This window comes from Podarcis gaigeae, assembly GCF_964106915.1.
Source record: "Podarcis gaigeae genome assembly, chromosome: 12".
Lineage (NCBI taxonomy): Eukaryota > Metazoa > Chordata > Lepidosauria > Squamata > Lacertidae > Podarcis > Podarcis gaigeae.
The window spans coordinates 56,793,412-57,081,769 of record NC_139688.1 but is presented as its reverse complement, the minus strand read 5'-3'; the positions used below and the strand labels follow the sequence as shown (position 1 = coordinate 57,081,769).

At 42.0% G+C, this 288,358-nt stretch overlaps 2 protein-coding genes across 4 annotated transcripts in view; one reads left to right on the top strand and one right to left on the bottom strand.

The window, feature by feature from the left end:
* POU6F2 (POU class 6 homeobox 2) overlaps window positions 1–114,339 on the bottom strand; it is a 305,787-nt gene extending 191,448 nt beyond the window's left edge. Inside the window, exons 1-2 of one of the 2 annotated variants that reach the window (XM_083706324.1) lie at window positions 114,210–114,339; window positions 44,064–44,235 (exon numbers count right to left, since the gene is read on the bottom strand). In XM_083706324.1, the coding sequence (XP_083562450.1) occupies window positions 44,064–44,235; window positions 114,210–114,314 (277 nt within the window). In that variant the 5' untranslated portion in view covers window positions 114,315–114,339. Of the gene's footprint in view, window positions 1–44,063; window positions 44,236–113,454; window positions 113,566–114,209 lie in introns of those variants that run through there. The other variant, XM_083706325.1, reaches the window with a different exon arrangement.
* Window positions 114,340–153,305: 38,966 nt separating this feature from the next.
* On the top strand, window positions 153,306–276,391 carry VPS41 (VPS41 subunit of HOPS complex). Of its 2 annotated transcripts, none has more exons than XM_083706269.1 (29): window positions 153,306–153,367; window positions 160,871–160,909; window positions 181,884–181,991; window positions 188,917–188,994; window positions 202,020–202,094; window positions 205,291–205,353; window positions 207,225–207,290; window positions 226,077–226,196; window positions 228,626–228,772; window positions 230,240–230,306; window positions 235,376–235,473; window positions 239,018–239,147; window positions 239,687–239,802; window positions 241,778–241,834; window positions 244,191–244,252; window positions 244,801–244,882; window positions 247,176–247,268; window positions 248,862–248,989; window positions 255,815–255,959; window positions 257,281–257,322; window positions 257,444–257,494; window positions 259,440–259,577; window positions 261,166–261,220; window positions 262,577–262,717; window positions 264,118–264,254; window positions 269,802–269,901; window positions 271,339–271,383; window positions 272,578–272,657; window positions 276,066–276,391. In XM_083706269.1, exons 1-29 carry the CDS (start codon window positions 153,347–153,349, stop codon window positions 276,144–276,146), a joined length of 2,565 nt encoding a protein of 854 aa, XP_083562395.1. In that variant the 5' UTR covers window positions 153,306–153,346; the 3' UTR covers window positions 276,147–276,391. The 2 variants fall into 2 exon arrangements, with proteins under 2 accessions (XP_083562395.1, XP_083562396.1); XM_083706270.1 differs by having other exon boundaries at window positions 261,166–261,224; window positions 262,581–262,717.
* The last annotated feature ends 11,967 nt before the right edge of the window (window positions 276,392–288,358 follow it).

The following is a 288,358-nucleotide window of genomic DNA, read 5'->3' as shown; positions in this document are numbered from 1 at the left end:
CACCTAGAATTAATCTAGAGGAGGGCAGCTCTTTCAGAGGGTGCAGGCACAAGAAGTGGGACGTGTGGGCTTCAATGCTGTATGGAAAGCACTGGAGGAATTACTTCATCAGTGATGTCATATTCACTATCCAATAGATGCCTATAGAATATTTGCAAGAACAGTTAAAACTACACAAATAGAGGACAGTAATGTGTACAGATGTTGTACATTTCCAGAAACAAAAGATTGCTAGTTCTCTCCATTAGAAGTGTTTCATTAAAGGAAGATAGCTGGATTGCCCCCAACAACTGGGTGACAACTGTCCAGTTATGTGCTAAAGCCTATCATCTGAAATTAGCAAGCTAATAATTATATTTTAGCATCAGTAAAGCATCTTTCTAAAGGCCCCCGTGGTATACCTTTTGCACACTGAAGGTGCTCATCCCATTAGAAAACTATTTTAGTCTTTTTGCTTACTGGCCAAAACATTGTTAACAAACTCAAAATTAAGTTGGTAACACTCAAGTTAGTATATACCTATCATGTCCTTCAGATTGTTTTTTTTAAAGTTTCTGCAGACCTTTGAAACTGTTCAATTTAATGTATTAATGCTTACCCTGAAATCTGATGTTTGGCACCTATGGTCAAGATGTCATAGTTAGCTGACTTAACTAAGTATGGCTTAGTTGGAGAAGGCAGGGAAATGGAAAGTTCCGTGTAAATAGTTAGTTCTATCCTTTTTTGGGGGTCTACTTTTTTGGGGTCAGCTTCCACATTTTCCCCTTGAGGGCAATCTTTAAGAATCTGCTATACTGCATGGACAAAAAGTCATTTAAAGACTTTGCTACCTTTCATTGCCCTGAAGCCCAAGTAAGACCTGCGGGCTTCAGATTCTGCACCTATTCCTCCAAATTCTGAAGGTGCAACTCTGAGGAATGGAATGCTGACTCCTTTGAGGATAAAAAAAATACTCCTGCAGAGCTTTCATAGGCCAAGCTCCATTGCCTGGAAAAACACAATGACTGCACCAAGAGACAGGGTCTATAACGGGCCGATTGCAGGACTCAGAAGGCAAAGTTTGGCCTTGATCTGGCAATTGCAACAAGCCTGCATTGTAACCATTGGCTTTTCCTATTCTCCACTCTGGGATTGTTGCCAGTGGTTCTGAATCTCTTGCTCCTGCATTTGAACCAGCATCCCTGTTCGTCTCTGGAGTCTTGATATCACACCAGCATGCAGCTGGTTTGGGCAGCTCTGTTGAGCACACAGAAACGGGCCCTCAAACCCCTTTTTGTAAGCCTTGCTTGACAAAAGCCTACAGCAAATGATCCAATGCCCCATTACTGTCCATGAATATATGAGACCCCTTAATGCCTAACCTATTTTCCTCCATTTTATCTCTTAAGACTTCGCCTCTATCCAAAACACTTAGGGTGAATTCGGATTACATAGTGAAGAAAGCAATTAAGAGGCATGAGTTCTTCTCTAATGAAGGAATACTAATGGGGAAGAGCTAACTGAAAGGACTAATAAAGTCTCAAAGCATGCATAAACAGGGATTAAACTGGAGTTGAATTTCTGTGTTTTGTTGATTTTTCCTCTTTGAACATTATCTTCACGGAAACATAACCAACACATGGAGAACAATTGCATAGTAACTCAGTGGCAGAGCATATGCTTGGCCTGCAAGAGGTCCCAGTAACAGGTGATGGGGAAAACTTCTTCTGCCTGAGACCCTGGATGCCTCCTGCCAATCAGAGTAGATAAGGCAGTTTCTTATGTACATCTAACAGGAACAGGAGCTGCAGCAACAGCAGGAGTCCCTGTGCACATACAAACGTGGCCACATACATGTGGAATATTGTAAAACAGACAGTGGTACCTCTGGTTTGTAAAACAGTACAGTGGTACCTCTGGTTACAAACTTAATTCATTCCGTTCTTAAGCTGAAACTGTTCTAATCCTGAGGCATGCTTTCGCTAATGGGGCCTCCCGCTGTGTGGACGCCTCTGGTGCGTGATTTCCATTCACATCCTGGGGCAAAGTTTGCAACCAGGAGCAGCTACTTCCGGGTTAGTGGAGCTCTTAACCTGAAGCATTTGTAACCAGAGGTACCACTGTAAATAAAAGCAGAGCATGTTTGGACTGCAATCCTATGCACACTTTCCCAGGATTTCAAAATAGCCATACAGAGGATTGCATAGTATTTTAAGGCTTCTGCTCTCTTGAAATAGTGTGATCAATTACAGCATTTGAACTACCGTATATGAAGTGAACTATGTGAAGAGATTTCTATCCAGCTGTCCAGTAAGCATCTTGTTAGAATACAAAACTACCAGCTTGCATAAGATTTACCATGGATCTCTCTGTCTGTCTCTCTCTCTTTCTGAGCTCTCTTCTTACTCTGCTGAGTCCTAAACCTCCTGGGTTGTTCCCTCCCCTGCCCTCCCCTCCCCTCCCCTCCCCTGGCCGCCCTTCAGGGTCTCCCTGTGCTTTCAAGTAATGGCACCATATGCAAGCACCAAGTCTTCCCCATATTAGTCTGGAGAGTGCATGGTAATTGTTTTGCCCCCAAAGAAGCACTGAGAGTCAAAATAAGCTGAAATATATTTATCCACCCCCCAGTATCTTGCTAGCTGCATTAATTTTGCATGCAACCATATTAATTTGCACCTGTCCAAAGGGAGAATGTAGCCAGCCTCTATATGTGCATTGTGGACATTATAGCACAGAGGAAAAACATGGTATCCACTGCCTTGCACACACAAAAAGCTGTTAATGAGAGCTACTGAAATGGTAGCTGTCACCTTGCATCGGATCAGGGCAATCTGTACAATGTAAGGGGAAATTAAAAGCTCCCCATGGCAATGGATCCTATTTCAGTCATTAACTGCCAGGGAGTGACAGAGACCATTCAGAGGACCAAACCCCTGTGAGCTTCTTCCATCCTCAGGGGAATTCACTGCTAATGCTGTTTTATGACCCACTTCCTTATGATGTGTAGTGAGCAGAAATGAATAGTTGCATTTATTTATATATTTTGATGTAGCTTATATTTCGGAGCAGTGGGGAGAGAACAGCACAGGCTGACACACAAAACCCAGAAGCATTGAACTAATAAGCAAGCTAGCAATTCGCAACTCACTCGGCACATATATAATATTAAAGCCTTTGTCCAGCTGTGTATGTAAGGGAAGCAACATGGAAATGGATTAGAATACAATGAATAACAAGTGTGAAGTTTTTCATCCTGTCCCATTCTCCTTTGAAGTATCTTCTACTGAGAATGAATAAGAAAAGCAAAAGCTCCAGTAAGTCACATTTCAGTATCAGAAGCATGAAATATATATTTCTATATGTGTTGGAACAAGAAGTTTCAAAATATTTCCTTCAGTCCTCCCGTTTCCAAAAGAGAGCGAATCAGACAGAAGGACAGAAGGTTACAGATTAGTCCTGGTCACTGCTCAAAGAGTGTGGGTTATAAATAATAAAGGAATAAAGGGTGAAGGACACTCAAATATAACTTGGGGCCCAGAACAGAATAATAAAAAACAACAAATCTAATTTTCAGCTTTAAAATATCAAGCAACTTTGAATTCTGAGATATATAGACACCCCCCACCCTCAATACAAAACATATAAAGATATATCTTTATATCTAAAGATATAACCATACCCACACGCTTACGGTTACAAATTGAAAAATGTACAGAAATGATCTGTTTCCTAGCACATGTAAACAACAATATATGTTGTATAGGACTGTTAAATATTAGCTACGGTAATTCATCATACACAACCTTCACCTCTCATTGGGATAGAAGAGAAGGTGCTGAATGATTTTATATATGGAGGAGAAACAATTGTTCTTATCACTTCCTATTAGGGTTGCTGAAGATCCTTTATTTTCAGAAACATCCTTATTCCAAAGGATTGTAATATCTTACTGGAAAAAATACAGCTTTGTAGAATGCAGAGGGCATCAAACTTGGCGGACAGTAAATTTTAGAAATTTTGAATGGAAAACACTGTTTCCCTTGGTTGAATCCTTCAAAATCAACCTGCCAAAAACCTTTTGCAGGCAGACTCTATCTGTGCTGAGAAAATGAGGGGGGAAACCTATATTTTCTTCACAGGTTATAAATTACGTAAGAAGTCAGCTGTTAATATAAGAAGTCCATCTAGCCCAGTGTTTTCTACTCCAATAGGCAGTTAATCTCAAGCAGCTTTGGTAGGGGTGTTTGTTGGCCAAGTTCCTATGCTCTTTAAGCCAGAGATGCCAAGAGCTGAACTAGGGACCTATTATGGAGCCTGCGAACATCTCCAGTCGATTTCACTTGGGCTTCAGTGCTTCACTGAACTGTTATACATAGCTTTACTCAAATGACTACGATGCACACCTATGCAAAACAATGGGCTGCCAATGTTCATTCATTTGATGATCCAAACATGAATCTGTAGTCTGTATTTTTGTCCCCACATGAAGCCATAATGGGAAGGGAACTCAAAAGAGAGTCGGGTTCACAAGGAGGGTCTCTCTAAAAGTGTAAGGAGAAACTGTTGGCAGGAGAACAGGATGGAAGAAATACTATGACTGGGTGTTGCCGAACCCCTAACTGGAATGACAATATAGGGCAATGGAGAAAGGGCAGCAAGATGGTAAGACGATCAGTGCCTACTAGCTAGGATGGCTGTGTTCTGCATCCATGGTCAGAGGCCATAACTTCTAAATAACAGCTGCTGGAAACCACAGAAGGAGGGATCTGGCTGGCCTCTGGATGGAACATCAGCTGGAACATCAGCTGACTCTCTTTATGCTTTTATTCATAATCTTATATACACAAACTCAGCAAAAAGCAAACAACACTGAGACCACGCTAATGCTGCAATAACAAGGACACAAAGGTTTGACCATGCAAAAATGTTTGCCACCTCTAATGTAATCCTAAAGGATCTTCTTTATCATCATTTATTGAGCTGTGATCTTCAGTTTTGTGGTGATTTACCTACTGCACAGATAAATGTGCACTGGGTTTGAGATTTTGTTTATGACGCGGCCCCAGGCCTTATTTACTACACCCAACAAAAACTGTACATCAGAGTGTAGAATGATCAATTTCCGTATACATGCTTTTTATGACGCTACCATTATATTTGACACTTTCATAAAAATGAACAACTCAACACACCAGTAAGGTAAGATGGTATTATAAAGATCCACTGATGTACGCTTAGATGTACAGGTTTTCACGTTAAAAAGAAAGAAAATCGTGGTACAAGAAAATGTGATTCAACAGAAGATCACACTTTGGCATCTCCCATTCCTTTAGATAAACTTTGTTAGCAGAACCCACAACAAAAAACATATAATAAAAACAGGCATGTATATGGTACTTCAGAATGTTCAGAGTGCTTCATACCTCTCTTCTTCTAATCCTCACAACTATCTGTCAAGTCAGGTCATTATTATTATCATCTCCATACTGAGATGTTGGTTTCACAAACTCTGCAACTAGGCCTGTTCTTGAATTCTCTAAAACAAAAACATGGCATCAGAGGAACCAGGTGTCCTTGAGAGCAGCTTTTACTTAAACCCCAACCCCTAAAATGCTATAGCTGTGCACAGAACTGAGGCAGGCACACTGTATTCCCCCAAAGTTTTTGGCTGGCCCTGCCACTGGGCAGAGTGAGGTGGCAACCTCAGAGGGCAGATGCTGGCAGGTGTGTTAGGACAATAGCCCGCCTGGCCATTTGCTTCTGGGTCTGTTATTCTCTTTGTTCCCACTTTGGAACCTGTCATTATTTGTTTTGTTTAAATTCTGCCCTTCTCCCGGTGAAAGGCCCAAGGTGGCTCACAACATGAATTAAAAATGGATGCAGCTAAAAAACTACAACCCCAAAACTATCAGCTACAAATATATTTAACAGCATATATAACAAATTAAATTATAATATTTTTAAAAAAGCACAGAATAAAAACAGCTTAAAACCATTTAAACTTTAAAACCATACCCTCAAGCTATTTTCCATTTTTTCATCAAACAGAGTGGATAAAGGAGAACCCGGGTCACTTGTTCCACGTGGGGTTCAAGAGAACCTATAAATGCTTGCTTGCCTACCTTTGGCTCCCTGTCATACCCTTTTCTCTGGATGTTTCTCTGGATGTTATCTGAGACCCAGACGGTTTGGCCACCCAACTATTTGTACCTAACCAATAAAAAAACATAGTGTACATGCATAGCCCTAGACTCCCAGATCATCAAGACTATCCAAGAACCTGCTCCTGTTTCTTCTCCCCACTCTAGAAAATTGGCCATCCACTTCCATCTCTCTTATTTCCCTGACCTTACTCTCTATTCTATCCTCATGTGGTTCAAATCCAAGTCATTTCAGATTTCCTAGCTGTTATCTTAGCCACTGCCCATCCCTACTTCCCTCCCGCCTCCTGATACGACAATAGAAATGACTAGTTTCATGGAGAGCAAGAGGGAGAGATAGTTGGAGGTCTCTCTCACCCTCTTACTCCACTTCTCCACAGAGCTAGTCAACAAAAATGTTGGTTCAGGCAGGATGGTGCCTGGAAACTCTTGCATACAGAGTTTCATTAACTGCTGCTTTATATGTAATGAATACAAGTTACTTTTCACTCAGCTGGGAGTCTGTGTTCTACTGGCATGCAAGGGAATGTCCCTGTGGTGCGCTGTGACTCCGGACCCAGGATCTTGGACACTGTGCCCTCTTTGGTACCACGTGCACACTGTCAAGTGATTGAGACGTGTGCTAACACTATGCAAGACACTGTGATACGGGAATCATTTCAGTATTCTTCTGCGTATTACTATGGCAATGTACACAGAATGCATGGTGTACATAAACAAAATTCATCCATTGGCAGAACGAAGTTGTAGTCACATTTACAATGACAGAGCCTATGCCACTCTGGTAATAAATGTTGTCATGTCATAATTTCCAAACTACAGTGGTCAGCTTCCACAGAAATTGTACCCTTGGTGTGGGAAGTAGCCACACTAGTTGCTCAACAGATGCTACAAGACACATGGAATACAGACCCACAAAAGTGACTTTCAGGCTGCCCTGGTGATCCTACAGAAATGCAACTCTGCATCTCTCTCTCTCTCTCTCTCTCTCTCTCTCTCTCTCTCTCTCTGTGTGTGTGTGTGTGTGTGCATGCATACATTCACACACATACACAGAGCATTCGAAATTTGAAACTAAATGTTTTTGGCTTTCTCTTTGACAAGTATAAAATTGTACAAATGTCAGCACACGTCACTGTAAATAAAGAAAACTCTCAATAAAGGTCAGTCCAGAGGAAAGTGAAATTCTTTTCCACAGATATACAGCAGAGTACAAAATTAATACCTCCCCTTCAAGTACTTGCTCTGTTCAGCTTCTGCTTGCAACTTTCCTAACTTCCAATCTTAATGCTAAAAATACAGCTGCTAGGTCCCCCAATTCAGCTTTGGGACACAGTGCTGACGAAGGGATTTGCTAAACCTTTTCCTCCACATTCTTTTTCCAATCCAGATTTCCCCCTCTGAAACAGCTGTTTGCTTTGAAGTGCAAAACATGTGAGACTCAGTACTCCTGCTTCTCCCACCTACATGGTTCTAGACTCATATAGGCTCTGTACTCCCACCTGCCCTCTTCCCAAACTGTTTTGCTCAAATAAAAGTGATCCACTATCACCAACCCCATGTATATCTATATAAAAGAAATTGGAACAAAGCACATTCCATAAATAAAACTCATTACCATAGCTGTGAAGTGTCCCTTATATGAAGGGACAGTCCCTTATTCCAACACCATGTCCCGCTGCTGTCCCTTATTGATGGATGTCCCTTAAATGTCCCTTAAATGATGTCCCTTAAATTTCAAAGGAAGAAGCTCCTCTCCCTCCCTCCCTGCCGGCCAAGGAGGAGGGAGGCTCCAACTGTGTTGCTTGGCTGTGTTGCTCACCCAATAAGAAATCTAAGAATGACTGGGGGGTGGAGCTTGCATGCCTTGTGTGTGGCTAGTTAATGCAAGCTGAGGGGTTTTTTGAATGTTGGACACCATTTTGTTGCACGTGCTGCTGCAAACTTTGCAGTGCAAAGCCAGGCCGGGGAGCCATCTTAAGTTGAGGCTGCATAGGCCTTGTGGTGCATGTGATTCAGATTCTATTCAGTTGAACCTCTGGTTACAAAGTTGGTTGGACAGTGTTCTCGAAGCTACCAGCATGAGTTTGACCAGACTGCAGGAGGACAGGAAGACTGGCGTGCCTGGAACAGGTGAGGCTGCAGGTCCCTTATTTTGGCTGCTGGTCCCTTATTTTCAAGGCTGCTGGTCCCTTATTTTCAAATCTGTAAGTTGACAGCTATGCTCATTACCCCTGCCCCACTGCCACAAAAGCAGTGAAATCTCATCTGCATTAAGTGGTATTAGGAAATTTACCAAGGCTGTACATTGTCATTAGACTACTTGGTATGAAATAAAATTTTAACATTAAATCAGGGAGCATGCAATCAAAACAAATTACTAAAATGCAGAGGTGCCGAGTAAGAATGGTTTCAAGGATGGGCAGATGGGACACGGCTGTGAAATATTTATAGGGGATAAATTTAAATCAATGACTTTGCCCATAATTAAGAATATAAGAATAACCTTCTGGCCTTGGACCAAAGTCTATCTAGTTCAGTTTCCAGTGTGTACCATTGCAGCCAGATGCCACTGTCGGGACACGCATAGTTTGCCATAGAGATTACGCAGGCATCAAACACAGCGCAGTTCACACCAATACATACCAACAAACCAGAACACCATTTTCAAATCAAATACAAACAAAAATGCAATTACCTTGTAAACTGCTCAAAATACTGCTAACCCCAGGACTGACTATTCTCTGTGAATTTATTTAGTCCTTTTTCAAAACCGTCTAGGTTAGTGGCTGTCTTATGGTAGTATGTTCTAAAAGTTAGCCAAATGGCTGCTTGCTGTGTGCAACTCACAGCTGGCATCTCACGTTTACTCTCTGCTTTCAGTGGTGCTTACTCCCAGGAAAGTGTACATAGGGCTCCAGCCCTGAGTTCTAGAAAGTGAGAATAAAAAGAAAAGGGTGGGGCTCTTGATTCTAATCAAATATGAGAATATTAAAATATAGCCAATGCAAACAAGCCCATCATAATTTAACTGCTAGAAGAAGAAAATACATGCACAGTGCGGAAGTAGGCCATGCAAATATATTCTAAAATAAAGAGAAAGTACTATATTCACACATACCATAAGCAATAGTGAGGAAAAGATCCAAAAGAGTAAAATTAAAATAAGCAATATACACAGTGACTGGCTTTGATCCTAGATCTCTGGATCTTGTAAGGATTCCCCATGGCATGTATGACATAATACCACCTCTTGGTTTTATATAAAGTACAGTGGTACCTCGGGTTAAGTACTTAATTCGTTCTGGAGGTCCATTCTTAACCTGAAACTGTTCTTAAGCTGAGGTACCACTTTAGCTAATGGGGCCTCCTGCTGCCGCTGCACCACCAGAGCACGATTTCTGTTCTCATCCTGAAGCAAAGTTCTTAACCTGAAGCACTATTTCTGGGTTAGTGGAGTCTGTAACCTGAAGCGTATGTAACCCAAGGTACCACTGTACTTGTATTGAATGTTAATTACATGACTTCTTTCTACCCTGGCCTTAAGGTGGCCATAGTGGAACAAAATAAGTTCAAAGAGAGACCACAACAGGAAACTACCCAATGGCAATTCATCATGAATTCATCATGTTCATCTCCAGGTGCATCAATGTCAGGATATTGGGTATTGTCGGCCAGAATGTGTTAAAGAAGGATCGAACATTTTTTATGTACGCAACAACAGCAGCACGGATACTTGTCGCTAGGCATTGGAAAACACAAGATCTACCCACACTGGAAGAGTGGCAGATGCAACTGATAGACTACATGGAACTGGCTGAGATGACCGGCAGAATCCGAGACCTGGGAGAGGAGACGGTGGAAGAAGATTGGAAGAAATTTAAGAGTTATTTACAAAAATATTGTAAACTGTATGAATGTTAAGAAGGATGCTAGAGTATAAACAACTTGGCACCATTGAGTTTAAGGAAGTGAATTATGAAGATAAGATAAATTTAAGAAATGATAAGAATTTCGGAATATGTTGGCTATATCTAAACTTTTTAAGATTTGAATAAAATGAGAGTCAAAATTAGAGATATAACATTGAAAAATTAGATATGAAGACTAGAAATAAGGGGATAAATTTGCTGAATAAAATTATAACTAGGAACGCAGGAGCGGGAGATGCGAGGGAGTCTAAAGAAGTGAAAAGATCTATGTTAAGAGATGTGATATTGTATTGTTTTATTGGCATTGTGATTCAAACAAAAATTGTTAATAAAGAATATTTTTTTTAAAAAAATGTCAGGATGTCTGTGATATCAACTACTGTTTTCTGTGAAAGGTCACTATTCATAAGGTCATTATTGTTACTTTTCTGCATTTCCCTTCCTTCTGATTTCACTGTTTCTGATCACCAGCAGCAGCCTCACAACAAAATGCATTTATGTACCAGCAACTCAGGGTACCACTTTATGCATCTGATGTACTTCACAAAATAAACTGGTTAGTTTTTAAGGTGCCAGACTAGCCTTCTGGAAATCATTTCTACATTGTTGTTTTATTCAGGATACTGTGCATGTGCAGGTTTGTATATGTAATTATTACACTCAATCCATGAAGTGCTTCTTCTTTAAAATGTGAGGACATTTTCTGTTGGAGCCATCTTTTTTCACACAACACAACACACTTAACCCTACACATTTAAAGCAGGTAGAGAATGAGGCTTATTGGGTTGTGTTTTTTGTTCTTCTTCTTAGCACGTATTTTGTGTTTTTATACAGTCATACCTTGGGTTAAAGACGCTTTGGGTTGAATCTTTTCAGGTTGTGTCCCGCAGCGACCCGGAAGTAACAGAACAGGTTACTTCCGGGTTTCATCGCTCACGCATGCGCAGACGCTCAAAATGATGTCACACGCATGCGCAGAAGCGGCGAATTGCGACCCGCACACATGAAGATGCGGGTTGCATTCCTCTCAGGTTGAGAACGGGGCTCCAGAATGGATCCTGTTCGCAACCAGAGGTACCACTGTATTGTATTTCTATGTTGCGAACTGGCCTGAAGATCTATGGATGAAGGGTGGTATACAAATGGAATAATAATAATAATAATAATAATAATAGCAGCCATGGCTTCCCCCAAAGAAGTCTGGGAACTGTAGTTTGTTAAAGGTGCTGGGAGTTGTTAGGAGGCCCTTATTTCCCACCCATGGAACTCTAGGATTATGTTTTGGGTACACCAGCCAAATATGCTTTCCTCAGAAAATGGGACATTAATGGGATAATTTAACTTTTTTAAAAAAGCTAAAAGATTGTTTAACATCAAGAACAGTGTTTGACATATAGTTGAATATCAAGTTTATCTAGGTATGCACAGAATGTAAATAGTCTCCTTTTCTTTCTGTTGATAAATACTGCGTGATGTCAGCAGCATAAAATATATGCATCCTTTTGGACCCGAGTGGCTGTGCCTATTCTTAATTGATTAAAAAGCAAGACGTCTCACAAATGTGAAAAGGGAAACAGCTCTGTAAGCTGTATCATTGCTTCGGGTTTACATTTCCCCTAGTGCAGAGGCTCGCCGAGTCTATAATGTATTTTTCACCTTCTGGTGTTTGCTCAAAGGCTTTCAAGCACAATATAAATTCCACTGTCAACCTGCACAATTATTTTTACTAATCCGTTGAGAGTGCCACAAGCCAGAAACATTTGAACACTGTCAGTCTTGTACAATAATCCAAGAGCTCATTCAAGCACGTGCAGGAAGTGTTATGTAAATTCCAACTAACTTCTCTCTCTCTCTTTTAATGCATGAGTTCATTATGCTAATAATACTCCCCAGGCATCAAATTCATTCCTGTTACAGTCACTACCAGCTCATCATCGCTCACCAGAGTGGGATCAACTGTAAGAACTACAAATGGGACTTGTTTTACAAACTACTCTGCCTAAAAGGGCAACAATCCTAAAGAGAGATCCTGGCTTTTACTTGTACAATAAGTAATCAAAAGCAACACTGTGGTGCCTTCACAACAACTGACAAGCTCAGATTTCCAGGGAGCTGCTCCGGCGTTTAACTATATATTGAACATTTTCTTCTGAAACTAATCGGAAAGCCCTCCCGTTGTGTATCTAAGAGAAGTGTCCACATAACCAGAACATTTGTGAAGATTAAGGTAGAAACACCACTATAACCATGTTTGCCAGATAATAAGCTCAATTTCTAGCATGGGCCATTGCAACTGTCTGGGTGTGTGATTTTTATCTAGCTTTCTTTTAAAAAACACATATCTTCGCCTTACATATTGAATATTGAATACCAACCGGCCAAATAGCCCATCACAAATTATCATCAGCTGCATGGCTGTGAGAAACCTAAAATGTGCATTTGCTCAGTTTACCATTTTTAACCCAATTTGCCATTCAAATTCCAGTTTTGAAATCCTAATTTGTGCCATAATGTGCATACAGTATAAATCTGCAGATGCGCAGATATGACGCTTTTCTACCCAGCAATAGATTGGGCAAGATTCTAGCAGGTGGAGGCTGCAGTGGGTTCAAACTTGCCCCCCCCCCCCGCTCCTTCCTTGCCACATACTGCTGACTGCCTTTAAATGTGTTGTGAACTTCTAGACAGACTATCCTTGATTCCTTTTGTTTTATGAAGAAATCTCCATAATAATAGGATTGTTTTGAGCTTTCTAATATTCTGTCAAAGCCTTTGGAATTTATGAATTAATGTCTCAAGTAATCCACGGAATGCAGGAATTGACTCTGAAGTTATTGCATTTCAGACAAACACAAGAATGACGCAGAAATTACAGACATATCTAATAGACTTTGCCCTCTGGAGATGAAAATTTCCCAGGAGAATTATCTTAGAAAAATCTCTTTGCCAGCCGCCCTCGCTGACACAGACACTGCATGGATCCTGTTGAGTGTATGATGAAAGCAGGTAACACAGCAAATTCACATACACATTCAGTTTTGACAGTAGGAATTTCTCTCTCATGAGATCATACAAGAACCTGTTAGGGTGGGACAAAAACACTCCAAAATGCAACCCTGGGCTTTGCTAGACAGCTGGACAGTCACATCAGTTAGAGACCTCCAAGAACGCCCAAAAGTGCCCCAATATGGAGTGTGCTTCTTGCCTCTCTTGGCTTTTCTCTATTCTCTGGGCAGTTCAGACAGTGGGATCTCCCTTATATCTTCCACAGAGATGAGAGATGCAAAGAATTAATTCAGCTTCTCTGCAATCTCCTTTTCTTTCTTTAGCACAACTTTGACACTCTTGTCAACTGAGGGCCAAATCTGTATGTGGAATGGGAGGGCGAAGGATATCTTCCTTCACATCAAGCAGAAAAATGTCTTGGTCGAACCTTGGAACCAGGTGTTATCTCCCATTACGCCCTTCCTGTTAATTGTATTAATAAACAACTACAAGTAAAAAGCTATGAACTTTGCTTCTCCTCTGCTTTCAACACCTCTAAGAATGTATTCCTAATGAAAATATGTAATACACCACCTTTTCTGAAACCTAAATTTTCTATACACTTTGCATAAGAGATCCGTCATCAAAATATATCAGACAAACTTAGGTACAGGACTTGAAAACACAGTTTCTAAACCATAAACTAGTAGTAACACACACAAAAATCTGCTGAAATTCATTATCTTTAGAACATTCCAATTTCTAATTCTTCTTCATATTGAAGAGAATGTTTCTATGATTTGGTTACATTATATAGTTCTGATGAAGTTAACCTTTCTCCTCCTGTACAATATACTTGACCTATTCTTCTCAAAAGTTGGTTTTTAATTTTGGTAGAAAGATGCAAAAATACCCTGAGATAGATTATACCAGTTTTATTTCTGTGTATATTATAGTTACTCCTTTAAGTGAAAAAGTTCACTGAAAGTGGTTAACAGTGGAATTAGGGCAAGGTGGGGAAAGTGGCCCGGTGGGGAAAAAACACTAAGGATTCACTTCTAAGCATGGCCAATCAGAAGTAAGGACGGGACGGAGTCCTCTGCAGCAGTCCATTTAGTGATTGCAGCTTACGTAACTCAAACTCAAGTCCCACAGGTGTGAGGAACAAAGAAAAATAGGTGACTGCCTAAATTCAAAAAAGTACATGGGGCTTACTCTTAGCCAAAACAGCCTCCAGTTGTTTAAAACACAAATCTATGTAGCATTTGCAAAGTGTAGGAAATGTTAGACTCTTTAATGTTCCAGTATTAAGCACTTTCATTCTGCTTCTCTCATAGTGAATAGGCCACAATCTTGAGTAAGTTGAATTACTTTACTTACAGTAACCAATCAATGCTACAACAGAAATAATCCAGACAAGGTATTCTTGGTTACAAAATGCAGAAGTTGGTTGCAAACACGGAGTCTGGGCATAGAGCTCCAGGCTAATGCATCTACTCAGCTTACATGGTTCAAACAGAAAACAACCCTTGCTCCTCACTCCCCAAAGCTGAAGGGTCAAGGCCAATCTGATTCTTCTCTACCAATTAAGAACTCTGTGATCCCTAACCCCTTTCGTATTGACAATTATGCATCAATCTCCCACAGGGTGATGGCTGAGGAGACTTTTAAAATGGAATATTTCCTTTTTTTTTTTTAGGGAACAACAAATTATGTTCTAGGCTCGATAAAGGAGTTTTTTGGTGTGAATTTTTTTTTTTAATGCTACTGATGACTGTGAACTCTCACACGGGAGACAACAGATTGGATTGTTCACGAGCACATGAGCTACAGCCAGGCTTGCCCTTGGGTTTGCTTTTTATGAGCTTCGTTCCCTTCCCTACTCATAAGTAAACCATCCGGAAGTCAATGCAACAAAGTCAAAGTAAGCTAATAGTTCAATTCCAGCTGTACTTGTGAATAGTACCTGGATGACAATTGATAAATTATCTTGCAACCTTAATTCCACATTTGTTTGATTTAAGATTGCACATGATTTAAGACTGCACATGGAGGTCTCTGAAGTGAATTTCACATTCACTTAAATGGAGAGGGCAGATCTGGACATGTGTACATGTGTAGATCAGTGTCTTCCACTATATTGAAGTGTTAGTGCTTCATGTAAACATGAAAGATCCTTCATACTTGGTTGGCTTGGGAGAAGCATAGCTTAACATAGAAAACAGAAAAATTAGTATTTTCTGTTCAAGAATATCCTACACCTGTCTGTATTCTATGGATCATATTCCAAAAATAAAGGTAAATCAACATTACTCAATATTTTTATGCAGGGCTTTTTTTTTCCTGCCAGAACTCTCTGGAGCTCAGTTCCAGCACCTCTCAGGTGGGCACGATTGTCATTATAAGAGAACAAGTTAATGGCGAGTTCCAGCACCTCTTTCTCTAGAAAAATAGCACTGGTTTTTATGAAGCATCGTCAAAGAGACACCATTTTTAAAAGTGTTTTAATAAAAAATATTATTCAAAGGGGAAATTCTATTCCTAGATACAGTATATTCTGGAGGGACTTCCTTCTCTCCAAGCGTTACACTAATCAATTGTAATCCTGATATAATTAATCATTTATCCGTTCAATTAACTAGCTTCAAAGAGCTGAACTCTATCGGTACGTCATTGTGAAACTGGACTGGTAAGATGTTCAGTTCATAAACGGGAGTATAATGGAAAAGAGGCGATGCAACTGAAAATTCATAAGCAAAAGAGTGCAGTGAAAGTACCTGCTTGATCTCAAGTGGCAGGGAGTTCCAAACTGCCTGTGAGGTGGTGGGACTGAGGGAAGGGCCTCCCATGAAGATCTCAGAGTCCAGACAGGTTTCTATGTGGGAATATGGTCTTTCTGATAGCTTGGACCTAAGCCATATAGGGCTTTATAACCAGTACTTTGTGCCCAGAAGCAGATGTTAGCCTGTGGAACTGTTATGTAGCAAGGCAGCTGTTATGGATGCTCCCTATACCAGCCCCGGTCAACAATCTGGCAGCAGCTCCTTGAGTTTCCGAGTACTTTTTCAAAGGCAGCCCCACATAGAGCACACTACAGTAATCCAAACGGGATGTAACTAAGGTGTGTACACAAGATTGGAGCCAAAAGCTGACAGAATATGCCGAATTAGATGGTCTATCAGAAAAAATAAAGAATAGACTTCCGGGTCGGCGCCATCGCCGAATGGCGGACTCCCTCCGAGCTCCGGAGGGAGCCTGCTGGGTAGGGGTTGGGTCCCGCCGCGCCGGCGATGCGGGGACCCTCAAAAACCATGGGCAGTGATGCCCATGGACTTGGTGACTCGGCGGGCACCGTTTGCGCCCCCCGACCCGCGAAGGAGCCTTTTTAAAGGCTGCGGAGCGGGTGACGGGGGGGTGTGGTGCTATGAGTCCACTGCTTCCCCTGCCTAGCGAAGCCACTTGCCATCCAGCGGAGAGCACCGACTTTCTTCTATTGAAAACCTGGACTTAAAAGAATAACCCGTGAGTAAATTTACCGGACTTAAAAGGAAAAATCTGATTTATGAATTTGGAGCAAGCGGGGGAGGTGCAAAAAGGAAGCCCCCCCCCCCCTGTTGTAGAGGTCTTAACGCAAGGATTTAACAATTAAGATCAAGAGATGAACTTATTTATTCGGAAAAAGTTAATTTCACGAAGGGAAATTACAAGTAATTGTGCTGGAGGAGAAGATTGATTGGTGAGAACTAAAATGTAACCCCCCGGGAACCGGGAGCGATCCGTTATGAGAGACTGGTGAAGAGACACAGAAATTTTGACAGCTGTCAAAGTAGCTGTCAAAGCAGGAAAATAAAAGAGAACTTTGTTACGATGGCTTTGCTGGCTAAATTCGTTACACTTTGGACATAAACTATTGAAAACAAAGGCAACAAGTTATTTGTCTTCTGGGTCTGATCTGGAAAGAAATTAAGTTACCATATTCCCTCTAGAGGGAGTTCTGGGACATTGCAACAGTGGCAGCAAGTGGAAAATTACTATGAAATTGAGCAGGATTTGTTATCTCTTGGGAAAGCTGCAAAAACGAAGCATTATTTTGTCTACAGAGGTTTCCACACTAAAGGAGACAATGGATTTATCTATTGAAGAAAGGAAGGGACTTGACGTAAGTTTATGTTCCTGAACAAATAAAGCCTCTGTAGAGGAACCAGAAGTTTCTGAATTAGAAGGTTTTTGCAGCAGAACAGGGAAAAGAAACCTGAGGAATAAGAGCTGGACTAAACTCGAAGTTGGAACATTTGGGACATCCAGACTTTAAAAGGATCAAGAAACAGAATTTGAGTTATACTCTTAAATATAGAGGTCTGGATGGAAGAAGAATGATCTTTTCTGAGAGTTTCTCTGAGATTGGACTTTCTGAAATTAAAAGCTACCAAAAAGACGGCAAAGCGGACTCGAGAGAGGGTTAGACATGGACGTGGGATCTCCAGTCTGGCAGTAGACAGAAGACTAGATTTTGGTGATCGAAACCGGGAATGGGGGGGAGAGATTTGGAATCCAAAGGCTGTAAAACTATATATTTTTTATTTTATTTTTTTTTCATTTTCTCTTGTTGTGTGAGAAAAATAGGGGAATTCGTGGAAGGGAATTGGGGTCGATCTTAGGGAAGTATAAAAATATAAAGAGAAATGGTTAAATAAGATAAATCAATTTTGAATAAATGGGCTAATTATAATTATAACAAGGTTTTAAAATTTGGGGTAAGAATTTGTGGAATGAATCTAATGGAAATGGAATACAAGAGGGGGAGGGGGGGAAGTCCTGGAAAGATGTCAATGAAATTAAGTGTAAACTCTATCCTTTTCTTTTTTCTTTCTTTCCTTTTTTATTCTGGAAACTTTAATAAATATTATTTAAAAAGAAAAAAAAAAGAATAAATCAAAACAGGAATCTGTTTCAAAATGGGAGGTTTTCAAAAATATTTGAAAAATAAATACAGTAGTTTAAATTCTGTTGCAGCATTTGAAGAACTTCAGTAATAGTTGCAAGGTACATATAAAAAATTAGATATATTAAGAAAAAGTTTAATTATGATAAAAGTGTGTATTGGCAATAAGTAATATGAAATCGAAATATGGAATAGACGGGAGGTCGGGTCTTTAGCGTTAAGACCAATATATGTTTTATTGTTTGTTAAGAAAATTATGTGTCTATGGTTATTCCAGTGTGTAATGTGGTATTTGTGTTTTTTCTTTTTTCTTGCTATATCAATAAAAAAAAAATTATTATTTTTAAAAAAGGTGTGTGTCCTTGTGTCAAAATCAGAGATCTCGAGGAACGGGTGCAGCTGGCACACGAGCTTAAACTGTGCAAAGGCACTCCTAGACACCACAGAGACCTGGGCATCCTTGCTCAGGGCTTAATCCTGTGTCTTCAGAGGGACCGGTACCCCAGGCAGCACAGGCGGAATCCCTAGTCCCTGTTCTGCATTCTGACTGACCAAGAGCACCTCTGTCCTGTCTAGTTTAAGTTTCAGTTTGTTCACCCTCATCCTCTCCATGACACCAGAAACGCAGCGTGGGGAGGGCCAAGGGGGCTGGGGCCCCAGGCACACAATATTTGATTTTTTTTTAATAAAATTTTTATTAGGGGTTTTTACAGAATAAAGTACAAAGACAATAAACAACCTTACTTTTATCTCAACAGAGTTTCATAACTTCTTTGGACTTCCTCACATCTCCCGCTGCCATTTTCATCATCATAAATTTTTTTCCATGCAATTTATCATCTAGTTTGCAAATTTTATAACCGCTTATTTAAATATAGTCCTCTGCAAATTTATTTCTCTTAATCTCGCTTTACATCCCATTCCGATCCGATTTTGTGGTGGCCAATTATTTATGATCAAACATCCTACTTAACTTTCCACCAAATCACAATATTTTTGTAAATAAGTCTTAAATTTCCTCCAATCTCCTTCAACCCTCTCTTCTCCCAGGTCTCGGATTCTGCCAGTCATCTCAGCCAGTTGCATATAGTCCATCAGCTGCATCTGCCATTCTTCCACACAATATTTGAGGGGGCGCAAACCAGGTGCCCCCAGTCAGGTGACCCCAGTGCAACGCAGCCTGGTGCTCCTCTCCACCCACCAAGGGCTGTGGCGGCTCAGCGCAGCCCCATTTTGCTCCAGTGGGGATGGAGGCGCTCCAGCAGCGTTGGTGGCAAGGGCCAGGCTGACACCTCCCTGCCTGGCATGTGCAAGCGCAACCACCCTTGGCACTGCCTTGGATTTAGCTGGAAAGGAGAAACAGAGCTGGGTGTCGTCAGCACACTAGTGACACTGAACCCCTAAGCTCCAAACAACCTCCCCAGCAGTTTCACATAAATGTTAAATGGCATGGGGAGAAGAGAACGACCCCACAGGCCGACACTCAAGGTGTCAAACACCAGCCCCCCAGCACCACCTTCTGAGTTTGCCCCTCCAGGAAAGAACGGAGCCTCTGCAAAACAGTGCGCAGATAGGAAGCATAACAGGAGAATGTTTCTCTTTTGAGGCACAAAAAGGGAACGACACAGAGGAAAACATACAAGACATTTCAGCTATGTAAGAAAGCAAAGGTGCAATCCTATACACCCTTACCATGCTTCTGGCATAGGGCTTGCTTCTGAGTAGACACACACAGGATCATGCTGTACGCCTGCAATGCTTACTCAGTTCACTGGAAGTGAGTTTTATAGAACCCAATGTGGCTTGCGTATAGGATTGTATTGTACCTGTGAAATTCTATGCATATCTCAGACTTACTCCTAGATAAGGGTACATAAGACTGCGGCTTTAAAAACATCCTTAGCAAGAAAAATGTTAATGATAAGAAAAGGCAGGTGCTTTACTTCAGAGCCATAGGTTTCATTATTAATTGAAAAGCCAGCTCAATAATTTCAATAATTCTACAAGGCCAGAACAACAGCCCCACTTCAAAAGGGAAAAGCCCATGAAAGCAGCGGTGAAATTGGATAAGTGCAACATTTGTTTGGTTTGTTTTGTTTTAAGTAGATGGAGGCTGATATTTTGTGTTAGATAGTATTTTATTTTCTCAAACCTTTTAAAGGATTTAATGAGCTGCCTGTTTGTTAGCTTAAACTGCTAATGGTTGGACAAAACTAACTGAAATAAAAAGGAAGAGATTGGTTTAATCTAGGTAGGCATGCATTCAACTCTGACTCTCACTGTGAAAGGATTATTAATGTTTGCATTTTCCTGATGGGAAATAATGAGACAAAAACTTGTGTGTCCAGAGTGGGTGTAGAATTTGAACCCAGGGCCATTGTATCCTGGTGTTGTCACATTTCATGCTGGTTATATACAAAAATTAAAAAAAAATCAAAGATTCATTTATAAGGTATTTGCATAGCTACAGTATACATTTGCTTGTGTAGTATATATCTGATACTAGCATATCCCTTTGTGACATGCCTATATTGCAAGATTAAGTCCCATATGCATCACATAGTTGCTCAGGCTGCTTGCCACTGAGCAAACTGGTGATTCTGCCTGACTTTCTTATTATTTCTTTTCTTTCTTTTCTTTTCTTTTCTTTATACTGTTCCACAAATCCCTTGAGACTCCGTGTTAAGTGAAAAAGCCCCAAGACTGTGAGACTGTTTCAGGTTAGTGTTGCCTTTATTGCTGTGTATAGGGGAAACAGAGAATCCCAAGGCCTTTTTCCTTAAGGCAAAAAGTAAAAATAAAAAAAACCCACCTGTTCATAGAATAATCTCAGTGTTCCACATCAACCAAGAAGATGTGCAATTGGGATGGCTTTCTGTCCTTAATTTATAAATATGCTACTTGATTCTGTTTCTTGGTGTCAAGCATCCTAAAGTTTCTTTCAGTAAACAAGGCACAAGCCCAGAAAAAAACTTTCAGGTACCAGTCTTTAAATTGCCAGTTTGTGCCCTAGGGCTTTTCTTAGGCAAAGATTTTATTAACCGCAGGTTCTGTTCCGCTCAATTTTGCCTCTGCTACTGGAAAACTGAAGCAACCTAGAGACAAGGAAGGCACTTTTGTGCTGGTCCCTGCGTCTTGATAACTCTTCCTGTCACTTTCTCACCACTCCTTGTCAGCAAAAAGAAAGAGGTGTATAAAACTGAAATGAGAAGCACCAAGAATCTGCCTGATATTAATAAAAAACTGGCCAAAAGGAAACCCTCAAAGAAACTGCATTCACAGAGCCTGCAGTCCAGTATTAATTTAGGCCCTGAATAGTTGTTACATTTGCATTTACTTAGTTATTTCTTTACTAAATGTGTCTCCTCCTGCTGTTCTAGCAGACCCACATGGTACATAATGAAGGGGGGAAGTCTTCAAACACCTCTGAAATTAAGACTGTCTCCTTTGCACCAGCTTCTTCCAACGTGTCACCCTCCAAAGGCTTTGGAATACAATACCAGCCCTGGCTCAGGCTGTTGGAGTTGTGATCCGAAACATCGGAAAGGCACCAGCTTGGCAAAATGCACACTTACCAGGGAGTAAGTTCCACTGAATTCAGGATTTCCTTCTGAGTAGGCATACCTACAATCAGAGGCGTACCTATGGGTTGGTGAAACTGGTCCCTGCCAGGGGCGTAGGCCCAGTGGCAGGGGGCAAGAGCTGAGAGCTGGGCATTAGGAGAAATGACAGTAGACTGCTGGAGACTATGGAGTGTAGTGACCGACCACCACTGTTGCGGTGACATCAAAGGCAGAAGAAGTGGTTTTTTTCTGGGGGAGAGTGCCAATACAGCTCCTGGCAATTGCACTGTAAGTTACCTATGCCTGCCACTAGAGATGTTGGTTTTATGTTTAACGATTTAAAGTAAGACACAACAAAGAGGCTTAGTAGCTTGGTTTTTTAGGTAAAGGTAAAGGGACCCCTGACCATTAGGTCCAGTCATGGCCAACTCTGGGGTTGTGGTGCTCATCTCGCTTTAATGGCCAAGGGATCTGGCGTACAGCTTCCAGGTCATGTGGCCAACATGACTAAGCTGCTTCTGGCGAACCAGAGCAGCGCATGGAAATGCCATTTACCTTCCCGCAAGAGCGGTACCTATTTATCTACTTGCACTTTGATGTGCTTTCGAACTGCTAGGTTGGCAGGAGCAGGGTTGAGCAACAGGAGCTCACCCCATCGCGGGGATTCGAACCGCCGACCTTCTGATCGGCAAGTCCTAGACTCTGTGGTTTAACCCACAGCGCCACCCGCGTCCCTGTTTGGTTTTTTACAGTCAAATTAATGCTTTCAGAAATCCCTGAAAAGAAATATGAACACAGAAATCTGCCTAGCCCAATATTGACTACTCTGACTTGCTCTCCAGAATCTCAAGAGGGAGAGGTCATTTACATCACTTCTTACCTGATCATTTTAATGAAAAATGCCAGGGGTTGAATTTGGAGCTTTCCGAACAAAACCCTCTGGAACTTCTACCTTTAGATTTTAATGAGGGGAATTTCTTTTTCTTCTGGCAATAATTACCATTCTCATCAGAAAAAACAGGTGCAATAACATTGATAAAGCAACTTTCTTACATGCTTGAAGTGGGTTTTTTTGTTGTTGTTTTTTTGTTCACTCAGCAGTCCTGATACAACCACCCTCAAATCCCAGGATAGCCAATATGGTGCCCATCCGAAGTTTCCAACTAGAACTCAGCATGGCCAATAGGCAGGGATGTCAACATCTGTAAGCTAAACATCTAGAGGAAACAACAATGTCTGCCACCGCTTATGGAAGACCAGCAGTGGGAAGGGACAGGGTTGGGGCCTAAGCAGAAATAAAGCAGCTAGTCTAAAGCTATCTTGTGTGTCCATGGGTGAGCCTGGGTTTGAACCAAGAACTTTCTTGTTCTTAGCACATGCTCTGCTAACCAATATTCTACTTCAATTCTTAAACCTGCCCCTTGGGGGAACCCCTACGGACCACTTGAAAATTGCTGGTGGTCTCGGCAGACCACTTAATGACTTTTCTCCCTATTGTAGCAATTGTAATGCACTGTGCTTCTTAATTGTTTTATTATTGCTTCTTTATTTCTTATTGTAGTGCAATTTGCATTCTGCAGAATTCAGACTGTAACATAACAAAATGCAATGCTAGAAATAAAAGGCGCAATAGATATACAGTTAAAAATCAAGATGAATATTGAATGCAGACATGCTGTGTACCATGTGAACGAAGCTCACAAACCACTGGTGGTTTGTGGACCACAGCTTGGGAACCCCTGCTCTGTCTGATAGAGACATTTCTAATTAATGCATCTGAGAAACTATTCAAAGGACTTCTGATGGGTAATTAAAGAGAAAAGTGCCACTAAAGCAGAAAGCATATTTGAAGGTCTAAACTCTCCCATGCACTTGTTTAAATAAGGATCAATGGCCTCTTATAAAGCGTCTTTCTTTGCACTCTAGGTATTTTCAACAGGGAGTAGCTTGATAGCTTTTCCACTCTGTATTTTCCATTATTTTGTTGTTATCATTCTATTGGTAAAAGCATTTCAGCCAATTCTACCTTTGTTGGGGCCGGGACCCCTCAAGATTCAAAGGGTGTTCAGCTCCGCCCCCTGGCTCCTCACAACATCATGCACGAGACATCAGGATGTCGCGTTGGGACCCCTCTATCATCTTGAGAAGATGACAACTCTGGAATGAGCTTTGGCCCAGTTCTTCAATCCATTAAGATCATCTTAAATCCTGATTCTACCTTCTGCAGTATTAGCAACCCCTCCCAGTTTGCTGTCATGTACAAATTTGATGAGCCTTCCCTCAATTCCTTCATCCAAGTCATTTATACAGATGTTGAACAACACTGGGCTCAAGGCAGAACCCTGAGGCTCTCCACTTGTCACTTTTTTCAGGGTGATGAGGAACCATTGGTGAACACTCTTTAAGTTTGATCAGTCAAACAGCTACAAAGCCATTTAACGGTAACACCATCTAGCCCACATTTTATCAGCTTCTCCGCAATAATTTCATGGGGAACTTTGTCAAAAGCCTTAGTGGAATCAAGGTACACTACAGCCACAGCAACCCCCTGATAAGAGCTTTGAAAAAAGAAGTGGTAAATTAATCTGGAATAATTTACTTTTGAGAAACCCATGCCTGCTCTAAGTAAGCAGAGCATTCTTTTCTAATTGCTTGCAGAAAGACAGACTAATTATCTGTTCTAGGACCTTTCCTGGTATTGATGTCAAGATAACTGGCCAGTTCTGTCCTGGGTCTTCTTCCCCCCTCCCATTTTGAAGATGGAGACAACAGGACCTGGCACGCAGCAACAGGGGCATCCTCAAGTCTTTGCTACTAGAGAGTTGCTAGCCTGAACTTTGACAGCAATGATCATTGCTTTGGGGGAGTTGACTGATTCCCCTCCTGCAAAAGATAATCGGTATTTGACAAAGGAACAGTGCCCACAATCTCCGTAGCAAAGCAAGCACATGTTGCGCAAGAATACCCTGTGTGCCTCCCTCTGGTGTTGAATGTGGGCAGAGTGTCCTTTTCAAACACAGAGCTGACTTGGAAAGGCAAACTGCATGGAGAACCTGGTTTCTCTACACATGAGCTGCTCTTGCTGGATTAAGGCAAGAACAATTGTACGGTATTTAAAGTCTCAACCTAGATTACTCTCTAGGTTAAATTAGCTGCTCATTATACAAGGTGGGATGCGGGTGGCGCTGTGGGTTAAACCACAGAGCCTAGGACTTGCCGATCAGAAGGTTGGCGGTTCGAATCCCCACGAAGGGGTGAGCTCCCGTTGCTCGGTCCCTGCTCCTGCCAACCTAGCAGTTCGGAAGCACGTCAAAGTGCAAGTAGATAAATAGGTACCGCTCTGGCAGGAAGGTAAACGGTGTTTCCGTGCGCTGCTCTGGTTCGCCAGAAGCGGCTTAGTCATGCTGGCCACATGACCCGGAAGCTGTATGCTGGCTCCCTCGGCCAATAAAGCGAGATGAGCGCCGCAACCCCAGAGTCGGTCACGACTGGACCTAATGGTCAGGGGTCCCTTTACCTTTATACAAGGTATCTGCATATTCCATCAAGGCTCATCCTTTACAAAGATGATACACACTTGGTATAATGACTAATAGGAAAACATGCTACAAATTGTTGTGGTTATTCAGAGGTATAATTTGAAATCAAGCTGGATTTGAGTTTGTGAGTATCTCTGGAGACCTTTCTCTTACATCATGGATGTTGGATCATATTATGGGTGTATGATGTGTATTGTTTTATTGCTACTGTTGCTGCAGGTTTGCCTCTGGCTAGAACAATAAACTTACACTGAACTGAATATTGGATATAACAAATGCATATTGATTCACAGCCCTGTCCTAACACAGATGCAATCCAAGCCCACTCTTGCCACTGCTATCAGTAAGACCTGATTCTTCAACTTAAACAAGGTAAGATTTTATGCTGGTGCAAACCCAGAGCAAATGTTTAGGTTTTAAATATTAAGAATTGGACAAAGCTCTCCTTGATAAGGCATAAGGAATATATTGAAATATCAAAATCTGCACACACAAAAATTCATTTCTAGCTGTTTAGTAAGCAAGTTTACTTCTTTTATTTTTTAAAAAAAATACAGAAAACATTTTAATTCCGGGTGGGGGAAAGCATTTCAAAATCAACTGGCAAAACATCTTTGAAATCTAACAGAAATGTGCCATTTTAATGCCTCCTAATCACACAAATCGATACCCAAGATTTTTGTACTTGCACATGACCTTCCTCAAATTATCCCTCTATTTTGGCTGAATCAGAATGAGCGGCGGCTATTTGATAAAAAACACTAAGTGTGTGAAATGAGGGGCCCTCGTCGCTTCTGCCAGACTCCTCTTGACAGCGTGATGATAGAAGCATCACATCCCTGGGAGAGTAAATGCAAACTGACAAGAGATGAGCCTTTAGATGTTGAATATAATCTTGAATTGTGCTTGAAGTGTCTTATTATCTTGTCTTTTGATGTCTGAAGGGGTGGCTCATTGTTAGAAAAAGGAAAAACCCTTGCACATCTTTTGCCATCTTTAAAAATTGTTTGGCCTTTAACAACTGCTTTTCCAACTAATGTCCATTTCTCCTGACAATAAATATGGCAGGTCGTCAGCAAAGTGACAAACAATTTACTTTACATGCCAGGCTTTTATGGGTTTTGAGAGCTCATGTGGAAGCATATTTTAAAAAGCATTGGGAAATTAGCACCATTACAAATGTTAAGACGACTGAGGTTTGGGTGTGAGTATAGATTGTGCCTCATGGTTACGTGATCACTCATTACCACAATTTCCTGCTGTTTCTGTTGTGCGGGTGCCCTTTAATGTCTTTCCTCTACCACAGTCAGATACTGCGGATGTTTGTTTGTTTTTGTTTGTTTGTTTGTTTTAAAGCAAAGGGGTAATAAAGAATGAATTAAGGGGGGTGGAAATAAAAGAACAAAAAATGTTCCCCTCTTTCAAAAAAAGAACACCAAGTACAATACATAGGGAATGCATAAAATCACATGTATTAATCACAACAAATCGATATCTGTATCTGTGCGGCACAGCTTTACACGCATTCTAAGCCTCAAACAATCACAAGTGTTTTCCCCCTCTCACGTGCTTGATATCTCTCTCCCCTTAACTTAAAAGTTTAATGATCAATCGGATCAATATGATTTCTTAGCAACTAAGTCATGGCCATGGCTCGGTGTTTTGCCAAAGTAGTCAGCTACTGCTCTCCAGGTCTCTGTGACACTGAGGTTCTATGAGAATTCTCAGATGAATCATAAATGGTTACAAGGTTCGGGTTATTGCATCATTATCAAAACGTATTGATACGCTACAGAGGACAAGACATTGCTGGGTCTGTGATGGTCTACTACAACTGCCACCTGAAAAACTGTGAAATGAGTCAGCATGAGTAAGAAGGAAATACTACACAAACCAGTTGATTAATATTATACTGAATTCTAACCGTATTTTTACATTCACCTCTTAAAACATTCAGAGCAGAATGCCTGATTTGCTTCCTGTTTCTTAAGGAGTACCTTTTAGAGGAAGTTAGGAACATTCAAGTCTCAATGGAATAAATGTGGCTACAGTACACCATTAAGCTTTTGTGTCCTCTTGAATTCCATAGGACTTTAAACAACATTTGTCTGAATTGCATTCAGTGCTCATAATCCTGAAGATCATAGTTATCAAAGTCAGCTTTCCTGCATCCATGGATCATATTTCTCAGAATTCAAGCCAATGAGTAGAGCTTGCACAATTCTTTATGAAGGGATGGAGTGGGCAAGTAACATAAATCCATGATATAATTCTGTAAGTGTTTCACAGATTAACAGCACATGTAAGAGCTGAGGGAGAGTATCAAAGCAGAGGACCAGGACATTAAGAATTAATTGCATTTTAATTTGTGAATGTTATTAACTACTCCAGCAAGTAAATGTTTGCTTAATTCAGCCCTTGACTCTCATATGTATTTTAATTACTTGTAATATAAGAGTGGAGGGACAGTTCAGAGTTTCAGACAGACCAGGGAGATTTGGGTTCAAAGCTGGTTGACCTTTGGCTAGCCATTCTTTCTTTGTCTAATTTTATTTATTGATTTAGCAAACTTTATATGCCACTTCATTCTTTTAGCATATATTAAACCACCTTGAGAACTCTGTAATAGTGAAAAGGTGGAAGTATAAAATGGGTAAATAAATCATAACAAAGATTTGGGGGAGGGCACTCCATAGATAGTACTGGATTTTATTTTTTTTCGAGAACAGCAAGTGAATGCTATGAAGACGTTTTTGATTATATGTATGCAGGCAAAATGGATAGTATTCAGAGATGCTTCTTTTACTGGAGGAAACTCCTCCCTCAGAGGAAGCGTCTTGGGATCCTGCCCAGAGTATAGGAGAAGTTTAAGAGAGGCGTCCAACCCATGCCAAACAGTTATATTAGAGTGGTCTTTCTGGTCAACAATAACAGCAAAATGAAACTGACCCACAGAACTGTGGTTCCCTGCTGGATAATGCCAGTACATATGTGTATCAATTACACAGCGGAAAAATAAATAAGTTTCCCCCCCAATATTTGCCTGTTCTAAATTGCAAAGAGAATGGTGGCTTCATCCAGGAACATAGCTACTGTAAATCATTAAAATCATATCTGCTCATCCATGCTATCCATTCAGTAAACTATTTTGTGTGGGTGGTTAACCCATGGCCCTCTGACATTTTGTGGCAGAAAAATCTACAGCACGTTTCATCTCTCTATCCCCCCAAAATCTCCTTTTAAAGTATGCATTGTTAAGAGCTGTCAACTTTTAGGGGGGCACTATTAATAGATGTTAAGCGATCTTTCCCAAATGTTGCCGACAGTTGCTGTCTGTGTTGCTATCAGCAGCTGAAAACTGAAGAGGAGGCAGAGACTGGAAGCAAGTGATTTTAATTTTATTTTAAAGGAGGGTCTGGGTTGAGCCCGGAGGAGATGCCGCAGGGCAGTACACATGGTTCTAAACAGGCAAAGCTTCCGCCTTCTCAAGTCTGGAAAGTGGATCCTCTGTCCAGCACCTGGGATAACTCAGCTGGTAGAGCAAGAGACTCTTAATCTCAGGGTCGTGGGTTTGAGCTCTACACTGGGCCAAAGATTCCTGTGTTGCAGGAGTTGAACGAGGTGACCCTCACAGTCCCTTCCAATTCACAATTATTTGATTGTATGATATTTTCTTTAAAAAAGCCTGTGTTGCACTTGCCAAAATCTAAGCACTGCATTAGGTGGGTTGTAGCCAGTGGTGTGCCTCTGGGGATGGAAGGCTCCCTGATCTAGCTGAGGTTAGTGCCAGCGGGTTAGGAAAGGAAGGCAGTTTCCACACACTCGCTGTCAGGGACTGGGCAGAGGAGGAATGGTGGAGACCACCTCCCCATCCTGACCCTTCCAGGGAGGAGGAATAATAATAATAATTTATTATTTATACCAAACCCATCTGGCTGGGCTTCCCCAGCCACTCTGGGCGGCTTCAAACAAAATATTAAAATACAGCAATGCATCAAACGGGACGCGGGTGGCGCTGTGGGTTAAACCACAGAGCCTAGGACTTGCTGATCAGAAGGTCGGCGGTTCGAATCCCCGTGAACGGGGTGAGCTCCTGTTGCTCAGTCCCTGCTCCTGCCAACCTAGCAGTTCGAAAGCATGGAAGGTAAACGGCATTTCTGTGTGCTGCTCTGGTTCGCCAGAAGCGGCTTAGTCCTGCTGGCCACATGACCCGGAAGCTGTCTGCGGACAAACGCCGGCTCCCTCGGCCAATAAAGCGAGATAAGCGCCGCAACCCCAGAGTTGGTCACGACTCGACCTAATGGTCAGGGGTCCCTTTACCTTTACCTTTTAATGCATCAAACATTAAAAGCTTCCCTAAACAGGGCTGCCTTCAGATGTCTTCTAAAAGTCTGGTAGTTATTTTTCTCTTTGACATCTGGTGGGAGGGTGTTCCACAGGGTGGGCGCCACTGCCAAGAAGGCCCTCTGCCTGGTTCCCTGTAACTTGGCTTCTCGCAGTGAGGGAACCGCCAGAAGGCCCTCAGAGCTGGACCTCAGTGTGCAGGTAGAACGATGGAGGTGGAGATGCTCCTTCAGATATACTGGACTGAGGCCGTTTAGGGCTTCAAAGGTCAGCACCAACACTTTGAATTGTGCTCGGAAACGTACTGGGAGCCAATGTAGGAAGTGGAAGACTGTGTAGATCAGGCTTCCTCAAACTCAGCCCTCCAGATGTTTTTGGCCTACAACTCCCATGATCCCTAGCTAGCAGGACCAGTGGTCAGGGGTGATGGGAATTCTAGTCTCAAAACATCTGGAGGGCTGAGTTTGAGGAAGCCTGGTGTAGATTTACAACAGGGGTTTGAGGAAGGTAGAAGCTCAGAGCCAGATGAGGGGGGAATCATGGGAGAGCCAGAACAACACCCAGCTGACATGTCATTTGAAAGCATTCCAGACCCTCCATCTCCCAGAACCTGGGGAGCCTTGAAAGTAGGAGAACAAAGACCTCAAAGACAGAGGGCACGTAGCAGCACTCATAGGAGAGACAACGGGAATGACCAAGGAGGGAGAGACGAAAGGTGGAGATTCATTCGGGACAACGCCATTATCCAAGAGGCTGAGTTCTATAGCCTCTCTCCGTAAAGGTTGAAATGAAAAAGGACGGTACGAAACTTTTCCTTGTCTTTATACTTTCGTGGGCAACCAGCCAGGAGTCGCTGATAGCATCCTGACACTTGCACACATACACTGTGAGGCCCCTTTGCTGCCACCCCCAAATCTGCTCCAAACTTGAAGAGCCATCCATGAGTGGACGATACCGCAGGATACAATTCCCATTGGTTTTAATGGGATTTAAATGTGTATATTGGACTATAAATGGATTTATTTCATAAGTTTCAAATGAAAATAGATATACAGGACACAGAATATGACCAAATATACTCCTTAAACAGCTTATACATGAGCAATTCTTACAGTAGTCACTCCGAAACACACACATGCCGCTCATGTGAGAATTTAATGCATCTAGTCCCAGAAAGGATCATGACTTATTCAAATTCTTGAATAAATATTGCACGCCCATTGCAAATATGAGTATTTACCAAGGGCTTTCAAAATAATAAAACAGGTTGGACAAACTGCAAAATATTTGCTCAACACAGGCAGCTGCAGAAAAATAAAAGCAGGAGTAAATTAGTTTTTTGAGGGGACTCTATCATCCATGTTACAATCTTTGGTGCTAAATTTAAAGAACAAGGGACCTTCACAAGAAAAGAAGACAATACTAAGTGGGCACCAAAGGTACATTTTAAAAAAAAGAAGAAGATGAAGCAGATGGTTTGTGTTAGTGAGACAATCTATATCTTGTAGAGCTGCTGGCAAGCCTGGAAGAAAATATCATCTTCCTTATTACTACATTTATATCCCATCATTCCTCCAAGAAGCTCAAGGTGGCACATGTGTCTCCCACCCCTTTTTGTCCTTGCACAATCCTGTGAAGCAGGTTAGGCTAAGAGACAGCGACTGTGTCAAGGTCACCCAGTGAGCTTCACGACTGAGGAGGGATTTGAACCCGGAATCTAGTCCAACAGTCTAGCCACCAGACCACATTTGTTCTCAGGGGGAAAATGTTCGCCCATGCAATTCCATTGGCTTCAGAAGCAGCCATCTGATTTCATTGTACATTGCTACCCTGCAGTGGTATCATGCACTGAAGAAGCTATGCATGTATACAGTTCATTTACAAATATAGGGCAACATTGCAACAGGCATGTACCAGCAACTTACGTTTTAAAATGTGGCTGCTTATAAGAGAGGAATGTTTTGTCTGATGGGTAGCTTCCCCTTAGAAGAAAGCTATTTGCCATTGCTGGACCAAGCATACACACACACACACACACACACACACATATATATATATATATATGGAGTGGATACACACTTATGACAAATCCTATTATCACAATCTTCATGTTTTAGAATGGCAAAATAACAGGCGTAGTAGAAATGTCATCAGCTTTCTGTGATGCTATTTACCCTCCTGTAAAAACACAGGGTTCAAACAAGTAGAAAAGAGCCAGACAAAAGTGTATCTCCATTGATCGCAGGATAAGATCACTGGCAGATAAGAGAATGAGCTATAAGTTGGGAAGTCTGTGGTTCAAATCTTACCCCAGATAGGAGCTCACTGAACAAGATCATCTCAGCTTCGCACTACCCTCTCTCCCCACCGCCTCCTGTCATATAGTGATCCTCCTTTTTTAGTTTAGTGCATTTGATTTATATGTTGCTTCGGACAACTGAAAGCGGTTTACAAAGAACAGAAAATACAAACTATTTAAAATTAAAAATAGATTAAAACAAAACAGATATACTAAGAGTGTTTGTCTAAAAGTACTCCACCCCACACTGGAATAAACACACACAGCCAGCCACTAAAAGCCAAACTATTAGTGTTGCCCAAATGCCCAGGAAGAAAAGAAGAACATCTTTGGCAAGTGCCAGAAAGAAGCCATTTCCTGAAAGTGGCACTCCTCCCAAGAGGTGGTCCCCAGTGACCATCAGTTAGGCAGGAGGGGGTCTTGGGTACCATAAGAGCACATGGGTCAGAGAGGTCATTGTGGGTGCATTCAGATGTTGGCGATACCACGTTAGTTCTCCTGATTACAGCACCTCTGTCCCATTGTCCAGAGTTCCTTTCACACTGCAGTGCCTGCCGCGTACCCAGGCTCCCCTGTGCCATTGGTAGGAGCTGCATTGGTGCCTCCAGAGCTGGGAGAGACCATGGACCAGATACTCAAAAAGTTTGCTTTCCATCACCTTTCGCATTCCATCAGTGACTTCCTCCGTGGCAATCGGTGTTGACTCTGCTCTGCTCCGCTATCGGAGAGGGCTGCTGTGATGGCCTATCAGATTCCTCCACCGAGGTGCCCAAAGCCAGAGCAAAGAGGCATGATTTTTGCACCCACCTGGACTTGCACCCTGGCCCAGGGCCAATTCGGCCAACCCCTAGGTACGCACCTGTATGGAACTGGTTTTTTTGAGCGGGGGGGTTACTGCTATACTGGCATGCTTCACAATATCTCATTCACTCCAGTGGGCATGGTGTGACACAACAACAAACTGCCCCGAATTTTGTCACTTTACGCCAGCAATTTTCCAAGTTAAACGGGGCTGCAAGCGGATATTTCTGGAATCAAATATCACTGAAAGGAGCAATAAACATACACTATATTCTACTAGCTTTCCAGAAGTGGCTTTTATGTCATGTGAAAGCTCAAATGTAATGTGAAAATTAAAGCTAGGGAAATGGAATAAGCTGTTGTGTGAATGCAGCCTGCGTTTTCGATCGGGGTACTTCACTCTAAAGAAACGTAGGTAAAAAAAACCATACAGTAACTGCTTTCTTTTTCATTCTCTGTTACAGTAACCCAATAGAACTAAAATCCTATTAAAAATAAACAAGTGTGGTCTTAACTTTCAGCCCCACTGATTAATCAACTAGTTTTAGCTGATTAATTCACTGATTAAACTGGCTGCAGCTTGAAACTATACTAAAAATTGTTGGAGTTTAAACAATAGCTGGAGGCAATTCAGGGTCTCAGAAAATGAAATTTCATCTTCCAGAGAGGAACAAGTTCTTCTTCTGTTTTTTACCAATTTGAAAAGGAAAAAATTGACACTGAACTAACAAGTAGTAGGTTAATGTTAAAGAGACAGACAACAATTTTAAGGGGCTGCACCTTGATTAAGTACTTGAAATACTTAGAAAGCAAATACAATTTCAGCTTCTTTAAGGAGAACAGCCTCTTGAGTCAGAATGGAAATGGAGTGTTATTCTTCTCCTGATGATCTGAGCTTTCAGACTAAATGGGCTTTGTCCCATTTCTGATAGTGTCAAAACTGTATCAGAACATAGGCATGGAGATGTCACATAGAAACGCACTTTAGTTCCCTTCTGTTTTACAGCTGGTTTTTACAAAGATACATAATCAGACAGGAACATAAAAAAATAAAATAAAATTCTCCCCCAATCAGGCTTTTTAAAGGATATATTACTGATGGAACTAATTAATTGGTGTTGCCAGAAACAAGCCCCAAATTAGAAATTTGTGGTTGCAGCCAGGGCTGAGGGAAGAGAATATTCGCAAGTCAAGGTGAAATGGCATAAAACTTAAATACAAGTGAATAAATGTGTTAACACGATAGCTATTTGAAATTTTAAGCCATATTAATAAAATTAATGCCAAGTGCGTGTAAGACATACCATACTGCTTTGGGTGTATGAGTGGTCCCTAATCTTCTACCTACATCTACATTGTGTGTTTACATGCCATACTGATGATGCTCCACACAATCTCTAAATGGGATTTATTACTTGCAAATAACTCTCACTATTTTAGTAGAATTATCTTCCTAATAATGGGGTATGAGATCATCTTAAGTGCCATTACTTCAACTTAAATTTCATTTAAATCTGTAAGTCTTATTTGCAGATAAGCAGCTTTAGGAATGAGGTGCGTGGAAGATTTTGTGAAGGGCCCGTTGCTCAGTATGAACATCTAAAAATACATTAACTGATTTCTTACTCTCCAGTGCTAAATGCCAAACATATGATGAGGAAGTTTTGTATAGAAAAGGATTTAAAACTGAAAATTACAGAAGCACCAGGAAGAACAAAAGCTAAGATAGAAAACACAATAACAGAACTATATAAGATAGGATATTAGAGAGAGAGAGAGAGGTATGCAAGAAGGTATTAAGTGATAAAAGGCTGGTGCATATTTGGGCAAATCTAACTTTCTTCTGCCTAACCTCCACATTCCCATGGAGAGTTTGAATAAATAACTATGTCCCATTCTCTCCCCCTTCACATCCATCTCCTTTTAATGTGTGAATATCTGATGTATTATTAATCTCAACCACAAACCAGCAAGGTTCTCAATCAAAGAACATACCCGTTCTCTCTCAAATCATCTGTTTACAGTTTGCTAAGAAATATGTTCCTTTAGAAACAGCAAGCATTTAAACTGCGATTTTACAGAAACAAATATCTCGGGGGTTATGTTTTTCTATACGATGCTTAACAGTTTGGCTGAAGTTGATGAAACTAACTTTTACTCAGAAAAGACCCACTGAACTTAATTACTAACTTTGACCTATTAATTTTAATGGGTCTACTCTGAGTAAACACTAGCTGAACGCAATCCATATGGATTATGTCAAGGGAATTTGTTAGAAAATTGACGGCCAAGATGTGACCTTCCTACATGTTTGATGGAGTTGTCCGAAGCTGACGTCATTTGGTAAAAACACTTTAAAAGAATCTGAGAAAAGTATAGTACACATCAGTATTACCTGATATTCCAAAAGTGTAGAAATTTAAATAATGAAATGAAATACGAAGGTACGCAAACTATTTTTTAAATTTGCTAACAGCAGCTAAATCAGTCATTGTGGGTTCAACTACACCAGACATCTTTGTCTCTTTGGTCCCAATCCACTGGTACACATGCATAGCAATGAAATTAACTCTATCTGCCAATCAGATGATTGGCACTGTCAGTTCTGACAGCAGCAGCCATATGTGCAGGAGCAAGAGGAGACTGAATGCCATGTCCTCATTTTCCAAAGAGGCCATCAGCGCTGACAGCTCTAACTGTCAAATCTGGGGTACATTTGCAGTTCCAGATCCAGAAACAGAAACTGTGGGTTCAGCTCTGATTGCTAGAGGAAGCAGGAAAAATTCAGTAATCATGCAAACAACATTCACTTGCCTCATGGTTCTAGCTGGGTATGTATATATGAGAGCCACCTCATGCCTTTGTGCCAACCTCTCTGGATCAACAGAGGGTAGCTGCATTCATTTTTCAATGAATGAGAAAATGAACTCAATAAGGCCCGTTTCTTTGAATTGTGTTGTATGTTCATGTCACATAGAGGCATTTTACATTAGGCAACACATAAATGTAATTTAGGTACGCGGGTGGCGCTGTGGTCTAAACCACTGAGCTTCTTGGGCTTGCCGATCAGAAGGTCGGCGGTTCGAATCCCCATGACGGGGTGAGCTCCCGTTGCTCGGTCCCAGCTCCTGCCAACCTAGCAGTTCGAAAGCACATCAAAGTGCAAGTAGATAAATAGGTACTGCTCCAGTGGGAAGGTAAATGGTGTTTTCGTGCGCTGCTCTGGTTTCGCCAGAAGTGGCTTAGTCATGCTGGCCACATGACCCAAAAAAACTGTCTGCGGACAAATGCCGGCTCCCTTGGCCTGTAAAGCGAGATGAGCGTCTGCGTCTGGACTAAACTGTTAGGGGACCTTTACCTTTACCTTTTTAAATGTAATTTAATAAAGTCATCACCATCATGAATGAAGGGCTCCAGTTTTTGTTATTAACATATCCATCCCATCTAGGGATAGGTAAAGGTAAAGGTACCCCTGCCCGTACGGGCCAGTCTTGACAGACTCTGGGGTTGTGCGCCCATCTCACTTAAGAGGCCAGGGGCCAGCGCTGTCCGGAGACACTTCCGGGTCACGTGGCCAGCGTGACAAAGCTGCATCTGGCGAGCCAGAGCTGCACACGGAAACGCCGTTTACCTTCCCGCTGGTAAGCGGTCCCTATTTATCTACTTGCACCCGGAGGTGCTTTCGAACTGCTAGGTTGGCAGGCGCTGGGACCGAGCAGCGGGAGCGCACCCCGCCGCAGGGATTCGAACCGCCGACCTTTCGATCGGCAAGTCCTAGGCGCTGAGGCTTTAACCCACAGCGCCACCTGCGTCCCCTCATCTAGGGATAAGAGGGCCTTATCTTTCTCCAGAGAGGCAACAGCAGAACTAATTTTGGCAGCTACTCTTTGGAACCAACATTTTATTTTCCCCAAATGCCCTGAACTTTGGATCATTCCAGGGAGAAAGCTGACGTGTTTGTGGTTGCCAGTGATTTCCCACCCCCCACTTGGAATGCCCCAGTGATGCAACATTTAGAGCATCCTGTGCAAATAAAATGGGCACCACTAGGGGCAGCCACCCAAATCCGCTTCATTGCTGTTACCTCGAAAGCAAAAAAAAAAGTTAGATAAAAACTACAACAATAACCATTTTATTATTTCTATCCCAATCGTCTGACTGGGTTGCCCCAGCCGCTCTGGGTGGCCAAGTCAAAGAAACAAGTCAAAGAAAAATTAGAAATTTGAGTCTAATAAATTAATAAGGAAACAAATGGTAATTAATATTGAAATGAAAGGTTTCAGCAAAGGAAAACAAATGGACTAAAATAATTAGGAAAAATGTTCTGCATACACTTAGATCAGATGGTTAATCTGACATTCTACATTAATGGCAGAAGTTAATTATGCATAGTAACATATGAGTAATTTCTATTTATAGCAGTGTGGCTAACTTCCAAGTAAATAGTTTTGGGGTTAGATTGTAAGAACGCTTTTAAGTAATAGGTTCTAGTCATTGGTTATGAACCAGGAGTGAGTACTGGTTTCCCTCAACTACTGCAGAACACAATGTTGCATGTGTGTGTGTGTGTGTGTGTGTGTGTGTCTGTGTCTGTCTGTCTGTCTGTCTCTCAGTTTCATTTGCTCTGTTTTAGCTAATATTTTGTGACTTTTAAGCCATGACTAAGCATATACACTTTCAAGTCTAACTCACTGAGTAATAATCACAACATATACAACTAAATATATTGCACATTTTTAATGATGATTTGCATAGAATACCCAGTCCTACCCCAGCTTCGAAATGATGAAAAACTAGGACAAATTACTTCTTTTGAATTAAATAATCACAGTGCTTTTTAATTGTCTTTATTTATGCACCTGGAAAGAGGTCCCAAAAAACTTGATCAAGAAAAAAAGCACCTGAAAACCATAATCTAAGTACATGAATATATATTTTAGCACAACCTTTCTCTACAAACCATTTTCATAAGCAATTTTGTTTTGCATGATTACCCAAATTGCTGTTCCTGAACATGTCTGCAAGGATTTATACTTAAGACCGAGAAATCATGTTATGATGGTTCTTTTGTATAAAACATTTACTCAGTATTTGTTTATTTGTTGTGAGGTCTCCTTCCTCCGAGTTGCTCAGAGCATCAATTTTAGACATTCATGTGGTCTGCCATACAAAAGAGAAATTAGTGCCCGATTTATATCTATAAGGGAAATATTATGGCTGTAATTTCCCACTCATACACTCAGCGAAGTTATGTGGAGCCCAGGGGCAAAAATGTGCATGGAACACAGAACAGGACTGCAACCTAAAAGCTACAACTTTTGGGGCCAAGAACAATTGGCACCATATACTGCTGTAATAGTTTCAGCATATAGAGCAGGAGTATTCTCTAAAGTTTTCAGCACAGTTGTTTCTGCTGCCAAAGAGGCAAGAAGATTTTTATACTGAAAAGCAAAGTACATGTCTGGCAGTCAGAGAGCAGTTCAGTTGCAAACTGTGTTTCTCTGTACCGAGATTTCATTTTTCTTCTTCTCTTTTGGACTACAGTCTTTGTTACTGAAGTAGTTTGCTAGATAATTAATGACAGATTCATCATTAACTATTGTTTATTTATTCATCAAAACTATACTGTTTATCCATTTTGGGGGGAAAGTTTGGCTTATCTTAAAGCTCACAGGACTATATAATATTGCACTCCTTTCTTTTTCTGAGCAAAGCACATAGATGGGGAAATGTTGCATATGTTAGATAAGAATATGCCCAAATGCTTTGATATATGTTGCGAAATCATGAATGTGTTTTAACCAGAGCAGATATGGTTATATACAACTCTTAAGGTGAACTCTAAAAATAAAAGCATTTTGTTCAAGAACATGTACCCCCTTGAACATGGATAATTCCAACCTATAACAAGGAGTCGCAAATTATTTTCCACCAACCAATTCATTCCCCAAACTTTCCATTAAGAAAAACCTTAGAGTCCTCTATAGCATGGATAAAATCCTCAATCTCCTAATAGCAGTCCTTTCTGCCCCAAACCAGTTTTTCAGGCCTTGGTCTCAAAACATCAATACTTCCTAGTGGTCTACTTAAATAAGCTGCCAATATTTGGTGTTGCTCTGTCCCCTAAAATGTCTATGGGCATCTGACAGCAGATGAATGAAAGCAAAACTAAAAAATTGTGTTTTTTAACTAGCCAGTTAAGCACTGAAAGTCTCGCCCATTTAATTGGGAGAGCTAAGAACGTGCATAACTCTTTCCCAGTGAAATCAATGGGAACCAAGCCTGCAAGGGTAATTCCATAATTCTTATACACAGTTAACTGAGAGTACAGGCCCAAGGAGATGAGGTGCTGGGAGATTCATGATCAGATCTTCTATGGATTTGTTTGTTTTAGTTATTGGGGAAGGGGCTGAATAGGAGCAGGTGTGAGAGTATGTAACCTTTTAGAATTGTGTTTTTCTCCCCTTATCTAAATCACCTATGAACCTTTCCCTGTAGATCAGGTATGTGGTACCTGTTCTAGTGCTATTCTCCCAGTGCTATTTGGGGATCCCCACAGCTGTTCTAAACTAAAGCAAACACTAAAGGAGATCTAATCATATATCTCTCAGCATCTCATCTAGTTATTCTACCGAAATCAGGGGGGGGGGGGCTATACATAGGATATACGTTTGGCTATGCCCTGTTTTATTCTAAGGGAGTAAACCACTGGATTTTATTATTTTAGCACTTTAATTCTGAAACGTTATGCAGCATATGCAAAGGTAACTTTGATTCGATAAAGCAACCGACTTCACCAACTTGGTACTCTCCTGATGTTTTAGACTACAACACCCATCAGTCCCAGCCTGGGGCCGGTGGGAATTGTAGTTCAAAACACCTGGAGGGCACCAAGTTGATGAAGGCTGTGATAAATCCACTAGTGCTAACAAAGAGTACTATTCGTGTGTGTGTCTTCCAGGCACTTGTTACGATCACTAAACAGTCTTAAAAGTTCACAAAACATGTCAAGAAGTTGGCTCAAATGTTCCCATTCCCCACATCATAAACAGATTTTTCACTTTGGGTTACATATATAGGAAAACCGGAATTGGATTCTATCTGACTATTAGTGCAATGTATTATTTCCCCCCACCTGATTGGGAGGACCAGTCAAAATTGTCGGTCACTTCTAAAGCTGATTTCAGGGTCAGTTAGGCTGTACCTCAAATGGAAGACTTTGGTTTTGCAGATGAACTTTATTTACTATACGTTCAAAATCCCACGTTTCGATACGAACAGCATCGTTCTGTGCTGCCGGGGAGTAGGAGCCTAAAAGAGTTTCTTATCCTCTTCGTCTGGCAGCCCAACCCACTCCTTGAACTCGGGTAGTGACAGCGACCAGCAGGAGGCAGCGGGCTCTGTGTGGCCCAGTACAGCCCCACAGAGCAAGCCAAGGGGGGAAGCCGTGGCAAAAGGGCAAGAAGGTGCTGCCAGTGGCCCTAAACCACCAGAAAGAGCCTGTCCCCTAACCCTAGAACAACTTTGGTATTCCGTAGGACTGCAGCAAGAGACTTTTTAGGGGCATGCAGGTCACAGGTGGAGGTGCAAACCTCTGAGACACTACAATTATCATAGGGAATATGGTCAGGGCTGTAGCCCTTGGTATTTTATGCCTGTTCACATGAAGAGACTGGTGGTGAATGCTTAAAACAAAAATATAGTTATGGTGTATATAAATGCCATGTCAAGGATTAATAATTATTTGTTCTAAAACTGTTATTAGGTTTAAAACACCATGCGGGAAATAGTATTCACAGAGTCAAATTATATAGTACACATTCTGTCTGCTGTTAAGCTTGTAAGAGACCTAAAATTGTGCCAATGTCATGAACTGGAAATGCAGTACTACAGTGAACATATATTTATTAATTCTCTGCACAGCGGCAAACCTATAAATTAAATCATTCAACCAACTTTTTGCTTATTTCTTAATATTCTCATGCTAACTAAAATAGGGACCAACTCCCCTCATACTACTATTAATAGGAATAAATAATGTATCACTTAAATGCTACATGGTCTTCTGTGACCTCATGTTTCTCAATGAAATCTGGATTTATATCACATTAGTGTAATGTAGCTCTTAGAACTATGCAAGTTAAGCAAAATATTACTCTTGATGCAATACTTTAGTGAACACAGTGGTCCTTTATCACAACTTTTGCATTCACTTTAAATGGAACTTAGGTTCACCCAGGCAATATTTTCCCAGAATTAAGCACAGGAAAGATATCAGATGTTTATAAGCTGATATGCACAAGAATTAGGGTTTCGTTGTGGAAAGAAGGTACTTTTTAATTGAAGGAACTTCACAAAATGAAGTCTAGGACATAAAAATATATTAAAACCAGTTAGGTTAGCCAAGGATCTTTGTCAAAGTTCTTAGCATTTGTTTGAAAGCTAAATAAACTCAGACTAGCGTTCTTCAGTTCTCTGCCACTGGTGCCAAAGTGTACATTTTGGAGGCAAGCCAGACGTGTGTTGTATTGCCTTCACAAGCCAAAAAAGAAAAAGATGGAGGAAGAGGAGAAAGAAGGAAGAAAGAGTACTATCAATCTTAATTTTGATTCTCTGCCACCTAAACCTGGAGCTGCTGCCTGGAGAAAAGCCAGCTTCCTACTATGTCCTATCAGATATTAACACATAAAACCGTCTTAACACTACAATTGTGGGAAACTGTGAGATACTGCAACGCCGGAGGGGGGTGAGTGGAAGTTGAGGGCCTCAGCCCTTATTCCATCCCCTTGTCTGTGTTAAGAAGAGATACACTCTTGACAAAGATGCAGAGCCCTATACAATAATAAAAATGTTTAACCAAATGATGAAAGCGTAACATCCAGATACATAAACAATGATGATAAAATGTCACCCGAATAATGACATCAACTTTTCTAAACACTGGGAAAGTGTTACGGAAGACAACAGCGCTGTGGGGAACTTTCTCTTCTACAGACAAGAAAATTGAATGTCCTAATTTTGTTTAATTAAATATACGAAATCACACCACAAATTACAGGCATGACATGGTCTAAACATTCCCATGTGTCTCTATACACTTCTATTGCCTTTTATAGCCAAAGCCTCGTCCCTTTCTCCTCCTACATCTCTCCTTAATTAGAGGTACATATAATCTGAATGTAAAGTACAACTCTATAGAAGTGCCTTCTATACACGGATATTTAGTGCCGCCCCCCTGAAGCATTGTCACTCAAATCAATGGAACTGTTTCTGATTAAAGCTGCAATCCTGTGACATTTACCTGGGATTAAGTACTATAATCTCAATGGGTCTTGTTTCTGAGTAGACATGTATAGGACTGGCCTGTTAGTGCTTTAAAGAGGATTATTTACAGCTATTCACTCCAGCTGCATCAAATACATGCAAACTAGGAACGTGATCTTTTGCTCTCTTGGTACTGTTAAAAGAAGGAACCAACAGCCAAAATTCAACTTTTTCAAGTCCCATTGATACAAATATAAGATTTAAGTCCTAAATAGCCGTTGAAATCATTGAGATTTCACAGTGTTTATATTAATTTAAGAAGATCTAATTTTTAGTCACTTTTCTTGCATATTTTTCATCATGAATTGACCTGTTGCAATTTAATTCTATGACAATCTAAAACAATATAGAAATATTATTCTTATTCTAGCAATACCTGAACAGAAGTTTCCTACTATAAATAACCATATAATCATCATTAAGGAGATGCTATTCTTTATTATAAAACTTGTGTCTGTACTTAAAGCACATACCCTGACTGAACAGCAACCAAGAGTACAAATAGTTTTGTTCTAAGTCTGATGTCTAAATGAATTTAGCAGTAAATAGTGTTGGATAGCCAACTTCCAAAGCAGCCAGATTTTTTAAATCGATCTCTTACTTTTCAAAATACTTGGACATATAAGAATATTAAAATTGTTCAGATGTTACTTGGAAATATCAGCTTTACAATTTTTGAAAACATCACATGTCACTCCCTGCACGAAATAGATTCAATTAGATGGCAGCTAAACATTCACATGTGAAAAGGAAAGAGTCTTATTTTTTCTTCTTTTCATAGAAATAGATATCACTAATAACTTGTATTTAATAGGAAATGACAGTCTATAGTGGGCATTCTATAATTCAAATATAATTATGCAGTTGGTCATGTTATATAATTACATTATCTTTTTGTGCATCTACCTGTCTCTCTAAAATGATAGGGCATCTCTTTTGATCAATATTGCATGAACCTCTTGCAAAAATCATTTTGCAGCTTATTGCTGTAGTGAAAATACAGACATCTGAGTATATCTTCACCTTCCTTACAGATTTCAAAAATAACAATAATTTTGGTTGTTGTTTTTTAAAAGGTACATTCTTTTTCCAAACAAAATACTTTTGTAAAATACAAATGCATGTTTCTTGCACAGGCTTCCTAGCCCTTTTTTAAAAAGAGTAACACGTGGAAATAATTAAAAGAGACTCTTTCAGAAGCCATTGCTGTAGAATCCAAATGTCACATTATGCTGTGTAGTAGTGCTCCAGCACAGACATATATCAACATCTATCACTCAAGCACACCCCCCGAACACGCTCTGCTCCCTTTTCTGATTAGAGATTACAGTTGCTTGAGTTGTCTTACAGGGTGTCACTGGTTTGAATGACAGATGTCTGGGCTGGAGTGTCACACTTCTTATTTTCATTTTGGATATGAAACCAATATTCCTGAAAGGCTACGTTTTCTTTAGCTATTATCCAGCTGTTTAAAACACACAGTTTACTCACAGCATGCCAGAATGTACCATTCAATACACTTCTGGTCCACAAGATGTATTTCATTTCCTTCTTTCATTTAAAATACATAATTCTTTAAGTTTACACTGAATTAAACTCAAATCAAATTTTCCTAAAGTGGAATTATAATGGCTAACCAAAGGTGAAGAAACATGATCTCTTTTTTAAAGAGCGACAAACAAAAACGTGGGGGACAACGACACTCCTCTTCTAAATACTGTATTTAAGAAAAGTTTACTCTGGACAAGAGTGTTCAGAGACACCGCAAGGAAAATCTGGAACACTGCCTGTACCCTCCAGATTTAACGCAGTAATTTGTAATAAAACCAAAGCAACTAACCCAGGTGATGACTTTTTTCTGGACAACATGGTAGCACAACAATGAAACATCCAAGAGACAAAAGGTAGCAAGAGCAGGCTGGGGGGGTGTCCCACAGATGCCTACGGGGCTGTTTGAGAACTGGCCCAGAGCGTGCGGCTTGCAGGTGGCAGCTGTGCAGCTGCACAGAGACATTCCCCCCCTCCAAGATCAAACTTTTGCCAGCCACCAAGCTGGGCAGGGAGGCAACGTGGGCAAAGTGGCTGTGCAGAAAGTGGTCCCTATCTCCTCTCGCCTCCCATCTCTCGCCTCCTGTGACACCAGACAGTGCGGAGGCAAGAGCCACCCAAAGATGCAAGACCTAGGCAGACTTACCGAAGAGCTTGCTGGGAGCGTCCTCGTTGTCATTTGATTCCACAGGCGCAAGCAGGGACTCATTCAGCTCGTTGTCTGAAGCAGCTGCCTTGTCCTCACCTCTCAACTCTGCATTCATTTCACTCCGCAGTGACAGCAAGGGCTTACTGACTTGTCCAGCTATCATTGGATCCTAGGATGTGGGGGGAAAAGAGTGAGGGGGGGAGGGAAGTGGCAGCTTTGGTGCGCGTATTCCTATCTCTCACTCCCTCTCTCCCCTTTTTCTCTCTTGTGCACACACACACACACACACACACACTCCTTCTCTTATCTCCGGCTGCTCCTGCTGTTATTGCTGGCTGCAGTCAAGTGAAGAGCTATTACAGATCCAATGAGTTTTCCATTACTCCCCACCCTATTAAAGCTCAACTAGCATGTGAGAGATTCCGGATGCTTGGGAGAGAAAACTTCAGGGGAAGCGACAGAAGCAGCGCAGCTTTAATTGTGGGACGTGCTTCTTTTGTGTGCATGTTTTTACACCTCGCTCTTTTACTTTAATGCGGTAAGAAAGGGGTGATGGTCCGGCAGCGCTTTTTTCTTTTCCTTTTTTAAGGCTGCAAATGTCCTAGAGCTCTCTCTCTCTCTCTCTCTCTCTCTCTCAAAAGGAAAAGCTTTCTCACTCCAATAGCAATCAAATCAGAAGCAAAACAGCAACGCTCACAATATTAAAACTGTTTCCACAACACTGCAAAGTAATAATTCAAATGGCAGAAGTATTTCATATAATCAAAAAACAATCAAGGAAAGGTTTACTTTTGCCTTTGGGTTATTAGGCTCTGAAAGTCCATAATCTCACACTTAAGGAAAAAGATAGATATATATACAGGCAGGCAGACAAATAAAAGAAACATATATATTCACATTTGAAAAAGAGAAAACTAGCAAAGGATACTTACTAAATTTTTGCAATCATGCTGGTGTTTGGGACATTATAATTCCATAACGCATCTACGCAATATATATGTATAGTTTTCAAATGTTTCCTGATTATCTGAATCTATTTGATCTTCTCATTCAGAGGAATGGAGGGGGAGGGAGTTCAGTTATGATTTCCAAAACAATCTAGCATTCTTCAGTTTTGCCAATAAATAGCAGAAACTGGGGTGGGGGTGGGGATGGAGAGCCGAAAAGAAACAAGTGACCTTGTTGTGCGATCTCCCAACTATTTATTGCTAAGTTCATGCCTAAATGGTTCTTATGCAGAGAACAGGTGACCAGCGCAGAAATAGGTTGGTTAGCATGTTCCCTCTGCCCCATCCGCACATTGGTCGATGTGGTTGCCTATGGTTTTTTTTAATGTATTCATGTCTGAAAAGTGAATTTGATATGACACATGATAATCTATGAAAATGTTAATCAATACAAATAGTTTAAGCTGTCATCAAATGCACTTCTTTAGTCAATACTCATATCGCCGAAAACAATGTCACTGTCACCAGGGTTTAATTTGCACAGCACTTAAATATTGGACTCTGTGCATCAATGCACTCTTCTTCAAATACTGTAGGTAAACACATTTTCTCCCTATTTAAGGCTGAAGCACTCAGCGCGCATTTAGTTCAAGCCGAACCCTCCCTTTTGAATACCTTGATAGGTCCACTGGAGGGCAAAATTAATACTTAATTGAATCTCACAGTCATCAAAATAATCAATACTTTTTTATTATTTATTCTTTACAGTCTGTTGACTGTTTCAAACCTCAGAGGGAATGGGGTGGGGGGGGGGAAAGGATTCATGGCTTTGAAACACTGTCATTTAACAAGGTAATTTTCAGTGGGACATTAGGGGTTGTGAAACATATAATAAAACAAAAATGGTGGCTTATAATAGGAAGAAAGAAAAGAATTATATTTCTGCCATCTAACAAAACAGGATAAATAAAAAAAGAAGCAGCAACTGCAGGGAGAGGAAGGAGGGGAGGAGGGAGCGAGGGAGGGAGGGAGACTGGCTTTTGAAGGGTTTTATCATATCAAGAGCAGAGCTGAGCTTTCATAATGCTGACATTTCTCATCCTGACAATCCTAAACAAGTGGAAAGGATGAGATCGGAGATATCATCTTTCATCACATTCCCCAGCTTAAGAACCAACATGACAGCTTCTCTCCCCTTTACACTGTTAATTACTAAATAAAATACTACTCTCTGTCAGCATTAGATTATTGCAGATAGGAACCAATAACATTACTCCATTGTTGTTGATGTTATTGTTTGGCTGGTGGTGTTTTATTTTTTAAAAGTCCAGCGATACTTACCTTCAGCTTTTCAGAAAATAAATTGGGCTGTTTTCATCCTGCCTGGAATGTAATTAAAGCTGCAATCCTGAATCCGCTTACATGGGAGTAAGCCACATTGAATTCAATAGGGCTTCCTTCTGAGTAGGCATAGTAAGAATTGCACCCTTAATCAGCGATGCCAATTTGCCTACTAGTATTTGTGATGCATTAATTAGTGTGAATGGGGCAGACATTTTAATGAACTTTGGGGTGCGTAGAGTCAGGCATTCGTGGGCTTTAATTGATTTTTATTTTCATAATGCATTTTTATAGCATCTACTCAAGTGTACGCTGCTGTCAAACAGTCCGGTTTTCAAATAATTTGCATCTAAGGTGATCTCCAAGGAAAAGACCACATCCATATTCTTACTCTATTTTGCCCTTAAAACAAACCTTGAGGCTAGGTAAACCTGAGATAGAACAACATACCCAAGCCATCTAAGCCACCTAGATGGAGTGCCCAAACCCAGGTCTCCCTTGCCCAAGGCCAAAAATGCTATCCATTAGAAATATTTGGGTGCTAACCGGATGGAGTCCAGTTCTGGCCTTGCCTTGGAAATGCTGGTTACCCTCCGATCCCTTTGAAACCTTTCATGGACCTGCAGATCTGAGGGCATCTCTCCTGATGGGAAGGGCTTGTTGCAAAACCTTTCAACCAGGAAATGAGAACTAGTTCTCATAAGCAGCAAATATGTTGGCAATATACCACTTTCTGGGCAGACAGCAGGCGAGCACAGAAATCTGGCAGGAATGAAGCTCGTCTAGAAACCACCTCCCCAGGTGCTAGTTTTCAGAGAATATTTTGCGTGGAGGAGGAACTCCGTCATGTGGGTTCCCTTGTCCAGACATCACCTCATTTGCCACTTGTGGGAATGAGACCTCAGAGTGAGGTTTGTTTATTTGTTTTTTAAAGCTCTCTCTTGTTTTTATTGTTGCCATCTACAATTTTAACTGTGATTTTTTAAATGGTTTTGGATACCCTGGACAAGGGACACGGTAGCTTATAAATGCATAAACAAACAGATTTTTTTGTTGGAATCTGTCTGGATCTGTCTGGATCTGTCTGTTCCTAATGTTTAGGAAGTTCTTCCTAAACATTAGGAAGAACTTCCTGACAGTAAGAGCTGTTCGACAGTGGAATTTGCTGCCCAGGAGTGTGGTGGAGTCTCCTTCTTTGGAGGTCTTTAAGCAGAGGCTTGACAACCATATGTCAGGAGTGCTCTGATGGTGTTTCCTGCTTGGCAGGGGGTTGGACTTGATGGCCCTTGTGGTCTCTTCCAACTCTATGATTCTATGATTCTATGGATAAAGTAAAACTGCATAGTGACCTCTCTGGGGGACAAGCCTGGGCAGTGTATATGGAGGTCCTGGGCTGCCCAGTCAACAAGACACCCACCCACCCACCCACCCGCCTTGCTGATGTCGTCCAAAGGAAAGCAGAGCAAAAATGCAGGAGTTGCTGGAAGAGGCATACAAGGAGCCATCCAACCATCTTAGGGCCTCTACTCCAGATTTGAGTAGCATTTACAGTGGTACCTCGGGTTACAGATGCTTCAGGTTACAGACTCCGCTAACCCAGAAATAGTACCTCGGGTTAAGAACTTTGCTTCAGGATGAGAACAGAAATTGTGCGGCGGCAGCAGGAGGCCCCATTAGCTAAAGTGGTACCTCAGGTTAAGAACAGTTTCAGGTTAAGAACAGACCTCCAGAATGAATTAAGTTCTTAACCCGAGGTACCACTGTACTCTTTAGATGTTACTTCTCCTGAAGATGTTCCGCAAGGCAGTCAGTACAGATTTTTCCTCAGGGTTTACTCCCAACGCCTTTCTCTCACAAATGAGTACAGTGGTACCTCAGGTTAAGAACTGTTAACCGCTGTCGCCGTGCAATTTCTGTTCTCATACTGAAGCAAAGTTCTTAACCCGAGGTACTATTTCTGGGTTTGCAGAGTCTGTAACTTGAAGTTTCTGTAACCTGAAGCGTCTGTAACCCGAGGTACTACTGTATAGATACATCTTCAAAAATGGTACCATGTATGTACCTTGTGCTTTTTTCACAGAAGAATTTCCAAGGGAAACTTTGTCAAAATGCATGGAAGCATTTATCCTGCCTCTGATACCAAAGAAGGCAGATCAGATGCAAGGGGTTGGCCACACAAAGCAGCTGGGAGGTGAGGAAAGAAGGCCACTAGGAATGGCTAACCTGTGGCCCCCTCAGTGTCAATGGACTACAACTCCCAGCATTCCTCTCAGTTTTGCTGTCTGGGGCTGATAAGAGTTGGAAGCCAACAGCATCTGTAGGGACACAGGTTAGCAACTCCTGCTATGCACACTTACATAGGAGCAGACTTGCATAGGATTGCGCTATAAGACTGTCTCTGCCAAGTGTCTAAGCAGAACAGTTTCAGGCTGATATATATTTGTAAATACTGAGGGGTTTTTTTTAAAAAAAAAATATATTAAACAGCCCTATCATAAAACAATTAAAAAAGAAACGCCCCCCTAGTGTTACTATGACCAAACACAAGCTATCAAACAACTTAGTGCTGTCAGTTAGGATGAAATTTATGACAATTACACACAGTCAGTTTATTATCACACATTATTAGCATGCATTAAGTGAACATACGGCTTCTGCCTGACCCCAGGACGCCCCCAGAGGTACAAAGCTCATTGAAATAAATGAGATTTATGTTAGCACAGTATTTGAAGAGGAGACAATCATTCATTAGGAAGACTGGGAAAGGGCAAGAACCTGCACAGAGACACAGATTTTAAAATAAATAAATAAGCGATCAAGGCTATCAAAGAGCTGAGTTATTTTCCTTGCGGTGACTTGCCCCCAATACTTGGCAATGCCCTTTCATAGCAAAGAGGCTGCAACATTTGCAAGTCCCCGTCTGATATTCATACTGTGTGTGAAATTGTGATGGAAGTCCTGCTGTGCTTATTGTTTTATTGGGGCTCCATATTAACCAATGGAGACATGTTTCTTGAATTTGTCTTTTTCACAGTTACTGTGCACAGATTCTAACAATGCCATAGCTAGTTAGCCCCTCATTACTTGACCTCATCAGAAACCTTGTCTGGGAGAGTCAAGAGCAGGAGGAAAGAGTGGGTGATAGAGACAGAGAATGGGGGAGTTGCTGGGCGACAGGAAATTGGGGGGGGGGATATTAGCCTGGGCTTAGTTTCTTAGACCAAACACTCTTTTCAAAAGGGTGACTCTTCTGGTGTTTTGCAGTTTGGGACCCCCTTGCAGTTTCATGGTTATTGTTTGTTTAGCTGGTTAAGGTAAAGGTAAAGGTACCCCTGCCCGTACGGGCCAGTCTTGACAGACTCTGGGGTTGTGCGCCCATCTCACTTAAGAGGCCAGGGGCCAGCGCTGTCCGAAGACACTTCCGGGTCACGTGGCCAGCGTGACATCGCTGCTCTGGCAAGCCAGAGCTGCACATGGAAACGCCGTTTACCTTCCCGCTAGAAAGCGGTCCCTATTTATCTACTTGCACCTGAGGGTGCTTTCGAACTGCTAGGTTGGCAGGCGCTGGGACCGAGCAGCGGGAGCGCACCCCGCCGCGGGGATTCGAACCGCCGACCTTTTGATCGGCAAGCCCTAGGCGCTGAGGCTTTTACCCACAGAGCCACCCACGTCCCCGTTTAGCTGGTTAAAAGTCACTTATTACTTCTTCCAATTACCTGTCTCAGGACCAAACTACACTGTGACATTAAATGTCTTTGCACTGAATACATTGGTTTTTTTAAAAAGCAAATTGTGTCAGCTGATGGTGCTGATAATTAAGAGGATGAGAGAGGAATGGAGAGGGAAGTTAACCCTTTCCTACCCTGCTGCATTTCAAGAGAAAGTCCATCTTTTGATTTACTTTCCTCCTTATGCAAAGACTGCTTCTGGCTCCACAAGTGGCCCAGAGACTGTCTGGGGAATTAAAGACGCACAGCATGACTTTCAGGGGCTTCACTCTGGCAGTGGCATGCCCACTGTGAATTTAAAGCACACCTGAAGAAACTGTCAGTGTGGCTGTGGGGTCTCAGACCTGTGCCTGACACTCTGGCTGAAGAGGTGTCACTGCCTTAATCCCTTGATCGGATACTGATCCAAAATTTGTACGGCCACTTCCGATTCAGATGTTAACAGAGAAACACAGTTGGGTGCCATCGCCACTTCTAACAGCTTCATAAGGATTTTGAACAGCACCCTCATGCCTCACCTGTCAAGGCTTTGGCCTCACAGTGAAATGGTGAAATGCAGGAACCTATGGACATAGTCGCTTCTGAGTGTGCTCTCCAGTGCTGTGAAGTCTGCAGTTCCTCCTGGTATTTTAGGGAGCTGTATGTGGTGCAGCAGGCTGGACGACATCTATTCTAGAGAACATGGGTGGTGTAGAACTGGCTCCCAGGCTGGCCGAACACAGGTCAGGGCTCTTCAGCCCCTTGCTGTTTATGCCATGGGATGCCATGGGGAACAATTTTGTCCCCAGTGCTATCCAACAGCTATATGAAGCTAGTAGGAACAGTCATTAAGAGTTTGGGGTGATACCCAAACTCTATTTCTCTATTATAGCTGAGTTAGGAGAAGGCCTGGAATGCTGCCTGGATGCAGTGGTGGACTAGACAAGCATCAATAATTCACAAGGCCCCAAATAACTTAGGCCCAAAGTAACCTAAGGATAGCCTGGTGACATATTACATGTTGATCACTAAGCTCCTGGGATGGGGCACTTCTAGTGGTTCCATGCCTTCACTAGGGACTGAGCCTTTACTCTGGCAGGCAATGCCCTGTAGAACTACCTGCCAATGGAGGTTCAGCAGGAACTATCTATGCCTTCATTCACACGTCATCTGAAAGCTACCAGTTAGACTGGCCTTCACAATATGAACTTCTCTTTTGAACCAACCAGTATCTACTGATGTTTTATTGATGTTTTTAATTATGGGTGTCTATTGACTAATCTGATAGAATCACAGAATTGTCATCTAGTCCTAACCCCGCCCCCCCCATATATAGTAAGCTGCCTTGATATACTTGATTGCATCTACAACAGTGAAGCTAGGGGCGGGTGGCGCTGTGGTCTGAACCACTGAGCCTCTTGGGCTTGCTGATCAGAAGACTGGCGGTACGAATCCACTCAACAGTGGTGAGCTCCCATTGCTCTGTCCAAGCTCCTGCCAACCTAGCAGTTCGAAAGCACACCAGTGCAAGTAGATAAATAGGTACTGCTGCAGCAGGAAGGTAAATGGCATTTCCACGTGCTCTGATTTCCGTCACGGTGTTCCATTGCACCAGAAATGGGTTAGTCATGCTGGCCACATGACCCGGAAAGCTGTCTGTGGACAAATGCCGGCTCCATCGGCCTGAAAGTGAGATGAGCACTGCACCCCATAGTCACCCCATAGTCTAGGGGTCCTTTACCTTTACCACAGTGAAACCACATGCCTTCATCGGCTCCAGCTGCAACAAAACACACATTTCCTGCATTGGTGTCTACAGCCACAACAGGTGCTATAACTCTCCATCGATTTGACGTTATCCCTGATGGCGCACTCTTCTATTGTCCTCTCGAGACAAACGGATGTCAACAATTTTTTAAAAATAATGAATAAATAAACTTCCATGGGGCTGAGTTGTAATCACTCCACAAATGCCATTTTCTAAAATGAACCTTAGCAAGAGTGGAGCCACTGCAAGACATTGCTTCCAACTGCCAACTGACAGAGTTGCTCTAAGAGGATACCATGGTCAGTGGTATAAATGGCACTGTCAAATAGTGCAAGAACTACAGAGCTGCACTCTTCCATCCCTCTGTTGACTAAAACTGATTCAAGTCTTAACCCAGAATGCTATGAGTCTACATAATCAGTTTCCTCCAGGTGGGTCTGGAGCTCCACCACCCCTTAAGCACTTTCCCCAGAAACACAATATTTTTGAGTGGGCTGCAATACTAGCGCTTGGAGAGGGGCAAAACCAGCTTGTTAAACACTATTCCTATCCTGGTCACAGTCCTAATCAGCTCCCATTGGGGTGACATTGTTTAAAAAATTATTTTCCTGACTGTGAATCTATCCAGTCAAGGGACACCTCATCAACATGATGACATCCCACCACCATGCAGCCGGCTATGGGGTGGAAATCATGGAACCAATCCAAGAGCGAGAGCTGGAAGAACTGTCCTTAATCTGAAAGGGTTCACACTCCTGCCCCAGTTCCCTTGGTGAAAAGTTTGGCAACAGGCAGCTTGCAAAAACTTTCACAAAAAGCACTCACTTTCCCCCTTAGCCTTAGATGAAATGTCCAAAAATCATCAGGGGTCCATGGAACTCACCAAAGCTGAAATTTGCAAGAACAACTTTAAGCATCACTGCAGAAATAATTACAGGTGTTTATTCTCTCTGTTTCAATGTATGAAAGAGCTTGCAGAGCTTGTTTGAGATATTACAAAACTCTTACATAAAAGCCACATTGCTGGAATTAACCTGCATCCTACATGTAGATCACCATGTGCACTGATGGCACCCATGACAATTTTTTTTGTTATTGTTTGACATTAAGCATATATGTCATGGAACCTGAAGACAGAACACGTTGATGAGGAATCACAATCTGCAACGAAGCTCATGTTATTTATTTCCAACAAAAAAGTGAGCATTTTCTCATCTTTGGAGTAGCTTTCCTGCAGATTGCACCAGTTAACTTGTGTTGCAATCCTACCCACTTACTTGGGAGTAAGTCCCATTGAATTCAATAGGATTTACCTCTGAGTAGATTGGTTTGGATTATTATTATGTGATTGGATTATCTTGGACATAGGGGTGCAGAAATAGGGGAAGAAAGAGGGTTATGCACAAGGATTGTGGGAATAGATTGAACTAACTGGGATTTATTGTCTACAGTTTGAGATGCTGGAATTTGGAGTATTTGGTGATGGCTGGAGGGAAGAGAAGTTGAGGATACCTGAATAGTCGTGATGGTGTAGCATTGAAATCATGTAATAGATGGAAATATTGGAAATGGTGTGGTTTCTGTGCACATGGGAGCTTGAAGGAGTTAGATACAGAAATTAATTAAAATGACAAAGTTTAAATTCCAAACACCTATAAGATTTAAACAGCAACATGGGGAAAGCAGCCAGCTATCACATAAACCATATGAATCCATAGGTGCATCTAGAGTGTGGCTTGAAAGTCTGGGAACAGTATCAAAATTGAAAACTGGTTTTCATTAGACGAGAACATAAACCTTTTTTAAAAAGAGACAAAGAGACTCAATTTGTATATGATAATACTAAGCTGCAAAACTGGCTCTTCGAAGCCTTTGAACTAGTGGTGAGTTCTACAACATACTCATTAATCACTCCTTTAATTGAGCACCACCTAAAAGCTGACCATATTTGGTAGTGAAAAGAGCCAATTTCATGATTAAGCACATAAACAAATAAAAGGCCCCACCATTTAACAAATATGTTACTATTTGTGGTTCTTTCTTTCCTCAGCAAAACTCACGAGAAAGTTGTCTCTTCACTCACTTCTCATGGCACCTGATGACTTTTATCCTGGTGTTTCTGAGTATAAGAGGAACAAAACTGCTGATGTTTGAAGTTTTTTAAAAAACTTTTATCTTGAGCCAATCTCCATCCATCAACCATATTCTCCTTCTGTAGCATCTTATGCCAGAATCTGGTGTCTCCAACATTTTTCTTTTTCCAAACACCCCCTTTATGGTTCTGTTGAGGGATTTATTTCATCCTATTCCCGTAACTATGAATTAGTACTTCTCTGAAACTGTCCAGAGAAATCCATCCCTACTTCTGTCCTTCTGATCTTCTGAAATGGATTCTGACTGGAAGATTGGATCCCTCGTGACATTTGTCATGTATATTGCATTACATGTATGCATATTTACTTTAATATCAACTACTGAGTAGCAGCTCCAACACTGACCTCCAAGGAAGACGTTTCAGAAAGTTCAGACACTCCAACAGACACAGTAGCTCCATCTGAAAAGGACTCCCATGTAGGGGGTGACTGCTGAAACAATGACCTGAATGAGCAGCTTGAGACCTCTGCAAAGACCTCTTCTCAACTGCCCATGACTTCATGCTCTTCTGTAATTCATTGCCTACTATAATCAGCACTTCTTGTGGACCACCCTGAGATCTTTCGATGAATCAAATAAATAAAAATAAAATAAAATATAAGCTACAAAGCACCACAGACTTATGCCCTTTGCACTGATGGCTTGGCACAGTCATCAGGGCCCACCCCTGGATTTCAGCTATGCTCTGTGGAGCAAGTTGTTGGCTTCTTCTTTGAGCTACCTAAGACCTGGTAGAGCCTCTGATTGACCTAAAGCTCTTTCTCTCCCGGTGCTTTCCCCCTTTAGTCTGCCCCCCAATATGTGTCCTTGCTCCAACTTGCCTTTCATCTGCCCACATACACCTCCAAGTCTCAGTGGACCATGTGCAGCACGAACTGGACACAAGTGGAGACCAGGTCATTAGGGTGAATGGGAAACAAGCCTCAGGTGGCCCTCAGGCAGCCCTCAGGCAGCCCCTATCTCCCTGCTTTACTAACAACCAGTCCAAGAGGTTACCCTGCCCATAAGCTTCCTTCCTTCTTAGTGTTGCCCTAGAAGAACTCAGCAGGGAAAAGGATGCGTACAAAACTATAATTAGTTGTCTCTGGCCCCTTCTACTGTTGGTCTTCCTGTCTTCCATCAGTCCCAAAGGGCATCGAGTGCAACATGAGATGCCGTAGTTACAAATAAGATTTATAAAGAAGATGAAGGAGAAAAAAGATATTGTGAGGACAGAACATAGGAGAACTATGAAACAGTATACCAGATTTTCAGGGTTGTTCATGCCATCGCATTAATGAATGCTTTGAGGATGTCATCTGCCTTCTACCACTGCTGCCACAATCCCAACTAGCACCAATATTTTTGTACACAACCTTCTTGCCTCGTTTGGATGTCATAATATCAGCTTAAGACCAAGACAATATACAGACATAGTTCAATGGTCGCCATCCCCCCCAGCCCCGAAGAACACCTAACATTTATACAAGTTTTTCTTCAGTACTTTAATATCCTCCCCATTCTTCACACCCCATTTCTAAGGTGTAGAATCTTGGAAACAGAACTTTTAATATTTCTTCCTCAACATTTTACCACTTTATGGTGTCAGCTGCTGTGACTGCTTTCGGTATTATTATGATCTTTTCTCTGAGGAATTAATACTTACTTTCATCACATCCCACTTTGATTACCTGCACACAGAAGATGTTTAGGGCCTTCTAAAACCACCTGTTTCTAACCTCAAGGGGATTTCTAACTCTACTGCCAAGTTAATTCCTCTTACTGGGGAAGAGGTGTATTATCCTTGCTTCTCCCATTCAATTCCTTGTCAGCATCACCAGCTTTTTACTGCTCTTGGCATTTAAAGTATACTAGCATCTTCTACAGACACTCACAAATCTCATTGGGCTGAGTCACATTCTGCCTTCCAATGCCACTTTAAGAACTTCCACTTATATTCATCTTAGTATTTATATTCTCTCTTCTTCTGTCAATACTAGAAACACTACCTGACAAAATCATACCACTGCTGATTTTTTAGTAGCATTGTAAAGAATTGCCCATATACATCTCTGCTTTTTTAAAAAAGAAGAGAACTATGTAGAACTCTTGTCGCCTGTCTAGAACTTATAAGAATAGGTTGTGTTAAATATGAAAATATGTGCTTGGGTCCTACTAATGGCATCCAAATGTATTTATTTATTAACAGTATGCAGTGTATGTGGCCTAATAACTAAGTTCTTTGAGTATCTTGCAATAACACAATTGTAAATCCATGGTGCTTAAGGAACCCTTCCCCATTGCTTGTTTCAAGAACTTGAGTTGAAAGTAACAACAAGAACTTGACAATAATTATTGTGTGGTTTGAAGTTTATATCCAACAGACCTTTGCGATCACTAATACTTCAGCAATATTGTTGTTCACAATAAAAACATTCACAATTCCAAAATGTTAAGTACTAAGTAGGCTACTAAGTGGGATGCGGGTGGCACTGTGGTCTAAACCACTGAGCCTAGGGCTTGCCGATCGGAAGGTCGGCGGTTCAAATCCCCGCGACGGGGTGAGCTCCCGTTGCTCGGTCCCAGCTCCTGCCCACCTAGCAGTTCAAAAGCATGTCAAAGTGCAAGTAGATAAATAGGTACCACTCTGGCGGGAAGGTAAACGGTGTTTCTGTGCGCTGCTCTGGTTTCACCAGAAGTGGATTAGTCATGCTGGCCACATTATGCAGAAAAACTTTCTGCTGACAAACGTCGTATCCCTTGGCCAGTTAAGCCGCAACCCCAGAGTCGTTCATGACTGGATTTAACATTCAGGGGTCCTTTACCTTTAGGCTACTAAGTACTCAGCCTTTCCCCCACCAATCATCTGTCAGTGCCCCATATAACGGCTGACTTCACCTACTGCTCTCCAATCTCTAGTTGATGCAGGACCTGAGATAGTCAAAAAGCATAGCTTCCCAACTTTAGGGAATATGACATATAGCTGGGTATCATCAATAAACCTACAGCATTATATCTGAAAGCAATTTCTGAGAGGTCTCACGTAAACATTGAGGAATGGACACCTGCCCAAAGATTGGGACCTTTAATATGAATGTTCATCACTTGCCAGCAACCAAATTCCTCAGTCTTCTCAGAAGTAACTTCAAAACCACTTTAATTCCTCAACCACCCAACTTATTATTATATTTATATTCCACCTTTTCTCTAAGGAGCTCAAGGTGGCGAACACACTTCTCCCCTTCTCCATTTTATCCTTACCACTCTGAGAGGTATGCTAGGCAGAGAGAGACTGTGACTGGTCCAAGGGGAGCTTCCTAGCTGAGGGGGGATTCAAAATCTGACCTCCCATGTCCTAGTCCAACACTCTAACCACTAGGCCACACTGTCCCTCAATATCTTAAAGAGACAATATGCTACGTTCAGTAGATTGAATATAATCAGGATAGCACTTCTCCCCTTACCCTTGGCTGGGATAAAATTATCCACCACAGACAAAAAGGTCAGTTTCTGTGTCTTATCAATCTCAATAACTCAACCGCAAAAAGTCAAAGATATTAGTGAATCAACCACTACTGCTTGTTTACTGGTTCATTCATATACACAGACACCTCACTCCTAGTTACAGGACAACACGCTCTCAGCCAAGCTCACTACTGTACATTGACTGCAATGATAATTTTTTCTTTACATGTGCATGGCTTGACCTTTTATGTATGTCTGTATTGGGTCATTGTTGGAGTGGCAATCCTTCCCTTTCAGACCCCTTCTTCTCTCAAACTAGACGGCCCATTAGCCTGACTCTCTTTATCCAGTTATTTAAATAGGTTGTACAGCATTGCCACAAGGACCTAAACCTTCTCTAGATGTTCTACATCAGTATGTGTGAGTACAGGATGGTTCTCACTTGAGAAGCTCGCCCTACAATCACTGGCGGAGGAAGAGGAGTGCAGGGGGAACACATCGCCCCCAGAAGAGCGATCCTGGTGGGGTGCCATTGCGGCTGCTCCCCACATGCAGGCGGCATGCCATGCCCCCAGGATGTGCGCCATCTGCTCTCCACCCCGCCCCCTGGTGCCGGAGCATGAAGCTCCGCCACTGCCTACAATTCTTGGAGGGCAACAGAAATGGTGCCTGGAGATGGAGCTAGCACATTTATTCTCACTCACCCTTTGCATCTTTTATTTAACTCAGATGCAGAATGCCTGATGAGGGTTATGGACTTTCCTTCTCCCTTCAATCAGTTTGCTTCTCACCTTAATATGCAAGTACGTCTCAGCAACCTTTTGGTGTTTTAGGGCCATTTTTTGTCATTAAAAGGGCTTCTGCATGGCAATGTCTCTCTGCCGTTACAATTAAAAGTTTACTATATGAAGTAGCACATATAGTATTGGGGGTTATTACAAAAGCCAAGATGGCTTCGGGATTTCTTAGTGTATTCAAATAAAGTGCCTCCCCCCCCCCCAAGAATATTTCCAATATTTCCTAATTTTGAAGGGTGAAGGATTGGTTTTCTGGGGGGGGGGGGCATGTCTGCTATGTGTGCACCTTATAATTCATGTAACATGAGTATGGTAAGAAAGACAAATTCTATTTTTTTCAAGTTTAACTTTTGTTTTCTTGTCTTGCTTTATAAAAACCCACATAAACAATGCAGCCCAATTTTAATGGGGAAACCAATTGGTGACCTAATCGAAACAAAAATATGCAGCTTCCATTGTTATTCCCCCCCCCCCCACAAGCCTTTTCTTATTTACAAAAATGGATAAATTATAGTAATTGTTCAACTTCACCATTCAGGAGTAACTAGCACAAGTTGCCTTTGATGACATAAAGTGGACAATTCTTTTGATTTTCTGGAAACACTAAATCAATCCTGCCTTTGATGTCATATTTTGGTTTTAAATGAAGGTTGATCATATGTTCATTTTAACAAACTCGTTGTTTTCCCCATCGACATCAACAAAGCAGGATCTAACCTGAGTCTGAGTCTCTTATATGTGCATACTGAAGAAAAGCAATCAGGAACGATGGCTGTGATCTTCCTGCCAATAAAGCAAGTAGCAATGTTTTCACTGCGTTAAAAAAAGTGCAGGGTTGCACTTAATGGCATTTTGCTGGCTTTCTGTTGTTTTAATACAGGTTTCTATCAAGTCTCATAAAAGCAAACATCAGACATACAGATATTTGAGCATTCCATTGATAACTGAGCATACAAATATGCAGCCCACACTGTACACAGTAATAGCCTTTCATTCAAAACAGAGAAAGTTCCATCAGACACTTTTATCAAAAGAATGGATGTTTGTACTCTTTGGTTCACCATTGGCTCAGCCAGTAACTGGCTGCTAGGCATGGCTTAGAATTTTAGATCATTTGCATTGCATTCAGGACTCAACCATCTGCAAAATGGGCTGTGGAAAGCATGTCTAGTTTCATTCTCAGAAAGTAAAAAATGGAACCCCCTCACATATTCTCTTTCATACCAGCAGAAATCTGAGAACATCATTCACAACCAGCTTTAGCGCTGATGTCTTTTAATGGCTCCTTTCTCTTTTACTAGATTTCTTAAATCTCCAGATTTCCAGATTTTCTTAAAACAAACAAACACAAATAATAACACAAATCAGTTTTTTAATGCTCTGACATTTTCTGACATAGCTGTAGAACATTTACCTTACAGTGGAATCACATCAACAATAATGTCAAGGATTATATCATTTTAGCCCTGGATTAGTAGCCATAGGATTAGTAACTGGTATCCTGTTAGTAGTAGCAGAAGTAGCAGCAATATGTAGTTGCGGTAATGACTGATAATAGCCTACTGCTGCAGGTACTAAAATTTCCCTCTATAAACTGACATAAATATATGGCACTCAAAGGCCAGCACCTCTAGGATGGGATTCATAATGTTCTCATTGTGTCCCTTGACCTTTCATGGGAATTTACTAGCTCCACAAGATTCAGGAAGTGACAACCATAGTCTCGTGGGCATTTGAACAGTCCCCTCTTATTTATAGGTGTAAGGGTTTTGCTTGACAGAGTTAGAAAACTCTCTGCCTTTTACCTACAGTATCTTGCTTGAAGCCGTTTGCTACTGAGGCTAAAGCATATTAATAGGATCTGCCTGTTAGTTGTGAAATCAAGTTGAGTGGGCAATGGCATTCATTACACCATGTGTAAAGTTGATACCAAGCCTTTCGGTGAAAGATTGCAGATCAATAAATTATATTGTAGCCATTGACAACACTGTTTTATTGGCTTGGTTTCCAGTTTACCATATGGAAGGTGGAAGCCATATGGAACCATATGGAAGATTTGGAAGCCACTCTCCTTTAATCCTATGTACTTCTGTCCTCCAGTGAGGCCTAGCACATGGCTCTTTTCCACAGAGTCAGCAGCGCACCAGGGAGGACAGCACCAGTTCCATGGGGAAAATCCCACATGGAAGACCATGGTTGCAGACTTTTCAATATTACACCAATTGTTGGCATCCGTCTGTCAGGAATGAGCCAGCTCCCACGGAAGGTTTGCAGCCAGTTGCATCAAACTGAAACTGCCAGGAACAGAGAGGGTTAACTGCCAGGCAGGATGAGTATCAGCGAGTGCCAACTCCCCTGCCCCTTGGAATGCCAGCTGATAAGAGAATGGCTGAGGGCGAGCAGGAACTCAGCCAATTGCTCTACTGGCGCGAACAGAGAAGGAAGCACGGGAAGAGATTGTTGCTGAGCCAATCCCTCCTAAGGATAGGCTAAGGGGAGGGCTTTTAGACCGGAAACAAGACAAAAGGCGCAAAGTGAGAAGGTTCAATACCTTCTGTAACCAGAAGGGAAGCTCAGAAGGGTCATGATGATTGATGATGCTGGCGGCATGTTAGAGCCATCCAGAGAACTCTGTTTGTTTTTGCAATAAATCTTCCTTTTTAATTAACCACACTTGCTGTGTTATCAAATCAGAAACCAGGACTCCTGACACAGTCTATCACAAGAGTCAATGGAATGAAGTCAAACCACAGGAGAATCACAGCGCCTGCTATGGCTGCAGAGACCAGTAACTCATAACTGCTGCCTCCCGCAGTGTGTTTATGTATAAAGTTGTTGTTTATGTATTTTATTATGTGAATAATTCCTGTCTCGGTGACATCCATGCTGGCTTAGTCATATCCACTGAATGGAAGATGGCGGGATCCCCAAGGACATGTTGTACAGGGAGCTGACTTGAGGCACCAGGCCTGTTGGCAGACCAACTCTGTGTTACAAAGATGTCTGCAAAGGTGACATGAAGGCTGGCAGTATCAACCTCACCGTGTGAGAATCCCTTGCAGGTGACCACAGTGCTGGGAGACAGTCAGGTTTGTATCCACAGCAGTGACCAGAAGAAGAATGACCTCTCGGAGGAGCGCAGAGAGAATGAATTCCATGGTGTATCTGTAAAAGCAAAACCAGGAAACCAGAGGCCTTTCTCCTGGGCATGGTCGGCCAATTGGTGCCAAAGAAGGATAGAACTTTATGTACGCCACAACAGCAGCAAGAATACTCATCGCAAAGTATTGGAAGACACAAGATTTACCCACCTTGGAAGAATGGCAGATGAAAGTCATAGACTATATGGAACTGGCGGAAATGACTGGCAGAATCCGAGACCAGGGAGAAGAGTTGGTGGAAGAAGATTGGAAGAAATTCAAAGACTATTTGCAGAAACACTGTAAAATTAATGAAAGTTAAAATGATGTTGGACTGAAATGAAACGGTTTTAGTAACAAAGTTAAAAAGAATATGTAAAAATGGATTGATAATCAGATGAAAATACGAAGCTACAATATGTTAAGATATAGAGGTAAGATAAAAATAAAGAGGGAAAGGATTTGTTGAACTAATCATGTGAACTGGAATACAGAAAAGGGAGGTGTGAGGAGGTCAGGGAAATAAGTAAATGAAATATAAGACATGAAAAGATTGATTTGTTTTTAACTGTTTTCTATTTTCTATGTATTTTGTATTTCTCCTTTGTAATTCTGTACCTTTTTTACTTTTTATATTTTCTTTTTTCTTGCTCTGCAACTTTTAATTTTTGTTTGTAAAACTTTAATAAATATTATTTTTTTAAAAAAAATGTAAAAGCAAAACCAGATGCCTTCATCTGTCCCAGCTGTGTCTCTATGGCCACAGCAGGCGCTCTAACTCTCCAATGCTTTTTCTTCACCCCTGATGTTCCATTGTCTCCCGAGACAGATAGATGGCAAGAACAATGTGAATCATCTGACATGGTTTTATTGTACTCACTCTCTCACTCACTTTCTCTCAGTCTGTGTATTCTCTGTATCTATTGTAAACCACTTTCAGATATTTCAGATAGCAAGTGATCTACAAATGGAAATAATAAATATATAGATTAAAAAGCCAAGCCAGATGAAGGTGGTATCTGGAACTGTAGCCTTTAAAAAAAAAAAAAAAAATCATCAGCAAAGCAGGCCAAGTCCTGGTCAACACCGATTGTTTCTCTCACAAGGGAGCCTATACCTTCAGGGGTAGGAAGTCAATGGCCTTCCCCTTGTGGGGATGCATATGGGCCTTCAAGGTTCCAAACTTTCCAGGGAAAGTCATGTTGTAATATCTGAACATGGGAAAGATGTTTTAAATAATCGTGTCACAGTGGAGGAGTGGGGGAGCTTAAATGTGTGGCTGCCATTTCCCATGACATCCACACATGTGGTCTGAAGGCAGTTCTGCTTTTCCTATCTCATCTCCTCAAGTGCTCCAACAGAAAAGGAGTAATTTTTAATGTGAAAATAATACTGATGTCTTTTTTCAATATTTGAGACTGTATAATCTCTGAAAATAGTTCGGTATTTCTTTGCCTTTTGTTAAATCACTGAAATACCTTTACGTTGCTTCTTAAATGTGTTTTGTGTCCTTTAACATGTAATTTTCTTTTATGTCAATCAGTTTGGACTTTGCTATTACCTGCCACTTTAAGTACTTAAAAGAAATGAAGTATTTTTTCCCCTTTAATGTGGCACAAAAATTGAACTTGAACATTTTTGCAATTGTGGAAGATAACATGGTTGGCAGTATCGGTATAATTTGAAAAGAAACAAAAAGAGGACATCGGACAAGAAAGCCCCTACGTGAACGGAGCCCATGCTAGGGATAGGAAAAGGAAACTCTACTAATCTTTTCTTAACAAGATTGCATTATTTCATCTAAGATTAATTACCTATTGCGCCCAACTTTTCCTTGCACAGTTGGTTGGACAAGCTAGTTCAGTGTTTCCCAAAGTGGGCAATACCACCCCCTGGGGGGCAATGAAACAATCCGGGGGGGGCAGTAGTAGCCTCAGGTGCAATTGGGGGGGCATTGAATAAAAATAAGGGGGCACTGGAAGCATGAAGAAAGAGGAGAATTTTGAAAAACCATTTGTATATGTTTCATCTGTTGTGCAATGACGCTTACCAATGTACCATAAAGTCGTAGTGATTATTTTCCAAATAAACACACAAAAGGCAAATTATAGGATGCAGGTAGAAAAATAGATGCGCAAATTTGTTGCTGCATCTTTCTGTTTGTTTGCTTAAAGAAAGTAGATTTCCAGGGTGGGGGGGCGCCCAGTATTCCCCCCCCCCCCGGAAAAAAGAGCGGTAGGCCAAATAAATTTGGGAAACTCTGAGCTCGTTGCACTTTCATTAGCCATTCTGACTAACTTTTCACGTTTATTTAAATGGAGTCCAAGTTAGTGACTATGCTAGTAAAGGTAAAGGGACCCCTGACCATTAGGTCCAGTCGTAACCAACTCTGGGGTTGTGGCGCTCATCTCGCGTTACTGGCTGAGGGAGCCGGCGTACAGCTTCCAGGTCATGTGGCCAGCATGACTAAGCCGCTTCTGGCGAACCAGAGCAGCGCACGGAAACGCCGTTTACCTTCCCGCTGGAGCGGTACCTATTTATCTACTTGCACTTTGATGTGCTTTTGAACTGCTAGGTTGGCAGGAGCAGGGACCGAGCAACGGGAGCTCACCCCGTCGCGGGGATTCGAACCGCCAACCTTCTGATCGGCAAGTCCTAGGCTCTGTGGTTTAACCCACAGTGCCACGTTAGACATTATGACTAACTTTTCACATTTATTTAAATGGATTCCAAGTTAGTGACTACGCTAGTATGAACCTTCAAATATTGCACAGTATTTACTCAAACCTCTGCCACTGTTTAGAACCACCACTTGCTCCGTCAGTGCCCCTTCCTTCTTACGCCCATGCCATAGCATATTGCGCAACCGGCCTTCCCTTTTGCTACCCAACCCCACCGTGACTTCATGCAAATCCAGGATTGTGATGCAGCACTACAAATCCTCCAACCAGGGCTGCATGATGATATTTTCACATAGATGGCAGCGCTATTTTTTACTGTCAGCTGATTTTCCTTTCCCAAAGGGTTAGATCATTGCACCTTCCTCAAATTCTAGGGATGCAAAAAGCAGACGAGTGCTTAAAATGGTTCCTCAGAAACTACAGGGTTTTGTTGTTGTTTTTTTGTATAAGCTCTTCCATCATAAATAAGGGCCTCCATATAGCCTGCTGCCTGATCTACAGAACACTCTGGAGAGAGGGACTAAAGGCACATTTTGGATGAGAATTATCAATCAAAATCGTCCACAGTTAGAACTGCTGTTGGAACAGATCGATAAACACTACTTGTTGATCTACAGCAATGCAACCATGACATAATATATATCTTACATAAGTGAGGATGTGTTATGTATCCGTAGCTAGATGAACACGAATATACTAATTATATATTAATATAAAATATGGGCAGAATTTGACCTATAAAATCATCCTATTGACAGCTTACAATGAGGCGAAGTCACATATTATTGGAAAGTGGGTTTTGTTTTTTTGTTTTTGTAGAGCACCAATAAATATAAACCTTGAGATCAAATTAGGCTAAAACAAATGCCTCTCTCTCTGATGCACACACAATCCATGCGCATGGTGCTCCGAAAGCACTTCTTACCTCGATAGGCTTGCAATTTAGAAAACAGATACCAGAGAAATAGCAGAGGGAGGGAAATTGAGCAAGGGGAAAGAGAGGAAGAAAATTTGGCTCATTCAGTTATGCTAGGGAATGGCTATGAGGGGGTTATGTGAAAGAAAGTCTTCGTAGAAAATGCTTTGAGGAGGGAATTTAAGGAAGTAAGAGAGGTGTTCATGTATAAGAGGATAGCAAGCAAATACCAACCTGGTACTATTAAAGAAAAGGAGTTTGTGTTGCACACAAGTAAAACTACCTGGAAAAGATTTGGCAGTGTGATGATCTCTTGTTTGTAAGTGCCCACAGAAAGCCTTTAATTTATGTGTCTGGTATATTAATTCCAAGATTTCGTGAAGGAGAAAAATGGATAAGCCAACATTAAAATCTACATATGCTTTTAGCCAGTAATATGGTAATTAGAATTTCAGGGCCCAATACTGTGAAACTTGCTCATTTGAACAACTGATAAATTTTACTATTTGCATGCTTCATCTTGCATTAAATGTATTAATGTGTTCATTAAAGTGTACAGAAAATCATATACTTAAAACCAGTGTTTCTGTAGCAACCTAATCCACAAATGGCTTGAATTTCTTCTGCAACCCAGTCCATAAAGCTTGGGAAATAATGAAATGAAGGCTGCATTTCCTGAACAGTTAGGAGGTCGGTTATCACTGAACTCACTTGCAGTTTGTTTACGTATCATATTATTCAGAATCACTATTTGACACCCAAATATATTTGATATTAATTTTGAATTGATATTTGCCTTAAATAGTTGATTTTAATATTTGATATTTGTCCATTTTTTACCACGTCTTTGACAATCGGCATACAATTGTTTGTAACACCTGAAGGCACGATAGCAGACATGCAATATTTAGTATTTGCCTGCATTCAGTAGGTGCTATCTATGCAGTAGTAATTCGTGGGTGACTTGCAATGGAATTTTTATTGTATAGCACTCAGTAACTAAGATGCAAGGTATGTGATCTAATAGCAGGAAGGGTACAACCCTAAATCCAAATACTCTTGTCAAGTCTAGCTACTAGTATAAATGTGCTCCCCTTCCCTTTTATTCCAAATGGGCTTGTTACTTCACACACACACCCCAAACAGAAAGAAAACAAAAGGAAAACAGTCATGGCATTACATGACATCCAGTTTTTGTGGAACCAGGAACAGTGGACCAAGTGGGGGAGGGGCGGTAGTCACACAATAAGACGCAGGACAGCAGTACTGGGATTAAATCAGGCCACAATTTTTATTGATTAAAGGTGTTAGAAAGTTTGGGTGTAGGCGTCAGGTGTAGATCCTGAAATCAGCCAACTTCTGGGAATTAGATTCCTTCCCCGGTTGCTGTAAATAAGCAGATCAAACGAAAAGGAGTGTTCTTACCAGTTAGTTTCTTTAATAATCACAGCGAGAGACAAAGGAATGCCTATCTCTCTAGAGATGGCGTTGCTCCCAGTAAAGGTTCCCATTAATCTATGTCACTCCTACATCGGGTAATCTGAGCTTGTTGCTGCTGAGCTCTCTGTTCTATCACTCTCAAAGCCTGTCTAGTCTTAGGCGAAGAGGGATCATGAATGCTGTCCAAGGACACTGAATCTGCCAGCTGTCTATCTCCTGGTGTTTCCTATTCTAGCTGTTCCTCACCCAGTATTTCCCAGCTTTCCCCCTCTGGACTATGCCCCTCTGCAAACCACTGTTCTAAATCAATTCTGTCCTCCTGCCCCTGGGAAGGTTCAGGAAAAGGCGTGTGTGGCTCCCACCATTCCTCCTCAGTCCAGCCCCAGACACCAACCCAACTGCTGACTGATGGTTGAAAGGGATTGACCAAGGTTAAAGGTCACCCTATGGCATGCACCGTATCACCGGCAGGGGGCGCTAAAGCCTGTCAGCCCCTGAGCTGGGCATCTGCACATGTATCCCCCTCGCAAGCTCCCTTAAAGGGATACCCGAAAACAGTGGAGTAGGAGGGCCTCCACCCTGTGCCCACCTGGTCTAAGGATCCAACCCAATGCCTTATGCACAGCAAGTTGTGATGGTTGTTATGAGATAGTGAAAACCCACATTGCTCCCAAGCCATGCTCCCTCGCACACACACAACTGGCTGCTGAACCTTGCAAGCGTGTCACAGCAGATGGCATGGCAAGATGAGGAGGAAGCACTAAAGCTGTGAGGGGGAAGCTCTGACATGGCTATGACACAGCCTCTGCTCCCCATGATTCGGGGGCAGGAGACAAGCAGCTTGCTTAGTGTGATGGCCTGGGACTCAGGCTCGGACTCGGAACCAGAGGAGTCTCAGTCTGCACCAGATCCTTTGCCTCAGGCATCATCTGAACCAGGTCTGGGGCCTGGTCCTGAAGAGTCCCAGTCTGCACAGGTTCCCCTGCAACAAGCACCAGCTGGGGCGAGTCAGGGGCCTGAGCCTGCCCTGGCTCCAGATGCGGGGATTACCTCATTGCCTTCAGCTGGGCCATCACTTACAGCTGCTCTCTGCTGGGGTCAGGAGAGGCTGAGGCAGCCTCTGGGTCTAGTCACCCACCGACGTCTCCCGAGCTGCAGAGACTCAGGTCTGAGAGAAGCAGAGACCTGAGTACTCGCAGGAGGAGTGCTCGCCTTCAGGCGAAACAGGGAGGTGAGTCGCCGGGGAACCAGGACTGGCTGCTACCCCAACAAAGATGCTGTCGGACCCCGCCCCAGATTGCGGTACAAACATTGCTGTTTGCTAGATCCTGCCTGAGATTCTGTACCTGTCCTTGCTTGGTTTCCTGCCTTGACCCTGTCGGACTGACTCCTAGCAGAACCTTTGGATTCTGGTCCAGTCCTGGACCATGTTTCATGGGTTACCCCCGGGCCCAGCACACTTAGGTACTGAGTCTGTGGTGTACAACACATTTTTCAATTGTTCCATTGTGAATTTTAAATTGCCATTTACAAGATGGGGTTCCAAATCTGAGAGAAAATGATTTCCCAAGGCCGTGGAGTGAGTCTGTGGCAAAACATCGTAACATTAAACCTGTTTCTAACATTCCAGCATGATGAAGAACCAGAACATAGAATGCAGAAGCAGTCTGAACCTCAGTCGTTGGATTCAGTGGAGGGGTATGAGAGACAGGGTTTAGTTTCAGGCCCAGTGGTGTACATGTATGCATCTCTTTACTTTCTTCTATAAAGATGAAAATGCCTTTCAGACCCAAGCATGGGAAGAAAAGTGCTACAGTTTTGGACACTAAGGTGGACTGGTCAAAATCTGTCCTCCATTGTTGCATAAAGGGGTGTCATAACCCTGTCTGGCAACATACTTGCAATATACATCCTTCTGAACACATTATACACATCAGGGATTTTGCTTGCACTTAAATAAGTCCCAAAAGTCCACAATGAGAGGAGCTTGTGGCTCTCTGGGGAGGGAAAAGAGGGGCAGCAAGGGGAAAAATTGAGCAGGATGTATTTGGGACAAGAAGAGTACTCAAGAGTACATGTTCACCAGGAATGGGGGGGCAGGGTGTCTGAGTGTGTGTACAGTTGGATGGGGTCAAGAAAATGGGACCAGAAAGGGGTAGAAATTGCTAAGTAAACATGAGACTGAAGGTTTTTGAAAATGTGCTGGCTTCACCCCTTCCACAAAAACAAACAAAGATGGTGTCCTTCTAGTTGACAAAGACTGGTGGTGGTGGTGGCGGCAATGTGGAGAGGTGCAATCAATTAAATATATTGGGGTTCTCTGAGAGGAAAATTTATGTGAGGAAACTCAAGCAAATGTTTCTTATACATTAATTTTTGCCAAAGAGGAAACATATTTATATTTCATATTATAAAGCACAATGTATATTAAAACCTATTAAAGAAAGCAGGGCTGGTCCTATCATTTACTGTCTAAATTGAAAGAGATGATAGTATCACTTCAAACAATCCAATATTCTAGACGTATATAATTTATTATATTGATAAACTTGGTCAGACTCCCACTAAGTTTTCTCTGAACCAGACTGAGGTCCAACGTTCCAGAGAGAGGGAAAATGTTAAAGTAATTTGTTAGCCGTCATTAAGTACTTTTAAATTTAAAATTAGCACCAGGTCTTAGGAAGCATATATTGAAACCCATTTTAGGAAGGCTCAGGTGCTGTTTTAAATGATAATAATATAAAGTGAAGTGCCCCTACTCTGGGCATAGAGGACAACACAAACAAATCCTTTTGGGTGAGCATACATTCTGCTTGAATTGCAAATGACCCTGCTAAAAGAAATTATGTTGAAGTAGCATTTTAAGTTATTCTCCTGCATGCATGTATTTCAGCACTCTTAAGGGCATTCTCCTTACTTTTAGCAAACAAACTTCGACTGCCTTCTGCGGAGGAAAGAAGATTTTTCCACAAGCTTTTGGTTAATTTATTATTAAATGTTTGTTTGAATTAAGTAGCCTGTCAGTGCCCTTATTTAGCCAGGGTATTATGACCTGGCTCTGCACCCACAACCATCAGGTTCTGACACAATCAGTTCCTTACGTTTTGACTCAGTTACTGGAAAGGATGCTGAAACTACAGAAGGCTTGCTGATTTTGAATTCTGAACAGTATCTGCTACCATCATCATTATCATCATCATTTCAATGCATTTACACAAAGAATAAGCACAGATAGAACAAGGTATGCTCATGTAAGACGGACGCAAATCACCCAAAAGAAATTCTCAGAAGTATTATTTTGAGTATAACAGCAACTTTGATACATAAAAAGTCAAGACCACTTTCATCAAGTATTCATTTGTAAGACTCTCGTCCTTCCATAGTTTTGATGAAGCTTGTTTATCTATTTTACCTGCACAGCAAAGTTTCAACAAGTACCCCTCTGCTGTTAGTGCAGTTTACAATCTCTGCTTGGAAACATGGTACACGGCTTTACTCAGGTGTCAGCTCAGCTGAATTCAATGGGGCTCCACAGCAAAGGATTGAAGCTTAATTCTTGTCCCACTGCTGCTATCACGTGACATGTGTGCAAGTCTTGCCCACGGAAAGCAACGGATTAAAAAAAATGCTCAACTTGCATTGGATCCTGCCCATAGTTTTATCTTTTGCATCCTTACATATTTTTCATATAACATATTTTAAACAAAATCTAAATAGAAAGAACACTTTAACAATAATATTGCTTTATATTATAGAGCAGTTTTTGCAAGTCTAAAGTGTTTCACATACTACATTTATCTGTGATTTCTTTATAACAGCTCTGTATTCCTGATAAGGTGCTGATTTCCTTCACAATCTTATGTATGACTTTAATCAGTACAGTAAAGAAGGCAATTTCATAATTCTAATCTCAGTTACTCTGATGACTATCTGAAACCTAGTTCACAATCCTGTTAAATCACTCTACGTACTAATTTTAAAGGCCAAATCCGCTTAAGTATTGGTGATTTGACTTAGCTAGGTTTTAGGCTGGGTTTCTTTGATCTGAATTCCATTCAGACTAAATTTTTTTCAAGATGTACACGGACAGACAAAAAACCTGGCCTCATGCATTCAATACTGCCTTTAAAAAAACAAAAACACTCCTTGCTACAATTATGCGCTATTGCAACATTGCCAAAACTTCTCTTCTCATTACTTCCAAATGCTTTCTTCACCATAAAGTAGGAATGCACTACAATGAGGAGGAAATCCTAAAAGCACTTTCAGCCACTTTGGAAACTTCTTTAAAAGACGGCACTTGTTAGCTACAAGTTTATCCCAAACTCCCTTAAAAGAATACAGTATCACTTCAACAATCCACAATAATTGTCAGCATCCTGTAGAAATCTAGACTTATTATAAGGGACTGTCTGTAGAACAACAGGAAATCGAAAGGAAAAGATATCGTACATTTAAAGGTTTTCAAAAACCATTTCAGTCCAGGCACCTAGGAAGAGAAATCTATCTACACAAAATTTACAGCAATGAGTATCTATTATATTTGTGCTGCTGATCTTTCTGCTTAGTCTTCACCCGACAGGTTCTCCAGCTGACCTGCCCGGCTGTGCCCCCATTGTGACAAGTCCCAGTTACAAAAAAAGGAAAACAATGCATTTGCAGGGCCTCTTGCACTCAGCCTCCTTGAGCTGCAGAAAACCCGGTTTGAAGCTCTGAGACTCACACCCAGCAGTGTCCACTTTAAATGGGGAGGGGGGTCTCATTGATTGCAGGGAATACTCCCGTCTCCCTCTCTCTTTCTGGGTTTATTATTATTATTATTAATCGATTCCCTTGGCGACCTTCTGCAGCATCAAAGCCCAGAGCGAACCCAATCTGACCTCAACTTTATGTGCATTGTTATATTGAGAGACTGAAACTACTTACAGTCCATGCCATTGTGTCCTAAGAAATGTAATAAAAGTATTCTAGAACTGCTCCTGCAGAGAACACTTCATACACTTGGCATTTCCTTTCTCTCTCCCTCCCCAACGGTCTTAAAATTCTTTTCTTTGCTGGGCACAGAATCTCTCTCTCTCTCTCTCTCTCTCTCTCGGACAGCTCAAATGAGCAACTTCAGACTTTGACTAATACTCACATAACTCTCAGTAAACAACATCCTTCACACAGATCTATAACTAATAATAATGCCCTTTATTAAGCTCTCCTGTGAAACAATATGTCTAATAAAAGCTGCTCTCTATGCTGTTTTAATTATAATAAATCACCTTCATTATGATGCATACTTCAATACAACATGCCTAATGTTTAGCTACCTAGGATACAACTGTAATGAGAACAGAGAACAGACACATCACAAACAAAGATATTTATACATACACGCACAAACACACACTGGCGAGTTGCATGCAGAGGAAAATTCAGTCCTACCCTCCTGCTTTGCAACCTGAATTTCAACAACTTTTATCTTACCTTGCTGTTCATAACATCACTGCTGAGAAGTGGGAAGAGGAAAGGGGGGGAGCCTTGAAAAATGCTGTATACACAAATAATAGCACCCTGAACGCCATTCACTAGCATAGAAAAATAAGTCCTTGCAGTGCAATCATTTCTCTATAAATGTATAAAAGTATTTTACCACCCTGTGCAACAAATCAGCAAAGAGACTATAGGCTGTTGTGCCCTGGTACCTGGGGATTTCATGTCAAAGTCAACTTCCTTGGCAATCCCATGGGAACTGTGCTGTGCACATTCTCATGAAAGGTGTGAAAATCTGATTTTCTAAAATGGATCAGTAATTCTCTATGAAGGGGGAAAGGATCGATAAATCTTTGCTAAGTAGATTGTAAAGGAAAAATTATTCTTTCAGTGACAGTACATTAGGATCCTCCAAACAATCTCAATAAACTAAAGACATAGCATTTCTCCACCAGCTACTTTTGACTCCTGATATATTTTTGTAATCTCCGATCATTCTACAATGCACATACATTTATATTTCCTAAGCAATGTTCCACGTTGAGGTTGATTTATGAGGATATGCCTTTATAATGCCAGGCTGTGAGTAGAAAGAAGAAAATTATTAGCTGCTTCTAACCTGATAGATGCGATACAAGGAAATGTCATTACAGCCATGCACACATATATGATTTCTACTATATCACTCCTTTTCTACATTTACGCTATAGAAATTGCATGTATGGATGTATCCAGCAGTTTGGATCTGTATAGAAACATTGACCATACTTTGCATGCTCATGTCTATAAAAGAACAAGTTAGTAAGTGAGATGGGATCTGTAAGTATCCTAAACATTTGATCACAGCAGGGGTAGATGGATAGGGCATAATTTGGTCCATGCCTCTCGTGCATGTGAATGACAGTAAACCCATCCTGTCACATTTTCTTATTTAAAAAGATATATTTTAGTTCAAAAACAGTAGCCAGTACATCAAATAAAACAACATGTATGCTACACAAATGTACAGAAGAGAATACAGTGGTACCTTGGGTCACAGATGCTTCAGGTTACAGACACTTCAGGTTACAGACTCTGCTAGCCCAGAAATAGTGCTTCAGGTTAAGAACTTTGCCTCAGGATGAGAACAGAAATCACGTGGCAGCGTCGCAGTGGCAGCAGGAAATCGCGTGGCAGCTAAAGTGGTACCTCAGGTTAAGAACAGTTTCAGGTTAAGAACGGACCTCCAGAATGAATTAAGTTCTTAACCCGAGGTACCACTGTACTCAGAACACCCCTCAAACAAAAAAATGAGTGAAGGAATCCCCCTGCATCCAGAACACACATCTTGTACATAAGGCACACACCTTACCATTAAGACACGCATATCACTAAACAGTAAATATAAAAGAGGGAAAGGCATGCGTATGCCGTGGGACACAATAAGAAATGACCACCCCACCTTTGATATCACACCTTGCCAACAGGATAGATGAGCAAGAGGTGGCCTGGATTCCCCTTGAACTGGAATTAATTTAAGACAGAGAAAGGACACCTTTGACTTTGCTAGTTTACCCAGCTGGGTAAATTTTTCAGATAAAGCTTGTTGCCTATTTCAGCAGATGGAAATGCTGAGAAGTTATGCCTTTAAAGATGATTGATTTCTTTTGTAATATGCACACCCACGTATTTAAAACTTAATTTGGGAGTGGCCAGTCTTAGTTGTTGAAGGTATGGCCAGTGATTTGTGAATCCGATCAAATAGAAGCACGCACTTCCACAGCCAGTGCAAAAATGAGAGGGGAAAGAGGATATCCCTGTCTCATTCCACAATTGATCTGGATAGTCTCAGGTCACTATTGTTGACCAAGACTATGCTACCAGAGCCACTATAGACCTGTTTAAGAGCATTGCTAAAATGAGGGCCAAGATTAAATTTCTCACAAAGGCACATTAGAAAAGGGCCACTCAATGCGGTCAAATGCCTTGAACACATTTAAAGACAAAGGGGTCAGAATAATGTATCAAATTTAACACCCCAAGAACCCAAGCTGTCTTCCAGGCATAAGGCCAGTTTGATCCTCAGCAGTAAATTTGGCCACAAAGCAATTTAATCATGTGGGCAAAACAGACAAAGGTTGGTATGATCACAGGGACATTGGATCCCTGCTCAGCTTTGGAAGCACTACACATCAGGAATGATGCTCTATTTCTGAAATCCCACCTTTGCCCAGAATGCCATAGCAGCGCTGCTGCACATATGGGAGCAGAACTGTCTGAAAGGCTTTGTAAAATTCACCTCTGAACCCAAATACACCTGGGACTTCCCTATTGTTTAGTTAGTTCATTTTAATTGTTGAGGTAACGTCCTCAGCAGATCTTGATGTTCCAGGCTACACTGGGGAAGATCAACTTTATCAGGGCAAGTATTGATAATCGCAGGGTCAGGAAGATCAGAGGAATACAGTACAGTACAACATAAAGTATGCAAAAGCACAACATATATCCATTTTTATACCAAACATCCCCTTTGGAAACCCACATAACTTGAGTTTGGGCAACTTTTTTTCTCGAAATTTCTGGCCCGTAACCTAGTACTCATTTCTGAATACAGAATACATTCTATTTAGATATGCCATAGAGTTTTAGATTTTATGGGTATTTGCCACTGTCATCTAGTTTCTTTTGCCCACAATTCTATGGTATACCCTAACATTACCAGTGCATTTGTGCTCCAAGCAGCAATGCCCAATATCTATTGTGTCCAAATAGCTTCCCTCTGCCTTTTTAAGGTAGAAGTGGCCTTGATGCAGGCCCCCCACCTAAGCACAGCTTTAATTGAGTCCCAAAGCAATTCAGCTGAGATTTCTGGGAGGTCACTGAACCAAAAGAATTCCTCCATGCCTTTTCCCAGTTGTTGCTTCACTAGGGGGGAGTCACAAAGAAGTAGTGGTTTAAGGCATCAAGCACAAAATCTAGCACTGTGGTTATCAAGTGAGCGTAGGACTCAGACTAATGCATGGTCTAAAACACTGACATTGACATTACCTTCCGACAATACTTCATTAATCAGGGCCAAATTAAGCAGAATCTGATCTATACATGAGTAGAGCTTGTCTTGTTAAGAAAACAGAACAATCTCATTACATCAGATGCAGACTTCTACATATATCGCACAAGGCCTGGTTGTCAACAACATTTCTGCATTTTTTACAATTGCCATTTAAAGTACTTGTTTGCTCACAAGCTCACTGGTGGTTTAAAGGATGCCTTATAATTTTTGTTTATAGATTACAAACAACTAGGAAGTATAAATAGGTTGAAAATCCTTGTGGAATTTTCCAGGAAGTGGCCATACATGATTGTATGTGGGGAAATATGGCTGAAATATCCAAACCCCACCCCCTGTACAAAACTCCTGGCAGCCTGTGGCACAGCAGGCACCACACTTTCAAATTGCACCAATTCCCTCCCCCCCAAAGGAGCTACCATTTTGTCAACTGTAAGCAGTCTGACCATGCAGTAGAAAGATTACTAGAACTGTGGATTAATGAGGTCCATGGAGTGTGAATCAGGTAAGTCGTCCAACAGGGCGGCCAAAGTGGTTTCCATCTCATATCCAGGTCCGAACTCGGACCAGAATGAATTCAACAAGCTGTGTAAACGTACTGGTTTAAAGATGATGCTGCAACCACTGGCCTAGTAAGTGCCATTTAAGGGAGGCAAAGTTTGGCAGTTTGGGATGGGTGGGAAAGAAAACAGGAAAGGGGGCTGTGGGCCAGCCTAAAGGTAAAGGTAAAGGTACCCCTGCCCGTACGGGCCAGTCTTGACAGACTCTGGGGTTGTGCGCCCATCTCACTCAAGAGGCCGGGGGCCAGCGCTGTCCGGAGACACTTCCGGGTCACGTGGCCAGTGTGACATCGCTGCTCTGGCGAGCCAGAGCTGCACACGGAAACGCCGTTTACCTTCCCGCTAGAAAGCGGTCCCTATTTATCTACTTGCACCCGGAGGTGCTTTCGAACTGCTAGGTTGGCAGGCGCTGGGACCGAGCAGCGGGAGCGCACCCCGCCGCAGGGATTCGAACCGCCGACCTTTCGATCCGCAAGCCCTAGGCGCTGAGGCTTTAACCCACAGCGCCACCTGCGTTCCCAGTGGGCCAGCCTACCAAGCCACAAAAAGTTTCACACCAGCCAGCCCCAGCCCTATTTTATCTCTTAATCTGACCAGGAGGTATCTGTCTGTTCTTTGGAGAGTGATCAGTACTTTAACTCCCAATCGGGAGACAAAATCTCTCTGCCTGCCCTACAGAGATCCACTCTAAAGAACAGTCAGAGGGATCTTTAACCTCTGGTCTCAGTACAAAACACCACAGTGCTGAAATTGGAGATAAGGCCTTTTCCTGCTCTTTTTATCTTAAAAGATCAGATGCAGGGCTTATCTCTGATCTTAACTGTTGTGGTACCTTGCATTGAGATCATAGATAAAAGATCCCTCTTTCTGCACTTTAGAGATCCCCCTAGGTATCCTTTATCTCAGCCCTAAGCACCACACCATTTAAACTGGACAAGAAGCCTGCCTGCTCTTTCAGACTAAAAGACAAGATTTCTGCTCTACCACAACCCCAGAATGATCTGTGCAAAAATAAAACATAGAGTTTCCAGCCACTCCCAGCCCAGTGCTTGAATTGGGGAGGACTGGAAATACCAATTGTGCCTGTGTTTGTTTGGATGTGTGTTTGTGTATGAGATGTGCACGTATGTCTGTATGTGAGAGTGAGGGAGAGAAAGAAAGAAAGAAAGAGAGGGAGAGGGAGTGATGTGTGCCTGCATGTCCAGTTATTGTGGGTGTTGCATATTTATTATTACATTTATATCCCACTTTTCTTCCAGAAGCCCAAAGTGATCCTCCCTCTTCCCATGAGGCAGGTTAGGCTAAGATATAGAGACTGAGCCAAGGTTACCCAGTGACCTTCCAGGTCCTAGTTTTACTCAGAGTAGACCAGGGGTCTACTCTTTTTGGGAGGGGACCTTGTGGGGGGCCAGACAATATTTTGGGGGAGAAAAAAAATGAATGAATTCCTATGCCCTACAAATAACCCAGAGATGCATTTTAAATAAAGGGACACATTCTACTCATGTAAAAACACACTGATTCCCAGACCGTCCGCGGGCCGGATTTAGAAGGCAATTGGGCCGGATCCAGCGCCCAGGCCTTAGTTTGCCTACCCATCGAGTAGAGTGGACTCATGGAAATTAATGCATGTTCCTTAATTTCAGTGTGTCTACTCTCAGTAAAACTTAGTTGAACATCGTAATAAAAAAATCTAGATTTTCTGTAACTTTACCATGTACTGTATTTCCACAAAGGCTGGTTATTTCATGCTACCACAGGTGCTGAGTGCTGTGCTGTTTTTAAATGAAGGGTAGTGTAAGACTTGTAACTTACTGTGCTTAGTCCAGGTCACATCTTATGGTAATAAGAGCCCTTAAACACTGGAATGGGGAAACTGAGGACATTAGTCGAAAAACAGTGCTTTGAATGCATTATAAACATGCAACACCAGATGGCGCTGGAAAACAAACAAATTTTCTAAGCGATTTTTACATAGGTTTTCCCCCTTTTGTTATAACAATTTAATTTCTGACTTATTTATAGGTTTTTTCCTGTGTGTAGATCCACCCTAACTACGCAAGACATTTCATTCCAAGTAGAAACACAAGTAAACACTTCTTTGCATTTTTATTCCGCATTTTAAAAAAATCAGAACTAGAGCTTCAGACTTTAAGCACTTTAATTAACTGATTAACCAAGGGAAGTTTTAGCTGATTAATTTGTTGTGGTTGCATTCATAAGAAATTTAAATAACCTGAGGAAAGTTAAAGGCAGCCTTGTATACATTTACGGGCAATGTTGATTGTGCTATTATTATAGCAGGAGCTATTGTTTCTTACATTTTCAGCAGTTTTACATAGCCTTCAATATCTCAAAAAGACACAGTGAGATTTTAGCAATATTTAATGACTTTCCATTTAATTGACTGGTTTGTTTATACTCACATTACTCAAATGAAATTATTTAATCAGGTGGCAGACTTAGGCTGCTTCCGGGTTGATTCAATTGTAACCGGCGTTACAAAATATCACCTTAGAAAATGTATACCAGTTGTGCAATTAAAGTGTATTTGGTATTCTTGCACAACAAACCCACTTCCAAAAAAGCCAGCATTTCTGTGATGGGAAAATGCACTAGAAAGTAAAGGATGACAGCAACTTCATCTAACCTCTGCACATACAATTTTTGTGCAAACAAATCAGGAGGAATTCTCATTAAATAGGTCACCTGGAAGAGCCCTTAGTTGAAGCTCTTTGCCTCAAATCAGGAAGAAAAATACAACAAAACTAAAGACTATTAATCAATTCAGAATATGTCCCCCTGGCCTTAATGGGGTTCTAGTTCTTCATCCATATTGCTGTCCTCTAACCCTTCCTGAACCAGTACCAAAGAGTACTCTTTCAGTTTATGTGCATGTTCTCCTTATCCCCTTATTCATCTCTCTGTTTCAAGGAGTCTGCAGCAATCAACACTTCATCTTTACAGATACAGCTGCAGTTCCTCTCTTCTTCCTTTTATTTGCTCTTGTGAGCAATGTATGGGTCACCCAAGAAGTCAAGTTCACCATTTGGGAACTAATTGAATGCCATCTTGCTGTTGAATGGAGATGGCTCAAAATCAGCACAGGCTTGTCTACTCAAAAGTAGGCGCCTTAGAGGTGAAACAGGCAGATCTTTCTCCCTGCTGGCTTGACAATATGGGCAGACTATTAGGGTGTGACAAGTATAGCATTGTTGATGAAGAAAAAGGCAGGGAGGTTCCATTCTGTATGCCCCGTAATGAACACCCTCTTTAAAATTTATTTGCATTATTCCTTCTTTTGCACAATTTGATCCTAAGTTTATTAATATGCAGTGGTGACCACATTTCCCTTCAAATATGAAGCAATAATAATAATGATGATGCTGTAAACTAAAAGGGCGGTGACTACTTTCCATGCAGAATAAAATGCAACAGTAAGCTGACAGTGTATTGGAGAAACATTTCAGTTTCATAATGATGGTCCACAAATCCCATAATTAATTCTATAGAAACACCTGCTCTATGGCCCATCAAAGCAACATCACAATGATGTACTTTATGCAGAAGGTTGACACATCTTTTAAATATTAAGCTCTGTTTGGAAAAGGGGGGAGGAATAGAATATGGTCTTTAGTATCTTTTTTAAAAAAAATATTGGCGTGGGATGGGAGACATTTCAGTACATTTATTTAATCCGTCAGCCTAGCCTAGCACATGCCTGCATCAGCTGCTGTCAATGCTTGGTCAAGCCTTAAAAACCACCAAGCTTAAAAACCACCAAGCCTTAAAAACCACCAAGCAAACCTTGACACAGTGGAGAAGTAGAAAATGAAGACTGCCAACTGCATGAAGAAAGCAAACTTTTAATAAAAAAAAACAACTCAAAGAATAAAGGATTAGTGAATGGAAAAAATAATTATTTCTCCCATTTTTCTATATTAAGGAATATATGCTGTTAATTGAAAAACTGCAGTTTAGAGGCGGTGTGTGTGTGTGTTTTAATAGTAGAGCAGGAATCAGCATTCCACTACACTGTCATGTGAAAAAATATGTATCAAAATTAGAGTAGAGCAGGGGCTTTTTCCCCCTTCTTTTTTTACAAAGCGTGTTCTCCTTCCTTGAGAGCACGGGTTGCGGTGGGGTTAACAAGACACCTCACTGTTGCTGGGCGAGTTAGTTTGGATGACCACCATTGTGATTGGGCTCCTCTTGTAGTTGGGGAGAGTTTGATGTTGCCAATTATTGATTGACAGCCTTAGGTTTTATATTCCCTGCGCACAGCGTTAAGCTTCCTCTTTTCGCTGCGTGCATTGGATCACCCACCCACCCTCCCTAATTTTAGGGCTTTTGCGTTTGACCTTGCTATGCCTGCCATTTTGTCCATTTGATTTTTTTGCCATTTGGTTTTTGCCTACTACGTAGCAAATTGTCACAACTTGTAAGGTTGCGGTTAGGCATTGGTTTTAGAAAATTGGCTGGTGGAGGGGTATGGATTGGCTGTGCCTGCCCCTCCAATGCTGCTGCTGCAAGGGTATTCCGTTAAAGGAATCCAGGTGCTCGCCATGCTTTTGTCCGCACCCCTGTCACGGGGGCTAGGGCCACGCAAGAGCATTTGGGGAGAGGTGAGGTTTGGCACCCAGCTCCATTTTCGTGCCAAAAATGTTTTCCTCTAAGAACCTTTTTTATATATGCTACAGCAGCAGCTAGAATACTCATCGCAAAGCACTGGAAGGCACAAGATCTACCCACCTTGGAAGAATGGCAGATGCAAGTAATAGACTATATGGAACTGGCAGAAATGACCGGCAGAATCCAAGATCAAGGAGAAGAACAGGTGGAAGAGGATTGGAAGAAGTTCAAAGTTTACCTACAAAAATATTGTAAAATTTATGAATGCTAAGGGCATTGTAAATGAAATGAAGGGGTTCTGGTGATTAAGATCAACAAGAGTATAAATGGGAAGGATAAAGGATGAATTAGAGTAATAATTGATTTTGCTGAATTAATTTTTAAAGTGGAATACAAGAAAGGAAAGCGGGTGGAAGTAAGGAAAATAAGATCTGGAAGGGTATTAATTTGAAAGAGAGTTTTTTTTAATGCTAAATTTTCTTTTTTTATGTTTTTCTGTTGGTATTTTTGATGTGTGTATTGTTTGTTGTTGTTTTTGTGATTTTAGTTAATTCTTTATTGGTTGTTGACTTTTGTAAAACCTAATAAAATATGATTTAAAAAAACAAAACAAAAATGTTTTCCTCTACTGACTTTGCAGGTTTGTGGATGTCAGTTCTGTCCCTGGGCGGGGACAGATAGTTGCAACCAATGTCTAAGCAACAAACTTAAATTTTGTATTTTAATAAAGTTGTGGCCAAAATTATGCCAAAAATCTTAAACAAAAATTCCTGTGTGAAGTGTGAATTCATTTAGGGGTGGCTTGGGGACCTTGACATGCAATATTTGGGCCTTATTACAGCAATCCTGTCACAACTGAGTGCATTTGTTATTACTACAGATCATCTGAGGCCATCAGGGTTTGGGTCAAAAGGCAGGTGTTTCTGTTCCAATGTTGTTCCCTAACCAGGGCCAACCTGAGACCTTTGAAGCCTGAGGCAAGGCATGTCCTCCTCCATGATCTGGGCCCACAACAGGAGCATGTCGCCCAAGGCAGGTCACTGAGGTGGCCTCATCGGTGCACTGGCTATGCTAAGGCAGACCACGTGGCAACGTTTTTACCCATTTTCCACCCCTCACTCTGCCTCATGGTAGGGCCGGCCCTGTCCCAAACTACAGCCTGCATACTCTCTCTCATTCAAATTTACGGGCCCAGTTGACTTACAAATAAAATAGCTCAGATCAGCAAGACTATTGGGGTTGGCAAAACCTGTCACAGCTCCTTCCAGAGGTCTCTGCAGGGTATGAGCTGTCTCTACCTGTTATAATGGCAAATTGATTAATTGCATATAAAAGGACAAAAGGTATATGTTATATAGTGAAGTTTCACCCTGGGCCAGCAGGGGGATACTGTATATAGTTTTCACTCAGGTCTGTAGATAGTTTTCACACAGGTCCACGTCAGTTATTTTAGGCGGGAACTCTGGGCTGTTGTTGCTACAATGTTGACAGCCGGCTGCCTATAAAAGCAGGCCGGCTGAGCTGTTTGCAGTCAGTTCTATTCCAGCTTACAAAATAAAGAGCTACTTGGAGAAATCGCTGTGCCGTCTGCTATGTCAACCCACAACTTAACAGTATAGGTCTTCTTGGACATGCAGAGAGAGGGAGGTTCGTTGTGACCTCTTTGAAGAGACCAGTGATAAGGAATCATGGATCAGCTATGTAGTTATTCTATAGTACAGTGATATTTGAACCCAATGGGCAAGGAGCTTCTCTCTCATAACTTGCCCCCCTTGCTTGGAGATGGATTCCTTCTAGAATATTGACTCTGATCCACTATTCTCTCTAGAAATTAATCCTGAAACTGAAGCTCCGACCCACTTGTAAGGTTGGAAATACTTGTTTATTTTTCTTAACTAGAGATAAGGGTACCTCACAGCCACACAGCTAGGTTCACCACACAGATTCAGCACTCCTGCATCAGCTATAAATGGGAAAGAGCACACATTCAGTTGTGTTTTTTGCCAATAGGCTGAATTGGCATAGAAAAAAAATTAGGAGTGCAATTTAGGGGGGGAAAAGCATGAATAGTTAATTTAGTCTTGATAAGTGAAGAACCTCTTCAGTAGTGACTCAGCCATCTAGAAATATATCCTGTTACTGCCGCTGCCCGGCAAGAGATATTTAAGAAAGTAACTGATCACCTGCTTTGGCTATCACAAGTTCACACACAGTTGAACATGAAGTTGCATTCTTACCAGAATATTAAAGTATTTCTCTCCATGCTACCTATAAAAATTAACAGATCATATGAAAAACAATTAGTGAAATCCTACACATGCCTAAGTCTAGTAGGGACGGCAATGAGTTCAATGGGGCTTACTCCCAGGTAAGTGGATATGGTATTGCAGCCATAACATTAGGAGGTAAGGTGAATACAACTACAAAAGCCTTACATATGTACTACACTTGGGGAAAAAATTACTTTAAGTTTGGCTTTTAATCCATTGGGACACAAACGTTTTCCCCAGTGTCCATTTTGAATCAGTGCGTCAGTCTCAATGTGCAGTTGCCCTGAAGGGGCAGACCCTGCTTATCCCATTCCTGGATTTTTGTTTTTCTTTTAGCCTCTTTCCAGAGCAAAAGGGGGAAATGTAGGGACCTAATAACCTGACAAGCAGAGTACATAAATTAAAAACATAAATTCTTTAGAAATAGGGCTCTTGGTAGCACATTTAAAGTATAACTTCTGCAAGAGACCCAGAGAGTTCATATTTAAAATGAATGGAATGCTCCCAAGAAGAGGACACTTCAGAATTATTTCATCTGCTGTTTTGCTCTTATTGGCCCCGCTATTTCTAGTGTTTTGGAGCAGCACTATTAGAACTTAAGCTGCTTAAGCAAGATCTGTAAACTACACAACATTCAGGAAAGTATGCATATGAAAGCCATTAGCAGCACTAGGGACTGGATTAGTTCTCAGTTTGCTATCAAAGGAGGAAAAATTCCACACACTCCAAATGCAAGCAGAAGGTGCTGTTGGGTTTTCTTCTCTACATCATCTGTTGGGGAAAAAAGAAATATTTTTCCCCTCTCGCCCCGCTGCAATCTTCTGACTTAATAATATATCTCAAGGCGAGTATTTGTTTTACTATTTCCTGCTGAAGCAACACAAGAATGTTCTCTGTATGGTGTGTAACAGATAACGGAGAATGGCAACAGTACCCAAGGCAGTTTGTTTCTTCTGGGTTTTTCAAATTAAAGAAATCAGACCCAACACAACTCTAAGAAATGGAAAGCATGCAGATGAAAAGAAGCCATCCATTTCTAAAGGAGGTTCACCAAAGCATGAGAATAAAATTGGACCGAAACTCAGTGATAGGCTAGCACAGAAACTAAGTTGGTGTCTTCAGTTTGCTCCTACAGTTTGCAAAGACACCTCTGGCACAGCATAGCTGTCAACGTTTCCTTTTTTTTAAAGGGAAATTCCCTTATTCCAAATAGGATTCCTCGCAAGAAAAGGGAAAAGTTGACAGCTATGTGGCACAGCTGAGCATAAACCCAGCTGTGTCAGAGCTGGTGAGTTGTGAGTCGAGGACCCACCACCTGCTTAGAGGTGACACAGGGAGACATGAATTTAAGGTTAATGGGCTAAAGAAGGCCACAACTTTATTGGTTACAGCGTGTGAGTGGTATTGGCTTTAGGCAGTGGATCAAACAGTCTATACATGACTCCACCCTGCTCAGCAGGGAGTCAAGGTGAACAACCAGTGGAAGGAGCTTGTTGATGCAAATACAACTGGAAGCTTCCCCTGATGTCACCAGGGGTCGTGCCATGGCCCTAGACACCAGCAGGGCATTGGACAGGATCCATGACCGCTGGATTCCTTTAATGGAATACCCAACAAGGGGAGGGGTAGGTGATGGCCACACCTGCCCTCCAACACACCACACATATTCCGATGCCTAACCGCCAATATCCAAAAAGTTGTGACGGTTTGCTATGAGATAGGCGAAAAACCAAGCGTTTGGTTCCAATTTGCCAAATGGATAGAAATTCCTACCAGGTCCCCTGGGCAACCAGGGCAACCCACCTGAGTCCATAGCAAGATCAGATGCATAAATAGGACCTAAAGGGAGGGTGGGCGGTTGATCCGATGACGAAGGGGCACAGAATGAGAAGATGGAGCTGCTGCAGCCGCTTTAATGCGGCTAAACCCTGCCCTCAAGCCAGCCCTCTTGGCTGGACTATGGGCACGGCACGGCAGCCAGGTAAGCTGGCGCACGGGGCCGAATACGCCCCCCTGCCGATGTGGGAACCAGCTCTCGCTCACAACTCCTCCCTTCTGTTAGGAGGAGAGGCTCTGTAGCAGAAGAGGCTGGCTATACATATATCTGCTGAAATCTGTGCCCTCTGTACTTAATGGTGGCCCAGTGTTCTTCAGATCTTCATTGATCACTGTCTCCCCATATATTTAATTTGTGCTTGGAATATTATTTATTATAGTGCATAGTAGGCTTTGCTCTTCATATTTTAACTGTGGTTCTGATATTGCTGCGGCGGTGGTGATCTTGATTTCAGATTTTAATCTCATTAGTAATATCCCTTTATGCCATTTGGGATATAATTTTGTACTGCCCGCTCAACAAAGCTTTTGAATTACTTTGTTGTTCAAATTAACTTTTTTATTTTTTGCAACGGGCTTACGAAACCTGAGAAATGACACCAGGTGATCGCCAAACGTACAAAACCAGGGCAAAATTCCACATTCCTCACACTTTTGTCTGTGTCATCCATTAAGCCCAACTCCTTTTCATGTCCCATTCTAATTATTGTGGATTTTAACCCAGATCTGCAAGACACCAGGGGAACACCTTAGATGCTCAAAGAAGCCAAGGCTTTCTCTCTCTACAGTTTAGAAGGTAATTGTAATACTGACTGCGTGTACTGAAAGAGCGTCCGAGGGGCCTGCCACTCTCACAGAGTGAATAAATATTAATTTGGATATGGCAATGCCTCATTTGCCGCTTGATCTCAAGCTGAGAGAGAATCAAGCCAATTATTTCTGAAGTAAATGATAATGCAAGAGGGGTAAGGAAAGGATGTGCTTCAGGAAAACAAACTTTCCCCAATTTCTTGTGAATAGTCAAATCTCCCTCAATAAACAATTGTACGAAAGACTGAAGGAAGCAATGTGGCATAATTGCATTTGAATTTGCACTCAGCAAAAACCGCAGCTATGTCTTTCTTTCTCCTCACCTCACACACTGAAGGAATACACAAGGGTAGCACTGGCTTATGAAAAGCCTTGCCTAAGACAACAACAACAACAATAATAAAAACCCTTCACACTGAAACCTTCCAAACAGGGTCTATTGAGACCAAAAAAAATAAATCTATTTCTATATAAATGATATGGTACCCCTCTTCCACCCTCCAAAACTATCCTTGTGCTGCTTTACGCCGATGGTGCAGCAATCCTCTCAAGAACTCCTACAGGCCTTAAAATAGTAATAGTAATAATAATAATAATAATAATAATAATAATAATAATAATAATAATAATTTATTTATAGCCCACCCTCTCCAGCCACAACTGGGCTCAGGGCGGCTAACACCAGGTATAAAACAATTGATTAAAATACAACTTAAAAACAAGATTAAAATGCAACATTAAAATGCAGCCTCGTTTCAGCGGAAACTCAATCAAAAACTTTTGGGGGGATGAAAATGTCAAGTCTTCACCAAGGCCAACTATCCAGACTGGTCCTACGTGGGCCAGAAAAAAGCCAGGGAAGTCCCCAAATAGGATTTCCATCACAGAAGGAAAAAGGAAAGAGGGGAAGGGGATCAAGTTGATTCCAAGCCAAAGGCCAGGCGGAACAATTCTGTCTTGCAGGCCCTGCGGAAAGAAAGAGGCATGAAAACACTGCTTCAAATATTTGGGTATAAGCCTTCATTCCTTGGGAAGCAGGAAAAACCACGGGGATTACGAGGCGGGAAATGTCCAGAGAAGCGTAAATGCAATACTCAGGTACCTCAGGACTAAAGGCGGACAATATATACCTGCAGTCCTCAAACTGTTTGAGGCCAAATCCATTGTGCAGCTTGCATACGGTGCCCAATGAGGCCACTTGCGCATCATTAGCACTGGTACAATCTAAATTCTTAAGATCAGCCCTACAAGTGCCTAAACACGTCTCCAGTGCGACCATACATCTCGAAAGCAATGGAGGCCAGAGTATGGCTCACCACGATAAATTCCTGGCTGAGACTATCCTTCCTCCCATGTGGCCTTGCTCCATTTAACTCTTAAGGACGGTTTTCAAACAACATGTAAATGTGCAGTGATAAACATAATGACAACTCAATAATAATGATAATAATAATAATTTATTATTTATACCCCGCCCATCTGGCTGGGTTCCCCCAGCCACTCTGGGCGGCTTCCAACATAAAACTAAAATACAATAACCTATTAAACATTAAAAGCTTCCCTAAACAGGGCTGCCTTCAGATGGCTTCTAAAAGTTTGGTATTTGTTGTTCTCTCTGACATCTGGTGGGAGGGCGTTCCACAGGGCGGGTGCCACCACCGAGAAGGCCCTCTGCCTGGTTCCCTGTAACTTGGCTTCTCACAGTGAGGGAACCGCCAGAAGGCCCTCAGTGCTGGACCTCAGGACTCTAGGCTTCACCCTGCAGATCCTAGTCAACATGGGGAATGAACAAGCCAAAAAAACCTCCATCAAACAGCACCTGGAAGATACCTGGTGTTGGACTTTTGGAGGAAGAGTGAGGAACTAGCCCCGTTGTGTTAAGTTGTGGGTGAACATATCAGACGACACAGCGATTCTTCAAACAGCTCTTGTTTATTCACAGGCCAGAACTGAACCGAATTGAAGGGTTCAGCCAGCCTGCTTATACAGAGCTCCACTAGAACGCAACAGTAACAACTTTCTGTAACTATCCAATCACTGAACGTCACTTTCAATCCCTTATTTGCATATGTGGACCTGAGCGAAAACTATCTACAGTATCCCCCTGCTGGCCCGGGGTGAGAACTTCAGTACATAACACGTTGTATATCAGGAGTGGGTGGGTGGAGAGAGTCTCTTCCTTTAAATTCCTGGGAGTTCACCTTTGTGAAGACCTCACTTGGAAAATCAATACAACCTGGGTGGTTAGGAAGGCCCAACAGAGACTCCATTTCCTCAGGGTCTTGCGAAAGAACAATGTCAAACAAAAATTGATGATCTCCTTCTAAAAAGGTAAAAGAGACCCCTGACCGTTAGGTCCAGTCGTGGCCGACTCTGGGGTTGCAGCGCTCATCTCACTTTATTGGCCAAGGGAGCCGGTGTACAGCTTCCAGGTCATGTGGCCAGCATGACTAAGCCGCTTCTGGTGAACCAGAGCAGCGCACGGAAACGCCGTTGATCTTCCCGCCGGAGCGGTACCTATTTATCTACTTGCACTTTGATGTGCTTTCGAACTGCTAGGTGGGCAGGAGCAGGGACAGAGCAATGGGAGCTCACCCCGTCACGGGGAATCGAACCACCGACCTTCTAATCGGCAAGCCCAAGAGGCTCAGTCGTTTAGACCAAAGCACCACCTGTGTCCCTATGTATGGTATAATCACCTTTTAATTACTAGTTTTGATCCTCTGCCTGTTTAAAGTCTTACGTGTCCAGTTTATCCAATGTTTTATCTTATGCTAGTCTGTAACGGAAATAAAGTTTGATACTGATACTGATTGAGACAAGGGGTGGGCGGCCCACACCCTATTTGTGTTTATGGGGAGAAACAGCTGTCCGCCACATTAGTGGAAAACAGCAACTTCAGACAGCCAGTCCCATGCTGAAATGTTTGAGATGAAATCAAACTCTGAGAAATTTTTAAAATGTTTTCAACACATCAGCATGAAGCATCGACCTAGTTGGAATCACTTAGATCTAAAGCAAATGCACTGATTGTTTTCACAGCATGCTCTTCTTCTTCAAGATGCAACAGGCAGGCTGGCAAACTGCTGTTCGGAAAGGTTTTCAGCCCCCTGCCTTGGTCTGCCGTAGCCTGTGACACGATCAATAGCAGGGTTAGAAGGCAGAGGAAGCCAAGGGGAGATTATGAAGATGAGGTGAGTGGCAGAATTACCTTACAGGATTTGTTCTCCCTCACTCACCTTGAATCTCATCTGCCTCGGACAAAGATAAAAACCCACCGGACCAGGAAAAACACGCGCGATCGAGAAAGGAGTAGGAGGAGGCCTTGTGTGTACGCAGGCAAATGTTTTTAAAAGGCAGGGTTAAAAGAAGCCCTTTTACAGGAAGAAAAACAATGCTCCTGGAAAACATTGCTTCTCTGGTTCTGGCAACTGGTCTCTTGCCCGATTAAAGAAATCTTGGCCCATTTATCGCATAGGTTTTAAACCACTGATTATTCATGATTCATTATATTTATTAGTCACTCCCCCCCAAAAAAAAATGAACCTCCAAGTGACTTTTTAAAAAATGAACATTAAAAACAATGACTAAAATGGCCTAAAATACATAAATAATAATGAACTGCATAAAATTGATTTTGAGGAAAACCTAGTGACTTTGAAGGAACAAAATTAAAAATTAAAAAAGAGTATTTTCTCTTGTTTCCAAATGATGCAGATACATAATACAGCCAGGAGCACCTCTCATGTGTGTGTGGGGGGGGGGGGGAGCCATGTCTCTTTGCAGTTTTTGTAATTACTGATTATTTTTAGAATATAATCCTATTTACATTTTTCCAGCTCTAAGCTCATTGAACACAGTGAGACTTCCAAGCAAACATGTACATGACAGAGCTGTTAAAATAGTTCTTGTGATTTTGCTTCCCAATTAATCCCAGGCACCTTTTAAATCAATTAATCTAATTAACCAGTTAAAAGTTATAGCCAGATCGGTTCGTACTATTAAAGTGGATTAAAGCGCAGTACCGTATTGCTGTGGCACTAAAAATTCACCTTTCATAGAATCATAGAGTTGGAAGAGACCACAAGGGCCATCGAGTCCAACCCCCTGCCAAGCAGGAAACACCATCAGAGCACTCCTGACATATGGTTGTCAAGCCTCTGCTTAAAGACCTCCAAAGAAGGAGACTCCACCACACTCCTGGGCAGCAAATTCCACTGTCAAACAGCTCTTACTGTCAGGAAGTTCTTCCTAATGTTTAGGTGGAATCTTCTTTCTTGTGGTTTGGATCCATTGCTCCGTGTCCGTTTCTCTGGAGCAGCAGAAAACAACCTTTCTCCCTCCTCTGTGTGACATCCTTTTATATATTTGAACATGGCTATCATATCACCCCTTTCAGAAATGGACTTTTGCAGTTAGAAAAGTGCTAAGGAAACATACTAAAAAAGTGTGGGATAAGCAGTTGGTTGAATAAAAGTTGTCTAAGCTCTGCACATCAAATTAGGACGAATGTTCATTTTTTTGCATAACCATGCCACAAACAAATTATTATAATGTGAGTGTGGGTGTGTTTGCTCGGCACTGGGACTCAGGGTGACTCACAAAAATTAAATACAGATAAAACACAAATAACTGATTACTCTTTAACAATAACATCCTATAAATTTTAAAACTATGTATGGAATTAAAAATATGCAAAATTATATATATATATATATATATATGCTTTCGTAGATTTTCACGGGTACAGGAATGCAGGTTTTGGTGTCCTCGGGTGTCTTCCCGTGTAAAAGTTGGGGTGTCTAGGCGACGTTTCGACGAGGTCTCACTCGTCATCTTCAGGCTGGTGCTTTCGGCTTCTTGTTACTGGAACAGAGCGGGATCTCAATGTTTGAGTTCCTATAAATACTGTAGAGGGGGTGTGGTGTCTAGCCTCCAATGTTCTGGGCAGAGAGGAAGTTCCCAGGCTAGTGTGCCTTTTCTTCTTTTGTTCCTTAATTACTTGAGAGATACCTTGAGTGATTTCTTGAGTGATATCCTGAGTACCACTTAGGTGGGTCATTAGGTGTGGATTAGTTGCTAAAGTCTTTGTGTCTTGACCTCTTGAACTTTGTGAAGAGTTTTCCTGAGAAGATGGCTGTATTGCACTTAGTTGTGCTTTGGCTTGGCTTCGTGTATAGGGGCGAGCTGTGGTTTTGTGGCTTGTGTCAGCCAGATCTGTGTAGGGATTGCAGGGGGGTGCAGCATCCGGAGGTGCCACCATGGATTGGCTACTGGATGGTGTCAGTAATTCATCTGTGGAGAGGGTCTGGGTTTGGGTCTGGTGTGGTTGATTGGTGTTGGCGTTCTGTGTGCCTCTGGATCTGGTGTCAGTTTTTGTGGATAGAGAAACACCCTCACAACATGAACAAGCGTGACGACACATCCCGCTTGCCAGACATCTGGAAATTAGCCCTCCCCACAAAAACTGACACCAGATCCAGAGGCACACAGAACGCCAACACCAATCAACCACACCAGACCCAAACCCAGACCCTCTCCACAGATGAATTACTGACACCATCCAGTAGCCAATCCATGGTGGCACCTCCGGATGCTGCACCCCCCTGCAATCCCTACACAGATCTGGCTGACACAAGCCACAAAACCACAGCTCGCCCCTATACACGAAGCCAAGCCAAAGCACAACTAAGTGCAATACAGCCATCTTCTCAGGAAAACTCTTCACAAAGTTCAAGAGGTCAAGACACAAAGACTTTAGCAACTAATCCACACCTAATGACCCACCTAAGTGGTACTCAGGATATCACTCAAGAAATCACTCAAGGTATCTCTCAAGTAATTAAGGAACAAAAGAAGAAAAGGCACACTAGCCTGGGAACTTCCTCTCTGCCCAGAACATTGGAGGCTAGACACCACACCCCCTCTACAGTATTTATAGGAACTCAAACATTGAGATCCCGCTCTGTTCCAGTAACAAGAAGCCGAAAGCACCAGCCTGAAGATGACGAGTGAGACCTCGTCGAAACGTCGCCTAGACACCCCAACTTTTACACGGGAAGACACCCGAGGACACCAAAACCTGCATATATATATATATATATATATATGCAGTAAAAACCAATACACCACAATATTAAGAGTTCTTTCCTTAAAAACATTCAGTTCCCAAAAGCCTGTATAAAAAAAGTTTACCTGGCCATGGAAGGCCAACAAGGAAGGAGCTAGTGAAGCTTCTCTAGGAAGGTAGTTTAAAAGCCTGGGAGCAGCCACCAAGAAGGCCCCGCAGAACAAATTGGAACAAGTGCTCAAGACAGAGCAGACCTTGTTCAACCCCATGTAAGCTTTGTGGGCAAAAGTTCGGTCTAAACAGGTCATCTGGAGGAACCCTGGGCATTCAGATGCCTTCACACGCTTTCAGATACTGTCGCTGACTCATCAATGAAAAGGGGACCAATTTCACCACTGCAAGAGTTTGCTATTTTGAAAAACATCCTTTCCATTCACCTCAGTCTGCCAATATGATTTGCTGGATTTCTGCTCCACTAACTCCTAAACAGAAGTGATACTACCGACCATTGGCTGAAAAATACTTGTCTATCAATGGGATCTGACTTGACTATTCATCCAGTCCCAAGTGTTACCTATTACAGCTACTGAATAACAAAAGAGATTAGGCGAAAGCAGCCGTTTTCAAACATTTTCTTACATCCAAGGCATACTTTCCTCAAGAATTTGACTGCCAAAAAACTTGATGCATTGCAAATGATCCTGAACCAGTGCATATGGTCTCAAACCAGGGACTTGAGCAGTAAGGTCCCAGGCACTTTGCACCCTGTACCACCTGCTCCCTGCTCTTAGCCAGAGGCTGGTTCCAGCCTGATCTCTGCTGTGCTGCAGTACCATCCCTGCAACGGCCAAAGACAGAGCTTTGTCAGCTCAGCAAGACCATGTGATCCAAGGAGTGGTAGAGGTCTAGCTGGCCCTATATAAGTATTTCTACAGGCTTGGTTCCAGCTGGGATGGTTACAGCGTGGTGCTGGTTACACCAAGGTTGCAGGCGTGATCCCTGTATGCAGTGGCGTAGCGTGGGTTGTCAGCACCCGGGGCAAGGCAAGTAATTTGCGCCCCTTAACCCCTAACGTGCTGCCGCTGCCAGCTTCTTCTTGCTGCTGCCTGGGCTGGTCTGGTGTGGTTCTCTCCCGTGCTCAGTGCTGCGCTGGGCGGCCGCTGCACTGTCCCTCCCCCATATAGTCCCTCGCCCTCTCTCCACACCGCACGCCTGGCACCCACCCCCTCCACAGTGGGCGGCGACCCGGCGGCTCGGATCGGATTCGCACAGCCAGCACTGCAGTGAGAGAGAGAGAGAGTGAGCCAGGTAGGGGCAGAGAGCTGCGAGTGATAGCGCCCCCACCCCCAGATGTTGCGCCCGGTGCGGCCAGCCCCCCCTGCACCCCCCATGCTACGCCACTGCCTGTATGGGGACAGCTGCAGGGTCCTTTCAAACTCTACAGTTCTGTGATTCTACGACAACTGTGCTTAGCCGCTGAGCTTTAGGTGATAGATTCTCAGTGAAGCATCCTCAAGTGACTCTGTCCACCCTCCTGGATGTTTAAGAAGTTTAAGAGGGCTTCATACTCCAGTTGCCACTTCATACTCAAGCAAAGTGGAGTTCCTTAGTTGTGGCCTGCTCATGTACCGTTGGTTGTCTGGTGTCCTTCTGACTTGCTCCTTGATCTTGCTTCATGGTTCATCACCTGGTTCTGACCTTTGATCCTGATGCTTGGCTTTGACCCACAGCTACTGGTTTCTGACTTACCTTAGACTTCTCTTTGGTCTGTCCCTGGCAGGTCCTCAGTTTGAGCAACTCATTTATGAGAAACGGTGCTAGAAGACTCTGCTTCCCTCGCACTCACTTTGCCTCTAGACATAATACATGTACCTGTCAAAACAACAACCAACAAACCCCTAAGCAATAGCTCATGTCTCGGAAGATGGCCACTCAGTCTGTTAACTGCTGTTATGTAGATAAATTTAATCGGCCGCCAACAATTATGCACTACAATTATGGTGAGAAGATAAAGGAGTATCCAGGGTTAGTGCAGATAATTATGTGAGCTGAGCAGATATTAGGCCACTGTATAATAAAATCAATAATGTTGAAGTCTGTAGCTTTAATTCCACGAAAGTGTCTGACTTCTGTGTGTCCTCCTATTCATATAATGTTTGTACTACCAACTGCTTATCATTGCTTATCTTACTCCATGAAACATGATGCGAAGTCATTTGTCTTTTGGCCACTGAATACAAGTTACTCTGTGAAATATTTCAGCATTATCTTCCTTCCCGTTCATCTTAATCTCTAGTTGTTTTTCCAAGGTTAAAAGTTTTAAATAAAGTACTATGGAATGTCATAGGGGACTCTCTATGAATTGATAGTAATTAAGCAAGAACAGGTTAAGCCACATGCCAATTTAGCATTAGATACCTCATGCTAAATTAATTCTGCTATAGATTTCGTGTATAGCTTTTTAAAAACGTACATTTATTAAGTTATGTACTCCCTTTCATTTTTAGAACTAGTATAAACCAACAGCAAAATGCAAACAAGTATATGCTAAAGTGGCAATTCTAAGCGCAAGGCTTAAGCCCAAAGGGAAAGTGTTTTCCAAACATTTTGGCGGTGTCAAAAAAATTGTCCTCCTGTTTAGAAATTTTTCACACACTGAAACAAAGAGAAGCAAAAATGTTCACTCATAGAGACTGAGAGCAACACTTCCCAAAGGCTGCTTCATTTCCTGCAATCCTATACAGGAGTAGACAAATCTAATTGCCTACATACTGATGTGGCATCATCCAGTGCCGGCCCACCCATGAGACAAGGTGAGATCCTGATGTTAAAATCATAGAACTGTCAAATTGAAAGGGACCCCAAGGGTCATCTAGTTCAATCCCTGCAATGAAAGTATCTCAACATAGTCTCCCATCCAATTTGAAACCCTTCTTAGCTTTGCAAATGTGCTAGCAGCTTTATTGTTGCACCAATCTTTTCCACTTGTTCCTGATTTAGATCTGCCCTAACTCCTCCTCCTCCTGTCGCCTCAGGTGCCAAAATGTATTGGGCCAGCCTTAACATCATCCAACCTACCACATGATCTGTGATTAGTTTGGATCACTCATGTAACTATTCCCAGCCAGTAATCAGGACAAAATTTTTGCCAAAGCAGCATCAGATTGGAGGAGTGATGGCAGAAAACTGCCTTGAAAAAATGAGAACATTCATATAGCCATGTTAGGGAGGACTATTTAGGGTCTCCCTGAAAATAATCACTTAGGTCATGGAAATTGCTAAATATTCAGCATAGCTCTGCTTAACCCATTTACAAGAAGGTAAATGATGTTTCTTAGAGCCAGTCTACAAATCCAAGATACTTACAATCATACAGTATTGCTGGGACTGTACCACTTCAGACTATAGATGGGGATCATTACATGGCAGAATTTTTCTTTTCTTTCTAAGGAGGGAGTCAAACATTTCTCCTTCCTCAGCGACTTGTATTCATAAAACTGGGGATGTCAGTTACTGAAGAATATTATTTCTGAATGATATGAGGGAATCACAAGGAGCTATCATTGGTGTACAGTCTGTGACATGGAAGCTATCACTTGAAGTTGCAATCATGATGAACACAGAGGCCTCACTCTAATAGCGCGTTCATATTTTGGTAAGAGACGAGTATATTAATTTGCATCAATGAATAGCAAGCTGCAGGTTTCATCCTCATGGTTTGGGATAATGGTGGAAGTCTCTACCAATCCATAGCTAATAGTCCTCCATTTAAATTGTTGTAAATCCTGTTGACTTGCATAGATCAGATAAAGCTCAACAGGCTACCTTTTGTGGTTAAACAGAATTTCCACAACTATGAACAAGCTTGGGGTGGGTTGCTTTTCCCATTATTGCTATGGACGTACTACACTATAACAATAGCAACATGACAACTGAAGGATGGTTTACAATGCCTAGGCCTCCCTTGACTCCAAAGTAATTCTCCAGCTAGAGAACCAAACCATTTGTCTCTTGTCCAGCATTTATTATGATCATGACAGAATGCCCTTAATCATAAAGAATCTAATCTGTAAAACGAAAGCCAACCTGATAGTTCAGTCTGTGCAATCCTCTGTATTCTCCCCCTTATCCCCTCTGGCAATATGACACTGATATTTTGATTGTTTTATGAAATTTGTTAAGGGCAATCTACTGTAACTCACAATTATTGCTATGAGAAGTACAGTGCAGAAAAGAGCGAGATAACACAGCCTGATCCTAAAAATGTTTCCTTGGAAATAAGTTTTATTGAGTTCCAGGTGGGATCTCTTAGTACATAGTGTTCCAAGTTTGCAAACCAGACGTGTGCTCCATAACTTTAAAATTATCAATAAATGCAGGACAAGGAACCTAAGGCTTCTCCTTCCCACTGCTCCCTTCGTTCACTGCTTGCCTTGTTTTATAGCACACCTGGAATCCCTTTTGCGGCAACGGGCATGCATGGTAGAAGACTAGACAGAGCTGGGGCAGGGTGCTAGAAGAAGCCACACGTGCTTTGTTTACAAAGTATTTCAACAACCTTATGGTAGTTAAGGTGAATTTCTGGACTGCAACCTGCAATCCTATCAGTAAATGCTTCTTAATTACCCGTAAAGGTAAAGGGACCCCTGACCATCAGTGGCGTAGCGTGGGTTGTCAGCACCCCGGGCAAGGCAAGTAATTTGCACCCCCTAACCCGTGGATTTGCGCCCCCTAACCCTAACCCCCAGATGTTGCGGCCGGTGCGGCCGGCCCCCCCTGCACCCCCCACGCTACGCCACTGCTGACCATTAGGTCCAGTCGTGACCGACTCTGGGGTTGCGGCGCTCATCTCGCTTTATTGGCCAAGGAAGCCGGCGTACAGCTTCCGGGTCATGTGGCCAGCATGACTAAGCCGCTTCTGGTGAACCAGAGCAGCGCACAGAAACACCGTTTACCTTCCCGCCAGAGCGGTACATATTTATCTACTTGCACTTTGACGTGCTTTTGAACTGCTAGGTTGGCAGGAGCAGGGACTAAGCAATGGGAGCTCACTTCAAACCGCCGACCTTCTGATCAGCAAGTCCTAGGCTCTGTGGTTTAACCCACAGCGCCACCCGCGTCCCAATTACCCATAGATGGGTTATAAAACGGTAGCATAAACAAATCCTTAAACATGGCAATTCAGCAAATGGTTAGCCACTACATTTCAGGGTCTTTGAAGCTTATCACAAGGGTTAGCTATATACAAACACTGGTTGGCATACTGGAGACAATGAAGGGCTGTGCCTTGGGGGTGAGGTTTAACTGTTGGAAGGCTGCAGCGCCTGCTGTGGCTGTATAGGCTGATGTGGGAGAGACATGTTTTGTTGCACATGGGGCAGATCAGTCCAGATGTGCTGATGCAGATGCACCATGGAGTTTTTTCCCCTCTGCACTCCTCCCAGTGGTCATTTCTCACTGCTATGGATACAGGACTTGTCTGTCTGTCTCCAGGCACTGCAGTTGTCTGCAAGGGGTTGCTTACAAAATCAGGGTACCTGAGTTTGTTCCAGAGGCTGTTGACTCAATACAAGGGAATCCCTCTTCAGCTCACTACAGGAACAAATGTTTAATTATACAGTCTCTCCCTTGCTTTCTTCTTATTTTGATTAATTCCCCAAGCATGAAAATTAATCAGAAGCACAAACTGAATTATGTGGACTGTTTTCTTATGAATACTGAAGCTGTAATCCTGTTCTGATTTACCTTGGAGTAAATCCACTGAACTCAATTGGATTACTAAGATACAGAGTTGTGTAAAGAAGTCTGTGTAAACAAAACTACAGTTATTTCACTTACATAGGTAGTCAAACCTGCAAAAAACAACAACACCCCACCTAATAATAATTTATTTTACACAACTACTTGAGGGCAGATGATTAAGTCACTTCGTTGAAGCTAAGCAGGTCTGAATCTGGTTAATACCTACATTAGGGTTGCAATATGTCATTAGAGTTTTGTGTACATCACTGTGGATATATGTGGCACATATATACCTACAATAAAAAAACACACAATTTACAGCTAAACTTAAAGTTAACTTAAAGTACTTTTATTTTAACGTAGATCTGAAAATCAGCTGGAATAAAATGTACTGGTTTAAAACCTAGTACTTCAGTTTAAATGGGATCTGGATTGAACTATCTGCAACATAGTGTGGTCTGCAGATTAAAGTCATGATTTTATCCTCTCATGTCCTCATTGGCAGTACAGTGCTATATTTATGCCTGCCTAGAAGCAAACCATTCTCGCTTTTTGCAAAATAAAGATGCCTGTTGAGTATGCTGCCATCCATATGAAAGCTGTCAGCTACTGAAGATAAAGAGGAACTCTGTTGGGCAATATGATTAAGGCACAGTCTACACAAACAGCAGGTCACAAAGTAACCTCAGAGCAGCAGTCAGGGAGGGCTGTATGTCTGAAATCTACAAGAAAGAGCCAACTAAGTCATACTCCGAGTAGAGCCACTGAAACCAATGGACCTCTGAGTATGACTAATGTTGGGTATTGACCTACAGCTGGAGCTGTGAAGGTCACTGGGTGACAATGGTCAGTCACTTCCTAACCCGCATCACAGTGTTGCCGTAAGGATAACAGTGCTGGGAGGGACCACTATGATGATGATAATATTCTCCCCATCATATTCCCTGATTTCTAATTTTCATTGCATCTTGTCCTCAATTTCATCTGCACTCCAGTAACAGTTTCACATGTGATCCATGGTCTAGACAGAAACACGTATTTCTCCCCCACACACCCAAGTTATCTTTAGAATTGCGCTGCTCTAATTTATCCACAGGTTCACATTGTGAGCACCTAATGTTGCATATACTGAAAAAAACAATGGTATTGACTTGAACTGATGCAATTTTTTCCTCCACAAAACATTTCTTTTTTTTAAAAAAAAAGAATAATAATGTCAGAAATGGAAAAGCAGCTTGCCTGGCAATATGTCTGCTGACCAAACATTGAGCATAAATCACCATTCAAACATATTTCTATATGGGTATTTCTTTTTAAAATTTATCAGGCAGCTTTCCAAAAATCTTTACTGAAGGCACAGAAAGTTTTAATTTGTTTTAGTCTATTCTATTGTAGTTTTAAATTATGGATATAATTTTTTTGTGATAATTTTATGGTCTTATCTTTTTTGTAAACCACTTTGGGGGTTTTTACGTTCAAGTGGCATATAAATTTTATGGATATATCATTTTAAAAAATGAAAAACCAGGTTCCAGTAAAACCACAATTATAAATAATAAAATATCCTATAATAAATTAACATAGCAAATTAATATATGAAAACTACTTTATAGCCAAAATGATAGTCCAAAACAGAAATACCATTATGAAAGGTAAGAGCTTCTCTTGGAAAGGAATTGTGCAGGTCAGGTGTCATGATGGAAACAGCAATAGTCCATGTCAGTCAAATATTTCATTGAGAAAGATGTGAAGCGAAGAGTCCTAAAGATTACAACAAAAGCTATGGTTCAATACACACCATGCTTATTATGCTAAGAAGGTTAGGGAAGTCAGAATCCCTGGTTGCATATTCATTATGATACCTGCTGAGCATCATAGAATTAAATAAAATTCCTTTCTTCTGTGGTGATTTGTTATTATGAATGTGCTCCACAACCCTCCACACCACAACGAACTGGAGAGATAGCCACAGACCCCCCTTTGATTAAAGGTACCTTTTCATTCTTGCATGTGAAGACCCCCAAGACCTCCCTAAGAAAGACACAGTTGGCACCAATATTAGTTTAAGGTTATTGGCATAATTTTGGCCACAGCTTTATTGATTACAGAATGTGAGTGGTTTGCTTAGGTCTTGGTTTGACTAGCTGCACCTAGAACTCCAGCAGGGCAGCACTGAAAACTGGACACTGGCAGAAGTCAGGAAGGATAAACATACTGGGGGAGTTACAGATAGGTAGCCGTGTTGGTCTGCCATAGTCAAAACAAAAAAAATTCCTTCCAGTAGCACCTTAAAGACCAACTAAGTCAGTTCTTGGTATGAGCTTTCGTGTGCATGCACACGAATCTGAAGAAGTGTGCATGCACACGAAAGCTCATACCAAGAACTGACTTAGTTGGTCTTTAAGGTGCTACTGGAAGGAATACTGGGGGAGTGTTGGTCCTACCATAGACGCAACCTCACCCCAATATGCTCCCGGGTGCTCTGGCGTGGCCCTAACCCCTGGAAGGGGAGCAGACAAAAGCATGGTGAGCCCCTGGATTCCTTTAACGGAATACTCTATCACACATTGGGAGGGGCAGGTGTGATAACCTCCCCTCCACCACCCCTTGAACCAATGCCTAACCGCCAAACCTTACAAAGTTGTGACGATTTGCTACGCGGCAGGCAAAACCCAAGTGGCACCGGCCAATCAGCCAAATGGGAAAATTCCTACCGGGCCTCTGGCCCCGAAGCAGATGACCTACAATGGCATAGCAAGGTCATAAGCAAGACCCTAAATATAGGGAGGGTGGGCGGGTGATCCGATGCACGAGGCACTAATTTATACGCAACGTGCAGCGGTATAAATAGGTCCCCACGCTGCAAATTCTCTCAACCCCATTGGCCAGCAACCGAGGGACCCAATCAGGTTGTTGTGGCTACCCAAATGATCCCATCTACACAAACGGTGAGGCAAGTCTTGGTGATCTCACCGCAATGCGGTGATGAGGACACGATTTAGGTGTGTCTGTTTTTCACTGTGAGATCTCATTCATACTATAATCAGCCACAGAATAATGAGAGTGCTTTCTCACTCATTGGTGAGTTTTCCCAGTAAGCTGTGATCACATCGATTCAGCCTTGGTTTCCAAGTCAGTGACTATGAAGATGGCACAGGGAGTTAGGAACAAATGGCAACGGTTTTAGCTCTTGCCAGGAAATAAAAGGTAGTTGATGGTTTTGGTGAAAACTTTCCTTGCTAATGGTTGGGCAACCATTTTTATTTTAGTCTTAAGTCACAAAGTATTTTTTAAGTATTTAATCAGGTCACAAAGTATTTTTTAAGTATTTAGTCAGGTCACAAAGTATTTTTTAAGTATTTGCATTACAGTACTACACTCCAAGCTATTACTGGAAGCAGAGATTTCTACATCTGTACAAGACAAAGCCTTTCTATCACCAAACTAGATGTCTTTTTTTTTCTTTCATAACCAGTGTTTGGCCACAGTAAAATAATTAACCCAATCTATGCAAGCAGAAAACAGCTATTTTGAGACTTCATATAGCTATCAAGAGAAATATCCCAGTGTGATTTGTCCATCAGTTGTTCTGTTTGATCGTGCTCTGGAACTCTGGAGTGGAAATCACTCAACTTTCTTTATAGTCCTCTGCCAAATTTATTGCTTGGCACAGATTAACAGACTTTTGAGTAATAATAATAAAAAAAGAATTTGACAAAGTGGTGGGTTCTCTCCCACCCTACAGGTTCAAGGTGCATTTTTACAAAATTTCAACAAAATTAGAAAGATTATTACAGCAATTGGAAATAATGTTAGAGACAGTTAAGTAAGCTGCTCAGACAATTACCCCCCAGGAACTGAAAATTGATGTGCAGTATATAAAATAAAAAGAGGGTTAGTGCTGAAAGCAGCAATTATATCTCTTAAGAACTAGTAGAGAGTAATAATGCAGCATTCAGATGTCTCTGTAGCAACTTGAAACTTTTACCAAAGAAATAAAATGTTATATTCAGTTTTGAAAAAGTGCTAGTTTGATCAAAGTCAAGTTCCTGATTGATCTGAAAGGAAAGATTAATAAAACTGTTAAATTTTTATGCATTTCTCATAATCTTATCTAGTGAAACGATTTGTTCACATGAGCAATTTCCAAAGAATGAGTCAGAGAATTACTTTTAAAAAAATAAAATGATGGTGGTGGTGATGATGATGATATAGATTGTTAGGAGGAAGCAAAGCAAATACTGGCAGTAAACAATAAAAAATGGGGGAGCAAAAAGCAACAGGAACAAAAGGCCCCTGTCCGCTGGAGGATACCCCATGCACTGGGAAAATATGGCCAAACTGCCCTCTTTTTTGCTTCTTAGCAATCAAGTCTCCGCTTATAACCAAATCCGGCATGTTTGTGCAGGAGTACATCAGCTGCACTGCACAGTAGACTTTTAACAGCCTTGAAGCACAAAGGTCTGGAAGAAAACTAAAGCTATGGCTAAATGAATGCATCTTTAGGAGAATTAAAGTATTCTTTGAGTCTAATATTCCAAAACTCTTGGCATACAAAAACTCAGTACTCAGTAACATTTGTGTTAAGCTTTATTCAAGTTGATTCATTTTGATATATATCTCCCCATCCTATCCCAGCCCACTAACCACAAACACATTTGCCCTGAGTGCATTAGCCACCAGAAAAGATTAAGATCACCTCCCTGCTAGGACACAGAAGACACTCAGATAAGAACTGCATGACACATGTACCTCCATGATTCTGCAGTGGGGAGGGGGGGTCCTGTTTGGGATTGTTTTGTTTTTTACACAGTGCAGTAATTGAGACTGTGATTTGAAATGCAACATGTGCACTGGGGAGAGAAGGACTTAGAAACCCTTCCTCCTCATCACATTTTCCATCTAAAAAAACTCCTCGGCCATTTTTATTCCTGCTGGGGAAAAGATGCAGCAGAGGAAAACTCAGGTGGGGGAGGCATTTTGGTGGGGAAACAGTGCAAGGGAGAAAAGTTAAGAAGCCAACAATTCTCCCACAAAATATTTGCCATGCTCTCTAAATAGCTATGCTTGCAGTTCCGTAAGTGTCCCCAGAGGCTGTTCCTCATATGAGACTGGATGCGACTCTGGGTGAGATAAAAGTGGTTGCAAAGAAGTTGTTGCAGGGGGGTAAATTACAGCAGGGTGGGAGGTTCAGCTCCCCTCACCCAAATGCCCCCTTTGCTTTTTAAAATTAGATCACCTTTAACCTTTTTACACGACTGGAGCAGCTCTGTTTTCAAACACATTGCCATTTCCAGTGCGGCTCATTAGCGCCATGTGCTCAAAGAATGAAACGAAACCAGCAATTATGATGATGTTGCCCATTGAACTGTAGTTGCGAAAGCAGAGGCGGGCAACATCCCCTTAGGGGTAATTTGTAGGGGGCTGCAGAGCCGACGCCAGAGACAAAAGTGTTCTGAGTCAACTAGCCTGGAATACAGACCGTTCTGTTTCAACTTTCATCATGGCTGCATCAGATTAGACTTTCCCATCTTAACCTAGAAGTAAGCCCTACTAGATTGATGAAAGTAACTCTCAAATATATGGAGAATTTTGGTTTGGGGGGTGGGGAAGTAATACAAAAACAGACCAATATAGCTATTGTTCCAGAACCCAAGTGAAAGCACTTTTATGTGACTTTAATGTGCTATACACACACATTAAAATAAAATACTGCTCTTCCCAGTTGTTCTGAAGCTACAAAGAAAAAGAGAGAAAATGCTTTTAGAAGCTAGGAATAGGAAGGAAGGAAGGAAGGAAGGAAGGAAGGAAGGAAGGAAGGAAGGAAGGAAGGAATTCATGGGATGGAAGAATAGGGCAGGTTCAGGAAGCCTGTCTAAAATCTGGAAGCTACAGGTTTTTCACCTGTGTGCTAGAGAATTTGCAGGGCTAAGCAGAGTATTGGAGATGGCTAATTCTTTCCACGAAAATTATTTCACCTGGCATTTAGGAATGAATTCAAACAACAGATAAAAAATAACATGTATGCGTCCATTTCTGAGATAAGCTGCTCATGCTCAAGTATTCTGAAGATTCCCCCCCCCCCCCCGCCCACCCGCCGGTTGCATGGAGCAATGCTGAGTATCTCCAGAGGGATTCACGTCTGTTGGAAAACAGGTTATGATGATGCATAGGCTCTTGAGGGAGGAGAAAAAAGGTTAAGTAGTCAGATTCTCACAGTGTCAAAGAGGACAATCACAAAAGCAAAAGAAACATCTGAGGGACATGAAGGTTTTTCATTTTCTTGCTGTCTGAAGCTTCTAAAAGATTTCTCATCCAATTTAGCCATGGCATTGTGCTTGGGTGACATGAACCTCCTCTTTTGGGTTTCATTTGTTCCAGGCAATGTGCTATGAAGCTCAGTAAAACACAGACATTTGGAACTTGCTTTTATTATCACAAATATTTCCAAGGCTTCTTTTCACCAATTCATGCACTGAAGTTTGGATATAAAATTCGGCTGAGACTTTCACTGCTCACAGTGAAATGCCTGCATGGGGGGTGGGGGTGGTACTGAAATCTGCTATCCTGAATCCAGCAAATGAAAATTACACACATTTTTCACCGTTGACTTTTTTCAGCTTGCCATCCTACCAGCATCTCATCAAATCTGGCTTCAAGATTACATATTCTGATTCTGAATTCAAGATTAACAAACCCAAGGAATGGTCTAGTGAACAAACCCAAGCACAAAAAATGCATGGCCGCCTTTGCCACGCGGGTGCCAACCCATCAGCACTGGGGCTGATGGCAGTTTAAACCACCTGGAGGGCACCAGGTTGGCAAACTCTGATGTGTGAACTGATCGGATAGCAGCAGTATTACTCCTTTCATAAATATGTCCCATTACATGTAAATTTAAGTGTTTTCAGTGTTGAGAAATGCTGTGTAGTTTGTGGTTATGGAAACAATCAATACTTTTAATGGCACTATTGATACGGGAAATATATCAGCATACGTGGATCTTACAAACTTAATCGGGGCCAGTTTGTATTAACAAAGAAATAATACAATTAGAGATGTAGTACTCTAAATATAAACGTTTAAAGATATGAAAATAAAAAATCAGTTTAAAGTAATAAGGACTATGGACAGAAGAATCATTAAGAACCTGCATTAGGTTTTGGCATACTTAATGCCAAATATCAATGGCAAATATTAGGAATGATACTGAATGTATGAAAAACATGACACAATCTTAATAAATAGCTGTATTTCTTGTAACTAATTTTTTATTATGTAGAATAGTTGTTAATTTATACATCTGATTCAAGAAAAAATCTTTAGTATTGGCTTTCTTCCTTTTCCTCCCCCTTGAGAACACTCTCTTGATCTTTTGATACAACAGTTAGATAAAACTCTCCTACGGAGCAAGAGTTCCAGTCGAAAGAGACTCTCCGGCAAATATCAATAGCTAATCTGTCATTTTTGAAGAAATGGTTCTATCACCTAGGTTTCCAACCAGCTATTTTTAAAATGCCTGAAGCTATAGGTCATTTACCCGCAACCGTAAGATCCCTTAAAAATAATGTGGAAGACCTTTAGCCTTTTATTGTTTTCCAGCTATATTTAAATGCATTCCAAAACATATGCATCAATTAACTGATTGCAATGCAGGTAAGAGTGCCTCACGTTCATTCATACAAAAATGTTCTCGGTGGGAGCTCATGCACACAAACACTTTATAGACTTTTTAATCTGCTATGTTTTTCATCACCCAGGCTGAAAATATCTGTGGTGAGATAGCCATTTGAATGTACTGTTGTGGATCCATGCAGTATGCCACAACAAATGCTTTAAAAAATTTGAGGTCCTATCAACCGCCACTACAGATTGAATAAAGTAAAGGTAAAGGGACCCCTGACCAGGTCCAGTCGTGGACGACTCTGGGGTTGCAGCACTCATCTTGCTTTATTGGCTGAGGGGGCCGGCGTACAGCTTCCAGGTCATGTAGCCAGCATGACTAAGCCGCTTCTGGCGAACCAGAGCAGCGCATGGAAACACTGTTTACCTTTCTGCCGGAGCGGTACCTATTTATCTACTTGCACTTCATGCTATCGAACTGCTAGGTTGGCAGGAGCAATGGGAGCTCACTCCGTCATGGGGATTTGAACCGCCGACCTTCTGATCGGCAAGCCCTAGGCTCAGTGGTTTAACCCACAGCGCCACCCGCTGTGAATAGGAGCTTCAAAATGGCCACCCAAATTGACTCAACTACATATTTGTGTTCTTAAAGTATTATTAACCAAATGACTAGCATAGATCCATATTATGCATTAAGAGACCCAAATCTAATCCTGAATGTTAATGTTAGGGCCAAAAAAACTCTCCTGGAAGTTCAGTGTTTAAACATGATTACTTGGAATTACTGAGCATTGGTTTCAGCTGCAAATTTGCATGGTCCAATATGCCGAGACTGTCATGGTCTGCGATTCTGCAGCGGTGCAACACTCTACATAGCTGTCAAGTGTCCCTTATTTGAAGGGACGGTCCCTTATTCCAGCGCTATGTCCCGCTTCTGTCCCTTATTGATGGATGTCCCTTAAATGTCCCTTAAATGATATCCCTTAAATTTCAAAGGAAGCAGGTCCTCTCCCTCCCTCCCTCCCTCCCTCCCTGCCGGCCAGGGAGGAGGGAGGCTCCAACTGTGTTGCTTGGCTGTGTTGCTCACCCAATAAGAAGTCTAAGAACGACTGGGGGTGGAGCTTGCATGCCTTGTGTGTGGCTAGTTAATGCAAGCTGAGGAGGTTTTTGAATGCTGGACGCCATTTTGTTGTACGTGCTGCTGCAAACTTTGCAGTGCAAAGCCAGGCCGGGGAGCCATCTTAAGTTGAGGCTGCATAGGCCTTGTGGTGCATGTGATTCAGATTCTAGTCAGTTGAACCTCTGGTTACAAAGTTGGTTGGACAGTGTTCTCAAAGCTACCCAGCATGAGTTTGACCAGACTGCAGGAGGACAGGAAGACTGGAGTGCCTGGAACAGGTGAGGCTGCAGGTCCCTTATTTTGGCTGCTGGTCCCTTATTTTCAAATCTGTAAATTGACAGCTATGCACTCTGTTACCTCAACACTCTGCTACCCTAAACTGTGTTTTATATAACCGACTTTTATTTTGTTCTGTGTATATCGCAATGCTTTTCGTTGCGACGGCTGATGCAAATAAAGTTTCATTCATTCATTCACTCTGCTACCTCATTCCCAACTTATTCTGCAGCATGTGAATACCAGAACCGTTTGACCGAATACTTCATTTCACATTATAACCCAGAAATGAAATCCGTAGATATTCAAATGTGGAGGTGCTATAGGATTGCATCTGTTGGGTCTGCACAGAACATGCATGTAATTCTTCCCCTGTACAGTACGGCTCTCATGGAGAGGGGCTATGCACATACAAATTATATGCTCACAGGGTCCGTGCAGATGACCAAATCAACTCATGATGGTAGGGAGGGGGCAACTGGACATTAGCCCCTTTCTGCTTCCCGTCATGCTTAATAGCTGTAAATTTCATGGCATGAATTTTGTGGCAAACCAGAGGGAATTTTTAAAAATCACATTTCTTAAAATATCAAGACAAGCATCTCTGTGTGTTTTAAACCACACACTCAATTTTTTTTCTGCAGAAAAATGATCATGACCTTTTGTCTTCTTTAGTGGGAATTTTTATTTTCATCTATTTGATATTCAGCAAATCAAAAAGTTTTTTTTAAAAAGTCTTGTTACAGCTACAGATCATTATAAGATAAGAAGCTCAACCATGTCTCTTCCATGTCTAGTACACAGGAATAGTAGCCCTGGCTGGTATTTAGCTTATCATGAGAGAATCGAAGAACCACAGAAAAGGCACTTGAATGTAAATGTGTTGCCGGAAGATAAACATCTGCACTACTGAAAGACTGCAGCATGGCCAACAATTTAAAGGTCATATAACAAGCATTGTATGCTCTTTCCTCTAAGAGTTAAAATGATTATAATGTTTGAAAACTGTGCTTTAAAAAACAGTCTGACCTCATAATTGGCTTCAATTATCACCAGTTATGCTGAATGCAAAATTAAAAGCCAGGCAGAATAAAAATAAACAAGTGTTCCTAAGACCAATTAGTGAGAAGCACGTTTGCAGAGGGCTACTGTCAGTTGTTGTAATGAGAGTAAAACTATTTACATAAGAAAGCAAATTAGGTTTAAGGAAGGAAATATATCCTCCTGTAAAACAAAAAGGCCCACAGTGAAATACATACTTTAGCTGGAATCTAGGACAAGGTCCAAAGAATTGCATGGAATAAATTAACTAGATAAATATATATATATATTCTACTGCAAATATTTATATTGCAAAATATCGCTGCAACATTCCTGTATCTTCTTACAATAATAATTTTGGAGCGAGTGGGCGCTGTGCTTAATAATGTAAAATAGTATGTTCCTCTAGAGATGCTTCATTTTCAAAGTACAAAGGTATTCATAAATATTAAAAGAGGTTTTTAGACATGATGCTTCTTACACTGGTATTTCCTGCACTCAAAACCTGTATTCAACATGTCCTTGTCTACAAACATCCCACTAACTTAGGATTCAATGAATTCAAGTTATGAGAAGGGAGATTCTGACCAAACAGCAGGAATAACTTTCTGACAGTTACATGGGCTTAGTCAGTATTTTTGTTAGGGGTGGCAGCCTTTTGTTGGGGGGCCAGAACCTCAGTTTGCTATGTATTTTTATTGAATTTTTTTGGGGGGGAGCTGCCGCTCCTTGCCCCCCCAGCCACACCCATAGAAAGTGAAAGCTCTTCCACAGCACAGCAGACTTCCACAAAGGGGGGGGGTGGACTCTACAATTCTATGATTCTATGGCCGGGATCAGCAATCTTTTTCAGCAGAGGGCCGCTCCACTGTCCCTCAGACCTTGTGGGGGGCCAGACTATATTTTGAAGAGAGAAAAAATGAACAAATTTCCATGCCCCCCAAATAACCCAGAGATGCATTTTAAATAAAAGCACACATTCTACTCATGTAAAAACACACTGATTCCCGGACCATCCTTGGGCCGGATTGAGAAGGTGATTGGGCTGGATCCGGCCCCCGGGCCTTAGTTTGCCTACCCATGTTAACAACCAGGGTTTATCACAGAACCTCAGTGAGGTTCAGGACTAGGCTTTTCATCAGGCAGGGTGAAAAGGCTGTTTCTGGCAGGAGTCTTGGCCACAGGGGCCATGTTAGCAGACAGAAGCCTAAACCCTGGGGATTTTTGTGTGAAGCCTCCCTGCCCCTTTGCCTTTTTAAAAAACTGTATTTCTTTATTTGCTTTCATGGTAACTGAGTGTCCTGCAAAAGTGACCAGCTACCAGCTGCTGCTGGGGGGGGGGGAGTGAATTTATATTGTAAATAGTAGGGGAGTGGGTTGTTTCTGCTTGATATTCCTGGGTGATCTGGGGTGAGACCTTTAATAATAATAATAATAATAATAATAATAATAATAATAATAATAATTTTTTATTTATACCCCGCCCTCCCCAGCCAAGGCCGGGCTCAGAGCGGCTTACAAGCAATAATAAAAACAAGATGAATGATTACAACTTAAAAACAAAAATAAAATACAACATTAAAATAATGGAACATTAAAATATTAAAATGTAGCCTCATCGCAGGAGGAGAAGGAAAAGAAAAAAGAAAGAGAAGGAGGGAGGGAATCAAATTGGCTCCAAGCCAAAGGCCAGGCGGAACAACTCTGTCTTACAAGCCCTGCGGAAAGAAATCAGATCCTGCAGGGCCCTGGTCTCATGAGGCAGAGCGTTCCACCAGCCCGGAGCCAGAGTTGAAAAGGCCCTGGCTCTGGTCGAAGCCAATCTAACTTCCTTAGGGCCCGGGACCACTAGGGTGTTGCTATTTATGGACCTTGAGGCTCTCCGTGGGGCATACCGGGAGAGGCGGTCCCGTAGGTACGAGGGTCCTAGGCCGTGAAGGGCTTTAAAGGTCAAAAGCAGCACCTTAAATCTGACCCTGTACTCCACCGGGAGCCAGTGCAGCTTGAAAAGCACTGGGTGAATATGCTCCCATGGCAGAGACCCCGTGAGGAGCCTCGCTGCAGCATTCTGTACCCGCTGGAGTTTCTGGGACAGCTTCAAGGGCAGCCCCGCATAGAGCGAATTACAGTAGTCAAGCCTGGAGATGACCGTCGCATGGATCACTGTGGCCAGGTCGGGGCGGGAAAGGTAAGGGACCAACTGCTTGATGGTCCCTTACCTTTATAAGCCTCCCCCAAATTTCACCTGGCCCCAAAACTTGCAATGACCAGAAAATGAGGTGCCTATGTATCTAATTCCTGCAATCCTTCTATCTTTCAAATAAAGAACAGAAGGGTCTCAGGATTCTTTCATACTGCGCACACATGTTTTTCCCAGTGGTGGCGGAACCCTCTCTGGGTGGGTTCAGCCCGGGGTGGGACAGCCCGTATGGAGTGTGCATGCGCAGCATCCTGCATGGAGTGCGCATGCGCAGCATCCTGTATGGACACCCATACAGACGGTGTGTGAGAGCGGCCACCCGTATGGATGCCCATACGAACTGCGCGTGCCCTCAGCTGCTCTACAGCTGGGGGGAGACAGGGAACATCTTGTCGCCCCCCCTAGAGTGTCATCCGGAGCGACCCGCCCTCTCCGCCCCCCACTTCGTACGCCCCTGGTTTTCCCAATGCATTACTTGCACTGTATACAAGGAACATGGATATCAACATGGGGCCTGTGGAACTCCATCTCAACCATGATTTTATAGGCCTATCTGCAAAATGGAGCGTAATAATGGCGTACATTGAGAGAATAAGTGAACCATGCCATACAGTACTTCTCACCACTGTGTTAAATTGGATTAAAATAAGAGTCCAAATTTTAATAAACTTTTTTTGGAGAGAGGGAGAGTATTAGAAATGCTAGGTTTGGTCTCTGAGAGAGCTCTTTTAGCTTTAAGAGTTGTATTCCACGAGGTACTGCTTTTTCTATCATCTTTGTGCTTTGATGCTAAAAGCCAAAACTATGGGCCTTTCCCTTCGAAACCAAACATAACGATATTGGCTCTCTCAGGGCATTGGCACAGTCTGTATTGGGGTCTGTGACTCTTTATTCTGCTTGGTTTGAACAATATACCGTAAGCTAAACATCATATATTTATAGGAAATGCAATCTGTTATTAATTACAAGTTTCTTCTCAGTATATATCTTTTCTTCAAAGTTACTTTAAGTCGCAGATAAGTGAGGATCTTATCATAAAACACTTATTGTACTTCAATACAGAACTACGTATGGCAATATCAACGTCAAATTATAGCAATATGCTGCTACAGATTTGGTTAGTGTTATCATCTAGTTAGTATTCTGCTATAAATTTCGGTGGTGTTACTCTTCTGGGTAGAAAGCTGAGCTATTGTAAAAAGAGGCATTTGAGATTAGAAAATAAAACTGATATAAACCAAAAGGATGCCACTGATAGATGCCAAATAAGCATAAATGGTTTCTTTGAAAATGTATATGTAGTTATGTAAATAACTACACAAAATGAGAATATTTACAAGCTGTTGCTTGCTTGATAGGGATCACTCTACCTAATTAATGTCACCCTTTTCTTTCACCAGCTCATTTAATCTCTTCTGTTCTATTGTGTTTGCGAAACCCGGCAAACGTAGAAATGTACAGCTCGACTTGGGGCCCTGAGGCCTGAGGATCAAGATGGTAGGCTGGCTTTGGTTTCCCGAGGGAGCGCAGAGCCAGAAGGGTGATTGGACACAGTGACCTGTCTGCATGAGATGAGACAAAAACAGGAGAGCTGTAATACTGATGAACTAACCTGTCACTCACAAACTCAGGTCTTGGGGGAAGATGGAGGGGGAGGGGGAAGAAGTTAGAGCCAAGACTGGGACTGAGCAAAACAAAAAGACAGCATAATGGTTAAAGTAATTAGATGACGCAGTGGGCAACAATAAGATAGAGAAAGGTACAAGGGGAAAATCGCATCCTTTCTGAAAAGGTTTTTTTTTTTAAAAAAAAAGGAACAATAAGGAGATAGTGGGTACTTTGAGGCAGAAGATGTTAGCAAGGTTGCTGCAGCTGTCAAGGATCAGAGTTTGATTCCAAACACTCTGGATATGAATCAAAATCACAATGAGCAATGAGCTTCTAAATCTTGACATGCCGGGCAAGGAGGTTGTTCTTCAGAGTACTTGGCTGCTTAATTGCTTGCTTTGGGGGGGGGGGGGGGAGAGAGAGGAAAAAAATCCAGAGGGAAGTTGCACTTGCGATTTTGTACCTCCCCTCCAGTTTGCCCTGTTGCTAGAAGCTGTCGTTCACATTGTAGCTGTCACGATTACCTATTGGCACTCACCAGTGGGACCCAATTTGGAAAGCGATGGTTGGAGGCAGCTAAGTATCAGGATGAAAAGATCAGGAAATGCATGGAATTAACTGAGGGAGCAGTCGGAGTTGATTATCCTTTTAACATTAGGCCTGCCACTTGTTCGAGTTTCTGTTTCAAACAATACAACTATTTAGGGTTTATGTTACACTTCTACAGGCAATTTTATTTTTATGGAGTTTAGACAGTCCTACTTGTGTCTGTTCACACCTTGCAACATGGTAGTTGTTCAAATGGCCGTTCATTAAATAGTAACCTAATTATTGTGCTCCTGGAAATATTGATCAGTAATGCACAGCTTTAAAGATAACACTATTTTTTTAAAGAAAAGTTTCATAATCATAGTAGCATGTGCAAATTTTTTGAATGAACTTTTTTTTCTGCACAGATTTTCAGTATATGAAAGAAGCAGGTTGTAAAAATAGATATGAAATGTGCCAGTTTTCCTGCTGATTTTTAGTAGTTAAACACGTGCCTATTTAATTGTGGGACATATCTTAGAAGGTGAGCCATATTACTCAACTATCGTTTACTGCTGACACTGCCCAAGTAATTATATTTTACTATGAAATAAGCATTTTCATTAATCTGACAAAATAGGGAGGCTGCCTGTTATGTCTTTAAACACTACAAAAAACCTGTGGGGAAACAATCCGAGTAATAAAATGTTAGCTTTATTTACTGTTTTATCTTTCATCACCATATGGGGTGGTACCACCGGCTCAGTCAAATTCAGCATAGGTTCATTAAAATCATTGGACTTTAGTTAGTCATGACGACTAACTTAAGTGTACTGATTTCAGCTATTTGACTTTGAATACGATTTAGTCTGATTCCATTCACTTATTCTTTTTTTGAAGGAAAAACTAAAGTGCTACAAGGATACTTTTTTGCACATTTGAACAGCATGTGTTCTATGTTCACAGCATACACATGTGCATTGTGCACAGGTATAAATGGAAAAATAGTTTGAACTGGTATATCACTTGCTACATATTAGGTTGCATGCAAAGTAATAAGATGAGTCGCCGTTTTACATTTCACCCAGGCTTCACACCTGCTTTAAAATGTCATTGTTTTCTTTAAAGTGTTTGTTTTAATAGCTGAAATACACATATTTTTTCTAAGTAATTCAGTTAACTTTTTATTCATTAAAGCAAAAATATTGGAGCATCTAATGTTTTCTCAGCTATTTATAAGTGTTTAAAGCACACACATGTAAAACAGCTATTGTGCAAGGAGAAAGTTATATTAAAGTTGACCTTACAAACACCACCAGTGTTTGACAAATTTCCCCTCACACTTTTTAGTAAAAGTTGCATATGTAACCAACAATGATGCAGCTGTTTTAATACTTACTGAATGTGCATATTCCTTGCTCAGAGCATTTTAGCAGGTGACATTAAATTTTTTAATATTTCCACATATTTTTATACTACTTTAATATGTGCACCCTTTTTTAAACTCAAAATGTGCTCACCAAACCTATTCATCTGAACCTAAGTTTGGGAATGGTTTTGATAAATATGTGTGTGTATTTTCACACACATATATTTACAGCAATGCAAAGCTGAGGTAAACATGATACTGCATATCTGACCTTTTCCATCTCAAATGCATTACTGAAGATGCTGATATTAATAAACCATGTGCTCTGTGAGACTTCTACATTTCACTGTAACTTAAGTTAAAAACACACACTGAAAGATGCCTATTTGCTTTCAGCTTCATATCTCTATTTAGGAAGCACAAATACAGAAGCATCACTTTTAGCAGATTAATCGCATTGCCTTCAAAACATATTAAACACAAACTTTTAAGGATTCGTAAATGTCTTTTCTCTTTCACTGACACACAGGTCAGTAGCTAATGAGCAGGTGTTGAGTACTTAAAATTTTGTTGGCAAATGTAAAGCACACCCCTAGCCCCTTTCCCTTCCGCTACTCCTATATTAAACTGTCCTCTCCCCTCTGTATCAGGTCTCTCTTATCACTTTAGGTTATAATTTGGAGCCACATGAAAAGACAATGATTCTCTTTTTTTATCCTCTGGTAAGTCAACATCAAGCTCGCAACACCATGCACACAAAATAATGACACACAGAGACTATGCAGACTTCTAAGAAAATAACAAAACCAAATGAAACGTCAAGAGAAGGACTCACACTGACCCATTTGGAAGACAAAGACGGCAAAACGGAAAAGCTCTAAAAAGCAGCTTGTGAGGCCTCTGAGAGATGTCCTTCTGGCATTTCATCACAGCAGCCCCAGACCAGTTTCACCTCCCTGGATACAGCGAAGGGAGAACTAAACAGAGCTGTTTATTAGAGCTGTTGTGCTGGATTGCATTAGGAAACACGAGCAGACCACCTGGACCTTTCAGATTGTGGCAGTGTGTTTAATTTGCAAGCTGCCCCTCTGCAGCAGCAGCAGAAGCAAGGGCTCCTACATTCACCAGGCTGGATATCGCACATTATCTGGGTTAGAAGGAAAGGAAAAAAAACACCCACATGCTACACAGTCAAAGAAGACAGTCGATCCACAAAGAACAGAGAAAACAGAAACCGCAACTCCCTATGTAAACATTACAAGCACTTTTTTACACTTCACTTGTTCCTGCTTGCACATATTTGAGCCCCAAACACAAAGATAGAATAGATTAAGCTGGGGCTAAAAATTCCAAATTGGATTCCTCAAAAGCAGAGTGTCATTTTTTAACCTGTTCTACCCCTGGCCAGATTAATGTGGCCTTTTGTTGCCTTCCCTCACTGCCTTATCCCCCCCTTACTTTCTGCTCTGCACTTGCTGGTCGCTGAAGCTACAGACAGAAAGATGGTACTGTAAATATGAATTATGTGAATCATATGGTTAGAGTCTTGTGGGGTGGGGGAATACAAGGGGAGTTGAGAAATGGCTGACTCCATACCTGACCAATTACAGCTTGCATGGTTCCTGTGTCCTGCTGAGCTGCAAGATCGCAATCCATCATATGAAGTCTTTGAAAAAGGGAATGGGGGTTTCTGGCATGCATCTGTCAATCAAGTTCTGCACTCCCAACCATCACCAAATGCAACGGGGGGAGAGAAAAAAAGTCAAGCTGCTCCACCAAATAGGATGAAACAGTCATGTGACCTTCAGCACTCTCTCTCTCTCCTACATTCATATACTTCCATATAACGTATGAATTTTCTGCAGATATGAAATGGCATTGACAAATACTCGATATCAAATAAATAAAGCGAAACAAACAGCTATTCATCCGAGGCAAAACACTTGCTGAAAATGCAGCCTCAACACAGAATAATCCTAACAAGTTTGTAGCTTTATTTAGAAAACCAAAACTTTCCTACGAAAGGGCTATGATTTACATATGCCTGGTCAGAGAGATGTAACCCTTTGCTTCCTGTTGCTCTCCTTTTTTCTGTACTATCCTAGTTTGATTCCTGGTTCTTTTCTGTTAAGTTTCTTTGATAATCAAAATACTCACATTGCGCTCTTATGAGTGTGCACACACCTGTAATTATGAAAGCATGAGAAATAAATTTAGGGAAGTTGGGGATTTGTAGCGGACAGAAAGATTTTAAACTTTAAGTGTTAACTGAAAGTTTCACATGTGCGTTGCATTACACCTACCAGTGGCAAGCATTTCCTGCCTGAACTGCGATGAGCACTCCAAGTATAAAATATTCAAACTATGTAAATCCTACTTGCAGCATGCTTTCCATTTTGAAGGCTCGTGGAGTTTTGGTTCATTCGCTGCTCCACTGAACTGACATAAACTGTTGTTACTTATGATGGCAAACATTACCATTTCCCCCTCCTTAATGGAAGCAGTTTGTTTCATATTCTGTCCCCTTTTCAACTAAGACTTCCACAAATACACAATACTATTTTTCATGTCCAAATGCACCACACATCTGTCTCCAAACCCTAAGTGTCACAATGAGCAACATTTCAGGGTATTGATTGCTGATAAATTATTGCCTGTGATTGCTGACGGGTGACATTAATGCAATCCAGTGGTATTTTAAGCACATGAGGATGAATACAATAAACTGGTAATATGGCTGTTCAGCTAATGAACAGTAGATCAGTTAATGCTTCAGACAGCAGATCACAATTGCTAATTGACATAAGTTGTTTCCCCTTGCCATATGAACATGATCAATGGAGGAAAATCAGCAAAAAGCACTGGAGGGAAATAGTTCATGATCTGGACACGTCAGGGAATGAGTTGTTGTTATGAAAACAACAGAAAAAGTAAGGTATATTAGAATTAAATAACAGGAGATTAGCCAATATCAAGGAAACTATACAATGGACTCCAATTGGTTCTTCTAGGGCTGTAGCTCAAGCAGAGACATCCACAAGTAGTGGAAGAGGAACAGGGCATTTTGTTATAGAATTATAGAACCCTAGCATTGGAAGGGATCCGGGGTCATCTAGCCCAACCCGCTGCAATCCCAGCTCAACTAAAACACCCATGACAGATGGCTGCCCAACCTCTACTTAGATACCTCCAAGGAAGGACAGTCCGCCTCCTCTCGTGGAAGTCTGTCCACTGCTGAACAGCTCTCACTGTCAGAAAGCTTTTCCGAACGTTTAGTCGAAATCTCCTTTCTTGTAACTTGAAGGTTCAATTCCTACCCTCCAGAGAAGGAGAAAACAAGCTTCCTCTATCTCCCATGTGACAGTCCTTCGGATACTTGAAGAGGCCTATCATATCTCTTCTCAATCTCCTCTTTTCCAGGCTAAACATGAATGAAGCAACCCAGCTCCTTCAAGCACTCCTCGTAAGGATTAGTTTGTTGCTGTTCTGGAGGTTTGGACAACCCACCAAAACAGATTGGAGGGACCTGCAAAGGAGGACCGGAATCAGGAACAATTTCCTTCCACTGGAACAAAAGCTTCTCCATGGCCATTCACTGGATGCAGCCGAAGGGACTAGCACTCAGCAGGGCTTGGGACCTGTGCTTCTTAAGTGGCAAACTGCTGCTGATCACAATTAATATAAGAGATGCACACGGCACACAGTAGCTTTCGTGCTAATTTGCTTAACACATTTCTTGCCCTGCCAATTGTAATAGACACTTAGAATCATAGAATCATAGAGTTGGAAGAGACCACAAGGGCCATCAAGTCCAACCCCCTGCCAAGCAGGAAACACCATCAGAGCACTCCTGACATATGGTTGTCAAGCCTCTGCTTAAAGACCTCCAAAGAAGGAGACTCCACCACACTCCTTGGCAGCAAATTCCACTGTCGAACAGCTCTTACTGTCAGAAAGTTCTTCCTAATGTTTAGGTGGAATCTTCTTTCTTGTAGTTTGGAACCATTGCTCCTTGTTGAATGACATGAATGTTGAATGTTGAGGTACAGCGGTACCTCGGGGGTAAGAACTTAATTCATTCTGGAGGTCTGTTCTTAACCTGAAACTGTTCTTAACCTGAGGTACCACTGTAGCTAATGTGGCCTCCCACTGCTGCCACTCCACCGCCATGCAATTTCTGTTCTCATCCTGAAGCAAAGTTCTTAACCTGAAGCACTATTTCTGGGTTAGCGGAGTCTGTAACCTGAAGCGTATGTAACCTGAGGTACCACTGTACTGTGGATTTATTCTCTTGTTTGCTAGTGATCAATGGTTGATCAAAATTCACTTTCTACTGAGAGACCTCTGAAACAAAGTCTGCTTCATGGTGTTGTGGTAGCAAAATGTGGTCACTTAGGGATGCTTCTGTGCAGCAACTTCCTGTTGTGGCTGTAATGTTTGAAAAGTGACTGGTCACCTGGATCATTTATGTCACGTGGAAAATAGCGTTACATGTGCTATGTGAAGCCTTTCATTCCTACGTGGAAATATTTCATCTGCATGATTGCCTTCATGACTGAAGCAACAGAAGTGACTGAGTCATGTGATGCAGAGATATGAACAATCCTCAAGTTTGATCTGAATCCATTTTTTCAGAAGCTGTGGAAGGTCTTACTGGGGCTTGCTCTCATACCATTATGTCCCATTATTTTTTCCAGAAAAATCTATAGTGACAAATTAGCTCCACTATGTCAGATGTGTGACAAAGATTAATTGCCATGGTTCATACAATATTAGACATGTTTTGGTTGAATCATTTCATTATTTTAAGTTTTCTTTAATTTTGATGCTCACAGGTTTGTATATTATCTTTATGTGTGGGTTAAACTTGCTCTGCAAGGTAACAGTGGGATAGAAATCATAATAAATTTCAGCTATCAAGCCTTTGTTGTGAAAATGTCCTTAGTTTCCTATTCACTTCAATAGATTGTTGAATAAATGAATAGATTATTAAAATGAGAGGGAAATTCTTTTTTTAAAAAAATGTAAACATTTTTGGATGCAATTTATGTTTTTCTTCTTCTTCTGTGTGTCTTAATATATTGATATCAATATAATGAAAAGGAACCAGTCAGCCTTTAGACAAACAGATGGAGCTGTTGTCGAGTTTCCTTGAGTGTCTCTGAGCTCCCACTGAAGTGCTTACTTATAACTTCTTACAGAACCAGCCGGTGTACTCCTTGGTGAATCAAAACAGATGCGCTCTTGCTTCTTACAGCAACAGTACACTAGGGGGACTATTTTTCCTCTTTCTGAAGAGATGGAAATACAATGATGTCAGAACAAGCCATACTATTCTCAGAATGCCAGCCCTTTCCTCGGTGATGTTAGTAGGTTAAATGCATATGGCAAGAGCTTTGGATTTTTAAAACATAACGATATTTTGCTGCAAAATTAAACTGTCCAAATCCTACACATTTGCTTCTGATATTCATCTTTTTCTTTTTATAATTTTTAGAACTAGCTGGAAGAATTTTACGCCAGAGACCAAAGATTTATACCTAGTAAATAAGGAACCAATAACTCAGTTTGCAATATAAGTCCCCATTAGACTTAGTCTTAATTCATTCTTGGATTGTCTTAGAGATATCAATTTTTTAAAAAGTAGAGGCTCCATGGCTTGGCTTTTGAAAAACAGGGGATCCACAGTTCTTAGGTGACTGGGAACCACTGCTCTAGAGAATTTTCGCAGCCTCATCTGATTCAGATGGTATGGAGAAATAGAACCGGGTATCATCTCCATATTGTTGAAGTCTGTATACTCGTGACCTCAGTAGAATCATAACTTCATAAACAACAGCAATACACAGCCTTGAACTTCCCGTACTGAACTGAAATCTGGTCAGTTGGCAGGGCTGGTTGTAGATGAGGAGCAATGCTACCTTGAATGGCATTTGAAAAATGAGGAAGTGAAATCGGTAATGATACACTGGGCAAAAGACTTTGGTTATAATCTACAGCTTGAAGAATGAGAAAGGTTGTGGAATGGAAGGATAAAATTTACAGCCTATAACGCTTTGAAAGAGAATATGATGAAAATGATGTATAGATGGTATATCACACCAGTGAAATTAGCTAAAATGTATAAGACAAATAATAAATGTTGGAAATGTAAAGAAAAAGAAGGAACATTTTATCATATGTGTTGGGAATGTAAAAAAGTAAAGAACTTCTGGGAAATGATATATAATGAGATGAAAAAGATGTTGAAATATACATTTTTTTAAAAAACAGAAGAAAGACCTTAAATTGTTTTTATATGCAACAACTGCAGCAAGAGTATTGTTAGCCCAGAAATGGAACCAAGAAGAAATTCTGACGAAAGAAGAATGGCAGACAAAATTAATGGACTATGCAGAATTGGACAAAATGACAGGAAGGATTTGAAACCTGTGGGACTAGAGATTTACAGAAGATTGGAAGAAGTATATGAATTATTTGAAGAGCAACTGTAATCAACAAATTATGCTAGTAGGACTACAAGACGTTTTGTAAGGAGAAATATACGAAGTGTTACAAAGTAGAAAAAGATAGAGATATTGGTTATGAGTTTGAAATGTAATAGGGAAGATAAGAAATATGCATACTGAGAGATTAGATTGGAAAATTTTCAGACAGGATTGATGGAAGTCAAAAAAATTGAATAAGATGTAAAAGCATGTTTAATTACTGTTGAAAATGATATGTTAAAAAAAACTAATAAAAATGTGTGTGTGTGTGTGTGTGTGTGTATATATATATATATATATATATATATACACACACTACCTTATTAACTCCGGGTGACAAGAACAATTGGCCCACCCAAATGGTATCATTCAGCATGATACCAGAAGTACCAGAAAGCTGCATTGGGACTCAGCCCTTCGAGAAGTCCATCCTTTCCAAAAGTTGTTAAATTAAGAGGATTTTCCCATATTTTATTTATCTGGATGCTGCTGAAAGCAAAGTTAATAGGATGCAGATAATCAAGACAGCTACCTCCATGAGACAAAAATGCAGAGAACTAATTTAATCCTATTACACAGAACATGTGATCTGCCAACTTCATAGCTCAACTGCACTTATGCAAGTGGCTTTGTTGGGATATCTTTAGGTTTTAATTACTCTGTCAATTACAATTAGCAGTATTAATGTGGCAGTGAAATGCTACAAATTGCTTGTGGCTTTCCGTTTCTGCCCATTCGCCTTGATTGGTCTTGAGGGCTCTCTTGCCATGGCCCTAGTGGTGAAAATGGTACATCAGCTGAAACAGAGTGACAGAAAGAAAAAGAAAAACAGAAATAGCATTGCAGTAGACAACTGCAGCCTCATACCATGCCATTTCAATTGGAATGCCTCTTTTTGCCAGCAACCACTATGCAATGCCACCGATAATATTGTCTTTATTGATAATGGAGGGATGCAAGATAGGGAGAAGCAATAATGTTGGAGGCTGCACTATTTATGAACCCCTTTTTGATACCTAACAAGGGTCCCCAAGGAAGTTGAAAACTACAGTAAAATCGCACCACACTTAAAATAAGAGAGCGTTAAAAGCTGGTGTCAAACATTTAAAACAGTCACGAGAGGGGACAGGTTTCATCCTCAATGTAGTATTGTGCCCAAGTGCACCAGGCTGACCTGGGTCAAATGACAAGATACCCCCCCTGTTAAGTTGTGGGTGAACATATCAGACGACACGGCGATTCTTCAAACAGCTCTTGTTTATTCACAGGTCAGAACAGAACTGAACTGAAGGGTTCAGCCAGCCTGCTTATATAGAGCTCCAGTACAACGTAACTGTAACAACTTTCTGTAACTATCCAATCACTGAACGTCACTTTCGATCCCTTATTTGCATGGACCTGAACTATCTACAGTATCCCCCTGCTGGCCCAGAGTGAGAACTTCAGTACATAACACCCCCCCACACACACACCTCTCACCCAATTCTTTCTCTTTCTTTCTTTCTTTCTTTCTTTCTTTCTTTCTTTCTTTCTTTCTTTCTTTCTTTCTTTCTTTCCTTCTTTCCTTCCTTCCTTCTTTCCTTCCTTCCTTCCTTCCTTCCTTCCTTCCTTCCTTCCTTCTTTTATTTTAAATTAATTCACGTTACCTGTTAATTGTCATACACATTCAACATTGTACATAACATATAATATATTATTTCTACAAATTCCACACATCTAACCCTATGACCACCTCCCCTTTTACCCAAATACCCATGTGACTTCCTTCACCCACCTGCCTGATATGCAACTTGTTACTTAAAAAAACTCTAATATTGTGTTCATTTTTGTTCATTTTTAAGAGAATTAATGATTTTATTGCATTAGCCATGCGGCCATAGCACAACATACATAGAAACAACAACACAAAATGGGGGTGGGGAAACAAAAGTGTATGCCGTTCTGGGCGAACACTCTGAGAAAATGGGGACAACAAAGGCAACGGGAGGCTTAAAACATCGAGTGACAGAGAACACAAAAAACAGGTTCGACTGTGCGGCGCATCGACTACATCTGTGTTATTGAGGAAGGAGTTGGTGCCGCTTTCCTCTTCATCACACTAAGCAGGAAATTAGCTGTCATCTCGGTAATCCAACAGTCAGAATCCTGCAGAAGAAGGGACACTATCCAAGGCTGGATTGGGAGATGAAGCTTGTTCACGAGAGGAGTTAGAAACCGAGATCTTTCATCTGTCCAGTTGGGACAGAAGAGCATTACATGTTCCATAGTCTCCAGAGCCGTGTCATTGCAGGTGCATGTTCTATTTGCGATGGGAACTCTGGAGTAACGACCCGACAGAACTGCTGTAGGAAAACAGTTGAGACGGGCACAGGTAAAGGCCCTTCGTTTAGCCTCCGAAGGAATTGTGAAGCAGTATAGAGGGATCCCTTCAGGGGGTGGAATAGCTAGGGCTAAGCCTGAACACGGCCCTCTTGCTTGGGAAGCTGTGTTAGAGAAGTCAAGTTGCTGCAGCTTCTTTTTGATTAGAGGTAGGGCCGCCGGGCTAATACACTCTAAATTAAAAACAGTTTTGCGGTTCAAATTGAGAAGAGAGCGGAATTTGAGATTAATTGTAGTTTTCCAAGGAGAATTATGAGTATCTCTTAGGATCAGATTGGAGAAACCACCTCTAATTCGAGCATCCGATGTAGTAGGTGGGAGCTGTAGGAAATGGCTCGACTCCATGCTCGTTTTACAATTGAGGGCTGGGCGAACTCAAGTCGTAAGGCTGCACCTGAGACACATCTTGGGACGCCGGAAAGAGATCTCAGAAACATATGAAGTGGGCGATCCAAGTTACCTGATATTGCTGTAGTCCATACTTCGCAGCCATATAATAGTTTCGGGACAACTTTGGCATTAAACATTTGAATTGCTGCTGGAAGGTGTTTGCCGCCCTTCTGGTGATAAAATCGGACAATGGCATTAGAGGTCGTGGTTGCAGCAAGAGAGGCAGATTGTAGATGGGTGGTCCAGGAGAGATTATAAGTAAATATTAAGCCTAGATATTTAAAGGCTTTTACCTTTTCTAAGTAGCCACCTGTGATCTTAAGCGGCTCCAGCTTGAGTTTGCGGGAACGAGTGAAGTGGAGGACTTTCAATTTTTTATAATTAATATTAAGGGCTTCCGCCTTACAATAGGCGATAAATGCATTAACTGCATTTGCTAGGTCCGCAGCTGTTCTGGATAAGATGACGGCATCATCCGCATAGAAAAGGGAAGCAACGGGGTGGCCTGCTAAGTGAGGAGGGTACTTAGTTGCTAGCTTCAAAGGGGAAAGGGCATCATGAAGATAAAGATTAAACAGTAAAGGGGCCAAGAGACAACCTTGTCGGACGCCCCTGGCCATTGGGAATGGGGTGGTAAGGTAGCCGTTGGGACCAATTCGAACGCGAGCTGTGGTGTTTGAATAAAGGGAAATAATTAGGGAAAGGAGGTGTGGATCAATTCCCAAATGGGCAAGTTTGGACCATAATCTCTGCCTAGGAATGGAATCAAAGGCGGCCTCCAGGTCCATGAAAGCGACAAACAGGTGGCCTTGCCTTGGTGCAGTGTATTTGCTGGCAAGGTGATAAAGAGTTAGACAGTGGTCCATGGTTGATGCTGACTTCCGGAAGCCAATCTGTTCTGGCGGTAGAATGTTTCTCTCATGGACCCATGAAAGAAGTTCTTCCAGTAAGACAGCGGCAAATATTTTCCCCGGAATAGATAATAAGCTGATGGGGCGATAGTTCCTAGGGATGTTTGGCTGGCCGCCTTTGAAAATCGGAACTATTGTAGCTTCTCTCCAGGAGTCGGGGATGTCTAAGGCGGAGGAGATAGCGGTGAATACAGGAGTCAGCTGTTCACTCCACCAAAGAGGATCAGTCAGGAAAAGGTCCAACGGGACCATGTCTGGGCCGGGGGCCTTATTCCTACGCATGGACATTATGATGTTAAAGATGCGGGTTGAGGTAAAATTTACTGAGGAGGTGGAACTAAGAGAACAGGAGCAGAGGTCCGACGGGGATTGAAGGTGATCTGTAAGATGATTTGGAGAAGCGAAACTGGCTGAATAATAAGCGATCCATTCGTCAGCGGAAATCAGGATAGCTGAATTGGGTGGTGCCGAAGGCCTAACTAAGCGCCAAAAGGAGCGGGAGTCATGCCTCTCTACAGCTGAACGAAGAGTGGACCAAGCCTCAAGGATGTGTTGCTGTTTCTTGCAATGAATCATGTTTCTGTATGTCCTTTTAGTAACTAGAAGCTCTGCGCGGGTTTGTTCATTAAATTGATCATTCATCTATTAAAAACATAGCTTCTTAACTTCATGGGTTCAATCTATACTTATCCAGAGATTTCTAACAGAATGATTTTGTACAAGATATTCTTCAACACATTTCCATTCCTTTCTTAATTTTTGTTTTGATTGCATCCTGATTGACGCTGTCATCTTAGCTAGTTCAATATATTCGCAAAATTTAGTTTGCCACTCTAACGTTGAGGGAATCTCCTCACTCTTCCAATTTTTGGCCACCAGTATTCTGGCGGCCGCTGTAGCATACAAAAAATCTCTAACCTTGGGTTAAAAGAGTATAAAAAATGGGTTTATACAAGTAAAAATTTAAGATTGTAATAATTTAAAAATAAGATTTGGGTAGCGTAAAGAGGGAAAGAAATTGTTGAATTAATAATTTGATTTGGAATACAAAAAAAGGAGGTATGAGGAGGTCCGAGAAACAAGTAAATGAAAAATAATGTGATGGAAAGATTGATTGTTTTTAACAATTTTTATTTTGTATTCTTCCTTTTTTCTTCTTTTTTATTTTTTGTAATGTAAAAACCTTAATAAAAATTTTATTAAAAAAAATTACAAAAAATCTCTAACCTTATCCTTAGGAATGTTGCCCAATTCAATGTACAGAAATTTGACCAGAGTAGAAATTGACTCATTATTTTCAGCAGAACAGCAGTTCCTGAGGAGGCAGGTTATATTAGGGAGATTGGTACAGCAATAAAACTGCTGGCACATTTGTAAAGCTAAGCAGGGAGCGGTATGGTTTCAAACTGGGTGGGGGACCATGTGCGAAGATTTCTGCATTGCAGGGGGTTGGACTAGATGACCCTAGGGTTCTGTTCGACCTTTATGATTCTGTTTCTCTAATGCCACTTTCTTACCCCTCTGCCTGGCACTCAATTGTTGCCCATTCAATATGCGCATGGGCAATGCCTGCCGAAGTTCATGATCTGGCTGTTTTTTCTGCCTGCTCACTCAGTCTGGGCCCTTTCCAAACAGTGCTGCCTTTGACACACAACCACCAAAACATTGTTGCTGTGTTTGTGTGCCTGCATGTTTTTCTGTGAGGAGGGAGAGAAACAATGTTTGTGTCATGGGGAGGAAGTGAACAATTACATACTGATAAGAGCACTACCAAAGCATCTGTGTCGGATTTACATATAAGCTAAACAAGCTATAGCCTAGGACCCCACTCTCTTGGGGGCCCCCAAAATATTTAAAGGAAAAAAAACCTGGATGTACATTTCCAAAATATAAGATAAAAAACAAATAAAATAAAACCTACATACAGCGTCAGGTTTTTGTGTCATGTAGGCTCCTATGATGTAGTAAGTAATGGGCCCCGCCTGCTAGCCTGCTCTCTAAAATATCACTGGTTTGATCATTTCTATATATAGGGTGCCTACATTCTGCATGTGCAAATGGTTTTAGATACATATTAGATCCATAAATTACCATATAGCATATATTCAACACAAAAAAGTGACACTTTGTTGTTGACAAAGGACAGCTGGACATATAAAGGGCCCCATTACCTTCAGTACAGTGGTACCTCGGGTTAAGTACTTGATTTGTTCCGGAGGTCCATTCTTAACCTGAAACTGTTCTTAACCTGAAGCACCACTTTAGCTAATGGGGCCTCCTGCTGCCGCCGCACCACCGGAGCACGATTTCTGTTCTCACCCTGAAGCAAAGTTCTTAACCCGAGGTAATATTTCTGGGTTAGCGTAATCTGTAACCTGAAGTGTATGTAACCTGAAGCGTATGTAACCCGAGGTACCACTGTAGTTTAGGGCTTCATCAAACCTAAATCCAGCCCTGATCCAACCTACAGAGGGGTGAAAAGCTACGATGAAGTGTGGACACTTTGAGGCATAGCCTCCACCTGCACTATATATTTAAAACAGTATCATAACACTTTAAAAAGTCCAAAGAATCTTGGGAAGTGCAGTTTGTATAGGGTGCTGAGAACTGTTACCCTCACAGAGCTACAGTTTCCAGAGTGTTTTAACAACCATTCCATCTTCCCAGGGAACTCAGAGAATTGTAGCTCTTCTAAGAGAATTGCGGTCTCTTAGCAACCTTAACAAAATAGACTTCTCATGATTTGGGGGGAGATAATACTGTTTTAAATATATAGTGCAGATGGGACTTAAATTGCAAGCGAAAGCAGCAAGTGAGACTACATAGCATGTTTAATTTTTACATGGCACCGAAGTTAAGCCCAGGTGATTTCCATGTTTTGGGGCATCAGTGAATTCGTAAGCACCTTAACTCTTTTCTCTAACACAAGGGTTTCTTTTGAAGCATAGACAATAGAGAGAGATGAGAAAAGCATATCTGAAATGTGCACAATATTGCAGGAAATATGTGGCCGCTCCATATGTGGACCATAAGACCTGGTTTGATGGTCACCAGCTTGGCTTTAAAAGAGGAGTAGACAGATTCATGGAGGGAAAGGCTTTCAATGGCTGCTACCTCTACCGTCAAATGCAGTATGCCTCTGAACACCAGAGCTCTACTTGCTGGCTTCTCACAGGCATCTAGTTGGCCACTTTGAGAACAGGATGCTGAGCCAGATCCAGCATTCTGGCCTGATCCAGCAGGATCTTCTTATATTCTTACGCTATTTCTTCCCAATAAGCAGGATAATACATGGCAGCATCCCAGCAGCCCTTGGTCAGTCAATCATACCATTTGCTGGTTCTGTGAGACGTTTTTGCAATCATGGCTTCCATCCTGCCTTAGCAGCCATGGCTGTCTGGAAGGGAGAAATGAGAGAGATGTGCAGGAGTGTGAACTGATACAGTGGTACCTCGGGTTAAGTACTTAATTCGTCCCGGAGGTCCGTACGTAACCTGAAGCTGTTCTTAACCTGAAGCACCACTTATCTAATAGGGCCTCCTGCTGCCACCGCGCCACCGGAGGACGATTTCTGTTCTCATCCTGAAGCAACGTTCTTAACCCAAGGTACTATTCCTGGGTTAGCAGAGTCTGTAACCTGAAGTGTCTGTAACCTGAAGTGTATGTAACCTAAGGTACCACTGCATTTGCTTGCTTGCTTTGGTCCACATTGAGTTGGTCAGAGCCTTTTTCTGACTAGGTTTGAGAAAACACACACACACACACACACACAAAGATGAGGCACCAGCAAAATGTTGCTGCTCCCTGCACACCTTTAAGGGTTTAAGTATTTAAGTAGATTAACAATAGTAGATTAACAGCATGAATTGTGATATGGGAAGGACTGTGTACTTTTGAACCATTTGAACAGTCTACAGATTATGTTTGTATCTTTTTTATTGCACTTTTTCAGGCAAAAGAAAAGGCAGTTTACATTGAAAAAGGCATGCAAAGATCAAAATATGCAACTTTATCAATGGCAAAACCCACTTATCCTCATTTTACTGTTGTTATATAGTTTTGCTACTATTTCCTCTCTTCTGTGAAATTGATACTGTGTATCATAGGACTTTCTATTTAATTATCCAATCTCATTCAGAGAGAGTCAGATCACAAACATCCAAAGGGCAGATATGTGTGTGAGTTCCTCAATCAAATCTGACAGAAATTAATTTGAGGCTAACATCTTCCTCTGAGATGTTTTTCCTCGTCTGCTTGTGAACAAAACAGTCGCCGTTCTTGCTTGAATATACTTTGGTATTTTAGGGAACAGAATTTTCCCTTGTGGGACATTCCTATCTTTTCTTATTCTTAATTTTTGTGTTTTTGTTAGATTTTAAGCCAGCATGCAGGACCTTGAGCTGTTTTCCCTCCTTGTGCTGCACTTAGTTTTTAGGGACTGGATAAATACTAAAATTTCTTGTATAAATAATCATGTCTGCACAGCACATTTTAGAAAGGCAGGGAGAGGTTGTTTGTCCACAACATGTGGCAATGCCCTGCTTATGAACTTCCCACAGCATCTGTCTAGCAAGTGAGGGAGACAGAATGCTGGACTCATGGGCCCTTGGTCTGATCCATTCAGGCAGTTTGATGTTCTTAGGCAACGTTTTTGCATCTGAGAATGCACATTTCATAGAGTTGGAAGGGATCCTGAGTCCAACCCCCTGCTATGCAGGAATCTCAACTAAAGCATCCATGACAAATGGCCATTCAAATTCTGCTTTAAATCCTCAAATGAAGGAGAGTCCACAACCTTCCCAAGGGAGTCCATTCCACGTCAAACAGCTCTTACTGTCAGAAAGTTTTCCCCAATTTTTAGTTAGAATCTCCTTCTTCTTCTTTTTTTTATATAAAATATTTATTAAGATTTTACAAACAACAAAGGTTTACAAAATAAAAAGAAAACATGTAAGAAGGAAAAAATAAGAAAAAATACAAAAATTGCAAAAATACGCAAGTCGAAAGAAAAAAAGAGAAAAAAGGAAAGTAAAATTAAAAATTACACAATACAAAAAACAAATAAGTAGGAAAAAATTAAAAAATATATCCATTTTTTAATATCTTTAAACTCATTTGCTTGTTTCGTTGACCTCCTCACACCTCCCCTTTTTGTATTCCCATTTAGATAATCAAATCAGCAAATCCTTGCCCTCTTTCATTTATCTTAACCCTAAATCTTAACATATTATAATTATATATTTTCATAAATTATCAATCAATTTTTGCATATTCTTATTAACTTTGTTGCTAATGCCACTTATTTTCAATCCAATATCATTTTAACATTCATTAATTTTACAATATTTCTGCAAATAATCTTTAAATTTCTTCCAATCTTCTTCCACCAACTCTTCTCCCAGGTCTCGGATTCTGCCAGTCATTTCCGCCAATTCCATATAGTCCATCAAGAATCTCCTTTCTTCTGACTTGGATCAATTTGTTCGAGTCCTATCCTCAAGAGCAGGAGAAAACAAGCTTGCTCCATCTCCCATGTGACAACTCTTAAGATATCTGAAGTTGGCTTATCATATCTCCTCAGCCTCCTCTTTTCCAGGCTAAGCCATCTCCTTCAACCATTTCTCATACATCTTGGTTTCCAGACCCCTGATCTTGGTCTGCCCTCTGCCCATGTTCTAGCTTATCAATAACTTTCTTAAATAATGGCACCCAGAACTAGATGCAGTATAGTGTGGTACTATTACTCCCCTTATAATTTACTTGCTAGAAAGTTCCATTCAACTCAGAAGAATTATTTCTGGGTTGACATGCATAGTGCTGATGTGTTAAGGTCCCCCCACTACAGAATACTTGCAGTCATATGGTTTTGGATGGCTCTCCATGGCTCTCCATGAAGCAAACTTGCCAAACTGTGCTCTGTTTAGCAGTTTTATTTAAACAGGTAGCATAGTTTATTGAATTTGTGAATCACTTCCCACAACGGTCGATTTGCAAGAATAAAATACAACGTTATAGCAAACAAAACAAAACACACAAACATATGAAAAACATACCCTGTGAAATCTTTGATCCATTTTTAAATTATTTCAGATGCATCCCATTTTTCCAGGGAGTGAGAAACAAAGGCAGCTGAATTTAAAACTGACACATGAAACTTCATTCACAGATGCTAATGGTCGGATAACAAGGAAGGGAGAGAGATGGAGGAGAAAAACGCAGATGTTGTTCTAGAGCCAGTATACGTAATCAGTGTTGACATCACTGCTACTTCCAGTTACCTGACTGACAGGTTGTTAATGATTGGCTTTCCAGCATGACAGCCAGTAAACTCTGCTTTCTGTGAAGTAAAGCCTGCTCTTCAGAAAAAAATTATCAATGAAAAGTGTTGGATGTGTCACTCAAGTATTCAGCTACTTTAAAAAGCAACCATGTATTTTTTAAAAGCACGCAAGGCTGAAATGTATATTACAAGCTAGTTGTTGTCTTAGAAATATTGTTTATCATATATGCTCATGGCACATTGGGATCTGAAATTTGTGAGTTTATCTTTTTAGGCCGAACAGGAGCAGTTCTTCCACAACCCCACATAAGGAGAGGGAAGTAAAAATACTGTGTGCACACACATGCATCTGTGCATGGTTCACATCCACCCACATCTGCATGCGCAGATGTTTTGAATTTGCACCTGGCCTGGTGTGACTGTCAAGACAGCAAACGACCTATCGATTAAGCCACTTACAGGAGGTCCCCATAAGTTGCCTTTGAGCCCTATCCTGCTATTTGACCTGTAGTCATATCTGATTCTCTGTGAGATAGACATTAGTCACCCTTTGTATTTCTAGATTGCTCTCTGTCCTCTTGTTTGTGTGTCAGGGACTTCAGGCCTTGTACTAGTGAGGCATCTAATCATAACCCTGCATTTTTATCAAAGCTTATATGTTTGATCAGGGCTTGTATTTTAAAATGAGCTTAAAGATTTTCAAATGTTTCATGCCATGCAGAAGTCCAGCTGCCTAAGAACCTTGGCAATGTTTTTCCTCCTAGACAAGGGGGCCCCCTGATTTATAGCAGAAAACAATTCTCAAAGTCGTAAAAAGGGAATTACAGGCTGAGAGCAGGACACTGACCTTGCATGTTACAGAGTACAATTAAGCTGTAAGAGTGGTCAAAATTAAGAGTGGGTAAATAGTAAAATAACACCATGTGCCTCCCATTAAACTTGAGCCATATTTTCCTAAGGTTGAAAGGCCAAGAGCATCTGGCTGGCAGAAAGGGAGAGAGCATTTTTGGGAAGTCTTTTCTAAAGTTGTTTCTTTCTTAAACTGAGATCCTTTTAAGATTTCTTTTCCTTTTAAAAGGTTATTTATGTATTAAATATATTGGCTTAAATGTAATTATGCAAAGGATTTAAGAAATGCTAGATTCTTATTTCATATAGTTGTAAGAGTTGTAACTATCCTGAAATTAAGTCAGCCACCAGCCCAGCCCCCCTGCCAAGCAGGAAACATCATTAGATATATGGTTGTCAGGCCTTTTGTTTAGAGACCTCCAAATGAAGGAGATCTTTCAATGATGATGTGAACTCAAGATCCTTGAAGATAAAAAGTTAAGATTAACCATCTGTTTTGGAAGGCAATAGGGCAAGGAGGGCAAGAGGTGAGCTGGTAATTAAGGTTCCTTGTTGAGACACATGTAAGATATATTACTACTTATTTGTCATTTATAGATATAAGAATATATAGCTTTTTGTGTCCCATAAAAGGGCAAAAGGAAATGGGTGTAACTTTTGTGATTGGTTCTAGCAAACAGCCAATAGGAATTTCAACCAGGCTGATTGGACAGAGGCAGCCACAGGAGGAGCAAGGGGGCTGGATTAAGGAAATATAAGTGCTGGCCAGAATGGCAGGAGGCCAGGCCAGAGCTTGGTAACCATATACCACTGTGCCTCTCATTTATTTGTCTGACAAATAAATTACTATTTTAATTTCTCTATTGCTGCGTTGAATATTTCATTGCAGCTAAGCGTTAACCACAAGCAGGGTGCTACACTAGGACAGAGTTTTTCCAAACTTTTCATGTTGGTGACACACTTTTTAGACGTGCATCATTTCGTGACACAGTAATTCAGTTTTATTGGCAAACCAGAGGTTAAACTAACCCCTTTCCAGCCCCAGGAGGAGCGTTCGCACAACACACCTACACAGTGCTGCCAAAACACTAATGTGTCACAACACACAGTTTGGAAAACTTTGTACTAGGAGCCTTTTGATTTGAGGGTGTGGCTTGGTTTCACCTGGGTCTGTCTAAACACAGGAATGGGGTGCACAACATTGATCTCTGCAATTGGCAGCCTATATGAAACTTCTAGATTAGTCACAACTGGGTCACGGACCTTGAATGCTGGGCTTCTGCCTTCCAGCAACTGAATTCAAGGATCCCAAGTTGGAGACAAATTCCTGCTCTGGATTCAGCTGCAGCCACCCACCATCACAGCTAGGGGTGCAGGGATCTGTCAGTTTTGGTTTTCTCAGTTAGAACTTTCCCCATTTTAAATTCAGTTCTCCACATTTTGCAATTTTGGTTTTATTTTATTTTTAAATCCTCATGAAAATTCACCAGTATTTTTGTGTGATTTTTTCCTAAAAAACACATTTTTACATGCAGTTTTGGTCCACATCCTTGCAAACCATTTCTCCTAATACAGCACATCTGTGCATGTTATCTCTCACTGTGAGAAGTAAAGTTACAGAGAACCAGGCAGAGGGCCTTCTTGGCAGTGGCACCCTCCTTGTGGAATGCCCTCCCATCAGATGTCAAGGGGATAAAGAATTGCACAGCTTTTAGAAAACATCTGAAGGTAGCCCTTCAGGGAGGTTTTTAATGTCTGCTGTTTTATTATTTTTTATATTTTGCTGGAAGCCACCCAGAGTAGCTGGGGAAACCCAACCAGATGGGTGGGGTATAAACAATAAAATTATTATTTCTTTTCATGTTCATTTATATGCATACTTCCCCCTAATATATGCATTTTTGTAAACACGGTTTGGTTGGAGAACTGCACTGAAAAATTTGGATGAGTGTAAGTTTCAAAGGATAGCTATGTTTCAGTTTGCATATCATTTAAGAGCAACAGCTCCCCAAACTGCCGTGCAAAGGGAACCACAGACCTTAAATCTGTCACTGGCTTAATGAAGAGGGAAGTTTTTTGGAGGGAGAGAAGAACCATTAGCATAGTCAGTCTGCTTGTGAGGAGAGATCATTGGGTATATTTTTGTGATACCTCTTTATTTACAAATACAGAACTTGTCTTTGAAGCAGAATCACTTTCTTAAAAAGCAGACAACAAACTGCAAGATTCAAATTTGTGTCTCATTTGCTAGCTCCATTTGTCTTCTGCAGAGCGCTTAGGGTTTTTTATTCAATTAAGTGGTATATGAATCTTTTAAAATAACAAAGAAATAAACACATTTCTCTGCTGCTACATACATTTCACTGGCAGAAGAATGGTCTCATCCTCTATCCAGCCCATCTTTATGTAGCTATTAACTACCACTGAGCTCATTTAAGCTAATCTCTTCTAAATATCAGTGCCTCCTAACATCTTAATGATCAGCTGAACCAAAGATTAGAGTGGTCATCTCTTCACTTGATGGCAGTAACGACACTTAATAATGAGTAAATTCTAGTTTGCATGTGCTCAAACATACCACTGTTCCAGGATTCAATAATGTAAAGGAAAGGAATATATGATTATATGGAAATATCTAAAGTCACAGACCAGCAACTGCATGAATTTCCTTGCACTATTGAATGGTCACACAGCTGTCAGAGAAGTCAGTTCACATTTATTTAGCTTTTTTAAAAAATAAAAATAAAATACAGAACCCATACTGGCAATTCTACATCCTTCTGTAAACTAACCAAAATGGCATTTCTATAACACACACATGCACAACTGCAAACATTATGCAACTTTATCTCTATATCAGCTGTTTCAGTGCTCTGTGGTGAAAAAGGAATATTTGTCTGGCAGGGGAGAAATATACAGAAGATTTCTAAAGCCAAGATGTAAATCTCTCCAAAATATTTGCCTAACTACTCCAAAAGAAGCATTGTTACTTTTTCAGCTGACTGGACAATAGCACTTATTCAGAACTAAAAGCATCCTGGTTTTGAATGCTTTTTGTAGCTGTGGCTATTATTTTCTTACCTATTTTTGCAAAGCGTTTTGGCTTTGCCTAGTTTACAGGGATCCAGAATTGTTTGCTGTTTCAAGGCCTACTTTGCTACATTGCAAAACGGAATGCAGGTTACATTTCCCTGCTGGGCTGAGGACTAAGAGTAGCTTCACCTTCAGACTGTCAGTATTGTGTGGGAGGAATTAATTTACATGCTGAAAATGTAGGTTTGAACAATTAAAGCACCCTTGTTACAAAAAAAAATTATTAAAAATCCACTAAAAAACCCAAACCAAACATTTTACAGTTAGGAAAGGGACAGAGAAAAACATTAAAAATTGCAGGGAATAATGGGAAGATGAATAACCACCATGCAAGCAAATAAAGCTGAATGACCATTGCCAAATAACCTCTCCATAAACAATTTAGTACAAATGCTCAATAAATATCAGACATCATCTAAAATCAGTGTAAGCTTGGTGCAAGCAGATCAGGGTGATGCTCAATAAACAGGTTTTCTGGAGGAGCTCAAGTGATCTGCTTAGAAAGTGTGCACCAAGAGGTGAGAAACGGGGAGCTTTTATTTGAATGAAGCTGCTGAAAGAGGGGGAAATCAGAGTTTTTGGAGCATGCTACAAAGAAACAGCCTTGGGGCAGGGGGCTGATCCATCCTGTTGCTTTCATCATCATCATCATAAAAATAATAATTTATTATTTGTACCCCGCCCATCTGGCTGGGTTTACCCAGCCACTCTGGGCGGCTTCCATAGAAACCAAAAATACACTAAAATATCACAGATTAAAAACTTCCCTGAACAGGGCTGCCTTAAGATGTCTTCTGAATGTCAGGTAGTTGTTTATCGCTTTGACATCTGCTGGAAGGGCGTTCCACAGGGTGGGCGCCACTACCGAGAAGGCCCTCTGCCTGGTTCCCTGTAGCTTTGCTTCTCGCAATGAGGGAACCGCCAGAAGGGAACCGGACCTCAGCGTCCGGGCAGAACTATGGGGGTGAAGACGCTCCTTCAGGTATACTGGACCGAGGCCGTTTAGGGCTTTAAAGGTCAACACCAGCACTTTGAATTGTGCTCGGAAACGTACTGGGAGCAACTGATACTGCCTTGAGCTGCTTGCTAAGATGTCTGCCTAATCTCCGCATTAAGAACGGGAAACTGGGGGTGCCCCAGAAGCTGTGGGGCTTCAGCTTTCATCAGCCTAGCACTCCTCCTGGGAGAAACCAGTTCCCTTCGCCTCTCTGCCCTAAGCCTCTGCAGTTCAGGAGAGGCCGAAGGGTTACTGGGCCCCGGAGGAGGCTCACCTGTAGACACTGAGTCCTCAAGCACCTCTGGGGCCAGAATGGTTTCACCTGGTGCCTGCTCCTGAGGATCCGGCACAAGTGCAGGCGCTTCAGAATCAAGGCCCTGCCCCAGTTTAGCCGGCCCTGGAGGCGGGGACTCCTGTGCCAGCTGGGATTCCTCCAGTTCACTCTCAGAATCGGAATCCCAGGCCATCACAGACCTCTTCAGCTTCCAACACCTCCTCTTCCCAGTCTTCTCCCTCTGACCACTCATTGTCATCTGAAATATACTCGGAGTCGAGTGTGGATTTCATGCTCTTTATTCAGCTCATAGTAGTGAGGAATGAAAGTTCCCCGAAAATATCTGCTCTATATACATTATTAACACAATGGGTCGCACGTGATTGGCTAATTCTGGGGTTCTCCTGTAGGCCAATCAGGTTGTGGATTCACTTCCACCTGGAGCTGGATTGGGTGGCTCCTGTGGACCAATCATACTGCTGCATTGTTCTAGGACCAATCAGACTGCTGCAATCTGAATCCTATTGTTCTAGGACCAATCAGACTACTGCTTTTTGGATCCTATTCAACTCAGTACATAACATCATCCCAACACCAATCCCCGGGCTGTGAGTCTTCTTCCTTGGGGGGTCTCCCAGGTGGTGCCTCCCAGCATTTCTCTGCGTCCAGCCAGTCCATGACACCAGCAGAGTCAAGTATGACAGAGCGACGTCTGGAGGGACACACGCTCCTCACCCCTGCTCTGCACCATCAGTCCCTGCATATTTGCAAGCAAGCAGCTATTATAAAACACTACAAGTTTCTATCACAATTGCCCTGAAACATGCAACTGCAGGTGGGAATGGAGAGCATGAAAGATATTTTAAATGATTTAAAAGCAAGACTATGAATAAACCCTTGGTTGTCACCCTTCATTTTAATGTGATAACTTGATGAAATCTCCTTTGCTTTGAGGTACCTAGAATTATGAAAGCAATTAACAGCAAGATCACCAATTGTTGGCAAAGACTGTTAATCTAGTTAAATGTAGTCAATACTTCACAGCTGAAAGACTGGTTTGTGAATATAGCAAAGAAAATATTTTTAGATGTACTGTAAGATATGAAAAGGTCGTTCAGTGGCTTTTCCACGTATATAAAAGAAATGATTGAATATGGCTATGATTTCAGTCAGCCTGGGCAATCATCTGGAATGTGATACTTCAGAAAAGTGGTTGCTTATTGTCCTTAACTGCTTAAATTTGGTTAAAAGCCAAGGAAACCATTTCTACTTGCAAAACACATGTGCTATCATGCTTTAAAAGCAAATAAACTGATGCAGTGCTCCAAATGCCTCATGCACACCAGAATCCCAAAGAAGTTCGCTAGCTTCCTGCAGATCTATATTAATGCTTCAGGGAGAAAAGCGGCAGGTGAGTGATCCCTCATTGCTAGTTCTTATTCCCCTGCCTGTGCCGCTTTTGGTTTTCTTATACACTTCTATCAGCTGGAGACTTCCTGCACTCGACCTTGACCTTGGGAAGTAGTTCACATGGTGCTTCGCTCAGAAGTAAGTTTCTAACAGAACATGTAGAGGGTTGTGCCAAAGCACATGTGGTCCCTAAAATGAGCCCAGGTCTGGCAGGCAAGGGGAACTGATGTCCTCCATAATAATAAACCAAGGGTTAGATCCAAGAGGGAGTGGAAGGGCACCTTTGGACCCGGCTCCGTATTCTAAGTCAAGCGCAAGTGCCTAACTATTTACAGGTGGAAAAAGCTTCCTTCAGTCACCCTCTGTTTGCCAGAATGCTGTCAGATTATAGAGGATATAAAATGCCTGAGCAGTATGAGCAGAAGTGACTAAGTACAATTAAGGCACAAGTATAGGACAATTCAAGGGACGCAGGTGGCGCTGTGGGTTAAAGCCTCAGCGCCTAGGGCTTGCCGATCGAAAGGCCGGCGGTTCGAATCCCCGCGGCGGGGTGCGCTCCCGTTGCTCGGTCCCAGCGCCTGCCAACCTAGCAGTTCGAAAGCACCTCCGGGTGCAAGTAGATAAATAGGGACCGCTTACCAGCGGGAAGGTAAACGGCGTTTCCGTGTGCGGCTCTGGCTCTCCAGATGCAGCTTTGTCATGCTGGCCACGTGACCCGGAAGTGTCTCCGGACAGCGCTGGCCCCTGGTCTCTTGAGTGAGATGGGCGCACAACCCCAGAGTCTGGCAAGACTGGCCTGTACGGGCAGGGGTACCTTTACCTTTACCTTTTATAGGACAATTCAACAAAGAAAGCAAATATGAAATTTAAGTGGGACTTGAGAGGCATCGTCAGAAATACTGTCTCCAGTTCCATAATGAGTGAATGGCACAGAGAGCACCACAGTTGCACAGGGAGATAGTTATTCAAAAATGGGTCTTGGTTTAGCTGTTGCAAGGTTTTCAAATTACAGGAGCAATTCCATGAAAATAGTGATTATGCAAGAATTCCACACACATAGACTTTTCTTCTCTTTCTTATGAGCTTTTTGTGTTGCACTGTCCAGGCAAACATAATCATATTCGCAGTCACAGAACTACCAAAAAGGGCACCTGAATGATCTCCTGAAATTAGTGCGTTCACGGGGGCCACTAGGGGGCGCATTGGAAGATGGCTGACAATAACATCCCTCTGACCCACACAAGGTAATTTGGAGACTATGATGGGGGTAATTAGCCTCCTTAACACCCCCCCCAGGATTGTGGGGGGGGGATGGCCCTTGCCTGCTGTGCCCTATACCACCCCCGAATTTGTGGGGATGGGGGCACTAGGCACAAAGCCCTCCTGTGGGATTTCAGCACTCCTGGACGCCGTCCCTGATTCGCGCCACTAGCTGCAAGAACTTCAAAAGAAACAATTTGGATGAAAGGAATGCACATATTTCAAGAAAGAAGGGGGAGTAAAGACTGCTAACAGAAGATCTCTGACAAAACAAGATAAGAATAAAACATGAGAAGACACGCCAAGACAAGGTACGGCAAATGACTGAGGGGGGAGGGGGGAAAACTTTCCCTTCTTTTCTTATGTGATTAAACAAGAATCCCCTCCCCGCACGAGTCAGAAATGTCATTTTAAGGACTTAAGCTGTGGATTTAAGGCTGTGTGGAGATAAACTTTCGAACCAAACCACGTTTAAAGAAAAGCGTGGAATGTGTAAGAGCTTTGGAATGACGCAGTTAAAAATGCCGTCGCCATATTGGGAAGCTCTGTCAGAGGTATTGAGTCTGGGAGGAGAAAGAGAGAAATAGAGCTGTTTATATATTGTGGGTTAAACTCCTCAGTGGGACTTAAGAGCGACAGTTTTACGAGACTATGATGGAAAGAGCGATGTTATCTATGAAGGCGATGATATATGGAAACCATCTCGATTTGAGGATTGGAAGAACGGAAAATTCACACAGGACTATTATTACTATTGGTGTTTATCGGCTTAAGGAGACTATCAGAAGAGATCATAAAGAAAAAAGAGAAAATATATGAACAAGATGTGATGTGGAAACAACAAGATAAGATGGGATAGAATTATGAACTCTGTTTGGACTGATTTGGACATTAACGCAGCAGCAAGAAGATGATCAGAATCCCCCTTCGGATCTTGAAATATGGGTCCCCCCAACAAAATTTTAAATTTGGCTATTTAATTCGGAATTTATGTGATATGATTTAATTTGATGTGATTGGCCAGTTAATAAAAATTATTTTGTAAAAAAAGAAATTAGTGCGTTCACATTCAGGTAGATACAGTGTTGTCATCTGTGCACTGTGAACCTAGGAGGATGCCTTGTGCAGAGTCAGACCATTGACCTCCCTACCTCAGTGTTGTCTACACTGTCTGGTAGCTTTATCAGTGGCTGGTCTGTGCCTTTAAGTAAACAGGTGGTAGATTTCCATGGTCCCTGGGAGAGCATCCAAGGGGCAGCAGGACGGAGGGAGTAGACTTCTAGACTTCCTGCTTTGCCTGCAGAAACGGAAATCTGCAGAGAGAATCCATCTTCACTAGCCTCCCCATTGTGGACATGGAACTTTCCACCTCCCTTGCTTCTCCAGAGGAGATAAGGCCAAAAAGCGGGGGGCAGGGGGAGGCGAATTTGGATCTGCTGGATCCCAAGTCCTCCCATTCCCTCAACACATTCCTAGAATGGTGACGGAGTTTATTTTTTTTATTCTGAAAAAATAAACTGCCTGGGGGAAAGGAGACACACATACACATTTGAGCTTTTGCCCTGCTGGCATGAGTCTGGCAGGGCTTAGGATGTGGTGGCCCCACAACCTTGGATCTCTCTCTCGTGTGCTTGTAAGACTGACCTGCTTACTGACTCTCAGTAAACTGAATTATCCTGTTATCAATTTCTGTGGTTGCACTGCGCAGTCAAAAAGCCGGGGCGGGGGTGGGATGCCAGCCGACAATATGAATATTATTAGATATTATAAATATATTTATTTGGGAATTTCATGACTAAAAGAATTGTGAGGGGAGCTGAAATGTCACCTTTCTAAACAAGCTGAACAGAAACCCCACTTTTCTCACCAGTACAGACGTTTCCTACATGCTTCCTCTTTCTCTCCTATCAAGATAGGTGACAGACCATCCAAAGGAAGTGATCGTGATTTGCCATTTATTAGGAAGGCTTGCTTTTAGCTTGGTAATCAAGTACAAAAGATATTTTGTGGGATGAGGTTGTTTTTTCTCACAGCATCAGCGATTTCAAATCGTGTTCATCATTTCGTATTGGCCGGAGCGCAAGAAATAATAAAACATCAAAGGCCCTGTTTTGATGAACAGTTTCCAGCTGGTTGGAGGAGAGGCTGGCGGGACAGAATGACCAACAGGGGAGCAGAGATGGACAGCTCAGGAAGAGCCCTGAGGGGGCCAAGATGTAACATGTTATAGCAGGCAAAGGCCGTTGCTGAAGCCAATGGATGTTTTGCCTCCCTGTGGCTGAAATCTTCTGCACTTCAGATGTTGCTTTTCCAGGTAGGGCACAGGAGGGGAGTCACTCACATCTCTTAATATTGGGGCTGGCAGGGGGCAGCAGGCAGAAATGCACTCTTAAAAGCACAAATTTCTCACACGGTAGATAAATCTAGCTTTTCCGTATGGTAAATTCCATGCGGATCTTTTCAGTTCCGTTTGTACATTTCCACAACTAAATCAACCCAGCCCATAATACAGCAGCAGCAGCTTGTGTGCCTCCCTGTCCCATTCCCATGGGCGAGATGTAAGTTCTAAGTGCATTCCTTGAGTCCTCTGAGCATACACCTAATACAGTGGTACCTCGGGTTAAGAACTTAATTCATTCCGGAGGTCTGTTTTTAACCTGAAACTGTTCTTAACCTGAAGCACCACTTTAGCTAATGGGGCCTCCTGCTGCTTCCCACCCTGAAGCAAAGTTCTTAACCCGAGGTACTATTTCTGGGTCTGTAACCTGAAGTGTCTGTAACACGAGGTACCACTGTATAAGGCATACCCTTCCATCCCTGCCCCCAAAAGACTGCATCGTTGGCTACATGCCCTGGGAATCTATGCTCACAGGCACAATGCAAACTACCCATACCACCCACAAAGGGGGTGGAATAGAAAGTCCATGGTTTCCACAGCCCCAATGCATGTTGAAGAGAGGCCTGTCACATTTGTAGCAGGCCGGATTTATTCGCTCATTTCAGTTTTGATCTCGAGTTGGTGTCCTCAACTTGATTGCTCGATTCCTTGGAACCGCTGGTGTGTGCCAGAGGTGGTTTCTATATGCCCCCAATTTGGATTCCCTCTTCCTTCACCTATAGGTAAACACCTATCTATTCCGGGAGCGCAATCTGTATCTCTGTAAAGTGAGCCGCAGACGATTGTTGCTCCTACTACAGTAAACATGTGAAAGATTTAATGTAAGATTTGGCATACCCTGGCTTCTTCATAAAACTACAAAGGGCAATTTAACAGCAGGTGAAAAGGAGTATTGGGAGAGTATAGAGAGGGAACATGGGAGCCCTTGAGGAAGTAATAACCCAGAGGTTTAAAAAATATTGATCAGGGGAAAAACATCTTAATCAAAAAGTATGTCTTTTAGCAAAGGAACAAAAGGGGTGGGTAGAGGAAAAGAAAATGAAGTGTGTTATGAAGACGCACGTTTAATTTGTTGTGATGTTCCCTGAATATTGAGTTGAACTTTCTTCAGTCCCGTTGCAATCGCAAGTCAATCATATGGAAAGGCTTAGGAAGAAGGCAGAATTGCTCCATTTATTATAGAAGAAAAATATATTAATCAGTGTAATTTTAACGCTATTTAATCAACAGAACTATATTTTTCTACACCATGTACAATACATTGTATTTGTGTGTGCAGCATTTTCTTAGGAGACACAACCTGGTGTATTTACTATAACTTCCTTCTGACTGCATTTACTTCTAATGAGACATGATTCCCACCTGATCTTTTTCATCTATCTTCAGAGACAAAAAGATAAAACAAGTAGCCTGTTTCTGTCAGAATCTGCGCTTTGGTGTTAAGAAAACATGCTATAGTTTTAGTTCTCCCTCTTCTAAGTTTTTTGCCTTGATCTTATAAAACATTACAAATAATCAGACAAAGCAGGCCTGCATATAATTTATTACAGTTTCATACATTCAGATGCATTTTGTGCTTTATAAGGTTTCAAATATCATTCTAACGCTAGCAGCAAATTCTGAACAGATTTTAGCACAGTTTGCTGTAGTAAGTGAGCTGTTACTTTCTGATGTAGCTTCTTTTTTCATTACCAACCATGTTCATGGAGTAAAGGATGGATTGGTCCAACTAAAGGTAACAAAATCCTCATAATAGTCCATTGGTAATAGACAAAACTGCTAATTGGCCTGCTTTGCTCATTGGTTTCTCTCTCCTGGAAAAGTCACAATATGTAAACCATAAGACAAATTATTGGCTACATCTCATGGGCAGATAGAATGACCAGCTATCATGACCAGATAGAATGAAAACAGAAGCCCACGTTCAGACAACAAAGTATGGTCCCGTCTGCACTATACATTTAAACAGTGATGGCTTCCCTCAAAGAATCCTGGGAATTGTCATTTGTTAAGGGTGCTGCGGGGATGCAGGTGGTGCTGTGGGTAAAACCTCAGCGCCTAGGACTTGCCGATCGCAAGGTCGGCGGTTTGAATCCTCTTGGCGGGGTGAGCTCCCACCGTTCGGTCCCAGCTCCTGCCCACCTAGCAGTTTGAAAGCACCCCTAAGTGCAAGTAGATAAAAAGGTACCGCTTTATAGTGGGAAGGTAAACGGCGTTTCCATGTGCGGCACTGGTGCTGGCTCACCAGATGCCACTTAGTCACGCTGGCCACATGACCCGGAAGTGTCTTCGGATAGCGCCGGCTCACGGCCTCTTGAGCGAGATGAGCGTGCAACCCTAGAGTCGGACACGACTGGCCCATATGGGCAGGGGTACCTTTTAAGGGTGCTGGGGACTATTAGGAGACCCCTGTTTCTTTCACAGATCTACAATTCCCAGAGTTCCCGTGGAAGAGGGTTGGTTGTTTAACCACTCTGGCACCAAACTTAGTATCTTCTAGGAACGAGGCAAACTTTATTTACCCATGCCTTTTGATCTTAAGTGTCATAATTCTTCTCTCTTAAGATGGAATCTAAAGTTCAATTCCAACCCATGCTGGTATGTGACAATATCATGGCTGTGGCCCAGGACTGATCATTCCAGAGTCCAATATTTTGATAGCTTCTAATCCACCCAACAAAATGTGGAGGAAGATTTAATTGGAGGAGACCCTAAGTCTGCTAAGAGGAGGAAGCTGCGATCAGACTTCCAGAGTGCCTACATTTCTGGCCCTACCTACTAAAATGCACCAAGTAGCTAAATGCCTCCATCTCTGGACATCTGCAGATGGACCCCTGGACATCTGGACCCCTGAGAATGGTGGTAAAATGAAGAATAATAACACTACAGTACCTAAAATTCCTGAGTCACAATCTTCATCCTTGTGAAGAGTAGTATATCTTAAAAGAGGCAGGATGTCTGCTTGCTGTTTAAATATTTAAAAGTGAGGGGTACTCTTTTGTCACAGAATGAGAGTTGCAAGCAACTGTTATTTAAAATACGGGTATAAAAAACGGTGTGTGTGTGTGCTTGTGTGTGTCCCATTGGATGAGCAAAGAACAGTTAACTAATAAATGTTATTCCCAGATGGTCTACAAACAATGAAGTAACCAAAAAGAACCATATTAATTTCTATTCCATTTTCAAGCAAGGGAAGGAAATCAATATTTGCTTAATGGAAAAAAGGCAAGACCGGAGGCAGGGCAACAGGGAAGGAAGAAAAGAAAGAAAAATTGTGGTTGAAACCCTGACCCTTCAAAATCTGTAGTGTTAGGTTTTGCTCTTGCAGCCTTGCACAACTCAGGCAATAGTGCCCCAGTGTCTCCACACCCTTAAATGGAAATAAAACTGAACAAAATTGGGTTCTGAAGTCATAAGGCTGTAATTTATGTCAAATGCTTCTTGGCCTTAATTCTGTAAGAAGTGAAGTAAAAAATCAAGTTTGCAGAAGCAGCAAATAAGAAGATAGCCCTGTTTCAGAATCGTATCACTAGGGAGAACGGAAGGTGGATAGCATGTAGTTATGCCCTTCCATATAAAATAATTCCCAAAAGACAGAGAAAACTAGGGAGAAGTGTTCTAGCTAGTATTGATTGTGCAAGGGGATTTATTTGTTGGGGATACATTTAACCAAGTGTCTAGGTGGCATTGACTATGTTAAATACTACTTTTTGTCTATTTCTTCTTGTTTCTACTTTGTCCTAAAGCCTCAACAACACACAATCTAAATAGTGTAGATGGTAACTGATAAAGCAGGGAAATATAAGCATTTTCACAAAGACACAGAGTTCCATCAGAAGAAAGAAACGCCAAAATGCTTGATCTTTTTTGCTAAGTTTCCAGCTGAAGCCGTTTTGCATCCCACAAACAGGACTAGAAACTTAAAGCCGCAAATTTCTTTGTTTGCCTACTTCGTTACAAACTAGCAGTCAAATAGTTACTATAGCCTTAGATATTTAGGCCATGTACACATAAAACTTTTATTACACACAAAATACCTTCTTGGTCTAAAGAATGAGAAGAATGGAAACAAAATTGCTTTTACAGCTGCAGCTTCCTTTTATTTCAAAGACCCAACTATAGTCACATACCTCTCCTATATGAAGACAGTGGCCACCTCATTAACATTTTCATGTCCAGACCATAAGCGTCTGGAATTAGGCATAATCTTTTTTAAACAAAACAAAAAAACCACATCAACGCACAACTATCCAGACTTCTGTCTTTGAACTGCTTCTATCTCTTCAAATTCTTGGAGGTGAATATTTGACTCGGCAATTTCTGTTTACCTTTCATTAGTTTTGCTTCCAAGGGAGAAGACAGAAAAGCTGAACCTCATTCCTCAAAATCAGAAGATTTGGGGTCTTTATAACTCACAAAGTTATATATTTGCTTATTTGCATGCAGGCATTTTATGCTTACTTTCTGACCTCTAAAACCTTAACTTAATCATTCCCCAAGATCAAAGAGAAAATTCATTAGAAATCCCTCCAGTTATTCTACTGGTGGACAGCAAATCCTTAAACTGCCTGTATATCACCTCAGGCATCACTGAAAGGCACTAACCTGCACAAAGGGGATTTCAATGGGACTCTGACGTTGCTTCATAATCAGGGATTGTCCTGGGGTGACCTGTCAGGCTTCAGCGATGTGGTTGAGGGTCAACTCCTGAGGGGGAGCAGCCATTGGGAAGAGGAGGGGGCAAGATGAATGGAAAGCCATTTGCACAAGCAGAAAAGCAGTTGAAGATGTAGCAAAGCAGCTGTTTTATGGGAGTATTTTCTTTTTCTTCTTTGGCTAAGCCAGCTGCCCTGGCTCCTGGTGGAGTACAGGATCAGGTTTAAGGTGCTGGTTTTAACCTTCAAAGCCCTATACGGCCTAGGACCCTCGTACCTACGGGACCGCCTCTCCTGGTATGTCCCACGGAGGACCTTACAGTCTTCAAACAAAAACATCTTGGAGGTCCCGGGCCACAGGAAGGTTAGGCTGGCCTCAACCAGAGCCAGGGCCTTTTCAGCTGTGGCCCCGATCTGGTGGAACGCTCCGTCCCAAGAGACTAGGGCCCTGCAGGACTTGACATCTTTCTGCAGGGCCTGCAAGACGGAGCTGTTCCTCCAGGTCTTTGGCCAAGGCACAGTCTGACCCTCTCCTTTGGTAATCCTCACAGAACTCTATCCCAGTGGTTGCCATTAATTTGATTTTGAATTGATTTTAGAATGAACTGATTTTAGAATGCTATGTTACTTTTATTGTTGTTAGCTGCTCTGAGCCCGGCTTCAATATAAATAAATAAATTATTATTATTATTATTATTATTATTATTATTATTATTATTATTATACCACACAGAGCTTGGAAAATGCAGTGCTCAGGGTTCTGCATTTAAAAAATGAAGGAGAATAAAGGTCTCTCCTAGATATTGGAACTTGAGACTCAGGGTGAAACACCTGAAATTCAGGGCTTTTGTTCCAAGGTGGGCATGTGTCTTACTTTCCCAAGTACAGTCAGCTGAAGGTGCCTTCTGCTTGAAGTGACATCTGGTCCAAGTTTGGTTTCAAGGTAAATAGCCCTAAGACACGAGAACAGGGACTGTGTGCTTTCCATTCATACTTAGTTCCTGGACAGCAGACTGAGCAGACACACTAGGCCAGTCTTCCATATGACCTGTATATGTATTTTTGTTAGGGGAGGGGTAGGACCTCTGGTGGGGGTGATCCTTTAGGGGTAGTATGTCTCCACCCTGCACTCAGCTCTCAGCTGCGGCTTCTAGAAGCTGTCAACACATGTCAGCGGCCACCCCCACCCCGGGTAGTGCTTTGATTGGCCAACAAAACCAGGTGAAGTTTTCTGATAGGTCTCAAACCCTCAGTGGGTTAGGGACTTCTCCTGCATATGAAGACAGGTTCTTGTGGATTGAGCAGATGAGATGACTAGTGGGCCCAATGGCCAAGAAGACAGTTTCTGCACATACTGTAGAGGGACGTGAGGGGCAGATGGGGCTTGTCAATCTGGGAAGGGAGCCCATCTAGAAGAAAACTCTGGTGCTAAACCTCTGCTGTCTGGTGAGACATATTTGGGAGCAAAAAAGGCTCAGGAGTAAACCCTATACAACTCCAGAGTGGAGTCCCTTGTACGCCTCCTTCTGGCAGCTCCTGCAGCCAAACTGGTGCCAAACCATTGCTGTGCTTTCCTTTGAACCACGTCATGATGTCGAGAGAGGGGTCTTCTTGCCTGAGCAGCCCAGGACCTCCAGACACTCTACCTAGGCTTGCACCCCAAAGGTCACTTGAGACAGATGGGTGCCAGCAACAACAACAAGAAAGTAATTGTTTTGGAATTTGCATCTATAGATATAAATTAACATTTGTAAATGTTATGCATCTTTCATTCTCTTTTTGGATGATGCCTATTGGCTGCTGAACTTTAGTGGTCCAACACCTAAATGGGCCAAAAACTGGGCATTTATGTAGTTTACTCCTGTCTTAAGTGCTGAATTGTCCACGCCTTGGTATATACTAATTCAGAAAATGGAGCTAAAACTGGGATTTTGGGGTGTGCCCTAAGTAATTCATGTTGGAAAAGGTGCCAATAAACATGTTGGGTATATTAGAAGCCAGGCACTGGAATCCACCATCAAAATTAATGGACATTTATAGGGAAGCTTTGTTGTTCTTTTTAAAGAAGCAAACTTGTATCAAACTCTGAATAATAACAGACAAGACCAAGAAAGAAATTATTTTTATTCTAAAGACTGCCATTGCAGAATTACATGGACCCAATTCACCCAGGAGCATTTTTGAAACTTAATGAATGTTTTGACATGAGCAAACTTCCCCTTTATTCATGAAGGGATAAATCTGATGGTCTAACTAGCTATAGCTGAATAAGTATATGGCTGGGGGTGCAACTGAAAGCAAAGCAGCAGCATGCAAGAATAGGATTCTGAATGCCCCACCACCACTCATATGTCACCCCCCCCCAAAAAAAGCAATTTCCCCCAGCCATTTAATTCCCAATGGGGATTGCTTCTGGTTTTGGAGTCCAGCTGTCACAAAAGCAGAGGCGGTTTCTGGAGGAAAAGCATGACTGGAGAACCTGTTTAGCATCCCTTCCCTTTTATAAGAAGAAACAGGATGTGCTCAGGAGTGCCAGGCCTAATGAGCGTAGCTTCTTCGGTAGGTCTTGTCCCTATGGGGCAGTTGCAGATCCCTACATTTCCACAGCTCCCTAAGTCTCTTTCTCTCCAGGGTTTCCCCGAAGCAATCTGAGACTATGCTGGCATGCCGGCATTTGCTCCTCCCACTTCATGCCTCTCCTGATCCTTGGAGATGGGGGTGGGGGTAGCTTGTCACAGCAGGAGGAGGAGACCTCCATGCTTCTCCACCTGCCTGACCTATCTCTGCCTCTTGGCCTCCCTCCTCTCCTTTTCAGCTTCTGGTTCTGGGGACATCTCTCTGCTAGAGATTCTCCCCACTCACTAAACCCTGTTGCCTCCTAGTCGTCTTCCTTTTCTCCCTCTGACCACTCATTGTTATCCCACCAGCTATCCCTGGGATCTGAGACTTCTCCCCTGGGGGGTTCTCCAGCTGGTGCCTCCCCCCCCCAATTCCTCTGCATCCAGCCAGTCCACAACATTTATCAAAGTAATATGTTAAAGGGCATATTCTATATAAAGTTTCAGTGCATATTCCCATTATGCCCTTCCAGAGTGTAGATTAATTTGCTGTGTTAGAGGTGTGAATATGTCTGTGCTGCATAGCTAAGCATATGCAAGGCCTATCTTGGATCTGCAAATACTTTTAAATGCTAAGAACAACTTTAGGTTTTCATTTATATGTATCTCCCAAAACATGGTCCTTGCTTCTATTTACAGAACTCTAAACAGAAACAAGAGTTTTCATCTGGAAGTACACTTTGACAACCTCCATCAATCATTTCTCTATGCCAAAACACAAATTCTTTAGTAGGTGGAAGGCTAAGTACTTCTCCTTACATATATGTCAGAAGGAGAAATCAAACGTTTCTCGGAGTAAAATACAAATGAGTTTTGACTGTGATCTATTTAACATGAATAGCAACATCATCAAAGCTTGCTGTAGTGGGATAAGACAGGAAAAAGTGAGAACGAAATACATGTTAATATACAGGTGGCATATGAGCAGAGAAAAACACATGGAAACAGGTGGCAGTAAGCAAAATTAATATTTCTTTCGATGATGTTTACTTACACCTAAATCATTACAATGCCTACGAAAGTTGGCACCTTTTTCAATCTAGCATGAAAGCTCCTGTGTCTTTAGCATCTGCCTGGTAGAAATCGAGTAGGTAAATTCTTACCCACCGTTGCAATGCCATTGAAGTCAACACCTTTTGATTTTTTCCTGCTTTTTATGCACTTATTAAAAGCACAGAAACACAGGCAGGAAAAAAGGACACATTTAGTGTGGCAGCACCTGCCCTTTGGAACTTCCTGCCTCTTGAGATGAAGCAAGAGTCTTCACTGCACTCTTCTTGGTGCCCACTAAAAACATCCTTGTTTAGACAAGCCGACCTAAATGCTTAGAAAGTTGAGAAATGTTAATCTGTTTTAGTATTTTTATGTTTGCGTATTTTAAAGCAGGGCTGTTAATTTTTCTTGGTTTTCTTGTTTTATCTTTTTGTAAACCACTTTGAGGGTTTTTTAAACTCAAGCAGTGCATAAATGCTATGAAATGAATAAATGAACACCCTCCCATCAGATGCCAAGGAAATAAACAACTATCTGACTTTTAGAAGACATCTGAAGGCAACCCTGTATTGGGATTTTTTTAATGTCTAATGTTTTACAAATTGTTATATGCTGTAAGCTTCCCAGAGTGGCTGGGAAAACCCAGCCAGTTTGGCGGGGTAATAATAATAATAATAATAATAATAATAATAATAATAATAATAATAATAATTGCATGTGCCACTCATGCACAGAACATTCCTGTTTGCATGAAAAGATGAAGCTGGTAGGGCTATGTCCTCCTTGAATACAGGAGGTGTCCCACTTTTAAAAAAAGGTATTCAGAGGCTGCACTGTTTTTCCAGGGCTGACGAGTATATTTTGCAGAAAAAACTAAAACACACAACTGCAAAGAGGTGACATGCTGCCTCTCTGATTAAGCTATATTCTGTGCACCAAAGCTACTGTTAACACCTTCTGTTACGAGGGCAGTGGCGTAGCATGGGGGGTGCAGGGGGGGCCGGCCGCACCGGGCGCAACATCTGGGGGTTAGGGTTAGGGGGCGCAAATCCACGGGTTAGGGGGTGCAAATTACTTGCCTTGCCCCGGGTGCTGACAACCCACGCTACGCCACTGGCGGGAGGGGAAGGAGTGCAGGTGAACTAGTGTGAAATATTACTTTTTATTTCCTTTTCCCGATTATTTATTTGCTTGTTTTAGCCCCATGGAACACCAGTATTACTGGGTCCTGTCCCCAGATAGCAGATCTCAAAGTAATAATTTTTCAACAAACCTTTTTGATTTAATTGCTACTGCAGCTTGAGGTGTGGAAGAGACTCTACCACAAGACGGTATCCGCAATATACAAAATACTACTCCAAAATCCCGCAAATCCCCTAGACGCAATAAAAAAACAATGGGAGAATGACATAGGCTATGAGATTAACCCCACTCAATGGACCAGAATGTGGTCTAAACCCCCCTTTAAATCCATATCAACGAAAAGAAAAGAACTCACACTGAAACTCACCTACAGGTGGTACCTAACACCAAGGAAACTAGCGCTAATACACCCAGGAATCTCACCAAAATGCTGGAGAGGGTGCACCTCCACAGGCACATACCTTCACATGTGGTGGGAGTGTCCCAAAATCCAACTATTCTGGACAACAGCCATACAAGAAATATGTAAAATAACAAAGCAAGTATTAGACTTCACCCCAGAATTGGCCCTACTAAACATCTTCCAAGACAACAATGCCCATTTACACCACAAAGAACTCATAACCCACCTACTTTCAGCAGCCAGAAACACCATAACCAGACACTGGAGAGACCTGTCAGGAGTAAGCATGGACCAATGGTACCAAATAGTATGGGAAACAGCCCTACTAGAAAAATTAACTAATAAACTGAAACTGACACGGGGACAAACTGAAGAAGACACCTTCACCCCGGTATGGCTCCCCTTTATCACATACACAGCCCAACAGGACAATGACAATAATCCACCAACAGCATACAAATCAATATGGCTAACTTGATCCAAAACACCCACCCACCTCACTCACACACGAAAACAAAGATCACCACAGCCAATCACAAACAAACAATCACATCCTAGGCCAACCCCAACCTCTCTCACCACCAAAGGAACACAAGTGAATAACACAAGCACGCTGACACCAAACTACATACATTAAGCATAATAGAAACACCGCTACCCGACCCCCATCCATCTCCCCTCCCTCCACCCTCCTTTCTTTTTTTTTTTTCCTTTTCTTTTTTCTTCTCCCCCTAATGCCTCAACAAATGAAATGGATTTGTAAAAATGTTACACGGGGGGAAAAAATACGAGGCATTATACTTACACTGTAAAACAAGAAAACCCTTAATAAAATATATTTAAAAAAAAGAAAGAAAAAAAAGATGGACATATCATTTCCTGGGAAGCAAGACCACCAGCTTGAAAAAGGCCATAATGAAGGACTGTCCTGCTTCAAAAGGAGGCATTAATCCGTATTCTGCAGGGCTTAGTTCCAAAGGGCTTAATAACACAAAAGTAAAAGCAATACTTACCCAATAATTCAATTACATATTTTTTCCTTTATTTATTTATTAACTGGCAGAATAAGGCTGGAGTTCTAGGAACTCAGCAAACAAGACCAATATCTGAGTAAATATACATTATTCTTGCTCTTATGGCTGTTTATTATTATTAATAATATTAGCTTGATGTTTTGTTTTTGTTTACTGTTATTTAATATTTTAGAACAAGAGAGAGAGAGAACTGGGCTGCACAGGCAGTCCCTCTTTTATCTGGATTTTTATTAGAAACTTTACCTGCAAATCCTACATGCAGTGAGATTAAGATCTAATCGAGCACTTATTAACAACAGCAAGACTATCACTAAACACTAGAGGAACACAAGTGGAACTGCTCTTTTATACAAGTACAGTACCACAAAGTGTGGTATATCACATTCATGGAGAAGCTAACCCCCAAATTAAGAGTTATGGTACTTTTACAGACAACTTTGCTTCAACTTGGAGCTCTTTTAGGAGTTATATTAATACGGAAGAATCCTCATACGATGTGAGCATTTGGAATACTTAGTTATCTTATTTGTCCCCCACTTGTGTTTTTTTGTGTATGTGTGAAATAATTTTTATTGATTTTATAAATACAAAATGTAAATAAACAAAGTGATACTTACATAACTAAATAAAGAGATTCTCTGAATCTCAAAACTTCCCCCCATTCCGTCTCAATTTAAACATCTACAACTGCATATTCATCTGTACAGTACTCCAGATTTTATATCAAACCATATTGCCAATTATAATTTTTACACTACAAATGAATCAAAATCCTGCTCTTGTTTCCATCTGCTTACAGTGGTCACTTTTTTGTTGTTTAGTCGTTTGGTTGTGTCCAACTCTTCGTGACCCCCTGGACCAGAGCACGCCAGGCCCTCCTGTCTTCCACTGCCTCCCGCAGTTTGGTCAAACTCATGCTGGTAGCTTCAAGAACACTGTCCAACCAACCTCATCCTCTGTCACCCCCTTCTCCTTGTGCCCTCCATCTTTCCCAACATCAGAGTCTTTTCCAGAGAGTCTTCTCTTCTCATGAGGTGGCCAAAGTCTTGGAGCCTCAGCTTCAGGACCTGTCCTTCCAGTGAGCACTCAGGGCTGATTTCCTTCAGAATGGAGAGGTTTGATCTTCTTGCAGTCCATGGGACTCCCAAAAGTCTCCTCCAGCACCAGAATTCAAAAGCATCAATTCTTTGGAGACCAGCCTTCTTTATGGTCCAACTCTCACTTCCATACATCACTACTGGGAAAACCATAGCTTTAACTATACGGACCTTTGTTGGCAAGGTGATGTCTCTGCTTTTTAAGATGCTGTCTAGGTTTGCCATCGCCTTTCTCCCAAGGAGCAGGCGTCTTTTAATTTTGTGACTGCTGTCACCATCTGCAGTGATCATGGAGCCCAAGAAAGTAAAATCTCTCACTGCCTCCATTTCATCCCCTTCTATTTGCCAGGAGGTGATGGAACCAGGGGCCATGATCTTCGTTTTTTTGATGTTGAGCTTCAAACCATATTTTGCGCTCTCCTCTTTCACCCTCATTAAAAGGTTCTTTAATTCCTCCTCACTTTCTGCCATCAAGGTTGTGTCATCTGCATATCTGAGGTTGTTGATATTTCTTCCGGCAATCTTAATTCCGACTTCGGATTCATCCAGCCCAGCCTTTTGCATGATTAATTCTGCATATAAGTTAAATAAGCAGGGAGACAATATACAGCCTTGTCGTACTCCTTTCCCAATTTTGAACCAATCAGTTGTTCCATATCCAGTTCTAACTGTAGCTTCTTGTCCCACATAGAGATTTCTCAGGAGACAGATGAGGTGATCAGCCACTCCCATTTCTTTAAGAACTTGCCATAGTTTGCTGTGGTCGACACAGTCAAAGTCTTTTGCATTTAAGTGGTCACTTAAATAACTTCTAAAGGATGTTTTTCTCCCACTTGAAACAGGGTTTTGCTGAAGGGCTATAAGGGAGGATGCACTTTTGTGTGGATTGCTAACCAAAGGATAATTTTATTTGGATGGGTGGGGTCATGCGTGCGTGATCGCAAAGAGTTTATTTGTTCTATTGTTTGTATTGTTGCAGTCAACCCACCTTTGCAGTTAACTGCTGCTGACTCAAAAATGACAAATACCTGTACTGCTGGAGACCTTTTTATCTCTGCCCCTAGAGATCATCCTTGAAAATAAATCAAAATATATCCATAAAGTGCAGTCTTTAACCCTATTGAATCCAGCAGTGACGCCTCTTGGCTAGCCTAGGATAGCTCAGCGCACAGAGCATGGGACTTAAAACTCAGGGCTGTGAGTTTGAATTCCGCTCAGGCGAAAAAGGAGTGTTTCTTTACTCGACAGCAGCAGCCAGAATGTTAATAGCAAAATAATGGAAAAATGAGTTAACACCAACAAAAGATGAATGGCAAGTGAAGCTGTGCGAGTACCTTGAACTTGCTAAAATGACGGAATTAATAAGAATTAACAAGAATTAATAAATAATAAGATAATTAATAATAATAATAATAATAATAATAATAATAATAATAATAAATAAATAAATAAGTATTAATTATCACTCAGGTGATAAGATTCAAAAAGAATGGGATTGCTTTAATAATTATCTAACAAAATATGGTTCCAACAACACTTGGCTGTGCCTAGACTAACTTCTAGAAGGGAATTTAGTTTTTCAACAATGGTATACAGATAAGTTGAATGTCAAAGAAATATGGAAACCGCAGAGACAGAGGGAAGTCAAATAACACAGAAGGGACTTAAACCAGTTTAGAAGAATAGTAAGAATGTGACGGTAAAGAAGAGAGAAAGATAGAAGATGAAGGTAACGTCACTCTAGGAATTTCGGTATACAGTATTTAAATTATGGATGGTAATCCTTAAATAATTTTGTATATTTGATTAATAATTTGTGTGCTTTCCCCCCTTTCAAATCTTTTTATTTTTATTTTTGTTCTTTTTAAATTCATGTTTTGTTTATGTATTGTTTTCTTTTCTGTTAATGTGAGTGATTTTCTTGTTCTGTAAATTTTAAAGCGCAAGGCGAGCTGCGGGTGAAGATGCTCTTCCGCCAGGCGGCCGGCGGAGACGGCAGAGACTACATTTCCCAGCGTGCCTTTCGCTCCCGAGCGCTCTCACGTGACCGTCGCCGGCGCCATGGCGGAAGCGGAGCCGCAGGTAGAGAGCTTTGCCCTGCGGGGGCCGAGAGGAGGGAAGCTGAGGGCCTCGGGGGCCGAGAGGGGATTGGGGGGGGGCTCCCCCTCCGCTCCCCCCAGCTGGGGGCCTGGAGGGATGGAGCCCCTTTGCACGCAGCTCTTCATTTTAAAGGGTCCCCCGAAACAACAAATAACTGGAGCAAAGGGGAGCAGGCTGGGGGCCCCCAAGGCAGCCTGAATCAGGCAGAGTTAGAGGGAGGGGTGCTGGAGGCAGCAGGAAGGGGGGGATTCAGGAAAGTGACCCCCCATGATGTTGGGGGGCTGGGAGCAGCAGCTTGGGCTGGGGGTCCTGCTTAGGGTTCCTGTGGCTCTTGTCAGTACAGTGGTACCTCGGGTTACATATGCTTCAGGTTACACATTCCACTAACCCAGAAATAGTACCTCAGGTTAAGAACTTTGCTTCAGGATAAGAACAGAAAGCGGGCTCCGGCAGCGTGGCGGCAGCAGGAGGCCCCATTAGCTAAAGTGGTGCTTCAGGTTAAGAACAGTTTCAGGTTAAGAACGGACCTCCAGAACGAATTAAGTACTTAACCACTGTATAGTCATACCTCAGCTCACAGCCGCTTCAGGTTGCGTTTTTTCGGGTTATACACCCACCGAAACCTGGAAATACCAGAACGGGTTACTTCCGGGTTTTGGCTGTCGCGCATGCGCAGACGCGCTAAATCACGCTTTGTGCATGCGCAGAAGACCGAATTGCAACCCGCGTGTGCGCAGACGCGCTGCTGCGGGTTGTGAACGTGCCTCCCGCACAGATCACGTTCGCAACCTGAAATCAGTGGGAATGACTTCCAAATAAATTGGAATAAGCAGGGCTTTTTTCCCTAAAGAAAATGTTTCGGGGTGCTCTCATTTCCCTACTCATTGAAATGTTGCCCCTCAATGAGACTAAACTTAGATTCACAAAATGTTTAGGGGATATGTGTCCCCCCTGAAAAAAGGCACAGGGAATAAGATTGTGCAACAAATGTGCTTAGTATCAGGGAAACAGATGGCAACATACAAAAATGTCACTTTGTTTGGTTTGTCTGTACACATTTACTTTATTAACAAAATTTATATATTTCCTGATTGCAAATAGGATGTCTAACAGTTAACAAAGTTTATATTAGTATATTCATTTCCATGGCAACTGTGATATTTTAAAAAACTTTGGAATCTTTATTTTCCAAATATTAAAGTATACATAACAGCAAATGTAGCATTTTATTTACTGTTTTAATTTAATATTAATAATATATGATTTGGACTTGGACTACAGTCATATGAACACTTCACTATGAGTAAACCCCACAAAGCACAGTATGACTTAAAAAGGTAAAGGTAAAGGGATCCCCGACAGTTAAGTCCAGTCGCGAACAACTCTGGTTTTGCGGTGCTCATCTCGCTTTACTGGCCAAGGGAGCCGACATTTGTCTGCAGACAGTTTTTCCGGGCCATGTGGCCAGCATGACTAAGCCACTTCTGGCGAAACCAGAGCAGCACACAGAAATGCCATTTACCTTCCCGCCGGAGCGGTACCTATTTATCTACTTGCACTTTGATGTGCTTTCAAACTGCTAGGTTGGCAGGAGCAGGGACCGAGCAACGGGAGCTCACCCCGTCACGGGGATTCGAACCGCTGACCTTCTGACCGGCAAGCCCTAGGCTCAGTGGTTTAGACCACAGCGCCACCCACGTCCCTTACAGTATGATTTACTTTTGAGTAAATTGATTTCCACTGTTAGTCTTTAAAACCTATAATGTGCACATTGGTTTCTGAAGCCATCTTTAAACAGTATATATCGTTCACAATGTGATTTGCAACCGATCCACACTGCAGTATAGGAAACGGTTAACTTGTTTAGTAGAGGTTCTTTATAGCATCACTAAGATTTAGAAACCTTTGATCTGATTTCAGAAAGGCATTTTAAAGAAATTGCCTTGACAAGGTAAAATGGGAGGGCAAGTCAATTTCAAATGAGCAGCTACACTTCCTAGTTATACTAGTCCTAAATTCCTTGGTTAAAATCCCACTTTAGCCTTGAAACTCATTAGTTGACCTGGAGACAATCTTGTCAATTAATCCAGAGTTATATTTAAGCCTGGTAGCCACAGCCAAGAAGGATGCAGGCAGGTGAGTGAGTGGTCTGGCAGGTGAGTGCTCCATCCGTCCTCTGCAGCCAGCACAGAAATGCATCAAAATGCTGCAGGAGGACTGGCGCTTGCCATTCCTCTTCTGCCAGCCCACAGCAGGCTAGTAAATGTATTTGAAAGCTAGGAACTTTTGAGGACTCACTACTTTTACATATCAGATAGCTAAACAATGGAATTTGCTGTCATAAGACTTTTTGATGGCTACCTACTTAGATGGCTCCAGAAGAGGATTAGACAAATTCATGGACAATCAGGCTGTCAATATCTGCTAGTCAGTAGGCCATATATTATTTCCAGGATTAGAGGGTGCATGTCTGTCAGCAACTGTTGCTGGGGAAGAGTAGAGCAAGGACTATTGCCATACCTTAAAACATGTATTCATGTTTCACTGTAAGCTACTACGTATGGAAGTTCTTTTTTAGGGTGAAAAGCAGGCTGTAAATGATTTTATAAGGAAACAAAAAATTGCTTCCGTGCTGTTCTATCCTTAATAATGGCAATTAGCATTTTAGCCTGCAGTGCTTGGCTTTAATAATGGCAATTAGAATATTAGCCTGAGTGCTTGGCTTTAAGAGAGAGCACCTAAATCTTGGTGGTTTCATTTTTTTTATTTTGCTTAAAAAGCAGATGTTTAATTTATATAACTATATGAAACCTGATGTGTGTAACCATATTATTTGCTTTTTAAAATGCTGTCCTGCATACTTAATTGCTTGCAAGAACAACAATGGTGTGAGAAGGTTTATATCTACAGGAGTTCTTCTCTGGAGAATTGTTCTGTCTCTAGAGAATTCAGGTCCATCTAGATTCTTTTTTTGGTAGTCAGGAAAGAGAATCAATATATGCTAACGCTGACGGACTCTCTATGCTTTTAGGCCAGTTTTTCAAAATCCCAGTAGGAAAGGTCTAAGGTAGGATTTTTGGAATCTGGGAGCTTGATGTAATATTGAGACAGAGTGACAGGTGTCACAGTTGACTGCTGTTTGCTGTCTGCCATGGTTCACAAGAGGATCAAAGGCAGAGCAGTGGGAGGAAAAGAAGTTTATCTTTGACTGGGAGAGGAATATTATACTGGAAGACAGACAAAGCAAGACGCTGGGCCATTGGGGGGGGGGGGAAACCCCTCTGGATTATTTCTTCTGTTTTGTTCATTTGTTAATAATGTGACTGTTACTAGATTTATATGCGTACACACACAAATGTTTCAGGAAACTATATTATTGCTAGTTCTCAGGGATGAAAGTAGTATTTTACAGTTGTAAATATCAGTCCCTAGAGCTGCCTTTCTGCAAAGCATAGTTTGCAGATCAGGATCCAGCCTCATGAATACATGACCACTCCCTTTCCAGAGTGATTTCTCATCTCTCCTTTGTTTCTTTCCTGGGGCTTAACCATGACATTATGATCACTTTTGAATCGATACAAACCATCATGGTTGCAAGGGACTTTGTTTTGCATAGGTACCCATCAATGGCTAGGGAATGTGTTGTGAAGATCTGTAAACCATGGTGTTCAAGGAGCCAGCATTGCCTCTGAACCTAGTTCCCGTGTCAAAATTCGAGATAACTAGCTCCCCCTTGCCTCAGTCAGTACCAGTCTCTATATGTATGTTTTCTGGTGGGATTTGTGATGCTACCATTTACCACTTTTGTCTTCTCATATCAGCAGGGCGCTTTTCATTTTCAGGTCACTCACTCCTGGAATGATCTTACTCGCAAAAACAGTATGTCAGTCAAGTCCAGATACAAAAGACAAATAACAATCACCCCACCAAATAATCAAAATGCCAACAAGAGAGAAGGGAGCCACACACACACTGAAAGAAACAACTTCACATATATTCTGATGGAGTCTGAACTGGTGGTTATTAACTAGGAAAGGGATCTTGAGATTGTGATGGATAGAGAATAAGATAAATTCCTGGGGCTAGTCAAGATGGCTGCATTACTGACAGTATCAGAGGTAGGATGACTAAATTCCAGTTGCTGGGTGTTGGGCTGGCTGGATGACGAGGAGTGGTGGGTGGGAGGCTCCAGCTGGAGCACCACCTAGGGAAGCTCAGAAGAGAAAGCCAGGGGAGTGGTGGCAGGACGCAGAAGACAGGTCAGAGGGGCGTGGGCAGAATGGTTGGATGCTGAACAAGCAGCAGGCTTGAGTGAGAGAGAGGAAGAAGAGGCAGAAAGCACTGTAGATGTAGGACAGGCAGCTGAGAAGGAGGAGGTGGGGATGGAGGCTACAGCAGATTCATGGGAGTCTGCCAGTCCTACTGTATTCAGCTCTCATCTTCCCTTGTCTTTAAGGGCACCAGAGGGCTTTGCATGTAGCAGAGCAGGGAGCCCCACCCTGACACGGTTTAAGACTTAGGAAAACGGCCGTCTGGAGAGGAGACTTAGGAGGCAGTCAGTTCTGGCAACTGCTTTACTGGGGCCCGTCTCGCCTTAGGTTTCTCTGTTTGTATTTTGTTTCCTTGGACAAAGAATAATATTTACAGCTCATCTGAGTCTCCATTCTGACGTGCAGCTGAACCAGCCCTAACACTGGGGGTCATGAGCTGAGTACTCTTTTATGCCCAGTTGTCTTGGGATTCCTATAGGCATGTCAAAGTCCGCTATGGGAGCAGAACATTGGACAGTGAGGGCTTTGGGTCTAACCCAGCAGGGCTTGCCTTAGGTGCTTAGGAACTAGAAGTGCTTTTCAGCCCTATGCAGACCAGATGCTAGGACTTAAAAGAGTTTCAGAATAATTTTGCAATATTAGAAGTGTTATTCTATCACCACCATGTATCTGGCCGGTCTGAATTTTATAGAGCTCATAGGGGTAGAGCAGTCTTGATTTCAAAAAGTTGTCTCAACAAGAATCTATTTCGTGATGTTACTGCCCAAAATTCACCCTGTGGTGTAAACGCAGACAGGGATTTTGCCATTTTGGGTCTCTCCCACCCCCTCTCCAGCACCCACCCTCTTACAGTTATTCATCTTATTGTCAAAATGTTGCCTCATAAGGTATGAACTGCCTTCTCCCTTGTATAGTCTTTGTTTCCATCATGCAGTTGTTAAAATGCTTACGTTCACTGTCAGCATATTAGTTGTAACCTTTTATTGCTATTGATAACTGTAAATGCGTTAAGTAAATCTTCATTTTGCTGACCTCTGTGGAGGCATGGCATCAGCAGAATTTACCGCTGGACAGGTGAGAGATTAGCAAGAATAGACTCAATTTCTTGTGTGTGTGTTTGTGTGTATGCGGCAGTAAGATTCATTGCCTTGTGAAGAAGAGATTTTTAAGTCATACGTTCTTTGAGAAATGTAACAACAAGAATAATGTTGGTTTTTAAGATACGTGCCACCGAGAGTTCTTGAGTGAATTTAAATTGAGCAATCCTTTAAAGGGAATCCAGTGTAATCAAAATTCTCATGTAAAGAGAAACAGCTATCTCATGTGAGCCACAAAAGTGAAGAGAGGTCTTCAGAAATAGAAGTGTGTGGGATTAACAATATACCCAACAATAATGGCATGTGTATGTTTGTGTGTGTGTGTGTGTGTGTGTGTGTTGCTGAACATCTCTGACATCCATGAAATTGTTACGCAAAAGGTTGGCCGTAATAAATACGTTAACAATTTCTCAAGGAAGAGCCCAAAATGCACTTGTAAGAGAGAATGCTTCACTGTTTGGTCCCTTGTTACAGAAGTTTGGCTTGTTTATTTCTTAATATGAAGCTGCCTTGAGTGCCCTGTGGGATAAAAATAATACATTGATTTCACCACTGAAGAACATAAGACAAACCTGCAGGATCAGGCCAATGGCCCACCAAGTCCAGCATCTTGTTCTCACAATGGCCAAGCAGATGTGAAACCTTTAAGCAGGTCCTGAGCACAAGAACAACTCTTCCCTTCTGTGGTTTCCAGAATTGGTAGCCAGGAGCATTGCAGCCTCCATGCCTAACCATCATGGTTAGGAGAAGAACCACTTGGTTTGTCCAATACAAATTCAGTGAAGTGAGTTACAGTGGTACCTCTGGTTAAGAACTTCATTCTTTCCGGAGGTCCGTTCTTAACCTGAAACTGTTCTTAACCTGAGGTACCACTTTAGCTAATGGAGCCTCCCGCTGCCACTGTGCAATTTCTCTTCTCATCCTGAAGCAAAGTTCTTAACCCGAGGTACTATTTCTGGGTTAGTGGAGTCTGTAACCTGAAGCATCTATAACCCAAGGTACCTCTGTATTGGAATGCACAGAAGTTGTTATCTGCAGGGCAATATCCAAACTGCTGTTTGCTACTTAGAGTGGGCAGTACAGTGGTACCTCGGGTTAAGAACTTAATTCGTTCCAGAGGTCCGTTCTTAACCTGAGGTACCACTTTAGCTAATGGGGCCTCCTACTGCTGCTGTGAGATTTCTGTTCTCATCCTGAAGCAAAGTTCTTAACCCGAGGTACTATTTCTGGGTTAGCAGAGTCTGTAACCTGAAGCGTCTGTAAACTGAAGCGTCTGTAACCCGAGGTACCACTGAATTAGGCTAACTGACTAACAGTCCAAAACAGCATAATTCAGGTCCTCATAAAAGAAATGGAAAGCCTGTATCATCTTTGCTGATCAATCACTTGCCACTTAAGGGATTGTGAGATGGGACACATACAGTGAAGAGACACCCCAACAGTGAACCATGAGGAGCCCTGTCTGGCTGTAGGAGACGCATGCGATGAGTGTATTTTTGTGTGACCAAGACAGGGAAACCACAAAGTATATATTAGATAAACAAGAACAAGCCTGTGTGTAAAGTTCTGATGAAACATTTGTTTTTAAAGGATGCGCTATATCTGTGGGAGTCCAGATTTAAATCTTAATATCACCTGGTGTACGAGATGAAGGGCTAGACTCAAGCAAATGTTCCATTTGTTATTAATCTCCACAGCGGCAGAAGCAACTGTTTGTTCTGTGCTGGTGGTGGGAGGGTGCCTTCTTCGTTCCTAGAAACAACTGAATAAGCATAGTGCTCGTTGTGTGTGTTGTCTGCTTTAGGTATCTCACAACAACATGACAATTATCTGCTATCAGTGTGTGATTTCACATAACATATCCTGGTACAAAGGATGCAGAAATCAACATTGTTGCTGATCTAAAATATAATCAGATTCGTTTAGACTATAACCAGAATCTTCTAAATCTTTGCTAGTTATTTGCCTTTTAACTTCCAGAAGCGAAAAAGACCATGGAGGATACAGTACAGCCATAAATCCTATACCCATGTACTTCTGAACAAACCTTTGAGTGTCTGTTGCATATTATGTCTGCATTTGTAACCTCTTCCTTCCTTTTTTTGTATTGTCTTCAGGAGCCCAGGTGCAATGAAGAATCTACAGATGAGTCTGAGGTAAGGTTGCTTCAAAAAGAATTCATACCTGGTGATGTTCCAGTTGTATTAGATGTCAGTCCTTTGTCAATAAGCAAGGAAAACACACTCTTTTCCCCCACCTCCTCCAGCTTCTTTGATTCATTTCAAATTTGGAGGCTGCTTATTTACAGAGAAGTTATGGCAGGTGATTTTTAGGCTTCGATTACAATTAGGGGACTGTGTTGCTACTGAAAACACAAAATGGATGATATTTAAAAATAAATATGGATAGTCACACAGCTCTGGTAAAATAATGACTCTTGACAAAATAAATCTTGTTGAAAGTTGAAAGCTGAACGCTGCCAGTTTTGCTCCGTGTCAATCTCGTTTTCATTTACTCAAACAATGTTTGTATATTACAGATTTTTTTTAGAAAGGAACTGATATTTAATGGTGCTCTGAACCAAGCTTAGGTTTGTGTCTGCTATCATTGCTTTGCAAAATAACATTGCAAGGCATGAGTAGCCATGTTATTTCTGTGCATGTTTATTCTAAAAAAAATAATAATATTTTTTTTAAGGGAAAAAGATGTAAAGACTATCCAAAGGGCAGGGAAAAGATGTGACAAAATGCCTTAGGATCTTGGAAAGAATGGCTAAAAAAATGGCCAGGAACAATATGTAATTCTGCATAACTAAAGGAATTTGCTGCTGGATTTTATGGGTGGTAGTTGCCATACTACTGCATAGCAAACCTTTTCAAAGAGGCATAATTTGCAAAACTCTTTGTCATAATGACAAGTAAAAAAACTTCATGCCCAAGCTGTTGGAGGTGCCCAGAGTAGCTCTGTCCCAGGAGTGGGGGACTTTTTTGGCTTTCTAAAGAAGTTGAAAAAGCAATAATTCTTCAGACCAATTCTAACAACAATAAGATTATTATTGATTTTTCATGTAAAAAGTGGAGCTGCGAGGGCAGCTGGTAGCCCAAACGGATGATTCTTGCATTGTAAATATCAACCTTTGCCAAAGGCTTTATGTCCTGCTCTGTGTAATGCCACATAATATTATATTTAGCATTGCTAATTCTGATGGTCCAGTTTTCGTTTCAGAATGGAGAGAATGAGAAGCACAAAATAGGTGTTTAATGGCAATGTTTTTATGGTATGATGCCTGCAAGCCTCTGAGTTAAATGGAAATTTAATTTGGCAAAATGGAAGGAAAAGCAAAACTTGGGTGGGTGTGTTATTAGGTTTATTGCATGCAAGGTTTGTTGCATGTCCTCTCTTAAGAATTCCTGCCTTGCAGGGGGTTGGACTCTATGACTCTCGGGGTCCCTTCCGACTCTACAGTTCTATGATTCTAAGTATATTCTCTCTGGTCTAAACTTCTCTGTGTGCCCATTCAAGCTTGCTCCCCTTTTCTCTGTAACTTCTCACACTTCTGTTCTTTTTGAGTGCCTGTTAATTCCAGCATCTTAAAGCAGCCAAGGGTTTGAGTGGCCCCCTCCCCAAAATACAGTTCTTCCTTAAAGTCTTTGGCTTAACAAGGACAAAACCTTAGCATGAGTTAACTGTATTTGCTTAAAGTGACCGCTTGTTACCCTCGCCTTTTCCTTTCCATCCTTTTGTTGTATTCTGAATGTCAGTAACTTACATGTTACTGGAGTAAGAAGTTACAGTTGCGTGTCGAGGTCCCCAGGGCCACCCCAATAACTCACACATCACACAGAATTTTTTGTTTAAGATTTTTGGCATAATTTTGGCCACAACTTTATTAAAATACAAATTTGTGAGTGGTTGCGTAGGCATTGGTTGCGACTATCTGCCCCCACCATGGGGGACAGACTGACATTCTGCACGATGTGAAAGTCAGAAAAGGGGAATACACTTGGGGGTAGCGACGGAGCAGGGAACCTGCCCTCACCCCAAATGCAACCAGGAGCTCATTGCTATGGCCCGAGCCCCCTTGTCAGAGTGGACAAACAATAGTTAGCCCCCAATTCCTTTAACGGAATCCCTTGCAGCAGCAGCATTAGAGGGGCAGGCACAGCCAATCCATGCCCCTCAACCAACCAAACCATAAACCAATGCCTAACCGCAACCTTACAAGTTGTGACGATAGGCAAAAACCAAATGGCCCCAGCCAATCAGCCAGATGGACAAAATTCCTACCGGGCCCCTGCCCCAAGAGCAGACGACCCCATGACAGGCATAGCAAGGTCAAAGCGAACAACCCTAATTCTAGGGAGGGGGGACGGGCAAAAAGAGGAAGCCCTAGCCTCGTGCAAGGAGTTTTAGCATTTCTGGCTGTCAATAAACAAATGGCAACATTAACTTCTTCCCAACAACAAGGGAAGCCCCAATCGCATCAGTGGCCAACGATCAATTAGCCCGCCCCCAACTTTGGAGTGTCCTGGCGGCCCCCACCGCAACACGTGCTCTCCATGAAGGAGAAAACATTGTCCCAGCGGTTTTGTCTTCTTGCCCCCCACAAACCCTCTCTTTAGCACTGCATTGGAGCAAACGTCAACCTGGAGAAAACCTGACTGACAGGTGTAAACAGCAGGGTTTCCCCTGGAAATTTTTAGGGACCATCTGCACAAACTTCTTGATGGTTTGTGCCCCACCTCAAAGTAACAAAAGATTACAGCTTGTGCAGATCCTGGCTAAAATGTTATGTGAGACGTTTTATTACTAAGTTCATGTAGCATTTAACTGTGGGATTTATATCTATCAGTCTGGCAGACAATTATGCGTGTTTACTCAAAAGTAAATCCTAATGTGCTCAGTTGTTCTTATATTTATGTAAGCGGGCATAGAATTGCAATTCTAGAGCTATTTACTGTATAAGTGTCTGTCGTTTTCCAGGTGTTTAAACTAGTATATATAAAATATTTCACTTTAAGTTTGCATATTTATCACATTACTCCATGTGTCAAACAAACGTTTTAGTTGAGGTGATTTTTTTTTCTAAATATTTCATGTAATTGTACCAGATAATTTTTTTGTAAGTGCTTGTCAGTTTACTATCTTACATATGATTTGGAGCAGTATGAACTCTTTCTTATGAAGTAGATGGACTACTACTTATTCTTCCTTAATATGCTGAACAAAAAAGTAATCTCAAATAGTATTTTAATTCCCAGGAAGAAAAACTACTTTAGCTTGAAAAGTATATTTCCTGCAATCTTGGAGCACTAAAATCTTTTCTTTAACTTTGTATAAGGTTTCTGAAATTGCATGTATGATGTACATTAATTTTATTTTTTCCTTTCCATTTCTCTTTCACCCTACCAATAATAAAGAGAATGATCAATAGTGTTACTTTTGAGCAGGTTTCTGTTTCAGTGATTGCTCCTAGATGCAATTTAGTTTTGTTTGCTTATTTGATGCTTTTGTGCATAATCTGGAGTTACACATTAAGGCAGATGAGGTTATTTGGGGTGGGAATATAGCAGGATAAACTGTTCATAAAGTAGAGATTAAAGATGGATACATTTATGGCAGGGGCTAATGTAATAATAATAATATAAAAATAATTTTTTTATATACCCTGCCCTCCCCAGCCAGAGCCGGGCTCAGGGCAGCTACCACCAGCAAAATTACAATAAAAACATAATAGGGGGGGGGGGGAACCAATTTAAAATACAGGTTAAAAAACAATTTAAAATGCAGCCTCATTGTAAAAGTAGCCCATAGATCAAAACCATAAGGGGAGGGAAACATATGGGTCAGACTGAGTCCAAACCAAAGGCCAGGTGGAACAGCTCTGTCTTGCAGGCCCTGCGGAAAGATGTCAAGTCCCGCAGGGCTCTAGTCTCTTGTGACAGAGCTCTCCACCAAGTCGGAGCCAGTACTGAAAAGGCCCTGGCCCTAGTTGAGACCAATCTAACCACCTTGAGACTTGGGACCTCCAAAGTGTTGTCATTTGTTGACTTTAAGGTCCTCCGCGGGGCATGCCAGGAGAGGTGGTCCCATAGGTATGTGGGTCCTAGGCCGTAAAGGAAGGACGAAATAGAACACAAGGATTATGCTAGAAAAGCCAAAGAGCAGCTTTAGGCATGGTCAAGACCTTAGACGTACCCAATGAATTTTTGACGTTTCCCGTTAAACCACATCCCTCTTCCATATCAAATAACTTTTGAAAATCTCTGTCTCAAAAGTGGTTTTCTATGTGGCACGGAAATTTCCTACTGGATAAATGTATGCCAGATGTCCCATTGGGCATGCATGTAGTTTGTGCAACAAACTACAAAAATAAACAAATCCCTTCTTGTTACTACTGCACACCAACATAACCGTGTTTAGGTGAGTTCAGTTAAATATTCCGATAATAAATCATCATCAGCATAGCTTTAATCAGTATTACCTTGGGGACTTTTCTGTTTTTACCTAAGGATTGACTTAAGGAACTTTCAAGAAGAAGCAGTAAGAAAAGATAAGAAAAGAAGAAATGTATTAACATTGGACTTAGCCCCATAGGTTATACACCATACATATAAACTGTATATGTTGCACATACTGGACTAGACCTTTACGATAGGAAATAACCAGTAAAATTTTCAGTTATTATCATTCAGCCTGTTGCGCTTTGTGTATTGTGACAACTATATTTGTGTAGCAAGGTATTGGACTTGTTTTAATCAGCATTAAAACATCATCATGGTAACTGGAGAGTCAGGGAACCAGAACTAAGGCTCAGGAAACGGCTGTGCAAACTGATGCATCTTTGATAGCTGTTGGAAGCATCCCCAGTTGGTGCCTACCTGATCTCAAAGACGGGAGCATTCCACATGGGAGGTGCCACAACAGAGAAGGCCCTTCTCAGCGCTCCACCAGAGGAACCTCTGCAGGTTGTGGTGTGGACCAGAGGGCGATGTATATGAGAGGAGACAACCTCTCAAATAACCTGTTCCTGAGCTGTTCAAGGTTTCAAAGCCCAAACTAACACCTTAAGCTTGGCTTGGTAGCTAATCACTTGGTTCTGGACAAGCATCTCAGCGCAGAAGATTTCACAATCACTGTGCTGTTATTGGTGCACAAATTATCCCTTCCCTGCAATGGAAAATTTCTCTGACGAGCCTTAACGAGATATCAGAATTTTAAAATTGTTTAAAAGGGGCAAAAAAATTAATGAGACTATAGAAATAATTCATCATTTTGAGCCTATAGAACGAGTTTTAAATAATATATTGGTGTTTAAATGGAATCTTTTGCTGCATCAATTTTAAAAAACAAATTTCTGGCGATGTGTAACAAAGATAATCGTATACGTCATATTAGGATTGACTTGTAAACCAAGTGGATGACTCTCAGGATTTTCTAGTATCTACTTTTCTTGGGTGAAAATTAGATGGCTAATTTAATGAGCTATTAATATTAACTAGAAGTTCCAATTCTCTTATTTGAGTGTTGTAGAATATCTAAAGTATAAAAATGCTGCAGTGCGTACGACATGAATGGAATTCAATTTGAAATATTACTATATCAACAGAATTGTAATGTCCTCACAATATTAATTCATTGATGTGGACAGAGCAGTGCTGGAAGTTTTCTTTCCTGCTTTGACCTAACATTTTAGTGTGTGCATGAACATAACACGGCCTACTACTTCTGGAGAAGGAAAAAAGATTCTGAGCAGTGCTGTGTATTCATGTACTACAGCTCTTTGCACCCAGGTGTCAATCTGTGGGTCAGATACTTGTCAAATGAGGAGTGGCCAGAGACAAAACACCTTGAAAAGAGGGCGCTCACAAGGGACATCAGGGAACAGAAAGCAACAAAGTGTGATGTAATAAAGAGCAGTGGGATTTTGCTCAGGTTGGTGAACGCTCTAAAGAGACAGAACTTTGTCAGAGTGCTCTTTCATGGATCTTTATGAAGTTGGCAACGTCTCTTGTACAGAGCTTGCATGTTCTGACATAAAGGAACATTTCTGAACAATGGCTCAGGTTTGAGGAAAGAATATGGGATTATGTGGTACCTTGAAGGAACTTGGTGAGAGACCAAGCCGGCCTTTTGAAGGGTGACAATTGCTCAGTTTTGAGAGGAGCTGGCTAACTTTATCTTGAGAAAAGGAGGAGTTGCTGTGCCTCTCCTATTGTGTGTACCAGGCTGTGGATTTTATAGTCTCTGTACTATTGTCCAGGTGAGGTATGAGTGGAAAAAGCACTTTTGGCAAATACTGATTCCCTGTTTTGTTGGTGCACAGTCGCAGGTAAGTGATAATTTTTTGCAAGGGTAATGAGGGACATCTTAAAAGCAGATTGATAAGAGGGATGTGAAATTCACTTTGCATTTGACGGGCCAAAAGCATTGTGTTAATTAGCCAATCAGATATTTAATACATAGTTTGTTAAAGCAGTAATAGATCAGAGAGAATGATGCTAATTCTAAAAAAACGGCCATCTTCTAGAAGTCCCCAGAGTCAGTTCCTCTCAGAAGCTTTCATCACACTATGCTTAAATCCCACAGAGGCTCTTCCTTCTTCTTTTGCGACCCTGGTTTAAGACGAGTCTTCTGGGTTATTACATCAGTTTTCTGTGATGTCTGAACTGTGAAATTGTGGTTTAACCGTTCTTTACAAGTGGTTTGGAAGCCATGGGATTTATCAAGTCAAGTAGTTTAGTTGGGTGTGGAAGAAGAAAGTGCGCATGTGTATATGTGTGCTTGCTGCTTACTCCTATGGGCAACAAATTTCCATTTGTGGCAACATGACAGCTGAAACACGCCTCTATATTTATGTGTTTCCTGTTGGGCTATGCGTTCCTTATTAGAGACATAGGAATACCACATAGCCAGGAGGCCATCTGACAGGGGAGAAGGAAGAAGCTTTTTGGAGTGTATTGAAGCATGGGAGATGTTTCCTCTCAGAGCAAGATGCGAGCATTTGTACCCCTATTCCTGAACTGCTGGGGAGCAATGAGCTCTCCCTTCTGCCATTGCTGTCAGAGGTCAACTTGAAGCAGGAAAACGATATTATTCTGCCCCATATGTAAGGTCATCTTTGACTTAATAGTACTGTTGGCTATGTAAACCGGCTTATTTGGACCTTTTAGCTGGCTTAGATTGTGACTGGACTTTTGGACACGCCATTGCAAGCCTTCAGAAAATGGGTTGGGCAGATTGTCAAGCCTCTATATAAACGCCGCATGAAGTTTCTTGCAGCTGCAAGACATTGACATCTTGTTATGATAGGGGGAAATTATACTTCAGAACAATCTTCCTTGCACATAGTTACATGCATTGGTAGCTCACATTAATGGGTTTTCTGAAGCAGTATTTAAGTATCAATATGCTTTTCCTGTAGCTTGCGAAAGCACTGGGCCATAGCTCAGTGGTGTTTTGTGCACATGCTTTGTGTGCAAAAGGTCTTCGGTTCAGCATCTTCAGATAGGGCTGGGGAAGGCTGCCTGCCTGAAACCTTGGAGAGCTGCTGCCATCAGTGCAGACAATACTGGGCCAGATGGACCATTATTCTGACTCTATATAATAATAATAATAATAATAATAATAATAATAATAATAAATAAAAATAAATTTTATTTATATCCCGCCCTCCCCAGCTAAGGCCGGGCTCAGGGCGGCTAACAACAATAAAATAGTACAGCATTCTAAAAACATTTCATTATAAAAATTAATTCAAATCAAATTGATGGCAACCGTTAGGCTAAAATTCTGTGGAGATTGCCAAAGGAGGGAGTCAGGCTGTGCCTTGGCCAAAGGCCAGGCGGAACAGCTCTGTCTTGCAGGCCCTGCGGAAAGATGTTAAGTCCTGCAGGGCCCTACTCTCTTGTGACAGAGTGTTCCACCAGATCGGAGCCACAGCCGAAAAAGCCCTGGCTCTAGTTGAGGCCAGCCTAACCTCTCTGTGGCCTGGGACCTTCAGGATGTTTTTATTTGAAGACCGTAAGTTCCTCTGTGGGACATATAAGGCAACTTACTATGCTGAAGAAACCTTTTTCCCTTCTCACAGTGGCTCAGATGGCCTATAGGTTGCTTCATATAACCTCTTGTCATGAAGGAAATGCATAGAAATTGAATTGGGTCATACGGGATTAACTAACAGCTTTCGCCAATGTGAGCAACACAGTCAACTTTAAACGCCTCATACCACATGCACTGAGAGAATTGTTGCTGCTGTTTTGGGTGCATGTTGCAAACCACGTTGAGCATAATCGTTTGCAGCACAGCAGCATCTAAATTAAAATCTAATCTATTCGCTGTTGTGCAACCTTCTCAGAAGCTGTTGCCTAGGATTTGCCAGCGTAGACTTCCTATGGTGGCGCTGGGGCGAGTCAGGACAGCGCAGGATTGTGGGTGGATGGTTCAGTACAGGATCTTGTGACACATTGCAGAATTCAGCAGAGCCTTTGCTTCTCATAACCCAACTCATCTTCATTGCTGGCAGACTTCTAAAAGTGAAACTGAAGTTGGCATTTCACGCTGATAGCATGACTGTAATTTAGTGGCAACTCGGAAGAGCAGAAAATGTTGTTTGCTTTCTTTTCACCTGTATATTGCATTCTGTGCTCTCAATACAACTATTTTAATATATATTCAGTGGTAGTAGCCATATCATCATAATTCTTTGCCCTACTGTGTGGTACGTTTCCTCAAGAAGGCGAAAAGCTTAAATAAATCCTCTGTGGAAAAGGAATAAAAAGAGGGAGAGGGAGATTGCTGAGAGAAAGCCAAATGTCATAATCCATCTTGACCAATTCAAGAATCTTAAGCTTTCAGTGATTAGGCTTGTGGGAATCAAACTCCAGTAATGAAATGAAAGGTGTAATTCCAGGGGAGGGTGGTGAGAGCAAGGTTGGTGCATTTAAATATCAAATCACTGCCAAAATAGAAAATAACTTAGTTCTTCCATTGGCTGGTTTAGCTTTATGTGGGCTGCCAGTATGAATGGGGTTAATGGGCATTATTATACATTTCATTTCTATACCGCTTTATATTTTTAAGAAACAAGCCTCAAAGCAGTTTACAACACATTAAAACATCAAACAAAACAATCCAGAATAAAATTTTATTGAAGAAAGTCAAATATAAAGTGTACATTCAAAGCAACGTAATTAACAGGAAACTAAAATATTATCTTAAAGATTTCGAAATAAAACATTACACAGGAGGTCAACCACAGAATGCACATTTAACACAGCAAAGTTAACAATTTTAATATATATATATACCCGTGAAAATCTACGAAAGCATATATATATATATATATATATATATATATATATATATATATATTAAGCATTTCAAGAGAAAGCTTTGCAAAAGGAAGTCAAATATAAGATGCACATTTAAAACAGCATAATTAGCAAGAGAATAAAATATTGGCAAGAGCATAGGACATAAATGCTGCCATTGATGGTTCATAGTGAGCGGCAGCTCAGAATCCATTACATGGGACGGCCAAGATGCTCTCTGGCCTCTCCTGCAGCCTCAGCTTTTGTAGCTGGAGTCAGTCCGCCAGGTCCTCGCTCTCCCAGGCCAGGTGCAAAAGGGCCCGCAAGGCTGAGAACAGGTCTTCCAGAATTCACACCCAAGATGGGCAGCTTAATCAGCCAACATTTTATTCACAGATGCATATTTGTTTCCCAATCGATAGGCGCAGTTGAGATCTTCAAGGTTTCCGCTACTTTCTCCGTGTTCCATTTTGTAGCAGCAAAAGCTTTTTAAATCTGAATCTTCCATGTTACCAACGGGATTGAAAATGCTCGTTTCTGAAGCCCTGTTGTAATATGGAGCTGTCTCTGCTGAAAGCCCGTGTGGCACAGTGGCTCGAACGTTGGTCTTCGACTGGAAACCAAGGCTCAAATTCCTGACCACAAAGCCCAGAGGATAGATAATCTGGTGCCATTTCCTACCTCTCAGTCTAACTTGCCCCACAGCCTTTCTGTGGGGATGAAAACGGGGGGGGGGGGGGGATGTAAATGTCACTGAGCTCCTTGGAGAAACAGTGGAATAATAATATTATTCCATATTTTGAAATAGATGAAAAATAAATATTAAAGATGGCCTTTAACAGTGGCTTTTACTTATTAAATTGTGAGTAGTCTCAGACTTCCAATACCTTTGAACCACTTACATCTTTTTTTAGTAATATACTCAGTTCCTTTCATTTAATTAGTTAAGTGGGTAAAAGCCTGATAAGTCAACCAAAAGCTTTTTAGTCGGTTTGCAATTCTGGGCCCTCACAAAAACCTTGTGGAAGGGTTCTTTCTAAATTCATATTTCTTTTTCTCTGATTTATTCCGTATAATTTATACACCGCTTGATTGTTAAGCAAACCTCAAAGCTGCTTACAAAAAGTTTAAATGAGAATTACTACCCTAATTTGGAACATACAAAAGTTAAAATACTAAAAGAGATTAAAATTATCTCAGCTTTCTAAGCATCTGGGTGGACTTATCTAAACAGGAATGTTTTTAGCAGGTGCCGGAAAGAGTGCAGTGAAGGCGCCTGCTTAATCTCAAGAGGCAGGGAGTTCCAAAGGGCAGGCGATGCCACACTAAAAATGGAGGTCTTACAAATTTGGAAGGGGTATTATGGGGCATCTCCAGTAGCGCCAATTCCACTGATTGAAGTGGTTGCTTGGACACATGTGGGGTAAATGGGTCCCGTGTTGCTAAGGGCTTTCTCTCCCTGCATCCTTTCACAACAGCAGAACTGGGAATCATTGAGATTCTATATCAAATAAAAAAAAAATGGGACACAATTTATAACGAATTAAAAAAATTATATAAATATACTTCCCCCAAAAAACCAGAAGCTTTTTTGCTGGGGATGATAGGTGATGAATTAAGAAAAGCAGACCATAGACTACGACGGCCGCCAGAATCTTAGTAGCCCAAAAATGGAAAACTCAGGAAATACCAACATTAATGGATTGGCAGACAAAAATGGTTGAATATGTAGAATTAGCAAAACTGACCCACAGGATCCGTAAGCAAGAAGAAACAAAGTTCAAAAAGGAATGGAGTAAATTTGTTGAGTAACAACTGTAGAAGTTTAAAGACTGTAGCAGTATTAAAACAAACCTTGTGATGTGGATAGAATGTAGCTAAGAATCTGTGAAAGAGAAAATCTAATACGAAAGCCGGATGGAGGGAGGGAGGGAAGTCCGTGCGCGAGAGAGCGTGTGTAAATAAGTAGACACATGATGGTTGAACTTTAGAGTATTTATTTTGTTTGTATATGTTACCGAAAACTCAATAAAAAGCATTAAAAAAATAATAATGAAGAGGATGTCTAGGAAAAGTCAGGGATTGTTGAGGTGATGCTCTCCGGATGTTGCTGGACCACAACTCCCATCATCCTTGACCTTTGGCCATGCTGAGTGTGGGGCTGATGGGAGTTGGAATCCGACGATATCTAGAGGGCACCAGATTGGTTATACAGTGGTGCCCCGCAAGACGAATGCCTCGCAAGACGAAAAACTTGCTAGACGAAAGAGTTTTCCGTTTTTTGAGTTGTTCCGCAAGATGAATTTCCCTATGGCCTTGCTTCGCAAGACAAAACGTCTTGCGAGTTTTTTTCCTTTTTTTTAAAGCCGCTAATAGCCGCTAAGCCGCTAATAGCCGTGCTTCGCAAGGCGAAAAAACTGCAAGACGAAGAGACTCGCGGAATGGATTAATTTCGTCTTGTGAGGCACCACTGTAATGGAGTGCCTTGGGCACTCTAAAGCTCTCTTCAGCCCCAGCCATCTGGCCGGTGGTCAGGGGCAATGAGGGGAATTCCAGTTCTGCAACATGACTGTTCCAAAGCGTTATATAAATGCCAAGTTTCTATAAATTTCCTGCTTTAAGACTAAACAAGAATAAAGAAGCGATCAGTCTGTTAGAAAAGAGAGAGAGAGAGATTCTATATCAAATAATATTCTCGGCGTGTGTGGGGTGGGCTGGACTTGAGAAGGCCTACTGCAGGAGTTGTTAACCTTTTGGGGCTCATGGTCACCTTTGGCAGCCAGAGAAACTATTTTGGGCAGCAAATCAAGGACACTCTGCAGGCTGCTGCCCATTCTATGATGGAATGCTTCTTTCAAGCTTCATTTCATCAGAAGGAAGAGTCCTCTGTGGGCACCAGGAAAGGCCTCTGCGCATATGTATGCCCATGGGTGGTGTCCTGCAACCCTTGGTCTGTGGTCAGTGCCAGATTTAGGCGTAGGCAGGGTGCTGAGCCAAGGTGGTGCATAATAATAATAATAATAATAATAATAATAATAATAATAATTGTATTAATACATGTATGTACTGAGAAGATCCATTAAGAAACCAACTGTACCAAAAGGAGTTATTGGGAAAATGAGAACTATTTAGGGGGCAGTACCAATTTTGTCCTTGCTCGGGGCGCCATTTTACCAAAGTCTGCCCTTGCTACGATGAGTGGGCTCTGTTCTGTTGGTGCAAATGATTGAGACCAAGGAAGACTGAATTTCTGGTGTGCTTTCTGCTGCACCGTGAACGTCTCCTGGTGGCAGACATGAGCAATGTGCTCTTGCTCCCCTCCCCACTCAGTGCCCTTTTAAGGCCCGTTTTCTTTGTACCATGAAGAACTCCACTGTGGCTTTTCCTTTGAAGAACCAAAGTTAGAATGGTTCAATAGTAATCACTTCTGCGGGTTGATGTATAATTGGCACGGAAAGATACGGGGCAGGTTCTGGAATCGCAAACTCTCTCACCCAGGCCTTCCTTCTTCTGGTCATGAATGCCATCCTGCATCTTAACAGCAGCTAAGCATATGTGAGCACTGATGTTAACTATGTGCATCAAGCCCAAGTTAAAAACAAACCCCTGTGTTGCAGTGAGAACCAATCACAGAAATATAGACACAACACATAAGACTGTTAGAGCAGTCTTCTAACCATGGTTTAAGAGATTGTTGTCATCATATGTAAAATTGGCACGGTACTTCACCTTATTTAGCCTTCTTGGGTTGTTGTGCGGGTAAGTGAGATAAGGATCTGTTAATATTAGAAATGCTAATTAAAACTACCGTATTTTTTGCTCCATAAGACATACTTTTTTCTTCCTAAAAAGTAATGGGAAATGTCTGTGTGTCTTATGGAGCGAATGTGTCGTCCCTGGAGCCGAATTGCCCGGGGGAGAAAAACAGATCATGCTTTTTTGTTTTTGAAAGAGGGAAGTGGGTGTTGAAACAAAGTTGCTAATCAGCAAGCAATCGGGGAGGGAGATAAGGGATGCTAGCAATAAAGGAGGCTGCCTGTGTCTTTTTATCACAGGAAAAGAAATCAGCCCTCGACAACTTAACCGGCAGAAAAATATTTTTTTGAAAAAATCCCTAATTGTTTACCTGGGAGGTAAAGACAGTGATCTTGCAAGGAGAGGAGACAGGAAGGCTAAAGAAATGAGGAGAGAAATTAGAAGAAAAGGAGGAGCAAAAAACTGCTCCAGCTAAGGAAAAGACACTAAGGCAAACAAGAGGGAAGGGAGTGTTGAAAGGAAGCAGCTGATCAGAGAGAGATAAGTGAGAAAGGAGGCTGCCTGGGAGTGGGGAGGTAAAAGCCCATGGATCCTCAGGATCCAAATTCACCATCAGATCACATAGCATGTCCATGGCTATAGCCTGCACCCAAAAAATCACGCATCCACTGTTGTGTGGGGCCGCAGTGGCGCAAAAATGTGGTTGCAAAGCATGGATCCAGAGGATTTTTGCATTGGGCTACCCCGAACTCACCATCAAATCACATGTCTGTGGCCACAGCATGAACCACAAAAATCATACATCCACTGTTTTGTTCAGAATATTTTTTTTCTTATTTTCCTCCTCTAAAAACTGGTACATCTTATGGTCAGGTGCGTCTTATGGAGCGAACAATACGGCAATCGATCTTTTAAAGTTGTATAAAGAATCCTCAGACCCCAAGAGTCCTCTAGCCCAGCCCCCTTACAATGCAGGAATCTCAGCTAAAGCATCCATGACAGATGGTCGTCCAACCTCTGCTTAAAAACCTCCAAGGAAAGACAGTCCACAACCTCCCAAGGGAGACCGTTCCACGGTTGAACAGCTCTTGCAGTTTTTTTGTACCAGCCCCCAGTGCTCTCCATCACAGCCATGCTGGGTGGAGCTGATGGGAGTTGTAGTCCCAAGCATTTGGAGGGCACCAGGTTGGGGAAGGCCAAGGTAGACCAACCTGTAGTTTGATTACGAGAAGAGAAAGAGAAGCCTGCCATTGATTTGCTCAAAGGAGTTTGGTCTTAATGAACGATACAGCCCTGAACAGTTTTCTGATCTCATTACTTAATTGCATTAGTGTTATGTGTGGAGCTTTTAGCAGAAGCTGTCCACAGAAAACTGAGGTTCTTCCTGGGTAATAACCTGGCTGTTCCTGTGCTTTCAGATGCAAAGTGAGAAGGTAAATAGTGAACATCTGGAAAATGATTTTGAATTGATTACTATGACAAATTGGCAATTAGTTATGCAATAGCTGAGTTTTATGCTTGTTTTCTTTAAAATCCCAAGTACAGGCTGAACCTCACATTTTCTGTCAGTGCGGTTTAAAGTTTTCTTTCAAGTTCTGAACTGCACACCTGCACATGGAAACACCCTTTATGTATAGGCCACAATCCAGCATGCGTATACATATGCAATATGTTAATTTCAGTAAGCTCATTTATTTTATTGCTCATATTTCTTGGCTGTGATTGAATTCTGTATTGGACTGTGATGGTAGTTTCTTGGATCCAAAGAAAAGGCAACTTAAAAAGGGGTGTGTGTGTGTGTGATTTTGAGCAGCGTTTTGTTATACATTGTGGGTGGAACATGTCTGCTGTTTAAAGTGAAAAATATCTCTTGATTATGTTGGAAGCTGTAGGGAGTGAAATAAGTCTGTGGTCCTGGCATTATGTGTGTATAAAATGTTAATCTTTTGACTTGGTAAAATACGACACCAATAGCTGAGGGATAGATCACAACTATTTCATACGTCTTAAAATTGAGTGTATTTTCCCTGCAACAGAAATGTGAGGGGAGAACAGACTGAAATGTCAAAACAGTGCAAGCGACAGTGATATTATTATTTTTCCAAATGACTTGAGAATCCTTTAGGATGGTATACAGGACTTTGCCTTTAATTAAAAGTGCCATATACTTAGTAAAAATCCATGTTAGTTGAGAAATTGATTTTTTTTTTTTTTTTAAGAAGAAAGCTGTGAGTTTTCCTGTATGGAGTAAATGTCACTCTGTTCATATCTTAAGCTTTGCTGCAAGTCAAGACTTGTACTGTTCAACCAGGTTGTCATAGAAACGAAGCTAACTGTCATCTCAACTCAGGCTGATGATGGTTTTATTTGTAGGTTTGCAGGATTATTAAAATTTAACAAAAATTATTGATTTGCTTTTTATTTACGCTGCCGTGTGTTTACCTTTAGAAGTTCATGCTGCATAAAAGCTTCTCCTAAGAGAGAGAGTTGGATGGATATATATCCAACAAGAACCTACGAAAGCAAATATATATATATATATATATATATATATATATATATATATATATATATATAATGTTAAACTCTGATTCATCAATTGCCGTTGATGCTTTCCGTCTCTTTATTTAGAAGGTGATATATAGTCTGCAGAAATGGAGTAATCTTGTATTTTACAAATAGTTTTTCATTTTGTTTGTTTACAGCAAAGAAAAAGCCTCTCAAATTCACCTTTAGCTCGACTTTTATTTAACATAAGAGATACCTGTCAGAAAATCATGAAATGGGTACATCAGTGTGCGCAATATTTGAAGTTTCTCGCTTTATTCATGTTTTTTCTTGAAGCCTGGCAGAATGCTTCAGTGAGCTGAGTTTTTGAAAGTATATGTTTTTTGTATATGCATGCGCAGGAGGAATTACTTAGTTTTCACTCATAAATAAGACAGGCAAAACTTATTTACAGTAACTTTATCTAATGGTCCGTGGATGAATGCTTTTATGCAAAATACTTGAGAGACTAGAATTAACTTTTCACTTTGGTTGCACATTGGATGTCCAGACTTCAGCAACATGTTGGATCTTATTATAATGACTTTGATGCCTAGAATTCACTTTTAACTCTGCATGTTTATTCCCAGAGTGTGCATTTGTACATTGCAAGTGTCTTATTCATAATAAAAATGTACGTAACTGCAATTATGTGCTAGTTGTCACATAACGTAGAAGCTGCAGACTGCGCTAACTTTTTTTGATTTTAACTGTTTTGCATCTGTCAAGAATGAAGAAGCACAGGTAGTTTGTCTGATTATGCCCTGCACTCTAATTTGACGTTGAGTCTGTCTGACTGGTAACAACTTTGTTCAGTGTTGGATTTACTGAATAAAAATTGCATCTTGCTGGACATCTTGACACATTGTTTTCGACAACTGTGTCGTTGATTGTTGACATCCCTATATTAATCCCTTTTTAAAAAATTCTGTCATCAAAACTTAACACCAAAGTCCCTGGCTGTTGTAGGTGAAGAAGAAAGTTGAAATTTAGGCCTTTCTACTGTAACTTGTGCTTTGTGGTTTTGTGAGGATACTATTTCAATAGCTTAGTGAAATTGTGAGCTACCTCACTGGTGTGCAAACCAGCGTATGGCGGCACTTAAATCCTGCAAATGTGGTGATATTAAGAAGGTATCTGTGTCATAGTTGCCTCCCAATATAAGGAATTGATATTATATAACCCTCAACCACTATTGTAGAAGGATTCCAGAGTTTTTTAAAATTTTAGATATGAAATAAAAACAGTGTTATGAACATACAGTAATTATTCAATGAAAGGGCTACTTCACACATTGGGTTGGGTTCAGAGAAACTGGCAGGAGGAAATCTAAAAGTGCAACATGGGAAGGGGACAAAAAGGTGTTTAAAACATACTGGATTGCCGGCAGGTCTCTTGAGTGTGCATTCAGTGGCAAAGCTGGGTTGATTTCTGTGTAGGGGAACCCTGTGTAGGGTTCTTGGTCTTCTAGCAGAAAATTGAAATTTATTCAAGTACAGTGTTTAGTGGCATACTCTGTGTGCGCTTATATATACACAAAAAGAAACACCTTGTACAAATGTAAACTATCACAGTTCTATCACATAGATTTCAGATTCAAGCAGAGGTTGGATCATTCACAGAGTATTTACCCCTTTTAAAGGCATTGAAGTGATTGGTTGCTGGTTTGTGAACCATATGATAGTATTTGTCAGTTGTGGGAGTTCAGGAAGATATAGAAAAAGTTGGAATAAAGAGAGAGGGTTGCTGATGGAGGGGGTGTTAAAGTAAATGGGTATTTTTGTCATCACTTGCCAAATCAAAGCTCCCCTGATGCTATGCCACTGAATCTACTTCCAAAGCTCAGCATGGAGTTTACACCATCCTTCTCCAACTTGGTTCCCTCTCTATGGTCTCAGTCCTGTCTTCCCTGACCATTGGTCATTCAGTCTAGGACTAATGGAAGTTAGAGTGCAAGACGTACGGAGGGCACCAGATTAGACCAGGGGTCAGCAAACTTTTACAGCAGGAGGCCGGTCCACTGTCCCTCAGACCTTGTGGGGGGCTGGACTATATTTTTTGGGGGGGAAATGAACGAATTCCTATGCCCTACAAATATCCCAGAGATGCATTTTTAAAAAAGGGCACATTCTACTCATATAAAAACACACTGATTCCCAGACCATCCACGGGCCGGATTTAGAAGGCGATTGGGCCGGATCTGGCCCCCGGGCCTTAGTTTGCCTACCCATGCATTAAATCTATCCACTTCAGGGGGGTCATTGGTGACTACAATGATGGCTGACCACCAAGCCAATCAAAATATGTGGATCCCTGATCAAACAACTAATCAGGCAGCAAAACAACTAGAGTTGGGCAAGTAGAAATTCACCCAACAGGACTTACAAGCCCTAAACCTGCCCATAATGTTTTTCAATACATTTTTTTTTTTTTGGGGGGGGGTGATCATAGTGGTGTGAGCTTTGGGAGTCTTGGGAAGCTCAAATATCTATGGGGCTGGCTGATATAAGCCTATACTTGAAGGATGGATGGGTTCAGAAGTTACCTACCTCAGAGGTGAGACACGTGGAAGTTTTGTTCTTGGAGTCATTCTTGAATTTCTTGGCTTTCTGACTACTTCAACGTTGGGATCTTATTGGTGGGCTAGTTGTCATTCCTTAATCTTAAGTATTTCCACCTCTAGGAAGGCAATGCAGCCTAGGAAAACCTGCATTCAAATCTTTCATTTACACCAGGGATGCCAACACACCCCAGTCTCAATCACAGACACATAGAGCCTTCTGCCTGCTCACTCTCACGAGGCGTTCAAAGAAATTTTGCACCTGGCTATTGGCAGGACAGCGGGTGGCGCTGTGGGTAAAACCTCAGCGCCTAGGACTTGCTGATCGTAAGGTCGGCGGTTCGAATCCCCGCAACGGGGTGAGCTCCCACCGTTCGGTCCCAGCTCCTGCCAACCTAGCAGTTCGAAAGCACCCTTAAGTACAAGTAGATAAATAGGGACCGCTTTATAGCGGGAAGGTAAACAGTGTTTCCGTGTGCGGCGCTGGTGCTCCCAGGGGTACCCTTTACCTTTATTGGCCACTTGTGACCAAGTGAAGTTGCCTGGGCGGCAGGTTGGCGCCTGACGTCTCCACCACCTGGAGGTGCGTGCCTGAGGATCCTTGCATCTTGACTGTTTTCACACACCAGCAACACATCCTGAAGAATTCTGTCTGTTATATCTTGTCTGCACAATCAGAATGAATTTCAGGAACCAAGAAGTCGTACTGAAAAATACGACTTTTGAGCCGTCTGGCCCCAAAATGGTAACTAGCCATTCTGTTTTGGCGACTGTATCCCTGGTTTAAGGAGCCATTTGGTGTCTATCTTATATATCTGAGTTTCTAACACTGTTCTCACGTGTACACACATGTACACACTCCCTCACCCCCAGTTTGGTGCAAGGTGATAGGGAGTTTTACACCACCACTCCTGATCTCATAACACCTCCTTGCTCCCTAAAGGTAAAGGGACCCCTGACCGTTAGGTCCAGCCGTGGCCGACTCTGGGGTTGTGGCGCTCATCTCGCTTTACTGGCCGAGGGAGCCGACGTACAGCTTCCAGGTCATGTGACCTGCATGACTAAGCCGCTTCTGGCGAACCAGAGCAGCGCACAGAAATACCATTTACCTTCCCGCCAGAGCGGTACCTATTTATCTACTTGCATTTTGACGTGCTTTTTGAGGTGCTAGGTTGGCAGGAGCAGGGACTGAGCAACGGGAGCTCACCCCGTCGCGGGGTTTCGAACTGCCGCCCTTCTGATCGGCAAGTCCTAGGCTCTGTGGTTTAACCCACAGGGCCACCCGCGTTCCCCCTTGCTCCCTACTACCCAGCTAATGGGCACTTGTGGGAACAACTGAGGAATGTGCACATCCATGGGCTCTTCGCATTGCCAGCCAGGTGGGTAGGGGTTAAGGGCGAGGGAAAGCATGGGAAAGAATCTTGACAGCTGCATTATGCACCTGCCCAATGCTCCCCAGCTGACAGACAATCCGCTGTTTGGTGGGTTGCAGGAATGCAGTTGTCAGCACGGGACAACGAGTGCCGGTGTGTGGTTGAGCATCCTTTGAGGAACCTGCAAAGCTACCTGCACATTGTCTACGTGTGGTTAACACCATCAGTTAGCCAATGGCGGACACAAAGAATAGGCTCAAGTGACTGAAATAGTGTTTTGATTCTGCCCAAGATTTCAAGGTCAGAAATCCTCTTTCCTCTAGTGGTCTACTCTAACTGGGAATGTTGTGAGGCTTCCACTCTGTGGCTGGCTTTTCATGTCATTAAGTAATATGTAATTTCTACTTTTTATATCTGTAATTCCTGTAAGCCTAAGTAGATGTAACGGCAATCATTGCACATTCTCCCCCTCTCTGCTCCAGCCTTCCACTTCTTCTAGATTGCAAGCCCCTTGTGGTGGAGAGCCATCCTTTCATTCTTTGTAAAAGCACTATGCACACAGAAAAATAATGTGTTGGGAATACTCTTTTAAAGAAACTGTTGCTTCCTTTGGCAAGAGGGAGTGGGTAGGATACAAATGGAAAGAAACGACACTGAAAAATGTATGTTTCCTAAGCTTCAGAAACATCCTTTTTGATGTTGTCTAAAACCCATAGGGTTTCCATTTCGAGGTGCACAACGGATTGTTTCGACTCTGTTTTTATGTTATTTATTTGCAATAATTTCTATACCACCAACATTTTTAAAATATCATGGTGTAAAAATCAACAGTGAAAATACATATAACAGATACAGAACATGTCATAAATCAGTGGATTAGATTGGTGCATCAACATATCTGGATCACTCCACAGAGAAAATCTGGGTAAAAAGTTTTAAGTGGGTACCTAAGTGCTAAACAGGAGCTGCCTGCCTAATATTCAGGATTTAGAGTAGAACTGCAAGTGACTTTTTGCTTCTGAGAAGTTCCTTGGAGTCTAGAGAGTGTGTTCTCCTCACCACCACCCAAAATAGAGTGAATATTTTTTATTTTAGTCAACTTGTTTTTAACTTCTGACTTTTCATTGATAATTGTAATGTACACTATATGTTCTGTTCCGTGTAAGCCTCTTGGAAGTTTCAACAGTTAAAAAGTATACAAATTTTGAAAATAAGTAAATATGTGATGTATTTTGTGTAGTAATTAGAATATTGGGCTTTCTTTTATTTTGTCAAGTACACTTCTGGATTTTCCCCTCCTGCTTTTAAGAAATTATTAAGCATTACCTGAGCTACAGCAGTATTGACTAACATGTTTATGAAAAGAAAAAATGCTGTCAGAATTTGGGTGCCAGGAATTTCAAAGTAGGAAGTTGGTATTTTGGCTTCCATTTCTTAGTGGTTGTTAGAAAGAGTTTATGGGGGACTATCTATGGCTGTTGCTATGCAGTATATTTATTTTGGGCTGGAGTGGGAAGAGTAGGAGTGTGTAAACCTGAGGAAAACTAGTATCCATCTTTTCTCTTAAAATGTATTAATCCAGGAAGATGACAGTGAAGAGGAGCCCAAGCTGAAGTATGAAAGGCTTTCTAATGGCGTTACGGAAATTCTTCAAAAGGACGTCGCCAGTTGCATGATGGTTCATGAGAAGGTAAGAGTTTGTTTGCTTGTTTTTAATGCACACACATACGTAATATTTTAAAAATGTAGATTTGTGCTGTTTTCACCAAAACAGTTGAGATTTGGGTATAGATGATACCAGAAGCTCTAAATTGTGGTAACAAACACTGTAGAGAATTCGTTTCCCAGCAAGTATGAGGTTATAGGCAATTATTTGCTTAGAGATTCACTAAGTGAGTTCTGACTACTGTGAGCTCTTCACACGCTGCCCAATTTGTCCCTGGAGTAGTTCTGTGTTAGCTGCCACTTCTGAAGAAGTGGAGGACAGGGGAGGTGGTTTTGATTTAAATTCTTTACTTGGCAAATCTCCTGCAGCCACTTATTATCCAATCACTTTTTTGACATTTTTGTCAAGTGCTTGGTGAATAAACATGACCTCCACTCAGCCCCGTGCTGGGATAAATTATTTGCATTTACTGTTTTTCTTCAAGTCACCCACCACTCACCCATGCTTGAAAACCTTACATTATATTCCTGGGGTCAAGTGCACCCCAGTTAAGTTAGAGGTAATAGAAGGGGAAAGAGAGATGTAATGTAAGGAATCTAAGCGAAGGGTTGGTTTTTTATATATGTACAAGGATGTGACTATATATTGATGTTAACAGGCATCTGAAATTAGATTTCCATATCCTTGGATGCGGGTGGCGCTGTGGTCTAAACCACAGAGCCTAGGGCTTGCCGATTGGAAGGTTGGCGGTCCGAATCCCCGCGACAGGGTGAGCTCCCATTGCTCAGTCCCTACTCCTACCAACCTAGTAGTTTGAAAGCACACCAGTGCAAGTAGATAAATAGGTACCGCTCCGGCGGGAAGGTAAACGGCGCTTCTGTGCGCTGCTCTGGTTCGCCAGAAGCGGCTTAGTCATGCTGGCCACATGACCTGGAAGCCAGTAAAGCGAGATGAGCGCTGTAATCCCAGAGTCGTCCGCGACTGGACCTAATGGTCGGGGTCTCTTTACCTTTTACCTTGGACGTGCAATGTTGACTTACGTCACATACCCCCTAAGTTGGTACAATGGTTATCTTCCAGGGTTTACCTCTGCAAATAACCGATGATTGGTCTACTTACCTGGACAGGATAAGTTTAGTTCAACAGTTTGATTTAAGCTTAGGGATATAAGTTTTTCTCTTGCCTATAGCATCATGCATCTATTTGTTCAACTTCGGCAAGCCTCAAATTCCTTTAAAGCGCCCACCTCACCTTGGCCAATACATGTTAATCCTTCCTATATTAGGGTTTTGGATATGTTACATAAAATAGCCGTCTCATGTAATTCTACAATTCTATGTGTGAAAAGATCTAAAGCCTACTGACCTTTGACTAGTTCGCTTTCTGCTTGTAATAAGAAATAAACTGTTTTTCATCCCTTCACACAATAACGACATAAAGGGATATGATCCAAAAGCCCACATCTCTTTCTCCACCCCTTCCCACTTTTGTTTCCTTCCTTTTTAAAAAAGGGAAAAAATACAGGGGGTTGGACTAGATGACCCTCGTGGTCCCTTCCCATTCTGATTTTATGTTATTTTGCAGAGATTCCTTGTTGCACAAACACAGCATGCCCCGGGTCATAAAAGGTTCCTCGTAACAGGAAATGCCCAGTGCTTAATGAGATTATGGATCACCAAAGGTTCAGCCAAACCGATCTTTGAAAGTTTCTGTGATCTGACAGCTGACAATTTTCATCTGGAACTATGACGCTTCCTTTAAAAAGAAAAAAAGAAGAAGTAAATTTATTGGGCAACGCTATAAGTATTTTCTATATTTGGAGCTGTCCAGGTTCTACCCTAATTATAGTGTCACAGAGAACAACACAACAGCAGAGTTGTTTTAAGTAACTGAGCACTTTTGGTTTTCTAGCAAACTACACTATTTATGAGTAGGATCAATAATGTTAGAAGCTGAAGTCTAGGTGTCTTTTAGGAATTGGTCTCTTACAATGCTGAGGCTAAAAACTGAGGGTGGTGTGTGTGTGTGCATGTGTATCCCTTAAAAAAAGAAAGAAATCAAACCCTATGAAAGATAAATAAAACCGTAGCCTGTATGATAGATGTACGTTATGATTAGAACAATTTGGCTTTGTTTGGAGTACCGAAGAGTGGCATATATTCAGACTAATTTCCCTCCAGAATTATTATTTTTTTCCTTGCAATGCTAAAACATATTTTCACTGGACTCGCTGACTGCATTGGATGACTAATCGTCATGGCACCTGGTGCATTCAGGCAGCCCTGTGCAGTGGAATAGTCATACCTAGTTATGTCTGCACACCTGATGTTTTATTAACTAGTATTGATTTTTTTACCCGGGGGACTTTTTTCTTCCTGTAAAAAGGCAACCTTGCAGGAGTGAAAGGCATTGCAGGGGATGAATTTCTAATGAACCCCTTCTCTCCTCTCTCTCTCCCCCCCTCTTTTTTGACTTCTCTTTAATGTGGCTTCATATTTTAAGTGCCTGAACTGAAATTTCATTTTAAGCAATTCCATTTTGATAAATCCTTTTGAACCTTGACTTTCTGTAAGGTTATTTTTTTTTAAAGAAAAGATTGTGCTGCTTGACTGACACACTTAGTAGTGCCTGTAAATTTGAGCATTTCATTATAGGCTGCAATGAAGCATGCTCACATGCAATGAAATACAGAGAATTTAGGAGTCTGACCACTTGAGTAATGCTAAAGAAAAGGTGCGGGGGCGAATGCATCCTCATCTATATAAAGGAGCACCAAACATTTTGTTGGTTAATTTGTTTTTAGTCCTCAGAATTCGGTAGCATAAACTAGATCTCTGTTTAGAATCTAAATATATAAATAATAACCCTGCCTGGGTTTTTGTTATATTATGAAATAGCAAGTAGAGCCCTTATTTTGTGGGGGGTTTTTGTGGGGGTATTCTATGTGTTCATGCAGCACATGTGCTCTATGCACACTGCACACACTTAATGCTGGTTTCTGACCTGTTTTTATGGCTGAAAGGTTTGACCGCAGGACCAGAGCAGGCTGGGTCATTTACATTGCCATCTTCTTTGTAGATTAAACTGGGACTGACCTGTCAGAGAGAGAGAGAGAGAGAGAGAGAGAGAGAGAGAGAGAGAGAGAGGGAGAGACCCACCTTTTCAAGGAAAAGATGCCATGATTCTGTGCTAATTTGCTTATATGTGCAATTGGTCCTTTACCTCTCCCGCCCTGATCTCGCCACTGTGATTCATGCAACGGTCACCTTCAGGCTTGATTATTGTAACTCACTCTACATGGGGCTGCCCTTGAAACTGACCCAGAAACTCCAGTGGGTGCAGAATGCCTTACGGAGTCTTCGCCACTGGATCACATTCACCCGGTGCTATACCAGCTCCACTGGCTCCCGGTGGAGTACAGGATCAGGTTTAAGCTGCTGGTTTTAACCTTTAAAGCCCTATACGGCCTAGGACCCTTGTACCTACAGGCCCACCTCTCCTGGTATGCCCCATGGAGGACCTTACGGTCTACAAATAATAACACCTTGGAGATCCTGGGCCTCAGAGAGATTAGGCTGGCCTCAACCAGGGCCAGGGCCTTTTCAGCCTTGGCCCCAACCTGGTGGAATGCTCTGCCACAAGAGTTCAGGGCCCTGCGGGATTTGACATCAGTTGACAAGATGGAGTTGTTCCGCCAGACCTTTGGTCAGGGCTCAGCCTGACTCCCTTTTTCTTTTTGTATAAGAAGAACTAATATGAAAGAGGCCTCCCAGCATTCTCACAGGCCCATATAAGATCAGCGTAGACAGTTGGGCCGATGAGCACTTAGTGTTTCCAACCCTAACCCTGCGGAAAGCCATCTAATTAGACTTTAATTTGATTTTCACCTGTTTTTAGGAGGTAATTTAATTATTGCTTGATTTTACACTAATGTTATATATTTGATGTTAGCCGTCCTGAGCCTGACTTGGCTTGGGAGGGCGGGATATAAATAAAAGTTTATGTTGTTGTTGTTGTTGTTGTTGTTGTTGTTGTTGTTGTTGTTGTTATTCTATCTCCCCACGTGGTTAAGAACAGGATGCAGGAAAAATAGTTGAGATAACCTCTGTGCTAGTTGGGACTTTTGGGATGGTTTAAAATGGAGGGGTAGTTTTAAAAGCAAGCAAACTCCACCTCAGCATATAAGGCTCCAAGGAGGCCTCGGGACATTGCTGCTGCCGCTTCGCCATGAGTTTGTGGGGAGGACTCTTCCCCCTGCAAGCCCATGCTCCACCAGGCCAGGGGGCGAGGCCCACATTCACCACCGCCACAACTTTGAGGACACTGGTGCTGCTGCAGCAAATGTTAAAAATGTTTTTATATATTTTAAAGTGTTTTAAAAGTGTTTTTAGTTTTTACTTTGTTGCACCACCATAAACGGTGGTTTTTATTCATGTATTTTTATTTTGTTTTGTTTTATTTTGGGTTGGGGTGGGATGGTTGCTGAGTGGGGTGGGGATTGGTTTTGTTTTGGTGTAATTGTTTTTTTGTTTTGCTTTTATATTTTGTAAATGGAGGCGAGTATGAGGCTTGGGATTCCTACCGTGGAGGGGCGAGGGAGGTATGGCGGTGGGGGTAGATGTCATAGGTGAAGGGGATCGAGATACGGATATGCTCGTACCCCTTCCAATGTGCGCCCCATCCCGAGAGACGAGGGTAGGGTGAGCAAGGATTACTCACCTCCGTCACTGGTGTTGTGCAATGCCAGGTCTATAGGCAACAAAACCGCCACCCTGTGAGATTCCTTCACCTCGCAGGGGGTTGACCTGGCTTGTGTGACGGAGACCTGGGTGCACGAAGGGGAAACTGTTACCTTATGAGAGATGGCGCCCCCGGGTTTCTCCGTCCTCCACCAGTCGCGGACTGTGGGCCGGGGGGGGGAGGGGTGGCATTATTAATCCAGGAAGATTGTTCTTTTAGGGCTCTACCATCACCATCGATCCCCGGCATTGAATGTGTTGGCCTAGTGTGGGGCTCCGAGGTGAGCTTGGCTGTCTGGCTGGTGTACTGGCCACCTAGCGCACCAGCAGCCACCCTGTCAGGCCTGCTGGAGGCGGTGACCAGCTGGGCCTTGGAGTTCCCTAACCTATTGGTATTGGGGGACTTCAACATCCATGCTGATGCCACTCCCTCCTCACAGGCTCTGGACCTGGTGTCTTCCATGGCGACACTAGGGCTCTCTCAGTTTGTTTCGGGCCCCACATATCAAGCAGGCCACACACTGGATTTGATCTTTGGCGTCGGTATAGATGTGATCATGTTTCCTTCGATGAAGGTGCCATGGTCTAATCACTACGCTCTGAAAGCCAGGATTGATGTTCCACCCCCACCCTGCTTAGGTGGCGAGCCGATTTGGGCTCGCCCGCAGAGGTTGATGGACCCTGATAGATTCCGTCAAGCCTTGCGGGACCTTTCTCTCCCTGGTGACTCATTGACTGAGCTTGTTGAGGGCTGGAATACCCAGCTCCTGGCAGCCATCAATGAGATCGCACCTAAGCGCCCTCTGCGACCCCGGAAACCAGGCTCCCTGGTTTACCGAGGAGCTCCGGAAAATGAAGCGGGACCTCAGACGGCTAGAGCGAGTATGGCGGGGTGCCCGTGACGGAGCTTCAAGAACATCTTATTGGGTTTTTATGAAAACCTACGAGATGGCAGTGAAGGCCACTAAGAAGTCTTACTTCTCGGCCTCCATTGCATCCGCTAGCTCTCGCCCGGCGCAATTATTTAGTATAATTAGGTCTTTAACGTCCCTTGAAGGACAGCGAAATTTAAATAACAATTTGACACACAGCTGTGAGGCATTTGCGAGCTTTTTTGCGGAGAAGGTCCTGTTGCTCCGCCATGACCTCCCTGCCAATTTGGATACAATAAAGGAACTGGAGGCCCCTCGACTGTCCTCGGGTCCAGTATTGGACCACTTTGACCGGATATCCCCAGCCAATGTGGACAGACTCCTCCGAGCTGGAAAGCCCACCACTCGACCCGTGCCCGTCTTGGCTGATTAGAGTGTGTCCAGACGAGGTGCGGGCCCCCTGGGGGATATCATCAATTTGTCCCTTGGCATGGGGGCATTCCCAGGGGAACTGAAGGAGGCAGTGGTGCGCCCGCTCTTAAAGAAAACATCATTAGATCCCTTAGATCTATCCAATTACCGCCCGGTTTCAAATCTTCCATTCCTGGGTAAGGTGATTGAGAGAGCAGTTGCTGAACAGCTTGGTAGGTTTCTGGATGAAACATCGGCTCTGGATCCATTCCAGCCCGGCTTCCGCTCTGGTCATGGGACCGAGACGGCTCTGGTTGCCCTAACAGATTATCTCCGCAGGCAGCTGGATTGAGGCGGGTCGGGGCTGCTGATTCTTCTAGACCTGTCAGCAGCCTTCAACATGGTCAATCACAAACTCCTGGACCACCGCCTTGCCGACGTGGGGATCCAGGGCACAGTCCTTCAATGGCTGTGCTCGTTTCTCTCTGGTCGGGGACAGAGGGTGGCGCTTGGGGGGGAATTGTCATCGCGCAACTCCTTGGTGTGTGGAGTGCCCCAGGGTGTGATACTCTCCCCGATGCTTTTTAACATCTTTATGCGCCCCCTCGCCCAGCTTGTCCGGAGTTTTGGGCTGGGCTGCCATCAGTATGCTGATGACACCCAACTCTATCTGTTGATGGATGGCCACCCTGACTCGGCCCCAGACACACGGATCAGATGCTTGGAAGCTGTGGCTGGATGGTTACATGGGAGCTGGTTGAAGTTAAATCCTGCCACAATAGACTAGGAGGCAGCATGAGGAGACTGCTGGCCAACATTCATCATCAGTAGATGACTTTTGACAGCTAGCATGCACCAGCACAATAATGTATGTAAATCATGGAAAGTCTTAATTTTCACTGAGTATCTTCTTTTTCCTCTCTTCAGTTTTTGGCGCTTGGAACGCATTATGGCAAAGTTTATTTACTCGATGTCCAGGGGAATATCACCCAGAAGTTTGACATTGTAAGTACAACTACTTCTTTGCAGTCTCATGCTATATTTGGAACAACCCACCACATTCAGAATTTCGTTGATCTCCTCTGAGCTCCTTTTTTAACAAGTGTACTACTGCCAGCTGTGTGACCTGGACTTAAGTAGCACAACACAACAGGCTTCAGATCAACTGGAGCGTACAAGGAGAGTCTCCTGCACGGCAAAATGGCAGCCATTGAAAAACGAATAGCAGCCAGCAGTTCCCCCAACTGTCTCAACTAGGGCTCAGTTCATGTGTTACCAAAGCATTGTGGTCAGTGCTGGTGGCTTGGTCCCACATTGTCTTTGGAATATGGCTATTTTCAGGGCCACACTTGGTGCTGTAGCCCCGGTCACAATTAACACAACTCATCTGCATGCTTTGGGTCCTTGTGACATCTATAGGCACAGAGCAGTTCGTTAGCTTCACTATTGTTGATAGTTAGTATGTGTCCTATCATATTGAGATGCCAAAAGTAATTGAAAATTGATTGATTGTCTTGCTACTTCAGTTTATCTACTGCAAATATATAAAGCTAATATTTTATGTGAATGTCCTGAAGCTTGGTCTCTTAAGGGATTGTATTGATTGAAGGAGAAGAGGAAGATTTTCCCCCCTCTCCATGTGATTTCCTGGAATCTTAGAGAACAAACACAATGCAGAATTTATGTAAAGTCATATTCTGGGGCATAAAACATGCCTCTTGTAGGGCGTATGCAGTTGCTGCTGAAGAAAAATATTTATAGTATTTGTCTTGCATTGTCACATGTTCCATTAGGCTTTTTTTTTTTTAAAGACCATTGTCAGCACTTATCAAAGTGTCCATCACAAGGTGTCAACATGCTTGCAAAACGTAACGCATGTTCTGATGCTGACATAGCAGTCTTTTATGTGAAAGGTGAAAGGTTACTTTTTATTTTTTTTAAAAATCTAATTATACGATTGTTCCCCCAAACCCACTACTAGGAGCAACTATTTGAAGGGGGTTTTTTTTGTGTGTGTGTGTGTATGTATAGACAGACAGACAGATGCTATGGGCCACCCCGCTGTGCTGGCTGCCCTTGGATCTGGTGCCTGTTAACCTGAGAGTAAGCTCTGTAGAACTCAGTGGGACTTCCTTCTGAGTAGACAGGGGTAGGATTATGCTAGAACTCGTGTGTCCAACAGCCTTGATACGAAAAAAGGGTTGGAAGAAGAAAGAAAACCCTTCCCAGCTTCCTTGTAAAGGCAAGAGGGTTGGGTTGCTTGTGGTAAGGAACAAATCCTGTGTTCTTCTGGTTTTGGGGTGAAAACAAAGAAAAAGAGACACTCCTTTTACACTGCCCTGTTAGGGTAAAAAATGGGAATGAGGGGAGAGGGAAAGAGGAGAAGCAGTTGGCAAGTGGGGAATGTGCCTGGACTCCCCTCAAACATGGCGTCAGCACCACTGTGTGTCCTCAGCTGCCTCTGAAGTGCTAGATCAATCTGTAGGTGGTGAAAAATGAGGTACCGTATTTTTTGCTCTATAAGACTCACTTTTTTCCTCCTAAAAAGTAAGGGGAAATGTGTGTGCGTCTTATGGAGCGAATGCAGGCCTCGCAGCTATCCCAGAATCCAGAAGAGCAAGAGGGATTGCTGCTTTCACTGCGCAGAGATCCCTCTTGCTGTTCTGGCTTCTGAGATTCAGAATATTTTTTTTCTTGTTTTCCTCCTCCAAAAACTAGATGCATCTTGTGGTCTGGTGCGTCTTATAGAGTGAAAAATATGGTATCTATTGCCTTCTTAGTTCTGAGTAGCTCATGACCATTGCCCAAATATAACTGTTTATCCAACTTTTGTTTCAAGCCCTCTTTGAAAGGTGAAAGTAGTGGGAGATATGAAAGGGCAAAAGGCTATTTTTGTTCAACAAAAGAGCTCCCGTTCTCCAAGCTTCAGCCTGAAATACAGTGGGGAGGCAACTTAACTTAAATGGAGGGCGGGTCTTCCGAAAACATTGCAGAATCCCTAACGACTCCTGACTGTACGCTGATTATTTCAATATGTTTCTTTCCCGCCCGCCTTCCCTCTCACAAACATGGCTGCATCTTCGTCGGTGACACCTGCTTAAGATTAACCGATATGTGTTCTTGGATCCTGAGCATTTGACATACTGGTGTTCTCTTGTATTAGGGTTCAGTGCTTTGAGTGAGATGAAATGTGTCAAATGAGTTGAAAATTATGACTTAAAGGCAATGGAGAAGAAAAGCCTGGCTAACTCCACTGACAAAGGAAGGTGCGGAAGCGATTTACAGCATATTAATTCCAAATGCCTCTTCATCTTTTCTTAAGATGGTCTACAATTTATTAATATAATTATTGCCGCGACTGACATCCTTGTAGATTAAAGCGTTGTAGATGTGAGAGCTGTACAAACACATTTAGCTAAGTAACAAATCAAAAAAATGCTTTCAGAAGGGGCGGGGTAGAGAGAATTCATGCCCTGTTGCCTGGTGTTTTTAATAAATACATATTTAGAGCAAGTACAGTAACAAGAAATGGCTTGTGCCAACAAAAGTGTTGCACTTCCCTTGGAGAGGAGAAAATGCAGACTGCTTTATAAGCAGGGTTGTTTTTTTAATATTTAATGGTTTAGTGGTGATGCATGAGTGTGGAAAACAAATTTAAATACATAATGTTTTGAAGCGTTCTTTGGGTGGAAAGAAATTGAAATCTTTTCAGCATGTTGTTCTTCTGAGGCCTTTCTCAAATGGGGGGAATTAAGAAAATAGCATGAAATATTTAAGAACCACCCCCTTGCTGTGGAATTTTTTAACATGTGTTTGCACACTCCTTCAAGGGCTATTTTTAAATATTTGATGGCTTGGAGAATTCGAAATTTTTTTGTTTAATCAGAATGGCAGAAAAAGTTAAAAGTAGTCAGGTTGCCTCTTTGCAACCTTGAAAACCCAGAGGTCTTTGTAGCACTTAGAGCCATATTAAAGTTTCAGTGTTTAAGAACATCGAAAGTCCCCTGCAGGATCACACCAAAGGTCCGCTTAAGCCCAGCATGCTGTGTCTCAAAGTGGGCAGCTTGATGCTTCTGTGAGCAAGACAGAAAAGCTGCGGCCCTCTCACGGTCTGTGCGCAAAGCATCTCCTGCCGGAAGTGTCCTGTCTCTAGCTATGGAGGTTTCATTTTTGGGTCACGACAGACATAGCCTCCACAAATTTGTCCAATCCCATTCTGGGAGGGAGGACCATTGCTGGGCGGCAGAGTGTCTGCTTCAGCACTGGAGGTCCCAGAGTCAATCTCTGGTGTCTTCAGGTAGGCCTGGGAGTGTCCTCCTCTTGAAGCCTTGGAGAGCATCTGCAGGTAAGCAGGTGGCGCTGTGGTGTAAACCACTGAGCCTTGGGCTTGCCGATCAGAAGGTCGGCGGTTCAAATCCCCGCAACGGGGTGAGCTCCTGTTGCTTAGTCCCAGCTCCTGCCAACCTAGCAGTTTGAAAGCATGTTAAAGTGCAAGTAGATAAATAGGTACTTCTCCTGTGGGAAGGTAAACAGCATTTCCATGCACTGTTCTGGTTTTGCCAGAAGCAGCTTAGTCATGCTGGTCACATGACACGGAAAAACTGTCTGTGGACAAACGTCGGCTCCCTTGGCCAGTAAAGCGAGATGAGCGCCACAACCCCAGAGTCGTTCGCGACTGGACTTAACGGTCAGGGGTCCTTTACCTTTTTAAGGATTTCATGCTACAGGAACTATTGAGGTTGATCTGAGGCTTCTTATTACCTTGATGGGATTATCCACAAAGCGTGTCATGCTTTGAAAGTCCTTTTAAACCACCCTTCCACCCACTGCCACACTTTGCCCTGCTTCAACCCATTTTCAATCTCCTTTCTCACAAGTTCATCTTCCTCAATCCCATGCACATTTGATGGGTGACGCATTTTGTAAACAGGCCTGATACCGTTTTACATTTGACAGGGAAGCAAGCCTTATAATGACTCTGTTGGTGTTATTACGGTGAATGATAAAGAACCCAGTTAATTGCTTTCAGAAAAATGATGCTTTGCTCCCCCCTGCCCCCACATAACAAGGAAGTTTACTTCTATTGATTTAAGATGGAGAAATATTTTACTTCGGGTTGCACTTTCATATGCCTTAGTCTTTATCACTTCACATGTTTTGACAGGCCGTGTAAATGTTTCTGTTTATTACTCTAACGGCATCATTTCAGTTGTCTTTGTCAGTAGCACAGAAGACAAAGCAGCGAAACTCCAACTAGACCGCAGAATTGAATGTTTACGCAATTTTGAAAATAATCTGTCAGGGTACTCTGCTTATTAACTCTGTGGATGCAATTCAAGAAATGTTAGTTGAATTGAAGTCTCATTGAAATCAATAGGACAAATCCCCTCCCTTTGAAACGGGTTGTTCACATACACAGACGCGAAGTACAGTGGCACCGCAACTCACGTAGATTTTGTTTGCGCGATCACAGCTTTATGCAGATTGCCAGGGAAGAAGGAGTGAGTGAAGACCTGCCTCAGAAATAGCGGAGGAATAAAAGATATGCATCAGGAACGGCAGGAGGAGGGGGGAGGAATGTGGTGGCGGCAGCAGCAATCTTTGGAGGCCTGATCCACTGCAGCTGTGCATCCTGCCGCTTGAGGCAGTCGCCTCCCCTTGCCGCATGGGTGGGCCGGCCTTGTCTGGTGACACTTGCAAGATCTTGCAGGGCAGCCCGTCGTGTTGTGATAAGCAAACTGATTGCTGAACCCCTGGACTACTTGCATGAAGTCACCTCCTTGCTTTGGCATATAACCTTTGGTATGTTCCCTGTTGTAGGAGCTCAGCAGAGTTAAAAGACTACGCTGTGCCAAACTCTTTAAGAGACAGGAAGCTTATTAGATAGATGTGCGTTTGCTAAATCCCAACAACCTTTTAAAAGTATTGGGGGATTTGGAAAGGATTGGCTCCTAAGAAGCTAGCATACTGCTGATTCCCTTGGCTTTTCCCCTTTCCCCTAAGCTTCATTTTCTGCTTGCGCCCACCATTTTTCCTGTGAGAAAGAGACAGGGAAGTGGTAGTTGTTTAAAAGTTGCAAGTTCTCAAACCTTATGAGGAGTAAAGATAAAAGTATATCCATTTTAATTCCAAGTTTTTTATAATTCATCCTCGAACAGTCAACTACTCTCTAACATACGATACCCTAAGGAATCTCTGTTTGTGATCCAATATATGTTTGCCTACAAGATTTCTTTGTCTAAAAAAAAGGGCCATAGGAAACATAATGTTTTGAGGGGTTTCGCAGCTGTCAATAACTCAGCAGTGTCCTTTTGCTTTGCCTATTAGCTCTTTAGGTTTCCCAGTGCCAAAGCATTATTTTGGGAGTAGCCACTATGGTGCCCCTCAGATGTTGTTGGGCTCCAAATCCCATCACCCCCAGAAAGTCAGGTGTGATGAGAGTTGTAATCCGCAATATTTGAGAAGCACCATGTTGCCCAACATGGAATTATGCCATTGGCTGTACGTAGGAGTTGGCGCTCCCAGGAATGGGAATGGGAAAGAGCTCTTTTATCTTGGCCTACATTTTTTAAAAAAGTAGAGACATCACTGTTGGAATTCTGGCCCGGTCAGAGGTATGTGCCTATCTATACAGGCACCGGCTGAATTCCTTTGACCTCCCTCCGGCGACTCCCGGCAGGAAAAAACACACGAGGTCCGTTCCGGCGATTTTCCTCAGGCTGTGAGAAAAACACACCAACTGCTTCTCCTCCTCCCTGCTCATCCCCAGGGAGGGGAATCAGACACAGACAGAAATGTAACTACATGCTTTTATTCCTGTCTTTAGCAGCCATACAGTAAAAGATGTCTGCTCTCTTCAACAAACAGAGAGAAACTACAAACTCCACCCATGTACATCCTGTACAGGTCATATGACACACACTGAGCTCATATCCTGTGCTCAATAAGGAGAATGGACTGCCCCTTTGTTTCCATGGCAACAGTCACAAACTTCCTGTTTGGCTTTGCAGCCACTAGCAGCTGACTGAGCTGCTAGAGCCTTTGCTTGCTGCAGCATTGCTGCTTTAGAATAACAATCACCTTGCCAACAAAGGTCCGTATAGTAAAAGCTATGGTTTTCCCAGTAGTGATGTATGGAAGTGAGAGTTGGACCATAAAGAAGGCTGGTCTCCAAAGAATTGATGCTTTTGAAATATGGTGCTGGAGGAGACTCTTGAGAGTCCCATGGACTGCAAGAAGATCAAACCTCTCCATACTGAAGGAAATCAACCCTGAGTGCTCACTGGAAGGACAGGTCGTGAAGCTGAGGCTCCAATACTTTGGCCACCTCATGAGAAGAGAAGACTCCCTGGAAAAGACCCTGATGTTGGGAAAGATGGAGGGCACAAGGAGAAGGGGACGACAGGACGAGATGGTGGGACAGTGTTCTCGAAGCTACAAACATGAGTTTGACTAAACTGCGGGAGGCAGTGGAAAACAGGAGTGCCTGGCGTGCTCTGGTCCATGGGGTCACAAAGAGTCGGACACGACTAAATGACTAAACAACAACAACAAACATTTTTTGATGTTTCTGGAGAGATGGTGAGGGCCACTCTGCAGCAACTCCCAGTCCGCTCAGAAAACATCGGGATGTCTTACGATACACCCAAGTGCTCCAAGAACAAAAGAAACAGCAGATTGTCATGTTTTTGTTACTGTGCTGCTGGCCTATACAGGGGGAAATAGCTTTGAATTCAGATTTGGAGCTTTTCAGAATTGGTGGCAAAAATAATAAGGCATGTAGGTGACTCCAGTTCCATTCAGGATCTCATAAATCACTTGAGGGAAAGGTTAGAGAGAGAAAAGGCTGTGTACTATTAACGGGATGGCTTGTGTGCTCATATGCCAAACACAACCACTTAGAATTATTCAGAGTTCTTTCATTAATAGAATGTTGTTTACATTGAGATGTTTTTCTTGTTCGAAAGTCAGAAGCAATGAAATTAAAATAGGACAGCACTTGTTAAATAAGGTGACGTTAATGGTGGACTTGCAGCCCTTTGTTGCTATTTAAATAGAAAGCCAGACATGAATTTTTAAGAATACAAAATGACATGTCAGAGAAATAACATGGTGAACAAAGCACACGAGTATGACAATCCTTTATTCCCAATGGGTGTTAAGATAATTGTTGATAATGAACTTTGTATAGCTAACAGCTTTACCTCTACCAGGAAGTTGAACCTTATTCGTTTTAAAAGCCATGACAGGGTATATGATTGCTCATTATTGCATTCCTGATAGAATGCTAAATAATTCAAAGAAAATTTGTGGTGGCAATTCCTTTAAAAAGACATCAAATGTAGAAATAGTCTGTGTATGATTTTCTTGCTCTACCATCTAAGAACTGGCCTTTAATTACAACCCTGGGGACGGCATGTCCCTCATTGCACTGAAAAGTATAAGTGGGCTTGGAAGCTTTTGTGTGGTCCCATTCCAACTTTAAGAAATAAAGAAATGAAGACATAGAGCTATTTTATGCATCAGAAATTAAAACAGCTGGTTCAAGTCACCTGATTTTGAAGCTAGGAATAAAGTAGGACCGCCACCAGCTAATGTTCAGGGTCATCCTAGGCAGGTTTACTTGCCTGCCTGCGGCCTTGGTGAATCATGTTGGGATCAGTCAGTTAATTGACTATCACATTTGCATATGAATGAAAACTGTTGTTCTGAACTTTGCATATGCTGGAGGTACCATCAGCCTAGGAAGAGGCATGGTTTACCATGGTGCGAGGGAAAAGGGGATACGTACCGTATTTTTCGCCCTATAGGACGCACCGGCCCATAGGACGCACCTAGTTTTCAGGGGGGGGGGGAAATCAAGTAAAAAAATATGATTCCCCCCACAGTTCTGGGAGCAGCCTGTGCGCTACTCCAAGACCTTCTCCCTGCTTTTGTGGGAGGTGGCGGAATTCCCCCACCTCCCGCAAAAGCCCACAGGAGCCCAGCGTGACTCCTGCGGGCTTTTCGACCAGGAGGGAGAAGGGACTGAAACGGCCAGTCAGTCCCTTCTCCTTCCTCTAGGAAAGCCCTCAAGAGCGGTGCGCTCTTTAAAGGGTGCGCGGCTCCAGCGGGCTTTTCTAGGAGGTGGGGGAATTCCCCACCCCCCCCAGTAGAAAAGCCAGCAGAAGCCGCGGAGCCCCTTTAAAGAGCGCATGGCTTTTGCCTGCTTTTGCGGGAGGCGGGGGAATTCCCTCATCTCCCACAAAAGCTCACAGGAGGGTTGGAGAGTAGCGGGAAGGCGTCCTCTGGGGCTGGCGATGGGGGGAGCGCTGCTTTCCTCACCGCCAGCCTCGAAGCCGGGTTGGAGAGTAGCGGGAAGGCGGCGCACGCCTTTCTGCTGCCCCCCATCCTCTGGGGCGGGCGATGGGGGAAGCGCTGCCTCAAAGAGCAGACTCTCCTGGCTTCAGCGGAAGCAACGCGAAGCCTCCCGAGCGCAGGCTTTGGAGGCTTCGCGTTGCTATTGCTGAAGCCAAGGAGCCTGCATTCGCTCCATAGACGCACACACATTTCCCCTTCATTTTTGGAGGGGGAAAAGTGCGTCTTATAGGGCGAAAAATACGGTAACTTTTCAAATGGTGCTTATCATTACAGTGTTTTTTAAAAAATATATATAGAAAGTCTTGTATGTATTAAGGGGGAACTTACAAGACTTTAAAAATCTGCTGTTATAAGCCTCAAATTTCTACAGCATATAAAAATGACACCTGTTGATTGAACCTTAAAACTTCATCTGCCTGATGAGGTCTATAAATGTGCCAAATTTCAAACAAACCCATTTTTACTAGAGCAAGCTGAAAAGTGTTGCAAATGGGCACTTTGCCTCTTTTTACTCCCAATTTTTACATAAACATCTCCTGTTACTCATTTATTGCATTTATCCCACATTTTCTCCAAGGAGCTCAAGGTGACAAACATGGTTCTCCTCATTTAATCTCCACAACAACCCTGTGAGGTAGGTAAGACTGAGAGGCTCTGAATGACCCAAGGTCACAAAGCATCTTCATGACTGAGTGGGGATTTAAACCCTGGTCTCTCAGGTCCTGGGACGTGAGTTGCGCTGTTGGTTAAACTACAGAGCCTAGGACTTGCTGATCAGAAGGACGGCGGTTTGAATCCTCGCGACAGGGTGAGCTCCCGTTGCTCGGTCCCTGCTCCTGCCAACCTAGCAGTTCAAAAGCACGTCAAAGTGCAAGTAGATAAATAGGTACCACTCCGGCGGGAAGGTAAACGGCGTTTCCGTGCGCTGCTCTGGTTCGCCAGAAGTGGCTTAGTCCTGCTGACCACATGACCCGGAAGCTGTACGCCGGCTCCCTCGGCCATTAAAGTGAGATGAGCGCCGCAAGCCCAGAGTCGGCCACGACTGGACCTAATGGTCAGGGGTCACCTTTACCTTTTACTCTCAGGTCCTGACACTCTTAAGGACTATACTATACTGACTCTTTATCCTCCCCCCCCCCCCCAAAATGGTTGAAATCTAGTGATGTACTTTATTTAGACTTCTTTAAAGAAGGCATACTTTCTGAACAGTTGTTACAGTTTATTTACAGTCGTCATACCCCATGGTTTATAAGTAGTGGCCCCCTTCCTGTGGAACGCCCTCCCATCAAATGTCAAGGAAATAAACAACTATCTGGCTTTTAGAAGACATCTGAAGGCAGCCCTGTTTAGGGAAGTTTTTAATGTTTGATGTTGTGTTGTGCTTTTAATTCTGTTGGGAGCCACCCAGAGTGGCTGGGGAAACCCAGCCAGCAGATGAGTGAGGTATTATTAATTATTATTATTATTATTATTATTATTATTATTATTATTATTATGACGTCCGATCTATTGCAGATTAAACACGCTGGTTGTTTTTCCCCCTCTGGCTGGTAATATATCCAAAGTCATGGACTGTGCCCCCATGGTAGATGAATGATCAAAGCTGTTGACTTTCCGATCATCACATTGACCACTTTGTTTTGAGGAAAATCTTTGGGATCAATTACTGTTTTTAGATACATTTGCATATATGATAAAATGTTGTGCCCAGGCTGTGATGGGATTAGCTGAGATTTCTTTTCTAGTGGGTGAGTCAGCAGGTCCCTCCTGTCATGAAATGTGGTTTGCCATAATTGCAATTGAGCACCAGTCTGCTTTTCACACCCCTAATCTGTGTGCTGCATGCTTGTTAACCATGGCTAAAAGGCATGAAGTCACACAGTCAAATTTTTAAAACCTTTAGAATTCCAGCTCGCAAATATTGCCTCTCTCCCAGAAATGGAGTCAAATCCAGCCCTAATGTTTGTTATTCATTCTGCCTCCCATCCACGGGGATGCAGCATTTGTGAAAGAATCAATTATCCATTTGTTAGTCAGAGCAGCTTTACAAATTATACATTAGCAGATTGATTTCTCAGGTTCACCGTTGAGGGACTGACACTATGAGGTGGGATGATGATGAGCATCTAGGGAAAAGAAGTTGCCACACAGTTAAAAGAGGCTCTTTGAATGGCCATGAATTTATTCCTAATTGAAGAGCTGACATAATCCATACTAAGTGTATTTATTTCAAGCATTTTACATTAGGTAATTGATTATCACACAGGCTGTATTTTGCAAGTGGAAGCTTTTCTTCAAATTTAGGGTTTTGTAGAAAGCTTTTCTTATCAGATACTTACTGGCCTCCTCCCCTGCCAAACGCACAAACCATTTCTCCTGAACTTTCTCCCTCCTATTAAAGTTACATTTTTGTTCTAATAGTGTCAGCCTGACGATATTGATTTCTTTTGAACAGTCAAACTTATATTGTCCAGAATCCCAAACAGGTCTCCCTCAGAAATAAAACTGCAGCTAATGGGAATTCAGTGAGGGACGTTTATTCCTCACTGACACAACTTTCAAGACTTTCTTCATGAAAACCTGATTTTTGTCCTCAAGTTAATCATCTGACTCCTAAAGTTCTTTAGAGAGGGAACTTACTCAGCTAATTTCCAGTCTTATTGTTCATTGCTTTTATACTTCATCCTTGCTATAATGTAATATTCACATTGCTGCAGCGCAAAATCTGAATCCTCTGAACACTACTGTGAGTAATCGTACTTTCGGACCTGCCTGCTCATGTAAGTGGGAGCTGCTTTGGCTAGAGTGACGTTCAGCCATCCACAAATCTTTTTTTTTAAAAAAAAGATATTTCTTGAGATTTCAGAGATTATACATAAAAAAAAATAATAAAGGCAGAACACAAACACAAAAAATAACAAATATATAAAAATAAACAAAGTACAAAATTAAAAACTATTTAAAAACAAGTTTCATTCCCTTATTTTCTTATAACTTACTTCCCCGACCTCCTCATACCTCCCCTTTTTGTATTCCAATTTCGAATTGTTAATTCAGCAAATCCTATCCCTTAATTTTCATTTAATTTTCAACCCTTCTTTTCTTTTTACTTAATCATTACAGCTGAAAAACCCCTTAATTTTCCAAACCAACGTCATTTTAACATTCATTAATTTTGCAATATTTCCCAAGATAGTCCTTAAATTTCTTCCAATCTTCTTCCGCCGTCTCTCTTCCCTGGTCTCGGATTCTGCTGGTCATTTCTGCCAGTCCCATGTAGTCGATCATCTTCATCTGCCATTCTTCTAAGGTGGGTAGATCTTGTGTCTCAGCCATCCACAAATCTGCTCATGTGAGCAGTTGTAATGGAGGCACAAACCGGCAAGATTTCCCCAACCATTTTCTGAATTCAAATGAGCACCTGATTAATTGCTAGACCTGACTCACCGTGATGCAATGATGACGGTAATTGCTGTTCACTTGCCAGGAACAGCTAAACATCTTCAGGTCAGCAAGGTGTAATGGGAGAGACATAACCCTTCACAGCTCTTCAGTGTAGTGATGGCTGCCACCAACAGAAAATATTCCATATTATCAAGCTCCCTAGAAACTTAGGCTATAGTCTGTGACATATTAGCACCATAAAGACTTTGGGCAGGCTTGCAAATAACTACTCTTCTGGTCACCAGCTTTTTGTGACCAGGAATAGAAGGCTTATGGAAGTCTATTCTTCCCACTCCAATTAATGTCACAGGTTAGTAACCTGTTTGATGAGTAGACCTGTTTGCGCACCTGACTTCTGGGACACCGCTCTCCTTGCTTTCTTGGGCTGTTTGAAAATTGGCATTCCATGGAATCCTTAGAAGCATATCAGGGATACTTCTGTGAGAAGACAAGAAATGGCAGACAGCCTTGCCCACTACTGCCAGTTTTCTATTGTAACGTGCAGTGCCAAAGATGAAATAACAACAACAACAACAACAATAACAATAATAATTGATGTGTTTGCCACCCTGGGCTCCATCAGGAGAAACAGTTGGATCTAAATTGACTTGAGTAGATAATCTATTATAATATGCCCCAGAATTCTTTGTAATGTGCCCTGGACAAATGAATAGGAATGATGTACCCAAAACTAATGAGATTGTTTCGCGATATTTAGCGGAGATTTTTAAAGTCAAATTTAAAACTACATAATTTTACTTAATGGTGGCTACTGAGTCTTTTATATGTTTTATGTGTTTGAAATATGTTTGGATTAACAATGTTTTATGGATTCCCCCCTCCTCTCTTTTATGATTTTATTGTCTAAATTATGCCAATAGGGAAAACATTCTGGGAGGATAGTAAGTCTGAACACTACTGCCAAACAGCAGCAATACTAGTTATCTGTGGCAGCCTCCACAGGAGCTGCGCACACACATTGTTCTTCTTTTTGTTAGCAGTCCCAGGCAGGCAGCAAAACCAGGTTGAGCTTCTGATGAGCCACTACGTATGACTAGTGGGCAGCATTTAATTTGGTGGGTTGTTGGTACTGCACACCTGGTTTTTGTATTGGGTGTGAGATGGAAGCAACTTGCTTCTTCTGCATTGTGCATTCTAAAATGTTCTCTCTCTCTCCCTCTCTCCCTCTCTCCCTCTCTCTCCCTCTCTCTCCAAACTTTTAACAGAGTCCAGTTAAGATAAATCAAATTAGCCTGGATGAAAGTGGAGAGCACATGGGTGTTTGCTCTGAAGATGGCAAGGTATGACTTTCCCTCATTTAGCATGAAATGGTGATGTACCACTTTCCAAGTCCTCAAGAGATCTCTGTATGGCAAAATCCTATAACAACAGCACCTGGATCTTGTGTTTTAGTACCTGACTCACTTACAAAAACCCCCTCATAATTAAAGTCAAATATATTTGGCCCAAATGTGCCTAAGGAAAAGTAATTACAAGAAATGTCAATAATGTTACTGGTATTAAACTGATTAACAGCCGTGGCACAGGGACTTGTCACGGTAATCATTACTACTGTGCCAGTTATACTTCACTGACTAGTCTGATGTTCCTGCAAGACAGTAGCTTAATGCTTCTCTGCTATAAATCCACAAAATTGGATTTTTGTGGGCAAGATTTCTTTGGGCTGGTGGTTTTGGTTCTGGTTGTTTTTTTAAAAAGCACCTTATGATTGTTTCCTCTGAAATCTTTTGATAAGCAGTCATAGTTTATCAGAGGAATATAGTGCCTTGCAGTTGCTCCTTTAAACAAATGTGAAATCAATACATATAATACATGTACAGTTTCCTTAAAAATGTGGCACCTTCTTCCTCGACTGGAGACATACATCATTTTGTGTACCGCACAGCTAACAATTAGCATTGTTTTCCTAGAATGTTAAGAGCTGTGACATTTTAGTGATTTTGATGATCGATTTCCCCACTTATTAGAATGTCTTTGTTCATTTGTTTGCTTTTAAGACCATGGCAGTCTTTGCTAATATTGGTTGTGATAATAAAATTCCAAATCGTAACCTATTCAGGATGCTTTTTTCTGGGAATAATGCCACTAGTAGGCACAGTGTGTTAACGCCATTCCCCAAGATCCATCTCACTTAACTGGATAGAACACTATTTGTTACTAATCACATTCTTAGGCAGGATTTTTAGGAACAGTAAACTAAAATAAATACTGAAGTATATATATTTTTCTTCCCACAGGAGCAAAAAGTAGTAAACTCGTTTAATCTGTGCTTTTAGTGAGTGAATAAATGCCATAAATAAGTTTACGGTTCGTAGTGTGTTGTCCTCCGAAGAAATCTTGATGTTACAATAATTGGCACAATAATTGAGATACTATTGCTGGTAAAAGAGGTTGTAGAATTTTATAACCAGTGCGAGAGGCTCTTAAGAGTAATGCAATTGTCTTGGCAAGATAAGACAGAAGCCAATAATTGTGTACGATAATCAAAAGTGATGTGCTTATATATTCAAGAAGTAAAGTTTTGGTGTGATTTGATGTATTTAGATTAAAAAATATTTTTTTTTGCACTTGAGACTGGCTGTGCATTTGCACACTGAAGGCTCAACACATGCTTGGAAGGTACAGGCAGGGGTTCCAAGTGCCTTACATTTCAGTTCTCCAAGTTTATTCATTTAGTTTTGGTAGTAATAGCTCACCTGTCCAACCACACTGAGACGCTCAAGTTGACTAGCAGTGTATTTTTACGAACAATCAGACAAGAAGCTAAGAGCAAAAGGTATGAAAGAACACTACAGATTTAGGAGCCAGCCATACCACAAGCCCGCAGAATTAAAAGTGTTTTGGTGTAGCATCCAAAGGCCATAGCTGAAAGGGTCAGGCTGAACTCAGCAGGCCTGGACTCCCCTGGAGCCTTGCCCAGGGGAGCCTTGCAAAGTGACCCCAAAGTCCAGAATATCTGAGTGAACAGGCAGGCACTTGTGGGAGGAGATAATTTGGCACCAAGCTGCTGGCAGTGTTAAAGGTAACGTGCTTGGATATAAATGGAAAGCCAGTGCAGATGGAATTGCAGTAGAATAATATACTCCACAGGGACCCGGGTGGTGCTGTGGGTTAAACCACAGAGCCTAGGACTTGCCGATTAGAAGGTCGGTGGTTCAAATCCCTGCGAGGGGGTGAGCTCCCGTTGCTCAGTCCCTGCTCCTGCCAACCTAGCAGTTCAAAAGCACGTCAAAGTGCAAGTAGATAAATAGGTACCGCTCCGGCGGGAAGGTAAACGGTGTTTTCGTGCGTTGCTCTGGTTTGCCAGAAGCAGCTTAGTCATGCTGGCCACATGACCTGGAAGCTGTACGCCGGCTCCCTCGGCCAATAAAGCGAGATGAGCGCCGCAACCCCAGAGTCGGCCACGACTGGACCTAATGGTCAGGGGTCCCTTTCTTTACCTTTTAATGTACTCCACAAAATTGTCTATAGTGTAGTTGCAGCATTTGGGACCAACTGAGGTTTCAGAACTTGGATATGATTGTGGGTATTTTTGCACAAAGACCCACGAGTCTTTCTGCACTGTATTATTCCTGCTATGCATACAGGAACATATGAATGCCTTTTCACATTTTCCAGTTTCCACAGTGTTCTAAACCCTTTGGCGGAATGGTAGGGTGTTTGTTTCCCTCCTTTTATTCTTTCAGCCATCCTGTGAAATAGATTAGGCTAAGGGATAGTGATTTGTCCAAGACTGAGCGCCCTTGGATTGAGATGGGATTGCAACTGCCCCACCAATCCTAATTCAACGTTTTATCCTCCTGAATTAGTAACTGGGAAAACAGGAGGTGTTGCGAAAAGGGGTAGTTTCTTTTACAGCACATTTCTTACTATGCATTTGGGGGCCTGTCATTCAGATATTCACCACTGTATTATCTCAACATTTAAAAGCTTTGCCTGGCAGTTATTAGGGACAAATATATGATATGATGATATGACTGAAATGTAACTGGGAGTATTCCACAAAGTAAATCTGTTAGCATTTAGTACCCTTGAAGCTGCATTTTAAAACATAATGAAAATATGTATAATGGTAGAAAAGCAGAGCCTCTGAGATAATAGAAGGTTTCCATTTATGTTCTATTTATTGTAGAAATGGAAAATATTTTCTGTTTTAGTCAGGTGGTTATCAATTCAATAAAAGTGTTTGGCATAAAGCACGGAGAGTCCTTTGTCCTTCTGGTGGTTCTAGCAGCTTAATTGCATAGAAGCACTTTCGTGTTTCCATTAAATACTTTAATGGAATCAAGGAAAGCTTTGGATAATTTTAAACTATTACAGTGTGCTGCAAATATATTTATTTTTGTTTTGTTTTGTTTTTTAAAACCAAACTATGATGTATTTTCTGTTGCCATTTATATTCACCTTTTGACTTTTGAAGTGGGATAAATAATAGACATTTTAATATGGTTTTAAAAGCATATCCTTTAATTTCAGGTGCAGGTGTTTGGATTGTACACAGGGGAAGAATTCCATGAAACATTTGATTGCCCTATTAAAGTAAGAGCTTAGTTAAGTCTTAACAAATGTACTATTGTTGCATTCAGCAAATAGCCATGACCATTTCTTTTCTCCAAAAAAGAAAAGAAAAAGAACATGAATATATCATAGATTTCATTCAAAAGTTTTGGTATGGACAATGATGGTGTTCCTCCATGATTCCTCTGCAAAGCAGAGGGATTTGTCCTCTTTGTGCTTGCTTTTTAGGTCCATGGGCACATTTGGAATTCAGAGGGAGTGCTGTGGGTTCCATCCTCCTCTGCTCACCTATCCCCACCGCCCCCCAGATCAACCTGCCCCACAGAAAAGCAGAAGGGCAGAGCACAAATGCACACAAATGTTTCCTCTCCAAGGGATGTGGGTCAAAGTCAGATCCAATAGAATAATCTGCGCCTTGAAAAGGTGCCTCAAAGGCATCTCTTCACCCGCAGGCACCATGCTGGCGACTCCTCCTGCAAGGGCTTTCCTGGCCAGTTACTACTTCTTCCCGCCCCAAAATAATGTGGAATGTTTCAGAAACATGCTCGGTAGACAAGCCAAAGAAAGCAACCATGAGAAGCAAATCACAAGCCAACAATATGTGATGGTTCTGCAAAAGCAAACTAGCTGATGGGTGTAGAATTTGATTTAAGATAGCATGTGGGGTTGCGTGTGTAGGTCCCCAGGCCACCCCTCAAATAACTTCACACATAACACGTAATTTAGTTTAGGTTTTTTGGGCACTATTTTGGCCACAACTTTATTAAAATACAAAATCAGTGAGTGGTTGTTTAGACATTGGTTATGACTATCTGCCCCCCCACCCGCCTGGGACAGAACTGACATCCCGAGGTCCGATCGGTAGCCAGTAGAAGGGAAAGTCAAACTTGGGGGTCATTTGAGCTAAGCGTCGGACCCACACCGCTCACCCCAGCAGCTCCCCGAAAGCTTGCCGGCCCTAGTCCTATGACAAGGATTCCCATGACAGGGATTGGACAAAATCGTGGCAAGCCCCAGGATTCCTTTAACGGAATTCCCTTCAGCACAATAGGAGGGGCAGGCACAGCCTATCCTGACCCCTCCACCACCAGCATATTATAACCAATGCCTAACCGCAACCTTACAAGTTGTGACGAATTGCTGAATAGTAGGCAAAAACCAAATGGCACAGCCAATCACCAAATGGCAAAATTCCTACTAGGCCCCTGCGCCAAGGCAGACGACCCCATGACAGGCAAAGCAAGGTCAACCGGAAAAGAGGGCGGGCGGGCGGGTGATCCGATGCACTCTGCAAAGAGAAAGAGAAACCAGAGTGCACCAATATTTAAAGACTATGGTCCCACCCACCCAATTTGCAACATACAATTTGCCCCAGCAACCCGGTTATCCAATCACAATGCCAGGCAACAACTATTAACCTGGCTGGCAACAAGAGGTCTGGCCCAATGGCCCACACCGCAACACGTGCTCTCATTTATTGGAGAACACGCCTTATAGTAAGTAGGGTCATGGACTCTGTACCAGAATAATTGTAGGGTCTTTTCTGTGGTGGCTACTTGCTTGTGGGGTGTTCTCCCCAGGGTGGCTCGCTTGGCACCTTCATTACATATCTTTCGGCGCCGGCCAAAAACATTTTTCTATAGCCAGGCCTTCGATTTATTAAACAATCTATGTTAAAATATGCGTTGGGGAGTATTGTTTTTCTTTGTTATGATAATGTATCTTTGTTTTTTTAGATTGTAAACTGCCCTGTGATCCTTGGATGAAGGGCAATATAGAAATTTAATGAATTTTAATCATAATACTAATAATACCTAAATAATTCTGCAGTTCATAAAACCACACAAGAACGATATCGATAATAACACATAGTTTTCCTTCTTTATGTTCAGATTGTCGCTGTTCACCCTCAGTTTGTGAGATCACACTGCAAGCAGTTTGTAACTGGCGGGAACAAAGTAAGTTTCTCATTTCATAATACTGTGTCCGTTCTCGACAGGCAAAGTTAAAGTTCTAAAGGAACATGTGCACATATTTCCCTGGGGTTTGTCCCCCCCCCCAATCAGGTAATTCAGGGATGCTTTCAAAGGAAAATTATGGGGAGATAAAACACAGGTTCGAATCCCTGCGGCGGGGTGCGCTCCCGTCGTTCGGTCCCAGCGCCTGCCAACCTAGCAGTTCGAAAGCACCTCCGGGTGCAAGTAGATAAATAGGGACCGCTTACCAGCGGGAAGGTAAACGGCGTTTCCGTGTGCGGCTCTGGCTCGCCAGAGCAGCGATGTCACGCTGGCCACGTGACCCGGAAGTGTCTCCGGACAGCGCTGGCCCCTGGCCTCTTAAGTGAGATGGGCGCACAACCCCAGAGTCTGTCAGGACTGGCCCGTACGGGCAGGGGTACCTTTACCTTTACCTTTAAAACACAGGTACCAGCATCTATTTCCCCCTTGGCAAAACTACTACTGTTTGCCTAACTGCCAAACATGGAAGAGTCGGAAGCAGAGTCGATGCAAGAGGTGGCCTTGCACACTTCTCTGATCTATCCTTTTCTTACTTTTACTATTTTGCTGTTCCTCATGCTGCTCCCCCATCTCTCTCTAAGAAAGGGAACGGGATCTGCCTCAGAGCACCGCAATCTGGGAGAGGTGGCATGGAAGGATGTCCGCCCTGCTCTGCCAATTTCTGAAGCATTTGACCCAAGCTCATAGTTCATTTAGCTCCTGACAAACCGTGAACTGCAAAGTTAGTTCTTAGTTTACAGGAGCCATGAGCATGGGGTTGGACCTAACACAGAGCCATAGGATGGGTTAGCTCTGATAGCATAGTGGCAGCCAGAATGGGAGAAGTTCAGTGGCTGTCAGTCCACACCTTTGTTTATTTGCTCTAAGTCATGGTTTGGATGAGTGTTATGTGTCATTTAACCGGGCTGAGACTTTCACCATGCTCAGTGAACGTGGAAACTGGACAAATACTTTGTATTTTCCAAAACCTGAGAATAGCGTGTGCTTTTGGAAATGTGTTATTTGAATTGATTTTAAACAGAATTCACATTAAGGAATGCAGGCTTTTTTAGTTTTCCAACAGCTGGTGTCATTTTCCCATCAAAAGTTCCCAAATTTTAAAAATCCCTCCGAATTAAGGAAGCATAGCCCTAAATATTGAAGGCGATAATAGGGCTGTGATCTATTTTCTCAGAATGAAGTCGCCCAGAATTAACGGAGGCTTGTTTTCTGGAGGTTGTGTTGCTTAGGATGGCATCCCATGATTTATTAAAAATAAACTGAACTTAAAACTTTAATTTGTGCTGTAACACCATGAGTGCAAATATATTGAGTGCTGGGCTGCAGAAAATTGTGACCATGATTACTTTTTACTGGTCCTTGGCCTTTTAAATGTATAAATGTTATAATGGGTTCAGAGTTCATTGAACAGGGTGTGTGAGATTTAACGTCATAAGAAGATTTTAGAAAAGTGATCAGTAACAAGATGTATACAGTTTGCCTGTAATTACGCGATGCGTTATTTCTGGGTTTCAGAAATAATGGTTAGCCCACTTATTATAGGAATGTTACACTAAAAAAAGTACAAGAGTTTGCCTTGTGAAAGCATGGTGAAAGTGTTTTGAGTGTTGCTGATGTGATCAAGAGGGCTTGGACTTTGAACCAAGCCGCCTTTAGCTCTTAGCCTTTGACTCTCAGACCAAAAGGGTTGTTTCAATGATAAAATGAGTTACGCCTACCTGAGCTTCATGGAAAGAAGGGTGGGACCAAAAAATGACAAATAATTCTCATCCTTGCCACTCTATGGTTTTAACATTCTACTATTTTGCTGCAAGCTAGTATCCGCTTTCAGTGTCTGGTTAGAGCATGCTGTGATGTTTCAGTGATACTCTGCCAAACTGTACACAAAGCACTTTTAAGCACTCGAAAGTGCCAGTCTAATTATTAGTTTTGTTAGTGTGTCGGCTGCAGTGGGCAGGTGTGTCCCGCAAATGTTCCCCACACTCCTCCAGGGACTGGAAAGGGGTTAGTTTAACCTCCGGTTTGCTAGTAAAACTGAATTACTGTGTCGCGAAATGATGCACGTCTAAAAAGTGTGTCACCAACATCAAAAGTTCGGAAAGCGCTGTGTTAGAGTATTCAACTGAAACAGGAATATTGTTAATCATCAGATGTTGAACTCAATGCTTGCTCTTTGACCAAAACGACTGTTTCCTGATATTGGTTGCTTTTGTGGCACCGAACAATATATGCTCTTGAAAGGTGTAGCAGAAACAGTGATCTTCTTTGACCGATGGGTATGTTACTAACTAACAGAACCCTTCTTGCCCATTTCACACTGCAATTAAGTTCAGCAAGTTTTGAATGGAGCACTTGGCAGATGATGACAACCCTGCAATAATAATACATTGTAAATAACAGGGCATCCCCAGCCCAGGAGGGTGGTGGAGCTCTGAGGCAAGAAGAAAAGACAAATAGTGCTATTGTAGGCCATAACCTTCTGCCTTTAAAAGAGGGTCTAATCTTAAAAAATAACAGGGTGAAAGCTTGCTAAATGAAGGTGGGAAAGCTGAAATAAAGGTGTTCTTTGGTTAACCCTCAAAGAGCTGCCACATTTTTTCAACCTGCGAGCTTAAATGAATCCGGAACTTAGAGAGTGCAAACGCACCAATATTATCTAGGGGTTTAAAAATTCCAAAAGAAAATGAAAGGATATATAACTTTCCAGATAAACTGTTGATCACTACCCATACTTCTAAATAGTTTAAACTTACGGGGTTAAACCCGAACATAGTGTCATAAAGAAATATTGGTAACACTTGACAGAAGAAAATGATTAATGAAGATGATACATCTATAGGTTGTTGCTAGGAAAATGAAATTTTGTTTATGACTTTGCATTGTCAATTTTCAATTAATATACTACTCATTGCCCGTGTTAATTATAATGCTGAAGGTAATACATTAATTGGAGAGGTGTTCTGCTGATAATTGGAGTTGATGTCTTTCATCCCTTCACTGGCTTGGAATCTTTGTTTTTGAAGAACATGCACGTATTTGCTGCTGATCTTGATCTCTCAAGTTGTGGAGCCTGAAATAAGTAATTGCCAGCGTGTGGTGGTCCTTGGCATTTTCTGACTAAATATTGGAATTTATAAAGGGGCAGGAAAGAGCTGAAGTTCTTTCTGATCCAACTCAACCAGATAGATAGACTCCTCCACAGTGGCTGAAATTCCTGCATTTTTGATGCATCACAAGACTCACATCTATATTTATCGGCCTCTTTGGCCAAAAGAAGTAGAAATCTTGGGTAGCAAGTAAGCTGGGTCAAGACAAAAATATTCTGAAAATTCAGCTGCTGTAATTTCAAGTATAATGATAGAATTTGTATGTTTGCTGTAAAATCTGCCCAGTACTGTCTTGGGTTATTATTTTTTTAATTGCCTTGATTTTTAGTGTCAGCAAATCCGGTTTATCTTTGCTTTGTGAGTAAGTAGGTGACCTTTACCTCTGAACTCCACAATATGTGCTTCATAATAACTGGTTGGATCACTCTGACAAATTATTAAATTGTCAGGATGCTGTTTGCAGCACAGTCCATTTTTAGAAACAGGATAGTCAGCTGTTTGGTGTTGCGTTGGTAGATGAAGAGTACCAGACAAGAAAGGCAGATTGCTTTGTAAGCTGTAAAATGTCAGTCAGTAAATACTGAGAGGTCCCATTTAAGTGAAGTAAGAGTAAATACCAAGGCAATCTCTGTCCAGGTATTGGTCGATTTGCCTTAAACCGCTGTACGCCTTTATTGCCTCAGTAGCTTCTAGCTGGAAATTGCTGTCTAAAATGGGTGACCATTAGAATGTTTTCATGACTCAATATCCGTGTATATTTACAACACAAAAGCCAGTGGTGCAAAAAACCCTTGTTGCCCCACCAATATAAAAACTGAGCCTAGCGAGTGGTGCTGAAGCCAAACAGGAAACTGGTATCTCCTCCTTCCATACGCCCTGCTGCATCTTATACCTCGTTTGCTCCCTCCCTCTTGGTTTCTCTGTCTTATAATTTGAACCAGAGACCAGAGCATCTTTCCTTGCCAGGAGCTCTGGACGATATGAAGTATTGTGGGTGGGGTAATAGCCATTTAGAACTGGATTCCTCCTCTCAATAGTACACCTGTCTCTCTCTCCAAGCAGGATCCTAACATTTTTGCAAAAAGAGAATCATGTGATAGGTCAGGGAAGGCTAGAGCAAGGGCGGGGGGCCTTAATTAACCATGGCTCCCCATTGCATTTGAACTGGAAAACGATGCTTATTGGCTTCCAAGCAAGGCAGGATCTGGAAGCCAGCTTAAACTATGGCTTCCTATCCTGGTTTGCTTGGGAACCATTAACGATAATTTCCTGATTCAGCTGTAACAGGGAGCTGTGCTTAAATGCAGCTTCCTGGCTCGTCTCTCCGTTCTCACCAAAAGATGCTCATGATCTACTTCAGTTTATTCAATAGGGACTTGATAGCTTAAATGCAGCCATTTGGTATGTACCTATTTGCCATCTTGGAATGAACTGTGCTTTTAAAGCGTTTTCTAAACTGTAACAATTCTGCTAATTTTAGTTCCGAGAGAGGGAAACGATCAATTTAAATTTCATCCCATTGATGTTGTTTCCAAAATTGAACTTCTAATTTAGATGACTGAAGGATTCCTCTAAGCACTCTGGAGACAGGGATTACATGTAATTAGCACTAGTGTTAATTGTTTGACAAGCTCCATTAGATTGAAACACTACCCGTACTCTGATTCACCGCTGCTCTGTACAAAAGAGACTGTCAGCCTGATCCTCAACATAATGCTGGTGCTCAGCTGTCCAAGTCTCTCCAAGTGTAACTGAAATTTGCTTTACAAGCCCCGCCTTGCAGTGGTCATTCTTGGACTAAGCAGCAAACAGATCTAAGGGGAAGAGCGTTTTCTTAGTGATGGTATCTGAAGAAGTGTGCATGCACACGAAAGCTCATACCTAGAACTAACTTAGTTGGTCTTTAAGGTGCTACTGGAAGGAATTTTTTTATTTTCTTAGTGATGAAATGTTAATAAAAGAGGTAACACCACAGTCAGCATACCTGCGTGCCCCCTCTTTTTCCATCCCTGAAATGAGAAATACTTTTCCCGTTAATACTGTCCCCTGAAACTTCCTCCTGGTTATGACAGAGTAATTGTGGGGATGGGGGAGATCATCCTAGACCTAGTGCCCTCCGTCGTCTTCAAGCTCATTCTGGAGCAAACCTAACTTTCTTCTATACACAATTTAAGAGACAATTAGCGCTAATAGTGACAAGCTTGTTTTGTTTTATCTCATTGCAAAATCCATCTAATTGGCTTCTAAGGAACACCAGAGTTCCCTGTAGATAGACAGACAGACAGACAGATAGGAACTTTATTTGCATTAGCCAATAGCCATAGCAATAAGATAAAATATACTGGGGATACAGCTAAATAGTTAGCTGTACAAAATACGTTTGCATCAATACAAATGACAGAATTGATACATGATCCCTGTAGGCTATGCAAGATTCTGTGGCGCAATGGGTTAGTGCATCTGGCTGTTAACCAGAAGGTTGCTGGTTGGAGCCCATCCAGGGGTGGCTGTGGGCTGGATTCATGCATTTCAGGAGGTTGGACTACAACTCCACAAGTCTGTGGTTTTATGATTCTAAGTCCTCTCGTGCAACGGAACTCGCTCCCTCTCCTCCCCACGGATGCCCCCTGTGGCCCCCTAAACCTCTTCTGGGAATTCCACTTAATCCTGCCCACTGGTGGTAAACCATTGCTTTATGAAGCCCCAAATCAAGATGCTCGAAGGATAACAGTAGGAGGAAAGTGTCCACACTTCCCGGTGCGAGCGATGAAAAGGGTGATAAAACATAGCATTGGCTGTGCTGCTGTCCAGATTTACTTGTTTCACATTATTCTGGCTATGTAATGATCTGCTATACATACGGCAGCGGACGGAACGCGCAGCTTAAGTGCAGCTGTATTGTAACAAAGCATTAGAGAGATTTACCAGCAGAAAACAGATAGGCGAATGAAGCGTATTGCCGAGGAAGTGATTTTGCAACAGCTGCTATTGAAATATAAGTACTGAGAATGCTGACTGCTGGGATGTGGATTTATGGGAAATAAAGCCCTAAAATACTTTCTCCAGCCAAGAAGAGGGGGAAGCAACCCTTTCTTGAAAACAGCTTTTCCTCCCTCCGTACTTAGCTTTCATTGAGTTTAAATTGCTCTCGGTATAGTGGTAATGACAATTCGATACTGTAGGTGAGTTGAAGATTAGCTAAATAAATTAACCAACTTCTACTTCTTGTTCTTGCTGTTAATTACCCACTCTTCACCCTAAGGTCTCAGGCTGGGTTACAACAATTAGAACAACACGTTTAAAAGGGTTTAAAATAATTCACAACCACAGAAATAAGGGTTGCCCCCTCCCCTAAAAATATACATTTCAGGTGCAAAATGCCAGGGTAAAGAGATGTGTCTTCAGCATTCACCAAAGGCTCTGTAATGAAAATGATACCCAGCTCTGTCTCTCTGTTCTGTCTGAATCAAGAGTGGTAGCTGAGGTGTCAGAGCAGTGCTTGGAGGTGGAGGTGAACTGGAAGTGGGCCAATAAACAGAAGCTCAGTCCTAAAGAGACAGAGTCCCAAGTTCTCATGTCCAGGAGGTGGAGAGACAGCCTGTCCTGTATGGTCTTGCCCTCCCCTGGAAGGAACAGGTTTGCGGTTTGGCGATTCTCCTGGATTCAGTGCTGCCATTGGAGGCTCAGGTGATGTCTGTGGAGATGAGTGCTTTTTCCAGCTACTGCTGATTCACCAGCTACAACCCCTTTTGGACAGAAACGACTTGGCCACTGTACTCCATGCTCTGGTAGCTTCCAGACTGGAGTACTGTACTGCAATGTGCCCTTAAAGATGACTTAGAAACTTCAAGTGGCCCAAAATGCAGCAGCCAGGTTAATAGCTGGCGTTCTGTTTAGATCTCATCTAATCCCTGTTTTAGAACAGCTGTGCTGGCTGCTGGTTTAATTCCAGGCCCAGTTCAAGGTGCTCGTGTTAAAGTGTTCAAAGCCCAGAATGACTCAGGCTCCAAATCGAAGACCATCTCCTTCCCTACAAACCCCATTGGGTGTTAAGATTGGCAGAGGAGGGCGGGTCCTCTTACTTCTTCCATCATTCTAAGATGTTTGAGAAGGTGGCCTGGGAAAAGGCATTCTCTGTGGCAGCCATTAAGTCAGGGGTCAGCAATTTTTTTCAGCAGGGTGTCGGTCCACTGTCCCTCAGACCTTGTGGGGGGCTGGACTATATTTTGAAAATAATAATAATGAATGAATTCCTATGCCCCACAAATAACCCAGAGATGCATTTTAAATAAAAGCACACATTCTACTCATGTAAAAACACACTGATTCCTGGACCATCAGTGGGCCGGATTTAGAAGGTGATTGGGCCAGATCCTGCCCCCAGGCCTTACTTTGCCTACCCATGCCTTAAGTTGTGGAACACCATGGAGCTGCGTTGGGCATCTTCAGTAGTTGCTGTGTGACCAGTTGCTCTGTAGAGTCTCCCCTCCCATCCCAAAATTCTTGATTTACAGCATGCAGCCCATAGGCTTCAGGTATCCGTGATGCACTGATGCTGTTGCGTCAGTGGTGGGCAATCCCTGGCCTGTTGCCAGACTCCCAAGTCACACCATCTCTGTCCATTGGTTGTGCCAGTTGGGGCCGATCAAGAGCAGCATCTAGAGGGTCACAAGTTGACCTGAGATCCAGACATTCTGGCACAGAAGGGGAGCAGATTCTGCTGTGAAGCTACTTTCCCCTGCCAGTGCATTGTTGGTTGAAGAATCCTTGGGCATATGATGCATCAGGAGCATACACTCTTAACAACTACATATGCATGTTAGTTGCTGAATGGAGAGGTCACTGCCATCTATTCTTCCAAGAACCCACCAGCCAACCTCAATTTGGTAGCTTAATTTCAGTTTGTTAGGGTTAACAGTTTGTTTTGTCCCTTCCAATTCTTCAATTTTATGAATCTCTGAAATTGTTGCCTGATGTGCATGCTGATGGCAGCTGCCCTGAGATAAAACTAATTTCCTAATTAAAACAAATGTCTAAGTAAATTGTATACAAGCTCTTACAATGCAAGTCAGTGTTTTAATTTCCACTGTCTTTGAAGAGAATCAAACTGTGTTAATACTACTACAGAGTAAGGAAAACTGTACCTGTTGACATGTGTGCTTTAATAATGAAGAAAGTATAAACAAACAGAACTTTACAAATATTAATATTTGTGGTTTTGGATGACAACTTGCCCCTTTGGCAGAACTTTGAATTTAAATTAGTTTGAAGTAACTCAAGTACAAACATTGGATCTATTTTCATTTAGTATTTTATTTTGGATGTTTGTCATTATTATGTTATGCAAAATAGGGGCATTTGATATTCTGAAACTGGGTCCATGTCTGGAATTTGTTTTGAATTTCATAAGGCATTTGAATTTGTATAGGTTATGGTTTATAGAGTGAAATGTAACTTTCAGATCTGCCCATCAGAATGTGTTAAAATTATTGAGAAGTTAAAATGATTAAAATCCTGTATTTATTCCACAATAAATATGTGGTTCTCTAGTAATTTTACCAGAAGTAAATAAGTGTCTCTGATGAGTGAGTTGACCAGGATTAATATACCTATTTATTTATATTTACTAAATTTGTGTACCGACTTTCATCCAGATATCTCATGGCAGCTCAGAACATAAAGATACAAAATAAAACACTCAAAATACGTCATAATATAGGTGAATCTAAAACTCTGAAACAAGTCCACTTTTTCCTCCACATTGCTTATTGGCTCCATTAGATGGAAGTGAAAAGCGTAAGTGTATAGTGCCGACTACAAGTCTTTGTAGGTTGTTGACTTAAATAGCACTTTGCTTTAAAATAAAATTGAAATTGGGCAGAGTGTTGCTGAAAAGTTTAATAAATTCTGGAGGACTTCCGGGACGCCGCGGCCGCAGAAAAGGAGTGCGAGATAACTCCTCTGGGGGAGTCTCGAACAGCATGGAGATTTAGAGGGGTCGCGAAGGCTACGTGAACCCTGAAACCACAGGAGGGAATCCTGCGGGACAAGGTACCCTGCGACGCTGCCTGTGCTCGCCTGTGTTGCCGGCGTTTAACAAGGCTGGAGCTGCAGTGTAAAGGGGAGGCAACAGACTCCATGCTGTGAAGCCTCAAGCTCCGAGGGAAAGCGGCGGACCTCCAACAACAGCGGAGAAGCTGGGAAGTAGCTATAAATCACTGTGGAAAAAGCAGTGGAGACAAAAGAAATATTGGAAATTACTTAGATAAGATTAAAGGAATGTTTTGATAAGAACCCAGCGGAGAAGAAATAATTGGTGAAAAGGAGGAGGAGTCCATTCCTGGCGGTAAGGTGAAAAGAAAGTATAGCAAGACGGTGGCAGAGAGGAAACAAAAGAGGAAAAGAGGAAACAAGCTGCCAGTGAGTGTGTGGTGGAAAGACCTCAGACGCAAAGTATAAAGTGTCAGAGGCAAGGCAACAGTTGAACTATTATATTGACTAGGGAGAGGGGAAAAAGACTTTTCTGTTTCATCGGGACGGAGAGCGCTTTAGCCAGCACAGGTTTCGGTGGAGGACTTTTGCTTTTAAACCTCAGGATTGGGGAGAATTGGGACTTAAACGGAGTGTGGAATATAGGTGCCTTAGCAGCACTCTGTGTTTAAAGACAGGGACTGTGAGACAGTGTTTAAAGTTTGTTTAAAGTTTGCTTAAAGATGGTGAGACTGTGAAAGGACTGCCATATTGAGTGAGTTAAAGGGGACCCGCCTTCTTCATCCCCAACCGGATACATTCTTGAGCTTCAGAGACAGCTGTGATTCTCTTGATTCCTCGGGATTTAAAGAGACATACACCCCGGGATGCAAAGTTAAAGAATACGTTTTCGCAGGACCTTGCTTATGAGTTTTCGCAGGACCTTGCTCATGAGTTTGAGAACCCCCTGAATCTGGAAGTGTTTCTGGAGGTTCAGGTGTTTACTACATTTAATTATAAGACTCTGAGGATTCAAATACGTGTCTGAATTTAGGTACAGTTAAAACTGTGTTATTAATATCTGATCTTAATTAAGGGTTAATTTTTGTGCTGTACCAATTTTGGAATCCTGTTGTAATATCTGAGAGACGTTAACCTTGTTAACCTTGTTACCTCTATATCTTACCCACATAGTATATTACATTATACAGTATACTAGGAAGAACTAAACTTAAATATACAAATGCCGAACGGTTCTAAGAAGGGGGTGGCAACACCAGTGGAAAGGAGGCCTTCAAGACAAGAAGAGGGGAAGGAGGCAAGAGAAATTAGAGATTATGATAGCTTGATGGCCGAAATAAGAAAGGAATTTAAAAATAATGAACAGTATATTGAGAGAAAATTGATGGAGGTACAAGATATTCTAGACAAAAAATTGGAGGAAGTGGTAGGGGAACTGAAAGGGAAAGTTAAGGATCTCTTGGTAAAAGCTAAGGTTTTGGAGGATTCAGTGAAAAGGGTTCAAAAGGATACGAAAGACAGTAGGAAAGAGATGGACAGGATTAGATTAGAAGTTAAAGAAATAGGAGCAACACAGGAAGAGTTGTTGGACAACATGGCTATGACACAGTTGCGACAAAACCAATCTAACCTAAAACTTAGAGGAATACCAGAGGATCTAAATGAGAATATTAGAGTTAAAGTGGTGAAAGAGCCTGCAATATGGCTAGATAGAAAAGAAGAAGAGATAAACCATTGCTTGGTAAACATATTTCGAATAAGAACAAAATCGGCCAAGGCCAGAGGGAAAAAATTGCCAGGAGATGTAATAGCCATGTTTAACTCATTGGAGATAAGAAACGAAATTTTGAAACAGAACTATGTCAAAAGGTTATATATTGAAGAAAACCCAATTATTATTTACAAAGAGATTCCTTCGAGATTTCTTCGAAGGAGGGACCCATATAAAAAATTAACAAATCAACTGAAGAAAAATGGGATCTTGTATAGATGGGAGTTTCCGGAAGGTATTTCATTCTATTTCAAAGAAAAAAAGTTTAAACTGTCCACTATCTCAGAACTTCAAAAATTTGCAAGGAGATACGAGAAGGACCTGGGGAAAATGATGGGGGAGGAGGAGGTAGAGAACCAGCAAGGAGAAGAAAAAGGAGGGAGTGAAGAAGAAGAAAGAGAGGAGAGCTCAATAGGAGAAAGAGAAGAACTAGAGGAAGGAGACAAAGAACACTAAATTGTATATAGGTTTAATAAGTTAATTAAATAGTATATAACAGATGGCATTAAAAATACTAAACTGGAATGTGAATGGATTGAACAATAAAAATAAAAGGAATCAGATTACACACATATTACTGAAAAAGAACTGTGATTTAATATGTCTCCAAGAGACGCACATAATAAATAAGCATAAGAGATTACTAAGCAATAAGAGATTGGGAATAGATTTTGTGTCATCAGATAGAGTGAAGAAAAGAGGGGTGGTAATATACATAAAGGAAAAATATGATCCACAATTATTATACAAAGATGACCAAGGGAGAGTAGTCATTGTTCAAATGGTGTTTCAGGGAGAAAAAATAATTGTTGTGGGAATATATGCTCCAAATGATAAAAAATCAGCCTTTTATTTGGAATTAGGAGACAAATTGATGGAATGGACGGACCAAAAAATGATATTGATGGGTGACTTTAACGGGGTGGTGTCCCCAAACCTAGATAAGTCAACAAAAAAACATGAGAAGAAGGAAGGTAAATTACCGAGATCCTTCTTTGATATGGTAAGCAATCTGGGACTGATTGATGCGTGGAGACTTAAAAACCCCATTACAAAACAATATACTTTCTTCTCAAACCCAAATCAGAGTTGGGGAAGAATAGACAGCATTTGGATTTCGAAGGAACTAACTCAAAATCTAACTAAATTGGAAATTCTTCCAAGAACTATATCTGATCATAATGCGGTCTCCATTGAGCTAAAAGGTAGGGATATCCGAACGGTTAGATGGAGAATGAATGAATTTTTATTTAATGATCAGAAGATTGTAAATAAGGCAATAGAGACAATAGAAGACTATTTTAAATGGAATCTAAATGGGGAAACTGCTATAGAGACTGTGTGGGACGCAGGAAAGGCAGTTATGAGGGGCTTCTTAATACAGAAAAATAGTCAAGTAAGAAGAAAAAGAGACAAAGAAGGAACAGATCCTAACACAGATTATGGAAAATGAAAGAAAGTTGACTATCAACCCCAATGAGGAGATCGCAAAACAGAATATAAAGATATTACAAGCTAAATTTTCTACAATAATCGACCAAGAGGTAGAATGGAAAATTAAAATGATGAATCAGAGAACGTTTGAGTCAGCAAATAAGATAGGAAAATACCTGGCGTGGCAAATAAGAGAAAGAAGAAAACAAAATACGATTAGTAGGATAAGGGAAGGAGAAAGGATTGTGGAAGAGCCAAAAGAGATAAGAAAGATATTTCAAAAATATTACAAGGATTTATATAAAAGAGGAAAGGAAACAAAGCAAGAAATAGACCACTTTTTGCAAATGCATACCTAAAACGAATTTCAAAAGAAGAAAATGAGATATTAGACCAGACTATTACTCAAGAAGAGATAAAAAAGGCTATTAAAAGGATGAAAAGTGGGAAAGTCCCAGGGCCAGATGGCCTTTCGGCCAAATACTATAAAACACTAAGTAACCAAATATCCCCAGTGCTAGGAGAAGTGATGAATAATATATTAAAGGAAGGAAGGATCCCGAACACCTGGAAGGAAGCATATATTACCTTGATTCCTAAAAAAGATGCAGATACCCTGGAAGTGAAAAACTATAGGCCAGTTTCATTATTAAATAATGATTATAAATTATTCACAGATATAATGGCAGAAAGACTAAAAAAGGTTTTGAACAACAAAATACATAAAGATCAAACGGGTTTCCTTCCAGGGAGGCAATTAAGGGAAAATGTAAGGAATCTGATAGATATTATTGAATATTTGGATATGAATATAGACAGACAAGCGGCCTTGGTATTTATAGACGCTGAAAAGGCGTTTGATAACATCTCATGGGAGTTCTTGAAGAAAAGTCTGGAAACGATGGGAATGGGAGAGAAATTTAGAAGAGGGATAGAAGCAATATATAAGGAACAGAAGGCAAAATTGGTAATAAACAACATCACAACAGAATATTTTGGTATATATAAAGGAACTAGACAGGGTTGCCCCCTGTCTCCTTTACTGTTTATAACGGTACTTGAAATATTGAATGAGAGACTGAGGGGGGCAACAGAAATAAAAGGAGTGCAGGTAGGAAAGAGAGAATATAAAATCAAGGCCTTTGCAGATGACATCGTACTAACTTTAGAAGACCCAAAAAAGAGTGTAAAAGAAGCTTTATTAAAGATTGACGAATTTGGAGCCGTGGCAGGACTTAAGATAATAAAAATAAAACCAAAACGTTGGTTAAAAATTTAACAAAGGAAGAAATAATAGATCTAGAGAGAAGGACGGAAATTGCAGTAGCTAAGAAAGTGAAGTATCTTGGGATATGGGTCACAGCTAAGAACATAAATTTATATAAGGATAACTATGATGTCACCTGGAGGAGTATAAAGAAAGACATGGAATTTTGGGGGAGGATGAAACTCTCCTTTTTGGGGAGGATAGCTGTTGTCAAAATGAATATTCTGCCTAGAATGCTATTTCTATTCCAGACCATCCCCATACTTAAAGACCTAAAACAATGCAAAGAGTGGCAGAGAGTCTTGGCAAAGTATATCTGGCAGGGGAAAAGGCCACGGATAAAAATGAAAATTTTGATAGATAAAAAAGAAAGAGGGGGCTTTTCTCTCCCGGATCTAAGTCTATACTATGAAGCGGCCTGCATACTTTGGTTAAAAGATTGGATAAAACTGGAGAATAGAGATCTACTGGATTTAGAAGGCTTTAATAATTGGTACGGATGGCATTCGTACCTTTGGTATGGGAAAGTGAAGGCCCACAAGAGCTTTCTAAATCATATTTTTAGAGGACCTTTATACCAATCATGGGAAAGGAATAAAAATCTCCTTGAAAGAAAGACCCCATGGTGGATCTCACCAATTGAGGCTTTAACGGTGAAGAAAACAAACATGGAGGGAAAAAACGCCACCTATGAAGAAATGTTAAGAAAAACAGACCAAGGGCCAAGACTTAGACCTTATGAAGAGATAAAAAATCTATTCACTGGGTGGTTGCAATACCACCAGGTGAATGATTTGCTAAAAGAGGACAAGAAGAAGTTGGGTTTTGATGACAAAAAATCAAAATTCAATGTAGAAGTAATAGAAGGTAAAAACAAAACCCTATCTAGAATCTATGACATACTTTTAGAGTGGTATACAAAGGACGAGGAGGTGAAGGAGGCAATGATTAAATGGGCAATTGACTTTGGTTATAACATCGATTTTGAAAGGTGGCTGGAAGTGTGGAATTGTAACATAAAGTTTACAGCATGTATGTCTCTGAGAGAAAATGTTTGGAAGATGCTATATAGGTGGTACCACACCCCTGTGAAGTTGGCCAAAATGTATAGACTAAAAGATAAGAAATGCTGGAAATGTGGGGAGGTGGAGGGTTACCTATATCATCTATGGTGGACATGCAAAAAGGTGAAAGGCTTTTGGGAATCGGTTTACAATGAGCTTAAAAGAATATTTAAATTTCCCAAAAGACCCGAAGCCTTTTTGCTGGGAATGACGGGTAAAGATATTAAGAAAGAAGATAGAACGATATTCCTCTATGCCACCACAGCAGCGAGAATTTTATTGGCACAATATTGGAAAGTGGAAACTATCCCCAATATAAATGATTGGCAAATTAAAATGATAAAATATGCTGAGCTTGATAAATTAACAGGTAAATTAAGAGACCACGATGAACAGAAATCTCTGAAAAATTGGAGTAAATACTGGAACTATATTGGAATAAATGCTTAATGTGATTGGCGGGGTCAGAACAAATACTACCAGCGTGTGAATTTAGGCCTATAGATTAAAAATCAAATACGTAATTGGAAGCAGATATTTGATACTTACCAAAAGGATGGAAGGAAGTCCAGGAGGCGGTTTCTGTGGGTGTTTTTTTTTTTTTTTTAATCTTTTACTGTTTTGTGAAATAGCCAGATTAATCTATCTTTGTATAGTTAGAGAGAGGAAAAAGTTGGCTTTTATATCTTGACTCTCCTTTTTGTTACAATTTTTTCTTTTGTATTTGGTTGTATGTTTGTTATGTGTATAACCTTAATAAAAATGTATTTGGGAAAAAAAAAAGAAAAGTTTAATAAATTCTTCATAATACTAGTCCTTGACTCTCTTAGAAAGGTTAAACGTATTGAGATAAAGACCTCTTTTTTAAGAAAACAAAAAAACTTCATTCTATTTCCATGCTACTGCACTAGAGAAGACCCCGGATACAGCTGTAGAAAGTTGCTACCCCCAGGGTAAAGGTAAAGGACCCCTGACCATTAGGTCCAGTCGTGGCCTACTCTGGGGTTGCGGTGCTCATCTTGCTTTACTGGCCGAGGGAGCCGCTGTTTGTCCACAGACAGCTTCTGGCCAGTATGACTAAGCCGCTTCTGGAGAACCAGAGCAGCGCACGTGAACACCGTTTACTTTCCCGTCGGAGCGGTACCTATTTATCTACTTGCACTCTGATGTGCTTTCAAACTGCTAGGTTGGCAGGAGCAGGGACCGAGCAACAGGAGCTCACCCTGTCGCGGGGATTCGAACCGCTGACCTTCTGATCGGCAGGTCCTGGGCTCTGTGGTTTAACCCACAGTGCCACCTGCATCCCAAACCCCAGGGTAGCCAGTCCCAAAGTGGGACATGGGGGTTGGAACTGGGTTATCTGACCTGTTGAATTCTAAGTAGGGCCAGCTCCAAGGGAGGGGGGCTGTTTTGGGTCCTTCTGCTGCATCAACATGTTGATGGCACAGCAAAAAAAGACTGCCTTTCATTCAGGCTAGGCAAATCTGCAACCAGTTAGGGTTGCTCTTCCCAATCAAAAGAGATAATTAATAATTTCTCAGCATATTGATTATCAGTGACTGATCTAAGACTACACACAGTCTCTCAAGCAAGTTCAAGACTGCTTATAGATAATATTTAAACACACACACACTCATTGATATTAGACATCCCCATTAGAAGGATTTGAGATATTACAAAGAAAAATGGAAACGTTGTATACCTTGGCTTCCGCTACTATGGAAATACCACATCACGCGAAAGAAATCATCAGTTCTGCTGGTGCATAAATGATTTGCTTTCCTAATTCACTGCCCTATCCAGTCCACAATCCATTTAATCAAATGCATTGATTTAAGCTGAAATCCTATTATCAGAGGCCAGCTGTGGGGTCATTGGTTGTTGCCGGTGGGTTAGCGCTTGCACTGTTGGAGTTCTCCTCTCCCCACCCATGGGTGCCTGTGATAAGCTTCATGGGTTTAGGCATGACGCCACCAGTAGTTTGCTGTAGGCGGGGGAAAGTATGTTTGGGGTTGTATCGGGATAGGATCCTTGGTCCCCCTCATTCCTCTGCCATTGCTCCCCAGAAGGACCCCTTAGATACCCTAGTCCCAGAGGAATGAGAAGGGAAAGTAAAATATATAATTGGCAACAAAAAAGTAAGGAAGGAGAAGACATCTCCTGCCCTCACTGGAGCAAAGCAGAAGGGCTTAGGAAGCTGAGGTCTATCTGCCACAGAATTTCTCCACCACCACTGTACATTTGCTGTGTTAGTTTCAGTGGAGTGAATTTAGCTCTGCTGAAGTCAATGGGATTCAGCTAGTTTTAATTACTGGTGTCCTAAAACTGTGGTGTAATTTGGAATGCGAGCTTCTGTTTTCCGTGGCAGGTGGTTGTTGCCGTTTCCACCAAGTTCCTGACTCAGTTTTATTTGCAGTGACCAATTCTGAAGTTTGTTTCTGAACTGTTTCAGCTGAAATATCTGTCCTTTGGTACCATCTTGTGGCTGTATATATAATAGGCACGCTGTATTCATCTCGGCCAAAAATCCCTTTTAAACAGTTGAGTAATAGCTGTTTTATATAAAATTTCTTTATGTCTCCCCCCGCAAAAGGGCCAACGTCCAGCGGAAGGGGGTTACACAAACAAGGTGCAATAGATATCCCAGGAATCTTGCTTTCCCCTACTTTCCCCTTTCTTGTAGCCTGACAACCACTTTTTAAAGTTTTGAGGATAAAAAAGAAGTCTGTTTTTTTGTAGAGTAGTGATCGTCATCCTTTACGAGTATGAGGACCCTTTTTTAACACCCCCCTTTTTTTGCAAACTCCTCCAAGCTGACTGTTGTAGTTTTAGGCTCTGTTAATAGCTTTTTTTGTCTTCTCTCTCTGACTACTCATCTTTGTCTCACCACCACTGTCCAGGCTCTGAGCCTTCTTCTCTTGTGGTTTCCCCAGCTCTTTCCTCACCATTCCTCTGTTTCCAACCAGTTTGTGACAGTAAGTGTGCATTGCTAGATGAGGAGCGTGACTTTCAAAGCTCAGCAGACCCCAGCCAAGGTCCTGTGCTCCACAGCTTGTAAACCGCTGCTATAGAGAAAAGCCTTTTGTATGAAACAGGGACTTGATATAAATAACCAATTGCTAGGGCGCCCAATTTGCACATTTCTCTCCCATAAAAAGGAAAGGGAAAGAAGACCGTGTAAGCTGGAAACCTGCACAATCAGGTATCAGTAGTGGAACGCAAGCATTATATGTGAGGCTTATAATGTGTTGAGGAGAGAGGGTGCATTTGTTGTCTACTCTGTGAAGAGGTGAGAATAACTAGGACTCTTTAGGTTGTATCCAATGGGGGCTTTAGACCAGCAGAAAGCACTTCTGCTGACGCACAGTGAGACACCTGATTTTTGGTGAATTCCCACTGCCTTTTGCAGATGGTTGCCGATACCCAACAGCAAGCTGCTCCTGATGTGCCTGTATGCAAGGAGGGGTTAAGCCGTGGCCCTCCTTATGTTTCTGGACCTAGCTGCCATCCATCCCTGACCATTTGGCTAAGGCTGAAGCATTGTGTGCCTCTTCCCCTTTCCTTCATGTTTGCAAGGAAGTTACTGGAAACTTCCATTCAACCAACTGTGGTTTCTGGGTAAACAATGCTAAGTTGTTAACACTGGTTTTTGAAACAAGTCAACTTCAAATCGTGATTAATAAACCTGGATGGTTTGTACTAACTACAGTTTCTAGTTCATTGTAACGGGAAACCATAGCTGCTTGAAAATTGAAGTGAATGATTCCAATCTCCTCGTAGCCATAGTGAAGGAAGATTGGGTACAAAACACTAAAGGAGGGCTTCACATTATATGAGAAGCATGCCTGTGTTTTTAAATCTGTTATGCTACCACTTACTGTACACTGGAAAACGTTTTGTTTGTTCTTCTTACCAATTTTTGAGTAGGAACTAACCTGGTTGTAAATTAAAAGCTTTTCTTTTTTTGCTGTGTCCATTTTGTATTAAATCTCATATGAACGAATGAGTAAAATGACAAAAGTAAAAAAAGATTCTTTTTGTACCTGTCTTTTATCAAAAGCGCTGTAAATTCTTGTGATTCCTTTTTCCTAGTTGTTTTTATATGAAAAGTCATGGATGAACAGATGGAAACCTTCAGTTTTACATGAAGGAGAGGGAAATATCAGAAATGTTAAATGGAGAGGAAACCTGATTGCTTGGGCCAATAATATGGTAGGTATTTCAGAGTTAGCTGTTTTCATTATGTGAATGGGTAAATTTCTAAATTGCCATTGCACTGGATGTCTTGAAATGTTTAATTTTTCTTGATGTACAGTGTTTCAAAATCTCTCTTATATTCCCATCTCTTTTCCAATGCCCAAGTGGCCACGAGTTAACATTTCATGCATTAAGATAACCATATGTTTAATTACATTAAAAACAGGAGTCAGAAAATAGCAACCTAAAATGTAGCAAGACACAAAGGTCACAAGGGAAGTGCCTACTTCAAATTGTTGCCCTCCATTATCTACCCTGAGCCCACAAGAATAGCTTTGGTCATAATCTTTAATCCGTATGTAAATAATGATATTGACAGAGGACATTCAAGAGATTAAATCACAAAGAACAGCAGAATGAGCCCTGATTGAAGCCCTGTTCAGGCATTCAAAGAATACATGTGGGGACATAGAGGGAAAGCAGGGGTGTTCACACCAACACTTCCCCAATATCTCCATCCCTGCCATGTCTGCTCATGGCATTCCCCCTTTGGCAAGGGGGTTCTTTGGGAGCCCAACTGAACACACTCGGAATCCTCCCCACAATTACAAACCCAACAAAAGTAGTCATAAACAATAAATGCAACGCATCAAAAAGCGGAACAATTTCCACACAAATCATTATAATACCTAAAAATAAAGACACAGAAATTGAATACCAAGAGCAGCAGCAGCAACAAAAAAAAAACCCCTAAACAATGCCCAGTGCCCAACAACACCTTCTGCCTCAATGCTCAACATTTGGGGGTGGAGCCAGAGGAGATGGGAAGGTTTGGGGTGAAGCTGCGATGAATATACCTTCATGCCACTGATGCTGCCAACACATCCTTCTCACTCATGTTGATTGTATGCCTGAAGATTGCTACAGCTACAACTACTACTACTACTACTACTACTACTACTACTACTACTGCTACTACTATACTTCATTTTCTACACATTTGTACTCATAGCAGTTTAGTGCTTTTAATAATAATAATAATAATAATAATAATAATAATAATAATAATAATCCCGGTTCAAAAACTGGGCTCAGGGCGGCTAACAACAAATTTAAAACACTTTAAGACACTTAATTATAAAAGCAGCATAAAATACGGTATAAAAACATGAATAACAATAAAATTCAAAAATCAATTAGATAATCGCCAGGGCTAGTTGGCTGAATTAGTCCTCCTTGGGCCAGCGAGGGGGCCAGGGGAGAATTCGCTGTGGGGTCTCAGAGCAAGTGATCTTCATAAAGGGGGAGGGGGAGGGAAGAGAAGGGAAATAAAAGATCAGGCTGAATTCACATTTTAGACTTCTTTTGTAACTGGCATTCTATAAAAAAACATTTTAGCTGGGTCCATTTCCCTGCAGGGATCCCTTAGCTTCCACTGAGTGCCAAGAGGCCTGTGAGTGAGAGAGGAAGACCAGACTCAGAACGCAAGAAGCTGCTTCTGCAAAACAACTCTCCCCCCCAAATTTCCTAAAGAAATGCGCCACTTCCAAGCATGGTTCCCCCTTAACTCTGTCCTCTAGGTGGAAGATAGCACCTCTTTCTTTTTTAAGCAAGACTGGAATGTACTACACAAAAGCCTAGAAATTTAAAAGACAAATACGCAAATCAGGTTGTTGTTAACCACATTTGTTTTATTAAATCACAGGCCGTTCTTGAGTAAATGGGCTTAGTATCAGATTAAAGTGCTACCTCATTTTATAAATATATAGATACGTTGGGCCTTGTGGCTTCTGTGTGATGTGGTATTCTGCGTTCGTCTCGAGGGAGGCTGCTGTTCAGCTGTCACATCTAAACCCAGTAGATCCTTGAAGAATATAGGCTTTAGTTGTGTCATTTTGAAGAGAAGGTGCCACTGGCAGAGACAGTGGTAAGAACCAGAATAAGATTCCACCACTGTATTTCCATAGCATAGCCAGAGATAGTCGAGGGGAAAGGTGCCTTCAGCAACAGGGACATGTATGAGATGCAAACAACTAATTTGTCATAATTTGTAAAATAAAAATAAATAAAAATTGAAGGGGTGGCGGATAAATAATCCTCTAAATTTATAGCACATTTGGCTCTTGGATGAAGATGTTTCTATGCATATGCAAGTCCTGATAGCACACTGCGCCTGCAGAGATTTAAGTTGTCACTGCCTGCCTGCCTTGCTCATTCATGTCCTTTCAAGAAAAATGATAGTTTGCTGTGGCAGAGACAGATCAGTGTGGGCAGTTTCCTTCATCTGGCTCTAGCTCTTTGTGCACAGTTGCCACGATCCTTTCCTGCGCCTGCCAGAAGGCCTGTGCTGCCACCTTAGCATAACCTGTAATATGATATTTCTGGACCATGGTTTGCGTATGTGGTGCCACACTGAATTCTCTTGCTGTGTGTTAAACTTGCAGGGCGTGAAGATACTCGACGTGATTGCTAAGCAAAGAATCACCAATGTGCCCCGAGACGATATAAACCTCCGTCCTGATATGTATCCCTGCAGCCTTTGCTGGAAAGATAATTTAACACTGATTATTGGCTGGGGAAATTCAGTAAAGGTACAATTACCTGTCTTTGTAATAAATGCTTGCTGCTATCACAGACAAACAGAGGATTATTTCTGAAAAGCGAAGGCGATAGGGGTGGGGGAGAAGAGAATTTGATTTGACTACTGTGTGGCGAACTCCTGCTGCCATAGAAATGTCATTGGGCTGACCTTCATAAGAAGGAATAATGACAAATGCCCAGTGGTCAGACGGATTTCTCTGAGCTGAGCGTGTGCAGTAGGCAAGGCTGTGGGCCGATCCTCCTTTCTTTGTCTTCAAGAGATGCATTCTGAGAGCTGTTAAAAGAGAGTCCTGAAATTCATTTGCTCTGCTTAGTCCAGGCAGGAAGTACTTAACATGGGCATTTGGGCAACAGTTTGTCATTAGTGGGGAGTGAAACCTGAAACTGGGATGCTGAATGCATGATTTATCAAAGACGTCATAAAGCAGCAGTCAAAATTCAGCTGTTGCCCTCCAAAAGAAGTTTTCTGTAAAGAAGTGTCAGCTGTTAATTTCTTATCCATAAGACAGAATGGAAAGCCAAAAGAAGATAATTAACTTTCTAGGACTGCTATCCTATAAACACGTAGGTTGAAGTAAGTCTAATTTAAGTCATTGGGACTTACATCTAATTAGACACGTGCACTGTAAGAAGCATACAAATTAAAGCTTAAAAAATAATAATCTTACACATTGTAAAGTTCTGGAAGTGTTTTTATAACTCATTTGTAAAAGTAGACATTTTCCAAGTTAGTAAAGAGTTTATTGCTATAAATGGGGGTTGGCATTTTGTTATTCATAATGTTAATGTGCAATTAGCAGCATGGAAAGTTTTTTTGGGGGGCGGGGGGTAATTAATCTGTAGTCAGAAAAATAACCAAGTCTTGTGGCATCTTAAAGGCTACCAAATTTTTGATGGCACCAGATTTCCTAGACAAAAATCTTCTCAGATGCATCTGATGAAGGGGAGCAGTTGATTGGTGGCCATCAGAGTGATGTAAAAGTTTGATTTGCTACAACAGCTTAATGTAGCTGCTCATCTGGAATATGTGAAAGCACTAGTAAAATTACTGCTATGTTAGCAGTTTGAAGAAGCTCAAACTTTTCTAGAATTCCATTCTCTCCTGAGATGTTTTCTTGCTTTATTTGTAGCTCTTTCCTGCATCTGTTTATTAAAATGCTATCTTGTAATCATCACGATTGCAAGTTTTGGGGAGGCTTTGCCTATATATAGTCTGAATTAATTGTCTGAATTAATTTTAAGATGTATTGTAATTAATTGATGTCTGTTTTTATGCATATTGTGTTGTTTTTATGATGTTAGCTGCTCTGAGTCCAGCCTCGGCCGGGGAGGGTGGAATACAAATATTATTATTATTATTATTATTATTATTATTATTATTATTATTATAAACGAACTCTCTCTATTTCCTAAGGTAACTAATCACAATTAACTAACATAATGATTTTATTTCACAGATATGCTCAGTGAAAGAGCGACATGCCAGTGAAATGCGAGATCTGCCAAGTCGTTACGTGGAAATAGGTATGAGTATGACATGTTTGGAGGGACGCAGGTGGCGCTGTGGGTAAAACCTCAGTGCCTAGGACTTGCCGATCGTATGGTCAGCAGTTCGAATCCCCGCGGCGGGGTGAGCTCCCGTCGTTCGGTCCCAGCTCCTGCCCACCTAGCAGTTCGAAAGCACATCAAAGTGCAAGTAGATAAATAGGTACCGCTTTATAGCAGGAAGGTAAACGGTGTTTCCATGTGCTGTGCTGGTGCTGGCTCGCCAGAGCAGCTTCGTCACGCTGGCCACGTGACCCGGACGTGTCTTCGGACGGCGCCGGCTCACGGCCTCTAGAGCGAGATGAGCGCGCAACCCCAGAGTCGGACACGACTGGCCCATTCGGGCAGGGGTACCTTTACCTTTATGACATGTTTGCCATTAATTTGCAGAAAAGCTTTTTGCAAATAGCTGCTTAAAAATAATGTCATCTTTTTTGTTTTAAATGTGAGCCTCATTTGCAGAAGCATAATTCAGTGCGTGCAACATTTCACTTGGAAATACTTCGTAGGGGTAGATTTAGGGCTGTGGTATTGCAAAGTATGGCAAATCGCTTTACTGAAACCCCCCCCCCCAAAAAAAAAAAAAAAATAGAGTAGCCTGAGGACAAAAGGAATATGACACTTTGGAATCTGTTTGGTCTTCTTTTGTTTTCTTCCTAAACAATGCCCTTCATTTCCTTTTACTGCCATCAGTGTTTACCCACCTATGGTGATTTTTTGCTTTCATAGGAATAGTTTTGCAGTCACTTCAGCCAGGAAACAATACAATATTAAGAAAGTATGTAATCTGCTAATGCAACTCTGTCATACTTACCTCCTTTTTGGTATATATGTCCTTGCCTTTTGGGATTTATTTGTTCCTAAGGTGCCTGCTCTGGGTTGCAGGGGCGTGTTTTCTTTGTGTTTTGTGTTCATATGACCTGAAAAAACTGTCTGTGGACAAACGCCGGCTCCCTTGGCCAGTAAAGCAAGATGAGCACCGCAACCCCAGAGTCATTTGCAACTGGACTTGACTGTCCAGGGTCCTTTACCTTTTTTAATAAAAAGTAATGTTCTCAAGTATCTTCTTTGTAAAGGTAAAGGGACCCCTGACCATTAGGTCCAGTTGTGACCCACTCTGGGGGTGCTGCGCTCATCTAGCTTTATTGGCCAAGGGAGCCGGCATACAGCTTCCGGGTCATGTGGCAAGCATGACTAAGCTGCTTCTGGCAAACCAGAGCAGCACACGGAGACGCCGTTTACCTTCCCGCTGGAGCAATACCTATTTATCTACTTGTACTTTGACGGGCTTTCGAACTGCTAGGCTGGCAGGAGCAGCGACCGAGCAACGGGAGCTCACCCCGTCACAGGGATTCGAACCGCCGACCTTCTGATCGGCAAGTCCTAGGCTCTGTGGTTTAACCCACAGCGCCACCCGTGTCCCTCATCTTCTTGGTAGGAACCCTCTAATAGGCAAAAAACAAAACAAAAGCCCAGTAATCCTTCATGTAGTTGTTGTGGCCTGTATGCTGCAGTGTCTGGAAGACTGGCTTTGGATGACCATGTTTGTGCTTCTCTGACCGCATGTGTGGAAAGACATTGCTGTGCTTGACACATGGTCATCTGATTCCCACCACTGTTTCAACTGCTGTCAGGAAGTGGTTCCATACACGTGGTCTTCCTGATGAGTGAACAATTGCAGTTGACTTAAGCATATGAGTGGATAACGGAGGCCGTTTAAGCATATTCTTTAGATTTGCCAAGAGAACAAGGGCGGGGAGAGCGCCGAAGAAGAGCAGTGTTGTCATAAATCTGCCCAGACACATATTGTAAGGGTGGAGTATTTGTGGAGACAGCTTCTTTATCTTCCGTCTTCCAGCACAGAGTCTTCCTTACATATTTGAGGATCAGTGCTTTATCTCACTTAGCTTCTAACAATCCGTTTGAGATTTCCCATTTTGGTTTCAGTTCCCAGCACTTCAGCTCCGTTGAATGCTCTGAGCATCACTCCTTTAAACAGGGGCTGGATGAGGCTGGGGGGGAAGGTTGTCATTTATCCACGTTGTAACAGAGACTACAATGCCTTTTTGATATCATTTAGGGGCATCTTGCTTAACATTCTCGTGTCGTACCAGAACATCTCCTCCTGATTCATAGTCGTCTAAGCTTTTACTTGAGGCAGTTCATGATATATGATAATCTTCTTCAATGATACCAGATACCCCCAGTGACCAGTTGCGATTTTGTTATTGTTGACAAAATGTAGCCTATCAAGTGCATTGCGGACTGGCTCATATACGGCATTTGCTTGCATGACTGGCCCTCCCAGGGGAGGAGTGTCTTTGGTGCGCACCCCTCCCCACTCCCATTTATTCAACTTTTTCGTACCTTGTTTCGTATCACAACTGTAACACTTCCTCTCCTCTCCTCTCTGCAAGGATGCACATAAAGGTGCAAAATGTGTTCATGTAGGAACATAGGAAGCTGCCTTATAGTGAATCTGTCCAACAGTCCGTCTAGCTCAGGATTACTGTATTTTTCGCTCCATAAGACACACCTGACCGTAAGACACACCTAGTTTTTAGAGGAGGAAAGGGGGAAAGCCCTGTTTTTTGGGGGGATCAGCTCAAAGCTGTGCAGCTTCTTTTGCAAAGGGGAAAAGCCCTGTTTTTTTGAGGATCAGCTCAAAGTTGTTGAGCTTACTTTGTAAAGGGGAAAAAAGTCCTGTTTTTATGGGGTTCAACTCACAGTTCTGCAGCTTCTTTAGGAAAGGAAAGGGAGCCGTTTCTAGTTTCCAGACAGATAATCTGATCAGCCAGTCACATGTCGCTGGGGAAACAAACAGCCTCCGTCTGCAGAACATTGAACAATAGAGGTCTGGGCAAGGGGCCGGGGCCAGAAAGGGAGCCAGCAATTGACCACACATTCACTCCATAAGACGCACAGACATTTCCCCTTACTTTTTAGGAGGAAAAAAGTGTGTCTTATGGAGCAAAAAATACAGCAACTGGCAGAAGTCCTCCAGGGTTTCAGAAAAGGAGTTTTCCCCAGCCCTGCCGGAGGATTCCTGTGGCTGAATCCAGGACCTTCTGCATGCAAAAGCAGCTACTCCGCCACAGCGCCATGTCCCTTCCCTAGTTTTGTAGAGAGGCTACAAAAGTTGACAAATGATTTGCTCCAGAGCAGCCCTGTAGTTCAAGGGGTTTGCTGTTCTAGAGTAAGGACCATCTTACATATTTTCAGAACCGATGGGTTCATTTGCACCATTCACCTGGCCTCTTGGCCTTGGGTATCTTGGCCACTTAATGATAGGAGGAGGGGTACTGTGAGGGCCTTGCCCACCACCTTTCCCCTCTGTTGCTGAGAGCAACTGCAGTGTTGGGAAGCCAGGTAAGCAAAGCCACCTTACCCAGCTCCACCCATTGCTCCCACTCATTTCTGCCCACTGTGTTTCCAAACACAGGGTAAGCATGTGCCAAAATACTTTGATCGTTTAAATTGTTTGCTAGTGAAGAAGATCCTCAGAACACAGTTGTGATGTCTTCCAACCATGGCCAAGAGACGCAGACGTGTGTGCATTCAAACCATGTAGCGGGCCTGTGGTAGTTGGTTAGGCTATAGGCTCTATAAGACTAGAGTTGTGATTGCATTGACCATCTGCATGGGCTCTCTAGTATAGTCAGTAGCATTCAAGAAATTAGGCTCTTCCAGAGGTAGCTACCAGGGCAGAGTTGCCTCTTTTCCCCTCTGTCTGGACAGACTGTTGGAAACCTGACTATCCCGTCTTTACAGGGCAATGCTTTTGTTACAGTCCCTCCGTGTGACAGAGGGAGACTGATGCCCTAAGTCCTTCCTGCTCCATCCCACAGCATCTGACAGTAGCTAATAATTCCCACTTAAAGTTAACCGTTGCACTTGAATTGTGTGTCTGATGCAGCACAAGTCTTATGGTGATAACAGTATATTCTGGTTTGGCATTATATAAATGTATTTTACACTGGCTCACCGCTTTGTTCCGCAGGGGGTGAGGGAGATAGAAACCCTGAACACTTGCCTTTTAAGTTTTGCTATCTCTAGAGCACAGTATTGGGAAGTACCATTTCCTCACCTTCTCATTCTGTGGTGGTGCTGCATTAGTTCTCATGGGACAAAAAGGAAAATATTTTCCTCCCTAAACTTTGTGAAGCATCTTTTGATTGGTGCTACAAGATAATGCTGGGTTTATGTCTAAGAAGATAAAACCTGATCAGGTTTGACACTGTTAAAAGGTGGCATTAGGCCTTGCCTTTCTACATTTAGGAAAAAATGTCATAATTTCCACCTTTTATCTCTCCTTTTTCATTTTTCAATTCATTGATTGCCTTCTTCTTGATGCCTCCTATAAAAACTCTAGCAAAAATGCATCTGGATTTTATAGGTTCCGTTGATTATAGCAAAGCTGTATTTTGGTTGGGAAATACAGATACAGGATTTAGAAAGAACACAACTGTTTTTAAAAATTGAGAATCTGTGTGTTATTAATGGCAGTTGTGGATATGCCAGTCCAGCCTGTCTCCTGGAGCTTCATCCACAGTGCACCTCTCCCATGTCCTTTGTATTCATGCAAGTAGTATGTAAATTAGTCTGAACAATGGGATGTATGAGTGGATTGCTTCAGCTTCAACTCATGGTAGGTTTCCACAGTGGTCCCTCATTATTAATCATTGGACCAATCCAAAAAATGGATGCTTCCTTTGCTTTCAGTGAACTGTAGTTCCCTTACTGGGAAGACATTGGATTCCACTGTGCACACCCAGAATTTAAAAAGACTTGTGTGGTCCCAGTCATGACTCAAATGTGCGCAACTTTTACCATCATAGAATTTGTAACAAACGAAACAACATGTAAAGTGTTTAAAAGACAAATACTGATCTCGGCGAATTTATTAGCGTAACTGTTAGGATTACAAAATTCATTTGTAATTCATTTGCCTGCTTCAGGGACTATGTATCTGAATGGTGCTTTATGATGGTAATACAACTCTTAGTTAAGGTCAATATTAAAGCCAGTTTAATTTTTTTTTTACTTAGTTTCCCAGTTCAACACTGAATTTTACATCAGTGGAATTGCACCTCTCTGTGACCAGCTTGTCATACTTTCATACGTAAAGGAGATTTCAGAGAAAACTGTAAGTATTTTTCTGCAAGCAAACTTCCAAATAGACACACACAGAAGTTGTGAGCCAGGCATAAGGTTCTTAAGCACTCAGACAGCAGTGTTCCACACCTGTTTGTTAGTTGGCCCCAATGTGCCCAGTGGGACTCGCCCTTGAGGGAAGTTCACAGAAAATTCCAGATTTACAGCTCTCACCACTAGGAAATATGGTGGCCAAGGCTAATGGAAACAAGTCCAAAATACCATGACAATACCATGTTGAGAAAAAATGGGCTAGTAGTAGCCGAAGGGATTTAAGTTGGGCGACAGACTGTTGCAGCTACTTCATTTTCCAGACAAAATAAAAAAATTCCTTCCAGTAGCACCTTAGAGACCAACTAAGTTTGTTATCGGTATGAGCTTTCGTGCATGCACACTTCTTCAGATACACTGAAACAGAAGTCACCAGACCTTTATATATAGTGAGAGGGTGGGGAGGAGTATAACTCAGAAGGGTGGTGGGAATGGGTGATTGGCTGATAGGTGTGGTAAACCTGTTGACGACTGTTAAGGACCGCAATTGGTCTTGCAGGAAAAAGCAAGGGGTGAGATGGCTAAAAATAGCTTTATCATGTTTGATGCATTACTGTATTTTAATATTTGGTTGGAAGCCACCCAGTGTGGCTGAGGAAGCCCAGCCAGATGGGCGGAGGATAAATAATTTACCATTATTATTATTATTATTATTATTATTATTATATCCAATGTCTCTATTCAGACCAGGTCCCTCCGTGGTTTTAAGTTTGGTAATAAGTTGCAATTCAGCAACTTCTCTTTCCAGTCTATTTCTGAAATTCTTTTGTAAGAAGACAGCTACTTTGAGATCTTGTATAGAATGTCCATTTTCCAGGTTGGGCTGCAGTTTTAGCTTTTGCGGTACCATAAACTCTTCACACTTAAAGCGGCTAAAGTCATATTTTTGGGGGGGGAGGGAGGTGTTTTGCCCATCTCATAGCAAACAACGGCTAGAATGCTGAAGAGCCAGAAGTTGTTCATTCCTCTGTGTTTGTTTTAAATCTTTAATCTTTTGGCACGTGTATGAACAGGAATTAAAGCTAAATTGCAGGGTGCCGCCTTGACATTGCCCATGCTCTTAAATAAAGCCTGTAAAGATGATTGGCTGCAGGTCACTCGTGTCACTGTGAGCGATGTGAGGAGAGCAGCTGTTTGGTCCCGTTGCCCCCGTTATATGTGTCCGGCTAGACAAAGGATATATTGGATCACCAGCTCTTCTCGAGAGTGAATCTCCAGAGTCTTCACGACGCATTAGTTTAACAATACAAAATGAAAGAGAGGACGGGAAGGAAGAGGAGAAACCCTTGAAGTTACAGCATTAAGAGGGGCAGATGCTCTTGATCATCCCTTTGATAGCAAGCTGGCATTAGACAGCCATTGCTATAGTAACCTTGAGCAATGGGGTGCACACTGTTGCTAGGCAATGAAATGCCGTTGGCTCATGGTAACGCTCAAGTCTATTGAAATCAATAGGGTCAGCTTCTAGCCCTCTTGCAGGACAGCCAGATTATTATTATTTATTATTTTAAAGGAAAGGAACAAAGGTCCTTGTGCAGCTTCTCCCGAGAGAGCTAATACTGTAGTTCCTCTCTATGAGTGAGTCAAAGAAAACCAAGCGACCTTATGAAGGAGGAGGTGATGCTGGGAAATGAGGGGCTGGTAGGAGGCAATTAGGAATACTAATGAGTCAGGATAAAGAAATCTGGCCATTCAAAGTTTACCCCTGCTTTGTCAAAAAGCTGACAGGGTAGAGGTTCATTTTTCAAAACGCTGATATGCCCTAGATAGCAACTTAGGAGATCTCTATGAGCTTGTAACGGCAGGTGTTTGGCAACAACATGGGAAGAATGAAACCGTGTTGGGGATTATTTGAGAATTCACAAGGGAAAATTGTCATGAACACATACCACCTATCACCTGCTTGCTGCTCCTTCACAGATGTTAGATTTTTTAAAAAAAACTTTTTAACCTTGAACATGCACACCTGAAACTTTTTATGTATAAACTGAAAAAACCAGTACCACAGTATTTCAACCATAGGAGATATATTGGCTAGCAAGCCAGTGTTGCTTATCACATTTGCGCAAGATGGGAAAACGCAATATTTATGTAATGTGTGAAGCAGCTGCTATTTGTGGTGTTTAAAGAGACAGATTCTGGGAATTCTCAATCTTCCCTTAAGTAAAGGGAAATGGCTTATATAAAGATCTTCATGATTTAGTGCAGTTTTTGAAAATTTCAAGTTTAATAGGCATTCTGCTCAAATTCCAATGATATTATGAATCCAACTGCAGATTGGAGACATTTGTGATCATTTGTAGCCAACATTGCACTTTGTATATTGTAGACTTATGTGTAAAGAAATCCTACCAATTAAAGTTTGGCTTTCCATTTTGCCTGATTTAAGTTTTTTTGTGTAAGCCAGCAGATCGCATATATCATCAGAATCTGGCCCAATAAATTAGTTCTGGTTACAATAATGTATTTTAACAACAAATACATTATTGTAACCAGATTCTGCCATGTATTACAATATAGGCAGTCAAAGGAGTAAAAATTCACTCATTCCATCACAAGGATGAGAAGATTTTGTTGTTTGAATATATGTGCAGGTGGCGGTATTGATGTTGTTACAAAAAGGACTTTATAAAGTTCAGAGGATCTTTCCTTATAATGAAAGCGTGCTAGAGACATGTTTTTGAACAACCAGATGTAGAAATATGCAAGCAGAACATTTGGGGAGCAGGCAGACTCTTGTAAACAGAGAGAGCACAACAGCTAATCCTGTATCACATTGCCATAGAATGACATTTATGAGCCCCTGTAGCTCTGCTATGGCTGTTTCCAGTTTAGCTAACTCCTCTTTAGTTCCCAGCTCAGTCTGACAATCTCTCTACCCAACTAGCACCAAATTGTTCCTCTGTCTTTTCTGCTAGCTGGAAGTTGTGATGTCACAAAGGCTTGAGATGGGTTTCCAGTTACTAAGGACCATTATTTTCTCTTGTTTTTCACCAGATGCCAGGTTATTCAAAACTATATAGCTGTGGGTCCGCTGACAGTAATCAAGACAGCCAACCTTGTTGCAACACAAGTGACATTTCTGTGGCTATATTAAGTGTTGGCAATAGGGAATCCAAATGAGCAGTTGGAAGCCCTCGGGACTTCTTATCTGACTCCTAGCATAAACTTTCATCCCAATGAATTGCTCCCCCTGCGCCATTATTGCACACATCAGGCAAAAAGCTTTTCAGGGAGCAGCGCAAGACATCTTCTTGAGGCCCTGGGAAAATGCTGCCAGTCAAAGTGAAGGCAGCACTTGGCTAAATGGGAGCTATTTGGCTGACACAGTAGAAGGCAATTCTAATTGGGGGGTTTCCATTGGCTGCTTATGCAGAAAAGAACTTGGTTGCAAAAGGATACAGTTCAGATGATCTTCTCAGGTATATTAGAAAACATCAACAGGTTGTGCGCTTCAGTGCTGTGTGTGGTTTTCTTTCCCCCAGGAAAAGGAGTGTTGTTCCAGACCTAGGCTGGATATAATCCAGCCATTTCCTGAATCTTGTGAAGAAATCTCCTCCGATGCTCTAACTGTGAGGCGCTTCCAAGAAAATGAATGCCGTGATTATTGTTTGGGTGAGAAATTTGCAGTAGTCTGACCATTATTTTATATGTTATTTTGATTATCAATTTGCGTTCAGCTCCAGGATTCCATTATGGTTAAGCCATTGTTCTGCGAAGCACAAGGAGCTAAGAGTGGAATTAGAGCATTGCTCCGGTTGTCAGGATTAGCACGTCTAAATGTTACAGTGTTTATTGTGGATGATTTCAGCAAGAGCCTTGGAATTGGTCGCATGGCAGTACTCTGAAACTGATCCGATGTATTCTTAGTTCTTCTAATAGACCAGTATATTTGTTCCTGATCTCTTAAGCATTCCCTTAAGAGAGACCAGCGAGTGTTTGCAGAGGTCCATTGTCAATGAGTGCTTTCTGTTTGTTTCATTTAGGGTTGTTGCTGGGTTTATTTTGGGTAATGCACATGGGTGAATTTAAGAAATACTGAGATGCAACATTAATTTACTCAAGCAAAAGGCATCCAGAACACCTGCTTTCGAAGAGGTCAAAGCTTTTACTAAGTGGTGAAATGGGTAAAATTGTTCCTGTGTCTCTTGCAGAATATTCAGAGGGTGAATCACTGTTTTATATCATCAGTCCAAGAGATGTTGTTGTGGCCAAAGAACGTGACCAGGATGACCATATTGAATGGCTCTTGGAAAAGAAGAAATATGAAGTAACTTTTGCACTTTTCTCTTTATATTCTTGTCAGCGTCAACAAGTAGGCCTTGCTGAATGTCTTGTTTTCTGACTTCTTAAATATACGTCAAGTTTTTTACAGGATTTATTCCTGTGTTAATTAGAAAAACCCAACAGGTTTAGGTGACAGGATGGTGCCTTATCCATCCACAGCTCATTGCTGTGCATTTGCCATAGTGTCGTAGGCTAGGAGTTTGTCCCATTGAATTCAGTAGGACGTATTTATGAGCAGACATGTATATGATTGCACCACAAGCAACATATGTGAGAACAGCATCTGTTTATTCCTGAATTGTACTATTTGTGTCCTCTTTATTTTTTTCTGCCTTTTAAAGTGTTCCCCCCTCCCTCTATGGTGTTTCACAACAATTAGAATTAGCAACGTTTCCTTAAAAATATATAGGTTGATTGCCTTAAAAGAACGAAACTGTCCACCAGATGTATGACTGGATAATTTCTCTCTCTCTCTCTCTCTCTCTCTCTCTCTCTCTCTGTGTGTGTGTGTGTGTGTGTCTGTGTGTGAGAGAGAGAGAAAAAGAAAAAGAGAGAGAGAGACTAAAATCAGAGTGGAGTTATTTGGGAATTACTTTCACTTGCTTATCAGAACAGACCAATAGTCTGTTGTCCTAGAGAAATTCTCTATATACATGAGAGTGACCCCAATTAAACCCAGTGGGACTTACTTCTAAATAGACCTGCATTGGATTAGGAGTTCTAATTTGAGAAAATTTGGTGGAAATTGAGGCAGGGTGATCTCTGTTCCAGTTTAGTTCATCCAGAACACTTTTGCTTCTAGCTCCACCCATCAGGCCCCAACAGGAAAAAAGATTGCATACCCTGGTCTAAGGCTTAACAGTTGTCCGAAAGTGCTGATGCAGTGGTTGCAAGCAGTCAAAATGAAGTATGAAAATTTAAGTTAATTTCCTGATTTTGCATACTTTATTTCAGTTTCTAATCCTCTTAAGTTTATTTGACTGCATAATACAGCACTTTTAGCTCAGGATTCCAGCTTGTGCATTAGGCGTTGTTGGGGGCTCATCAAGCTATCTGTTAGGCTTTACATTTATCAAAGAAAAGGAACCTGAAAAATATATGTGATAAACACTTTATGCAACATTTAAGTATTCAGTTGCCTTTAAGACTGGGTTCCTCAGGAAAACGTGGTAGTTTCTAACACCGGTTTTTGTTATGAAGTCTGTGAACTACAGTACAAGTAAAAAAAGGGATTAAGCACATGCTTCTGTTCCCGGTTTCTTATATTCTCATTTGCGTTGCACTCTGAAAATGTTCAAGTGGGTTACTTCTTCCCAAGGCGTATATGCAAGTTGGTCCACGTTGAACGCCATTATGCACGAAGCACTGTTTCATTGGATTGGAAAGGCTTTCAGGCATATTCCACAGAAAGCCCTTTGTTTAATAGTCAGGGAATAGCTTGTGTTGTAACCCACATTAAGCTTTCACTTTTCATTTTGGGTAGCAAGAAAGTAGCTCTATTTCTGCACACACGAGATGCCAGCTCGGTGGATAAGCCACAAATTAAACTTAATGAAAAATCATTCTCTTACCAGTGGTGGATTTATTCTTTGTCTTTTAGTTGAGCACTCAGAAAACAAATCAAGGTACTTTTTTTGACAGGTGTCTTTACAGCAGAGGCTTTTTTGCTGGAAAATGAACTCCTGTGATTGTACCTCATATGGTGCCATCCTCCCGAAATTTGATCTTGATGCACTAATGTGGAGTGAACCCAGATGGAACCCAAGATCCCCCCCCCTTTCTTTTTAACAATTGCTTTTGTTTGAGTATGAATTCAAAGCTGTTCATTCGACCATGACATTAAGCGTTCTAGTGCTTTCAAACACAAGGCACAAGAAATAAAGCCACACGTTTCCAGATTTCTCTACAGAAGTTTTGAATACTTGACTCGGGTGTCATCTCTGCTTGTGTTTATATAGGAGGCTTTGATGGCAGCTGAGATCAGTCAGAAGACCATGAAAAAACACAAGATTCAGGTAAGTCTGCAAAACTGGATTTGAATTCTTTTAAGAAAAAGAAGGAACACAAAAGGCTCCTGACCTTTCAGAAATAAATTAATAGTTTCTCTCTGTGCTAAGCGAGGCCTAAGGTTGCATGTATGGGTGTTTTCCCCTCCCCATTCCATTTGTAACATCTAGTAGCACTTAACTTGCCCCCTGATGTCAAAGTGCCCCACGTTTCTCTTCCCTCTGGGATGTGGGGCTGTGGTAGAGAAATACCAGTATCGAGATGCAGATAAATTGCATATGTCACGGTGGGAGTGGGTGAATCTAGACACATGATTGCTGTTCGTCATAACACCTGGTTTGGCCCAGGAACAGATCATAGTCACTGCCCAATCAACCTATTTATCTTAGTGGCACACTCAGCCAGTTTAATTTGCCACTCTAAACCTAAGGGCATCCCAAGCGGAGTTTGAGCCAAGGCTTGTAAGTTTTTAGCTATGGAGTGTATGTCTCAGTCCCAGGGTCACAAAGAAGAACATGCTTTTAAGCCTATGCAAATGAAACAGAAACGAAAACTTCGCCACTTGGCCAATATGGTCTGTTCTGCGTGTGAAATTACTGTATTTTTTTGCTCTATAGGACGCACTTTTCCCCTCCTAAAAAGTAAGGGGGAATGTGTGTGCGTTTTATGGAGCGAATGCAGGCGGGAGGCTCTGCTCAGCGCTCCCTTTAAAGAGCCGCGTGGAGCATGTGTGCAGCTCTTGGAGGCTTTTCCCTGAGGAGGGAGCGTGGCTCTTGGGGGAGCCTTAGCCGCTCACAGCCTCTCCCGGGCAGGGGATGAAGGCTCCGCTTGCCCCGGAGAGGCTGCACATGGCTAAGCAAGAAGCCAGGACAGCCAGCGGGATCACTGGGATTCAGATTCCCCCCCCCCCCTTGATTTCCTCTTCCAAAAAACTAGGTGTGTCTTATGGTCTGGTGCGTCTTATAGCGAGAAAAATACGGTAGTTTCTAGGTCAGGATTTTGCTTTGAGCCTCGTAACTCTTTTACCTTTCCTCTGGGATTGAGAGAGAGAATGAGAGAGAGTTTTGACTGCTGTTCGCCACCTTTTGCCCGCCTCACCTTCATGATCAGAGCTCTGGGCATTCAGGGTCCCATGCATTCCATATTCACAAGGCTACCGTAATTTCTGTGCTTATATTTGTATTTGATGTTTTTCTCCATTATAAGTTAAAGTTAAATGTTTCTCGGACTTTCAGTGAAGCAAGTACTGGAGCAGAGATACTGTTGTTGTTCTTAAAAAAGAAACCCGGTTTGCACTACTTTTAACTACCTGGATGTTTGTTCTTGCCACCCACCCTTTTCCTGTGTAAATGTATCATGCTGCAGAAATGTGAAGTACTGTAGTGTGTTAAGAGAAAAAACTTTTTTCTAAGCATGCTAGAAAGTTGCAAACTAGTAAAATGGAAAACGATATTGTAAACCGCCCTGTGATCCTTGGATGAAGAGCGGTATAGAAATTTAATAAATAGTAATGATTATCCAGAGGAGGAATAGTGGCATTTAGTCCAATATGATCAGATGTTGGACAGGGAATGCTCTCCAGATGTTGTGGTTTCCTCCAGACATTACTAGATTACATCGGCTTCTCCTGATTTAAGACGGTTCAGAAAGCAGAATGGAATGTTATCTTAGTAACCAACAGCAAGGAACTTGTGGCCCTGCAGATGTCGTTGCGTCAACTTCCCTCATCCCTGATCATGGAGACTGGGGATCATGGCATGTGGAGCCCAATCACACCTGGGGGACCACAGTTTCCACATCCCTGTTATATAAGCATTCATGAACAATAACACTTCATGGTTTAGACCAGCCTTTCTCAACCTTGGGTCCCCACCATCCCTGACCACTGGTCCTGCTACCTAGGAATGATGGGAGTTGTAGTACAGCAACTTTGTGAAAGGCTGGTGTGGACTGATCCTACACCTCTGCAAGTCTTTCTTTCTTTCTTTCTTTCTTTCTTTCTTTCTTTCTTTCTTTCTTTCTTTCTTTCTTCTGAGTCACTTTCCCAACATAGGAGAATTATTACCCAAGAGCTGAGAGGGACAGGAAGATAATAGAAACAAGACCAAGAAGAATATCATCTGATTTGTGCCCATATTTAAAACCTGTAAATTTAAAATTCTTTTAAATGCTCTTTATAGTAAGCCCTTTGATCATTCACAAACAAGCATATTTGTTACCAAGGAATTAGAAACCCTGAAAAAATACATCCTGGTATTTGATCTAACAAGTCACTTGAATACAAATGCCAGACACTTGCCTGTGGAAGGATATGTGCAATTCTTAGATGTACTTTTAACCAATTGTATTTTATTTTCACCCCAGGATATAGGTTTAGCCTACATAAACCATCTGATGGAAATTGGAGAGTATGACCTGGCAGCACGGTAATATGTTTAGCTTGAATGCATTGGGGTACAATTGTGTGCACCTCTGTGATTGTGTACACTGTTTGTGTGTGCAAGCTGTACACATGGCTGGTAATATTATCTGGATTATTCTGAAACGTTACATGTTTGCTTACCCAGATGAATGTTAGCATGCTTTTGATGTAGGTGACAATGACTGAGGTTTAATGCACATAATCTCCTACTTAGGGGGGGGGCTCCCAATTTTGTTTTGTTTTTGCTCTTTGGGCTCCCTCCTTGTGCTGAATAGTTTCGAGGTTAAGTGCCCAAGAATTGTTGGAGCTCCGTGTATCTTCAGCAGGCTGCAGGAACCCTTGTGCATGTTGGGCTCTGGATTATGGTCACCGACTTTATGTTCTGAACAGTTACCTAAGCCAGAATTAGAAGCAATACAATAAAGGATCCCAAATAACTTGGAGGTTGTTACACAAATGGTGCTGCTGTGCATAGATGGAAGATGCTTTAGAAGTGGCAACCTGATTTATGAGCCTCTTCTCCCTTCTATATACCATCTTTTTCTACTTCAGAAAATGCCAGAAAATACTTGGCAAGAACACAGATCTCTGGGAATTTGAAGTGCACAGGTTTAAAGAAATTGGACAACTTAAGGTATGTAGAGTCATATATTTTCCGTGGAATTTCTCTGGCTGGTTATGTCAGTTCATAGAGGAACCTGCCAGGATTATATGCATGTGGCGAAGTGTGACTGAATGCACTTCTTCACCCTGCGCATAAGCTAATGCCTGGCTAGTATGAGCATTATACCCTTTACAGCATTGGAATATAGGCTTTTCCACATTTTCCCCCACCCCGTATTCCATGGAAGAACGTTCACATTCCTAGCACATGTGCCACATGTTATCTTGCCCACATGGGAGGTCTGTGAGTATCATGTATACAAAATCCCTTCCTAGGTGAGTGTGTGAACAGAGTTAAGAAATAGCACCATGTAACTTTTGATTCCAAAACATAACAGATTGGTATTCGTTGCCACACGGAAAGCTTGGCACAATATACTGCAAAACTGTTCCTGAAGTTTAAAATGCAGCAAGATGCACAGTTTTCCGGATCTTGTACAATATGTTATGTGTTAGTAGTAGTGACTAACAGCCAAACCGCACCCTCTCCCAGGTTGAAGTTTACCCCTTTTCCTTCCTCGCAGAGTTGTATTTGTTCACAAAAGCCCCTGCTTGGAAGAAGAGAGCAGAGACGGTCTCTGTGACCTTGTGACTCACTTCTTTTGCGCATCCTTTGACTCATTAGTAACAGCACCAAGAAATAATTATGTTTCAGGCAAACAGATGGCTGTTCTGTTGTGCACTGCAAAAGATAGGAGGGAGAGGGAAGAATTCTGCCACTTTCTGTGCCTTGCTAGCATAGCAAACCAAGTAATCTAATGGAGCATGTTTGTTAGCAAGCTTTTAAGTTAATAAATTGCCCGTGGCATACAGCTAAAGGACTGTCACTTCCAGAGCAGTAGAAAGCATTTATGCACATGCCCTTTAATAACATATACACATTTTCTTTCAGAGTTTTATGCTTTCCTATTCAAAGTCGATGAGCCAAAAGGGGCATATTATTAAGATCTCGCAGCAGGTGGCCCCTTGCTGCTTTTTGAGCTGTTAAATTCTGTTCAGGAGTGTGGAGGTGTTGCAACATTGCGACTTGTCTTGTAGCATCTGCCTTCCTATGGAATTAAAGAGACAACAGCACTACTTGCGGGTTTTTAGAGGTTTGGTGTGTACTTTGCCACATTGGAAGATAACCTCTCAAGTCCGTTTGCCTCTATTTCACTTCAATAAGGGTCTTCAGAATGTGTATAGGTAAAATTGTGATGTGCTGCTTTCACCATCACCACTCCCTCCTGAATTTATTTCCTGCCTGGATGTGAATGTCTTGAGCAGATGTCTCCACTTATGCCATCCAGCAGACTGTAAAATGTAGAAAATATTCGCAGGCTTCCCAAAAAGCCTCTCTGTTAAATTACTGCCTTTCTAAACAGGTGGTTGTTTTCACCTTTCTGAAAGCAGATCACAGAAAGACAGAAGATGCTGTGCAATAAAGCTCCTCTCTTGTAAGCTGCAATGTTAACATCTGCTGCTCTTATCCCTCTTGCAGTGATTCTAATCTACCTTGAGCCACTATGGTTCCGTGGTGACGTAGTCAAGAAGTGCTAGGATCTGTCATGTGCATCCAGCTTAATCACATAACAGGGTCCTCAAAATGTGACTGGGCTGCAAGTTAGTTTGCTCCTTCTGTTAACTTTTTTTTTTTATTTGGATCACTTAAAAGGCCCTGAAAAAAAGGAGTTATATCTAGTTATTGACCCCTTCCATGCTGCTTTGGAAATGCATTCTGTGTCAGAATATAGTTGGGCTCAGTTTTGGACAAAAGATACTGTTTGCTTTCTATTACCCTCTTAAGCATCACCTTTTTTTCCTGTCCAAAATCCCTCCCCAGTACAAGGGCCCATTCATAGGCATGGAAGCAGGGAGTCATGTGCCCTATTCTAGGTTTGTTCTCTGGTATAATCGCTTCCCTTACTAGAGATGAGCTCAGTTTCCTTAAGGAAGAAACCCAAAACGCCTTAGGACTTCAGTCAAGCCTACCCTCTTTTCCTCTCCCCCCCCCCCCATTTAAATGCAACCCCATTTACCTGAATGTGTTAGGTGTTCTTTGGACCAATTGGGATCAATTTTATTGCACAGCTCTTTCAAAATTGCCACCGGTATAATTTTTCGCTACTTCTGTTGAGAACGCTCTCAGAATGTCTTGATGCTGGTAGCGTTTTACTGCATTCTAGTTTTCCATAGCAATTTGAGGAGTCACACACGCACTCACAAAATTTTGTTCTCTCTCAAATGCAAGGCTTGAGCCTCTTTTGTTCCGTTTCCTCTCATAGGCGATTAGCCGCTATTTGCCAAGACGGGATTCGGTCCTGAAGCCTTTTATCTATGAAATGGTCCTGCATGAATTTCTGGAGAGCGACTATGAGGTACCACATTATCTCCCTTGAATGCCATTGACAGGGAAGAGCAGCTAGCAGCGCAGTGGTGGAGCAGAGATTGGGGTGAGGCATAGCAGCTGTCACAAAGATACATGGCTGTCACACAACCAGCAGTGAGCGTCAGCACTGTGAGCCAGGGAAGGATCTTGTAAGGACACAGCAGCCAGTATAATTTCATGCGGCCAGCAGCTGCCACTCTGCTTCCTGGTATAGCACAATGGTGCGGTTCACAGCTGCTGCTCTCGTTACATTCACCCAGAGTCCTTGATGCCGTCGCAGCTATGTATATCCTACGTAGAGTACCCTTAAAGCAGTGTAAGATCAGTGGGCTGCATTGAGCCAATGAAGAATTTCTCCCTTGAAAAACTGACAGCGACCCATCCCACATGACAGCGACCCATCCCACATAAGCAAGGAGAAAAACCTTTGCAGTCTGGATGGTGGCAAGAGCTTTTGCATGGTCCGTCCTTCCCACTTGCACTCTAAGGCAATATAAAAATGCAAGAACGCCGTTTATTGGTTCATTCGTATGCAACCATGTAAAAATCCCACAGCAGTTTATGGCACAAAACCTCGAAATGTGAAAGAACCCACTCAACATATTTGATTTGAATTCTGCACCAGTCTTCAGCAACCTCGTTCCCTCCTGATATTGTTGGCCTACAACTCCCATCAGCCTTTGCTAGCTAGTGCTGATGGGAGTTGTTGTAGGCCAACAGTGTGTGCAGGGAGGGCACCATGCTGCCAAAGGCTGCCGTACGGTATTATCCGGTATATAGAAGAATACTGCAAAGCATAGGAGTGTTTAGGAAGCTGTTTGACTGCAGGCTGGAATAGGCAACAGTTTATATAAATTTGTTGAGTTATCTGTTTTACTAAATGAAAAAGGGCTGTGTTGCATTTGCGCCGCAAACAGCACAATAGTCTCCAAAGTACTTGCAGGTTAACTTCAGCAGTGATAAGTGAAAACAAAGGGAACTGTAAAATGAGCAAATAAATGCATGAATAATCAATGACCTGCTCTTCCATGGTCTTGGGAGTGCATTATCTTATAACTATTCTGGGAGAATTGAAATAAGCAGAATATTACTTTCTTCCTCTGTTCAATTATTCTAAAGTGTGACAATTTAGTTCCACTTCGTTATTCATAATAGTAAAGGTAACATCTCCATACTCTCTGGATTCTATATTTGAAAAATGTCAAATGTCTCAGTAATTTAAGCACCCCAGAATAGAGGGGGTGGGGAATGGAAAACACTTCCGTTTGTTCAATAGCAGGCCCTCCTTTATATATTTCTGCACATAAATCACCTTGGGTCAATACAGCCAAACACTTACTAAAGGTAACTTACCAGAGGGTGAAGGGAACCACTTCGTGATCCAGATAGATAGATATCACCCAACTTGTGTGGTGAACAAAGTTTTATAGCACTTCAGCACTTGAAATCCTGGGAAACGGAGTGGTATGGCTATTATCACCACTTGGGAAGATCTTCAACTTTTTAGGCAATAGCTTTGCTTTTTTTAAAGTTTCATGCGCTGGTTGATGAATGATGAATGATTTTTTTTTTCCATTTCAAGGGTTTTGCAACATTAATTAAGGAGTGGCCTGGGAACCTTTATAACAACGCAATCATTGTCCAAGCAGTGGTGGACCATCTGAAGAAAGATCCACAGAACAGGACTTTGCTGAAAACTCTTGCAGAGTTGTAAGTCTATAATGCGTTTGAACGGCTGCCCTGAGAGATTGTTTCACTGTTTCTGTTCTTTAAAGAACTGAGCATGTTTAACTACAGTTCCCTTCCTTGGATTGCCAGGGCTTTACACATTTATCTCTACAGAGAATTAGCTTATGCTTCTCCCACCCTTATTTCACAGTGGCTGAGCAGGTTTGCATCCTTTTCTCTCTCTCTCTCTCTCCCTCTCTCTCTCTCTCTCTCTGTGTGTGTGTGTGTGGAGATTTCACCCCTCCCATACCCAAGAATCTGCTGATGTTCTCTGCTGATTCTCCAGAGAGGAGGGGGCGGTTCCTGCTCTCTACTTATTCCGCTCCAGCCTCACATCAAAGTGTCAGTGAGAGTGTCAGAGAGAGAGAGACTGAGTGTTAGAGAGAGATCGTGTGTATAGATAAGGTTGCTGCTAAGAGCAGCTGCACACACTCAGTGCAGTTCAGCATTTTTCGTTTAGACCTCATTTAGCTCTGTATATAGTTTTGTATTATAATAGTTGTAGATAGAATAAAGAAGATATTCTACAGAGCTGCTATCCGAGTCGTTTATGCTCTGCTATACTCTGCTGTACTCTGCTGTGCGACAACTGTCTTCTTGTGGAAGTGAATCCGGTGCTCACAACTCTAAGCTGTGAGTCCACAGCACTTTGACCTGTTCCTGTCCAGAAGCTGGTCTCTGGAAGTGCTACCCAGCTCGCCTAGCCCAGTCGGGGCTGAAGTGGATGAGTCCAGTTGGTGGCACTGGCTCAAAGGCGATGCTGACTCTGTGTGTGTGTGTGTGTGTGTGTAATCTGTTGCACTAGGGAAAGCAGAACAGACTGTGTCATAAGGAAGCCATTTTTAAAATTGAAATTAGCCTTGGAGTGTATTACTCAAGGGGTGTTTTGCAAGGTACGGGAGGGACAGAGTCTCAGACTGGGGCATCCAGAAATCAGAACCTTCTGCACCTTCCTTCCTGTGTCGCTGGAGTTCTTCACCCCTTGCAAACGAGGGTAGGTGCTGCCATATGGGGCACCCCATGGGCATGAACACTGGCATGTATCCTGCCAATCAGCTCATACCAGAACCCATGAAGCCCTAACATTCATGCCAGCTCTTTGCTGAGCACCTTGTCATTGGCAGAACCTGCCTCATCCATCCCTCCTTCCTTGCCAACCTTCTTCACAACCTGAGCACCACTCTTTCTGAGATCGCATCCTCAGCCATTTGCATCTTCGCCTGTTTTCAATGGAGCCGGACACTGAGCGATGGAAGCAGTGGTTTTACAAAAGGAAGCGTGGTTTCATTCTCTCCCCTTTCTGAGTATCTCTGCCAGTCCTCTGGCCAAGTGCAGTCACTTGACAGTCGCCTCTCACGTAGGCCTGGCTCACACATTTTGGTAAGCCAAACTGTGGCTTAGTGGGACCACATGAACATTTGGGCTTCCAGAGAGAAGCTTGTGGCCATTTTGCTCTACCCCAGCCTTTTTCACTCCCATACTGTACTGAGTTACAGATAGGTAGCTGTGTTGGTCTGCCATAGTCAAAACAAAAAAAATTCCTTCCAGTAGCACCTTAAAGACCAACTAAGTCAGTTCTTGGTATGAGCTTTCGTGTGCATGCACACGAAAGCTCATACCAAGAACTAACTTAGTTGGTCTTTAAGGTGCTACTGGAAGGAATTTTTTTTTGTTTTTATACTGTACTGAGTTAAGCCAAGGTATGACTCTGCGTGTCATCCCAACCCAGTCTTGTAGCTAAGTTTTCTCCTTGCTGACCATGAGCTGCAGCCCAGATTTATTTGCATGGTTCCAGGAAGCCATAGTTTGGTTTACCGTGATGTATGAACCAGGTCATGGGACACAGGTGGCGCTGTGGGTTAAAGCCTCAGCGCCTAGGACTTGCCGATCGAAAGGTCGGCGGTTCGAATCCCTGCGGCGGGGTGCGCTCCCGCTGCTCGGTCCCAGCGCCTGCCAACCTAGCAGTTCGAAAGCACCTCCGGGTGCAAGTAGATAAATAGGGACCGCTTACCAGCGGGAAGGTAAACGGCGTTTCCATGTGCGGCTCTGGCTCACCAGAGCAGCGATGTCACACTGGCCACGTGACCCGGAAGTGTCTCCGGACAGTGCTGGCCCCTGGCCTCTTAAGTGAGATGGGCGCACAACCCCAGAGTCTGTCAAGACTGGCCCGTACGGGTTAAAAATTTGGAGTTGGAACATTAATGGGTTGAACGAGAAAAAGAAGAGGAATAAAATTGAGCAATATTTGAAAAAGAAAAACTTGGATGTTATTTGTCTTCAGGAAACGCACGTAGCCAGAACACATAGGAAAGTATTAATTAATAAGAGATTGGGAAATGAATTTGATTCTCTGGACAGAGAAAAGAAAAGAGGGGTAGTATTGTATATTAAAAATAAGATCGAAGCCAAAACAATATTTAAAGATGAGGAGGGGAGGATGATAGGGGTCCGTATTAATTGGCAAGGAGAAAATCTGGTGGTAATCGGGGTGTACGCTCCAAACGGAAATAAGACTGAATTCTTTAAAAAATTAGAAGAGAAAACATCTGAATATGTAGATCAGAAAATTATCTTAGTGGGTGATATGAATGGGGTGGTTTCGTTAGGAATTGATAGATGCAGGGAAGGAGTAAGTAAGGAAGGGAAACTACCAAAAACTTTCTTTTCAATGGTGGAAAACTGCAATTTGATAGATATATGGCGCCTCAGGCACCCTCTAGATAAACAATTCACCTTTCACTCCGAACCAAACCAGTCGATGTCGTGTATAGATCAGATATGGATTTCAAGTGAATTATGTCCAAGAGTTAAACTAATAGAAATAAGACCGAAAGTAATCTCAGACCATAATCCGATAGAGTTGGAATTAGAAAGCTTGGAGACAAGAACCTTCAGATGGAGACTGAAAGACTATCTCCTGGATGATCAGAAAATTGTTGAAACTGCGCAGGAAAAATTGATGCATTACTTTGCGGATAATTGTGATAAAGGAACAAAGGTTAATGTAGTGTGGGACGCAAGTAAGGCAGTGATAAGAGGATATTTTATCCAGCAGAATGCAATTAAAAATAAGATGAGAGAGAGAGGTAAAGAAGAAATCCTAAGGCAGATAATGGTAAACGAACAAAAACTATCCCAGAAACCTAACTGTCAGAAAGCAAAAGAAAGAATAAAAATTCTACAAGCCCAATTTGCCACAATAATAAATAGAGAGGTGGAGTGGAATATCAAAAAATTAAGACAAAAAAACTTCGAATTTTCGAATAAGTCAGGCAAATGGCTTGCATGGCAAATTAAAAAGAGGAAGGAACAGAGCACAATAAATAAAATAATAGTGGGGGGGGGGGAGAAAAAACTGACCCTAAAGGAATTAGGAGGGAGTTCCTCAACTACTATAGAAGTTTATATAAAAATAACGAGAGAATAAGTTTAAGGAGGATAGAGAGATTTTTGAAGGATAAAGGGGTGCAGAAAATTTCAACAGAGGAAAAACAACGACTGAATAACCCAATTGGAAATGAAGAGATAGAAGACGTAATTAAAGATCTAAAGAGGGGGGAAGCTCCTGGCCCGGATGGATTTACCGCAGGCTATTATAAAGAGATGAAATCTGTTCTGGTGGGACCCCTGAAAGAGACTATGAACAATATCTTAAGGAAAGGAGAATTCCCAGAGACTTGGAAGGAGGCATACATCACATTCATCCCCAAACAGGACGCAGATCCAACCCAAGTTAGAAATTATAGACCAATCTCACTGCTAAATACAGACTATAAAATATTTGCAGGGATCCTTGCAAAAAGGTTGAAGAGGTTGCTATCAGAAATTATTCATAGGGACCAAGCGGGATTCCTGCCAGGTCGGCAGTTGAGAGATAACATAAGAAATATAGTCAATATGTTAGAATACCTATCTGTCAGGATTGATAAACAAGTTATAATGATGTTTGTAGATGCCGAGAAGGCATTCGACAGTGTGATACGGGACTTCATGCTGAAAAATCTAGAATATATGGACGTGGGAAACGACTTTTTTAACAGGGTAAAAGCTATATATACAGACCAGAAAGCTAAACTGATCATTAATAACATTGTGACAGAAGAGATAAAGATACAAAAAGGAACAAGACAGGGTTGTCCACTCTCCCCACTTTTGTTTATAACAGTTTTAGAAGTTCTTCTAAACTCTATAAGACAAAATCAAAAAATAAAAGGAGTGTTAATTGGACAGAATGTATACAAGATTAGAGCCTTCGCGGATGACGTAGTAATAATGACAGAAGAACCAACAATTGCAATAGAAGAAATATTAAAGGAATTAGACCAGTTTGGGGAGGTAGCAGGGTTCAAATTAAATAAGATGAAAACGAAAATGATAGGTAAAAATGTAGACTTAAAGACAACAGAAATAATTCAACTCCAATCGCAAATAGAGGTGGTTAAAAAAGTGAAATATCTCGGTATTTGGCTAACACCTAAAAATATAGATTTATTCAAAAATAATTATGAGCCGGTGTGGAGGGAAATAAGAAAGGATTTGGAAATATGGGGAGGGCTGAAACTGTCATTCTGGGGAAGGATTAATACAATTAAGATGAATGTCCTTCCACGGCTGATGTTCTTATTCCAGACTATTCCTATAATTAAGGGGAGCCGAATCTTTAAAGAATGGCAAAGAGTGCTCTCAAGATACATCTGGCAGGGGAAAAAACCTAGGATTCAGTTCAAATTATTAACGGATATAAAAGAAAGGGGGGGTTTTGCGCTGCCGGATGTGAAACTATATTATGAGGCAGTTTGCCTCTATTGGATAAGAGATTGGGTAAAGTTAGTGAATAGGGAGCTTCTCGATTTGAAGGGCTTCGATAATAGATTCGGCTGGCACGCCTATTTATGGCAGAACAAAAGAAAAGTACATAAAGGATTTGAAAATCATATTTTTAGAGGGCCATTAATTGAAATATGGGAAAAATATAAAAATTTGTTGGAACCGAAAACACCACACTGGCTTTCACCCCCGGAAGTAATGAGTGTAAAGACTATTAATATGAGAAGTAATTGGGCAACATACAGTCAGTTATTAACTAAAGAAGATGGGAAATGGAAGGTTAGACCATACGAACAAGTGAAGGACCATGTTTATGATTGGCTACACCATCTTCAGGTGAGTCAAATGTTCAGAAAAGATATTAAAGAAAGAGGCTATGCAGAGAAAGACTCCAAATATCAGACGGAGATTATAAATAATGAAGAGAAAATTATATCTAAAATGTATAGAATACTGTTAAATTGGAACTTGGGAGACGAGGAAGTCAAATCCGTGATGATCCGCTGGGCAAAGGATGTAGGACATAGTATACTACAACAACAACAACAACAACAATATTTATTACGGCCATAGGCCCATACAGATAAAAACAACAACACATAAATAATAGTATACTATTTGAGGACTGGGAAAAACTTTGGAAGGATGGATTAAATTTTACGGCGTGTATAATGATAAAGGAAAATGTCATGAAGATGTTCTATAGGTGGTACTTAACACCTATGAAACTATCGAAAATGTATAAGGTGGACAATAAGTGTTGGAAATGCAAGGACAAAGAGGGCTCCTTTTACCACATGTGGTGGGAGTGTGGAAAAGTAAAACAGTTTTGGGAAAAAATCTACATTGAACTAAAGAAGATCCTAAAATATACGTTCACAAAGAAATCAGAAATTTTCCTATTAGGGATTCTAGGCCACGAGATAAAAAAAGAAGACTGTAAATTAGTATACTATGCAGTCACAGCTGCAAGGGTAGTGCTAGCCCAGATGTGAAAACAGCAGGAAACACCAACGGTGGAGGAGTGGAGATCAAAGCTGCTAGACTACGCGGAATTGGATAAACTTACAGGAAAAGTTAGGTATATAAGAGACCAAAAGTTCATCAAGGATTGGGGAAAGTACGTAGACTATCTGGAATCTATCAGTGAGGGAAAAACAACGCTAAAGGGATTCAGAGATGCACTGTGATAGACTAGGAGTTATTGTGTAAAGAAAATAGGAGATAGAGAAAGGTACAATGACAATATATGCTAAGAAATGTGTAACCCAAATTATTACTTCGAATGATTTTCGGGCAAGCTAAAGGAAGCCTCGAAAGGGAAGATTAGGTAATTTTGCTGATGTGGAAATTATAATTTTGTGTATCTTCTTTTTTATTTTTATTTTCCTTTTTATTATTATTTATTGTTATTTGTCTGTGTAATATTCTTTTTTGTTTATCTGTGTTTTAGTCTCTATTTCCTTTATGGAATGAAGCAATAAAAAGAATTTTCAAAAAAAAAAAGGAAAAAAAAAAGACTGGCCCGTACGGGCAGGGGTACCTTTACCTTTACCTTTATGAACCAGGTCATCGTATTCCCACCGCACCCCCACCCAAAAGAAAGCCTTTATAAGGATGTTGAGGTGAAAGGAAATACACCCCTACAAATATCCCTGTGTTGAAGTGCAATTCTTCACCATTTGTGTGAAGCTTGTGGCAACCTCTGAAATGTTTCTTAATGAGAAGATGGGCCCTGGGTTATGGGTCATTGGTGTCCAGTACACAAGAACAATGAAGAACCGAGAATTGCATCCAATTACTTTTCTAATACATATATATATAAGGAAGAAAAGTATTTTCCATTATTCTAAATGATGGCCCAATGTTTAAGCAATTTGTGTCAAGCTTTTAGCAAAACTGTGATTTCCGTGCTGGTGGATGACTTTTTCAAAAGGCCCACATCTAGGTCTATTCATAACGTATGATCCTCTTTTTCAGGTACACCTATGACCAACGCTACGGAAAGGCCCTTGAAATTTATCTCACACTGAGACATAAAGATGTTTTCCAGCTGATCCACAAACACAATCTTTTCAGCTCCATCAGGGACAAAATTGTTCTGCTAATGGAGTTTGATTCAGAGGTATGATGGCTTTAAAGTGGTGGGGTTTTTTATATACTTTTGGCTGTAAGAATTTTAGCAGAGAGGAAAAAATATTATTTAACCAAGTGAACTTCATATTTTGGATAAACTGATGTGTGAGAATGTCGACACCAAATGGCTGAATTGGTTATATTTTCACAAAAAACTTTTTACAGCGAGTTTGTTTTTACCCTAATGCTTTTGGGGAAAAAACCTTTATTGTTTGACATTAAGGAAAAGAAAATAGTCATATAACCTTGGGGAAATCATATTTTGTGTTTTTTGCATACATAAATCTAGGTGGAAGAGCCAAATATAAACAGCAGGAATCCAGAAATTGTGAAATTTGAAATAGGTCCTTTTTGAAGATCCCTATAACCTTTTCCCCAAAATATGTCACTTAACGAACCAAAGTGCTAATTGTTTGCAGAAACAGTTTTAATTTAGCACACATCACACATGCAGTGTAGATATTCTCGCCATTTCCCCAATTTTCCGTTGGCTAATCTACTTGTGAAAGCTCTCCATTCTTTAACCTGTGTTCAAAAAATAAAGTTGTGTGCCTGGAAAAAAATCCTCTTTGCTTTCAATCAGTTGACCAAAAACTCTCAAGTGTTGGAAAAGCTTTGGACAGGGAGCGTCAGAGGCACTGAGCATTGGAACCTGCATTCATTTATGTGACAGCAGCTGTTTCTCAAGTCTTAAGGCAGATGTAAGCATTTAAAATAGGACCAACTCTGGCAGTATCTAGATGTTGTAGACTACAACTCCCATCACTGTTTCCTGGTTGAGCCATTCGCTTCTAACTGCAGTGAAAAGAGTACCGCAATAATGAGTGTGCAGATCTTCAGCCCCCCTTCCTAAGGGTGAACATAGCCTTGAGGAGGCCTTGGGATGAAAGCCACTAAATATTGCGTTTAGTTTAATAGGAGTTTACACAGAGAATTTGCATTGCTATGGCTTTCACCTTTAATACGTGTTCTGTATGCCTATATAGATCCAGCACATGTGGCACTCTTCCACTGCCAGCCAAATTCCGGAAAGCATTTTGCATTCTCATCAAGCACCATCTGTCTTCGCTGGCTGTGGAAGCCCCACATACGCCGGGGCTTGTAGCCATATTGTAATACAACCAGCAAGCATCTTGTTCTTCCACCGACAGTCCTGCTGTCTCTCTCCCAACACACACGATAAACTGCATAGCAATTTTTGTTTTTCATAAGACAGAGGAAGTTCGTTCAAAATATGTATGTACATATAACTGTGTTAAATTGTGATTTTACATATCTCTTATCTGCTGTGAACATTTTGTTTGTTTTAGAAAGCAGTTGACATGCTTTTGGATAATGAAGACAAGATCTCTGTGAGTACAACCATTTCGCTACGTTTTGGCTGGCTACTTCCTGTCCCTCTCTGTGAGCAAGAGATTTGGCCCAGAAGCCAACTTTTTTATCATTTCTTATCTTATCTCTTTTTCGTTTTAGATTGATAAAGTGGTGGAAGAATTAAAAAACAGGCCTGAATTGCAGCATGTGGTAAGTGGCAGTTTAAGGTGTCCATGCAGATTTCAACAGGTGTGTTCCTGGTGCAATCAGAGGCATGAACTGATAAATATTTCTACTCAATGGCAACTGAACAGGTCTCCAACTTCCAACGGAAGGGTTGCAATTGGCGTGGGGGAGAATACTTTCATAACTGACGCTCAAAAGACATTGGTTGCAGGGAGACATTTCATTAGTCACGTCAGTAAGGAACCGCACTGAGTAAAATAAATGGTTTGCCCACAAAATTAGTGCTCGCTAGGCCTTCTATAAGGGACGCGGGTGGCGCTGTGGGTTAAACCACAGAGCCTAGGACTTGCCGATCAGAAGGTCGGCGGTTCGAATCCCCGCGACGGGGTGAGCTCCCATTGCTCGGTCCCAGCTCCTGCCAACCTAGCAGTTCGAAAGCACATCAAAGTGCAAGTAGATAAATAGGTACCACTCCGGTGGGAAGGTAAATGGTGTTTCCGTGCGCTGCTCTGGTTTGCCAGAAGTGGCTTAGTCATGCTGGCCACATGACCCAGAAGCTGTTTGCCGGCTTCCTCGGCCAATAAAGCGAGATGAACGCCGCAACTCCAGAGTTGGTCACGACTGGACCTAATGGTCAGGGGTCCTTTTATCTTTTAGGCCCTCTATAGCAAGGCAGCCCAACTTTTCATACCAAATGGGCTGCAAGAGTACTTTGATGCGGAACCCACAGGACTCCCTTGTCAGGAGGGTGGGGAAGCACAAGGTCATTTGACTCATGCTGCCTTCCCAAAACAGGATAAGTGAGGCACCGGGCTTTGGGAAGGTGGCGTGAGGCTCTGGCAGGGTCCTAGAGCCCTTCCTCCCTCTTCTCAAAGCTGGGAAAGTTCTAATTAGGCTTTGGGAAGGAGGTTGGAGGACTCTAGGACCCTGTCAGAGCCTCTCTCCTACTTCCCAAATGCCAGCACCTCTATTACCTGGCTTTGGGAAGGCAGCGCAAGAGCTGTTGGGGCCTGGGGGTCAAATGTTGCTGAGGGCAGCAAAAAAAGGCCTAGAGGGGCAAATGCGGCTCCTGGGCCGTGTGTTGGACCAGCCTGCTCTGTAGTAAAGCAGCTGTCCGTGCTCCCAAGAAAAGTAAGATTTATCACTGTATGAATCCAAAACACTTCAGGACTAGCCTAGCAAAGACTCCTTCCTATCTAGTGTGTGTTCTGTTATAGCCCCCGAGATATACCAAGGACACGCCTGTGCATCAGCAACAGATGTTAAGGCATCACTGTTGCAAAGTGAAATATTTTCGGAGGCTGCTCCTTCCCAGTCTCTGGATATAGTCAGCCACATCCTAGCCTGAGCGCCTTTCAAGAGTATTGTAAGACCTACCACTTCAAGCTGCCTTTTGTGGCTTAGGACCAGGGGGCAGACAAGATGAGCTTTGCATGGTTCCAGACCCAGGTTTGCTGAGATAATCAGGCTACAGAGCCTTTCCTGGACCAGGAGTGGAGGGTGAGAGGCGTGTTTAGCTATCCTCCAATGATTCTCCCTTTCAAATGCCAACCGCTCCCATCTCCTCTGGCCATTGTCTGTGCTGGCTGGGGGCTGGTGGGAGTTGGAGGCCAGCAACCTCTTGAGTCCAGCGTGCAAGTTGCATTTGCAGCTAGATTTCAGAGGAATAAAGTAGTGCCTGGAGTGAGGTTATTTGTGAAAAGAATTGCTAGGGGTGGGGAAAGTTGAGCAGCTCTTTCCCACTATGGATGATTTGCTGCAATCTCTCCACCACCACAAACACACCATCACTTCATTCCCCATGTTGGTATCGGTCAGCAATGGCAGAGGGGTCTGTAACACCTGGACGCAATAGTATTTTACTCCGTTTCCTTGGGTCAGGTGTTAAGATTAGTCTGGAGCACCTGTTTGGTACTATGGCCATATCATGGATGTTTCTGTTTTTTCATTCTTTGGGTTGATTTTGTAGTACTTGCACAAGCTGTTCAAGAGAGACCATCACAAAGGACAAAAGTACCATGAGAAACAGATCAGTCTGTATGCTGAATATGACCGGCCAAATTTACTTCCATTTCTCAGAGACAGCACTCATTGCCCTTTAGAAAAGGTGAGGAAAAATCCTTTAAATGTATCTTTCCCCCCTCTCTATTTTCTTTGATAAATATTAAAGCTGTTGGTTATTTAGCAGTGGGTTTGTGGGAGTTCTTTTTCTTTTCCTTCTTTTTCCAATTGCAAGGTTCCCCCATCCCACCCACCCATGTCTTTGTCACATTTTAGTTGATCTCAACAAAACTATTACCAACTGTGGCTTTTCAGTTTGTAATTGTGACCCGACTTGTCCTGGCAACTCTGTATGCTTTGCTGCCATCTGCTGGAAATCATGAAAACCACATTGGTTTAGATCTTAAAGTCACATGATGACCCATACAAGTATTTCATCCTGTTCTTAATTTTAATATTATTTGAGTGTATAGTATTTAATTCCCACCCCCTGATTTTTGTTCACTCCACCAGATGTTTTTGTTACAATTATGACTGAGGTGTTTGTTATGTGAGCGTGGAATGAAATGTTGATGAAATGCGGGAATTTATCTGTCTGGGTAAGGGACATGTTTATTATTGTAGGGACAACCCAGGAGCCTCACCCCAAGTCAGACCATTGCTCTTTCCATTTCAGTATTGTCTACATGCGGTGTTTGTCAAACCCTGGCTCTCCAGCTGCTGTTGGACTACAACTCCCATTATCCTTAGTTATCAGGACCAGTGGGCAGGGATGATGGGAACTGTAGTCCAACAGCAGCTGGGGACCCAAGTTTGAGAATCACAATGCCTGGCAGTTGTTCTGCAGGCCTTCAGGCAGGGGACAGTCTGGAGATGGCAGGGACTGAACCTGCGCCCTTTCAGCATGCAGAACGATAGCTCTGCCACTGAGCTATAGCCCCGGTAATTAATCACGTAGGCATGCAGCCCCTTTGCCCAAGAAGCTCATACATGGTGGTCATCCTATTCCATTTCCACAGCAGCCTCTTGAGGCATACAAGGGATAGAGAGCGTCTGGCTCAATTATGCTGCACAGACTAGCATTAAACTGGGGGGGGGGGGTGTCAGATTTCCTGTCCACATGTAGGAAGGCAAGCATTAGCTTCTGTACATGGAGCTTGATAAAAAAAAATCAGGAGATTCTGTAGTTACAAAATATACTTTAGAACAGTGTTTCCCAACATTGAGCCTCCAGCTGTTTTTGAACTACAATTCCCATCATCCCTGACCACTGGTCTTGCTAGCTAGGGATGATGGGAGTTGTAGTCCAAAAACAGCTGGAGGCCCAAGGTTGGGAAACACTGCTTTAAAAAACCTTTATTTGGGGAACAATGATTGACTTATATGCTGGTTTCATTCTTTGGTAGTGTTGTTCTTTAAGAAACTCAAGCAGGTGTTGGCTGTAATTACTTTTCTTTTATTCTTAGTCCAGATTTTTATAAATACTTACCGTTTCTGTTACATGAATTATGTGCCTTTATAGAAAAGTACTTTGGGAGCACTGGTGATATTTTTTGGCTGTTATTCCACTGGACTCTGTGCGACTTATTTCTGAGTAAACGGGTATAGGGGCTTTGCGGCTAATTTACGGCAGAGACAGGCTGGTTGATAACTTAAGTTGTGGTCATATTAATTTTCTCCTTTTGAAATCCCAGGCTCTTGAAATCTGTCAACAAAGGAACTTTGTAGAAGAGACAGTTTATCTTTTGAGTAAGTAGCTGCATTTTGATTAATAGCAATGACCTGGTGGTTTTGTTTTTATTAAAAGGTGACATCCTCAACTCAGTATTTCTCGGACCAGGTTCTTACATTGTATCCCTGCTGATCCTAAAAGCTCATGACCAGGCAAGGTGTCTTAACTGCCCCCCCCAAAACCCAGAGATATTAAAGCCAATATTATGATCCCATGCTGGTGTAAGCTCTAGGTACCATCTATCAACCCAGACATAAAAGTCCTGGTTTTGAAAAATGCAGATTCTTAAGCCTGTGGCAGATCTCTGCATGGAAAGAAGTTGAGATTCCTGCATTGCAGGGGGTTGGACTAAATAATAATAATAATAATAATAATAAATAAATTTATTTATACACAGCCCTCCCCGGCCAGAGCCGGGCTCAGGGTGGCTAACACCAGTAAAATTACAATAAAAGCATAATAGGGAGGGGGGAAACAATTTAAAATACAGGTTAAAAATACAGTTTAACATGCAGCCTCATTTTAATAGTAGCCCATAGATCCAAACCATAAGGGGAGGGAAACATAAGGGTCAGACTGAGTCCAAACCAAAGGCCAGGCGGAACATCTCTGTCTTGCAGGCCCTGCGGAAAGATGTCAAGTCCCGCAGGGTCCTAGTCTCTTGTGACAGAGCGTTCCACCAAGTCGGGGCCAGTGCTGAAAAGGCCCCGGCCCTAGTTGAGATGACCCCTGGGGATCCTTTCTAACCCTTCAGTTCCATGATTTCTTGCCACCAATGCCATGTATGTGCCGGTCCTTGCTGCTCAATGATGGCCATGGCTGTTAAGGAGATGCTGCTGAGCATGACCTTGTCTGGGATCCTTTTGTCCTGCAGGGCAGTTCAGGTTAAAACCTTGCAGGGCCACATCCTGATTCTGAAATGGCCTGTGCTGTACCTTGTTAGTGCGTACTGAGCTTCCCAGCTCAATCCTATGCATGTTTTCTCGAGTCCCATTGACTTCAGTGGGGTTGATTTCCCAGTACGTTTGTATAGGATTGCAACCTTAGTCTGCTCTCCCCACCCCAAAAAAGCCTGGCTTTAGTTGTAGGATGAACCTGCATCTCTGGACACAATCACAGATGTAGCTCAGTTCAGCAAGCAACTATTAAGACATACACAGGACCCATGTATTTCAATGGGATTGAAATATATTGCTTTAATTTAAGTTATTTAATTTAATTTATCATTCGTGTTATTAAAATATAAGCCGTAAGTGGAGAAGGTTTTAGACAATATAACAGAGGTTGTTGTTTCCCCTTAACCCTGAGGCCTAACTTAACTTGGTGGCGGTAGGCTGTTCTTTCACAATTCCTTGTTTCCTTTGTCATTTTAGGCAGAATGGGCAATAGTCGAAGTGCTCTGAAGATGATCATGGAGGAATTATATGATGTGGATAAGGCTATTGAATTTGCTAAGGAGCAAGATGATGCAGAACTGTGGGAAGATCTCATCTTGTACTCCATTGACAAACCACGTAAGCAAAGTAGTCTTTGCTCAGTTAATTTACTGTGTGTGTGTGTGTGTGTGTGTGTGTGTGTGTGTGTGTGTGTGTGTGTTTGTGTGTGTGTGAGAGAGAGAGAGAGGGAGAGAGAGAGAGAGAGAGATTTTAATTAAGTGTGAGGCAGTGAAAGAATATAATTCATCCCTCTACAGAAGAAAAACAGTGTAGTCAGATTGCTTTGGGATTAATGCCAGCTTGCATGGGGCAGAAGTCTAAATTGCAACGTAATAATTGGAGTATTACAACGTACTGAGGGGGGAAATAATGTCCTGGCATCCTGCAGCATCTGGCACTGATAAGCATAAGTAATTACATTATTCCACAGCTGCTGGCACATGTGCTGTTGGCCGACAAATTGGATGAAATGCTAGCATGTTTTTCTATCTCTGCATCTTCACTGCAAAGGTCTTCAAAAGTTGTACTTTATGTGATTATTACACATCTTTATATTTCTTAAAATAAGTATTGTTTTAAATGAAAAGGCAAAAAAGATAGATAGTAGGCCAGCCATGGGCACCTATCCGCAGGTGTGATGCCTTGGCTGAGCTGCTGTGATGGAATGACATTGTAATCAGCAAGAGTGTTCACAAACAGTCCAGCTACCGTGAGGAACATGAAAGGCCATTGCGGCTGGAGAGCGAGACGGGGAATTCACCCCACAGCGTCTAGGAAGAGAAGGACCTGTGTGAAGGCAGATGGAAGCTGAGAAGAAAGAGCTGTTTTATGAAAAAGTGGATGAGGTAGGAAAGCTCAGCAACAGGATCTAGATAGGATCGCTGAAGGTGGAGGCAGAGGAGCCGTGGACTGAGAAATAGTGATCTGGAGGAATCAAAGATGATGTAGAAGAAAGTGGATACTTATAAAAAGGGAGACGTCGGGGGGGTGGGAAGCATCACAAGGAAAGAGGCAATGGCAATGCTGGAAAGTGTGAAGATCAGATGGTGTGTGAAATGCAGAGCCCTGAGTGAATTTAGGGATGTAGCATGGAAAGGTCTGATGGAAAGAAGAGTCCAGGAAGGTTGTCAACATCATTGACTGCCACAAAGATAATACACAAGTAAAATGAGGCCCTGTTACTGATGTTTGTAGACCCAAGGAATAGTTCAGTAGAATATCTCAAGATTATTGTAGCTTGTTTATATGGTATGCAACCTTTATTTCTATGCGTAGCTTGATAAAACGTAAATTTGAAAACTAGGCCTCTTGCTAGTGAGATCTCTCCCACTTTAGATGTGCCAGCATACTGTTTTCTTTTTCTTTTCTTTTTTTAGAGAGCAGTACATGCAGTTAAGAGACTAGGCCTGTCTCAAAAAAGCAGTTCAACATTATGCTTAAGTTTCAGATTACACCCCACCCCCTTTGTGTTTCTACAGCTTTTATTACCGGCTTGTTAAATAACATTGGGACCCACGTTGACCCCATCCTCCTGATCCACCGCATTAAGGAAGGCATGGAGATTCCAAACCTGAGAGATTCACTGGTAAAAATTCTTCAGGATTATAACTTACAGGTAACTGTTACTGCTTTTCGGTGTCCATTCTTCTCATTCCACCATCAGGCATGAAGAATAGAGGGGGATCAGTAATTTTAAAGGAATAGAATACTGGTAAAAGAATAATCATGCTATGAAGGCTTCTTGTGCAGTAATGCTGAACAGTTACTACCCTTTTTAAATAATAATAATAATAATAATAATAATAATAATAATAATAATAATAATAATAATAATTTTTTATTTATACTCCGCCCATCTGGCTGGGTTTCCCCAGCCACTCTGGATAGCTTCCAACAAAGATTAAGAATACATTGAAATGTCACACATAAAAAGCTTCCCTAAACAGGGCTGTCTTCAGATGTCTTCTAAAAGTCTGGTGGGAGGGCGTTCCACAGGGTGGGCGCCACTACCGAGAAGGCCCTCTGCCTGGTTCCCTGTAGCTTTGCTTCTGCAATGAGGGAACCGCCAGAAGGCCCTCAGCGCTGGACCTCAGCATCCGGGCAGAACAATGGAGGTGGAGACGCTCCTTCAGGTATACTGGATGCTGATGATGTTATTACTTTTGTGACATAACCATTCTCATAACACAACCTCACAAAAACTTTCTGTGGCCTCCCAGTTTAGAGGTCCGGTACTGTGGCTGAGGTAGTGACTTTGTGAACTCAAGACAGAGCTACTTTCCCCACCTAAGTCAAAGGTCAGCCCCACTACTGAAGGATGTCCCCATCTCTTCTCAACCACTTGACAGCAGGATGGGAACAAAGTCTGTGCAGCTGCTATTTTGTAGTTGATGGCAACACAAGTGGATTGTGTCCCATGCTTGGGTGGGGCATCAATGGATCTTAGCACTGCCCCCTCCCCCCGCTTCCTAATCTTTAATTCCCAGGCATTGGGGTATTTCCTTCCTCGCCCCAATCCTCCTGAAAATGGTCTATTTTATTTCGAATGCTCACCCTGCTCTGTAAATCCACAAATCTCTCAAAGTGGCTTTGAGCAACACAGTCGCATTCAAAAAGACTTGCACCTATGTTCAAAGGAACACGGCACTGGGTTTTTTCAGGACACCCCCCCCCCTTCCAGTCATTCTTGATATTCCCTTGTGATGGAAGGTAGCAGGCGTTCTGAGGATTTCTGAGGTGAGTGGGGCAGAGCAGCTGAAACTCACACAAGTCTCCCCTTACATACACTTGCGCTACCCCTGATGTGTGCTCGCATGCCAGGTTTCTTCCACACTCTTTAGGGGCTGTTACTTGCATTATGCAGCAGCAAATGCATTGCCACATGTCCAGGAAGCTTCCTTTTACCAGGTCCATCTAGCCCAGCATTTTCTACACTGGCAGCAACTTCCCAGAATCTCTGGCTGCCCCTGATTCCTTTTAACTGGCAACGCCAGGGATTGAACCTGGGAGGTTTTGTGCAGCGAGGAGCCAAGGCTAGTTAGGGCTCCCAGTTTGTGTACAGTGGTACAGTGGTACCTCGGGTTAAGAACTTAATATTTGTGCATCTGGTTCTTCCTGCCTAAGTGCAGAGCCTTACATTTCTCCCTATTAAAGCTCATTTTGTTATTTTGGGCCCAATCTGTTACAGTCATCTTGAATCCTGATTCTGTCTTCTGCAGCATTGGCCTCCCCTCCCAGTTTGGTGTCACCTGCAAATTTGATGAGCGTCCCCTCAATTCCTTCATCCAAGTCATTTATAAAGACATGGAACAACGGCGGGCCCAATGCAGAGATGATTAATGTAATTCCAAATCATGGCCCAGGTGATATTGTTACCCAGGCTTGTTTTGCTTTAAGCCTTGTGCCCCAGGGGCTCACCACTGTGTTTAGAAAAGTAGCATGAAGATCTCTGAATTTAGCAATGCCGTTGTCATCTTTGGTGGGAATGATTTAAGCCCACCTAATCATGATGGCAGTGCTATGAGTTGAAGGCGTTCCAGTATTCATGGCAGGGCAAGACAGAGTTGTCTGTCTGGAATTAAATAGAAAGTAAGTTAAAGCTGCATTCTAAAAGTGCTTGTAGTTTATATCTCGCTCTTCAATGAGATGAATATTAAATCATAAATAAAGTACACTACTGACAGCTGCAGTTTAATTTATATAGCCATAAAATTGTGCATTCTCTTAAAGTGGAGGCACTCGTGCATCAAAAGTGACACATGCCTGGGAGCAGTGTTTAGCTGGAAGAGAATAAATTGCTGTTCCACTGGCAATGTTTTCTTATTATAATTAAATCACAATCGGAACTCTGACAAGCCTGCCAGAATGAGCAAGATTACATTGAAATTTAGGCAATAAAACAGTAATTTCCTAATTTCGACTCCTGACATATATATATATGAAGTATCCTGTATTTTCAGCAGCTGTGCTTTGGAAAGCTTATGGGCGAAATCAATATTTTGCTTTCACATATAGATTAAAAACAAAAACAACAAAAAATGGCCGTTTACCCAGGGTCAGTTGTAGGATTTTTCAGTACCGGGGCAAGTTAAGTTTTGCATCTCTCTCCATCCCGGCTCTGCTTCCCAAATCAACCGGGGCCATCCACACAGCCTCTAAGCCTCCACCTTCTTCTCTAACCCTGGCTCTCCTGCCTAGTTCTGCCCTTTCTGTTGCTGAATTCCAAGCTGGCAGTTTTGCTGACAGAAGAGAAGGGTGTGTGTGCGTGCGTGTGTGTTTTATCTTGTGGTTACCACCCAATTTCAGGATGCTTATTCTACCACCACACACACATGAACTCATGCACACACATACCGTAGCTATTTATTTATTTTATAACAAATACTTGTATGTTATTATTAATATTTTTTTAAAAAAAAATCAGAGCAGTTTGCAACAGTTATACATAAAGCCATAAATAAAAATGTTAAAATCAGAAATCAGATAATTCTTATTATGGACTTCCCCAGCTGCAAAGGCAGAGAAGGCCTTTATTTAACATGTTGGCACCCCACCTTTCTTCCAAGTTGGGATTCAAAGCATTTGAAAAGCATCCTTTTGAAATATGAAGTAATAAGAACAAACTAGTGGTGAAAGTACAACAAAACACATCTAGAACCAGCATTAAAATTCTGTTGTGGGTGACATCATCACTATTCTGCCTTGCTCGGACCCCACCTGGAATACTGTGTTCAGTTCTGGGTGCCACAATTTAAGAAGGATGTGGACAAGTTGGAATGTTTGCAGAGGATGGAGACCAAGATGACCCAGGGTCTGGAAACTAAGTTGTATGAGGAGTGGTTGAAGGAGCTGGGTGTGTTTGGCTTCAATTCTGGCTAGACCCTCCACTAGAGAATAGGCAAGAGCCAGGTCTGGATTTAGGTCTGGCCAGTCACAGCTTCATATTGGCCCCAACATGTCAGTATGGGACCAGCCACTAGCAGAGGTGCCCCATGTGTCTGGATTTTGGAAATCAAAATGCACTGAAGTAATATCCAGAATTAAAGCTGTCCAGTCGCTTAAGATCCAATTAGAGAAATGTAACAATTAAATAGATAACACTCGTGTAAAAGATGGGCCCCTTTCAAGCTACACGTCATAGATCAGCTTGAATAAGTGATTTCTGGTCATTCCCAGAAACCACTTTTTATGTTTTCAGCTCAGATCATTTTGGTTGAGGGTGGCAAACTGGCAGGCTGTATACAGCCCCCAAGACATTCTTTCCCAGGGGCTCTTTACCTCCTGTTGGTCTCACAGTCTTGCCTGGGTGCTTAATTATTCTGCCACATCTATGCCACATGAGGCGACAGGGTGAGATCTGCAATGGTGCTTCCTTTAGCTTTGTACCAATGAAACATTTAGTAACTGATCTCTAATGTGTTCTCAAGAGCAGCCGAAACACAAAGCTACATGATGTGCACAAAGTGTTTTGCCTACGGGGAGTGCCATAGCATATTCCCACACCCCTGCATTTATTGTTCTCCATTCCTCCTCATGTGGCATACAGGGACCCTTCTTGCTGACACTTTGGAGTTGAGCTTTCATGTCTGTGTGTGTCTGTGTGTCTCCCCATCATAGCTGAGTGTGTGCTTTCGTTTTGCAGTGACTTCCGAGCTGATGTATTGCATTATTCACGGCATAGAGGGGCCAGTCCTTTCCCAGTCAATATTTCTGAGCATTTTAAAGGGACACAAGGCAGAGCATGGATCTGCCTTTTGCAAAAGAGGCTATGTTTGTTACCCTCCGGTCAATATGAAGATAGCAACCTGGAACATTTTACGCTTCCCCCTCTCTGGGGCCAGCTAACACAGCGAGGGCAGATTGCATCCTAATGGGTTTCTGTTTTAAAATCAGTTTGCAAAAGTTGGCCAAGTGGCCGCTAGGAGGCGTGTCGTCACCTGCTTAGCACATGATTGCAGCTCTGCCTGAAGGCAATGTTAGTTCAGTGAAGTGGGTCTTTTTTGCTGGAGAGGGGCTGTGACTGTTCCCTGTGAGATCCGGCTTTATTTAGCTCATCCAGATGGTTGGTATCTTTGGGAACTGACAAAGCAAAGCATTTGCTACTTCGGCTTCCAGGGAGTAGCATCCAAAACGACACCTCTGCTGTGCTCATCCCTTTAGACCTTGTGCACTCCAAGTCAGTCCAAGGGGGTGCTATGGGGTGCGAGAGAGAAAGCGACCAGGGCAGTTCAAAAAGGAGGGGAGAGGAATTGTGTCCATGACGGCTGATCTGCTTGCACAACAGACTTCCACTGGCACAATGGAGCAACGTCTCCTTCCTTTCCCCACCCCACAAACCCCACCCACAGAATCCACCCCAGAGGATGGGGGACCCTTCTTATCAGATTTATGGGATGCATGGGGAGATGAGAGGAAGTCCTGTTGCGTGAGTGGAACTCCGGGCAGCGTTGAGGACAGTCCTGTGTAGAAAACAAATACAAGACCTGCAACACAAGCTGAATAATATTAATTAACTGCTCATCAATTTCTGGCACATTTAACCCTGTCCAGTTGTAACTGCCTTTTGCAATTAGTCTGGAACGTTGGTCACACTGACAGTGTAAGTAGCTTGGTTCCTGCGATTCATGAGATGAAGAGCTCCGTGTGACTCTTTTCTCTTTTACTGGCTTAATTTTTCACTTTTCATTTTCATATTATTCTCTGGAACAGCTTGTGGTATATCTGTTAGGGTGGAACAATCCCACTCACGGAGTCCCCCTGCTGTGCTATTCAAAGCTCTGTGTTAGGTCCTCTAAGAAGTAGCTCTGACGATTAACTGTTGTGATTACCAAATCAGTTTTGTTAATGCCCAAAGTCCAGAAGGGTTGCTGTTAAATATTGTGATCAAGCATGTGAAAGTTTACTGGGAAAGGACTATTTTAAGGAAATTATCCCATCCAATAGCTGCAGGTGCCCACTGCAGGGCACTTAGAATAACTAATGTATAATTTTGATTACTACATTTTGAGGCTCCGAGTGAGTCATTACCAAAAAGCTTTACTAGTAGGAGAATGGACCTTGGCAGCAAAGAATAATGTAAAATATGTAATTTCAACTTCTGCATAACTTGAGAGTGAAAACCAGCTGAAGCATTGTCACAGCGTTACATCCGTTTGTGCCTTAGATTTTGCTCCGGGAGGGGTGCAAGAAGATTCTTGTTGCTGACTCGCTTTCCTTGCTGAAAAAGATGCACCGGACACAAATGAGAGGAGTCCTTGTGGATGGTATGTTCAACGCATCTCTGGAAATTTCTGAAGCATAAAAGCTTCCATTGCTTACATCCAAACTCTTTGGATTACTTCCATAATATTATGTTATTGACATATCCTAAAATGTAGGTTGCAGTATGTGGTTCTTAAATCTTTATTGGACTTTGAACTTTTTACCATGGGATTACCTTTATTAGTAACAAAACACATGACAGAAAACATCTAAATACGTGTACAAATTTTCTATTGCCTTATTTAGCCTGCAAAATAGTTTTTAGGGCATATTAAAGGTATCAAGTTCTTATCCTCATGGAGTAGCAGTTAATGCGCATTGTGGAGAGTCTCTTTATTGAATATTACCTACTGTATTTTTTGCTCTATAAGATTCACTTTTTCCCTCCTAAAAAGTAAGGGGAAATGTGTGTGCGTCTTATGGAGCGAATGCAGGCTGCGCAGCTATCCCAGAAGCCAGAAGAGCAAGAGGGGTTGCTGCTTTCGCTGCACAGTGATCCCTCTTGCTGTTCTGGCTTCTGAGATTCAGAATATTTTTTTTCTCGTTTTCCTCCTCCAAAAACTAGGTGCCTCTTGTGGTCTGGTGTGTCTTATAGAGTGAAAAATACGGTATGCAGTGAGCCAGTTTTGCATGTAATGCTAAGCCAAACTATGGTTTGGCATTAATGTGTGGGTTCCTGCGAAAGAGGTTGTAGCTACTTTGCTCCTCTATTCCTGCTGCTGTGAGCTGAGCCATGATTTGGCTTGGTTTGAACCTGGATTCAGTGATTTATCTCATTCCAGAGCCGGCACAATCCACAGTTTGTGTTTAGGTAAACAGTTTGTGGTTGGTTTGCTCGAGACAAACCATAAGCCCAGGGCTTAGCTCACTGCAGTGGGAGGTCTGGGGTAGCAGTACAGCAACTACAGTCTTCTCTCTGGGAACCCTTATTCATTCATGCGAATCCATAGTTTTGGAATGCAGGTGGCGCTGTGATCTAAACCACTGAGCCTAGGGCTTGCCAATCGGAAGGTCAGTGGTTCACATCTCAGCGACGGGGTGAGCTTCCGTTGTTCTGTCCCAGCTCCTGCCAACCTAGCAGTTTGAAATCACACCAAAAAGTGCAAGTAGATAAATAGGTACCACTCCGGTGGGAAGGTAAACGGCGTTTCCATGCGCTGCTCTGGTTTCGCCAGAAGCTGGCCACATGACCCGGAAAAACTGCGGACAAACGTCGGCTCCCTTGGCCAGTAAAGCGAGATGAGCGCCGCAACCCCAGAGTCGTTTGCGACTGGACTTAACTGTCAGGGGTCCTTTACCTTTACCTTTACTTTTTTAAGCCAAAGTTTGGCTTAGCATTGTGTGCAAACCATCTCATTGCATGCAAACCTGCCTGAGATAGGTGGTATAACATTATTCAGATAAATTGTCGTGACTTGTACCTGTTCTTTTTCTTACAGAGGAGAATATATGTGAAACATGCCTTTCCCCTATACTGCCTACAGGTAGGATATTTTATGTCCAAAATACAAAGCCGCCCATAGAGAAGATCTCTGGCTGTTAGGGTGCTCTGAATGGGTGGTGGTTGTGGAAGATAGTGAGCGGCCCTCAAGGGCCTGTCCTCAAACTCAGTTCCTGCTCCTTTCCCCTTTGCACTACTAGAAAAAATGGTGGCGTTGGTAATAAACCATTTCAGTTTTGATTTCCTGTGACCCTGTACAAGCAATCTAATTTACCTGTGTATCAGGGGTGGTGTGTCCTGTTTAGCTACCTGAGGTGGAATTAGAAGGTGCCATTCTGCATAGCATCCCTTACCTGGGTCATGTGGCGGTGGTGGCAGGGTTCAGGTGAGGTTCCTTGCAGAGTTCTCGAGAGATTTGGGGGGAGATCTTCCCAGAAGCCACTCTTGGTACTGCCTCTGCTTCACCACCAGCAGCAGGGCACCCTGAAGCCTGAGGTGGCTTCTTCAGATTGCTTCATGGGTAAGCTGGCCCTGCTTGGCATGTAGTACAATATACCACATACAGTAGCCACGTCTGCGTTTTTCTTCCTACGCAGCTTCCCTGGAAGGGACAAACTAGGTTGCTCCAGGGTGTAGAGGAATCAGCCTCTATATCCTTTGCTGCTAAGCTTTCTTCTGATTCACGGGGGGGGGGGGGGTGGTGGTATCCAAGAATTGAAGGTTTATTTCACAATAGATGCTAAGAACAGGTTTTCTAATGCAATACGATTCATGCCCTGCATCAGTTTATGTATGTGCAGCAGAATATTGCGGATATGCTTAGAATGCAAATGACCGTCTCCAGAAATGCAGCTGTTTTATTTGAAGGACGTGTTGGGTCTCATGGAAAGCTAGTGTTGCTCTTGAATTGTGGAGCCCTGGGTTCAAATCTCCACTTGGACATCAAGCTCCTTCCTGGAGCATAGTGCCAGTCAAGCACTGTGTTTCTAAGAACATGGAAACATTAAAAAAAAAAATTTAACATGGTCAGTGTAAGGTCATGTGGTGTTACCATGTGGTGTTACCACACACACACACACACACACACACACACACACACAAACTTCAAAATGTCCTTGGATATTGCTGCTTAATAAGCTGCTGTATATTGAGGTAGCATCAATCTTGGTGCTTTTTATAGCCTTCAGCTCATGTATTTTGCTAATACATCATGTATTTTTCTCTCTTCTCTTGCCAGATGCATCTAAATCTTTCAGTGTAACAGTGTTTCACTGCAGGCATATGTTCCACAAAGAGTGTTTTCCTGAACTTAGCACAGTAAGTAACCAGCTTAATCTCTGTGGATTCTAGAAATTGCTATAGTCAAAGACAAAAGGACAAATAAGTTATTTTTGCCGTCCGCTGAGCAGGGCCAGCATTTATCACGGATTATAAAATAATTATAGTAATTGTTCTTAGCTGGATCTCAGTAGGTGTTTAATACCAAAATATTGAGCCCATCCAAATAACCTCTTCCGCCCCTTCGCCTTACAGCACCACAGGTTTTAAAAACTGCTTCCATTAGCAAGAAACTGTGGTCTCCACTCAGCCAGATATTAAATGTAACTTTGATATCAAAGGAGAAACATTCAACTTGATTCTGACAAAAAGGAAGCATTACTTTCTTTTTATTGCAAAGATAAAGAATAATGTACGTATTTCGATATGATATTGGTGAGAGCCCCAAATATAGCTTGCTGACTGCAAAGTTAGACACCTCAATCCAGGGGTGAGCAAATTTTTTCAGCAGGGGGCCAGTCCACTGTCCCTCAGACCTTGTGGGGGGCCGGACCATATTTTGAAAAAAAAGAAAAAGAAGAAGAAGAACGAATTCCTATGCCTCACAAATAACCAACCCAGAGATGCATTTTAAATAAAAGCACACATTCTACTCATGTAAAAACACGCTGGTTCCCGGACCATCCGCAGGCTGAATTTAGAAGGCGATTGGGTCGGATCCGGCCCCTGGGCCTTAGTTTGCCTACCCATGCCTTAACCTGTAGAACGAACTCTTATGCTACATATCAAGGTCAAAATACTTGGCAAGTGATTGAAGAGATGGTATTTGGGTTGACACACAATGACACACAATGACAAGCAAACTGCAATTAGTTTAAGGAAGTGAAGTGAATATAAACTCTGCATTCACCATCTTGCTGAGAAGCCTGTAACATCCATTGGACAGAGAGAGAGAGAGAGAGAGAGTGATTTACTGTTTCTTGAAAGAATTCTATCTTGTGACACATCTTGTTTTACCAATTTTGTTGTAAAATTAAATCTTTTTCCTGTTTAACTTCCATAAGTTTCCAAAGTGCTAGAGTTTTCTTTTCTTTTTTTGGTGCACTGTTCCTGGAGGTGCTGCAATACCAGGTTGATGCATGGAATGGCCGGATTATCAGTTTACTAAACTGAGATTACCGTATTTTTCGCCCCATAGGGCGCACCGGCCCATAGGGTGCACCTAGTTTTTTGGGGGGGAAATAAAGAAAAAAATTATTTCCCCCCCCCCAGGCGCGGGGCTGGGGCGGGGGAAGCCTGAGCTTCCCCGACCCCAGCCCCCAGAACAGGCTTCTGGGTGCAGGCAGCTCTCCACAAGCCGTGGGAGAGCTGTGCGACTTCACACAGCTCTCCCACGGCTTGCAGAGAGCCGTGCGAAGCCCGAATCCTGGGGGGCGCTGAGCTCAGCGCGCCCCAGGCTTCTGGGTGCAGGCAGCTCTCCCATGGCTTGCGGATAGCTTCCTGAAGCCTGCATTCACCCCATAGGATGCACACACATTTACCCTTCATTTTTGGAGGGGAAAAAGTTCGTCCTATAGGGCGAAAAACACGGTATATTGAGTGAACACAGCCAATGCTCATTTTTTGTTTAAGTATGTATGTTGCCTTTCCAGGCTATGCATGTCAGGAGTTCAGCCTCGAGTAGGACCCTGGTAGAGACACATGCCCGACTGGCATGTTCCCTCCCTCCTGGTCGATCGGGAGCTTCAAAAGCTTTCTTCTGCCTGAACATCACAGCAACCGATGCCAACTGACACCGGCACACTTAGGGATCTACAGAGTTTGCGCATCATGTGTGACAGACCTCAGCAACTCAGCATTTTGGCTAATCTACTTTATTTACATATAAACACACACGGAGCACTGCAACATGGCTCCCTCTCTCTCTAGCATCAGACAGCAAAGAGAAAAAGGACAAAAGGCAATACAGTAGTCCCACTTCATGGAACACAGTAACACAAACATCCTGTCTCCGTCACTTCCCACTCTGTGGAGTCAAAACATATACTGTCATGTGAAAGACAAAAATCCCATGACTGCAATCATAGATCAGGAATTCTAACAATGCAGCCCTCTCAAGACAGCTCACATCATATAGCAAAAGAATAAAATGCACTTTTAACAATAGCAATTTAATCCAAAAGCCAGCGATAAAATAGTGAAATATTAAAACAAGAAAATGGAGGAAAACAGAATGTGTGAAACTTAACTGTGTTTTCTATAAGTCAGTAGCAGTATCATCATATATCTGTTTTAAAATTATATTTACTTAACTGCCATAATCTTCTTTTTATGTGGCATGTAAGCATTATATAAATCCCTAAAAACTAATACCTTCCATAGGCCTATTGCACAGATAGGTTAGCATCTAAATAACCATGCTAACCTATAAGACGACCCAGTTAGCATCCAAATAACCATGCTAACCATAGGTTAGCATCCAAATAACCATGCTAACGTATAAGCCCACCCGAATATAAGCCGAGGCACCTAATTTTAGCACCAAAAACTGGGGAAACTTATTGACTTGAGTATAAGCCGGTTCACCACACCACAAACCTGGTGGCGGCTGCAGCGGCGGAGGAAGAACAAGCAGCCCAAAAGGGCTCCTTTCTCGCTGCTCATCCCTCCGCCGCTGCCCGCCTCTGCAGCACACAAGAGCAAGTATAGAAGCCACGGTTGGGAGAGGCGCAGCTCCTGTGCCTGCCCGAGAGGCGGGCGGCGGCAGGACCAGCGGTGAGAAAGGGCTCCTTTCGGGCCACTTGTCCCTCCACCACCGCCCGCCTCACTTGAGTATAACCTGAGGGGGGCTTTTTCAGCATAAAAAAATGTGCAGAAAAAGACGACATACTCGAGTATATATGGTATTATATCTGTATGCCTAAGGGATCATTGGACTTAACAGTTCTCAAACAGAAGCCACCACAGAAGCCAACTCCCAATAATACATTTGAGGGGGCAAGGCCCCTGGAAGTTAATGGACATTGCCATTCAAATGGGGTGTGGGTGTTGTGATCAATTATGCAGGGCGGAGCTTACCTGGGACACCCCCCCCCAATATTTTATTCAAGTTGGTACCACTGGAAGCTACTATGCCACACAGCAAACCACTTCCAAAACTAGGGTGTTATATGGCATGGGAGGCTGATGTTCAATGAATATTAAAATAATATAGTGTTGCTTTTTACCGCTACCAACTTGGATGGCTTTGAAAGAGGATCAAACAAATCTATGGAGGGGAAATGCTCAAAATTGCACTACTTGCACATAAGCTCTTAGGCATAGCTCTTTGGATCTTAGCCATAGCCTATTTGTTTTCCGGCATGTGCTTGTATTTTGGCACAAATGTGCCTAGAAATAATATGCAATCGATTTACAAAACCAATATTATTTTGTTTTTGTTTTCAGGATTCGTCAGTACACTTCTGTAACATCTGCAGTGCTAAACACAGAGGTCCAGGCAGTGCCATCTTGGAGATGAAAAAATAATATTCTTTGGCATGTTGAGAGCTTATATTCTTCTATCTGTGACTACTTTAATGTGGCTCAGTGGAGCAGTGCTTCATTGTCAATATGCTACACACTGTGTGCATATGCGTATGTAACTTTGGCTGTGGATGTAGTAAGAGGGACTCTTTAAATCATCCAGCTCACTGATATTTCCTATGTGGATTTAAAGTGCTGGCAGCCAGGAAGTAATCAATGTGTTCCCTAATACACCATTGTGCAGTTCAGATGCGGTCACCTGTATGCTTGCTTAATCTCTACTAATTAATGAAAAGTAAACCTAAGTGGGGAAGTCATTGAGTTGATACAGTCTGTTTACAAAGTTAAAGCCTGTTAACAGGCTTGAAGTCGTAGCTGAAATTGCAGTTTGATCTTTGTACACGAGCGCATGAACTCTTTGGGGCTCCACGTTCAGGAACATGTACGCGCATGGCCTGTCCAAGATCAACTTGTGTTCTGTTGTTGTTGTTTAGTCGTTTAGTCGTGTCCGACTCTTGGTGACCCCATGGACCAGAGAACGCCAGGCACCTCTGTCCTCCACTGCCTTCCGCAGTTTGGTCAAACGCAGTTTGGTCAAACACAGAACACAGTTTGTGTTCTGTACCTTATCCTTTTATTCAGGGGACCTCAAAACAGTTGTAACTTCTAAGATGTGAAGATGATAAAACTAAAAAAACCCTAAAATACCTGCCAATTGGGTTCCACCTACTTTGAGCATCCTATTTACAACACATCCAACCAAATGCCCCCAGGAAGCTGACAAACACAGCGTGAAGGCACAGCCCTACCTTGTAGTGCGTTTCCAACCCCTGTTATTCATAGGTATACTGCCTCGGGTCTTGGAGGTTCCACATCGATCTGTCCATCTATTTGCCACGACGGCTCATATCTTTCCTGAGTTTTTGTAGGCTGCCAGTCGCTAAGCAGTCACCAAGCGCTTCCATCTCTGCACCAGAGGTACTACCTCATCTCCTAAACACCCAGCACACCCCATTGGATGCAGTTGTTGTTTAGTTGTTTAGTCGTGTCCGACTCTTCATGACCCCCTGGACCAGAGCACGCCAGGCACTCCTGTCTTCCACTGCCTCCTGCAGTTTGGTCAGACTCATGTTTGTAGCTTCGAGAACACTGTCCAACCATCTCGTCCTCTGTCGTCCCCTTCTCCTTGTGCCCTCCATCTTCCCCAACATCAGGGTCTTTTCCAGGGAGTCTTCTGTTCTCATGAGGTGGCCAAAGTATTGGAGTCCCAGCTTCACGATCTGTCCTTCCAGTGAGCACTCAGGGCTGATTTCCTTAAGAATGGAGAGGTTTGATCATCTTGCAGTCCATGGGACTCTCAAGAGTCTCCTCCATCACAATAATTCAAAAGCATCAATTCTTCGGTGATCAGCCTTCTTTATGGTCCAGCTCTCGCTTCCATACATCACTACTGGGGAAACCATAGTTGGTGGGTGGAAAATATACAATGTGTATAATATCTATAGCAGGAGATCTTTGTAATCACATTTGGAAGGCACACACGGCTCCAAAGATCCTTTTCATGCCACCCCACATTTAGTGGGTTCTGTGCGTGCGCCAGTTCTTGGCCCCTGCATGCATTCGCATGAACCAGATAGTTGCCACAAGCAGAAGGCAAACAGCATCTGCTTCAAAGTGGGATGGTTGTGCAGTGGCTCACTTCTTTGTCATGATGCCACAACGAAGCAAAAAGCCAACGCCCTTTTCTCCAGAGGCTCTAGATTTGCGGTAGCTACATGGATGTGCTACAAAACATTCTCTGCTCGTCCCCCACACCCTGGCTGCTAAACAGGTTTCGTAGACCATAGCATCCTGTTAGTAAAATAAAATAAATGAAATGGGGAGAATGAAACTGTCTTTAAGTACATGTAACCACATTATTTTCCTGTGCCTCTTGCTGTTTAAACCTAAGTCTTTCTGACCCATATATTAGGACCATCATCTGGATTACATAATCCCAGATGTTTGCATATTGTTTTGTGAGCTCATCTGTCCTCTCTGAACTATATTGTGCTATATGATGGAGTCACAGCTTTTCTTTTTTTTAAAAAAAAAGAGGAAGATTAAATCCTAGTAAAAGCTTACTTTAGCCTCGTTTTGTGGATCTGTATGATTGCAGTAATATCTGTTTCCATAGCATCTACATGGATCCTATACAAAAATCAGTAGTGAGAAGAAAAAATTATGTCAGTTCTTGGCATGACTAATGCTTCTGTCTGGCTTTTGTCCATTGTAATGGTTCTCTTTATAAGTGAGCATGATGTGCGAACGATCTCGTCTGCTGCAAATAGGACCTGATTTTTGGCATATTACGTTGTTTCACGACGTTACGTTGTTTCACGACGGTTTCTGTAATTGCCTTTTTCAGTTAATAGACAGTAGCTTGCAGCCTTATATACCGTATTTTTCCATGCGTAAGACTGTGCTTTTTGCTAAAAAAAAAAAAAAAGGCAAAAATTGGGTGTCCTCTTATACACGGATAGTGAATGCAGAGGTGGGGGACGTGGTATTAATGGCAGTAGCAAGCAGGAGATTGGCTGTGGCAATTGGGCAGGTGATTGGCGGCAAGTGGGCGGGTGGGCTGTTGGTGGCGGGGAGCAGGCAGATAATTGGTGGCTGCGGCGAGGTGTGCGATCATCAGTGACCTCCCCCACCCCACCCCACCCCAAAAAGCTAAACAACTTAATTTCTTAATTTTGGGTTTAAAAAATTAGGGGATGTCTTATACAGAGAAAAATACGGTATGTTAGGGCAGTGGTTTTCAAACAATGAATCCTGGGTTTCCTCTCAAGTCACAGGTTTCCCATGCCTGTTGTAAGAAAAGCTCTTTACCTTCCTTAGACTTTACCTTTTCTGTCCTTATTAAGTCCTAGGGACAGCTCAGTTGGTAGAGCATGAGACTCTTAATCTCAGGGCTGTGGGTTCGGGCCCCATGTTGGGTGAAAGATTCCTGCATTTCAGAGGGTTGGACTAGATCACCCCCCTGGTCCCTTCCATTCCAACTCTGTGATTCTAAGTCCTGTAGTCCTGTGCATATGTAGCTGGGTGTAAGTTTGTTGAACTTAGTGGGATTTATTTCTGAGTAGTCTTGCATAGCGTTTGGTTGCACAGTGCTAAATCCTCTTGCCACGTTCAATTTTGCAAACTTTCCCCCTAGAGGTAAATTCAATTCAAATTAAGTAAGAGACTGAAATAATTCTCCCCCACCCCATAAAGCCAGTGCACTTGGAATGAAAATTTAAAGGCATGTCAATTATGTAGACTTTAATCTATTTCCCATGGTTATTGGCAGGAGATAAACCCTAAGATGGAGCTGCATCTGCTGCTAAAGCCAAATCTGACTTCAGTTGACGGATTTAAAAATAAAACCCTGAACTAACATGTACTAAGAAGAAATGTTTTTAAAGATGTCCGCCCAACCGCTTCCCCCATCTCCCAAGGGAAATATTAACTGGTAAAAGTGGTTCCCAGGAGTTTGTGTGATGATTCTTAGATGGGAAAATGAGAAGAAGAAGAAGAGTTTGGATTTGATATCCCGCCTTTCACTCCCTTTAAGGAGTCTCAAAGCGGCGAACAATCTCCTTTCCCTTCCTCCCCCACAACAAACACTATCTGAGGTGAGTGAGGCTAAGAGACTTCAGAGAAGTGTGACTGGCCCAAGGTCACCCAGCAGCTGCATGTGGAGGAAGAGGGAATTGAACCCGGATCACCAGATTACGAGTCCATCGCTCTTAACCACTACACCACACTGGCTCTCACAAAGATGATATATTTTCCCTACCAAGAGAGAAACTTGAACCAAAAAAACCATTGTTCCTTTTTTAAATTCAAACTTGAAAGAGTAGCTTGAGACCATCTTTGAAAGTTTAACAATCATGTGAACAGCAGAGAACCATGTCGTGTGTTATGCTGGAGACACCTCAGTTTGCCAACAAATCAACCAGCCTTGATGCACATGCCTGTATGATATTGCAAGTGTGTGTGTCGCAATCACACTTTACATTTTTAGGTCAATCCAAAGTATACCCTCAATATTATGTGAGGCTTGTGAAATCAGGAAGATTCTGCTTTGTACAAAACTGCTAATTTTAAGTGCTGGGGATTGTACGTAACTAGAATCCTTACGCAGTGAGACACCGAGACATTGAGGTTCTGCTTCAATCCAGAAGCTGCCTTGACAGATTGTAGAAGGTCTATTTTGTCTTTTATTTGCTTCTTGTTTTGTGATGTTGAAGTCCTGCTCCTCAGTGCACTGAGAAGGATTAATGCCATGAACTATACTTCTAGGCACGGGTCCTTCTTTGGATTGGGTTTCCATGAACGGAAATGTGTTCTGCTTCAAAAGCCCAAGGCTATGAAGTACGTGTGGGCTCTGGGCTGTGTGGGCATCTATTAGATAGTTCTTTTGGGGGAGGAGCTCCTTCAGGCAGCACCGTTCTCCACTCCAGTATGAATGAGGGAGAGTGGGGCAGCTGAAAAAGATTGGTAACTTGGAAGTAGTTTTCAATTTAAAGCTAATTGGGATTATAATGGGGGATTCAATCACAAGTACATTTTCTACAGAATTTCATTTAAAGTAAACATTCGGAAATAACAATATGTGCTAGACTCTGTTTTTAATTAAACCTGCCATTTGGCTGCAAACCGTGAATTGCTGCCAAATGCTGGTATAAATCCTTCAGAAATTACAGCATCTCCATTGCTCATTGATCCTGGCCAAGCAGCCTAGAACTGGAATTCTGCTGTTGAATTCCTGTTGAAATTATCTGTGTGACCAGAAACATTCCGGTGCTCATATGGGCATGGTTGTCCATGTATTCTGGACCCTGCTATTATCAGATACAGTTAACTCTCATGTTTACTTTAAATTATGCAGATGGACTCATAGTCTAGCCAATCTGGCAGACACTGCAGTTGGGGAGAAGGCATGCCAAATGGGAAGGACAAAAATGGGGGTGAGCTGCAATTGGATTGATGTACTTGAGTCAGAACAGTTAAATATTTTAATTAAAACATGCAGTATCTGGCTGGCTGATCTGCCCCATTTTGGATAAAGCATCATCTCTGCCTCCCCACCCAGTATTTTCAAAGCCAAATATTTACAGCTCCAAGGTTTAATTGGTAGATAAATGAACTAAAATTTCAGTTGAGTAATAAACTAGGCACCTCTTTTAATAGGTGAAGTTCTGAGTCAAAGGACACATTAATCTCTGAGGCATTTATTTATTTGGAAGATTTATAAGCCACTAAACATTATCAAAGACAACTGTGCTGTACAACAGATGAAAACAGTTCTGCAAAAAGAAATATAATATTGCAGTTCTAGTATATTACTGTAATAGAGAATGAGGAAAACTATTAGAATACCCTGTACCTTGCACACTTGTTACTTTCTCTCACACACAACTGATGGAGGAAAGGCTGATACAGAGAGAGGTGTTCCTGCAGGTCTTCGGTTCTCAAGCCATTTAGGCTTTAAAAGTGAGCATCAGCACCCAGAATTGGGCGTGTAAGCAAATAGGGATTCCATTGCAGGTATAATGCGATCCCTCTAGGTTGTTCTGTCCAAAATTCTGGCAGCCGCATTCTGCACTAATTGAAGTTCCATGTAACCTTAAAAGGCAACTCCACATACAACATTACAATCCTAGGTTTCCAGAAAATGGGCAACACTTGCCAGGCTATTCCTATCCAGGAATGGATGTAGTTGGTGAACTAACTGAAGCTGGGGAAAGGCTGTCGTCGTCACCTGGGCCTTGAGCAACAATGCTGGATCCAGGATTACTTCCAAATTACACACTTGTTCCTTCAAGGGGAGTGCAAACCACTCAGAACAGGCTTCACTCTTTCCCAGAGACAGGAACCACAGTATCCCCATCTTGTCAGGATTCAGATAATTTATTTGCTCACTAGGTAGCTATAGGTGAGCCATTGTCTCCCAGAATGAGTCCCTGCCTGCTTAGATGAGGTTGTGTGTGTGTTTGTGGCTATCTACAGCTCCCTGCTCATCTATATATGCTGAGCATTTTGATGATTTTTTGGGGGAAGGCAGGGAGCATTGTTTAACTTTACATAGTTTAAAATACTTTGCTTCTTCGCAAATGGCTAAGTAGAAAGCTAGCAAAGAAGCATTTAAAAGAAATCTTCAAGGAACAGATTTTTTAAAGAATTTGTTATTGAGTCAGACAATATAGAGGCTAATTTTATTCAATTCCATCTTACATTTTTGCCATGTTGTCGCTGGAATTATGCCAATGATAAATTGTTTTGCTCCATTCAGCGTTATGTAGAACATCCCTGAGGACTAATAACGGGTTGCAGCATCAGATTCCATCCATGATGAATGTTCCAGAAGAGCTATAAAAATCTATAATCTAATATCCTCACATATTATGATAAAATATCAAGCTACTCAAAGCGCTGAGTCACCCAAGAGGAATACTTATCTGGATGTATGAACCTAAGGGATGAACAACTTTCATCTGGTGTTAGGGCTGCAAGGGCTGCAACTGTTATGCTTAACAAAAAAGTATCATAACCTCACTAGACAAATTATACCATCAGCCTAATTATAAAACATAAAAATAACAGTCCTCAAACGATCATCATGCGTGATCCTTTGGGGATGGGAAGCACCAGTCTTAACAGTGTTATGGCCTCTGTACCAACTGTTTAAAAATTCATCTTAGTCCTCTGTTCATACTGCACCACTTCAGCTGGATCACTTTGCAGCATTTGATACTCATGTTAACCTCTTTCCCTTCCCCCACTGCCTAGTCACTGACTTGCATTCCTGGGTAAAAAACAAACAAAAACCGTTTAACATTGGCTGTTTGTGTGTTGTAAGTAGACAATGTAAGCTAGGAGTCAGCAAACTTTTTCAGCAGGGGGCCGGTCCACCGTCCCTCAGACCTTGTGGGGGGCCGGACTGTATTTTTTTTGGAGGGGGAATGAACGAATTCCTATGCCCCCAAAATAATCCAGAGATGCATTTTAAATAAAAGCACACATTCTACTCATGTAAAAACACCAGGCAGGCCCCACAAATAACCCAGAGATGCACTTTAAATAAAAGGACACATGCTACTCATGTAAAAACACGCTGATTCCCGGACCGTGTGCGGGCCAGATTGAGAAGGCGATTGGACTGGATCTGGCCCCTGGGTCTTAGTTTGCCTACCCATGCTGTAAGCAGTCCAAATCAGCACCCTGGACAGCTCGTTTGCCATTTCTCCAATGTCCTTCTGTTTAGCAATGTCTGCCACTTGTTAACTATCATTCGAATTTTGCTTTTTAATAGTAAAAAAGCAGAAATGTAGTTGGCACCCTTGCTGGCTGTAAAATAAACCTACCATGACAGGAAAAAGAAAATGATGATAGATGTGCCTTCTAAAAATAGAGAAAGCAAACTTGTATAGCAAAGTCTTGGTGTGTCTTTTTGAGCTTTCCAACTGTGAAGGAGTTGCTTTAAAAGTATCCCAATTATAGCTAACTTGACTGTACACTAAGCAACTACTACAACTGCACCAACAAATTAATGAATTGATGAATGGCTTCCTCCTGTTCCACACCTTAACACTCTTAGCCAATTCACCTCCCAGGCCTGGATTTCCTATTTCAATGTGGGTTAAATTTTATTTTTCTGCTTTTTGTGAGGGAAACATTCTGCAGTGGGTCATAACTCAAGTCATAGCTTTTGCATGTAAAAGGTCTAAGGTTCAGTCTCTGATAACTCTAGATAGGGCTAGGAAAGACTCCTCCCTGGGACCCTGGAAAGACATACCAGACAGTATTGACAATACTGAGCTAGATGGAGCAACTATATGACTTGATATGAGGCAGATTTGCATGCGCACATTAGGGAAGATGCTCCCAGTGGTCTTACCCACATACATAGACAAGCCTTCTCTCTCCCCACTGTCACAATGGAGACTGTAAGCTCCTTGAAGGAGTAGCCTATCCTTTTGGTTTGTGATGTTCTGTCATGTTCTACACCGGTAGCATTTTATGAATGATAACACTGGCTGTTAAGAGGACTTGTCAACAGCTCAACAGCTGTGGTGCTTTGACTGTGGGCAGCTTGGCTCTTCTCTGCTCTTGATTGTATCTGCCACACAACTCCGTTATTTTCTGATAAAATTTGACAGTGTCGCCTAGCAACTTGAGAGTTTGATTATTATTATAATAGTTTATTATATTTATGTCCCACTCTTTATCCCAATAAATTCAGGGCACTGTACATAGTACTCTCCTCTTCCACTGATCCTCACAACAACCCTGGGCAGTGGGCTAGGATGAGTAAGTCTTGCATGCACAGAGTTATTACTGAGTGAACTTCATGGCTGAGTGGGGATTCAAACTTAAGTCTCTCAGGTCCGAACATGTCACCACCCTGGAGTTAATACACAATTTTTCTCTCAAAGTTGCGCAGAGCTTCAATGACACTCAGCAGTGGTTAAAAATAAAATGTTTGCCATTTTGTTGTTGTTTAATTGCTTGAGCTCTTCAGTTGCTTGAAAGATTCCATCAACTGTGTCTCCGAAAAATTATACACATAATAATAATAAAATTTTATTTATATCCCACCCTCCCCAGCCGAAGCCGGGCTCAGAGCGGCTAACAACAGTAAAGTAATACAGCATTCTAAAATCAATTCATTATAAAATCAGTTCAAATCAAATTAATGGCAACCATTGGGCTAGTGTTCTGTGAAGAATTACCAAAGGAGGGGGGTCAGGCTGTGCCTTGGCTAAAGGCCTGGTAGAACATTACTTGGGAAGACAGGCAAACTAATACCAGTGTACTGGAAGAAGCAAAGATCACCAGTGTCAAAGCAATGATTCTTCAACATCAACTTCGTTGGATTGGTCATGTTGTGTGGATGCCTGGTGATCGTCTTCCAAAGCAACTACTCTATTCCGAACTTAAAAATGGAAACTGTAATGCTGGTGGTCAACAAAAGAGGATTAAAGACTGTCTCAAGGCAAATCTTTAAAAATGTAGTATAAACACCAACAATTGGGAAGCACTTGCCTACAAGAGCTCCAGTTGGAGAACAGCCTTTATCAAAGGTGTCATAGGCTTTGAAGACACTCAAACTCGGGGCACAAAGGAGAAACATGCTCAGAGGAAGGCACACTTGGCAAACCCACACTGTGATCAACCCGGAAACCTATGTCCCCACTGTGGAAGGATGTGTGGATCCAGAATTGGCCTCCACAGTCACTTCTTAAAACCGTGTTTATGGAAGACAATCTTACTCGGCTACGAGAGATCGCCAAAGAAGAAGAAGCTTGAGCCTTTCAGCTGCTGGTCATGTACAGACAGAGGAAGACAGTATGCCCATATTTCTGTTTCTTGATGTAACTTTGCAAATGACACCCATGCTTAACCTGCTAAGAAAACAAACTTTGCCAAAAAAAATAACAACAACACACTGTTCAGCTCATGTTCACTTTTATGTTTAACCACAGTTGCAAGATGTTTGCAGGTTTTTTTATTTATTTATTGAATTTATATACCACTCTATACCTGCAGGTCTCAGGGTGGTTCACAGAATAAAATAAAAATAAAAAACCACAAAATGCATATTCAAAATAAAAACAACAACAACCCAATAACCCACCCCCCCCAAAAAAAAACACCCCACATTTTAAAAGGGCACAAGATGTCAATCAAATCAACCAAAGGGCTGGTTAAAAAGGAACGTTTAGAAGGTTGCCTTCTAAAAAATACTAAAGCAAATTTATTAAACTAAACAGATTTTTTGGAGAAGGAGTGTGAGAAAAAATTCTTATAAGAGATAGTTGAAGAATTGTGTTTCTATAGTGATGTTTACAAGGATGGAAATTTAGTTAGAAGGAACATCTTATATTTTGAGGAACTGCTGTTATTATTACTCCTGCTTCTGCCTGAGATTCAGGCTTTGAGTACGTCAGTAAATATAATTTCTTAATTTGCAGTCCCTGGACTATATCATTTATAAGCTCTGCTTCCTCAAGTGTTAAAGACAGCAAATACCTGGCAAAACTCCAGAGAAATGGGAAGTCAAGCTATTTTAGGGAATGCCTGCAAAGAAACGAGAGAGAGAAACAATCTCAATCCATGCAAATCCTCCGCAGGATGCAGCCCAGTCCTATACCTTCACATTGGAAACATTGTTATGGCAATAAATCTCTTGGGTGTGTTTGGATTAGGAGAACAGAAGGAGCTTTGGAAAGGATGCCTGGACTACAGGCTTCATGAGAGAGATGCTCAAATCCACACTTTCAATATTGGTGGTGTATCCAGTTAGAAGAAGTGCGACTAGCTTGTGCTCATGCAATGCCTAAGTCACTCCTTGCTTTTGATAAGATAGAAAGTGAACTTCATGTAAACTGTTTGAGCTGTCTAGGGATGAGCTTATTCCTTGCGAATGCCCCCTTCAATAACCCACACAGGACATGGTCCTGCTGAAGTTAAGCATTTCAAAGTCCATTAGTTTCAACAGGAGAGTTAAGTAATTTCTTTGGGACTTTAAAGTTCTTAACTAGGATTGGATGTGTCCATATTATTGTTTGGTTTTTAGCCAAGAATGAATAAGGATATGTCTTTTTCTTGGAATTACTTCTACATACCTCTAAATCAGGGGTGTCTAACTTTAGCAGCCTTTGGCTGAGATCTGTCCCAAAGCCTTTTTTTCCGGTCCAACCCAATTTGATTCAGGGAACTTTATATATATATATATATATATATATATATATATATATATGGTTTTGGTGTCCTCGGGTGTCTTCCCGTGTAAAAGTTGGGGTGTCTAGGCGACGTTTCGACGAGGTCTCACTCGTCATCTTCAGGCTGGTGCTTTCGGCTTCTTGTTACTGGAACAGAGCGGGATCTCAATGTTTGAGTTCCTATAAATACTGTAGAGGGGGTGTGGTGTCTAGCCTCCAATGTTCTGGGCAGAGAGGAAGTTCCCAGGCTAGTGTGCCTTTTCTTCTTTTGTTCCTTAATTACTTGAGAGATACCTTGAGTGATTTCTTGAGTGATATCCTGAGTACCACTTAGGTGGGTCATTAGGTGTGGATTAGTTGCTAAAGTCTTTGTGTCTTGACCTCTTGAACTTTGTGAAGAGTTTTCCTGAGAAGATGGCTGTATTGCACTTAGTTGTGCTTTGGCTTGGCTTCGTGTATAGGGGCGAGCTGTGGTTTTGTGGCTTGTGTCAGCCAGATCTGTGTAGGGATTGCAGGGGGGTGCAGCATCCGGAGGTGCCACCATGGATTGGCTACTGGATGGTGTCAGTAATTCATCTGTGGAGAGGGTCTGGGTTTGGGTCTGGTGTGGTTGATTGGTGTTGGCGTTCTGTGTGCCTCTGGATCTGGTGTCAGTTTTTGTGGAGAGGGCTAATTTCCAGATGTCTGGCAAGCGGGATGTGTCGTCACGCTTGTTCATGTTGTGAGGGTGTTTCTCTATCTCGATGGCTTCCATGATTATTCTCTTGTGGTGATGTTCCGTGTTAAAGAGCAATTTTTACACGGGAAGACACCCGAGGACACCAAAACCTGCATTCCTGTACCCGTGAAAATCTACGAAAGCAAATATATATATATATATATATCAGCTGGGTTCCACATTTTTTCATTCACATGTGAATCTGGAATGCTTTGGTGTGGGACACTCCAACTAACAGTTATTTAGAGACTCAGTGTAGTAAGAGTCTGTTGCTCCAAGGGAGGGCCATCTGATTGACAAAATCCACTTCCTTGACCACTGTCTGGAGCAATGGCTTTCAACCCTAGCTCTTCCGTGTGCAAAACAGTGAAGTCCTTGTGGCTCAAACAAGATCCTAGGCCTGAGGGCAGGGGTAGCCAACATGGTCTCTCCCAGTGTTGCTGGACTGCTCCTCCCATCAGCTCTAGCCAGCATGGCCAATGGGCAAGGATGATGGGAGCTGGAGTCCGTCAATATGGGGAGGGCCTTGTGTTGGCTTCTGCTGCCCTATGGCATTGCCAAAGGTGCTTCCCAGCCAAAGGAGACAGATAGCTAACTAACACAACAGATAGTTAATTGTCGAAGATTACACAGGTGCTTCTACTGCTCTGCACCCCAATCTAGCATGGAGGCTGCACACATGCAACCGGAGACTGCACCTGCGTGGCAACTTCCTCTGCTCATCATTTCAATCCCCTGCTGGTTCT

Bases quoted from the DNA above. Each gene is read 5' to 3' on its own strand.
- VPS41 (XM_083706269.1), top strand. From the start codon at position 153,347: ATGGCGGAAGCGGAGCCGCAG. The intron at 257,495-259,439 runs GTAAGTGGCAGT...TTGATTTTGTAG, and splicing joins GGCCTGAATTGCAGCATGTG to TACTTGCACAAGCTGTTCAA. The intron at 259,578-261,165 runs GTGAGGAAAAAT...TTGAAATCCCAG, and splicing joins CTCATTGCCCTTTAGAAAAG to GCTCTTGAAATCTGTCAACA.